General features: G+C 44.1%; 7 protein-coding genes across 30 annotated transcripts; 5 read left to right on the forward strand and 2 right to left on the reverse strand.

Annotated features, from left to right (window-relative positions):
* Positions 1–805: 805 nt before the first annotated feature.
* C5 (complement C5) lies at positions 806–80,588 on the forward strand. The gene is made up of 41 exons (XM_059073185.2): positions 806–922; positions 4,247–4,439; positions 5,937–6,099; positions 11,335–11,405; positions 12,628–12,719; positions 14,756–14,838; positions 17,158–17,248; positions 19,052–19,166; positions 20,750–20,876; positions 23,298–23,413; positions 25,183–25,368; positions 26,574–26,777; positions 28,517–28,726; positions 28,848–28,997; positions 29,889–30,018; positions 30,992–31,054; positions 32,160–32,357; positions 35,054–35,144; positions 36,619–36,692; positions 37,742–37,881; positions 41,623–41,850; positions 43,032–43,092; positions 48,973–49,062; positions 50,087–50,299; positions 50,766–50,841; positions 53,424–53,583; positions 55,252–55,347; positions 56,878–57,049; positions 58,904–59,109; positions 60,499–60,651; positions 60,879–60,944; positions 62,037–62,118; positions 63,128–63,176; positions 68,505–68,607; positions 68,974–69,048; positions 69,165–69,270; positions 70,372–70,455; positions 71,378–71,467; positions 73,718–73,801; positions 79,374–79,512; positions 80,062–80,588. The coding sequence occupies exons 1-41, from the start codon at positions 858–860 to the stop codon at positions 80,198–80,200; spliced, it is 5,034 nt and encodes a 1,677-aa protein (XP_058929168.1). The 5' UTR covers positions 806–857; the 3' UTR covers positions 80,201–80,588.
* Positions 80,589–93,465: 12,877 nt separating this feature from the next.
* Positions 93,466–123,481, forward strand: TRAF1 (TNF receptor associated factor 1). 12 transcript variants are annotated; one of them, XM_067040850.1, is made up of 10 exons: positions 93,466–93,661; positions 95,531–95,671; positions 99,190–99,381; positions 103,206–103,968; positions 105,893–105,977; positions 115,108–115,173; positions 115,670–116,080; positions 117,552–117,729; positions 119,687–119,835; positions 122,146–123,481. In XM_067040850.1, the coding sequence occupies exons 4-10, from the start codon at positions 103,829–103,831 to the stop codon at positions 122,362–122,364; spliced, it is 1,248 nt and encodes a 415-aa protein (XP_066896951.1). In that variant the 5' UTR covers positions 93,466–93,661; positions 95,531–95,671; positions 99,190–99,381; positions 103,206–103,828; the 3' UTR covers positions 122,365–123,481. The 12 variants fall into 12 exon arrangements, with proteins under 12 accessions (XP_066896951.1, XP_066896955.1, XP_066896952.1 ...); XM_067040854.1 differs by having other exon boundaries at positions 103,561–103,968; XM_067040851.1 differs by lacking the exon at positions 99,190–99,381.
* A 29,117-nt stretch (positions 123,482–152,598) lies between these two features.
* PHF19 (PHD finger protein 19) lies at positions 152,599–172,929 on the forward strand. Of its 8 annotated transcripts, none has more exons than XM_067040861.1 (15): positions 152,599–152,740; positions 155,171–155,371; positions 155,887–155,968; positions 158,437–158,532; positions 159,035–159,135; positions 159,800–159,948; positions 161,671–161,766; positions 162,510–162,578; positions 162,752–162,872; positions 165,108–165,175; positions 166,479–166,637; positions 167,252–167,339; positions 168,100–168,185; positions 169,145–169,240; positions 170,397–172,929. In XM_067040861.1, the coding sequence occupies exons 2-15, from the start codon at positions 155,186–155,188 to the stop codon at positions 170,737–170,739; spliced, it is 1,740 nt and encodes a 579-aa protein (XP_066896962.1). In that variant the 5' UTR covers positions 152,599–152,740; positions 155,171–155,185; the 3' UTR covers positions 170,740–172,929. The 8 variants fall into 8 exon arrangements, 4 of the variants coding, with proteins under 4 accessions (XP_066896962.1, XP_066896964.1, XP_058929066.1 ...); XR_010841879.1 differs by lacking the exon at positions 152,599–152,740 and adding an exon at positions 154,561–154,678 and having other exon boundaries at positions 166,427–166,612; XR_010841878.1 differs by lacking the exon at positions 152,599–152,740 and adding an exon at positions 154,562–154,678 and having other exon boundaries at positions 166,427–166,637; positions 170,397–172,130.
* A 2,818-nt stretch (positions 172,930–175,747) lies between these two features.
* LOC131761889 (protein CutA homolog) lies at positions 175,748–196,666 on the reverse strand. 3 transcript variants are annotated; one of them, XM_067040865.1, is made up of 6 exons: positions 195,416–196,666; positions 189,296–189,444; positions 183,682–183,741; positions 181,782–181,827; positions 181,479–181,528; positions 175,748–177,490 (listed from the first exon to the last, which is right to left on the reverse strand). In XM_067040865.1, exons 1-6 carry the CDS (start codon positions 195,416–195,418, stop codon positions 177,388–177,390), a joined length of 411 nt encoding a protein of 136 aa, XP_066896966.1. In that variant the 5' UTR covers positions 195,419–196,666; the 3' UTR covers positions 175,748–177,387. The 3 variants fall into 3 exon arrangements, with proteins under 3 accessions (XP_066896966.1, XP_066896967.1, XP_066896965.1); XM_067040866.1 differs by having other exon boundaries at positions 195,424–195,897; XM_067040864.1 differs by lacking the exon at positions 195,416–196,666 and adding an exon at positions 193,535–193,642.
* Positions 195,897–216,920, forward strand: PSMD5 (proteasome 26S subunit, non-ATPase 5). Its single transcript, XM_059073092.2, has 10 exons — positions 195,897–198,080; positions 204,503–204,647; positions 205,894–206,007; positions 206,442–206,570; positions 207,966–208,075; positions 209,878–210,020; positions 210,786–210,977; positions 212,691–212,800; positions 213,187–213,327; positions 216,090–216,920. Exons 1-10 carry the CDS (start codon positions 197,656–197,658, stop codon positions 216,345–216,347), a joined length of 1,767 nt encoding a protein of 588 aa, XP_058929075.2. The 5' UTR covers positions 195,897–197,655; the 3' UTR covers positions 216,348–216,920.
* A 1,281-nt stretch (positions 216,921–218,201) lies between these two features.
* On the reverse strand, positions 218,202–219,305 carry B3GALT9 (beta-1,3-galactosyltransferase 9). Its single transcript, XM_059073152.2, has one exon. It carries the CDS (start codon positions 219,174–219,176, stop codon positions 218,202–218,204), a length of 975 nt encoding a protein of 324 aa, XP_058929135.1. The 5' UTR covers positions 219,177–219,305.
* A 3,304-nt stretch (positions 219,306–222,609) lies between these two features.
* Positions 222,610–256,344, forward strand: FBXW2 (F-box and WD repeat domain containing 2). 4 transcript variants are annotated; one of them, XM_067040868.1, is made up of 8 exons: positions 222,610–222,730; positions 222,833–222,941; positions 228,183–228,600; positions 237,352–237,546; positions 239,590–239,723; positions 245,653–245,739; positions 246,348–246,517; positions 251,426–256,344. In XM_067040868.1, the coding sequence occupies exons 3-8, from the start codon at positions 228,498–228,500 to the stop codon at positions 251,712–251,714; spliced, it is 978 nt and encodes a 325-aa protein (XP_066896969.1). In that variant the 5' UTR covers positions 222,610–222,730; positions 222,833–222,941; positions 228,183–228,497; the 3' UTR covers positions 251,715–256,344. The 4 variants fall into 4 exon arrangements, with proteins under 4 accessions (XP_066896969.1, XP_058929090.2, XP_058929088.1 ...); XM_059073107.2 differs by having other exon boundaries at positions 222,651–222,730; positions 228,091–228,600; XM_059073105.2 differs by having other exon boundaries at positions 222,667–222,730; positions 222,833–223,221; positions 228,091–228,600.
* The last annotated feature ends 23,810 nt before the right edge of the window (positions 256,345–280,154 follow it).

Genomic DNA, 280,154 nt, shown 5'->3' on the forward strand with positions numbered 1-280,154 from the left:
GTTTTTCTTGCGCTCTTATATTAAAATAATTAAAAACCTCACTGAAAAGTAAGTTTATTTTTTAGAAAATAAAGATATTCTGTGCCTGAATGAATGCAAATTTTGAATTTGTGCTGTATGAATTAATAGATATTGCAGGATATCCATTCCCCACTAAAAACTAAAGTATTTGATTGGTCATTTATTCCCTAGAGAATGATGCAGTATCCTCAACATGATGTTTTCGTTGCCAGTCACAATCTTTTCTCTACCTAACATTCAGCTTCTTCTCTAGACTGGGACAGACCAAGGAATTATTCCATAGGCTTCCTTTGCAGATCTGTCTTCTCCTTCCACCATTTCCAGTGCCAATGACACTACCGTTCAGGTCTTCTCTAGAAAGACACCTCATAAGCCCTCTCTAAACCAGGCCCATTCTAAAATCACCTCAGTGTGAAATTGAATCCAGGTGGGTCTCCATCTGTATCAGAGTGCCTCCAGAGGCATGCTCACAGATGATAAAACATCAGAGCAATTGCCTGGTCAAGAGATGAAAGGCCAAAGACAATGCAACTTACTGATTTCTAATTTTGAGCCATTCATTGCAGTGCCAAACCCTTATGTTAGAATCCTTTTATTTGTATTAATCAAAATAAATTATCTAGGTGTAGGATTCTATTTAAAAAAATCTCCTACTTTTATACCTGGGCATTAAAGGGTGTTTCCATTTTAATTTTACTTTTCCTACTTAGAAGTCCCTCTTCTTGACATTAATAATTAACCAGTAAACCAACTTACCCAAGTTCTTCAATCTGGGTTTATTTAAAAGGAGAGTAACTTCAGGAGGGTTATATCCATGGTTTACTGCTACCTCCAGCATGGGCCTGTGGGGCATACTTTGTTTTTTAATCTTCGTGGGGAAAAGTTGGGGACAGGAACAAACGTAAGTAAAACAACCCATCTTTATTTTTCAATGCATCTTATTAATGTGATGAGTGAAAAAGTAAATTCAACAGACTGTGTTAATTTGTAAATAACTTTCTACTTCTGGGAACACTAAGTGAATAGTCTCACCTCTGAATAAGAAAGTCATGTAGCAGTTTGATTTGATGAGTGGCTAACGACATGACAGTTTTAGGGGATTGTTACTTATAAAAATTTTCGTAAGTGATTATTCAAATTCCTCTTCAAAACAGCACAAACTAAACTCAAGATAATAAACTTGCTTGGTGTTTCTGGCTTGTTTCTATCTGGTGCAGAGTTTTCTTTGTGTTTTCCATGTACTGTACATAGTAAAGCAAGGGTTACTTGGGGTTCAATTCTCAGCCTGTAGTTTGAAAAAATCTATTGTTATAATTACTTCCAAATTTATGAGCTAATGCTTCATAAATTTTAGTGTTATTATTGAAATAATGTGTATTTTAAACTAAATCTTTAAAATATTGATATCGTATCTAGAAATAACATTTTAGTACTGATAAGTAACTGGAGAGTATCTAATCAAGCCTACTCATTTCCTGTAAGGATAAATCCAGACAGAGGAAGTAACTTGCCAAAGGTCACACCACTAAGAGAAACAGAAGTAGGACTTGTATTAAGGACTCCTCTTTACCACTTCAATTTTTTCCCATTTTGTTTTAAATGTATACTTTAAATATGTAAAATATATTGTAAATATATAAATGTATACTTAGGATGTCATAAATTTATAGCACTCTCCCAACCCTAATCTGATTATCTCACATGGCCACAATCACCCCATTTCCTGGATAGTTTTCATTTATTCCTTCTTGAAAGACAGCCGACTGAAGTTCAGAGAGATTGGATTAAATGACTTCAAATTAGTGGTAGAACTAGGACTAGAACCTGGGTCCCATGATACTTAATTTTTTCTACTACACTGTACTGACCCTTAATAAACATCTTCTCTCTCTGAAAAAGTGAGAGTATGCCATTTACAACATGGGAATCAATAAATTTAATTGATTGATTCAACAAAACCTTTTTGAGCACGTACTATGTGATAGGCACTGAGGATATAGTAGATGATACAGAGCTTGCATTCAAGTGGGAGAATAAAATGATGAACGAGTGAATGAACGAATGAGTGAAGGAGTAAATAAATAAGGTCAGGTAGTTATTGGTACCATGAAGGAAAAAAATAAAGGACAGTAAGAAGATAAAGAAATGATGGGACACGATTTAAAAGTGTAGACAAGGAAGGTTCTGTAAGGAGGCGACAAACAGAGCTTGAAGGAAGTAACAGAGCAAACCATGCAAATATCTGGAGAAAGAACATTCCAGGTAGAGACCAAACTAGAATTTGTGCCTCTCTGCAAGCTCAGTGGCCATATTCTCTACAACTATTGAAAGAAAATAAGAAAAGTATGAAATACTTTATAGCAACTAATGTATCAGTAAGGACGAAAGTCTGTATGAATGGGTGGTTCCAGAGCTGTCTTTTAGGGACCTGAAACATGAATTATTTTATATTTCACCACCACCACCACATAGACAATCAAAAGTAAAACAATACTAAACTGAAAAATATAAAACTTCTAACAATACCAAAATTAAAATAGCTTTTTTTCCCTAAATTTCTCTTGCAAAAATTCTTGATAAATTTGGTTTAGCCTAGCAATTGAAAGTGTTAATTCAGGAAATGGGCTGCTCGGGTTCAATTCCTAATTCTGTAATTAGATAGCTATGTGACCTTGGGAAAGTCAATTATCAGTTTCCTCCTCTGTAAAATCGGAGTAATAGTAAGATTTTTTTCATAGAGGGGTTGTTACAACACAGTGAGTTTATATATATATATATATATATATATATATATATATATATATATATATGTCTTAAAATAGTGCCTAGCACTGAGTAAGATTTCAGTAACTGTACCTTATTATCATCAAAGCTGAACATTCCTCATTTTCTGCTGTCCCTGGGTAAGCACATGGGGAATTGAGAAGATGGTTGGAAATTTGGAGATTCTTTTCCCCCTTTTGCAATTTTTCTGTGAATGGTTCCAAATTAGTTGTCATGTAAGAGAATTGCCAGTTGCTTTAAACTATTCAATTGCTTCCAAATTAATTTCATTGTTATTAAAGACTTGCTGATTTAAAAAAACTTTAAAAATGTCATAGTGTAAGAGATTGCTATAATTCTTCCAGGTGTGCTGGCCAGTGCCCTCCAGGCCTGTTCGGCCAATTGAATTATTCAATCACCTTTTGGGTGGAAGCACACTTCTTTTTCCTTTAATAGCATATGTAGCTTTCACTATTCCAATTAACTATTTTGTGATATAAAATTAATAACCTAGTTTATATTTGTAACTTTTCTTTTAATAAAACAATGAAAATTCACCCATTTTAAGATTTCTATTTCAAAAACTTACATTGATTCATGTCCATTCTTTAAAAATCACATAAAAAATAAACCTGGGGGAACAGCTCACGGTTAGGAACATAGTTTGTAACCTTGACCTCAATTATACACATAACAGAAAGTGAGGCCTGAATATAAAGACCTGTTTCATTGGGCTTCCCTGGTGGCGCGGTGGTTAAGAATCTGCCTGCCAATACAGGGCACACGGGTTGGAGCCCTGTTCCGGGAAGATGCCACATGCCGTGGAGGAGCTAAGCCCGTGTGCCACAACTACTGAGCCTGCACGCCTAGAGCTCATGCTTTTCAACAAGAGAAGCCACCTCAATGAGAAGCCTGCGCACCGCAACGAAGAGTAGCCCCCGCTCGCCGCAACCAGAGAAAAGCCCGTGCACAGCAACGAAGACCCAATGCAGCCAAAAAAAAAGATCTGCCTCATTCACTTACAAGCCACATGACCTTGGTCAGATTTTCCTCTTACCACTTATCAATGATGTAAAGTCTACATCATTGGCCTGTTGTAAATATTAAAAGACTTGTATGTAAAGCCCTAAGACAGCCTCTCAATTAATGTTATAATCATTATTGTTGTATGATTGTTATCATTTGTTCCTCAAGGACCTCCATCATTACTTTCATTTCTAAATGCATTCCCTAGTTCACTGTTATTCTATCCTTTATCCACTCACTAGGATAACACAATAATTCTAAGATTACTTCCTTTCAACTTCTTCAGTGAACTTAATGAATCATAACATTTATTGACTACTGAGCATGCTAGGTGCTTCCAGATAGGTATTCTCATCTCATCCTTAGCGCCCTGGTAAAGAAGGTGATATTTTCCCAGGTAAATTATACTGATCCTTCTCTTTTCCTATTTCAACAGGTATGTCATTTCAGCACCAAAAGTATTCTGTGTTGGAGCATCTGAAAATATTGTAATTCAAGTTTATGGATACACTGAAGAATTTGATGCAACAATCTCTATCAAAAGTTATCCTGACAAAAAATTTACTTATTCTTCAGGCCATGTTACTTTATCCACAGTAAATAAATTCCAAAATTCTGCACTCTTAACAGTATGTATTTATCCTTCAATTTCTTTATACATATAGAATATTCTCAGTAAAATGTGTACCAAGTGTGAATATTGATAACATAGAGATTTGATCATTTATACCACTCTACCACTGCGTGATTATTAGATTATGTCAGTCACTAATAAGTGAGTCATAAGCACAAGAATATTATACTTACTTTTAGGTTTGTACATATTTAAGTAACATTGTACTAAAAATAGTTTTTATTATATTGCAAATAATAAAAAGTCAACACTGAGAGTCCTCCAAAACATTTTATCCTTTAAAAGGGGTCTGTGTATTACTCAGGTTTTCAGAAACACTGATCTAAATAAATTCTAACCAAATGTAGGAATTCTTTGATTAATGTTCGTGATGGTAAATGCTCTAACCTCTTAACAAATACTTCTACTTTTTAGGTTTATTAAGAAATAAAATTCATTTCCCAAAAGTAGACACTCTTATCTGATGCCATTAGCCACACACATGTGGCTGTTACCTTTAAATTTAAATCAATCAAATGTAACTAAAATAAAAAATTCAGTTCATCACTCATACTAGCCACCTTTTAAGTGCTTAAATAGCCACAGGAATTGGTGGCACCACACTGAACAGCTCTCCCTTATCACATAGAGCTCTGTTGAACAGTTCTAACTCAGATGGCTAATTGGAAAAGTAAATTAGGGTGGGGAAATCATAAAACTGATGCATATCTTAAGCATTTAACTTTATCTTAACATTACAACATATCTTTATTTGCTAATCGTTAAATGTTGTGCCCAGGTCTTTTCTTGGGTCCACTGGCTGGAGCAGAAACTCTTATTTATAATGTGTCACAGCTTTAATGAATCATTTGTTCTACAGTTTCTATTTCCTTAAAGTAGAGAAAGAACTTAGATACTTGCAAAGCAATCTGAGTGTAGAATCTTTATAGATTTTTACCGTTTTCCAAACTTTTACAGTACTCTCACATATCTCATTCAACATGGTTTGTTTTAGTGATTAACTTTTATCTCATGTTTTCAAAGCCAAAGTTTTCATAAAAACACTTTTCTTTCTTCTGTTACTTTCCGTGTATTAAATGTGAATATCATGCAGTGTAAAGTGGATCGTTACAATTACATAGACAAATTGGAAAGCACATGGCTCAACCCGTGGAAGCAGAAGGATGTGGATAGAATACAAAGTGTCCTGAACATCAGTCAGGATGTTGAACTGAGGGGATGGAGAACATGGGCTAATCCAACGAGCTGATGAAGTGAAAGTTTAAGAGAGCCCCTATAGTAGTAGTTTTTACTAAATGCATGTAAAATTTGGGAAGCACAGAACCAAAAAGATTTTTAATTGCTTAAAGCTAAATGTTGATTATGACATTTGATATTGAAGGGCTTTGGGCAAAAGTTATTTACTACTTTGGCTCCTATACTACTTTTTGAATAACATGTTTTATATCCTTAAAATTATTATACTCTTTTCCATCAACATTGTCTTTTACAGATACAACCCAAACAATTGTCTGGAGGACAAGACCCAGTTTCACATGTGTATTTGGATGTTGTATCAAAGCATTTTTCAAAATCAAAAAAAATGCCAGTAACCTATGACAATGGATTCCTCTTCATTCATACAGACAAACCTGTTTACACTCCACACCAGTCAGGTAGATTATAAAATGCTTCTTTCTCTGCGGGGGAGTGGGATTGGGATTGACACTATACTGTAGAGGTTTTTGTGATTTTTTTTTTTCCAAGCTTGAGCAGCTGGGTAAATGATGATAGCATTTATTTAAACTGAACTTTGGATGTGGGGAAGAGTTTTTATTTATTTATTTTTAATTTTTATTTTATATTGGAGTATAGTTGATTTAGAATGTTGTGTTAGTTTCAAGTGTAGAGCAAAATGATTCAGTTATACATATATGTATAACTATTCTTTTTCAAATTCTTTTCCCATTGAGGTTATTACAGAATATTGAGCAGAGGGCCCTGTGCTATATTGTAGGTCCTTGTTGGTTATCTATTTTAAATATAGTAGTGTGAACACTCCCAAACTCATTCTATGAGGCCACCATCACCCTGATACCAAAACCAGACAAAGATACCACAAAAAAAGTAAATTACTGGCCAATATCACTGTAGAGCTTTTTAAAACTTGAATTTAAGTGGAGATAGGTTTCCAACTGCTCAAAAGAGTCTCAATTCCCAGTGATTTTTTTACACTTATAAATATAATTTTAATTTTAAATTCATACAGAAATTGTTAAACAATTAAACGGAATTTAATTTTAAATTTAAATCTTAAATTCATATGGAAATGACAAAAATTAACAATTATATTATCTACCTCATCAGTTATTCCCATGTAGAAAAAAGCTATTTAAGAATTGTGGGGCTTCCCTGGTGGCGCAGTGGTTGAGAGTTCGCCTGCCGATGCAGGGGAAACGGGTTCGTGCCCCGGTCCGGGAAGATCCCACATGCCACAGAGCGGCTGGGCCCGTGAGCCATGGCTGCTGAGCCTGCACATCCGGAGCCTGTGCTCTGCAAGGGGAGAGGCCACAACGGTGAGAGGCCCGCGTACCACCAAAAAAAAAAAAAAAAAAAAAAAAAGAATTGTGAAATGTAGTGTTAGGTCTTATTATTAAACAAGTTTAAGATGTAACTGCAAATATAATTTTGGCAATGAGAAAATAATTTATTATAAAGCAGTGATCATAAAATACGGCCTATTACTTTGGAGCGAATCCTCAAATTCAGAAAACAAATCAAACCCTAAGAATCAGATGTTTCAGCAAAAAATAAACTAAATCACAGAAATATATGGATATTAATTTTCTAAGGGGATCTGCCTAAAGAAAGTTCCTATTAGAACATTGTTTTATATTCTTGGATTTATCTGTTAGAGGGGGAAAGGGCAGGATAGCCAGTCAAAACTCTGGGATTGACGATTGACTGGATTTATTCCCAAGGAACCAAAAATAAACAGAAAAGTGTGAATGCTGACCACATATGTTCATGTGTCTGCAAAACTTTCGATTCCTCCATTACTCCCTGTTGCCAGAATTAACTTTTGAGCACATCAGAGATGGAATTATGAGAGAACTGTATGTGGAAGGGGGAGGTTATGGAGTTTCAATAATGACATTATTGGTGAAGGAAAGAGGAAGGGAGGCAGGACCAGCCAGCTTTGTTGAAAACATTTCAAGTAGTACCTACCTGCTACATACTGGTTGATGTTGATAGTATGGTGTGGAACAGGCCTGCACCACTACCTTTTTAGCAGGAGCTCCCGTTATGACCAGATCAGAAAACAAAGGCCTAGAGAGGGTGGGGTATTGTTTTCGGCTTGGACAGAATATCATAGCCAGAATAGTACTCTCTTGACTCCAGGATGACTTGGTGTACATGGAGATAGTCTCTGCCCATAAAGCTTGGGCCGTTTTTAAACATCATACCCAGAAACAAATATATCCATACCCTTGTGCTCCTCCTATGTTAGAGGCAGCTTCATTAATTGGGTCCTGTTGATGCTGCCTACTATTTAGCATCCTCATCTTTGTCCAACAAGTAGTCTGATACCCAGAGCCTGGGACCTCTCTTAGCTATCAAGGCTTTCCTTAAGAACAGCCTTGGGACTTTCCCGGAGGTACAGTGGTTAAGAATCTGCCTTGCAATGCAGGGGATGTGGGTTCAACCCCTGGTCAGGGAGCCAAGATCCCACATGCCTCTGCAGTATTATAACAGATTCAATGAAGACTTTAAAAATGGTCCACATCAAAAAAATCTTAAAAAAAAAAATTAAGAACAGCCTCATATGTTATTTCTTTGTCAGAACTTTAGTGTAAGAAGATGTGGGATCCTCATCTATTCTAATCATAGAGGAGAACTAGAGAACTTTCTTCTAAATTTCTTTTTAAAATAAATTTATTTATTTATTTTTGGCTGTGTTGGGTCTTCGTTGCTGTGCGTGGGCTTTCTCTAGTTGTGGCGAGCAGGGGCTACTCTTCGTTGCAGTGCGCGGTGGCTTCTCGTTGCAGAGCATGGGCTCTAGGCACATGGGCTTCAGTAGTTGTGGCTCGCAGGCTCAGTTGCTCTGCAGCATGTGGGATCTTCCTGGACCAGGGCTCGAACCAGTGTCTCCTGCATTGGCAGGTGGATTCTTAACCACTGCGCCACCAGGGAAGCCACTCCTCTAAATATTGACTCATTGGGACTTCCCTGGTGGTCCAGTGGGTAAGACTCTGCGCTCCCAATGCAGGGGGCCGGGGTTCGATCCCTGGTCAGGGAACTAGATCCTGCATGCATGCCACAACTAAGAGTTAGCATGCTGCAACTAAAAGATCCTGCATGTCACAACAAAGATCCTGGGTGCCACGACTAAGACCCAGCACAGCCAAAATAAATAAATAAATTTTAAAAAGTAAATACATCTTTAAAAATAAATAAATAAATATTGACTCACTAGTGAGAAGTAGTGAAGTATAGTGGTTAAAAGCAGACTCTGGAGCCAAATTGTCGGGTTCAAATCCCAGCTTGGGCTCTTATTAGCTCTGTGACCCTGTGTGAGTTAATATTTCTGAGCCCCATTTTCCTCTTCTGTATAATGGAGATAATAATAGAACTTACCTCATAGAGTTGTTGTGAGAGTTAAGTGAATTCATGTGTGTCAATACTTCAAACACTGCCTACTACAGAGTAAGCATGAGGAAAGTATTTCCCATTATCATTTAATCTGTGGAATAGCGTAAAGCCTTATTTACACAGAAGAAAAAGAATTACTGAGAAGTAATTCTTTAAAAAATTGATTACATCTTGCTGTTTATAGCTCTAATGTCCCAATGCACACATTTAAGCTGAAGATCATTGAGGGATTTTTCTTATAAGCATCTTTAGGATAGAGGCTTAAATCTTCAAGGCTTTATAGGACAAAGGCCTTCAGAGTATTGACCAAAATCCTTCAATTTCACACAGCCTGTGTCCTGCCTTCCCCTCCAACCTTATCACCCACCATGTTCCCCTTCATCGGTGGACACCAGCCAAGCTGACCTCTTTTCAGTTGCTTTCTCACACCATTTTCCCATCCACAGTAAAGCTTGTGTACCTCTTCCTGGTATATTCATGCCCCTTCCTTGCCTTCTTAACTCCTACTCAACCCTTATGTGCCATCCCATAAAGGGCAGCCTTCTCTGCTTCACAGCTCCCTCCTCCACACTCAGAAAGCCAAGGAGTGTCTTTTATAGCACTTCCTACCCCTGGAATTTTACATTTACTTGTGTCATCTTGTGTTTGCCTCTCTCCTCCACTCCATTAGAGGAATTCCGTGTCTGATTTGTCACCACCATATCTCTGTGCCTAGCATAGTGTCTGCACATAGAAGGCATTCAATATACATTTTTAAATTAATAAGCTATATCTTTGGTGCAAAAAAAATTATTGATCTTGCTTTTGATACACCATTGCTATGAAGACAAGATTAATTTTCTAACCTAACACAAAATGGGTTAGAAAGTGGACAAGTAGTAGCCGTAGAAATAATATAAAATAAAAATAATAAACATTTATTGATTAGTTATTATGTGCTGGGTTATGCAAAAGCTTTGTCTCATTTAGGCTCACATACTATGAAGCAGATACTAGCAGTCCTATTTTACAGATGCGGGAACTAAGGTGTAGAGGGATTAGGTATCCTGCTCTGGGTCACATTAGAAAGTGGCAGAGGCAGGAGTGAAACCAAAATTTTGAACTCGAGGGCCTGAGCTCTTAACTTTTGTGGCATACGCCTCTGGCAGCATCCCAGCGATGCTCAGGCCTGGACCAGGTATGTTCATAAAGCAGGAGGGAGGACTCGAAGAGGGAGACAGGGGTGAGGGGACAGCAGCCCTTTAAAAGGTTTATGGCATCGACTCAATTTTATTTTGTGGTTAAAGTTTTGGCCATGAAATGATTTGAGCATCAGTAAAACCCTAGAGAAATTATAATATGTCATTGGAAGGAACTAGATCAGCATGTCTCAAGCAACTATGAGTTAAAAGCTAAGCAGATGCTTTTGTTTAAAAGGTGGGGATCTATTAACTGACAGAAAGAAGTGGAAGAGAACTAATTGTTATTGAGCCCCTGCCATTATTCTTTTAACTATGAGAGAACAATTGTAGGATCTGGCTCAATAAATATAACAAAACCATAGAATTCAATGCTATCTTTAGTAACAATAAGAGACAATTTGGGGCCTTGTTGTAAGAGTGTATAATGTCTGAAACAAACTAATTTTCCATTAAAATCTTCAACTTTAATATGAGACAATTTATTATACTCCCATATAACCATGTGGTAGACGTCACTATTTTGCTACTATGAAATTCTTTATAAACAGTGGCCTAATTACAGATATAACTAATTTTGTACTATATATTTGTTCCCCAAAAGATGTATGTAAATATATTTTAATAACATGAACTGTATTTTAAATTCGCTAGAAAGCAGCTCTTTAAAGGAATCCAAAAGGATTCCCTTTAAAAGAAAAAAATCATTGGTATGTATATGACTACAAACTAACTTTTTCTTTCTTTTAAATATGGATTTTCATGTATGACTATGTATTGAATTTTTCTTTCTTTTTTTTTTTTTTTTTTTTTTTTTGCGGTTTGCGGGCCTCTCACTGTTGTGGCCTCTCCCTCTTGAGGGGCACAGGCTCTGGACGCGCAGGCTCAGCGGCCATGGCTCACGGGCCCAGCTGCTCCGCGGCATGTGGGATCTTCCCGGACTCTCAACCACTGCGCCACCAGGGAAGCCCTATGTATTGAATTTTTAAAATGAGGCTCATATCTTTTAAGGGTGATTATTGTAAAAAATCAAAATACTGTGCTTAGCAAAGTTTTTGATGATATCAATTATTCTTACAGTAAAGGTTAGAGTTTATTCACTGAATGATGACTTGAAGCCAGCCAAAAGAGAAACGTTCTTAACTTTCATAGTAAGTATGTTATTTATTTGGATGAGATACTCTGTTCCATAATCCTGCCCTCACACCATACTAACTCATTCAGTGTTCAGGAAATGGTTATTGAACACCTTCTGTGAGTATAAAATTGTAGGTTTATACCTCTACAATATGTAAAAACCTCATGAAAATGAAATCTCAACAAGTTATGTTTTGAACTAAATCATTTAAATATATCCTTCATGATTTATTTCTTGAAGAACACTGATCAATCACTAAGAATTAATTGAATGCCTATTATGTATGAGATGTTTTATTTGTACAATACACTTGAGCAGTTTAGACTTCAGTAACTAATGTACTAACACATGAAAAATAGTGCTAACCCATGAGATAAAGATCAGCTGTTACCAGCTTTTCATCAGCCATGACATATGTAACAGATGATACACGCGTGTGAAATAAACTCCCGTGGTCTTCCCAATTCGTGTCACAACCCTACAAATTGTTGTGGGGAAATAAGTGCTCACCTATTAACAGTAGGTGTACTAGTAATTGGTCCTTCACTATAGGTTGCAGCACCTTTCCTCCTACTCAAAGAACCAAAAAACCGAAAACCTTAATAGAACACAGATTAAAAAGAGGATTGTATAGGAATAACCTTGAATCCTTCATAAATTACAAAAATTATAAAACTTTCACAAACTTTAACATCTGACTATTTTATAATGAATTACTTGAGAAGCATCCAGAGTGTTCCAAGATTGTGGTGGCTAACTATTGACATAGACTGCAAACTTACAAAATGTCTAGCTAATAAATGCATTTTGCAGCATATTTGCTTTGGAAAGCTTCAGATGTACACATACAAAATTTAGATTCAGGTATCTGTAAAGCATGTAAGTTCATATTTCGTTCATTATAACATCAGTTTTTGTCATACTTCTTTTTTTTTTAGTCGTACAATAGAGAGTTGAATCTCTTCTAGATAACTGAGACTAGGATACCCTGGACACTGATTGACTTTTTTTTTGAGATGAAGCAGGAGATGGAAGAGGGTCCAAAAAGAGGGAGGGAAGCGGCTTAAATGCACCATATTTGCATTTCACAACATTTAAATGACTTTCCTCCTTCATGTTTAATTTGAAGACATGGATATTTGTTAGTAAATATTTCTGTAGATCAAAGACAATACAATCAGTTAATTTTAAAAATGTGATTTATGTGATTTGAGGTTGTTTGTTTTCATTCAAAGGATCCTGAAGGATCAGAAGTTGACATGGTAGAAGAAAATGATTATACTGGAATTATCTCTTTTCCTGACTTCAAGATTCCATCTAATCCTAAGTATTTTAAAGAATTTGTCAATAAAGTTTTCTCTAAAAAGCACATCTGGAACTGTTGGTTGTGAGGTAGATAACCAGTCAAATGGAGCCACCTAGTGTTAACAAAGAGTAGGTGTGAAGGAAATGAGGATATGCAAACTCTTTTCAAGTCTAATTAGAAGCTAGGATCAGGTTCTGGCAAAACAAACAAACCGCTCCCAATACTTCTTAGCAATCCTCTTTACGTATAGAAATTAAAATTTGGAAGAGGCAAAAAACAGTCCCCAGGCCTTTTTTTTTTTTCTTCCCATCAAAACCGTCAACCCTCCACCCTTCAAGGAATCTAATAGACTGTCAGTCCAAAAGTCTGGTATTGTCCCATGCCTAGCTCTGAGAGTTTTAAAAATGTTGGTCCCCTATAGTCTTTACTGCACAGAATACCAGAAGACAGATTTCAAGAGGGAGGGTGTTATTAATTTCCTCCACTTGGCCACATGCTAAAGGATTAAGAACAGAACCCAATGTGAAAAAAATTTAGTGAACACATTCCTGGTATATGCAAATTACAACGGGAATGAGAAATTCAAAACAGAAATAAAGAATCCACAGTCCCTGTCTCCAAGGAACTTAGAGGAGGACAAATAAGATAAGTGCACCTATAAAATGACTACAATATCACTTTAAAGCAAAATCTTTTTTTTTTAAAGCAAAATCTTTTTATGGTCATTTTTGTCTGCCCTCTAGAATGGAGTTTGCAGTTAATTCACTGTACTAAAGATTTTCTAGAAATTTGGATGAAATTGGGGGATTTAAATAATTTGGATAATTTTAAAATTTTGTTCTTCCTTGAAAATATTACATGCTCCATAGCACAGAATCTATCCAATTATTGTATAATTATTATCATTTCTCCAACTTCATCTTATGTCATTTGCTCCATGACAGATTATGTCAGCCATGATCAATATTGTCTTACCTCAGTACATTTGCACATTGTCCCCTCTGCTTAGAATGTACTTCACCTTGCTCTTTACAAGGCTGGCTTCCTTTCATTCTTTAGGACACAGGGTAAGTGCTCCCTTTTCAAAGAGGCTATCCCTGGATGCATGATCTAATGTAGTCTCTCTCTTCCTTTTACTCTCTTGTTTATTTTCTTCATGGCACTTATCTCAGTTTTGTAAGTAATTATTTATTAATTTACTTGCCTTTTATTCCCCACTAGACTGTAAACTCCTTGAGGACAGAGGTCTTGTCCGTATTGGTCACTTTTGAATCAACTAGCACCTCAACATAACAGGCACTTGATAAATGTTCTTTGTGTAAATGATGATGATAACCATGATATTAAACTTTATTGATTGCATAACCAATGTGCAAGATAGATTTTATTTTTCCCATTTCACAAATGAATCTAAGTAATTTGCTCAAGTCCAATCTGCTACTAAACGTAAAAGTGGGAATTTGGACTCCCATGGACTAGTAACTCTGGGAAGACAGGATCTCTTCTATCTTGTTCATTTTTTATCTCCAGTGCTTAATCCAGTTCTCAGTCAATATTTTTGAATGAAGGTTGTTAAACTCAGATCATTTTCCTCTTTAAACAAACCATATTTTGTCCCCAACCAAAATTTCATTTATGTGAAGTGTGAATTTTATCATCTGGATAGGCTTGACCTGTGTTATATGTTTCTAGAGACATTGTTATGGATTTTCTACTACAGGGTGGATTTTAGTATTATGTTAGTATAATTAAGCTCCAGTATTAGTAAATTTTCAAGTATCATAAGCTCTTCAAATCAAAGCTATTATATTGATATAAAAATACCTGAAAAAAAATCACAATGTATGAAAACTAATTACTAAACAATTTCTATTATCTTGAAAATGCTCAGTTATTTCTGTTTATTGCTTTAAAATCTGTCATCAAAAAAAAAGTACGTAGGCTATATACATCTTTACTTACCTCTCCCTCTTTAAAATGGGAATTGATTAGATTTTCTTTGGGTGAATTAAAACCATTTGATGACTTCTGTAATTATAAATATTTTGCTTCCATAGATATGGTGTGTGGACAATTCGAGCTAAATATAAAGAAGACTTTTCAACAACTGGAACCACACATTTTGAAATTAAAGAATATGGTAATTTCTGACAATTAAAAGTTTACCTATAAAGAGTTAGTATTTTTACAATAATTCTTTTCATGAATAAACTTAATGCAAAATCACTCCCAGATGAAGATGAGGCCACTTGCTAGTATGGTTAGAAGTATTGCTCAAGGGGGTGGGAAGAGTTGTCCAAATGCCTAGGCTCTAGTTCTAGCTGCCCTGGGTAACCCTAAACAAGCACACCAGTATCTCTGGACTTGTCTTCCTCTTTATAGAGCCTCAAGAGACGTAGTCCCCTGAAGAACTTGACTAGTTAAGGTCCTTTCCAGAATTATGCTTTTAGGAGAAACTTAAACAATCAGAGTTGAGGTGAACAGAACCTGGTAAGACTAATAGATGATTTACTCAATTCATTACAAAAAGTTAGTGACAGAACAAGAACATTTGGATCTCCTTACCCCCAGTCCAGTGCTATTTTCCTTCTAGCTCACAAATTCCTAATACATTGATCCAAAAATTTAAGATATTCTTATTTTGAAATCAATCATATTAACGGACTAATAATTAACATATAAACAGCTTAACCTTTCCATTTCTTGTGGTTGTTTACTAGAGTATTTGTGTGCTCTGATATCAAATTTAACTTTCTTTTTCTTGAAGTCATTTTTTTTATTCCCCAGGAGACTCATAATAATAATGTGGCGAATAAACAACACGAATTTTAACAATTAACAAACGGTGACAAAACAAATTTATTATAATGCAACTCAACTTTAAAGATTATAGGCTCTAAATAACATATAATCCTGACTGATCCCCCTTTCTCCAAGTGTTTTTGCTGCTTCTTGTAGATATCAAAAAATTCATCCACCTCTTATTGTCTGCAGCCACCCACTGATTTTACCACCAGCTTCCCTCCTGGTCTACTGCAACCTCCGCTAATTGCTGTCTCTGCTTCGAACTTGGTATTAGCCAAAATAACCTTGAAATGCAAACTTTGTCATGTTATTTCTCTGTTGAAAAGTCCCCAGTATCTCCTCATTCCCACCTCCTTTTCAGCCTCGTTTATACCACTCCAGGAATGGTGACTTTGCATTTGATGTTCCATCTGCCTGCAACACCCTCCCTCTCCCTCTTGCCTAGCCAACTCCTAGTCACCTTTCAAGTCTCAGTTGAAAATCCATTTATTCGGTGAAGTTTTCCCTAAATTCTCTTTCCTGGGAAGGATTCCCTGTACTTATTTATATCAGTTTTCATAACTGTCATCTGTCATTTAGGTGTTTGTGTAATTCTTTGCTTATGCCTGTCTTCCCTGCTTGACTGTGAGCTCATTAAGGGCAGGGTTTGTGTCCTGTTCATTGGTATATCACTGTTGGCAGGAGTATGCAGGCTACATGGCACCTAGGTACTGGATGAAAGGATGAAATATTTTCCTCTACTTCATATCCTGGGGAGAACACATTTGCCTTGATCTTTAATAACATAGGAATGCAGCCCAGAGCAACAAATTGCATTGCTCTTTTTCTTCGGTTTTTCACCATCTAGAAAACACATAAGCCATATCTGAAGCCAACTATCTCACTTACTCCTGTGTCAGTCTTTGTCTACAATATCAAGGTCATACAATCACCCAATTTTCTCCTAACTGTTGTGCAGGTTAATAGAATTAGAATCTGTAAGCCTCAGTACACAGTCTGAGTTAGTATAAAGAGAAGACAGTGCCATTTTGACAGCTGAAATGGTTTTCTCTTGGGCAATCAAGATACCAAAGAGAGGAAAACACCCTCCTTCCTTTCTGCCCTAATTTTTCATTTTGCATGAAGGTTCTTTCTTGTAGCTAATTGTAAGCTCTCTCTTCTTGACTAAAGTGAGAGTTTTATGTTGGAATTTGGAGACTGGATGGATTTTTCTAGTAGACAAAAAAGGGAAATACTAAATAAGCAAGAAATTTCATTTTCCATTTTGAATGTAATAAACATGTGTTGAGCACATACTATATTTACGATTCATGAGAAGGATGAGAGGGGGAGACATACAAAGATAAAGAGAGAATAGTCTTTTTTGTTTCAAGGAGCCAATACTCTAGTGGAGGAAATAATCGATTGCCTATAATAAGTGCTGAAATCAAAGTATAAGTAAAGTGCTTCCAGTACATAGAGGATGGACTGACCTCTGATTGGTAGAACGGGAGGCTCCCCAAAGATAGTGTTGTTGTTGATGATAATGATGCCAAGGTGGATGTCGTGCTTATGTAACAGCTTATCCAACTAATCCAGAAATACAGTTGGTTGCTATGATTTAAAGACTACTCTAAATTAAATGATAATGTTGCCTCTTTGGTTTTATTTTCAGTGCTGCCACACTTTTCTATCTCAATAGAAACAGAAAATAATTTCATTGGTTATAAGGACTTTAATAATTTTGAAATTACTATAAAAGCAAGGTAAGACAGTTTTTTGTTTTTTCAGATTATCTAGCTAAACTGAGTTCCAACTCTGGTGACAGTTGCCCAGAGTGAAATGTGTGATCTTTTTCCAGTTTTATTGAGATGTAATTGACATATAACATTGTGCAAGTTTAAGGTGTACAATGTGTTGAGTTGATAGATTTATATATCGCTGAGATCTGTGATTTAGTGGCAATGTCTTCCATGACTTTGAAACTGACTGATTGAGAAGACACCATGCCTATAGTTTATTAGCTCATACTGATTTTAGCTGATTCTGATTTTAGCTCTGTTGGTTATTCACCAGAGGGGGGGGGGGAATCCTAAAGATTTAAGTTCATTGTGTATGTATAGGAACCAGCATGACTTAGGATATTGGGACTGAGATATGAAGCCTTCACTTCTTGTCATTTTTAATGGCTTAATCAGCCAGCTAATGCTGCATAACTACTCTAAGATCCAATGCCTTAAAACCATAGCCATTTACGAGTCAGCTGGGCAGTTCTGCTGATCTGGGCCAGGCCAACGTCAGTGGGGCTTGCCCATGTGCCTGCAGTCGGTTGGCAGGTCAGCTGGAGGCCAGCTGGTTTAGGGAGGTCTTACTCACATGCCTGGAAGCTAGCTAGCAGTTGACTGAAGCTACAAGGTTGATTGGACCGTGTGTGGTTCTCATCAACCAACTGGCTAGCCTGTAGCAGCAGCAATGCTCAAAGAGAGAAAATGGGAGCCTAAACGTCCTCTTGAGGTTTATACTTTGGGGCTGGCACACCATCACTTCCAACACATTCTTTTGATCAAAGCAAATTACAAGACCAGCGCAAAGGAAATAGACTCCCTTCACACCCAAGGAGCTGCAAAAGTGGTGGATACGTGGGGAGGTGGAGAATTGGAGTTATTTTTGCAAGCAATCTACCACAAAAGCTTAGGTCACTTAAAAATGACAATATACTGTAGTTATTAATAACAGTAACCAATTTATATAACTATATGTGTCAGGCACTTTTGAAAGCACTCTGTATATATTAGCTCATTTAAGCTTCACAAAAACTCTATGAGGTAGATACTGTTACTATCCCCACATTACAAATGGAAAAACGGAGGTACATAAATGTTAAGTAATTTGCCCAAGATCATACAGCTAGTAAGTCACTTGGCCTGTCTCGTTCCAGAATCCATGCCCTCAAATGCTACCCTATACTGCCTCTCTTACTAGCATTTATTCCTCAAATAGAGTGTTTGTCCCTTAATCTAAACCAGCATAAAAGGTTCACTTGACAGAGAATTGTAGAAATTGACTTCTTTTAATGGAGAGACTTACTTTTTTTGTTCAAACTATGAATAAGGAAAGTTAGCTCTTGCTATAGTATTTACAGTGCAGAAAGTTTTCTTTATTTTTACTTTAATTCTAAACTTAAAAAGGAAGTATGCAGTTAGAATTTTTTAAAAGAACATATAACTCTGAGATCGGACATGCTGCTTTTAAAGACATAAAAGAAGATAAAGAGCAGCTCTCCACTGGTATCAAAATCATTGAGGAAGTGATGTGTGCTGTAAGAAAGGGCCCCAGACCTGTCTCTTTTGATCTCCTCAAGATCAGTTTTTTTCATCTAGCACACAGTAATAAAAATCTGTACTTTGGCTTTATTATTGTAGCTTTATGAGGATGAAATATAACAGTGGATGGAAGGCACTTTAAAGTGTATCAAGTGCTTTATGTAATTTTGAATTGTTATATTTTATCCAGATTTTATTATTGTAACCCTGTTAGCAAAACAATTTTATGGTATGATTGTCTGACAGATATTTTTATAATAAAGTCATCAACGAGGCTGACGTTTATATCTCTTTTGGAATAAGAGAAGACTTAAAAGATAATCAAAAAGAAATGATGCAAAAAGCAATGCGAAGCACAATGGTAAGAGGTTCACTTGTACCTAAAGATCCGTCATGAATGCTAGAGATGGAAAGTGACTTCAGAATCATCTAGTCCAATCTCTCATTTTATATAGGTGTGGAAATTGAAACTTAAAATCCTCCGCTGGTTTCTCACTATCCTTAGGATAAAGTTCACTTTCCTTGGCATCAGCTCCCCTCGCCAGCCCATCGCTCCCTTTCTTCTCCCTTGCACTGGTCACTCCAGCTTCTCAAAATTACCCTAGTCTCTCTTGCCTCCAGGTCTTTGCAGAGCTGCTCCTTCTGCTCGGGAATGCTCTTTCCCTTTGTCCCCTCCTGCCTCTTCTTTGCCCAGCTAATTCCTTCTCATTCTTTGTCTCAATGTGGACACACTTTCTACTTCCTCAGGCCTTGAGTCGCTCTCAGTGGAGCACGTTTCACACTTCATTGCAGTGGTCTCAACCAGGGATGATTTTTACCCCGAAGGGGACATTTGGTAATGTCCAGAGGCATTTGTGGTTGTCACAACTGGGGAAGAGGATCATACGGGCACTTAGTGGGTAGAGGCCAGGGATGCTGTGAAACTCCTTCAGGGCAGTGCCCCACAACAAAGAATTATCCTGTTCAAATGATGTCAATAGTGCTGAGAAACCCTTCTTATTGTAATGGTTTATTTACTTCTCTATCATTCTCTACGCAAAACTCTTTGAGGGTCTGAATCATTCCCGTTGTATGCCCAGAGCCAGCCTGGTTCCTGGCAAAAAGTAGGTGCTCTATAAAAATTTATAAGTGAATGAATGAACTCACTGGGAAGTTATTGGTCCATGGTCAAGGGCTAGTGGTTGCTGGAGCTCAGAGTAGAGCCCTGGTCCCTTTTTCTCAAGTTCAGTGTTCTTTACATTATACTGTGGATGGTAAGGGTTCATGTCATTTTGCTCACTGCTGCATATTCACATAGTTTGTATCATCAGTAATTTAGCCTTTGTTCTTTCAAAAGACAGTTTTATTTCTTTAAGATATAAATTAAATGCCTCTTTTTAATGCAAGATTCTATGCTAGACGCTGAGATTTAAAGCTACATAAGACAAAATCCCTGGCCTCATAGCACTCAATTTCAGAAGAAAAAAGAAGGCAAAATCTATTTCACTGTTGTGGTTAATAATTAAATAATATCATGTGACTTAACCCCACATCCCATTACCCATTGTGTGTTTTTAAATTAGCGTTTCAATATGTAAGCAGCAAAGTACAAAGAAAATATCGTAAAACCCCAAAAACTCTCAGTTAAGAGCAAAAGCAAGCTGAGAGGTCTAGAAAGATGATGGCTCAGTGATTGCAAGAAGTCATCTTTGCCAGCAGCTAGTACAAAAAAGGCCTGTGGGATCAAGTGATGTTTCAGACACTTCTGTGTCAAAATTCTAAACAAATAGATTAGAAAATAACATTCTGGGCTTAACTGTGGACTCATTTACTCACTTTAGTGGTGACAATAAAGCATTCCTCTGACATTTGTCTTCAATTGAGAGGCTAGTAAAGGCACATTTTGTTCATTTTTTCCTTATAAATTCTTCTGTGAAATAACTTTCATTTTCCCCCTTTAAACAGTTAATAAATGGAATTGCTCGAGTCACATTTGACTCTGAAACAGCAGTTAAAGAATTGTCCTATGGAAGTCTAGAAGAATTAAACAACAAGTACCTTTATATTGGTGTGACAGTGATAGAGTCTACAGGTGAGTTTGGTTTTTTTTTTAAACTTTCTCTTGGGAAATATTTAGACAGCATATTCAAGGTATAAATAATTTCTACAGTTCTTTCACAGTGTACTTAGTTTTATAGTTAAGTTTTATTTTTTACATCATTAAAAACTGGGATTAGAGTATAGCTCTGCCACCCCCTTGTCACTGGGTCTCTATTGCCTCACTGGCAAGAATGGGATAACACCTGCCCATTTGGTATTTCAAGTGGGTCTGCAACTTATCTGGTGTGAACATATGGCACCCCGATTTTCTCACCCAGTAAGAATCAAAATCAAAGAGATTATGTGTGTAAAAACATTTGATAAATTACCATGCAAAGGAAAGTTATTACTACTATCATTGTTTTCGTTCCCTTAGCTGTACAATGATGGAGTTGAACAAAGTGCACCCTAAAGCCCTTTTATTCTGTAATAGTAATTCTGTTTAAAATTGGGGCTTCCCTGGTGGCGCAGTGGTTGAGAGTCCGCCTGCCGATGCAGGGGACACGGGTTCGTGCCCCGGTCTGGGAAGATCCCACGTGCCGCGGAGCGGCTGGGCCCGTGAGCCATGGCCGCTGAGCCTGCACATCCGGAGCCTGTGCTCCGCAACGGGAGAGGCCACAGCAGTGAGAGGCCCGCATACCCCCCAAAATAAATAAATAAATAAAATAAAATAAAATAAAATTGGAGGGCATGTTTCTAAAATAGATCCAATAATAGTATATCCCTCATAGGGTTATGGTGAGGATCAAAGAGTCAGTATATGCAAAGCACTTAAAACAGCACCTCTTCTTCCTCCTCCTCCTTGTCCTCCCCCTTCCCCTTCACCCTCTCCTCCTCCTTTCTGTCCTCCCCCTCCTCCCTCTTCCTCTTCCTGTCCTCCTCTGCCTCTTCCTTCCTTCTGCTCCTTTCTCCTCCTCCTCCTCCTTCTTTTCTCCACCGACTTTTCTTAGCATTCTTGACACCTTGTCTAGTACTCTTAATCCTCACTCCAATGGCTTTAATAGTTATTAATTATTACTCCAAGTTGGGTTACTTTGTCTTACTTCTGATATGTCTTGATTACTAATGTAACTTATATTTTCAGGTCTCTATTGAATCCCCAACCAACCTTGAACAAATAATTTAACCACACTGAGGCCACTTTTTTTTTTCAATAAAATGACTTAGACCAAATTATTCCTAAGTCCCCTTCCACCTCTTTAAATTTGTCCTTCTGGGTAGCAGAATGAAGAATTGAGGTAATTCTCGACTTATTAAGCACTTTGTATGCATCTGATGCTCAATAGATGTGGGAGAATGATGATGACTTTATACTCCCCGCCCTGGCTGTGTTTTTGCCATTGTTTTAATGTTTCTTTCTTACTTTTATTTTTCTCAATTTATTACAAACAAATTCAGTTTAAGCAGTATTTATTAGATATGCAAAGAGTGCTGCTAAACATGCAGGCTTTCAAATATTAGTGATGTGTAATCCCAGTACTCAAGTGGCTTACAAACAAGCATTATCTATAAAACAAGTAAACAAAGAACTCTGAACAAGAAGGAATTCCATATGTGCTCTCAGAAAAGTGCTTAATGCTACTGACCTTCAAGAAGAAGATGAGCTCCTAGGTGACTGTTGAGCAACCAAGAACGGTGTCCTGAAGATGATTGGTCTTGTCTTGAAAGATAAGTAGGGTTTTGAGGCAGGGATAATAGCCAGGTTGAAGTGGGGCACCCTTCACAGAGTGAACGTACCAAGAGTGGGAGGTGAAGCTTGATCTTTGAGAATAGCAGATTATTCCTTTCGCTGAAGTACAGGATATATATGTAGGGGTATTAGGGATGTAATACTGGAAAGGAGTTTGGGGATACTAGAGCTTTGTATACCATTCTTAATAGTTTAGCTTAAGTTTTAGCTAATGGCTAACAAACACTATTGGAGTCTTGCCAGTAGACCCTCTGGGTTCTGTCTACCTCAAGCTCTCCTTTTACGTCTTCTCCACTTCTCTCCATATCCCTGCTCTCTAAAGGTGAATGCCCTGTAAGGCGTAGTCTCTGGCCTACCCTTTCTTCTCTCCTTAATGCCTTATACATATTTAACTGAAACTCAGGCCACTGGTGAAAAGTGGTGTCCCTTCCTTGAATTCTTCCTCAGTCCAATCCTATTGCTCTACTTCCACGAGGACCATCTCTGCCCACAAGCCTTGTGCGTAAGGCTTTGGAAACTCCTGAGAAGAGTTTAGACTCTTCTCTGCACTGCCCCTCTGAACCAAGACCCATATCCTACTTGCTGTTGGTAAATGAATGAGTGCAGGAATGGAGTGAATGAATGAATGAGTAGGTCTGTGGAGACATATGAACACAAAATAGCTCCCCACACAGATCAGTACACTCCTAAAAAAGGTCAACATAATCCTTTTCATTTCTTTAGGTGGATTTTCTGAAGAAGCAGAAATTCCTGGCATCAAATATGTCCTTTCTCCCTACAAACTGAATTTGGTTGCTACTCCTCTTTTTGTGAAGCCTGGGATTCCATTTTCTGTCAAGGTAGATGATGGGGGGAAACTGCTAAATGTGATTATCTTTTTCTGAAAATATGGGGGTGGCAAACGAAAGAAGGATGATGGAGAGGCAAATCACAGAGGGAACTCATTCTGTGTGTGAAATCTGCCCCTCCGACTATGTGGTGGCTGGTGGGAAACTGCAGGCCAGCTTCAGCCTTGGGGATGATATCAACCCTTAGGGCACTATCACTATTTAGTAAGATAGCCTGTGTTAAGCATTCCCTAAGTGAGCATTGCATTAAATGATATGTAAATAAAACCCCATAAGTCTATAGTTCAAAAAACACTAAAGTTTAAAATTATTTGGCAACGTGCTCTTTAAAAGTCTTAAGACAGAGATAGCATTCCTTGAAAATAAACCCCTTTCTCTCACCATTTTTTACTTCCTGTGTGCCTCTGAGGTCGCATTTCTGTGCTTTTCACTCTGCATTCTCTTTGTACATAACTCTCTCTGATCTCATTTCTCTGTATTGTTCCCCATCCTTTCCATCTTGACACTTTCTGTCTATCCCTGACTCTTTTCTCTATGTTTCCTTTTTCTCCTTTACAATATTTTCTCTCCTTCCTCCACTTTTCTTTTTTAAAATGCTGATAGTATGGAGTTAAAACATTCATTTGACCTTTTGATTATATTTGATTGTAGATTAGTATTCTATATCTTATTATATATAATACATGCTCTATTACATATGTTTTATTATATTTATAAAATGGACATTTTTATTCCCTATCCTTTACAAAGCTAGAGTAGAATTTTTTTTTTTTTTTTTTTTTTTTTTTTTGTGGTACGCGGGCCTCTCATTGTTGTGGCCTCTCCCATTGCGGAGCACAGGCTCCGGACGCGCAGGCTCAGCGGCCATGGCTCACGGGCCCAGCCGCTTCGTGGCATGTGGGATCTTCCCGGACCGGGGCACGAACCCATGTCCCCTGCATCGGCAGGCGGATTCTCAACCACTGCACCACCAGGGAAGCCCAAGATAGAATTTTTTTATTCTTTGAAGATGTGTTGCTTCTAAAAATCAACTTTAGGATAATTAAAATGGGTTATTTATTACTTACCATAGGTCACTGGCCTTAAGAGAAAAAAATTTACTAGACCACAAGCAAGCTTTGGACATGCTTATAACTTCTTAGTATATATACAACATATTTAATAATGTATAACATATTACTATATAATGCATATGGTAATTTATAATATATTATGGAGTATATTAATATAATATATAATACAAGATCACAAAGTATGTCACTTTATAGAATTTATTATTTTAAAATATATTTCATATCACATATACAAATAAAATATATCTTTGTGGAAATTCTATATGTCCATATGCATGGCAATGAGAGGTAGAGTTTGAGAAAAAAGAAGATGCATTTATTGTTTCTCATATCCAAGAGAATCGTCCCCAGAAGTGATTGCCTCATTTTTTCCTTTATCCACTTCTCAACCAATTGAACACACACAGAAATTAAATAGCAGAAGACCTTATCACATCTACTTGGCAGACCTCATGTGATGATATTTATTCTGAGTCTTCTCGATATACAGGGGGATCCATTCAAGAATGATTTAACTAAATAAGATTAAACCTTTCTATATATAAGCTGAGAACATACTTCTTTTTCCTGAATTGAATATGAATAATTTATACATTGGTGAGGAGGAGGGAAAATTATTTCAGAATTGTTATGCTTTAAAAGAAGTGATGAGCTCTTGAAATGAATTTGGACTGTTCTGACAAACAGGTGCAGGTTAAGGATTCACTTGACCATTTGGTAGGAGGGGTCCCGGTGACCCTGAGTGCACAAATTATCGATGTAAACCAGGAGACATCTGACTCGGAGTCAAAGCAAAGTGTAACACGTTCCAGTGATGGAGTAGCTTCTTTTGTGGTGAATCTCCCATCTGAAGTGACGGTGCTGGAGTTTAAAGTGAGCTGAATTCTCCTGTTAAATTTTCTGGGACCGTGTGTACTTTTGACTGTGTGTTTTGGCCAATGTGCAGAACAAATGCGGCAGACTTTATACATGAGTCCAGTGAACCGTTCCACAATTTTGCATCCAAAAAAAGAAAAAAAAGCACCAGAGGCAATCTACAAATTCATTGAATGGTCCTTGAGGAAGATAAATCTATCAATTTTTTATTTGGGGTGAATTATTTTCTCTTATATCTGTAAGACTGTATTAGAATCTAGAAGTATCAAAATAGGTATAGCAGTGGAAATCAGTGATAGAAATATTCTCTGTTTCCCACCCCCCAACTTTTTATCTCTTTTCAGGGCCACAGAAGAACCAAACATGGAAGCCTCTCTTTTTTCCAGCTGTATGAATCACTCTACCTTAGAGCTCACTTAATAGTCTTCTCTCCCAGCAAATAATAGTTAGGTTCTCAATCCCAAATAACAAATGAGTAAGTTAGTAATGCACGTCGATGAGCCCAGCATGCACAGATTCACTATCATCTACTGAGCCCGTATGAAGTGCTAGGCATTGTGCTAACCATTTTGCAGCTGAGGAAACAGAGGCTTTTAACCTTTCTTATGGTTAAGTAACTTATCCAGACTTAATAAATGATGGTACTCAAGAGACAAACCAATGCCTATCTCACTCCCGAGCATGAGCTATTAACCAACCCCTCTGCTGTTGAAGGCCGATATTGGTGCCATGATATCACTTCTGCCCCACTCTGTTTGTAAGCCCTTCTCTGTGCCATGACTTCACAATGAAACTGGGCCAGAGAGTCTGTGTGATGTCCATTCACGACTCCTGTCCCCAGTCCTCAGGACCTCCCCACTGCTACCCTTCCAACCCATAGGAAAAGGAGTCCCTAACTCACCATGACACTTCAGGACGGGTGCCAATATTTGTTCCAGGAGCATCTTTCTCTCTTCGCTTCACCAGACTTTCCCACCATAGCCCACAATCCCATATTATCCCAATTATTGTCCATAGCCTTTGTAAAATGACTTGATACCGCAGCTGTACAAACACATTGGAGCAATGGATTTCTTTTTTCTTTAGAATTTGGTGTTGTGAATTTTAGAAATTTATAAAGCAAAGAAAGGAATTGAAAAGGTATGTTTCACAGACCATTACGTCACAGTCCATGTATCTTTTTTTACTTTTCTCCTTTTCAGGTCAGGACCGAGGACCCAGATCTTCCAGAAGAAAATCAGGCCAGCGAAGATTACCAAGCAATAGCATATTCATCTCTCAGCCAAAGTTATCTTTATATTGACTGGACTGAAAACTATAAACCTTTGCTTGTGGGAGGACATTTGAATATTGCTGTTACCCCCAGAAGTCCCTATATTGACAAAATAACTCACTATAATTACTTGGTAAGTATAATAATGATAGATTTACATCTATCTATTCCCCCACCTGATTTTCCTTTGCTTATAGAAAAGTGTTAGAATGATCCCTTACATATATTCTTTTTTTTTTTTTTTTTTTTTGCGGTACACGGGCCTCTCACTGTTGTGGCCTCTCCCGTCGTAGAGCACAGGCTCCGGACGCGCAGGCCCAGCGGCCATGGCTGACGGGCCCAGCCGCTCCGCGGCATGTGGGATCTTCCCGGACCGGGGCACGAACCCGTGTCCCCTGCATTGGCAGGTGGGCTCTCAACCACCGTGCCACCAGGGAAGCCCTACCTTACATATATTCTTACAAAGCACTTTCAAAAACATCATCTAATTTGATAATCAGTTTTTCAAAAGCCTTTGAGACAGGGCATGATTTTCATGACTACTTCACAGATGAGGAAACTGAGGGACAAAGAGGTTAAAGACTCACTACAGTCACTCAGCTAGGAAGAGGAAGGTTGTGATTAGATTAGACCTGGGAACCTCTGACTCTGTGTTATATGCCTTTCACCGAAGACAGCCTGATTCTTCCATAGAGAGAGCCTGATTAAATTCTCACATTACCTCTGCTCTACTTCATGGCCAAAGATTGCATGCCTAGACCCATTTAAAATATGTGCATTTCATTGGAAAAAAGAGGGGACCCAAATCCTGTTCTTAAGGGTTGAGTCATATCATGCCTGCTCCAGCAACATCCCTGTTACATCACTTAAATCAAATGGAGATGTCAGTCAAGGCTGTCAGTGAAAGGTAGGAAAGAATGTAAAAAAAAAAAGGTTAAGGGCTTCCTGACAATTACCCAGGAAATGGAATTAATTATTCTGATGATAAGGCCAAACAGGTGATGATGATTTTTTTTCAACAGTTTGAAGAAGAAATTAAAAAATAAATGAGGACCATACTGACTGATGAATAATTAGGGGACCTGTTTAGGGACTACGTACCAAAACCACATATACGGTCTTGTTCTCTAAGGACAATTTAAGGGATCTTTGAGGACATTTTGGCTTCATATGATTTTTAGGTTGTTTTTTTTTTTTAAACTTACACCTCCAATTTAGAACCTAATCTGTGGCTTTAAAACTTAAGGCCAGGGCTTCCCTGGTGGCGCAGTGGTTGAGAATCCGCCTGCCGATGCAGGGGACACGGGTTCGTGCCCTGGTCCGGGAAGATCCCACATGCCGCGGAGCAACTAAGCCCGTGAGCCATGGCTGCTGGGCCTGCGCGTCCGGAGCCTGTGCCCCGCAACGGGAGAGGCCACAACAGTGAGAGGCCCGCATACCGCAAAAAAAAAAAAAAAAACTTAAGGCCAGAAATTAGGGAAAAATAAGATGTACTCTACCTCCTCATCTATATTTTTTAATCAACTAAACAAGGAGATGTTAATGACAGTGTGATGACTTTAAACAGATGTGAGGTCAAATTTTAGCTCTCTGAATTCGTAGCTAGGTGGTTTTGAACTGAAATCAGTATGACATTTAGTTAATTCTTGAACCTCAGTCCCTTTATCTGCACAATGGAGATAGTATTCCTATCCTTCTGGTTATTATGGGAACTAAAAGAGTTAATTAAATGTAAAGTTCCTGGCGCATAGTAGGCCCATACAATGTTAACTTTCTTTTTCTTTAACGTAATTTCTACTCCAGCTCCAAGCTCCATCCTGAAGCAAATGTTTTGTTTTTGTAATTACCGTTGCTACTGCTGTTTACTTTTAGATTTTATCCAAGGGCAAAATCGTTCACTTTGGCACAAGGGATAAACTTTCAGATTCAGATTATCAAAGTATAAACATTCCAGTGACACAGAACATGGTTCCTTCAGCTCGTCTCCTGGTCTATTACATTGTTACAGGAGAACAGACCGCAGAATTAGTGTCTGACTCAGTCTGGTTAAATATTGAAGAAAAGTGTGGCAACCAGCTCCAGGTAAGCCACAAACTGTAAGTCACAATCCAACTTTCTTCTGAATAAAGGGGCTGTAAACGCAGCTATCTGTGAAGTTTTTGTGTCATACAAATGATATTTTCTTTTTCAAATGACCTTATAGGTTCATCTGTCTCCAAGTACAGATACATATTCCCCTGGCCAACATGTATCTCTTAATATGGAAACTGAGTTGGATTCCTGGGTGGCTTTAATGGCAGTGGACAGTGCTATATATGGGGTGCAAAGGACAGCCAAGAAACCCCTGGAAAGAGTTAAGTAGTGCATGGCCTCGGTTACTGGGGTGGCCCTATGCAGTGCTTCACAAAGTGTGGCCACTAGGGTAAGTCGTGGGGGAAGAATTAAGGGAAGACTAGACCTGCTTTTCTATAATCTACTCAAAACAGTGACTCTTAGGAAGGTAAGCCATCCTCACGTTAGTCTCTAAAGCCCAGGTCTATCCATTTTTACTTTTCCAAGTATGGAATTAAGCACTTTAAAAACATATGCCATGATAGCAATTACATTCATCGGCAAAGTGCCGTTGATTGGGAGGGTTTGGAGATTTGGGAGCAGGGAGCTTTATAGTAGCAGCAACAGAGAAGAATGAATAGGCAACCACTGGGGGTTTTGGGGGTTTTGTGTCCTTTTTTTTACTCATTAAAATCTGTGGCCCAGAAGAATCTGAAAATGATTCACTTCCCCTAAGTTCCCATTTATCTCCCCTAAGCTCTGCTTCTATTTTCTAGGCTTGAATTTCTTTGAAGGAGGCAGAAAGAACTGAGAAACTATTAACTTAAAAACATTCAGAAAGGAAAAAACATTTGGGGTCAAAATTAAAACTGGAAAAAGGCTTCCCCCACAAACAAGTTCTCACCCACTTAGAACCTAGAGCCCTCTTCCCCAAACTACAAGAGATTGTGCTCTTTTTTCTTTAAGTGACTTTAAAATTAGCTTGTTTATTAATTCACTTATTCATATATTAACTCATTTATTCTTTTTTGGACAAATGAGTGAGCTGTGCATTTCACAGATTTGTTAGAACCATGTAACAACTTGTACCTTTAGTTTTGCAGAGGAATGATTTCCACATCTGAATAGACTCACCATTTTGCCTTTAGTTAATTCCTAAGAATTATTAAATTAACTAACTACCTCTGGACAGGTATTTCAAACATTAGAGAAGAGTGACCTGGGCTGCGGGGCAGGTGGTGGACGCAACAGTGCAGATGTATTCCACCTGGCTGGACTCGCCTTCCTCACCAACGCAAACACAGATAACTCCCAAGAAAATGGTAAAACGCTCAGTACTTTTTGTTTATTCTTCAAACTGATTACTGAAATTTGCATGGATGATCTGCCTCCCAGACCTCAGTTTTGTCCCTCCTCCAGAATATTCTCCACACTGATCTTATAATGACATAACTAGGTAACTCCTCTGTATAAAATAGTTCATTAGCCTTCAAGATAAAGTACAAATTCTTTACTGTAATACTCAAGGCCTTCCACGATCCTCTCTCCAGCTCTTCCCAGCTGTTTCTCATCTCACTTTACATGACCTATGTCTAAGCCATACAGAACCAAGTTAGTTATGGGTGGCACTATTTTACATCTTTGGGCCTTTCCTTATTAGGACTGCTTTGCCTTTTATTAGCCTGGAGAAGCTAGAAGAAGAATCATCTCCTTGATTTGGCCTCTTCCCCATATAGAATTGCTCATTGCCTCCTCCTTTAATAGGGGGAATACGATAGGGAGGACTAGATCTATTTATAGCAGGTGCATCATTGTATGTTCTTACACTTAATTACACACCTTGTCTCAGTCACTGCACTGGGAGCTCTTTAAGGCAAGGACCACATCTTAATCATCTTCTTTCTGTGGTTTTAAAATTGTTCATAATTATACATGATACTATTATTTGTAGTAATATAAACACCAAAAATAATTAAAATGCTGTACCTAACAGAAACATGGCTCACTCTAAAAGCTTAGATATTTCCTTGTAATCAGTGGATCAAAAAGGTTGCAGGATTCAAAACCAAATTCAGATCAAACAAGTCGAACTGTGTGACAATGGATTGCGAGCCCCTCTAAAAACAAGTCACATTGAGATGTGTAGTGTGCAGTGCCTTGTCGAAAGCAGGCTCTCAATATTTGTTGAATGAATGATGTGAATGTTTTTAAAAGTTAAATAATTTCACGGAATTTTGTGGTTTTTGAGATTTTATCTCCTTTTTCCCCTTCTTTTTCTTTATCTTTTTAAAACAGATGAACCTTGTAAAGAAATTCTGAGGCCAAAAAGAATGCTGCAAAAGAAGATAGGGGAAGAAGGTACTCTAAAAGTTTCATGTGATTGCCAGAAGGTTATGATCGTGTCATTCAAAAGCTGGAGAAAAGTGAACATTATCTAATTTCTCCTAATTCAAATAGAATGGGTGAAAAGAAAGATATGTACAGACATCTAGCTCACCTCCCCTGGAAAGGTCAATCCAAATTAATCCAATAGTTCATTTGCCATAACCTTAATCTGAGGGAAATAAGTCTCTTATTTCTATCTCTAAAATATAAAAGATTAACTTTTATTTGTCACAAATATTTCCTCTCTGCAAACTTCATCTAGTAATTAAAATCATATTCTTCCATTTTATTCTAACAAAATCCATGATTTAAGTAACTTTGAGATATACCTGGAAGTCTATCTCTTCTTGCATACATTTAACAGTTAAGAGTATTTTAGATTATTTGCGGGGGGTGGGGAAATAATCCCAACAGAAATTATTTTTAAGCATTATTTAAACAGAGATATGATAATTGGCAATGTTACAATAGAAAGAACATTGAACCAGGAGTCAGTGACCTGAGCTCAACTAATAAAGATGTTTATAGTAGTACAATAATACTTTCCATCTGTATATGAGTCATTTTAATTCTAACCTTCAGTCTAAGTTTTAATGATATGAAAAGAGAGATACTGATTAATCGAAGCACTTATGATGAGGAAAGATGCCACTGGTGAAGAAATGTTTGAAACCACAAACCACAAGAAACGTTTGAAAAAAATGGGATATTTAGCTTGAAGAAGAACATACTTGTATAGTGATAACTATCTTCAGATATTTGCAGGCTTCTCAGATCATTAACTTATTTTACTCAAAGGGTGCTGAACCCAATGTGCCAGTTCCAAAAGTCAGTACTCAGCTTAGTTGCAGGAAGCCCTTGACCATTTAGTGCAAATCAGAGTGGACTACCTTATGAGACCACATTCTCGCATTCCTAGGGCAGTTCCAAAGCGGGCCTGGACCGTCAACTAGCCATGGCCGTTGTGGGGTTGGGGTCCTGTGACAGCAGAAATCCAGTATCCCTCAAGAGCCTTTCTAAGCCTGAGGTGTTTTGACTCTATGCATAATCAAGGTCACTTGAATTATTACCATTTCAGCTGCTAAATACAAATTTGCAAAGCTGAAGAAATGTTGTTATGATGGAGCCTTTCGTAATGATGATGAAAGCTGTGAGCAGCGAGCCGCTCGGATTAAGATAGGCCCAAGGTGCGTCAAAGCTTTCAAGGACTGTTGTGCCATCGCAAGCCAGTTCCGTGCTGAAGAGTCTCATAAAAATATCCAATTGGGAAGGCAACGTAAGTTTGACATTTTCTATTGGAAAATATGGGGAACTTGATGTAATTTTATGCTTCCGAAAAAGGTGGTTTACATGCTCTATTTAAAATGGGAAGTCGAAAAGATAACTTGCAAATGCTGCTAAGAAAAAAAATTTTGTTGTCATTTTTGGGAATCAGAAGAGGTATATGTAGTACAGAGCAGAGTGCACTAGTCCGTAGTCAAGACCCAGGCGAGTTTGAAGCTGACTCATTCTATAAACGTGAATGATTATTTATCCTCTCTGAGCCTCAGTCTCCTCATTTTTAAAGCAAGAAGCTTGAGCCAGGTGATCTCTAATATGCCTTTGAGTTCTAAAATTCCATGGTTCTGTGATATTACAACCATTAAAAATTCTGTTTATACCTATACTGACCACATATAGCAAGAGATTTCTAAATGTAGCATAACCCTAAATGTACTCACATAATTCAATTTCAACCACAATATACATTTTCAGAATTTACAGAACTCTCATTAACATGTTTTCAGAACTTTTAGGACTTTCAATTCATTTATATACAGTCAAAACAAACAAAAGCAGAGTGACAGATCCTGTTTGTTTGATAGTTTTGCTTAACAGTATGTCTTTTGTTGTTGTTATTGTTACTTTTTTCCTTTTTTAAAAAATTTATTTATTTTTGGCTGCGTTGGGTCTTTGTTGCTGTGCACAGGCTTTCTCTAGTTGTGGTGAGCGAGGGCTATTCTTTTGTTGTGGTGAGCAGGCTTCTCATTGTGGTAGCTTCTCTTGTTGCTGAGCATGGGCTCTAGGCGCACGGGCTTCAGTAGCTGTGGCACGCAGGCGCAGTAGTTGTGGCTCTCAGGCCTAGAGCGCAGGCTCAGCAGTTGTGGCTCATGGGCTTAGTTGTTCCGCATCATGTGGAATCTTCCCAGACCAGGGCTCGAACCCGTGTCCCCTGCATTGGCAGGCGGATTCTTAATCACTGTGCCACCAGGGAAGCCCTTAACAGTATGTCTTTTTATTTTTATTTTTTAACATCTTTATTGGCGTATAATTGCTTTACAATGGTGTGTTAGTTTCTGCTTTACAACAAAGTGAATCAGTTATACATATACATATGTTCCCATATCTCTTCCCTCTTGAGTCTCCCTCCCTCCCACCCTCCCTATCACACCCCTCTAGGTGGTCACAGACCACCTAGCTGATCTCCCTGTTCCATGAGGCTGCTTCCCACTAGCTATCCACCCTACGTCTGGTAGTGTGTATATGTCCATGCCACTCTCTCACTTCGTCACAGCTTACCCTTCCCCCTCCTCATATCCTCAAGTCCATGCTCTAGTAGGTCTGTGTTTTATTCCCATCCTACCCCTAGTCTCTTCATGACATTTTTTTCTTAGATTCCATATATATGTGTTAGCATACGGTATTTGTTTTTCTCCTTCTGACTTACTTCACTCTGTATGACAGACTCCAGGTCCATCCACCTCACTACAAATAACTCAGTTTCATTTCTTTTTATGGCTGAGTAATATTCCATTGTATATATGTGCCACATCTTCTTTATCCATTCATTTGTCCATGGACACTTAGGTTGCTTCCATGTCCTGGCTATTGTAAATAGAGCTGCAATGAACATTTTGGTACATGACTCTTTTTGAATTATGGTTTTCTCAGGGTATATGCCCAGTAGTGGGATTGCTGGGTCATATGGTAGTTCTATTTGTAGTTTTTTTAAGGAGCCTCCATACTGTTCTCCATAGTGGCTGTATCAATTTACAACAGTATGTCTTAAATGTCATCATTCTGAGTGGGTACATTTCTGCAGAAATAAATTCTTGTGGCCATTTACCAAAACCAGGTTGTTAGATATATTTAGGTTATTTTCAGATTTTTGCTTATTACACACAGTATTTTTTATGAACAATCTAGTACATATCCATTTTTCGTGGTCCAGTTTTTCAACGCTAATCATCTGGGTTGGCATCAGCTGCCTGGAATTCAGCCTCTGTAGCTCCCTCCTCTCTGTCCCTTGTTCTAGACAGCTTGGCCTCCCAAATTCCCATGGGTGGTGTTGCAACTCTGCCAGGGTCTGTATGGGTTTCTCTCCCTGCTCTAAAGCCTGTAAACTGCCTCCAGACAGTAAACCTGGATCATTTTAGGGTTCACCCAATCTGTCTCCCTTTTCTCAGGGATCACTGTCCTGGCTCACTTAACGCTCTAATATTTGAAAGCTGTGGTGTCTGGTTTTCTAGTTTTCTTAAGGCAGAGGTGTAACTCCAGTCCCTATCAGTGCATCTTGGACAGAAGCAGACATTCTGTCCATTTTTATTAAAGAAAATATAAATAAATTTCTGAGGTATGGCAGAGAATCATATAAACCTCCCTATTTTACAAAATAAAAACAATTATTGCAATTTTTAAAATGCAAATAACTTTATAGACTAATTAGTATCTTGTATAATTTCCGGAACATGAAACATTTAGCAATTTTAAAAAGAAATTATTAAACACATTTTTATGCTTTATTCATTTTGTCAGTGCCACTAGTGGAGAAATCCTAAGGCCTTTATTGTTCTATTTTGAAATCACTAAACAAAATGTTTCATTGACTTTTCCAACAATGCTTAAGCTATTGATTAATGTCCATATTTTAAAATTCATCTCTAAGTAGAATTTATGTTGTTTTTCCATAATCAAATATACTTTTCCCCCCAGATATAAAGACTCTTTTACCAGTAACCAAACCAGAAATAAGGACTTATTTTCCAGAAAGCTGGTTATGGGAAGTTCATCATGTCCCCAAAAGGTATTATATTTCTTTGACATTTCTCTGAAAAATATGGGAAAATGCAAATATTCTGACCAAAAATCTGGAAACTACCCATTTCCCAATATTTTATTTAAGAGTTAAGATGATACCACCATTGGGTCAAATTTGATTTTACTTCTTTTTTTTTAGCGTGTGATTTCTTCTAATAATTGGTTCCAGGTCATGATTAACTTTTGGGGAAGAAGGGCACCATTCCACTCAACTTCATTCCATTTCAGGTAGCCTTTACCGAGCACAACTGTATGCTTTACACTGCATTACGCAGCTGTTTTCATCCTGAAATATCCGTAACTACAAAACAAACATTGATTCATAGGGAGAAAGGTTCTTTTCTTGTTAAAATCCTTTATTCAACACATGTTTATAGAATGCCTACTCTGTACCAGGCACTGAAAACAGTGCCCCTTCCCTGAGTGTCATCCTTCCTCAGGTCGGCCAGGGGGTTGGGGGGTAGGGCTCAAAGCACAGACTTTCCAAGGAGCCGTCAAGGCAGTGAGTTCAGGGCCTGACATCCGACTTCTAATGGGTCTCCTGGCCTCTACCCTTGTCCTGCCTGATTCCTCCTCCACAGTGTTGTCCACTTCATCTGACATTGCCCCTTGGCTAGCATTTCCCCTTGCAGACCTTTCCACCACTGTCCCCGACCCAGGGACTGGACGTATTGCCCCTCTCAAGGAACTCTGTTGCACATATCACACAATATAATAATGTCCTGTTTACCTGACTGTCTTCCACATTAAAATGCAAATACTTCCAGGGCAAGGACTAAATTCAGGTTAGTTTTATATCCAGGACCTGGCATAGGGTCTGGCTTCTAGAGTCACTAAAATAAATTTGTTGAATCAATGTACACTGCCTCTGAACTTTTTAAAAGTTTTATTGGTACAGTTATTACAGTGAATCGCAATTTATATACTGAACTATTTCTTCCACTAGACCGTGAACTGCTTGAGAGCAGGACTGTATCTATGAGTGCTGTGTACTCAGTATTTAGTGCTATGCTTGACACAAAGTTGGTGCACAGTAGCTGTTTGTTGAATGAGTATAAGCTTGATCTGAATCAGAAATTTTTAGTTATATCAACTTCGTTATGAGCAGTGTTACGATGCAATAGTATTTTGCTTCCCTATTTTAGAACATACTACACAATAAACATAATTTTTTTCTTTGAATTGTATGTTTTGAATTTGCAATGTTTCAAAGACATCCTTCTGATTTTGAATTCTCATCATACAAGTGAAATATCTAAAAACATGGAATGAGTATAAGAGTTACTGAATAAACTTTTCTTGCTTGATTTTTCTTTAATACCTGATGTGATTTTGTTTTGTTGTGATTTTTTTTCTTTCTTCTAAAGTAGTATGAAGCAAGAATTCTGTTAATGCAGGCTGTCAGTTTGGGTTAATCAATGTTCTGCTGTATTTGAATATATCAACATTTTAACTTTCAGAAACCGGTTGCAGTTTGTGCTACCTGATTCTCTAACTACCTGGGAAATTCAAGGTGTTGGCATTTCAAATAGTGGTAAGCAAACTGAAGTTATATACTCATTTAAGGAATGATTTGATTTGGCAAAATGCAGTTTTTTGTTATTGTCTTTTTAGTTTACCCAGGGCCTCTCACTGTTGTGGCCTCTCCCATTGCGGAGCACAGGCTCCGGACGTGCAGGCCTAGCGGCCATGGCTCACGGGCTTAGTTGCTCCGCAGCATGTGGGATCTTCCCGGACCGGGGCACGAACCCGTGTCTCCTGCATCGGCAGGCGGATTCTCAACCACTGCGCCACCAGGGAAGCCCTTAAAACCTATTCTTAATGTATTACAAAGAGACTTAGATGTGCCCACATCGTGGATTGTATCAGTTTCTTCTTTTGTTTTTCTATTAGCCATCATTTTATAAATACTGATGTGAAGCCCCCATTTTCCTTTGTATTTTCTCAGTGAGTAGAAGATTCAGTAGAGTTAGAGAAAAATATGTAATTTCTCTCCTGGACTAGTGCCCTTTTGTGGTGATTTAGTGCAGACACTTTATAAATAACTTCAGGCTTGGCTTGTTTGCTCGCTATATTTTGTTCTTATAAATCTTGGTTTCCACAATCAAAATTTTATGCCCATTACACGGAACCAATAATGAATATCTAAAAAAGAGATTTGGTGCTTTAGTTAATAAACATTCTCACGCCTTAAATAGAATTAAATATTTGTTGGACAAATGAAGTTTTCTGTTAATACCAATAATTACTGAATGAAGAACAATGATAAAGAATAGATCTTAAAAGTCACAAGAAAAAAAATTGTAATATGTGTGGTGGTGGATGTTAACTAGACTTATGTATACAAATATCGAATCATGTTGTACACCTGAAGCTAATACAATATTATACTTAAATTATAGCTCAATTTTTAAAAATCAGTGAGTAGAAAATTCAAGGACATGGGGTATTAGGGCAGAGAAAAACATCATCTAACTTTCATTTTTTCCTTGAAGCAAAGCAAATCTGAGACATTTTAGTACTAATAAGGCATTATGGGAATTCCCTAATATGCTTCAACTTTGCTTTCACTTTGGGCTGAAGGTATATGTGTTGCTGATACTCTCAAGGCAAAGGTGTTCAAAAATGTCTTCCTGGAAATGAATATACCATATTCTGTTGTACGAGGGGAACAGATCCAACTGAGTGGAACTGTTTACAACTATAGAACGTCTGGAATTCTGGTAAGTATTTATGGTATGTTCAAATAATTGAAAAAATGAAGATGTCCCTGATTTTCTGAGAATTCTATTAATGGAGTTATCACGTACACACACATGCAAACTCAACTCAGTGAAGGGAAGAAGAAAAGAAGAAGAGTTAAGATAACTATTCATACAACTCCAATTCAATGAAGAATACAAGTCCTTAAGATAATCAAGATGAGCTTACATTTGGTTCATTCGTCACCCTGATCTCCTTACCTCTAACAACCCTTTCCTTTCCTCCATTTTAGCCATTCACACTCTTCACTTTGCAGATCTTGTCTTCCCCCCCGAAAATTTGATTTCAAACATCTCACCAACTGACCACCTCCTACCTATCCTTCTGACTCATTAACCTTGTTACTTTGTAGCTACATTTCTACAGCATCATTGAAACCTCCAGCTCTTTGACTCCATTACTTTTTATTGTTCATTAGCCTTCTTATGCTAAAGTCTTTATTTCACTCCTTGTTCAGGTTAGAATTCATGCGCCATCATTATAGCCTCACTGATTAAAAAACATGTCAACTCCCTTGATCCCCTTTTGCTCTGGGGTACACTCTGTGAAAAACTCCAGCCATGGCCAGACCCACCATTTGTCTTCTTTTTGCCAACACATTTCTAAAGAGAGTTATACATTAGGCTGTCTGATTTCACTTGAAAATCACAATCACAAAATTTTATATAGGAGCTCAATGCAATCTGAAAATCTAACTCTATTTTTTTTTTTAAAGCTCTAACTTTATTCTTAGACATGAGTATTTCAGTGGTCTCCAAAAATTTCGCTTACAGCTCCCTAAATCTTTTTGGAAAAACTAAGTACCCCACTGGCACATTTTTAAATTGGCATCTAAAATTTTTCATCATAAATTTTAAAAAATATGCAAATTTATAACTTCGGGAATACTTGAGTATTGATATTTTAAAAATAAAACTGTTATATCAAACTTTTAAAGGTATACAGTAGAATCTAAATACTATAGCAATCCATTTAAAAATACCCAAATAAACTCTTGTTAACAACAGATTATATACCATTCCTTTTATCTGTGAACTCATATTTCCATTCCACTCTCCTAGTGTTATATATTTTACACTTGAATGTTTTCTATCGATTACTCTCTCATACTTTGATGCAACAAAAACATGTACATACACTGAAATTGAATTATTTTTAAGTTTTATAATTATAAGACTCTAAGTGTCAAATAATTGCTTGCTGATCTAGTTAAAAATGTATTCAGGTTTTGATAGGTATTATCCTGAATTTATAAATTACTGTAAGGGAAACTGACTTGTCTACAATATTGAATTTTTTACATCTCTTCATTCTTTTGCTTTATGTACTAGATCAGGGGTCAGCAATCTATAGCTCATGGGCCAAAACTGGCCTGCTCCCTCTTCTCTTATGGTCTATAAGATAAGAATGTTTTTCACATTTCTAAAAAGTTGAGGGGGAAAAGTAGAAGAAGAATATTTCATGGCACATGAAAATTATATGAAATTCAAATTTCAGTGTCCATAAATAAAGTTTAAAGCCACACCCATTGTGTAGGGTATTATCCATGGCAGAGTTGAGTAGTTGTGACATAGACCGTATGTAGTGCTTTCATTGCATTGCACTACTGCTCAGAGCACCACAGAGTGCAATGACATAATTATAATTAGACAGTGTTTTAAATGTCACACATCTCATGGTACTGCCATATTTTATTTAATTTTTAAATTATCAGTGCAGTATTCATCATATCAAAACAAGAAACAAGAACATCTGAGATATCTCAGGGTAATTACCAATTAATTACCTTTCCTCTTGAGTACAGATCACACTTTCCTGTTTCTTTACATCTAGTAACTTTGCATTGACCCTTGGACTTTCTTAATGAAATGTTATAGAGACTCTGGATTCTATCACGATCCTCTGAAGAGCTTTCATCTTGGTTTGTGTGTTTTAGCAGGCAGTTGGCTGAATCAGTCTCAAACTTTGAAATCTCAGTTCAGTTCCTTTAGCCTTAGCTGGGATGCTTAGAGTCTGTGTTGTGTGTAGTTCAAGGGTTGACCAGGTATGAGCAAAGTTTATACGCTGAACCTGGAGGTCCTTCACTTTTCCGCTGTGGTGGCTGTGCCATACTCTGTCCTCTGGTTCTTTTTTTTTTTTTTTTTTTTTTTTTGCGGTACGCGGGCCTCTCACTGCTGTGGCCTCTCCTGTCGCTGAGCACAGGCTCCGGACGTGCAGGCTCAGCGGCCATGGCTCACGGGCCCAGCCGCTCCGCGACCGGGCACGAATCCACGTCCCCCGCATCGGCAGGCGAACTCGCAACCACTGCGCCACCAGGGAAGCCCAGTCCCCTGGTTCTTTAAGCCAATAAGATGGCAGGTTCTACTGGAGGTTTAGCTACTCCTTAAGGAACTAATGGTAACTGCGCTCAGGTTAAAACTGTAAAAAAATAGGACCCTCCTCACACAGTGGCCCTCCTTTCTTCTGAGTGTCACTTTCTCTTCCAATCTCTGGTGCCTTCAGGTAGTTTTTGTTTTTTTTAAATACGTATTTTGTCTAGGGCTTATAGTTATTATTTGCAGAAGAATTATCCAAGTAGGAGCTACTTGGCTATTTCTGAAAGCAGAACCACTGCCAGAGTTTTGGGTTGGTTTTTTTTTTTTTGATGTTTGATATCAGTTTCAAAAGTTGCTTTCTCAATTTACTAAGAGTTTTTATGATGAATTCATGTTGAATTTGATCAAATCACTCTTCTACATCTATCCTTACCTATCCTACCCCAGCTCTCCAGGGGGAATCATTGGCCTCAGGTGACCCAAAAGTCTTCTTTAACTCCTGCCTCACCCACCCTACTTGTTGTATTTCCCAAGAAGATAGTTTGCCATTTTTGAGAAATTCCTCAAGATTAGTTGTTGAATGTTGTTCCTCTTCCTTGTTTACCTGCTTGATTTATTCTAGATCTTACAGATTTATTATTTTGGGTATAGTTCTGTCAGTTCACTAGATTTTGGAGAGGAGATGAAAAATATTCACTGTTTGAGCCAGAAGTCAGTAGGTATCATTATTATCCCCATTACAAAGATGAAGAAATGGAGGATCATGCAATGTGCTCTTGTCACACAGGAAGTGGCAGAGCCAAGATTCGAACCTAGGTCTTTCCGGAGCCAGAGTCTGGCTGTATAATGGGGTACAAGTGGGAAGTTAATAAGAGGTAAGATTGGAAAAGTTGGTCGGGGGCATGTTAGGCAGGACCTTAAATGCCAAGAGATGGAGTTTCCAGTCTTTCATAAAACCATTTATTGAATACCAAAGGCTGAGCTATAAGAGACAAAGATGAATAAGACACACAGAGCGCCTGAGCCTGGGCCCCCACTGCCTAAAATATAAACATGTAAAGAGACAGTGTAACAAATGCTATCATGACAACATGAACAAGGAACTTCAGTAGTGTTGTACCCGATTTAGTAGGTAACGGTCTAAGGAAGGTTAGATGTTTCTGAGCCAGTGCTGAGCTTTCTAGACATCCTGCCACATTGCTAAGCTCTATGGCAACTGGTTTGTGTGTTTTAGAAAATCTGAAATGAGCTTTCTCTACAGCCTTGGAATCTAAGGGCTTATTTAACGAGTACCAGGGGAGAGTTTTTGTCCAGATGAATGTAATCAGGGCATGCTTTCCTTATCATAAAATGTTTTGAAATAATTGTTCACTGGTGATATTTCAGTTCTGTGTTAAAATGTCTCCTGTGGAGGGAATCTGTTCATCGGGAAGCCCAGACATTGACCCTCAGGGGAAAAGTTCCTCCAAATGTCTGCCCCAGAGAATAGAGGGCTCCTCTAGCCACTTGGTGACCTTCAGCGTGCTTCCTCTGGAAATAGGCCTCCACAACATCAGCTTCTCACTGGAGACTTCTGTTGGAAACGAAATCTTAATAAAAACATTACGAGTGGTGGTAAGAAAATATGCTTTTTAAAAATTCTTTCAAAAACACTTTTTTCTTTCTGAAAAAAAAAGTTATCAGCAACTCATGCTTAAGTGATTCAGAAAGAGACACAGAGAGAAAATGATAACAGAAACATAACAAAATGTTAACATTGGGGGAATCTGGGTGGAGGTTATCTCAGATATTTTTGAACTATTCTTATAACTTTTCTTTAAGTCTGAAATTATGTTTTTAAAGTTTAAATAAAATAATGATACTTGCTCATTGTAGAAAGCATGGAATACTGAAAAACCACAGAAAAGAAAATTAAAACCACCAAAAACCCCTACAACCAGAGATACCCAATTTTAACATTTTGGTCTATAGTTTTCTGGAGTATTTTTTTCCCCCAATACATTCAGAAAATGTTTTGAAATCTGTGCCAGACATTATGCTAAGTACTGGAGCTACAGCAATAAATAAGATAGGATCCATGCATTTATAGTTTAGAATTTATAATCTAGAAAGTTTTCCATTTTGTAAATGAGTAAACAGGCCAAAAAAGGAAGAAAACTATCATTTCTTAAGTACTGTTTACCCACACAGTCTGTTGAGTGTTTTCATGTTATCTTTTTAAGATTAAGATTCTTGGCAAGAATGTTAATGACAGAACTGGGTCTTCCCAGGTCTTCATTCTCTGAGTTCTGTTTTCAGCCATGAAATTCACTTCAGTAAACATGTATTGACTTATTTTGTGCACGGCACATTCTATTTTCTATACATCTTTGCATGGTGGTTCCATGCACAGATTCTGGAGCCACACTGCCTGAGTTTGAATCCTGGCTCCACTACTTCCTAGCAGTGTGACATGGATAAGTTTCTTGATCTATCTGGGTGTCAGTTTCCTTGTATGTCACATGGCAGCACTACTCCACAGAGTATTTTTGAGGTTAAATGAGCTAATACATACAAAGCACCTAGATCAATTACCTGGCTTATAATAACTTCTATTTAAGTGTTTGCTCTGATCATCATGCAAATAGCCAGAAAATCTTATTCCTGGAGGTAGGCATATAAGTATTTAAACATACTTTGCCTTCTCCAAAAAAAAAGGATTTTTTTAATTGGAAAAGTAGTCAAGTTGATTCAAGCATTCAGGTCATATAAATTTAATTATGTTCTTAACTGAATGATTTTTGCCTTTATTTTAGCCGGAAGGTGTCAGAAGGGAAAGTTATGCTGGCACGACTCTGGACCCAAAGGGTATCTACGGTAGGCAAAATGAGTTTGTATTTTATATGTTGTCTTTTGCCCCAGAGAGATGTGTAACCTGAGACACTATTTTTAAAAATGTTAATTGTCTAGAATCAGAAGTATCCACTTCTTAGTTCACTGCCATTTTTTTATTTTTTTGCGGTACGCGGGCCTCTCACCGCTGCGGCCCCTCCTGCCATGGAGCACAGGCTCCGGACGCGCAGGCCCAGCGGCCACAACTCACGGACCCAGCCGCTCTGCGGCATGCAGGATCTTCCCGAACCGGGGCACGAACCCGTGTGCCCTGCACTGGTAGGCGGGCTCTCGACCACTGTGCCAGTAGGGAAGCCCGTTCACTGCCATTTATGATAGCATGTGTTACAATCTGGATGGGTTTAGAACAAAGAAAAATAATCCCATTAGGTTTTTGTTTGTTTGTTTTGCCGCATGGCATGGTTTTCGGGATCTTATTTCCCCACCAGGGATCGAACCCAGGCAGTGAAAGTACCAAGCCCTAACCACTGGACTGCCAGGGAATTCCCAGAGTAACCCCATTAGTTTTAAATACAAAGCATTGAAATCGTAATCATTGCATGACTTCCCTTATATATTAGTCATTTTACCATTCTATCCATCACAATAATAAGTTATGATATTTTCTTATAGAACCATCAGTCCAAAGAACACCTAAGAAAAATTCATTTATATTCTTATCTAACATGCATTATTTGAAAACACAATAATGCTAATAAATTACTTAACAAAGCCGTTTCTCATAGTTCCTGCTTCCTTGCTTTTCCTCCAGTTGAGATATTCTGAATCTTCCTTTATTTTTTGAATCTTCTTAAAGTTAGAATTATGCAAACATTTGAGCACTTCATCAAGGCCTAAATACCTATGTATTTATGAAATTTAGAATGTTTTCAGTTAACAATTCTTTTCACCAAAAAAAGACAGACTACTGTAGTTCTTATTAAATGGTTGAAATTTACCCTATTGTTGCATTGTATCATTCTTCTTTTCTTTCAGTGATACTGCAATGGGAAAAAAAAGTTTCCTTACAAATCAAGACCACTATACTCAGAGTGCTATTTCCTCTAGGAAAGCAAAGAATTAATATTTACATTTCTAATCAGCTGAGTCCCATAAACTGAATAAGGATGACTTCATGCAAACTTTTTTCTCTAATTTTATCTTCACACAGACCTCCTCCCATCCTGTGAAGGATATATGGGGAGATATGTGACAAATTCTGAGGTTTTGGCCTCATGCAGTCACATCACACCTCAGAGCCACTGCTTCCTTTGTCTTCTCTTTCTCTTCCCCCTTATGTCTGCTATACTGACATTATTGCAAACAGCTTTCCAAAACAGCCCTGTCTTACCCAACCCAGGTGTGAACATCAGGCCCACAAGATGGCAATGATCTTTTATTGGGGAATACATCTCTCCATCAAAATCTTGGTTAAAAAAAAGAATCTATGCCTCTTTCCAATCTTGTCATATGACTTTTTTCCCTATCATTTTCGACAACTTAGATTTAGGCAGCTTTGTTACTTTCCAGAGTGCTAAATAGGGTAAAGATGACAACCAATTCTGTCCAGTTTATTTCAGAGATTTTATTAAATACTTCCAATCTGTGTATATTGGAATTGCTATACAGCTATGATACTTTACAGAGTTTTTTTTTTTTAAGGCTAAAAAACTTATTTGGAAAAGTAAACAGACAATAATGTTAGAGGAAATCTGAGAAAAATATCAGTGAGGGAGAATGAGGTATCAGAACAAATTGTAAAGTAATAGTAATTAAAATTTTGTGACATCAGTTTAAAAAGAGACTAAACACAGAAACTGAATACACAAGACTAGCCCTAGCCTTTGGTTCCTGCTTTCTCTGCCTGACAATCTCTCTCCCACAATTCTTCTCAAATCTCAGATGCAGAGAGTTCAGCTCCTCACCCACCTCAGTTCCCAGCACAGCATCATCATTGGTTTGGGCAGGCCCCTCTCATGTTTTATTTTCTCTCCTCATGCCTGACCTCCACTCCCATTTCCCTTCCTTCAAATGCCCCCAATCTAATATGCTTGAAATATGTCTTAGAGTATGGAGGAAAGGTTGTTTTGTGTGTGTATGGTTTTTTTAACATATAAAAGGTATTGTGCTATAGGTCCTGTTCTAGTTCTTAAGTTTTTAAACACAATACTCTGTTTTAAACAAATATTTCTATTGCTATACATGCATTTAATTCGCTGCTTCTACACAGTATTTTAGAGTATATTCTGTTACCAAACTCAGGTTCGGCTGCTTGCCACACAAAAGGCAATAATTTGAGAGGCAAATGTCAATAGAAAGGAAAGATACTTTAATCAGAGAAGCCGGCAATCTGGGGAGAAGGTAGACTCGCATCCCAAGACCAACTCCAAAGTTTCTGCTCAGGCATTACAGTTTTTAAAGGAGAAAGGGGAAGAATCTTAGTAAATCATCTAGGCAGGAGGTTGAATTCTGCATCAGTCTCCATTGTGTGCAGACTGGCTGACTCTTCAGATGTTATCTGAAGAGTGATTTGCCTGCAGGATTTCTAAAGGCGCTGTTGGGGGTAGAGAGCTAGTCATTCTTTCTTTCTTTATTTATTTTTGGCTGCATTGGGTCTTTGTTGCTGTGTGGTGGGCTTTCTCTAGATGCGGTGAGCAGGGGCTACTCTTGGTTGTGTTGTGCGGGCCTCTCATTGCAGTGGCTTCTCTTGTTGTGGAGCATGGGCTCTAGAGCGCAGGCTCAGTACTTGTGGCACACGGGCTTAGCTGCTCCGTGGCATGTGGGTCTTCCCGGACCAGGGATCGAATCCGTGTCCCCTGCATTGGCAGGCAGATTCTTAACTACTGCGCCACCAGGTAAGCCCTTTTTTAAAAAAAAATTTATTTTATATTGGAGTATAGTTGATTAACAATGTTGTGTTAGTTTCAGGTGTTCAGCAAAGTGATTCATTTATATGTATACATGCATCTATTTTTTTTCAAATTCTTTTCCCATTTAGGTTATTAAAGAATATTGAGCAGAGTTCCCTGTAGAGCTAGTCATTCTTTAACTGCTTAGTTCTTCATTTTTGCTTCTTTTTATCTAGGAAAAGAATCAACAAGTTCTTTGATTCTTTGCATGGTGTGCATTCAGGAGAGCATAAGTTAGGAGTTAAGTGAAACTGCCTAGTGATCTCATTCCTATAATTAAGTTCTTTTCAGGTTAGAGGGGGACAGAAATGGGCAAACAGGAAAGGGGCAAAAGAGCTGCTTTCAAAATTCCCCACTGTCAAACATCATTCCATTTCTATGGGATCAGGGGTGAAGCTCCATCTTCTGTAACTTTCTTCATGCTGACATAGGGCACCATATTGTCAGAGTGGAAAATGTCAACATGGGTCTGTAGCATCTTGGCTGACAGTTTTAGTTGCCTGCTTACATATATGGGCAGAGCAAGATACAATTATTTTGATGCCCACAAAGATATAGTTTATTATGAGCAATAATGTTAATCCCATTCTCTGGAGGCCAGTTCTTGGAATTGTGCTAGCCATAGATTCAGTACTGCTCAAGATGGAGCAGCTAATGTCATGGCTACAGTCTGGTCCTCATGCAGTTAGCTTTTTTCCTCTGGTGGCAGTTACAGTATCTGTAAAACAACTCAGGAATGTGCATCAGACACTCAGCCTGTGACTATTGTCCTCATCATTCACTGCTCATTTTTGTACTTGGGGGCCCTGCAGGTTCTGCTCAGTTCCAATTCCACCACAATTTTACTTACCCATCCCCTAGTGACAGCTTCCCCACTACCATCAACAATGCTGCAACGGACATCCTTATTCATCTCCCTTTATGAATCTGTATGAGAATTTATCTAGACTCTGTTTCTTGGAGTTGAACTGCTGGGTCAAAGGGCATACATATACTGAATATCGTTTACTTCTGTCACATTGCTCTTCAGAATGGCTGTACTGTTTATACCTCCACCAGCACTGCATAAGGATTCTCCTCATTCCACCTCCTCACCAACACTTGGTGTTACTAGCCTCTCTAAAATGTGCCATTTTTGAGGGGTATAAAGTGACATCTCATTATTGTTTTAATTTGGATTCTTCTGATTACAGTGATTTCTAAACATTTCTTCATATACTTGCTGGCCATTTGGACTTCCATTCTGTGAATTGTCTATTCCTATCTTTTGCACTTTTTTCTATTTTCCACTTGGGTTTTCTTGTCTATTTCTTGTTGATTTTGTCTCTCATATACTTCTTTGAGCAGTCGTAAACCTTAGTGGGTTTTGAACAGTAATCTTTTATTCTGATATAGTCAAATTCATTATAATTTCATTTTATGGTTGTATATCTTAGTTCACAAAGACATTATTGCATATTTTATCCTGTTGGTTTTAAAGATTTAACTTTTAAATGTTTTAATCTCTCTGGCATCTACCTTTATAAGTGATGCCTTGATGGGTCTTTCTTATGATCTCTGACAAGGTGTAAAATTGATTTCTCTTAGTCTTAGCTTTTTTTTCCTGTACATTTTCCATCTAGTAGAAGAGTTGATAATGAGAAATGAAATAGCCAAGGGCAGGTATCAATGGAAAAAAATGGTGGAGGATCAAATTTAGATACTCTCAAACAACTTACTGTCTTAAGTACCATATATTGAGCACAAACTGTTTGCCATGCTTTGTGTACATTATTTTTATCTTCACAAAAACCCTTTGAGGAAAATACCATTACCTCTATTTAACTGATGAGCAAACCAAAGCATAGAAAGATTGTGTCTTGCCCAGTGTCACATCCAGAGTAAGTGCTTTCTGAACTCGGTACTCTTTCATCCACATTGCAAAGCTCTCAAATGTCTTCACTGAGTTTTATTTTAATATTATATCCTCAGCATTTATCAAAGGTTGATGAGGAAAGAAGAGGAACATTCCTGTCTCTTCTGCAAAGCCATGTGGTTTGGCCATGCAATTGCAAAATGTCACTAGTTGTTTTTTTTTTAGCATCTACCACGTGCCAGGGACTAAGTGCTTGGGACTACAGCATTCAATAAAAATGGTTCCTGCCCTCAGAGAGCTTCCTTAGCAGGACAATGGGAGGAGGAGTCTCTTTGTGGTGGCTACTATGGGTTCTGCAGTAAAGCTTCCTGAGTTCCCATGCAGCTTCATCTGTATTAGCTCTGGGACCTTGAGCAATTTGCTTTCTAAGCCTCCGTTTTCTCACCTATAAAATTAAAATAATAATAGTGGACACAGTGCATAGGGTTGTTGTGAGGATCCGGTGTAACAATGCATTCAAAGAGCTTAGCAGTGTGCTTGGTATTCTATCAGTAGAATGATAAGTACTATCATTTTCATGAAATAAACCAATGATTACAGTAGAAAATGCTCCGATACAGCATGCTTAAACTGTTACTGTGCAGAAAGAAGAAGTGTCTAAGTTAGATGGAGAGGAGAAGGTAGAAGGGATTTCAGGGCATGCTTCCCAATGGAGCTAAGCTTCACATTTCCTTGACTAAGGAATTACTTGTTAGTTATTTTTAGATTTCAGTTCCGGGAATAATTTTCTGTCTTTGGACAAAACAGCATGCTCCCTTTTACTGATGAATAAGATTTATATAACCTATTTATTTCCTATCGTGTAATGACCAGGAAGCTTACAGTCAACTTTAATGCTTTATTTAATAAAATTATATAAGCATAGGGTTTGATAAAAAAAATCCTTGATTATTTTAAAATTCCCTTTTAAATTTTAATATTGTTCTTATAAAAGAGTCTATTTTTTTTAATTCCCTGAAAGTAGGTATACTATAAATAATCTACAAATAGTCTTCCCTCAAGAACTCTGTGTAAATCTAATAATTTTCTTTTAAATTTCAGGTGTCATTAGTAGACGAAAGGAGTTCCCATACAGGTTACCATTGGATTTGGTCCCCAAAACAAAAATCAAAAGGATTGTGAGTGTAAAAGGTAAATTAGCAAGTGCCATTTTTATTTCTTATTTCCCTTTGTGTTTCAAACAAAAATCAAATATTCTCATGATGATCCTATTTCCCCTCTTCTCTACTCAGTTGCATATACAATAGGGGACCTCTGGGAGTACCCTCTTCCTACTCCCACCTTCAAATCCCTAACCACTCTTCCAACCCTCTTCTTGCAGTGGCCTGATTTGAATGGAGATGCTTGCTCCCATGATGGAGGGTGGGGGCTGTCATTGGCCCAAAGACCTCTCTAAAACGAGAGTGCAGCTGCATCCAGATTTAAAGGACTTTCTATTATCCTAGTGGCCAGTCCTGTTCCAGAGAAGGCTTTATGACCTGCAAATGGCCCCAAGAAAGCAGCTCTGCTCTTCTAGAGTGCCAGTACATTTGTAGAAGTGTCTTTAGCAGGTTTTATCCCTGGTCTCCAGCCATTAAAAATTCAATGATGCATCATCAAAATAATAGAGTGTCCTGACTACATTTTATCTTAGATAAAACCTTGGAATCACAGAATGTTAGTACTGGAAAAGACCTTTTTAATCATGTCCAACTCTGTAGTTAGATATATAAGAAAGTGTTTTTCCCAGGGTCTCACAATGAGTTATAGACAGAGCTTTCATAGCACCCACAGAGTGTTCACAGTTCAGACTCTTTGCTTTGCTTTGTGGATGCCATTGATTCATAGAGTTTATAATGTCTAAAGCTTTCAGGTTGAATGGCAACTTATTTGCCGTGTCCTCTATGCTGTAATCTGCCCACTGTATTACACCATCTTATCCCCATATTGCAGTGGTATTTTTAAGCCTGCTTTTAGTGTTTCTTTTAAATACATCTTCTAATCACATTTTTTTCCTCTCCCCAGTTCTGAGAAGTAATTCAGTTGCTTAGGTAAAAAGGAAAGGATAGGGATGGTTGCTTTTATCTCCATTTAAAATATACTGTTACTCAGAAGTTGACAGAAATTGATTGTACCTACTATGATTTTTGTTTGTATGCTTGTTTGTTTGTTTCAGGACTGCTTATAGGTGAGGTCATGTCTGCAGTTCTGAGTCAGGAAGGCATTGATATCCTTACCCACCTCCCCAAAGGGAATGCAGAGGCAGAACTGATGAGCACTGTCCCAGTATTCTATGTTTATCACTACCTGGAAGCAGGAAATAATTGGAACATTTTTTCTGCTAACTCATTAACTCAAAAACAGAACTTGAAGAAAAAATTAAAAGAAGGTAAGAAAAGAAACTATTTCACATATTATATATTAAAATCTTGTGATTTTTAAACTAATAGTTTGATTAAACTAATGTTTAAGTTATGAATTATACAAAAGCTTATTTGTAAAAGCATTTCAGCCAAAAAAAAAAATCATGAGGTGGACTCTTACACAAATAAATACTGTTTGCTGGAGCGCTTTGGCTTAACTTACTAAAACGCCTGGATGAGATACAAGACACCTGCATTCCAAACTCTACAGAGTACTTCCTTCTTGAATGAGCTCAGAATGTTCTACTTGATAATTACCAATTCAAGCGATTCCTATACTTCCTTTGAGAAGTTCAGTGTTGGCCACAGAGCATGTGCTTGCTGCCCGGCACCAAAGGAAGTTTCATGTTCCCAGGGGCTAGCTAATAAAGCACTCTCTGAGGAGAAATGGGGGTCACTGAAGCACTGTGTTCTTTCCCTGGTGCCTCTTAGGGATGGTGAGCATCATGTCCTTCAGGAATACTGACTATTCTTACAGCATGTGGAAGGGTGGAAGTGCTAGCACTTGGTAAGTAGAAAGTCTTGACTAGCATTTTCATATAGTTAATTAACTAAAGAATAACAACCTTAGTGGAAATTCTGTCTAGTTGCTCAGGCTGAAAAGCCTAGTCATCCTTCACTGCCCTCTTTCTCTTACAAGCCACATCTGCTCTAGCAAATCCTTTTGGCTGCACCTCCGAAATATATCCTGAACTTGACTATTTCTCACCAACCCCAACCCACCACCCTGGCCCAAGCCATTCTCATCTCATACCTGGATTATGACACTAGCCCCCTCTGGTCTTTCAGCTTCAGCCCTTGCCCCTTTTCAGTCTATACTCAACACAGCAGCCAGAGGGACTCTGTTAAAACATGTTAGGTCACGTCCCTCAAAACCATTCAGGAGCTTCCCATCTTACCCAGGGTAAAAACCAAACTTCTTACTGGCCCTACATGGTCTAGCCCTACCTCACCTCTCCAACTACATCCCCTCCTACTCTCTTTCACTCCACTCGAGCCCCACTGGCCTTCGTGCTGTTCCTCGAACATGCCGGCCATGCTTCCACCTCAGGGCCTTTGCATTGACTACTCCCTCTTCCTGAGGTATCATCATGACTGACTATCCTACTTCCTTCAAGTCTTTACCAAAAGTCACCTTCTCAATGAGGCCTCTGTTGATCATTCTATCTAGCATGCCGTTCCCATCCCAACACTTCATATTCTTCTCCCCAGCTTTCCTTTGCTCTTTAGAATTTATCACTAGCATTCTTACTTATCACACTTATTGTCTGTCTCACCACTAGAATGTAAGCTGTATGTGGGCAGTTTCGAGTATTCCTAGTGTCTGGTATGTACCTGGCATATAGTAGGTGCTCTGTAAGTACTTAATTGGTGAAGCATAATAACTTCCAAAATTCTGATTATTTGATGGAAAGTCAGTCTGAATTAATAAATCCATATGGCAACTTATTTTCAAAACATAATATCGTGCTTTGACAAAATATTTACTAAAAACACTGTGACAGGTACTTTGTAGGTTCTACTATATGAAACACTTTTAAGGGGTTTACAATCTAGAATAATTGTCTTTTAAATTATGCCCTTTAACTGTTGAGAGTCCCCAGGATTTTATCCTTGACCCTCATTTTCTAGACTCTCTCCTTGTGCAAATCTCATCTTTGCCCGTGACTTCCATATTTCCTATGCAGATGATTCTCTAATCACGTCTCAAGGCCTATCTTCTTTCCTAAGCTCCAGATCCACATTTCTGTGGCTTGGGAGCCAAAAGCCCTTTGAACACATTCCATGCCAAATTCATTCTTTTGTTCCTCTGTTCCCCTAATCAGTGCACAGCAATACTTTGTCCTCCGCTGACCAAGTTTGATTCCTCCCTTTCCTTTTGGCTTTATATCCAACCAGTCACCACGTTTCACAGATTGTACCTTAGAAGTGGGTCTGACCCTGTGTGGGTGGCACATTTTGAAAGACACACAGGCCCCTGGAGTATGGCAACCAGAGGATAAAACCCAGGATGCAGGGAGTGGGGGGTCGATACAGACTGGAAAACACCACAGCAGGAGCTGGAAACTAAGTGCCTGGAGAACAGAAATCCCCACGAGAAGATGCGATAGCCTCTCAGGAAACCCCCAGAGCCTCTCAAGATTCTGGGCAAGACTGAGTGGATGGTGTTCAGCCAGAAACATAGAAACACTTGGACCCAAAACCACCCCAGGCCCAACTCCATGAGTTCCTTTGGAGATAAACACACATAGAAGAAAATGGCCAACACCTGAATACTTTCCAAAAATTTTTTTTTTTTAGAAATACAGGGAAGATACAAAAAGTACTAAGAATAATATTGCTTTAAAAAGGAAAAGGAAAACAAAATTTTAAAGTGAGGGAGAGAGTCAAGTGGTCTGAGTCTCAAGGGCTTCTGGCTCCTGGGCTGTTGAGCGAAGGAACTGGAGGGGAGGAAAGGAGGCATAAGGGGCACATGGGGTCATGAAGTATTTAGATCCCCTCCGATATTCTTTGAGAGACAGTAGAGACTGAACTTGCTTTCTGACTAAGTAATCATAATAACTAGAGCTTCCTTGGGAGGTGGTGAGTTCTGCATCAATAACATGGCTCAAGTGGAAGCGAGATAAACACTCCCACGGATGTTGAGGAAGAGAATTCAGACCTCAGACTAGGATTTAGATCAGATAGCTTGTACAAATTTTACAATCTAGAATTTTATGATTTCGCCTCTCCATATCGCATGTTCATGAGTCAGTGCTTTAACACAAAACTATTTGTTTCAACACTATTGTCTTTAACTTTAGAGAAAGAAGAATTTTTTTTACCATCAGGCATCAATTTTCAGCTTGTGTACAAGCTAACAATGTTGCAGTCACAGAAGATGTGCTGCTCACATTTGATTGTTTTTGGAGATCTTCCTGAAATCTTCCCTGCCCTTGTGAAATGGTAACAACTTACTTTGGAATTGTGCATTTTAAAACATTATTTTCTTTTCAAGAATAAACACTGTATGAACTAAAACACACTGAAAGTTGAAAGCCAAAAGGGATTCAATGTCTAAATGTTTATTTATTTGATTTTGTCTCAAAGGTTAACAGCTTTTGCTTTAAGAGTACTTGGACAAATAAGTAAATATATAGATCAGAACCAAAATTTAATTTGTAATTCTTTATTGTGGCTGGTTGAGAATTGTCAACTAGAAAATGGATCGTTCAAGGAAAATTCCGACTATCAACCAATAAAATTACAGGTAAGGAAACCAAATGCACAGATGAGCAATAGTTTTATTTACAAGTTTGAGTTGTGTTCTCATCCATTTTATAAGAATGAAAAAGAGAGGGGAGAATATATGCAATCCTTCAAGAAACTTCTCTTGTGTACAAAGAATTTGAAAGGTCTTCTCATCCTGCTCTTCAGACAATTTAGCATACGTCAGATGAATGAGATCTTGGACATCTGGTGTAACAGGCATTAGTGGGTCACAGGGTACAAGTGCTAGTGATCTCAGAATGGGTAAAATGTGCTAATTTGTCCACGTACACTTGGTATGAATCTGAACTTGAACGTCAGAGCCTTCTTACAGGTCAAGCCTGCAAGATGTTGTGAAACATGGAAGGGATCCTATTTACACTCTGTTAGAAAGAGTGGGGTCAATTTATTAAAAGTACAACAAAGTGCTGTTTGAAATTGGAATCCACTTACAAGCTTGAATTGCAAAATCTCTGCAAAATACTGCTACAACACCTTCTACTCCTAGAATGTATTTTTTAGGATCCAACAGCTTTTATTTATTTATTTATTTTGCCTGCCCCAATCCAATCCCTTTCATATCAGGCACAAGTGGCCTCTTGGCTGACAGGAGTCCCATAATTAGGACCGATTAGGACTCACACAAGAAATGGGGCAACTGACATCATCTAGGTGCTATTTGAAGAGTAAAATACTACAACAATTTTTTTTACTATCCCACCCATCCATCCATCTATTCGAATCCATTCAACAACCATTCACTAAGCACCTACAACATGCAAGGACCTATTTGGGGCACCATGGGGGAGGAAGAGTAGGAAGGATGGACCAGAGAGTATCCCTGCCATGAAGGAGCTCACACACTGGCAGGGAAAGTGGGGTATAAATGCTAATAACTCTAACCAAGATTTAAGTGTTTGTGTTCATTTATTTATTCAATAAGTATGTATTGAATGTGTACAAAGTGCTACATGGTGGGGACATAACATTGAACAAAACAGGTGTGGTCACTGAGGCCATGGCAGTTACAGTCTAGCAGAGAAGTCAGACACTGAGTAAGTGACAAGTGTGTGATTCATGTTAAGAAAAGGGAAATACAGTTTCTTTGAAAGCAGGAACTCTAACCTAGATTGGGAGAGTTGAGAAAATGGGTTGACCAGGTCCCTGGGAGCTAGGTAGGAGGGAGGCAGGCAGAGTTTTGCAAGTGGAGCAAACATCATGCCTGTTATCTTGAAACACAGAGAGGGTGGTTCATTAAAAGAGCTGGAGCTGAGAAGTCCAGAGGGTGAGTGGAACAAAGTAAAGCCGGAGAGAAAAGTAAAGTTTACTTACTGGAAGGTCTTGGAAGCATTGCATAAGAACGTCACTGCCCCAAGAGGAGAAAATGTGGGAGAACAGAGACAGAACAGTGCTTCGCAGAGGAGGTGGCATTTTAACAGGGTCTGGAAGGAGAGGGTGAACTTGAACACGGTGAAGAGGTATGAAGTGGAGCTACAGGGTAGAGGGCGGAGGAGAGAAAAGCAAGTGAAAGCATGTAAGACTCAGAGCTTTGAAAAAACGCAAGCAGTCCGACTAGAGTGCATGAAGGGAGAGAAGGAGAGTAGGTCCAAAGTGGAGATTAGAACCAGGTCACTTCACTTTAAAGACACCAGTTCACTCTCCTTTTTAGGGTACCTTGCCCACTGAAGCCCGAGAGAAAACTTTATATCTTACAGCCTTTGCTGTGATTGGAATTAGAAAGGCCTTTGATATATGCCCTCTGGAGGTAAGTAAGAGTTTTCTTTCTCCAACACCCATGGTCTTTTTCCGTACCATATTCTTGGGGGGAGGGGGGAAGGTAAGAGGAGGGCTTGAAAATAACTTTAACTCCAGAATTTAAGGATTTCAGAATTATGATAGATACTAGAGAATATCTAGTCCAACCCACTCATTGACAGTTGAGAAAGCTGAGGCCTTAGTAGGAAAGGTGAATTTAATTGTCCCATGTCACAGGCTACTGACTTGTAGAGCTGTGTGATTAGAACAGATAACTTCTGACTGTGATGAGAAAATGACCCCGTGTCCGCAGCTTCCTACTCTTACCTCTGCCAAATCCTATGCCACGTATGTGACTGTTGTTCTATAACCCGGAATACAGAGTGTTGAGGTTCTCTGTGTCACAGAACTGTTGAGGACGCCCCATACCACGTTTGCGGCCTTGGGTTGTGCCGTTTCATTTGCCTGGAAGCTGAAGGGAGAAAGGAGAGGATCCACTTAAGTGAATCAATATAGAAGATTCCAAAGGCTAACAGAATTGAGACCGTGATCTGGGAAGTAAATTAGACATGTCCTTCAGACCAGCAGACAGAACCAAGATGGAAAAACACAAGGGGATTGATAGGACTCGAACCACAAAACAAAATAATTGTTTAGTTTAGTTCAAGAGAATTGTTTTATATATATATATATCCAGCAAGACAAAAATAATCAACAAGAAGTTAGCAGTGGCGCTGGGAGAGAATGTGCCAGGCAGGATGTCAGCAGCGAGGCACGTGCTGCCTCCTCATCCACTTACCCAAAATAACTACTTTAGTTGTCTCAGGACAAAGACTATCTTCCCAGGAATCCTTAGGATCAAAATGTATTTTGAGGGTTTCCCTGGTGGCGCAGTGGTCGAGAGTCCACCTGCCAATGCAGGGGACACGAGTTCGTGCCCCGGTCCGGGAAGATCCCACGTGCTGCGGAGCGGCTGGGCCCGTGAGCCATGGCCGCTGAGCCTGCGCGTCCGGAGCCTGTGCTCCGCAACGGGAGAGGCCGCAGCAGTGAGAGGCCACAGCAGTGAGAGGCCCGCGTACCGCAAAAAAAAAAAAAAAAAAAAGTACTTTGACAGCTTGGCTCTTTTTCTGCTACTGACGGTTTTAGTTAGTAAAACTCCTTTTGAAAATGTAAATCTGTCTCAGCTATGCTGGGGGCGAATGGAGAAAGCCGTGTCTATACTTGGTGCTTCTACTTCCCAGAGGCTAGGTCTGACATGCGAAGCAGAAATTCAGTGGAAAAGCCTCTACCGAGGAGGGGAGGATTCAGAAACTAAAACAACTGGATGTGGACAATCTCGTTTTCACTTTCCAGGTTACACTCTGCTCCTTCTCCCGGAAGGATTTGCTTCAGGGAGACACCATCCATTTCCATTAGGTCATTTCTCTTTCCACCCTTCACCTTGCCTGCCCCAGAGTGGTGCCACCTGGGGGCAGTTCCCATCAGTTTATAGGCCGATGCTTGACAAAGAAACTTAGGTATCTTCTGCTCTTGTTTCCAGAAAGTCAGCACAGCTGTAACTAAAGCTGACACCTTTCTGCTTGAAAATACCCTCTCGACCCAGAGTACTTTTACACTGGCCATTGCTGCTTTTGCCCTTTCCCTGGGAGATAAAACACACCCACAGTTTCGTTCAATTGTCTCAGCCCTGAAGAAGGAAGCTTTGGTTAAAGGTATGACTTGTTCCTGACAGGTACTTGGCAAGTGTCTACTAGGCACGTAGCATCTGCTAATTGGGGAAGGGGTGGTGGCATGCATAGAGTGGAGTGAGACACCATCCCTGCCCTCAAGAAACAAATCATCACAATACAATGGAATAACTGCTGTTATTCATTGACTTAGTCACTCATTCAGAACATTTTTATTCATTCCTTAATTCAACAAAGGAATGAATGTGTATTGAGTGTATTGAGTATTGAGTACCTCCTAGGCACCAGGCACTGTTCTAGGCTCTGGGGATAAAGCAACGGACCAAAAAAAAAAAAAAAAAAAATTCAGACCATCATGAAACTTACGTTCCAGTTAGGGAGAGACAAACACGATAAATAGCTAAAACATTTAATATACTGAATAGCTTAGTGATGACTGATGTGAAGAAAAATGAAGCAGGGAAGTGAGACAGGGCGAGGGGGTGGGTTGTAATTTTAGATGGGGTTGTCAGGCTTAAGCCTCACTAAGAAGATGGTGTTTGAGTCAAGACCTGAAGGAGGTGAGGAGCAAGCCAGTGGCTCTGTGGAAGGGTGTTTCCTGGTGGAGAAACAACTTTGCATATTACTGAGGTAGGAGCATGCCTGGTGCTCTAAAAAGGCCAGGAGGCCAATATGGCTGGAGAGAAAAGAGCTAAGGGTAAGAAGTGATGATGTCAGGGAAGGAAAGGGTGAGGGAGTGCCATGTAGGACCTTGGAGGTCATTACTGGAGCTCTGCAGGACTCCTGTATACAGTTGTGCAATGTACAAAGCACGCAAGCAAGCAGGTGAATTAAGGCTGAAATCCAGCCTGTGCTCTGCTCCCCCATCCATGCACCCTAGTTTGAGTCAGCTTCTACCCTGAGCAAGGGGTGCCTGAGTCTCATTCACATCAAGGTGCTATGGGGGCCAGTGTGAGCCCCAGGAGAGTGCATGACCTAGCTTGTATTGTACCAGGTTGACTACAAAGGTATATATTTCATTTTGAGGAGTAAAGATATTGCTTCCTGTGGGTCAAGAGTAAAGAAATAGAGAGGAGCTGTGGTCATTGGCCGATGTGCCTAGACCAGCACCGGCATGGTTGGGCACTTCTGAGCCGTCTGCTGACTAAGGTTTTCTAAAAGTTTAATAAATCTTACATGAGGTTTATCATTATCTACAAAATTTGACTTCTGTCATCATTTAAAAATGACTGACTCTTAACATATACCTCGAAACCACTTGTATAATACTTTTCAAATAACACAAAAGAAATGTCTTGGGTATTGTAAGAAATGAATCATAAAATCATAGAATTTAAGAGCTAGAAGGGAACTTAATAATTCAAATAATGTTTGATCTGGAAGTATCTTTAAAAACTAAAACTTTCATTCTAAATACAGCCTCCGCGAGTGAGGGAAAACATTTTGTACAAAGTCATGCAAATCAGGTAATTCTGATGTGTCAATAGATAACATCAAAATTTTGAGGGATGGAGTGGGAGGTTGGGATTGGCAGATGCAACCTATCATATATAGAATGGATAAACAACCAGGCCCTACTGGATAGCACAGGGAACTATAGTCAATTTTATATATATATATATAAAATACATATATATTATATACATATAAATATGTTTACATTCTTTTTTAGATTTTTTCCATTATAGGTTAAAAGAGCCCTGTATTAAGGGATCTTGTTTGTATTGGTCACCTTGAGAAAGTTCTTCTTACAAAAGAGTAAAAAATTTCTGGAAACCAGAAGGCCACTACCAGAAGAAACATCTAGAAACTTGCTAGAATTGTTACGCCAATTCACACTTTTCATCATATTTACCAGTGTGATTTGTTGATGTTCAGGTAATCCACCAATATATCGTTTTTGGAAAGATGATCTTCAACAGAAAGACAGCTCTGCACCTTATACCGGCACAGCACGCATGGTAGAAACCACGGCCTATGCCTTACTTACCAGCCTGAGCTTGAAAGACATGAATTACGTTAATCTAATCATCAAATGGCTATCAGAAGAGCAGAGGTATGGAGGTGGCTTTTATTCGACCCAGGTAATGTTTCTTTCTCACGGTCCATCCTCCTGGAGATATTTTTATGTGCCTCCCACACCACACATTCCACACTCCTTCTGACCTCCATGCTTCTGTCACCAAGGGAGCATACCAAAGATATGAATAAAGGACTAGAATCAAGGACCCTAATGGATATGTGCATTGACACCCTTCTTATACAGAGGAGCAAGTCAGCCTCAGGAGGTTCATTGAGGGAGTTAGTGGCAGAGCCAAAATCAGAACTCACATTTCCTGACTCTAAGCCCAGCACTTCCTTTACGATTCTTAATTACCATGAAGGGCTAGGAGAGTTAAATCCTATGTAAGAAACAGCAGCTGCCATGCAAAGGTACTGATGTTCCCTTCCACAAAACAAATAAAAAGTGAGAGGAATACTGATTATTAACATGTTTATCTATCTACCTACCAATGTAAACTCATTTAAGTATGTATATTTTACATTATAACTATATGCGGTTGTTTAGTGTACATCTACATTCAAGTTTGTCTCAAATGTTACCCTGGATGCTTGGACAATGACGGGGTGTGTGTGTATATGTATATAAAATTTAGAGCTAGAGGGGTCCTTCAGGGTGACATTAGTGATCATCTAATCCGGGGAGGCAAACGGTTTCATCGTGGGTACAACTGGAGGCTTAGAGAAAAGAGGACCCCACTTATTAGCGCTGGCTGCGTGGACATGGGCAGAGAGGGTAGCCACAAGTTTGCTATCTCTGATCCAGCCACATTTCCTAATTTTGTAGATGAAGAAGATGAAGTCCAGAAAAATTAAGTTCATCCATTTATTCCTTCAACAAGTACTTGTTGAATAGCTACCATGTGTGTGTACTTACTAAATGTAATGGATGCCAAGAAAAATATACTACTTGCCCCCATGAATCTTATATTGCAGTGGGGGACACCAATGATAAACTCTACGTAAAAATATTACCAATTGAGATGAATGCTCTAAAGGGCAGAAGGGAAGAACATTAAAAGCGAATAATGAGAAGGGGGAGGTTCTTTATGGCTTCACCATGCGGATAGTTAAGCTGAGACTTAAGGATTGGATGGAGATACATTGTCATGCAAGGAGTTGGAGGTATTCTGCAAAGAGTGATGTGCCTGAAGTCACGTGCTCAGGACAGGTAGAGAACCTGGACGCGAGGCCACGCTGCCTTTCTGTCCCTGCTAACAGCAGCATCCTTATTGGGGGAGGGAGAGATCTTCCTTCCACCTCCACATGGGGACCCTTAACCAGTTTCACTCAGTCAGCTGGAGTTTCATCTCCAGGCAATGCTGACTCATCTTCTCATAAGAAAGGGTATTTGTAAACAGAGAGTACATAAATAAGTAAACCTATTTTTGTGCCTTGCTGATTGTTGATAGGATACAATTAATGCCATTGAGGGCCTGACAGAGTATTCACTCCTGGTTAAAAAACTCCGCTTGAATATGGATATCAAAGTCTCTTACAAGCATAAAGGTGACCTCTACCATTACAAGATGACAGAGAAGAATTTCCTTGGGAGGCCAGTAGAGGTAAATAAAGGATTTTTTAATAGTATTTTATACTCGGATGGGACCTTTGAAATCATGTTACAGATGCTAATATGTATTTTTCTAATTACCATATTTTAGATTATTTTAAGGTATATTTAAACATACAAGTAACTGGAAATAGTTCTTACTGTCCACAGCCTACAAATCCGTGTTTGTGCAAAGTAAATAAGCATGAGAAATAATATTGAATGCAAAACTCTTTCCAGGTGCCTTTCAATGATGATCTTGTCGTCCTAAGTACGGGACAAAACAATGGCTTGGCTACAGTGCATGTGAGTATTTCACGGAAAGCCGACTTAATTGGGGTTATGTGTCAGCTTGTACTAAGTAACATAAAAGAAAGTTAGGGACTTTGCCACAAAGTTACAGAAATCTGGGCTTGGGTAACCATGACTGAGGTAAGAGTCATTTATCATTCTTTCTAGCTATCTTGGGAGCTGTCCCCACAATTTCTTTTTGAAAATGGTTTTATTAATCTTTATATGTATGTAGTCTGTGTATTTGTGGAAGTTATGTATATATATAACTATATAGAGAGATAAATAATTTTTATGTCTATATATGTATATAGACATGTGACTTGTATGTATACACTCATACATGTATATACATGGATGTGATGGTTTATAATACAGCCTTACCTCATTTGTCCAGCATCATTGGGGATTGATGGATATGTAAGGGCTTAAGTTTCTTCTATTTTTAACCATAGATTACATGGACACACATAAACAGCTTAGAAAAACGTGTAACTGCCAAATGCCTAAAATAAAATAAACTATGTATTCTGAGCATAAGTTAGCATTCTATTGATTATTTAATTGTGCTCATCTTTAGTACATTTATTCCTTCAAAGACTGTTTATAAGATTGCATGAGGGTGGGGAAATGGAGGGTGCACTTTTCTGTCACTTCTGGTTACTCTCACTATACCTACTTCTGGCAGCACCCCTGCCCTTCCATGCACACCTATAATTTGTTGTTACCACAGTGGTTTGTGGGCTGAATAAAACCATACGTCATGACCTTGTGGTGTTCTCTGTAAAATTAGTGTACAGGCACAAGGATGAAAGTCTTAAAAACTTTCCTGTAGAGTGAGGTGCTCAGATTTGACTGCGTGGGATTTGGACCAAGGTTCTGACTGGACAGAGATCGTTTTTTGCTTACCTTGGGCTTCTCAGCCATGTTTCAAATTGTGGAGTTTGCTGAAAGTCCAGTTGCTGGGAAAATGATTTTTAACGTACACCATTTGCACTGGGTGGTGAAAATACTTTAAGCATCTCATTTCCAGCCGCAGTACTGCCATAATACCTTTTCCACGCCCCATTTTAAACAGAATATCCTTGTTTACTTGTCCCAATATAGGTAAAAACTGTGTTTCACAAAACCAGTACCTCTGAGGAAATTTGCAGCTTCCATCTGAAAATTGAAACCCAGAAAATTGAAGGTAAAACAGCGTGATTTACACTATAATTTTGGTTAAGCATAAAGAATGCCAAAGAGCTTCCCTGATTAGGAAAAACATGCTAAATCAAAAAAACAATATTCTTATTCAAATTCTTTAACAGTTTGACATCTGAGTGAACATAACTGCCATTTATTATAATAGAGGTAACTAATAATAGTTGGAAATTGATATTAAATAACAATATCTAAGCTAAATGTATCCGCTATTGATCCAGAAATTGTTTTGACCAAAAATTACTTTAAGAATGTAACTAGCATAAAAAAAAATGTAACTAGCTGTAAAGCCACAGAAGCGTCTAATTTCAGAAACTTGAATTTCTGTTATTTTGTGTCAGTGTTCCATTCCCAGGCCCTGAATTTCTCTCATCACTCTGTTGAGTTTCCATCCCTTACCCTTTCTGTATCCCAAGGAGTCTGGCAAATGCACATTTCTCTGCTCCCACCTTCAACTTGATCTCTCCAGGACTTATGATCCTTTCTTAATGTGCCTTTTTTTTTTTTAACCTGTGGCCCTCTCATCCCTCTTCTGATGGGTTGGTTCTCCCCTCCCAGTCCAGAAGCAAGGCCACTTGCACACCCCAGTTCTCCTTTACCCTCTGCCCTGATAGCTTCTGTTTGTGGCTCAGGAGCCCGTTCCTGCAGGAAGTTTCCAACTACCAGCAAATCCAGGCATCAGCTCTTCCTCCCTGCTACCTCCCCCAGACACGTGACCAACACATGTTTACCTTAAGTGACTCCTTCCTTAAATTATAAGTTCTTGGAGAGCGGAGAACTGTTCTAATGATTTCAAGACTTCCTGGGATTGTCAGTAGCCACGAATCTCCATTAAAATCATCAAAAGTGACAACTTCCAAATCACAAATCATTTTTAAGTGTGTTTAGAGATGTGCTCATTAATGATTCTGTTCTGACATGTTGCAAAACAGCTAAAAACGGTTTACTCTTATTTTTGTTTGTTTGTTTGCTTGTTTGTTTGCTGTGTGTGCCAGCCACCAGCTACAGCAGCTCAGAATACAAGCGCATAGTGGCATGTGCCAGGTGAGCCCGTTTCCACCAAGGGGAAAGTAGACTTCAGGGTCTCACTTCTGCCAGAGTATTATTTCTCCAAATCTTTTTGAATTATAAGAATGTCCAGAAGATGCAAAATTGTTCGCTTTTTTAATGTGGAACATAGCAGGTATTCTTTTTTTTTTCTCGCATCTTTATTGGAGTATAAATTCTTTACAATGTTGTGTTAGTTTCTGCTGTACAACAAAGTGAATCAGCTATATGTATACATATATCCCCACATCCCCGCCCTCTTGTGTCTCCCTCCCACCCTCCCTATCCCATCCCTCTAGGTCGTCACAAAGCATCAAGTTGATCTTCTTGTGCTATGTGGCTGCTTCCCACTAGCCAGCCATTTCACATTTGGTCGTGTATACATGTCAGTGCTACTCTCTCACTTCATCCCAGCTTCCCCTTCCCCACACCCCTCCCCGTGCCCTCAAGTCTGTTCTCTACATCTGCGTTTTTATTCCTGCCCTGCCACTAGGTTCATTTGTACCGCTTTTTAAAATTCCATATATGTATGTGTTAGCATACGGTATTTGTTTTTCTCTTTCTGACTTACTTCACTCTGTATGACAGATTCTAAGTCCATCTACCTCACTACAAATAACTCAATTTTGTTCCTTTTTATGGCTGAGTAATATTCCATTGTATATATGTGTCACATCTTCTTTATCCATTCATTTGTTTTTGTTTGTTTGTTTTGGTTTGGTTTTTTTGAAGTTTATTTTATTTATTTTTTTACATAGCAGGTTCTTATAGTTATCCATTTTATACATATTAGTGTATATATGTCAATCCCAATATCCCAATTCATCCCACCACCACCACCACCCCCCCCCACCACTTTCCCCCCTTGGTGTCCATACGTTTGTTCTCTACATCTGTGTCTCTATTTCTGCCCTGCAAACCGGTTCATCTGTACCATTTTTCTAGGTTCCACATATATGCGTTAATATAGGATATTTGTTTTTCTCTTTCTGACTTACTTCTCTCTGTATGAAAGTCTCTAGATTCATCCACGTCTCTACAAATGACCCAATTTCGTTCCTTTTTATAGCTAATATTCCATTGTATATATGTGCCACATCTTCTCTATCCATTCATCTGTCGATGGGCATCTAGGTTGCTTCCATGTCATGACTATTGTAACTAGTGCTGCAGTGAACAATGTGGTACATGTATCTTTTTGAATTATGGTTTTCTCAGGATATATGCCCAGTAGTGGGATTGTTGGGTCATATGGTAGTTCTAGTTTTAGTTTTTTAAGGAACTGTTTTCCATAGTGGCTGTATCAATTTACATTCCCACCAACAGTGCAGGAGAGTTCCCTTTTCTCCACACCATTCTTAAATAGCTACTTACTGTACAGAGCAGCTTTGTTTTGCTCATATATAGTTTTCTCTCCCATTTTTGGCCTTTTTTCTAACTCGAACACTAAAATATTAATTTGTCTTCCAGAAAGGTAAAGATATGATATATAAGTATTAGGAAAAGAAAGAGCAAAAGATTCTCTCAGAAGCAGCTTCCACTCTTTTACTTAGAAAAATCATGTTCACCCAGCAAAATCCCTGGCGGTTATCAGCCAGCCGGTGGTTCTCAAGTCAGGTTGCACATCGAATTCAGCTAGAGAGATTTCAGAACTATGCAAAACTCCCTCCGGGCTCACCCCTGGAGGTTCTTCTAATGGTAGCCAGGGCTAAGAACCATGGATGCTGAGCCCTTAGCAAACTAACTCCAAGGCCTGAATTGGCCACTATCTTTGTTTCCTATTGCTGCTAGTAACAATTTACCATAAATGTAATGACTTCAAACAACCCAAATGTATTATCTTATAATTCTGGGGGTCAGAAGGCCTAAAATCAAGACGTTATTGGGGCCACGTTCCTTCTGGAGGCTCTAGGGGAGAATCCACGTCCTAGCCTTTTCCAGATTCCAGAGGCACCTGCTTTCCTTGGCTTGTGACCCCTCCCTCCATCTTCAAAACCAACAACGCAGCATCTTCCAGTATCTCTCTCTGACTCAGACCCCTGCTTCCACCACCGTAACCTCCTTCTCTGACTCTCCTGTTTATTTCCCCTGTAAAGACCCCTGTGATCACATTGAGCCCACGCAGATAAGCAATCAGGAGAATCGCCCTGGCTCAAGATCCTTAACCTAATCACACCTACAAGTCCCTTTTGCTATGTCAGGTAACAAATTCACGGGTTCAGGGGGTTAAGAGGTGGACATCTTTGGAAGCCATTATTCTGCTTACCAAACCACCATCCTAAAATGTTTATGAAAATATAGGTTTTTGAAAATATGTATATATACTTTAGTGATCACACAGAGCGAATCAGTTAATGGCAGAGCCAGGACTAGAACACAGGCTTCTGCCTCTTTCCACCACCCCTTAGTACCTCCTGTTCTGTTCTGTTTCCTTAATTCTTCCTATTCTCAACAGCTGGCTGGTATTTTGCTGTTTTTACTTATAATCACACATGATGCAAAGCACTCAGTATGGGTAACTTAGAAATTCCATAGAGTTGTGTCATAGATTGGAGCTGAAAGGGATTTTAGGGATGATATAGTAATCCTCTTATTTTAGAAGTAAAGAAACTGAGGCCACAAGAGGTGAAGTAACTGGCCAAATGCTCACAGAGTTAGAGGCAGAGCTAGGGCCTCAAAGCCCAGACCCTGATGCCCAGTCCAGTTTCTAAACCACGTCCTTCACTCAGTGTAATCTGAGGCCACTGACCTTGAGGAATAGTCCAGAATTTCTCACCACCTCCTTCCCAGCATTTCTCAGCCCTGTCTGTGGTCCCTAGCCCAGTCACTCTCTTCTCAGGATTCCTTCATCAGCTAGCCCACTCGAAGTCCCTCCTTCCTTCCTTGGCCAGTCTCTGCCATCTGTTCCCCGTCACACACCCTTCCTCATTCCCTAAGGTCCTGTTACGGTCACCCTTTCCCAGGCAGCTTGCTTCCTGCCATTCCCACCCTTGGGTACGTCTCTCCTAGAGGACAGGGTGTGATCACTGTTTAAACCCATAGCACTTGTCGCAGGGAGGTATGAGCAACCTTGTTCTGGACAGAGCTAGAATCAATGTGTGGCACCTACAGGGAGGCACACCGAGTGGGCAAAAGGACTCTATGATAGCGGAGCTGGACACCTGTGGGGCAGCCTCTGCCATGAAATACTCACATGACCTTCAGCAAATCAGCTTACTTCTCTGGGCCTCTTCTGTCAAGTAAGGATATTGGACTATCTGATCCCAAATTGCCTTCCGGTAGTTCCACAACTCTGCTATACATTAAAAGGCTCTCATCAAAAACTTGTTCACTTGAATTCATTGACAGGAGGCCTAGTTCCAGATTGTTAATATACAATAGATAGCAACAGAGATGTAATACTGCATATTCTACCCTTCGGTTTTTATAAACCGGGGACAAAATGTTCAAAAAAACCAGGTGGAACATGCTTTGGGCTCTGTGATGCTGAAGCTGGGTTGGATAAATTCCAAATGTAACTGCGCAGCACTTATTCATGTGAGAAATTCTTTGCCTTCAAATATACACTCTCCTGATTTAAAAAATGCCAGCACACAATTTCTATGTTCAGAGGGTCTCTTTCGTGTATTTAGCTTTTTACAGCTTCTCTGTTGTATTCATAAGAAAAGAAAAAAGGATTTCCTTTCTCTCCTTCTCCTGGAACAAAATGCCTTTGGGAAAGACTGCTGTCCTTGGCAGCAGGCAAAGGGCTTCTTGAAAGGAAGGTTTCTGTTCCTCGGTTGAAACAGTCACCATGGCAACCAGTCATCAAGGCTCCAACAACTTTTCATGGACACTCTTCACTCAGGAGGCCCTTTTCCATCATGTTGACAGAGTATTTGCATCTGTGAGCCAGAGCTCTCTGCCTCTGGTGACACTCACCCATCCAATTAGGGAGACGCTAGATGTCACATTTCAGTTCCAAGTTGCCTTATATTTTGTTCTAAATTGTTAATTTGGTGAAGAATGGGGTTAAATTTTTATAAGCCAGAAATTTTATAATATTTAAATTTTTATGGTAAATATGACATCTAATACTTCTAGTAGGGTCTGCTTTATATATGTTCAATAAGATATGATTGGGGAAAAGAGGTCCCTAGCCACCTCACTAATTCAAATAATACCTCCCATTGCACTCATATTTATTCCTTTGGGTGAGATCAGTTCATTTTCCCCTTTATGAAGCTGTCTCACCAGGCTCTTCCTTTAATCCCAATTGCTCTCCCAAGCTCCACTCTCAAATGTCCGGCTGCCTCTCCCACATCATAAGGTGAGGCTGGAACCTAAAACTCAACCTTTGCAGAACCACACTCCCATCCAGTTCCTACCCCACCAACCTGCTCCTCTTTTAAGTATTCTAACTTTGCTTAATTGTAGCAGCAGGCCTCTCTGCCTCTCAAGATGAAGCCTTGGAATTATAAAGATAAATTTAAAACACGAGTTTATACTTCTTCACAGTTAATTTTACAAAAAAGAAAATGAGCTCTAGAAAGGGAAAATAATTTGGGGAAAACCCTCAGCAGAACTGGGATAAAACCCAAATTTCCTGATTTGGGAATTTACTGAAATGGGAATTTCAGTATTCTTTTCTCTCATACCAGAAAAACAAAAACAAAATCAACCAAATCTCCCATTTTACCCCCTTTGCCTTTCTCCTCAGCTTCCCCACAAGCATAATTCCTAGACGAAGGATAGTCCTTGAAACATTTTTTAAAGTAAAATATCTATTATGAAAATTTTAGAAAATAGAGAAAAGCATGGAAAAGAGATAATCACTTATAATCTCATCATCCGGAGAAAGTAGCTACTAAGATTTTAGTGTGTTTCCTGCCAGTCTTTTCCTGAACATGCTTATTGAGTTTCTTTCCAATATATAATTAATTTTCTTCTTTGAATATTCTCCATTAGAAAAAGAACTAGGATGAGAATCAAGAGACTTATGCAGCTCTGAGGTGAACTAGTCATGTGAGCTTGAACAAGTACCTTATCTCATCCTGGTTTCCTCAACTAGCTAATTAGGAGCTTGGACCGAATGGCTTTTATGATCTCTTCCAACCCCAGAATGGAGGTCCATTGAGATTACCTGTCAAGTGAGTAAAGAGTTGGAATAGATACTCAGAAATCTCTCGCATCTCTAAAATTCAGAGACTGCAACACATATATTGTAAAGAAGCAAATAACTGGAGACTCAAATTAGAAAGTTAAAGCCTACCAAGGAACAGGGGCTTTTCTTAAAGAATCTTATCCATTTATTTATTTCATTTCTTAATCTCTAATTTATTTTAGCTACAAGCTCACCAGTGAAGAGTCATCATCTGGGTCCTCCCATGCGGTGATGGATATCTCTTTGCCTACTGGAGTCAATGCAAACCCAGAAGACTTAAAAGCTGTAAATGTTTTCTTTTAAATGTTGTTATGGATACTTGCTTTTATTTATTGCATTATTTTACAAACAAAGCTATTCCCATTCCTTCTAATAGTCACTTTCATAGAATCAGTCAGAATATTCTTTTCAAACCAACAATCTACCTAAGTTTTTATTTTTCAAAGTGAAATAGGGACATATACTTGCATGGTCTGAAAAATGTGAGTGCATACGATGACATGTTCAGACTTTTTCAAGAAGAGGAGCTGCTCTTCAATGTCTTTAAATAGTGGATTCTATCCCCATGACCTAACATTCCATCACTGGGTGAATGCATTTAAACAAAAAGTCCATGAAATTAAATTTGAGCTTTCCTCTTTGTTCCCGTAGCTTGTGGAAAGGGTGGATCAACTATTAACTGATTATGAAATCAAAGATGGACATGTTATTCTGCAACTGAATTCAGTAAGTTCCACCTCTCATCATTCTTCATTTATTATTACTATTCAAAATTTGCAGCCTAAAATATTATGAGTCTCTCCTCTCCCATAATTTTCTTAAACCTTGAATTTGTCAAACAGATTCCTTCCAATGAGTTCCTTTGTGTTCGATTCCGGATAGTTGAACTTTTTCAAGTTGGGTTTCTGAGTCCTACTACTTTCACAGTGTATGAGTACCACAGACCAGGTAATCAACTCTACTCTAAAGTTTCTTCAGAGGACTGCTTTGTATTCATTATGGAACCTGTAGAAATGCACTAGAGGCCTGCAGATTTTATATATCGCCTCTCCCAGGGCTCATTCCTCACAAACATTCCCCACTTGGACAAACAACTGCTGTGTGACATTGAACAAATCATCTCACCTCTCTGGTCCTCAGTTTCTTCATGTTTAGAATAACTGGATTAGACTGCTCCCAACTTAAATTCTTTGCCTCAAGTTTATCTTTGGTGTTTAGTTTTACTGTTCATTGCATCTCTCCTTTTTAGAGATGCCCACTCACCCAACTATTTCTTTAGTCCTCCCAGAATCAACTTCTCCTCCACCTATAATCTCATCACATTTTGCAGAGAGCTCTATTATAGCAGTTGCCACATTGCATTGTTATTATTGGTTTCTCCACAACCCCAGACAGAATATTTTTATCCTTGTGCCCCTAATCTCTAGCACAGTGTCAGGTACATAATGTGTATCGATAAATGTCGAATGAATGACCCCCACGTTTGACCATTCAGCCACTTCTGAGAATATTAAGTGATTGGAGAGTGCTTTGGTTCACAAGACAGAAGACTTCACTTTGGACAGTTCTACTTGTTACAAAATTCTTAAAGTGAACCAAACTCTGAGACCCATTCAATCTAGTTTTACGTCTGAAATCATATAGAACATAGTTAGCCTCTCTTCTCCTTGAGTGACAGAAAAAAAACCAAAACTATGTAAATATATAGTTTCTTTTCTTCTCCAGCCTAAATAATTACCAATTACAATTCTTTCAATAGACTCTCATGTAACATAATTTTTTTCCTCTCATTCATTGAAGCACCAAATATTTTCATTCTAAGAAATGAATATTGAAGAGTAAAATTTCAAGCACAGAAAGGGAGAATATTTTGAGGGTAGAGGGGCCCATGTTAGGACAGGCAATTCATAATTTAACTTCCTTGGGCCTCAATTACAAAGAGTGGGTTTGGAATAGGTGATCTCCAAGGCCCCGTGGGAGGGACTCATTGATGGGGTAAATTGTGCATTCATCAAGCCACCTCTTCTAACTACACTTTCATTGCTGCAGATAAACAGTGCACCATGTTTTATAGCATGTCCCATACCAAACTTCAGAAAGTCTGTGAAGGAGTAATGTGCAAATGTGTCGAAGGTAAACTTTGTTTAATATGTTTAGGCTGCATGCTTGTTTAAAGCAGCCACTCATAATCTGGGACTAAATCTGGGGGAAGCTGTTTGAAAAACTGTCATTTCTCGGAAGTAGAAATGTAATCTCATCTGATTGAAAGCTCATTCCTTGAGCTCTGTAAAGCTACTTTTCGACAGCTCCGGGACAACCGGATAGTTCCTACTGTACAGAGGCAGAGAAATACCATCCAGATGGTTGTTAGATATCAGAAGGATAACATGATGTGAAATTGTTACTTTTCACCTGGTCATTTTAGTGTAATAGGACCACAGCCTAAGAGAACAGAGGCTCCAGACTGAGCCACTAGCTCCTCTTTCTTCCCCCTTGTCCTTCCCAGATAGTGACATTCTCCATTCAGTCTTTCATCTATCAAGGCAGCCTTGTTGGCCAAGGAGAAGACCCAGAACTCACCAATAATCAGCAATGGACTCCATGAGGGTCTGGGTTCCTTTTGGTTTTATTTTGTTTTTCAAAATCCTTAAAATCTATACATTTCTTAGGTACTTATTGCTCCATCTTAGAGCTGTAAATCAGTCAACTCATCAATTTGGTTGCTTCAAGGGACTTTTGATTATACTCAAAATGGAAAAATGTCCTCCTTTCTTCAGTGAAGCATATATATTTCTAAAGAGCTGAATGTGGAGTGACTACCCATTCTAAGAATAAGTTTCTTGTTCAAGATTTTGTTTTTGTTTGTTTTGTTTTGTTTTTGCTTTACATACTGTTTCACTTTATGGAAGAGGAGAAAATGGACAGGTCTTAGGAATCTGGTATTTGTAAGATTATATTAGATTGTCTCAGGGCTGATGAGAAAGAACTGTGTTTACTCCCAAAGCTGTCGGTTCCTTATATTAACCTAACTTGTACTGTTTTTCACAAAATCCAGCTGACTGTGGACAAATGCAGACAGAACTGGATCTGACAATCTCTGCAGCTACTAGAAAAGAAACAGCATGTAAACCAGAGATTGCATATGGTAAGTTCAAAAGTTCAATGTATAGTTCCATTAAACATGACATTTTATAAAAACATGATCAGTTAGGAAGATCTACAACTTTACACAGTGATTATATAGATACAACATTCCACATGTTCCCTTGAAGGAAAATGCCATCAATTTTCAGCATTAACATGAAAAGTTATTTATGCTTCAGCAAAGAAATAGGATTTTCATTAAAAATGATAGGAGAGAGGTACACACGCAGCCAAGACACTTTATTCCAACAGACCCCATTGAATTAAAGGTGCTAAAACATATTCAAAGAGAATATTTGAGAAGCCACAGAGGTATAAGATTTCACTACTGCAGTCTTCCAGTCAATCGAGCAGAAACAGAGACAAAGACGGTTCAGGGGTCTGGGTGCTTTCCAAATCCCTCCAAAGACAAGGTAAAAATATCAGTACTAAATAATTTTTAATATATGCACAGTCGCAATCCATGATTGAGACTCTCTCCATTTCAAAAGGAGCATCTCCTTCTTGGTGTCCAGACCTCAGAGCTAAATCAAATGCCCAAGTACAGCTGTAGTCTTGTCTCAAATTCCTCATAGAATTAGATCCTTTATTTTCTGTCCATAATTTCTAATGTTTATTTCTGGCTTTTTTAATAGAGAAAGAGAGAGAGAGAGAGAGAGAAAGCACAGATTATACACTATTTCAAATCTTTTCTTGAAAATTGGTAGGGGGTTATTTATAAATAATAAATAAGAACAGTGCTGTTCATGTAGCATTTTGTGTTTACCAACTGCTTTCATATAGCGTTTCTCACTGGTGTCCCATAAGCCCCCTTGGAGGTAACAGAGAATTATCCTTATTTTACCAATGAAGAAAGTGAGGGTCTGGGAGACTAAATAATTCGCTCAAAGTCATGCCAGAAGTAAGTAATAGAACTAGGATGCATCCTGGTCTCCAGTATTATCTCCATCATATCACGCTGAATTCTCTTAATGGAAATACAGCCATAAGAATGAATTTTGTATGGCTCATGGTCTTTCCTTCAAATTCATCTTGAGTTTTTAAAAAATGCTAAAAAGTTGCCTAACTCAGCCAAGACCCACTGCCACTTTTAAAATACATTGAGACTTGAAGAGAATACTATATTTTAACAATTTCTTTCTAAAATTTAGAAGAACCAAGCTATTTCTTCCCTCCATAATAGAACTATTTAACTCTTAAATATAAGAAATCTGTTTTAACACAGAGAGTAAATGCAATCTGGACTTAGTTCATTACATTCAAGAAAAAACTTAGCTGTCTTTTTTGGAGCTACAGGTTAATGCTGGAATAATAGAATAGAAACAAAATTAAATAATTCCCTCTATCCACCTATGGCCACAGTAGGTACATTGCCCATATCCACCATAAATGCTTAAGAATCTGAAATTCAGGACAGTCTTTAAGCTACTAATTTACACAGCCTTCAGTTCTGCCACAATGAGTTCATTCATTCGTCTATATGTCTTGCTAGCTAGCTAGGATCTCAAAAATGGACAAAAACTTTTAGGTCATTCACTTCAACCCCATCAAAAGCAAAAACAAGAGGATTTTTTTTCTCAGGCCATATAGAAGAGATGGGTCCCTTCAAGCTGGTCATTTCAGAGCTGAGGTCAAACACACCATAGGTTAAACATTGACGCCTGAATGAAGAGAACACAGGATTGAGAACGTTTCATGTCAGATAGTTGCCGATCCAAGCAAAGACGGGCTGGAAAATGGAGTCCTGTCAAAAACCAAAGATCCAAGCCAGTGAAGGTATCTGAAGAATGGAGGCAAGGGAACAGAGAGTCTCACATGGCAGGCCCGAGTGATAGAGAAGGAAGAGGCCCGAGTGATAGAGAAGGAAGGGGCTCTTTGAAGTGCCCCGTAGGTATGACTCCATTCATCTCAAAGATCAGAATCTGAGCTTTACCTCTACGGCTTGTTTTGTTTGATTTTGTGTGCTTCTTTCTTTTAATTTAATATTGCTCTTATCCTAACCAGCCTGTTCTATCACAGTGACCAGAGATAGCGATTCTAAGTAGAAGGAGTCATTACGGCCATGGCCAGTAGACTCACACTGGGAGTATTTGGGAAGGCTTCTTGGAAGAAATGAGATTGACTGCAGGGTGCCCATAGAGCTTGCCATGCTTCATTTCTCATTTGTTTGAGGGACTCTGGCTTCTGTTGGACACAGCAGTAGTGGTAATAAGCATGAATTATTGTGTATGTGTGTGTTTTCTTTAACCAGCTTATAAAGTTAAGATCATAGCCACCACTGAAGAAAGTGCTTTTGTTAAGTATACGGCAACCCTCCTGGATATCTACAAAGCTGGTAAGGATTCATTCTTTCAACAAATACTTAGTCCTTACTATGTGGCAGGCATTATATTAGACACAGAGGATACAATGTGAATAAAACAGCCATAGGTCCTGCCTTCATAAAGTTTATATTCTATTTGAGGAGACACGGTTTTTTTTTGAGGAGTCACGTTTTTTAGAAAAGGAGATGGACAAATAAACAACTATCAATCGTAAGTATTATAGTTGAAACAGAGGCAGAATTAATGGGGGAAACTCCTTTGGAGAGATAGCAGATGGTGTCTTTTAGGAGATGATATTAGGAGTTAGCCATTCTTAAAGGGCAGAGTAGAGGGAACCAGATGAGCAGGAGCTGGGTCATGCAGGGGTTTATAAGGCATGGTGAGAAATTTGGATTTTATTCTAGAAGTTCAAAGGAAAGCTAATAAACGGTTTTAGGTGGGCAAGAAACATTTTATGATGTATGGTTTTAAAAATCATCCTGGGGCTTCCCTGGTGGCGCAGTGGTTGAGAATCCGCCTGCCGATGCAGGGGACGCGGGTTCGTGCCCTGGTCTGGGAAGATCCCACGTGCCGCGGAGCGGCTGGGCCCGTGCGCCATGGCCACTGAGCCTGCGCGTCCGGAGCCTGTGCTCCGCAACGGGAGAGGCCACAACAGTGAAAGGCCCGCGTACCACAAAAAAAAAAAAAAAAAAAAAAAAAAAAAAAAAAAAAAAAATCATCCTGGCTTCTATTGGAGATCACAAGAGTTGAAACAGGGAAACCAGTTAGGAGCATCTATGAAGTGCAAAATGGCTCAGATGCCATGTGAGTTTTGATAGGATAAGTGAGCTTTAGTAACCAATACAAAAAATAAATTCATATGTAAAATAACACATAAAACATTTTAAAATATGTTCCCTTTTACTTTAAGTAAACTGAGCTACAAATATTGTGAAACTGCTTGTAATGATGTAAATAGTAACACAAATGATTCATTAAATCATGTTTAATCCCAAATACGTTTTTTGTTTTTGTTTTTGTTTTTGTTTTTTTTAAGAAACTGTCAGTGTTATTTTGCTTGACTCACTCACTCGGATAGGGGCCCCTGTTTGTGCTTTCATTTGACAACAAGGAACCACATCAAATTTTTCCAATTGCATGTCTACTGATAGTCATTACATGACCTATAGCCTCAATAAGTAATTTCTCCTAACAGCAGCAGTATCATGCATGGTACTGAACACTTTCTCAGTTGCTGCTGAACTAGCAGTAATTACAGTCAAATGTTTCTAGTCCTTATGATACCATCTAACATTTTCATGTATTTAAGATATCTCTATTATCAGCTAAGTTATAAAAACAATTTACTGAAAAGTCATATTTAATTTTCCTAATTTTCTTAATTTTTATTCCCCGTCACCCTAAGAGCTTTACAAACATCACTGACAAAGTTTCAGAATTCACAGGTTTTACAAAACTTAAAAGTTCATTATATTTTTTGCTTTTGTCACTAAAAACAAAAACACTTTCATACAACTGGTTTTTCTCTTAAAGTGATATTTTATTTTGTTTTATATCAAACAACATGTCATTCTTCAGTTTTTAACAGCTCTTGCTTCATTTTCGTATTTCCTTTACTTATTTTTCTACAGTTTTATCATTCATTCATTAATCTGTCAGCTTATTAAAGCTGAAACATTTTTTTCTTGAATACATAAAGATAGTATTGACATAATTGCTAGAATATCATAGGCAAATCACTAAAACACATATATATTCACTTTCTAAATGTTTACTCCTATATCTGTCAAAGTGAATCTATCAGACTTGATATGATTTATAAACTGCCTTTGCAGTTCTAGCACTACTGGCTGCCTGTCAAAATCCCAATATTTTTCCAATTTTTATTAATGCAATTGTTTGAGGTCTTCACACTATTACTTAATTCTGTCTAGTGTATATTAGCTATGTAGTAGTGAATATCAAATTTATGAAAACAATATCTAAAGTGATTTTTGTCTTTGATTGCATTATCCAGAGACACTTGATAGGTGATTCAGTCAAACTGAAACAGCTGGAAATTTCAGGATTTTTTACTGAAGCCCCAGACTTCTCCCTGGCATTACATTTGCACCAATAAGGTGTTCATGTAAATATTTCTCATTGACACCTTTTTTCTCAAACAGTTTGATATGCTTCCAGTACCTTGAGTTCAACAAAACCCATTAAACCATCTTCAAAGTCTCTAATTTTTCATTTTAAGTTATTTAAAACACATGTTATATTAAATAGTTGATTTCCTCAAGAATGATTGAAATTTTATTTTATTACCTTATTTATATTTTTCAAAAAGCTGTGTTCTCATTTCAGTAGATATAAATTTTGCAATAAGTAGGACCATAAATCTAAATTGTGGCAATATGTTTACATTGTTTTTTTTGAAATGTTATCAAGTATTTCAACTCTGAAAATGTTTGATTATTTTTAACCATACACTAGAGTTTAAAATTCTAATAGTTTCCAAATTTTTCTTTGCTTGAGCAATACTCTGACATTTTTTCTGATTTTTATTATTTCAAATGTTTTACTGTATGAAGTTGATTTGTGATGTTATTTTTTTCTCATTGATGATCACAAGTGTTCCTTATTTGAAACACGATTGCCATTCTGACAAAATAGGTAAGCGTTTAGCACTTTGATCTTTTCACAACCCACTTTTCAAGCACTTTTTGCATCCGACATTCACATCATAAGCAATAATAAGCCATTCCTATTTTTACTGAAATAATCAAGTGCTTTTCATTCCAGAAATACAAATTACTTATTTTGTATCAATTCTTGCCTACTATCAAAAGACATTCCAGACTGTTCTGAATTTTCTGCAGCATCAGATGATTCCCAAGCTGCAGTTTTGTTAAAAATTTTTTTGGTTGCATTGAGTCTTCATTGCTGCGCTCAGGCTTTCTCTAGTTGTGGTGAGCAGGGGCTACTCTTCATTGCGTTGCGCGGGCTTCTCATTGCGGTGGCTTCTCTTCTTGCAGAGCATGGGCTCTAGGAGCGAGGTCTTCAGTAGTTGCAGCACACAGGCTCAGTAGTTGTGACCCACAGGCTCTAGAGCGCAGGCTCAGTAGTTGTGGTGCACGGGCTTACTTGCTCTGTGGCATGTGAGATCTTCCTGGACCAGAATTCGAACCCGTGTCCCCGGCACTGGCAGGTGGATTCTTAACCACTGCACCACCAGGGAAGTCCCTGCAGTTCTCTTTTTAAATAAATTTATTTATTTCTGGCTGCCTTGGGTCTTCGTTGCTGCATGCAGGCTTTCTCTAGTTATGGCAAGCGGGGCCCACTCCTTGCCGCGGTGCGCAGGCTTCTCGTTGCAGTGGCCTCTCTTGCTGTGGAGCACGGGCTCTAGGCGTGCGGGCTTCAGTAGTTGTGGCACACCGGCCTAGCCACTCCGCAGCATGTGGGCTCTTACTGGACCAGGGCTCGAACCCATGTCCCCTGCATTGGCAGGCGGATTCTTAACCACTGCGCCACCAGGGAAATCCCTGCAGTTCTTTATTGATATCATTTCTTCTTGTTCTCCTGTCAGTTCAGAAGATTCATATTTATGATAGTTAAAAAGAAATGTTAAGAAAATTTTGCATACTTTGTTATCTAGTCATTCTGGGTGTTAGTTTTTAATATATATAGATTTTGAATTCATATAAATATTAAAACACCACACACTTACCATTTACACAAGAATTGCTGCTCACTAACAATAAACCAAAATAAAAACTAAACTACTTAGAATCAAGGGCAACTATGTGGTTCAAGGATAATGATGTTATTATCCTATGATTAGTGTTTCTCCTGAAGCACAGGATGCATAGAGTAGGTGAGGGTATAAATGAAAAAAAGATGAGTGATTGTTGAAACTGAGGTTAATTAATTATTCTCCCTTCTGAATATGCTTGAAGTTTCCCATAACAAAAGGTTTTAAAAAATAATAAGCCCCCCTGCAGCCACACTGCTTACTATGACAGGGGCTGACTTGGCAAATTGTGCTGGGAAGGGTGTTTAGATGTTGCTGCAACAGGAAGTCAGGTATTAATGGTCACCGGGAGAGCCTGAGAACATTAGCTTGAACTAACATGAGTACACTAGAATTCATAGTACTAATTAAAGTTTACCATTTATGCATTACTATTATATGCTATTTAGCAACAGGTTCAGAATTTTTTCAGGATTTTTAAAAATGTTTTTCTTTAATTTATTTTCTTTATTTTTGGCTGCGTTGGGTCTTCATTGCTACACGCGGGCTTTCTCTAGTTGCGGCGAGTGGGGGTTACTCTTCATTGCGGTACACAGGCTTCTCAATGCGGTGGCTTCTCTTGTTGCGGAGCATGGGCTCTAGGCGCACGGGCTTCAGTAGTTGTGGCGCATGGGCTACAGAGCACAGGCTCAGTAGTTGTAGCGCATGGGTTTAGCTGCTCTGCGGCATGTGGGATCTTCCCGGACCAGGGCTCAAACCCGTGTCCTCTGCATTGGCAGGTGGATTCTTAACCACTGTGCCACCAGGGAAGTCCGATGATTTAATAATTAGTATGACTCTGCCAGAGTTTAATAACTGGATATCAGTCCTGAATTTATAGCAATGAATTCCCTGTCCTGGACTCAAAAAGTTTCCAGCCTAGCAGAGGAATCAGGCATGTGGAGTGAAACATTATGATAGAAATTTAAGTATAATGGAGTAAGGGGAAGACAGATACTTATGACAAAGAGCATCAGGGAATGTTTACTGGATACTGTGAGAACTGAAGATGTGTTTAAAGATGGGGAGACATTCAACAGGCCAACACGAAGAGGAATGCATTCCAGGCAGGGAGCCAGCTTCTTGGCTACGTACTAGATCTTTGGGAATTCCAAAGTTATCCTCCTTAAAATTTTCTAGTCTTTCACATGTCTTGCACTTTTCTACAAAGTTGCCCATTGCCAACTACCAAGTCCTTTTTTATTTTTCTGTGTAACATACGGAGATTTATATTGTTCAACTCTAAAGAGGTTCTTTTAATTCCTGGTTCTACAAGAGTTATAATGAAAAGCGCTTATATAGTGCTTACTGTGTTCTAAGCACTTTTCATATAGTAACCCATTTATTCTCACAGCAGTTCTGCAGGGTAGGTTTTACTGTGATGCCCATTTTTTGGATGAGGGGTCTGAGCTTCATTTGTCTGGGGTCACACAGCCAGGAAGTGGCAGAGCTGGGGTTTAGCCTGGGGAGCCCTAATCCCAGAGTCTGAAGTCTATTTTTTTTTTCACACACACACACTGTATTTTATTTTTACAAGAGATAAATAAACTGACACCAAGCATTGTAAATGAATGACCACAACAAAAGCAACTATGATTGCAATTACCAAACACGAAACACACTCATACTGTGTCATAACATTGCAGAGTCAGAAGTCCTAACCACATGGACATTGCCTATAGCCATTAGCCTGTCAATAGAAATTTACACTGAATAATAAACAGCCATGAGGAACTGGAATGCTCCAAAGAGTTAATGATTTTGACATTGTGACGAGGATGTGATAACCTTACTTGTGTGTCTCTCAGGAGAAGCTGCTGCTGAGAAAGACTCTGAAATCACCTTCATTAAAAAGACAACCTGTGTTAACGCTGACCTGGAAGAAGGAAAACAGTACTTAATTATGGGTAAAGAGGCCCTGCAGATAAAATACAATTTCCGTTTCAAGTAAGTCACCAATATTTTGGAGTCTCTGATCTTCCCTCCAAAACGGAGTGCAACTTATTCTTAAACACACTGCGTGTTCTTACGTGCCCTGCTGTTAACTTGCAAACCATTAGAAGCATAAATGAAATAATGTGAGTTTAACACAAAGAACTCCTCAGAACCACCAGGGTAGCTAAGGACGCACTGAGGATAAACCAACTGAGTGCTCAGGTCTGACAACGAGTCTGGGGGTGCTCACTGACCCCCCTTTACCGCATGGGTTCCCTCAGTAAGTTCTCAGGCTGTTGTGTTTTAAAGAGGACAGTGTGTGGATACACGTTTTATTATCTGTTTTTTAAAAATAGACATTGAAACAGATGCTGCCTTTAACCATGGGAGCCCCAAGCAGCTCATAATCTCCACGGTTTTGTGGACCTTCCTGGGGAGAGACGGGTGCAGAAGCGTCTGGCCAGCAACCTGATCCCCGGGCAGCCTGGCCTCAACTGAATTCAGTTCTTCTCTCTCTATGGCCATCCTCACAAATGCTTTGTTTGCGTTATTTCTTGGCAGGTACATCTACCCGTTAGATTCCTTGACCTGGATTGAATACTGGCCCACAGACACCGGCTGTCTATTATGCCAAGCATTTTTAGCGAATCTAGATGAGTTTACTGAAGACATCTTTTTAAATGGCTGTGAAAACGCCTGAAGAAGGTCAGCTGCATCCAGTTTTCACTACGGACTCCTGTTGAAGTTTCTCCCTTTTTTTTTTTCCCAGCGTTCACAGCTGGTCTTATTTGGAGAGCTCACTCTACTTAGAATTAGGGACACTTGCTTTTATTAGAGAACGGTTTTAAGAGCAGTAACTCTCTGAAATAACATGTCCTTGGGGGGCATGGAGACAGACACTCATTCCAAGGTTATTGGACACCAGAAGCAATAAATTGGAACCCTCCTAAAACCTACCACTCAGGAATGTTTGCTGGGGATGAAAGAATAGCCCCATTGAAATGTAGTATCTTACAAAAACATGGCCTTTGCTTGAAAGAAAATACCAAGGAACAGAAGACTGATCATTAAAGCCTGCCTTTGCTTTCAAAATGTGCGAAAAAGCGTGTTATTTTATGCTAGGTCAGCTTCAACCACACAAAGACAGGCAAATTGAGAGAGGTAGAGAAAGCAGCCCGGGAGACCCGAGAAGGCCTCACCTCAGAGCCCTCAGCAACCTGAGAAGGTAGGAGACTTGCCATTGCCCCCTCCCCTCCTGTTGCCCTCTCCTTACCCTCATGGGGACCCCTCTACTCCCCTCCCCACCCACCCAGCACATACTCATTTCCCCTGGAACTTGTTCTCCTGGAAGGCAAGCAACCTAATGAAGAGAAACCTAGTGGGAATCAGGAGCCCTAACCAGGTCTCTGAGGCTCCACTGGGGGTTTATAAATGAGGATTTCTAACAGGAGGCTCATTTTTAAGTGACATTTTGCAGCACTTTAGATCCTATGGAAGAATTCTCACATACATTTCCATTTAATGTATCCAGAATCTCAGGAGGTACAGGAATTATTATTATCCCCATTTATAGATGAGGACTTGGAGGCTCCGAAAAGTGAAGCGATTTTCCCAGCCCAGTAAGGGGCAGAGTGGGAGACCAAAACCTCAAGGCTCACTCACAGTCTAAATACATCCCTCTCCCACCTCTCTGCCCCATCCTATTGCTTGCGTGGGGTTTCATTTCCTAAGACCAAGTCAGGATGCAGGTGGAGTTTCTCAGATTTAGTTTAACCAGCCCCACTGAAATATCACAAGGAAACATAAACTCCGGGTGAAACGGCAACAGTGACTAAAATGCACTCCCTTTTTGAAAAATCTGCCCCTTACCAGTTAGGTGCAACTACACAAGGCCCTGCAGTGTGCCTCCTAAGTTAAACTAAGATTTTCCACTTCCAGGAACTAAGGATTTATTTTTGTTACTGTCAAAGCTCACATTGTAGGCACTCCCTTGGCAAAAACAACCAGTGTGTGTCCGATATGCCCAAACTCTCTGCCAGCGAGGGATGAAGGGCCCCTCTAGAGCGGGCCTGAAGTGCCTCCTGTCACCTTCTTGCTGAAAGCAGGGTGGGTAGGACCACTGCAGCACCCCCCGAGGCACCAGCCTCTCTGAGCCATCCCATCACCTTCTCCTTGAGCACTGTTTCAAAGAGGTCGCCACAGCGGCCTAATTAACCCACAATGCCGCTGAGCTTCCAAACATCAAAGCAGGCCTTTGTGAGTGAGCCTGGATCCCTGAGAAATCCACCAGCTCCTCTTCAGCAAACTCCTAAGTACTTAAACATACTTGCTTAGTGAGGCTTTCCTGACCCTCCACACAGCAGGGCCCTCCTCAACCCTGCAGTTCTCAGGCCAAGGCACTTGCAACTAATTAGTTACTCATATATAGTTCTTTGGTGTTCCGCCTCCTGGCTCTCCTGTGCGCTCCAGGGGGGCAAGGTCTGGGTCCCTTTCTCCTCACCGCTGTCTCCTGTTCCTGGCACGATGCCAGACACGTTCTAGGGACTCGGCAAGTGTTTGTGGATTCACCAGTGAGTGTGGGGCATTGGGAGACCCGGGTTCTAGTGTGGCTGTGCCCCTGGCAGGGGTTTGGGACAAGCCTCTTCACCTTTCTGATGGCCTGTGAAACAAGCGAGTTGAAACAGTCTAATGCCTCTTTTATCTAGAGCTCCAAGAAGAAATTTTATAATCTTATGAAACAGAAAACAAGACTCCGTGACATGTAAGCACCCAGATGTTAGGTATGTATTTCTTCCTATAAATGTGGAGGGAGCTCAGAGAAGTGAATGAGTATGTGAGTTGGAGGAGCTTCCAAAGGCTTCCTGGAGACGGACAGAAGGATTTGGGTAGATAGAGAGGGAAAAGAGGGTCTTTCCGGTTGAAGGAAAAAGCACAAGGCAGGTTTCCACTGGGGGTAAGCAAGACAACTTAGGTGGTAAATCGTTATATGCTTATTTTAACATGTATTAGAAAAATATACAACAAGCACAACAAAGCCACGACATAAAATTCTCTTTGAAAGTAAATGTGTTTGTCAAAAACTCTATTTAAGGAGTTTTTAAGTAAATAAAAGTATAGCTTGTTCTTAGGGCAAAAATCATGAGGTTGGCATGTACATACTTGAAGTTTAGGAAACCCTGTCTTAAGTAAATATGTGGCATTGACAACCAGCCAAGCTTAAAGCCGGCAGCTTGACTCCTTATTTCTCAGTGAGGGGTTCTAAGCCAAAGTCATGCTCAGTTTTACTTTCCAGCCCCCGTGATGCTAATTTATTCAGCAACATCCAACAGATGTGTACTGATGGGTCATCGCAGGTCAGGCCCACTTCTAGGAGCTTGGTACCTAGATCCTCGCCCTTGTGGAACTTAGATTCCGGCGGCCGGAGACGTGCAGTAAATAATCAAGTCAATAATTAGGGGAGGGCTTCCCTGGTGGCGCAGTGGTTGAGAATCCGCCTGCCGATGTAGGGGACACGGGTTCGTGCCCCGGTCCGGGAAGATCCCACATGCCGCTGAGCGGCTGGGCCCGTGAGCCATGGCCGCTGAGCCTGCGCGTCCGGAGCCTGTGCTCCGCAACGGGAGAGGCCACAACAGTGAGAGGCCCGCGTACCAAAAAAATAAATAAATAAATAAATAAATAAATTAGGGGATTGACCTTGAATGTTAGCAGGTCATAAGAGCTGTGGGGAAAAAGGAAAAGCAGAGCAGACTAAGGGAGATTCGGAGTGGTGGAGAGAGGGGTTGCAGCTTAACAGAGTGGTCAGGTCAAGGTGGGCTTCGGTGAGAAGAGAGACTCGGGCAAAGATTTGAAGGTGGTAAAAGAATGAGCCATGCGGTGATCTGGGGGGTGAGCGTTCCGGGCAGCGCGAGCACCTAGTGCCCGAGCTGCAAACAGGAGCACGCCTGGTACGTTCTGGGAAGAGCAGGGAGGCTGGCGCAGCAGGTGCATACTGAGCAGAGGGGAAGCAGGTGGAGACAAGGTCAGAGAGGTCACAAGGACAGGATCGTGCAGCTCACGGACAGGGTGCTGGCTTTACTCAGAGGGAGAAGGGGAGTCACTGCAGGGTTTGGAGCAGAGCAGTGACATGGTGTGCCTTACCTGTTAGAAAGGTTATGCTACTGCTCCACTGCCAGTGAGGTAAGGCTGGAAATAGACCGGTCAGGGGCTTCCCTGGTGGGCAGGGGTTGGGAGTCCGCCTGCCGATGCAGGGGACACGGGTTCGTGCCCCGGTCCGGGAAGATCCCACGTGCCGCGGAGCGGCTGGGCCCGTGAGCCATGGTGGCTGAGCCTGCGCGACCGGAGCCTGTGCTCCGCGGCGGGAGAGGCCACAGCAGTGAGAGGCCCGCGTGCTGCAAAAAAAAAAAAAAAGAAAGAAAAAGACCAGTTAGGAGGTTACTGTAGTAAACCAGACAAAAGCTGATGGTAATTTGACAAAGTTGAGTTTATGGAGCCTCTCACTCAATGGACGTTAGAAAGAACTTGTTATAGGATTGGGGCTTGTGATGGATTATTTGGGGAGGGTTCAGGGAAGTGGGCTTTGCTCTGGGATGGCCGCTGTCAGGAAGCAGAGGTAATCCTATGATTGAGTGTATTAATTCTCTAACTGGGAGGAAAAGAAGAAGCAGTCACTCACATTAGTCAGGAAAGGGGGATATTTGGTCATTCTTGCATTTCAGATTACATTCTTGTTTATTCTCTGCTCAAACATGATTATGGAGCATTCTTTTTTTTTTTTTTTGTCTTGTTCCATTTTGTCTGATGCCACCGATGTTCTGTGACATCAGACACAGAGAACACCACAGCCTGGCTCTGAGAAGCAAGGGACACTAAGGCCCAGCTCCCAGTCTAGCTCCCAGCTGTCAAAGGCTACGCTTCCCTTTCACAGACCCTTCTTCCTAGAAAATGCATACTTGGGACTTCCCTGGCAGTCCGGTGGTTAAGACTCTGCGCTTCCACTGCAGGGGGCACGGGTTCGATCCCTGGTTGGGAAACAAAGATCCCACATGCTGCAAGGTGCCGCAAAAAAAAAAAAAAAAAAAAACCAAACAGGGCTTCCCTGGTGGCGCAGTGATTGAGAATCTGCCTGCCGATGCAGGGGACACGGGTTTGTGCCCCGGTCCGGGAAGATCCCACATGCCGCGGAGCGGCTGGGCCCGTGAGCCATGGCCGCTGAGCCTGCGCGTCTGGAGCCTGTGCTCCGCAATGGGAGAGGCCACAACAGTGAGAGGCCCACGTACCGCAAAAAAAAAAAAAAAAAAAAAAAAAAAAAAAAAAAAAAATGTGCACACAATGGACAAATGTGCATACTATTTCAGAGGCCCCTTGCAAGTGCACACATTGACCTCATGACTGAAAACCTCTGTCTCAGAGCTAGGAATTTAGCAGCCAAATCTGGGAAGTTCTCAGAGATACAAAGGGGAAAATCTGCATCCTAGGTTTTCCCTACTCCTGAAATCAGACTGATTCTGCGAGTTTAATGTGATGTGAGAAACGTGTCACCAGGGGCACGATCTTTAACTTTGACTGGAGATGAAAATATCCCCTTACGCCTCTGAATCAGAAAGAAAGGAAGAAAGGAAGACAGGAGGAAGAAAGGAAAAAATGAAGGAGAGAAGGTGGTGGGTGGGAGGAGAGGGGAGGGAAAGAGGGAGGAAGGGACGGGGTTTTGTTTAAAGATGAGAACTCCATTTCTAAGAACCTTCTGTATTCTTCTTGGTTGGCAGGGTCCCCACCCTGACAGACATGTTGGCAGAAACCGATCCATTCCTTGGAACATGGTGTCCACTCCTTCACTGTTTCCATCATTATAATCAGATATGTGTGTATTACGTACACCATCATGAGTTATATAATCCTCAAATGTCCAAACCAGGAAGGACCCGGGAAAACAGGCCCAGAGGAGCGGCTTCCAGTGGTCACAGCTCTGCACAGTGCAAGGGCTGGGACACAAGCCCAGGGCCTCTGACTCTGAGCTCAGTGTTCTTTCCACCACACAGTTGAGTGGAGGCTACAGAGCAATCAGTTTGGGCTCCCTGCGGAGAAGCATTTCCTTAGAGCCAGAGCTGTTCAAAGATAGACTAGGCTCTCTAGGAGGGACCAGGTTCCCCATCACTACCGCCGTCCAAGAATGTTGCAGGAGCTTTCGAGGTAGGAGGTTGGCCCCAATGACGTCCAGTGTCCCTGCAACTCTAAGGGGCCATTAATAGAAAGGAAAACATCTCTTTTCCTTCCTTACACCTCCATTTTCACATCTGAAAATAATTCCCACTTCAGAGGATTTCTGTGAGACTTAAATGAGATAACACAGGTCATACACATAAAGTGTTGAGCACAGGGCCTGGCACGATAAGTGTAACTTGCTGTTGTTAATAATACAGCCCTGGCACACGATAAGTGATGGCGTCAACGAAGTTCTTGCCTGGCATCATGCTGGTTGCATTTCGTGGAGTATTCTGTTGACATATCACACCCAGCCTGTGATGAGTGTCATCCTTACTGTTAGGAAGGAAGCAGCTGAGGCCCCGGGAGGCTAAGGAGTTTGCCCCAGGTCTCATAGCTTCATGAGCAGTAGGGCCACAACTCAAATGTGCACCTTTTGGGCTCTGGCAGCCATGCTTCGGCATCTGCGCTGAACACCTTCTCACACGCGGGAAGGGTAGGAACATGGTCGTCGTGTAATCCTAGCCAAGTCTCCGCCTCCCTGGGCCTCCGCAGTGAGTGTGTTCATTATATGCTCTCTAAGCTGTCCCTGTGCTAGGACCACAGGTGAGGCAGCGTGAGGCCGACGAGGGCTCTGGGGAAAGGTACTGGGGCAATGGGAACCCTGGCGTTGGCATGGGAAAATGAAGGAAGGTGGCCTCGGAGAGAAATTTCATAGATTTGCAAAATGTGTTCTGAAATCATCTTCCACATGGATATAACACAATTTGTAAAGCTCTGAATTGACAGGTCCTCCTACCTCCCCTCAAAAGACTCTAATTTGCCAGTAGAGTTGAGGTTTTTTTCCTTTATGAGCCTCCTACATAGAATCATAAAATACTGAAGATAAAGATTCCCTAGAGATCATCTAATCAAACTCTCCCCGTTTCACAGATGAGGAAAAAGGCCAGGAAAGAGCAGGGACTCTCCAGGGGGCCCATGTGGGAATCAGGGCTGGAACCAGAGGGCCAAGCTCCTCTTCCCCATATTAATGCCTGGCGTCTGCTCCCACCAGCTGGGCCTAGGGGCAGACGGGCAGAGACCAGAGCCCGAAGGGGGGTGGGGCACCCAGGGCTAACATTGCTAGCAGATGAGATGAGAGAAATCAGACCTGTCCTGGAAAGAGTGATTTTTGTTTGGCTGTAGTTGTGTGTGTGTGTGTGTGTGTGTGTGTGTGTGTGTGTGTGTGTGTTTGGCTGTAGTGTGCGTGCGGCTGTAGTTGTGTGCGTGTGTGGCTGTAGTGTGTGTGTGTGTATGTGTGTGTGTAAAAGACAGACACAGACAAAGGAGTGGTTACCATGGGGAAGTGACAAGGGGAAGAAGTAAGACCTGCCCTGGTTAGGGACCTCGGGAAAGTTCCTGAAGCTCGTCCAGCCTCTCGGTTTGCCTCTCTATCCAGCGAGAGTAGGATGAGCATCCTTGAAGGGATGTAAGGATTAGAAATAACACCTATGTGCCCACTCAGGGGGTGCACCCTGTGGCGGCCAGCTGGCTGTGGTCTCTAACTCCCACAGCTCCCCGTGCCTCTGTTCTTTCTTTTGGAAATGAGGTAGTAATTTCTCTGGGCCCAACATACAGGGTTGTTGCAGGATGAAATCAGATCAGACAAGTGAAAGAACTCTTAAGCTGTAGAATTTTGAACAAATATGGAAATGGCATTAATAATCAAAAGCATCTTTGTGCTGATGCCACAGGCAGAGACTGCCTGGTGTGCTTTTAAAAGATTAGGAAAGTTTCCGCTATCTTAGAAAACAATCTCCCCCTAGTGCCTCATATTTCTCTATTAAAGCTTCATTCCTTTGGTCCTGTAGGCTGGCGGTCTTAGAGCAGTGCTTCGCAAAGTGCTGAAATGCACATTCTCGGGCCCCACCTCAGACCTACTGAATCAGAAACTCTAGAATCGGAGTACTGAAATCTATACTCTAAAAAGATCTCCAGGAAAAACACAGGCACATAAACATTTAAGAAGTATTGTTTTAGAGCTTGTGAAAATGCAGGCTCTGATTCTGTTGGTCTGGGGTGGCCAGAGATCCTGCATCTCCCAGGTGATGCCTGTGTTGCTGGTTCTTGGACCTAACAAGGCTCTAGATTGTTCTATAAAGTCAGGGATTCTCACATGAAGGGAAGCAACCCTTTAACAGCCAACACTTCAGTTGAGAGTCGTGCACAAGGCCTTTCAGGAATGGGTTGCAGAAAAGACTCAGGAATTCTGGGGACAAGAGAAACACAGGGCAGCAAAGAGATAGAGGTCTCAAGAAAAAAAGGGGAGGTCGGAGGTGCTAAAAGAAAACAAAATTGCCTTTGTAGAATGTGGCCCGAGCAGGTCTGGGCATCAGTTTATACTTTTACTCACCAAGTGCCGGCTACACGTTAGGCACTGTGATATGTTCTTTACGTTCATCGGCTCAATTAATCCACAAAACAACCCCATGGGTTTGGTACAGAGGAATAAACTGAGGAACCCAAGTGACTTACCCAAGTCACTCAGCTCATAAGTGGTGGAGCCGGGATTTAGAACTCAGGCAGCCTGACTCATTAGCGCTAATTCCACCTCAAATTTGGCCTCTGCCCTCAGGGGGCTTATCGTCCCATGAGGAACACGGGCGAGGACTGCCAGTGGCCCTCACTTGGAGGATGCCCGTCACGTGCCATATTCCGGGCACCTTACATACAGCTGCTGTTTAGCTCTTGTAGCAGTTCTCCAAGACGGGGGCAGGGCGCCGCTGCATGGGCCTGGCTGTGTGTGGAAGTGTGGAAGACAGCCCTCTCTGTTCCTGTTGGTTTACGTATGGAGGTACTCTTATTGCCCAGTGTTCCGTGTCCTAAGCAGGAAAGCTTCAGTCCAGAAACAGCCTCTGCAAAGGGGCCTCCAGAACTGGGTGCAAGCCCCACTTTGCATCCTCAGCTTCCCATCCCTCACCACTTCCCAACACCGCCTCCAGGATGGCCTCCCTGTGCTGAAGAGAGGGGCACTGCTCTCTCCTGCCCACCTTGGCTCCTAGAGCCAGACCCAGGTTCATGCAACAGAAGGCTCTGTCTGCCCCAGGCAGGCCTGGAAGACCAGGCTGCTGCCCCTCCAGACAGGCGCTGGATGAGGGCCCTGGTGAGCTGGCTGGTCACTACTGCTGCCGGCCCTGACCCACCAGAGGCAGCAGCTCTGACCTGCACCCCCTCCCCTGCCATTTCTAGCACATGCCCTCCCTACCTCCCTCCCCCACATACCAGAAATCACTACCTTGGCACGGGGGATTCAGAAGGTTGCCTAACAGATGAAAACGGACCTAACATCTTTGCAAACCTATTTGACAATACATTTCAAGAGCCAAAATGTGTTTATATCCCTTGATCTGGTAATCCTCCTCCTGATGGATTATTTATATAAATTCCCAAAAGCAGAGGGGGCAGGGAAGAGATCTTCTGTGCGGGATTAATGATTTATTCAGTAAATATTCACTGAGTTCCTTCTATATACCAGACACAGTTCTAGATCATGTAATCAAGATAAACAAGGTCCCTGCTCTCCTAGGGATTATGGGCAGAAAGACGATACATATCTACATAAATGAGAAAAATAATCTATTTACTAAATTCTCTGCAGGGAGTTAAAAAAAAGGTCTGCAACTGAGAATAACTGGGTGACTGCTCTTGATGGGGTGGTCAGGGAACGTCTCTCAGATGTCACTAAATAACATGACATTTAAGCTGAGATGCTCAGGCAAGAAGGGGCAGCCATACCAAGGCCCAGAGGAGAGCATTCCAGGGGGGAGGCCAGTGGTTCAGGAAACTGCAAGCAGGCTGATGCCGCTGGATCAAAGAAAGCAAGAGATGGGAAATGAGGTCAGAGGAGTGGGAGGGGCCAGATCAATAGGATTTTGTAAGCATGGATTTGATTCAGTAGAGAGTACTAAGCAAGGCAGGTGAGACCACATTATAGATAAGAAAGGGGCAGGGAGACCAGTTGGGAGCTATTGCAGCTGTCTTGGCAACAAGTGATTGTTGTAGCTTGAACTAGAATGGTAGAAATGCAGATGAAGAGACATGAATGGATTCAGGATATTTTTGGAGGTAGGGCTGAAAGGGCTTGCTGAAGGAATTGGGATGGGGGTGATGAAGGCGAAGGAGTCAAGGTTTACTCATGGATTCTTGGCTCAAGCTGCTGCAGGTGCCATTTATACGGCTGGGGAAAGCAGGAGAAGTTGCAAATTTAGGAAAATAAGAAAGGAAGATGTTATGGTTTGAACTGTGTTCCCCCTAAAAGATATGTTGAAATCCTACCCCCCGGCGTCTCAGAATGTGACCTTATTTGGAAATAGGGTGGTTGCAGGTGTAATTAGTCAAGGGAAGATGAAGTCATACTGGAGTAGCGTGGGTCCTTACTCTAACGTGACTGGTGTCCTTATAAGAAGAGGGAAATTTAGATGCAGAGACAGAGGCACACAGAGTGAAGAACACAGATACCTGAGAGAAGCCAGCCACGTGAAGAATTTGATTCGCACAGGAACTAGCAGTAAAGGCACATAGATCCTGAGTCCCTCGACCTGTTCATGTGATGCTCCTTCAAATCCCCACAAGGTAGGTACCTGAAGCCTGAAGCACAGCTGAACGTTCGGGTGACGGTTAAGTGGCTTTAGCTGAGGGGAGCACAGGTACTTAATTGCTTTGGAAGAAGTGATAGAAGCAAACAGCACAAATTAGAAAAATATGATGGAAGATAACAACCCATTTTACAATAGCAAATATAATCAATACACTGAGTAAATAAGACTTGAAGTGTATAATCGTAAATCAACTTTACTTTGTCTTCCAACCCCCTCTAAAAATGTGTTCAGAGGAAAGGGAGAGAAGCCCTTTTTCTGACCTTTGATGAAAACTCAAGCTTCCTATGACTTTTCTGATCTTCTGAACATTCTCAGGACATAAAAACTCCTGTGACCACTTCAGTCACCAAACAAATTCTATTTTATAAATCGGTCCCATACAAAAGCAAAATCCAGGGACCTCCCTGGCGGTCCAATGGTTAACACTCTTTGCTCCAACTACAGGGGGCGTGGGGTTTGATCCCTGATCGAGGTAAAATCCCACATGCCGCACAGCATGGCCTCCCCAAAAAAGCAAAATCCAAACTTGATTTAAAGTTCAATCTTTTCTCCCAACCAGGGCTTGCTGCAGGTGGAACCCCTATAGCTGGAAATGGGGGCGTGGACAGCTGCTTTTCTTTGCCCAGACTGCCCTCCCCAGTTTGCTAACTGTGGCCTCTGACCTCTCCAGGGCTAAGGGGCTGGTAGTGAGGAGACAATAAAGAGGAGCAGGAGAACTCTTACCCAACAGCACTGCTGTAAGATGGCTTTAAAGCTTACTTTTGTGGGGGCACATCCATGGAATTTTCAGACACTGCTCCCAAGCTCTGAGGACCTCTCACCCTTACACAACCATCCCATTACCTTGTATCCCAATGGTAACCCCTTCTGCAGCCCTAGGAATCCAGGGGTACCTTCAGTTTGTCCCCCTGTTGGACAGACCGAAGAGGCCTTCACATCAGTTCTTCCAGTGTGTGGCCCGCTTCTCGTGCATGGGAACAGCATCCTTTGCACAAACCAACTTTGGGAGTTCAGGCTGATCTAAGCAGTGCTATCTCTTCCTTGTCTTATTTGTCTAAGATGACACCCATCTTTCATCCTTTCGATTTCTCTGGTGGCTGTCAGATGAAAGTCTACTATGTCTCCCCATCTCAAACCACCGTAGACACGAACTACGCTCTCTAAGTAGACTCCATGAAGTTCTTTTCTCTCGGTTTGAGAAAGAGGAAGCACAGCAGCTCTCTCCAACACATTCAATCTTTATTCAACCCTAATCTCCTAATGACAGAGCAGAGGGTCTCGGGATATTTCTATACCACCCTACTGCCAGGTGGTATAAAGGGTGCACACACACACACACACACACACACACACACACACGCATGTGTGCCCATATAGGGGGATCAATGATGAATCCAATGCTGTTTCTCAAGGGTCTCAGTCTGTTAGGGAGACTTAACACCTGCATCCATCAGCACAAGGCAGGATGGTTCCTCTTGGGTACAGTGGAGAATGCTCCATGGAGAAGGCAAGTTCTGAGCTGGGTCTTGAAGAATGACTAAGATTTGGACAAGCTGAAATGAAGTCTTTTCAGAGAGAGGTAATAATGAGAGCAAATGCCCAGCATGGGAACAGAGGGAGCTGTGTACAGAGACCCCTGGGTGGCTTATTTCGATGAGATGCGTAGAAGATAAGGCTAAGCCAGACCGAAGATGAACAGCACCAGGGGTCTGGATTTTTTCCTGCAGGAAGTGAGAAGTTTTGAAGGTTTGGAAAGGGTAGCAGGATGGAGGGTTGGGGAGGGCAGTGACTAATTCTTGGTGAAATGTGTTCTTCATTTCCTTGAGTCATTAACCAGGGCCCCATTAAGAAGAAAAACAAAACAAAGACCTTCCAGGACCTGCTTTCTTTTCCAGGAAAACCCTTGCCCTTTGGAACCTCTCACAAGTTCAGCTTATAAAGACATCCAATCCTGTTTTTACTGTTAGTTAAGGGGCCTTGGCACAGCTGCCAGGACCCTCCTCCAAGCTATGGGACCCTCAGCTTCAAGCCTGATGGGGCTGTTTGTCCCATCTCCCCATGGTCCCCTGGAAGGGGCTGCCCTCTGGAAGGGGCTGAGGAGAGGGGCTTCCCTTTCTGAGCAGGAGGGCCATGGAAACCTTGCCTTTATGAGCCCAGCCACAAAGGCTCCGCCCTGGGCCCACTGGAGCCAAATGGGAAAAATCCAGGAGGCAGCAAAGCCAAGAAAACAGCAGGTTTGGATTCACTCCCAGCTCTCCCCTTCTTTTCTGATCTTGAGACCTCACTCAGCTTCTATGTCTTAATCTGTAAAATGGAAATAAAGTCATCTACCTCACAAGGTTGCTGTGAAGATTAAATGAGAGTTTGTGATCATAGCTAGCACATAGCAGATGCTCAATAAATATTCTCCCCCCTTCTTCCCCCAGCATCTCTCTATGTCTCAGTTTCTTTGCCCACTAAATGTGGTAGGGATTCAAGGATAAAGTTGAATCTGACGAAGTTCCCAAACCTCTGCCATCTGTCCCACAAGAGGTCCTGGGGAGAACAGAGGGCCTTTCTCTGCCATGTCTGAGCTCTGGGAGCTATTTCTTCTTTTATTATTTTCAACCATCAAAAAAAAAAATCACAAAACCACTTAGTAGTAGTGCACATTGGCACACACTTGGAATGAGCCCACACCCCCCAACCTCTCCCCAGTACCGCCTCCTGACTCAGTTTCCCCATCTGTAAAGCAGTTGTGTCCCTTCCCCCTCTGCAACTGCCCACTAGGTGGGGAGGACAGTGTCCAGCAGAGGGCGCTCCGAGTGTGACCTCCTGCCCACCGCCCTGGGGAAAGGCACCCGGCCAAGGAAAATTCTAGTGAAAAAAATGAAGAAAGGATTCCAGGTTTATGAGTCCCAGACTTTGAAAAACAAAACTGCTGAGTTGTCTCCTGAGTTAGGGAAAAAGAACACCACAGCCGCCTCAAGATTTCCAGGAAACAAGTTGTGAAGGCTTTGGGCAAGGCTGGCAGGGGAGCTGGGGAGGCCTGGCTTGGGATGCTGTGGAGGTGGGAGATGGGGTGGGCGTGTGCCTGTGGGAGCTTGAGAGTTGGGATGTTCCTGGGCAGTTCTTGGGGTGGAGTTACGTGACTGTGGGTTTACATCTGTATGTGTGTTTGTGCGTCTGTGGGCAACCCCACAGGTATTTATTGAGCACCTTCTATATTCTGTTAGGTGATGGGGATGCAACAGCAAATGAAACACAGCCCCTGAACTCAGGGAACTGAGTTTACTGAGAGCTGCCGAGTAGCAGACATTTCAGTTCAGAGTGCAGGCATCCCGGAGGTGAGTGGGGGTCAAATGCTGGCTTTGTGGCCAGGCAGCCTGGGATGTGAGTCCAGCCACCCACCAACTACATGACCCTGGAGATCCCTGATACTCAGTCTCCTTAGCTGGAAAGTGAAAATATTAAAAGGACATCCTAGGAGATAGCAAACGTGTGTAAATGTTTGATGACTGGTCTCTATCAGGTGTGCACAAGGTCTAAACCTGGATAAGCATAGATGGTGTGTGTAGTCCCAGGGAGCTACGTGCAGGGCATTAGCTCACCTGCTTAGGTCATGTGTGTGACATGCCAGGCTCTACCGGAGGTTGTAAATCGTGGCCCTCAGACACAGTTTGTGGGGCTGCTCATTTGGTTAGGGTTTGTTTTTTGGAGCGTTCTAAAAATCAAGACCTTGCACATAAAAATCCAGATTTCCAGGTTCTCTTGAAACCTTGGAAGATGTGGCCATCCTGCAAGTATTTGCATGTGTGCGCCTGTATGCCACGGTCTCTGCTTCCCAGAGATGTGTCCTTTCCAGGAGCACCCTCCCTCCTGGCCGGCTTCCAGGCCTGTCCTTGGAGGGACTCCAAGGTGGCTTGGGAGGGCTCGTGTGCAAACACATTCTCTGTGAACAGAGAAGCAGGACCAGGCAGGGACTGATGCCAGGGCCCTGGCCTCCCCAGGCAGCTCTGGTTTCAGCAATCAGAAGGGACGGAGACCACTCTGGGCCCTCACCAGGGCTCTCTGGCTGTGTAGCTGGATGCTCGTTACAGAAGATAGCAACCAAGGATGGCAGCCAGACAGACTAACTTGTCTTGTGTGTTTGATTTTGCATTTAAAAAATTCCTGCATCCTAGCTCCAAAATGATTAAGGCAATGACCTCCCAGGAAAAGAAAATTTTTCTAGGTGTCTATACTATGGTTCTTCTAAAAATGAGCAAATAACCTCATGGTAGAAGCTAAAAATATAACTGTTAAACACATTTTGGGAACCCACAGATGTGAAAGGTAGGATGGATGTTTTCCTAATATTCCTGGATCCTCTTACGATGGCAAATCAGTCTCTCTTAATAGATACTTACTAGTGTGCGAGACGTAGGCTGGGCACGAGGGCACTACACAGATGAATACACCCTGCTCCCTGGCTCTCAGGAAACTCAGTCTTGTGGAGAGATGTCCAAGAAGAAATGAATGCAGGAACAAGAAAGGACAGGGATATTATCGAGACATTTGGGGTCAAAAGACACCAGAACATAGAAGAAGATGCCTCTGGACCTCTGATTCACAGTGCAAGCTCTTTCCCCAATCTGAGCCCCCGTTTCCCCTTTTTTAGACAGGAAGCTCAGAAGAGATGAACAAACATCAATCCCACGTTCACAACCCCAGCCCCCAGCTTGAGTATTCTTTGAGGGAACACAGGCTGCAGCCCTTTGGTTCTTAGCCTCTTACTCCCTGCCCCACATTCTTGCTCAAGTCTTGGCTTGTGCTGGGAATTCATCTGGCTTGAGCGCTGAAAAAAATCCATCAGAGGAGGTTTTTCTCATTGCTTTTTCTTGAAAAAAAAAAAAAAAAAAAAAAGTCTGGAGTCTGAAAAGACCAGGCATCTAGTGGAAGCTTCCAGCATCCATTATAGGGGTTCCTGGTCCAGGTGAGGAGAGCAGCCCCTCAACAGGTAGGAGAGTTGTACCCCTTCCCCAGCACCAGGGTTTGAATGGTTAAAGAATTTACCCTGAAGGATTGTTCTGAGGTCTTTCTCCCACTTTGCAGATGGGAAAAAGGAGGCCCAAGGATGGGACGGACTTTCCATACAGTCCTGAAGTCAATGTCAGAGGAAGATCTCTTGATCCCTGAGTAAGGGCTCTGTTCACTCACTGATTTTTCTGTCTCAGGATGAGTCCTCAGGATGGGGGGAGAGGAGGACCCCCAGGATGCATTGCTCCTCAGGCAGATATCAACCGCTTTGGGGCTAGAACATCAAGATATTCTTGATCTGCTCCAGCAAAGAGCCCAGGAAACCCAACCTCACAAATGTAAGTGTGAAGGAAGAGCAATAATTCTGTAGCCCAGCAAACGGCATTGGAGGTCCAGGCACCCACCTTCAGAAGAGTCTTTATTGCCAGAGTCCATGAAAGAAGGAATTTGACACGTAGCAAGAGCAAATTTTTAGAACAAGGCACACGAGTGGCCAGAGGTGGCAAAGAGAAGCAGCGGGTTGACTAGCATTGACCCAAAGTTGTCTGCCTTTCTCATTATTGGCCTCTTAAGAGCTTGTCTTTATCAAAGGGTCCATCTGCCAAGCTCTTTGCCTGGACCACTTTACCATCCCCGGGAGTGTCATTGGTTTCCCCATCACAAAGTGAAATCCCCATGGCACTTTCAAAGTGGCCAGCCCCACAAATAATTGGAAAACCGCTAGGGACAGCTCTGGAGTCTACAATTCAAAAAACTTCTGAGGTGCTTTCTTTCTTTCCTTAAAATCTGGAAATCTACTGAGATAGGGAAAATCACCAGACACAGAAACTCCCTTCAAAAAAGAACCCTGGGGCTTCCCTGGTGGCGCAGTGGTTGAGAGTCCGCCTGCCAATGCAGGGGACACGGGTTCATGCCCCGGTCCGGGAAGATCCCACATGCTGCGGAGCGGCTGGGCCCGTGAGCCATGGCCGCTGAGCCTGCGCGTCCGGAGCCTGTGCCCCGCAACCGGAGAGGCCACAACAGTGAGAGGCCCGAGTACCGCAAAAAAAGAAAAAAAAAAAAAAAAGAACCCTGGATTTCTTTTCAAATTTTCGTTAGAATGCTATTTCTAAGTTCACAACACCCTGAAAAGGGCCAGGCCAAAGATACTTAATAAACATTTTGTGATGATGGTGAAATCATCACTAATGATTATTACCTTAAGTAAAAATGATTATGGATAGTGTCTTGAGTATTAGTCATTCACTGAACAAATGTTTATTGACTGCCTCCTCTGTGCTAAGTCAGGGGAAAGAACAATGAAGAAATCAGACACAGCTTTACTTTAACACCTTGAATTAACTTAATTTCTCATATTCATATAATTCACATAGTCTAGTGGGGCAGAAAAAAAGTTGTAAACAGGCACATTTTATCAATTGCCAGTTATAATAAGTATAGTAAGAACCAGATGGAGATTAACAGAAGGAAACTTGGGACATTTTAAATCATCACACCAAAGCAGAGAAGGTGTACTATAGGCTAACAGTTTTTACAAGATCATTTAGTATATTTCTTTGTTTTATTGTTGATATCAGCTGTGTGTGAGTTACCACTGGGGGGGGGGGGTATTGAATTTGGGTTGAGGAACCCAGGACAATTTGGTCTTCTAATCTACTAGGTGACTGATAACATATAATCATCTGTTTAATTAAATTTCCTGGTTCAGGAACCAGAAGTTTACAGAGGAGATTTAGACAATGCTAGCAGGAAAGCTGTTCACTGTTTTCACTAAACACAAGCTGTGAATATGACAGGGACAAAGCCTGCAGGTGGCAATGAAAAGAACGAATATAGGGGCAAAACGAGGAATGTCTGGTATTTATGAGTAGTAGCCCGTTATGGGCTCCACGTTTTAAGGGTTGCTGACAAACAGAAGCAGCCCAAATGGCTGGCATCAGCTGGCTGGATATGCTCAGCTGGTACATTCATATCTAGGAGGCAGCTGTCATGAGGACAGGAGCTCGGCCTGCCTCATTTACTGCTATAATCTGGGGCCTGGCTTTTGGAAAGGAAAAAAACAGTTTTCTCACCTCTTCTTGGTGATCTTAGTAAGTGGAGCAAGGCATGTGATGTGCTTCGATTAGAGCAGTGTCACTGTGACTGATATTAAATAAAGTGTAGCCACTACTACCGTCACTGATATTTTTACCATGATCACTGACCTCAATCCTCTAGATGCTTAGGCTCCAATCTGGTCCCGCCCCCTCACCGCCTGGAAGGCTAATGACCCAGGCCAATGTGATCTTTCCCTCCTCCGATGCCCATCTGGACTGAAACACATGGAAAGTCACAGTTATTGAAGAAAAGGTTGAACGGCTGGGACACTAAAGGCAAGCCAGCCCAGGAGACAATCCCAGTTTCTACCTCTGGGACCTGGGAGCATCTCATTAGATCCATGATTTTTTAACCGTGTCTCTAGAGCCTAGAGGTCCGGATGGGGAGGAGAGAAGCCCAGCGCACAGGCTCCCAGCTGCCCGCTCCGCTTAACAGCAAATGCTTGCTTCTAGCTGGTTTGTACGTTTGGGCTCTATGTGACAAAGCATTTGAAGACACAGTCCCACAGCTAACACAAATTTTGAAAAAACCCAATGCATTCAATGACCTTTAAGGTCATTTTCCACTAAAAAACAAACAAACAAAAACAAAAGAACTATGGACTATTATTTATTGAATTATTGCTTAAGCATTCATCTATTTATCTACACCCTCCCCCCCAAATATTTTAGTGGCAGGGAGAAAAAAAAGAACACAAGTATCCTGACTCCTAGTCCAGTGCTCATTCCAAAATATAAATAGTCCTCCCAAATATCACTATGGATTTCAGATGGGGGCAGAGAAAGAAGACACAATTCCTTTCATTCTAGTACTGAACTGTCAGCGCCTTGTCAGTTTTCACCATTTTTTTCTTCTGCATCTTAGAAGGGATGAAAAAATCTCTCCTTTAGGAAACAGGGCAGGCCAGGAGGTGGTCAGCCTCTTACGGGGCTTGTCACACGTGCTCTACCATCTTCAATGCAGAATGGCTCACCAAACTTTAATTTTCCATAGCCCTCCTAGCCACTCAGTCCTTAGTTCCTTGCAGGAGCCACAAGCTCAAAAGGCTACAAGGCTAGCAGGCAACTTCAATGTCAAGAGCCTGACAGCTGAAGTACTGGGGCAAAACTGGAGAATGGAAACCTTTTGGTGCTTCGTAGAAGAAGCAGAGCAGATTATGGATGTGAGTGGCACCGCTGAGGCTCAAACATTCCCTACTTTCCTGTGTTTGCTTTCTTGTTCCCCAGTCACGGCCCCACGTTCATACCACCAGATCTTAGGCCTTAGCCAGATGGACTACTTTTCTTGTTAAACTTATTTCTGGAAAAAAATTTTTTTTTTCTACTGGGTAGAGATGAGTGGTCTCCAAAGGGTTTCGATTCCTTTCTGAGTCAGGTTAAGCCTCACTGGGCTCTGCTTTCAATTTCTGCAGCCTTGCCGCTTGCTGAGTGCTCAGAGGTCCTCTGGTGATGCCCCCTCTATTTCAAGAGCCCCCCAAAATAAGTCGAGTGACTACAGATAAGTTTTTGGTACTTTCCAAAATTAAACTATTTCCCTTGGTAAATTTCCACCAAATGAGCTCATTAATCTGAAAACAGGATGTGGCACATGAAAACAGTAAAGTCAGGTTGCCTGCTCACTGACACTGGCCCGGGGCAGAGAGGAAGGGGGTGGCTGGGAGAGAGGTGGGAGCAGAGAAGGGCTTTTAGAGGTCCCACTGCACTGAGAATCAATGAATTTTTAAATCAGAGACTCAAAGCTCTAAATTCTTTCCTCTTAGAATTGAACATGACCACAGAGGCCACCTCTGGTCAGTGTCGCACAGATTGCCTGTCTTGGAGGCCCCTGAGACCCTCTGCTTGCCTGCAGGCAGGCGCCTCCCCTCCAGGTAGGACCGTGGCCCTCCTTTCTCCAGGAGGAGTCTGTCCTGCAGCATCAGCTCCTCAGGCAGAAGCTGGGAGCTCTGCCCCAGGTGAGTGAGACGCTTAAATACATCCCAGGTTAAAAATAAACAAAACCAGGGCTTCCCTGGTGGCGCAGTGGTTGAGAGTCCGCCTGCCAATGCAGGAGACACGGGTTCGTGCCCTGGTCCGGGAAGATCCCACATGCCGCGGAGCAACTAAGCCCGTGAGCCATGGCCGCTGAGCCTGTGCGTCCGGAGCCTGTGCTCCGCAACGGGAGAGGCCACAACAGTGAGAGGCCCGCATACCGAAAAAAAAAAAAAAAAAACCAAAGGAGTAAAACCCAGTTCCCAACTCCAGTTGGTGTCAAGACAAAAAAATGGGACCCTAATACATAGAGAATGTAATGGGTGCCTCTGAGCAACAAAAAGGAAACAAAACCAACAAAGAAGGCAGACTCAGTCCTTCCTCAGCTAACAGTCCTGCAGATGTTAGGTCTTGATGGAGAAGGAGCCTTTATCAAATTCGCAAAAATAAAGGTTGTTTGTACCTTTTAGACAAAAATTCTATCCCAACACTAAGCACCATAACTGTTTTGATTGATATACACAAAATTCATAGGGAATAAGTGGCTGTGTGTGTGTTTAGACAAAACCAGAAACGGTTCCTGAAAACACCCGGTTTTGTGGAAGCGCCGTGCCTTCAGAACCGCTCTGTAGATCGCTTCTCTGATTGCTCCAACCCAATAAGCCTGGACGAGCCTGAACCTGTGCTAGGATCTTTGCAGAAATCTAAGAGGGCTAAGACTCGGGTTTTGCTGCTGCTTGCCCCACCCCACGCGGGATTGCACGCAGGCAGGGGACAGGATGGGGGTTCAAGTCCCAGGTCCGTGTTCATTTAGTCTGCGAATACTTTTGAGTCCCACACGCGTGCCAGGAACTCGCGCGAGGAGAAGGAGAACGGAAGGGCAGTCTTCAGTAGAAAAACAGAGCCTGCGACGCCGTCGATGCCGCCCCGGGCCTAGTTTCCCCATCCGGGGAGCGCTCGCCCCGCCCCCGAGGCCGCCTCGGAAAGGCGGCTCCGGCTGCAGGAACCGGCCCCGGGCCGGCCCTCCCCGGTTTCCGCCGCCTGGGCCGAGTCCTCGCGCCACCGGAAGCTCCCGCCGGGCCGCTGGGAGGCGGTGGCGGCGCCAAGGTTGGTTGCACTGCACCCCGCCCCCACCCGCCCCGGGACTGCGGAGGCTCCCGGCCGCCGCCCCAACTCTCCCCGCCCGGGACAGCCCGGCTCCAGCTCTCTGGGGCGGGGGCTGCCCAAGTGCGGGCACCCCCCTCGCGCGCCTCCGAGACCTGGAATCCCGGCTTCAGAGCCCTGCCCCGGACTGTCTGCCCCCGCCCTTCCTGCGGGCGCCCGGGGCAGCCCTGCTGTGGCTCATCCTTGAATAGGCGCGGGCGCCGCTCTGCTCCCATCGCTGCGCACGCATCCGGAGATGTGGCGGTGGCGAGACAGCCGTCACCAGCCCGCGGGGGGCGCACGAACGGGGCTGGGGGACACGGACAGGTCATCCGGCATCACTGAGCCGGGCGGCGGAGGGATTGTGCTCCGGCTGCGGGACGCGGTGGGATCGCAAAGCTGGGAGCCCAACCTTATCCTGGGGCGGCCCACCGGGACTCCCAGGGAAAGTGGGGTCTGGTCCAGCTGCGCCCCGAAGGAGAAGTGGAAGGCTGGGGAGACGCGGGTGTGCAGCGCAGAGACTCCGCGTCTTCGGGTCCCGTGGGTGGGGCCGCGGAGATGGGGATGATGGCGGTTCAGAGTGGAAGAGAAGGGGGTCAAGGAGACACAAGGAGGAGCAGCCACAGAAGTGGGGGCGTGGGGGAGCACGGAAGAGGTGCAGGAAGCCACAGCAAGGAAGGGAGCTGGAAAGGAGGCGCCAAGAGGCATGTCAGGTGCTGGCCACAGGGCTGGTTGGATAGAAACTGGGACAAGCCCCAGGCATTTGGCAATCTCGACTTTGAGAACCTTGGGGAAATGGTTCCATGGAGATTGGAGTGAGGAAGCGGAGCGCCCGTGTAGACACTATTTTCTAGCAGTTATGTTAAAGTGAGAAGGTGTAGATGCTGGAGAGGAATGTGGAATGAGGGTAAAGGGCGTTTTAAAGCACCATGTGTAGTTAGAACACAGGCTCAGGGCTCCCGAGTCCCCACTCACTATCGGGGAGTCCTTGGGCATGTCACCGAACCTCTTGGTGACTCAGTTCCCTTTTCCGTAAAATGGGGATGAAGATGACGATACCTGCCTCATAGGGTTCACGTGGAGATTAGATGAGATGGTGCCTGTAAAAGCACTTAACACAGCACTAAAAGTACCTATTACTTTCACTTTTAATTATTAGAGCAGCTTGTGCATATTTTGATGCTGATAGGAAGGAGCTGGGAGGCATTGAAGACGGAGGGGAGAGAAAAGGGAGCAGAGAGAAAGGGACCCAAGAACTTGGATGGAGAGAGAAATCTTGGGTTCCTGTGCCAAACCAAGGGAAGGAGGGAGCAGGTGGGGACGCAGGGAAGTTTGCAGGTTTGGGGTATGTGGTTAAGTGAGTAGCTTTCTGATAGTCTTTCTCTGAAGTAGGCCTCAAGGTCGTTTGCTGACAGGGCCAGGTCAGGGCTGGCCCAGGTGAGGGTGGAGGTCCTGATTTCCACCGCAGCAGTAGGGTAGGGTGCCATGCCCTCTTTTCCAGCATCCCCTGGCGGACTCAGCATCGCTCCCGGGAAGGTGGATAGTTGAATTTACTAGGATCAGAGGACAACGTCTGACCTGCCTTGCCCACTTGTGAGGCTCAACTAAAGTTGATGGATGTGAAAACACTATATAAGCATAACTTACCATTTTAATCTTTCTTTGTGACCTTGAGGAGCTGGAAGGGCCGTGGCCATCATCAATATCAAAGCTTTTCAAGCACTTCACTTGGGCCGTGCACCATGCCATGCTTTCACCTGTGATCTCATTTAGTTATTACAAGTCAGGTGAAGTAGGTATTAATATTAACCCCATTTTGCAGATGCAGAAACTGAGGTGCAGAGAAGTCACTGACCTTGTCCCAGGACCCACAGCTAGAAAGTGATGGACTCAGGATCCCAACTCAGATCTGTCAGACCTCAAAGCCTGTGATTTGAAACTACTATGAAAGTTTGCAAAACTCCTAGTAGCAGCCCAGCAGAATAGAAAGATGGGGAGGGATCATCTTTTCCATTTGGTAGGTGAGAAAACAAAGGCTAGAAGCTCTGACCTCCATCCTGGGCTCTGTAGGCTCCACCAAGCTGCCTTGTTTTTACCTCTTTTGAATGGGAGGAAGAACACGGAGCTTAGAGTCCCACAGACCTGGTGGTCATTGTGCTGTACCTCCAGGTGCTGTTTGACTTTGGGCCAGGCATCTTGCTCGTCTGTTCCTCCACATGCCTGCGGAATTCCTAACAGGTTGCTCTAAGAAATAGGAAGGAAAATGTTGCCTGGGGCATGGCACATGTGCCAGGAGCCATGCTTCCCACACAACCATGGATCTGCGTCCCACTTAGCTGCTGAGACCAACTCCTCGTAACCTTGTGTTTATTTAGACCTTTGTTCTCCTCAGGGCCAGGAAGGGGTGGCGCCTGATCCGAGTCTGTGGCCACCTGTGACTTCCTGAGTGGGGCCGTGGAGGTAGGGCCCTGAGCAATCCATGGTCCTGAGGCCTCGGACTTCAAAGGAGGGGAGGGCCAGGTGTCACACATACTAATGAAGAACGCCACGGGCAGGGCTGAGCCATCAGAAGCCTTCCTGCTGGCCTTGGCCATGGGGTCCCAGAATTTTCGAACCCCAGAGAAGTCTTCGAGACAATCCTGTTGCAATTCCTTTTTTTTTACAGATTGGGTAACCGAGACCCGCTGTGCAAAAGTGACTTTTACCTAAGATACTCTGGACAGGGCAGAGCTAATATGCATGGAACTTGCATTTTTGGACCTGACTCCAGAAGCCTGGGGCTTTCCACTGGGGCAGTGAACACCCACACTGAGTATCCTAGGCTGCTCGGAGGTTCCCGGGAACCTAGACAAGTCACCGACTGGGACTCTCTCTGCCCCTGTCCCCTGGGGAGGAAGTGGAGGAAGCCAGTGGCAGCCTGAGGTCCTCCGACAGGGGAAGCTCTAACTGTGGTTCCTGAAAGTCTGTGACACGGTTCTTTTTTCTCTCTGACTTGCTCTCCCCTCCCTCTTGCTCGAAAGAATGACTGGACACTCCTAGAGCCTGCAGTTACCATCCAGGGGATTTTTTTCACCACAAAGGGTAATTCCTGTCTCATCCCTGCTGTGACTCAGCTGTGACGTTGTACCACACAAGCCAGCGAGAAGGTAAAAATCATCAGACTTGCTCATCAGAGAGGGTGGCCCGGCCAGCACTCACCTCTTCTCCCAGCACAGACTCCACAGAGCTGGGCCCCTCCCCAGAGGAGCTTGAACAGGGCCCCCCCACCAGCCAGCCTGGGACCCCGAGATGGCCTCTGGCTCAGCCAGCAGCCCCCGCCCGGCCCCCGATGAGAACGAGTTCCCCTTTGGGTGCCCGCCCACCGTCTGCCAGGACCCACCAGAGCCCAGGCCCCTCTGCTGCACCGTCTGTCTCTCTGAGAACATCAGGTGAGGGGTCGGAGGAGAAGAGGCGGGTGGGAAGGAGGTGCCAGGGAGGGACCCCTCACGGGAGGCAAGGGTGAGAGGAACCGTGGTTTGGGGCAGGTGCCTTCACCTCTCTGGCCTCAGCTTCCACACCTGTTCCTCGCGGTCCCGGACGCTGCCCCGTCTGACTGTTGGTGGAAGGAGAAGTAGCCACAGAAAGACATCAGCTCCCTTAGCAAAAGGCCATCCGGGGTCAGGGGGAGAGCCTCTGGGTCCAGCTGGGCTACTTACTGTGTGGCCTGTGCAAATTGCTTGATGTCTCGAAGACTCAGCCTCCGTGTCTGTAAAATGCCTGTAAAGTGATTTTCTACCTCTCAGGATTGTTACAAGGCCCAGTCAATAGCATTCCAAAAAATTCTTGTAATAATGAATATAAACTCCCTGGTAAATGACAAACTGCTGTACAAATATATCTTCTTCCACAATATCACCCATCACCTCAGACTGTTTGCTGGGAATGCTTTTAAAGGGGACAAAAATATCGAGTATATTGATGTATTATATGTTTATGTATGTATATATAAAATATGTATATATTTGCATATAAATACCTATATATAATGCACACATTTTGCATGTGTATAAAATATACGTATATAATTTACATTGTATATTCTATGTTAAAATATGTGTATATTTATATTTAAAATATAAATAACTCAGAGAGGTGTGGCATCAATGTGATGATCAGTATCCTACCTTAAGCAACTATTATGTACCAAATGTGTGCCAAGCACTCTCTCCTTGTGTCTTCAGAAGAGCCTTGGAAAGGTGGATACTATTATTACCCTATTTTACAAATGAGGACAATGAGGCCTAATGGACGGATGAGGTCAGTTTCCTGGCAGATGTGTTCTTAAACTGCCACGCACCCCCAGCATGACCTTTGTTTGGGACTTTACAGTTTAAGAAGGTGGGAAACTTCTCAGGCAAGCTTGAGGAGTTCCAATGCTTTCACGAGCGGAGGAGGCTGAGAGAAGGAGGGGAGAGGTGGTGGTGAAAAGGGCAGGTGGGAGGGAGGAGCAGAGCTTGACTGGTTTTACCATCCTGGCTTCATCTCAGGCTTTTGCAACGGGTCTCTTGGCTTCCTTCGCTGTTCTTCCAAAACCTGGCAGAGGCGGGAGAGGAATCCAGGCCTGAGGCCTGAAGAGCTCTGTCCAGCTCTGCCCCTGCCTCACTCTACCTTGCTTGATCCATACGTCCTCTGAGGCCTCATTCTCCTTCCTGTAAAATGGGCCTGACCAGTGGCTCTCGCTGAGGATCAAGTCGCTTGGGAGCTTTGTTAAAGCACATGTGTCCCTGTGTCACCCCATTCGGAGTCTGGCACCCACTCCTGGTTAAGAGCCTCAGGCTAGGTGTTCTCGGAGGCCCCTTCTTATTCTGAGAGGCCATGGTCATCTGTAATTACTAAAAATAAGAGACCAAAATAAAAGAGAGGAAGCTGAGAAGAACGAATATAGCTGCACATCCGCAATCCTTTATCTGAACCCCTGGGGTCAGATGTGTTTTGGAATGCAGAAGTTTTTCAGATTTTAGAAAAGCAAGTCAGTGCATTACTGTGTAATTTTTCCAGTGGGGATTGGAGATGCACCTTATAATCAAGCAACGAATATTTCTGCAAACATAAATATTCACACTAAGTCGCATAAGTAGGGGCTTTAATAGCCTCTAGTCACTTCAGATCAGGTTTGGCTGCCAGAGAAGCTCACTGCAAGCTACAGGAAAACATTGGTTTGGGAATGCTGGGTCTGGGATTGCGGGGCTGCATGCTCATTGGTATCAGCTGCCACACTGGACAAGGCCTAGGCTTTGGGAGCTCTGGGGAAGGAGGTTGGTGCCATGGAGTCATGAATGCCTCAGTCAGTGGCATTTGTTCATGTGTCCCCAGGAATGGTGAGGATCGGATCTGTCCTAAATGCAAAGGCGATGACACACCATCCGAAAGGCCAGGAAGCCTTCTGTCTCAGGAGCAGGTAAGTTGGCACTGCCAGGAAAGACTGTCAGTTGTCTCCGTTGGCAGGGGAAGAGGCCAAGTAGGCATCTGCCCACCTAGTCCCTGCCAGGTGGCTCCTTCCTTGTCAGTCTAGACTGAATTCTTTTTGTCAGCAGCGAGGAGACTGACATTCACGGTGGGGAAGCGACTTGCCCCAAGCCACCTGGCCGACCTGTGACAGACTCAGGGTGAGAACAGCATCTAGACAGGGGTCAACACACCACAGCCTGCGGGCCCAACTCAGCCTGCCGCCTGTTTGTACAGCTCACAAGCAAAGAATGGTTTCTACACTCAAAACGTTTCTAAAAATTGAAAGGAGATTTTGTGACACATGAAAACTATAAGGAATTCAAACTTCCAGGTCCCTAAATAAAGTTATATTGGTTCACAGCCACAACTCACTCATGTATCTATGTCTTGTGTGTGGCTGCTTTTTTATTTTTAATATTTATTTATATTTATTTGGTTGTGCCGGGTCTTAGTTGCAGCAGGCAGGCTCCTGAGTTGTGGCATGCGAACTCTTAGTTGCGGCACGCACGTGGGATCTAGTTCCCTGACCAGGGATCAAACCTGGGCCTGCTGCATTGGGAGCATGGAGTTTTATCCACTGTGCTACCAGGGAAATCCCTGTAGCTGCTTCTGTCCTAAAACAGCAGAGGTGAATAGTTGCACCAGAGGCTTCACAGCCCCAAATATTCACTATCTGGCCCCTGACAGAAAAAGTTTGCCAACTCTTGACCTAGACAGTTCTTTCTGGCCCTGTTTGCCCTCAGACAGGGACAGGCCATCCTCATCTCGCTTCTCTGGCTCTGCCAAACCGTGCTTCCAGGAATAAGATGCAACTTTGGGGCTTCCCTGGTGGCGCAGTGGTTGAGAGTCCACCTGCCGATGCAGGGGACACGGGTTCGTGCCCCGGTCCGGGAAGATCCCACATGCCGCAGTGCGGCTGGGCCCGTGAGCCATGGCCGCTGAGCCTGCGCGTCCGGAGCCTGTACTCTGCAACGGGAGAGGCCACAACAGTGAGAGGCCCATGTACCGCCAAAAAAAAAAAATGCAACTTTGGTAGTGTGAGGGGCCAAAGAGATACCCTCAGGCATCAGTTTAGAACCCCAGCCCTTCTGAGCTGGAGAAGGACCCTCGCAGGTAATCTGTCCAGCCCAGAGGTTCCCACGTGTTGACCGGCACTGGTCCATTCCCACCAGTTCATGACAAAAATGATTTTTTAAAAAATAAGGAAATTGTCGTGAGTTTTTCTTATAAGACAAAATTCTTTCCGTTTATAGAGTCAACCTCTACTCTGAGATGATGCTTTCCTATTCATGTCTTTGTATAAAGGAAATGATCGTGATAGGGGATAGAATTCGGGGTAAAGCCTTTATTCAGTAAAATTTTTAAATGGCAGTCTTTGTGTTAATCTCATTTAAAAAGCAAACAAACTGGTATTGGTCTGTGAATCCAAAGCTTTAAGAATCCCTGCTGTAAATCTAACCCCCTCTTACACATGGGCCCCGACACCCACAGGGGCGTCTCGTTGCAAAGCTCCCTCGCGATCAGGGTCTCGCCAGCTTGGCCACCAGCACTGTCCATGCTGTGAGGCACCGGCTCCTTTCAACCAAAGCTCTACCCTTGGCCGAACCATGGCCCAGGGGTCAGGAGCCTGGTGTCTGAGGATGGCTCTATAACTCAGTGCATGGCTGAGATGACCCCCCGCCCCCCGTCTCCACCTGTATAATGAAGATGCTAGGGCGACTGTGCAGGGTCTTTCTAGCACCTGCAACGTCCCATTACCAGTCAGTGGCTCGCAGGGCGGCGCTCCCTCCCGCTGTGGAACCAGAGGCAGGCAGGTCTCCACCCCTCCTTACCCCTTCTCCGCTCTGGCCCCTCTCCTGAGGAGAGGTGGAGGAACTTCCTGTCCCACCAGAGCTGCTTTTGAGGGCTTTCCTGTCTTCTTGTCAGCAACCCTGTGCCCCCGCAGGTCCTCAAGGGAATAATAGTAAGGAGCCAGTGCATTTCCCCAGAACTTTATTTTATTTTATTTTTTTATTTTTTGCGGTATGCGGGCCTCTCACTGTTGTGGCCTCTCCGGTTGCGGAGCACAGGCTCCGGACGCGCAGGCTCAGCAGCCATGGCTCACGGGCCCAGCCGCTCCGCAGCACGTGGGATCCTCCCGGACCAGGACACGAACCCGTGTCCCCTGCATCGGCAGGCGGACCCCCAACCACTGCGCCACCAGGGAAGCCCTCCCCAGAACTTTATACTCTACAGTGTGGTTAAGAGCTAATAGGATTAACACCCATGGAGTAACTTTCGAAGCCTCTCTATTTGAGCATCTTCGTTCTCCACCCTTGAAAGAGAGGACATGGGCTAGATGCTTTCTAAGGCACCTGCCTGTCCGAAGGCATCAGGACTATTGTTTTGACTTGTTTTATTCTTGCCTCTTAACAAAATGAATACAGATTCATTGTACAAATCTTAGATAACATAAAGATGAGATATTTTAGTATCTCTCAACCCAGTAGTCTTAATTTTTTCATCTTTGTTAATGTGAAATCAGATGAAAGTAGAAGCATTCTGATGAAAGGGAAGCCTGGAACCCTGTCCTTCTGGTTACCCCACTTCCTTCTCCTGTCCCAGCCCCTCAGAGGCGCTGGGGATCCCTAGGGCCCTGCAGAGCACAGTTTGAAACTTGCTGCCTTAAACCAAATGAAGTGACTCGAATGGTGGAATTACGGGCACTGGAACAGGCTACAGAGTGGGGGAAGGGTACACCCCCAGTGGAAAGCTGGGGGGTGGGGTGAGCCAGTGGTCTGACACCTGCACAAAGCCACAAGTGGAAAGACCAGGGACTCCTTCAGCTTCTGACCCAATGGGAACTTTGGGGGGACTTTTGACCAAAGGAGAGCAGCTGATGATAAATCAACACTTTGCATGCGTGGTGATTCTGCAGTTTGTGCATCTGGGGAGACCTGGGAAGTGAAGGTGGTGGGGTGGATAGGCCGGGCCGGAGACCGGCTGAGCTAAGCCCCGAGGTGCCCGTTCTTGGAACACTTTCCATGCCACATCTGCTTATCAATTTGTCCTCCTCCTCTGACTTCATCGGATTAATGTCTCTCTAAGAAGTGCTCAAAGCCCTAGACCGATTAGCTCATGTAAGAAGCAGATATTAAAGGATTACGGTTGACCTGGTTAGAGACTTGGTTCTTGCCCAGAATGACCTTCCTACAGAAGTGACAGTGAAGTAGGGGACAAGCCGGTGGCTGGGAAATAGCAGTCAATTCTGTCTGCCTGAGACCCTGTGAATGGGATTGTTTCTCTCACTCTCTTCCCTCTGAGGTCACTCAGGAAGGTCAAAAGCAAACCGGCATCTGCTGCCAGTGGCTTACAAGAGTGCCTTAAATTATTCTAGAATCAGAAAATGATAGGAGGTCAAGCTGTCTAGTCCAATTTCCGTTCTGTACTGGATTCCTGCCAAGTGGCTTTGTGTCCTTCCAGTGATGGGGAGCTCATTACTGCATGAAGGCACCACTTCCACCATCGGGGACTAACTGTTGTACCATTTTCCTCTTTGTACTGAGCTGAAGTCTGTCTCCCTTGGGGCCACAAAGAAGTAAGTCAGTCAGCCTCCTGTCCCCTGAGGCGGTCCTGAGTCTGTGGAAGGACGCTGACCACGTCCCTCTTGAGTCTGTCCTCAGCCTCTGTGCATGTCTGTGTCCTTTGAAATGCAATGCCTGGAAATGAACCCCCTTACACTTCTGAGCTTGACAATTGCATCTGTAACCTTATCGATCCCATGACATCCTGTGTCATGGGCAGTGGTGATACCCCTGCTTCACCAGTGGGTAATATATCGAGGTTCAGTGAAGAGGTGTGCCTGCACCAGTCATAGAGCAAAAGGGGGGCAGAGCCGGGCTCCTACTCCTGCCCCTTAGGCTGCTGACATCTTCTCTCTGCTGCCTCCAGATGGTGGGTCACCCCCAGATGTTTTACACAGGTTTAAATACACAGTCAGCCTTAAGTGCTGGAATCCACCAAATGCTGTGGGAACAGGAATGGGCAAGACTACTTTCAACTAGGGGAATCAGGCAGGACTTCCTGGAGGAGGTGGCAGTTGAGCCAAGCAGAGGTTGCCAGAAAGGAAACTGACTCAGGTCCAGAGGGGGGCAGGAACTGCCCGAGCGGACCGAGTCCACCCTGTCACTGTAGAGTGCCTCTCCCTCAGCACTAGCTGAGACCCAAGCAAAAACAGCCCCTCCAGGCATCCAAGACATTGGCCAGCCTCAGTGCCCAGCACAGCAGCGTGGGAAGTGCCTGGCACATTGCAGACCCTCCGCTCTGTGCAGTAGCTTCACGGAGGCAGCTCTCATGCTCCCGGCACCCTCTTGACACTCACATTCTCGGAGACCCCCAGGTCCCCAAGTGGGGGCCCTTTGATGGAGCTCTCTGCTGACCCTGTCACAAAGGGCCTGGGTAAGCAGGGAAGCTGAGAACGCCACACACCCACCCCCAGACTTCTCGGACGTGGACAGAAGGACAAGTGTTCCCTCAGGGCTGGGATTTTGTTTTCTCTGTTTCCTCCTCAGAGGAAATTCCACTGCAAATTTTATTTTTAGCAGTTTGCAAGCAATGAGACCACTCACACAGGGGCCTCCTGTGGCACCAGACAGGCACAGACTTGGCTCAGGACAGATGCCCCGTTCTTCCTCTGCGACCCCAGCCCCTTCCCTCTCCAGTCCCCTCGGGCCCTGGACTTCAGATGAGGCTACCCTTTCGTCAAGGGGAGGACTCCTGGTGGGGAGGAAGGACCCTGGACGTAGATTCCAGACCCCTGGCCTCTGCCACAGCCTTGCCCCAGACTTGCACCCTGCAAGTCACCGGCCATCTCTGAGCTTCCGCTTCCTCACCTACACGAGACAGGCAGGACCTCAAAGCCCCGACCCCCTCCTCGTGGCCCTGGGAGATCCGATGGGGCCGTGGCCACACAGGTGTGGAGAGAGCAGCAAGCCCGGAAGGGCTCGGAACTGGGGGACGGACGACCCGGATTCAGTCGGCTTCTCACACGTGCAAGCTGTTCGCCCAGGTTTCCCACCCTGTATTAAGGTGAAACTAATCCCCCCTCCCCCCCCCCCCGCTACCTGCCTCAAAAGATTATTGTAAGGATCCTATGAGGTAACCTACAAAAATGCTTTGGTCCTGTATAAATACAAATGCATTTATACATTTGTATTTATGTTCCTTACCTCTACCCACCCCCAAGGAAATCCAATGGGAAAATAGGGTTTTACAGAATTCGTTATGAAGAGTTTGAGATGTGAGGATTAAATGAGATGCGTGTATGTGACAGCCATTAGCAAAAGGAAAAAGATGTCCCGAGGGCAGTGCTTAATCCATAGGAATAATTTTGCTAATAATAGTACTACTACTGCTAATCATGGGTAACATTTATTGAGCACCGCATCAGACAGGATGATGCCCCCCAAACATGTCCACACGTTAATCTCCGGAAGCTGTGAATACGTTACCTCACTCGGCTCTGTTAGTCTGCTCGGGCTGCAGTAACAAAGTACCACAGACTGGGTGGTGTGAACAACAGAAATGTGTTTTCTCACGGTTCTGGAGGCAAGAGGTTCTAGACAGAGTTGGTTTCTTCTGAGGCGTCTCTCCTTGGCTCGTGGATGCCCTCTTCTCCCAGCATCTTCCCAGCATCTGCCCTCTGTGTCCTAATTTTCTCTTCTTATAAGGACACCAGTCATATTGGATTAGGGCTCACCCTAATGACCTCATTTTGACTTAATTACCTCTTTAAAGACTCTGTCTCCAAATACAGTCGTGTTCATGGGGGCTAGGACTTCCCCAGATGAATTTGGGGTGGGGAGACACTACTCAGCCCATAACAATGGCAAAAGGGACTTTGCAGATGTGATTAAATTGAGGATCTTGTGATGGGGAGGTGACCCTGGCTTACTTGGTGAGCCTGTTGTTACCACAAGTGTCCTCCAAAGAGGGAGACAAGGGAATCAGAATCAGAGCGAGACTGGAAGGTGCTCTGCTGCTAGCTTTTAACATGGAGGGAGGGAGCCTGAGCCAAGGAATGCGGGCGGCCTCCAGAAGCTGGGAAAACAAGAAAACAGGTGCTCACCTTGGACCTCCGGAAGGGGCACGATCCGGCTCCCTTTCAGGACTTCCGATCTCGGGTCTGTAAGATAATACTGGGCTGGCCAAAAAGTTCGTTCGGGTTCTTCCATGCCATGAAAAACCAGAACGAACTTTTTGGCCAACCCCAAAAATGTGGGTTGGTTTGTTGTTGTTTGTTTGTTTGGTGGCGCCAGGTCTTAGTTGCGGCTCACGGGTTCCTTAGTTGTGGCTCGCTGGCTCCTTAGTTCGCAGCACGTGGGTGGGCTCCTTAGTTGCGGCACGCATGTGGGATCTAGTTCCCTGGCCAGGGATCGAACCCAGGCTCCCTGCATTGGGAGTGCGGAGTCTTAACCACCGTGCCGCCGGGGAAGGCTCAGTGGGGGTTGTTTTAAGCCAATAAGTTCGTGGTATTTTGTTGTAGCACAATAGGTCACTCATGTCAGAATTTACACGTATTATGGCATTTGATCCTCACCATAACTCTGTAAGGGGGAGTTCTGTTATTATCCTCATTTTGCAGACTGGGAAACTGAGACATGGAGAAGTTAATAACTCTCCCGGGGCCACACAGCTAGTGTGTGAAGTGACAGAGATGCACTTTGCCCCCCCGACAGGCTGGCTCCAGAGCCGCCCACCCCCTTAGCCCTGGAAAGCACCCCAAGGAATGAGAGACTGAGTGACTGATGGGGGAACTCTGGGCAGCCTGGCTGGCCACCAGCGGCCTCTCAAGTTACCCCCTGCCCCTCCTCTGCCAGACATGAGAGGCTGGTCCCAGCCCACTCCCATTGTACATGGTAATAAGGATGCCCGCTCCACCCGTGTGGCACTTGCCAGCCTGCATGGGCTTTCATCGCAGACACAGCACCACAGGGCTCGGCTGTCAGAGGAACATGTGCCCCTCCACCTGTGGGCGATTCTGGACTCCCACCGTTCGTTTTATCACTTTTACCTTTTTACCTCCGCTCTGACTCCCACTTCAAGCATATACCCTTAGAACTGCAGAGGCTTCATGGGCTCATAGGGAGTTTCAGGGCCTGAGAGATGACCCCTCGGGCATTCGCCAGGTTCCTCACTGGCCTCGGTCCCTCCATCCTTCCCTCGTGTGGGGAAGCTCCGTGCTGGGAGAGGCTGCATCACAGGGCACTTTCCAAAGCCAGTGCAGTCTCCCTGACAAGGCTACCCACCCCTCCCCAGTGAAACATCTGTTTTCTATTCTTTGTTGGGAGCAACTTGTGCTTGCAGCCCGGGGCAGTGGGGCAAAGTGGGGGACGGCCTTTTGCTGGCCTGTGCTCTGTGTCCCAAACCAACTGTACGCATTAAGCCCCCAGCTCTCACTTCTTTTACTTTTAGAGAATAATAACTAGTGTGGCTTTGTATTTGCTCAGCCCAAAAGACCTCTGTCCTCCCCTCTTTTCATCCAAATCTCCCTTCACATCACCCCATGAGGTTATTCTTAAAAACATCAACAAAGCTCTTGGAAAATCAAGATATTATTTATATGTAATAAAATTCACTCATTTTAAGTGTACAGATTGATGAATGCCGGGAAATGTATACAATCGTGTGACCTGCAGTCAGGAGGGTGAATGTTTCTGCACCAGAAAAAGCTTCCTGTGTCTTTGTTTAGTCAGTCTCCCCCAGCTGCAGCCCAGGAAGCCAATGGTCTATTTTCTGTCACTGTAGCTTTGCCTTTTCTAGAATCTTGTAGGAATAGAATCCTAGTATGTGATCTTTGGTGTTTGACTCTTTTCATTTAGCATGTTTTGAGGTCCCTCCGTGTTATTGCACATATTAGTAATTTAGTCCATCTGACTGCTGAGTAGTGTCCTGGAGTGTGGATATACCACACTTTGTTCGTTCATCCACCAGTTGATGGAGACTTGGATTGCTGCCAGTGTGGGCCTATTATGGGTAAAGCTGCCATGAACATTTACATACACCAGGCACATTTTCACTTTCTCTTGAGTAAATTCCTAAGAGTGGAATGTGTGGGTTGTCTGATAACTTGATAAGCACGGTCTGTAAGTAAGTTACTTTGTAAGTATGATTTAACTTTATGAGATACTTCCATAGATTTTCCCAAAGCGGTTGTACCATTTTGCATTCCCACTAGCAACCTATGAGTGTTTCAGTTCCTCCACATCCTCACCAAAGCTCGATATTATCGTTCTTCGTAAATTTTAGCCATTTAGTGAGTGGACAGTGGCATTTCATTACAATTTGCATTTCTCTGATGACTGGTGATGTTGAACATCTTTATATAGGCTTGTCATTTGTATATCTCATTTTGTGAAGTATCTGTTCATTATTTTACCCAGTTTGTATTAGGTTGTTTGTCTTATTGAATTGTAAGAGTTCTTTATATATTCTGGATATAAGCCCTTTCCAGGTCTATGTTTTGGAAAAAATGTTCTCCCAGTCTCTCCTGGGCTTACACTTGCTAAGAGATGGAGATATGGGGTAGGAAGAGCCCTGGAGCTGTGCTGCTTCCTAGCTGTTCCTCCTTGAGTAAATCCCTGCCCCTCTGTGAGCTTCAGTTTCTTCATCAATCAAATGGGAACAAAAAACCTACCCTGTTATCCTCAAGTGTTGTTAGGGGCCCTAGGAAGAATTATGACTATGAAAGCATTTTGCAAACTCCTCAGACTTATACATAGGTTAACAGTATTGTCGAGTTGCTTGTTAGGGGCCCTCACAGAGCCCCCCAGACCAGTGGGGGCAACCAAAGAGTAAATGATGATTACAGGACTGAGTGGAACATGTCCCATCAGGAGCGGTGGCAGCGCTTCCCAGGATCACAGCAGGGGCCCTGCTCTTGTTCTGAAGGAAGGTTACAGGACGACTGAAGCAGAAGGGACAGCATGTGCAAAATTTTATGGCCCAGCCCAGCTCATGCCTGGTGGATGCTGGTGCTTTGCAGAGAGCCCCAGTGCCTCTGGGAGCCCCATAACATCCAGTGACATGGTTCTTATTTCCAGGATCACCCCGAGGTGGCTGAGGCTGGAGTTGGGTGTCCCTTTGCAGGTGTTGGCTGCTCCTTCAAGGTAAGCATCTGAGTGTGAGAGGGGAGATCTGTACACTACGGCCTCACACCTTCCAGCTCAGCCCCTCTGGGATTTTCCCACAACATCAAGCTATGCCTCTGGATGTACCTTACATGACTTTCCCAAGCAACCAAATCACTAGTAAATTATCTTCGTACTCAGGGGAGTTCTTAATGTCTCACCTGGGCATTGTAGCATCACAAACATGACCACCGCCCGCACCCCCAAAAACCCCTTTGCCTCTCTCCGTGGTCCTGAATCATCACTGCGCTCAAGGGCATGGCAGAATTGTTGCTCTGGAGGCTGGGTTGGACACAGCTCACCATGGGTATGTCTGATGCCAGGGTCCTTCTCCGAATCCCTCTTGCTGCACACTTCCCTTGGCCGGGTGAATGGATATGACTTCCCTTGGCAGCCTTTGGTGGCAGGACTCTCCACCGCTCCCTGGTCCTCCCTCCCCCTCTGTTTTCACTGATCAGCCCCACTCTCTTGGCAGGGGGGCCCAAAGTTCATGCAGGAGCATGAGGTCACCTCCCAGGCCACCCACCTGAACCTGCTGTTAGGGTTCATGAAACAGTGGAAGGCCCAGCTGGGCTCTGGCCTGGGGTCTGGGCCCATGGCCCTGGAGCGGAATCTGTCAGACCTGCAGCTGCAGGGGGCTGTGGAGGCAGCTGGGGACCTAGAGGTGGACTGCTACCGGGCCCCCTGCTCCGAGAGCCAGGAGGAGCTGGCCCTGCAGCACTTCATGAAGGAGAAGCTCCTGACTGAGCTGGAGGGGAAGCTGTGCGTGTTTGAGAACATCGTTGCCGTCCTCAACAAGGAGGTGGAGGCCTCGCACCTGGCCCTGGCCGCCTCCATCCACCAGAGCCGGCTGGACCGTGAGCACATCCTGAGCTTGGAACGGAGGGTGAGCATGGGAGGCGCGTGTACCCTCAAGGCAGCTCAGGGCCCCCCCCCCCACCGCCCCATCTTGTCTCCAGAGCAGAGGACCAGCCTTCCTCCTAAGCATTCTCCCTGCTCAGACCAGTCACTCCTTCAAAAATCTCTCCTGCATCCCCAAACATTCTAGGAAGAGGACTGAGTCAGAAGTTATGTCAAGGTCAAACTCCCCCATCCAGTGCTTCCTCTCCTTTGCTTGAACTTCTGCAATAGACTGTTCCCACCCCAAGCGTCTCATTCCACAGCTGGACATTTTGCACTGCCAGAAAGTTCTCCCTCATACTTAACGAAAATCAGCCTCCTGTGTCTTCCCTGCCCCTCAGGGCCCCCCAAACATCTGACTTCTAGCCCCCATGGAAGTCCTTCAGAGATGAGCGGTCAGTAATAATATCCTGAGTGTTTCCTTCTTTAGGCTAAACACCCCCAGTGCCTTCGCCACTTCATCAGAGCACACTGTTTGATGCTGTCCTCATATGTTCTGGCTCAGCCTCCAAAGGATTCCACACACTCGGAGTGGTGGTCCCAAACCACCAGATAATCCACTTATCTCACAGTTCTTGGTTGCACCAGACTGTCCCCTCCTTTGTTCCAGAGCTTATACTTTTCTTAATATAACCAGTCACAGTGTTAATGTTGCTTTTTGCGGGGGCAGCAGCATTACCTCGCCGTCTCATGTTGAGTTAGGCTTGGATTTTAGTTCCAAGTCCGCCATTAACTTGCTGTGTAGATCTGAGCAAGTCACAGGACTGCACCTTTCCCATCCATAAAATTAGGGATTCAATTTTCTTTAAGGACACTCACTTCCATTCCTGACTTCCCTACCTGAGTACACCCAAGAATCAATTTGTATTCTTTCAAATGTCCATGGAGGAACCTACCAGAAGAGCCAGGCACTGGGTCTGAGTGGCAAAGTAAAGGATTTATTTATGTAACTCTTGCCCCAGTTGGAAGGTGGCGTCCTCCCTGAGGGCAGTGACTGTGTCTTCAGTTCATTAACGAACTTCCTGGCTCTACTCTTACGTGCCAGGCACTGTGCAAGGCATGGACGCACATAAAATGAGCATGGGCCCAGCCGTTGATAGGGGAGACCATTTATCCCGTTGGAAAGGCAGAAAACTATATCTCAGATGGTTGTAAAGCCTCTATAAGATCGAAGATGAAAGCGAGAAGCCAGCTGAGCTAGGGCAGTGGTTAAGGGTTTCGCAGGGGAAGAACTCTGTGAGCCGGATTCCTGACGGACGAACAGGAGTTGGCCAGTGGAAAAGGAAGGGAAAGGAATCCCGGGCAGGAGGGACGGCGTGTACCAAGGCAGATGCACGTGGCTGAGGGAGGCAAGGAGAGCAAATTCGGGGGCAGCTCTGTCTCTACACCCCGCTGTCCCCATCGCACCGCCAGGCTGGGTTCTGGTGCCCCTGGCTGAATGGGCTTCCCCGCCCCAGGTGGTGGAGCTGCAGCAGACCTTGGCCCAGAAAGACCAGGCCCTGGGCAAGCTGGAGCAGAGCTTCCGCCTCATGGGAGAGGCCTCCTACGACGGCACCTTCCTATGGAAGGTCACCAGTGTCACGAGGCGGTGCCATGAATCAGCCTGCGGCAGGACTGTCAGCCTCTTCTCCCCAGGTAAGGCCTCCCCGGGGGCACAGACAGCAGCTGGGGCAGGCGGGCAGGGGCGTGGGGGGGTGTTCCGCTCTGACAGGCGGGCTGCGTCCAGTGAGGCCAGTGTCCATTCGGGCCCCCGGCCCTACCAGGCCCGCGGAGGCAGTAGGCCCCTCCCTGCTCAGCCGCGTGGAGCGGGGGCTGTTTGCACCGGGCACACCTCCCTGGACATCCGTCACAGTCTGCAACTAGGAATAAAATGATCTGCGTTGTGTGGGTATCAGCTGTGAAAGAGAGTGCGCTGTGAACCAAAGTTTGTGTAGATGCGAGGGAAGCCCAGGGTGACTTTCACAGGTAAATACCATGGGGCCCCGCCCTCAGAGACGCGGTGGTCTGAAATAAGACAAGCGGGGAACTCTCTGTGTACCACTGTGGGGAGCGCAGGATTGAGTATTGTGTAAACTGGGGCAGTTCTTAGTCATTTCTGGGGCCCCTGGGCCCGGCACAACGTCTTGCATAAAGTAGGCAGTTACCGGTTGTTGTTTCTCTTCATTAACTGATAGCTGTTTATGTAACAATGTATATATTTGTGCTCAGACCTGTGTGCTTTTCCCCTGGCCTCACTCACGAGGGTGGGGGGGGGGGCCGTTAAGGGGGGTTTCTGCCCGTGGCAGTTTTAACCACCACTCACATCTGCTCCAGCCTCATGCCTTTCCTGGCCACCTGCTCCTCTGACACTCCCAAGGTCAACAGTGCTGGGATTAAGAGGGGCGTGGGAGTTTGCCCCACACCCTAGAGCAGGCTGGGCCCCAAAGCCAGGCCCCTTTCCTCAGGAACAGGGACAGCCCCTTCAGGGGGTGGCCTCGCCTCCTACCCGTAAGCTTTTTTGTCCTGGCTTCTTTCCAGAGAGGGGAAAAGCAAGCAGTGTCTCTGGCTTCCTGTTCTGCCAAAACACAAGGGGCACAGATGAGTCAGACTGTCAGCCGGTGCCTCCTCCACTCCTTCCTGCACGCCCTCCACGCCCTGTCCCCGCTCGGCCCCTCCCAGAAGGGCCCTCGTGGTGACGGCTACTGGAAGCCACACTCCGATGACTCTTTCAGCTGCGCAGGGCGAGAGCCCACGGGCCCCTGTGCCTGATCACCAGGGCACGATTCATCCCGGGGGCCTTGCCGGCGGCGGCGGGCAGAGCCGTGGGCCGCCGCGCCCCCTCCCAGCCTCCAGGAGACCCCAGCCGCTTGGCCTAGGGCAGCAGAAAGAAGTCCGTGTTGGGAGGTAGGAGGCCTGGCCCCTCATTCTGTCCCTGCCCCCAGGACACTGGGACACTGTGGCCAGCCGCTTCCCCTTGCTGGGCCTGGGTTCCCGGCTACAAAATACAGGTTGGTTAAATCAGAAGTGTGATCCCAGGGCCAGCAGCATCTCTACCCCCTGTTAAAAATGCCAATTCTCAGTCCTGCACGACTGAGTCAGAAGCTCCAGGGGCAATCTGTGATTCTGATGGCCTTTGACAGCCACCAGGCCAGATGATCGCCAAGATTTGATGGTCTATAACGGAGAAGAACGCTGAGCTCCATCCCCAGATTTCTTTTTTTTTGGCTGCATTGGGTCTTTGTTGCGGTGCACAGGCTTCTCATTGCGGTGGCTTCTCTCGTTGCAGAGCACAGGCTCTAGGCACGCAGGCTTCAGTTGTTGTGGTGCGTGGGCTCAGTAGTTGTGGCTCGCGGGCTCTAGAGCTCAGGCTCGGTAGTTGTGGCGCACGGACTTAGTTGCTCTGCAGCATGTGGGGTCTTCCCGGACCAGGGCTCGAACCCGTGTCCCCTGCGTTGGCAGGCGGATTCCTAACCACCGGGCCACCAGGGAAGCCCCGATTTTGTAGGTTTGAGCCATGGCTTGGGCATGCCTAACTGCCAGTCCCAGTTTCCTCATCTGCAAAGTCCAGCTCTCTCCAGCTGCCTCGACGCTGACTCTGTCTTCCTCATTTCAGCTTTCTACACTGCCAAGTACGGATACAAGTTGTGCCTGCGGCTCTACCTGAATGGGGACGGGACGGGGAAGAGGACCCACCTGTCCCTCTTCATCGTGATCATGAGAGGGGAGTATGATGCTCTGCTGCCGTGGCCTTTCCGGAACAAGGTATGGGCCTGGGGGACAGTGGGGGGTGGGGTGGAGGAAATCTGGGTCCTGGTCCTGATTTAGCCGTGAACTTGCCTGTGTGACCTCGGCAGATCCTTCGCCCTCCGTGCTGTCAGTTTCCCCTCATAAAACAAGAGCCTGAGTTCACATCTAGTAGCCAAGGCTCTTTGCTGCATTCTGAGTCTAGGAGCTAAAACGCTTGGACCAGCAACCCTGCAAGACGTGTAGAGATGAAGTTCACGTGGTGGGTGAATAAGGAAAACTTCTTGGAGGAGGTTCTGTGGGGCTCGCCTGAACTGACGGCATTCTCAGAAAAAGGGGAGGAGGAGGCAGATGGCACTGCACACCTTTTAGAACGGCCAAAACCCCAAACGCTGACAACACCCAGTGTTGGCAAGGATGTGGGGCAACAGGAACTCTCACTCGCTGCTGGTGGGACTATAAAATGGTGCAGCCACTTTGGAAGATAGTTTGGCGGTTTCTTAGAAAATTAAACATACTCTTATCATGTGACCCAGAAATCACACTCCCTGGTATTTAGCCAAATGTGTTGAAAACTTAACGTCTACGCAAAACCCCTGCAGACAGATATTTACAGCAACTTTATTCATAATCGCCAAAACTTGGAAGGAGCCAAGTTGTCCTTCAGTAGGTGACTGGATAAATAAGCTCTGGTAGATCTAGACAAGGGAATATTATTCAGTGCTGTAAAGAAATAAGCTACCAAGCCGTGAAAAGATATGGAGGAAGCTTAAATGCATATTACTGAGTGAAAGAAACCCATCTGAAAAAGCTAGATACTGTATGATTCCAATTATATGATATTCTGGAAAAGGCAAAACTGTGGAGATAGTAAAAAGATCAGTGGTTGCCAGGATTTCACGGAGGGGAGGAGAGAGGAATAGGTGGAATGCAGAGGATTTTTAGGGCAGTGTAAATACTCTGAATGATATTATAATGATAAGATTCACGTCCTTATACATTTGTCCAAACCCATAGCATGTACAATGCTAAGAATGAACCTTAAACTAGGAACTTTGGGTGAATATGATGCGTCAACATAGGTTCATCAACTGTAGCAAATGTACCGCTTTGGTGGGGATGTTCACAGTGTAGGAGGTCATGTGGGGATATGTACTCTGAAATCTCTGGGTTTTCCATTCAGTTTTGCTATGCACCTAAAATTGCTCTGAAAAATAAAGTTTGTTAAAAATGCTTAAAAGGGGGCTTCCCTGGTGGCGCAGTGGTTGCGAGTCCGCCTGCCGATGCGGGGGACACGGGTTCGTGCCCCGGTCCGGGAAGATCCCACATGCCGCGGAGCGGCTGGGCCCGTGAGCCGTGGCTGCTGAGCCTGCGCGTCCGGAGCCTGTGCTCCGCGGCGGGAGAGGCCACAACAGTGAGAGGCCCGCGTACCGCAAAAAAAAAAAAAAAAAAAAAAAATGCTTAAAAGGGCCGCCGGAGGTGGGAGTGCGTCAGGGATTCCCCGCAGGTGAACAGCAGCAGCAGGGGAGTGGGGGAGGTTAGGGGAGGGTGTGGACTCCACGCCTCAGCTGGGGTGCAGGAAGATAAGGGCGGGCAGGTGGGGTGGGAGGGGTAGCGCCGCAGTGGTCTGGGTATGAGTCAGTAGTAGGTCAGTGGTTCCCATATGTGCTGGGGGGATTTTCAAAATACTAATGACTGGGTCTCACTACCGTAGATGGTGAGGCCTGAGCATTGGGAATTTTCAAACCTTCCCAGGGAATTCTAAAGTGCAGCCATGTCTGAGAACTGCTGCAGTGGGCAACGGGCATTTCAGTGACGTGTGCCAGGGAGGAGGCTGTGTGTCACTTTGAGATCATTGGCTTCTCGGAGGCACACAGGGCCGCTGTACAGACCAGAAGCTGGGTTTGTGTTTCAGGGTGTTGATTGCCACCCGCTCAGTGGAAGGCCTGTCTGCTTTTGCCTGGGAGGGCCCAGCTGTGTTTGAAGGATCAGACAGACCTCTCAGTGCCTGAAGGGACACCTTGGGTTATGGAGTCCAGCCTCCCTGTCCGGGCTTAGTTCCACCTTTAGCCCCGAACAGCCAGCCAGAACTGGCAGTGGCGTCTGAGTTCCCCCTTCCTGTTAGAACACTTGAGCTCTAATCATAGGACACCCCTGAAGGCTGCTCACGATACCAGGTGCTTCTGCTTCCGGGCTCTTCCTGTACGCCGTGTGCGGTCCTTACGTGTTTCTTTGACTCCCGATCATTGTGAGCTCGGGGTTAGAGGGGCTGCACGGGTGACAGGCACAGACTCTGCCCCTGACCTCCCACCGGCCCCTGCCCCGCAGGTCACCTTCATGCTGCTCGACCAGAACAACCGTGAGCACGCCATCGACGCCTTCCGGCCCGACCTGAACTCGGCATCCTTCCAGCGGCCCCAGAGCGAAACCAACGTGGCCAGCGGCTGCCCGCTCTTCTTCCCCCTCAACAAGCTGCAGTCACCCAAGCATGCCTACGTGAAGGACGACACCATGTTCCTCAAGTGCATCGTGGAGACAAACGCTTAGGGCAGGAGGGGCCGAGCAGGCCGCACCCGGGTCCCGAGGGAGCACCCCTCAGACGGGGGTTCAGCAAGATGACTGAGGTCCTGCCCTTGGTGCCCAAGATCCCAAGGCACAGTGATGGGCCGGGGCTGGCATGATGTGAGCCGAGCTGACAGACTGGCCGTGGCCAGCTACCAGCTTAGCGTGGCGGGACCTTGGACTGGGCCCACAGACGCAGAGGGTCCCAAAGGAGGTACTGCAGGACTGATCCCCCTGCACTGACCGTGCAGCACTGGGGCCCTGAGAGCCACCCGGGCCTGAGTGTTGACATGGACGCCGGCCGAGATGGGGAAGGTGTGGGCACCAGGCTGGGGCGTGGATGGGGAGCTGGAGATGTGGGACCTCAGCGAAGGAGCTCCAAGGATGGGAAGACCTCTGCAGACCGCCATGGAGAGTGAGCCTTGCTCTCGTCCTGCTTGGGATCAGAACCAGGACCAGGGGGGTGGAAGTGACGGGGTGCCAGTGTGAATTCAGTCTGTCCCAGCCTGGACCGAGTTCCCCAGCACTGGAGGTGAACAAGCAAAACCAGGGGGCTACGCTGCGGGGAGGGCATCAAATGGGGGGAGGGGTGGTTTTGAAGACCTTCATGGTTCCTTCCAACCCAGGGTCTCTTGACTCTAGGCCTCCTGGGCCACATGAGGCCCAGTGCCGCAGGGGGTCTGGAAACATTCAGGAGCCCGATGCCCTCCAGTTTCCTGACTCACCTTCAGTACCGCCAGGTGGGCTGGGCCGACCCGCACGGCACCTGCCACCCCGGGCCCGGCAGTCCGCTTGCCCTCCACGCAGAGCCACGCAGAGGCCATGCGTCCTGCACGTCCCCCAGCTGAGCGCCCCTCCGCCTCCTCCAGGTGAAACCAGGTCCCTAGCTCCCAGAGGCAGCCAGAAGGAGCGTGGAGAAGGAGAAGGGCACAGGCTGTCCACGCTGCCTGCCTGGGGGCCCCACTCTTGGTCATTTCCAGGATCCCGTGTCACCCGATGAATGAAGGCAACCACATCTCTAGTTGATGGATCAGGACCGCTGAGCCACCTGAAGATACTGTCCTTTTATATGTATAAAACCAAAGAAAGAATTTTTTTAAAATCTCTTTTGCACTTTTCATAAAGGGTATGGTTGTGGGAGTTGGTGGTGACTTGTGAGCTCTGGGTGGTGCTGCCGGGTTTGCAGGTGGCATCCACGGCTGGTGTGGTGGCAGGAACATGCCTCTCTGCCTCAGTCTTCTGTCTGTAATGGGGGAACCGCCCCAGCCTGCCTCCCTCGCTGAGTTCTGTGACCTCAAAGGAGATGCTACACAGGAGAGGCTAGAGAGAGAAAGGCCTGGGCACCACTGCCCACCTGGCCTGGCCTGGCTGCGGCCCATGCTTGCCTTCTCACCTTGGAGGTCCCTACACAACCAGTTCCTATAGGGACCCTCGCCCGTCTTTCCAGAGCCCTGAGGCTGCACGTTGCCGCTCAGAGATGCAGGGCAGGCCCCCGCTCCTCTCCCCACCAGACTTCCCTGCAGCTTACTCTTCCTCTATCTGCCGAGGCTGTGGTGGGCTTCACGCCTCGCGCCCTCAGGGTCATCTGCGAAATGGGTCAGCAGCCCTGCCTGTCCTCTAGCCCAGCGTTTGTGAGGATGGTGCTCGCAGAAGAGGCGACGGAGCAGCACGGCCCAGTGGGATCAGTATATCAGAAAACCCATACCCACCCCTAGTCCAGACCTGGTATCCCATCATGCCTCAGCCTCTTCATTTACAAACATGGGGAAGCATCCTGCCTGGCCCTGCCCAGCTCACAAAAGTTTTCACGAGGCCCAAATATGATACCCGAGCCCTAGTGCTTTGTAGTCTAATGGCATCCTGCACACGTGATAGGCTATAAACATGTCAGGGCTTCTTTTTCTCGTCCCCGCTGCTGACAACCTGTCATGAGGCTGACTTGCTTCCTTGATGTGTGTAGAAACAAAGGGCTGGCCCAGCAAGTGATGGGGACATCTGTCTCAAAGCTGGTGTCCTGGCCAAAAAAAAATCATCCCTACTCACTAAGCTAACAAGCGATATGTGGGACAAGCACTACTAGGGACAAATGTCACTCTGTCCCTTTCGTTGCTTGTATCTGATGGGAAAAGACACATACTCTCTTTAGACACTGTGAGCTGCAGCCATTCTTGCGGTAAAGCTTTGTTGAGACCTACTGTGCTGGCCCCTGGGGCGTGGGGGACGGTAAGATGTGCACCCTACCCTCAAGAAACTCTTAATGCAGTGGGTGAAACGCGTATAAGTAACTCACTGAAACTGATACATAAGAGAGGCTCAGAGACAGCACAGGAACTCAGATCCGTTGGTTGAAGCACAGACGGCTTCCTGGAAGAGGTGGCCTGTAAACTGACCCTTAAAATATTTTTGAGATGCAGAGGATGGGGTGTGAGGGACAGTAAAGACCCAGAGATGGGATGCAGTCTTGCCGTCATGTAAGGTCTGGGACGCGGAACGGCGGAGGGGAAGGCAGGAAGGCGGCATGGGCTGGAGCACAGAAGGCATCTAAGGTGGTCCCAACTGCCCGAGAGTAGCAGCACTGGGTGGGAGGTTCCCAAATCAACCTGCCTGTGACCTTTCAGGCTGTTAACAGCAGGATGAGAGGAGGCTTTGAAATTTACTAATTTACGTTCCACCAAAGCCCTGTGTTAAGTTCACCAAACACCTGATGTCTCACCTCTTACAGGAGATTTAAGAGGAGGGGAGGCAAGACGCAGGCAAAGCTGCTGTTTCATTGGATCCTCACAAAACCCTTGTGAGGCAAGCATGGTGTAATCCCCCTTTTAGAGACTGGGAAACTGAGGCCAGAGAGGCCAGGTGCCCTGCCTAATGTCAGGTGGGAGAAAGGGAAGCAGTGGAATTAGAAGCCAGGTCTTTGCTTCTAGTTGCTTTCCTTCTTTTAGATTGACGAGGAATCTGCAGTTCCTTTTGTGTCTTCAGCCAAGATGAGGCCACATCTTCACGGGAAGCCCTGGGAGGCAGTGGGCCCCTCTGCTCCCAGCCAGAGGGCCTGCCCGTGGGAACCACAGCGCCACCCCGATGGTGCCCAGGAGAGGGGCACGTGAGCACAGTCAGCGAAGGGAACGTTTGCTGTCACCGGCGGCGGGGGCGTCCACAGGTGATCCTCGGACCACCCTGAGCCATATGGAGGCTCTTTATGCCTTTAATTGTTCATTTCTGATTGTAAGAGACACATACTCGTGGTAGAAACACTGGAAAACTACAAATGTAATATTACAAGAGGAAGTAAAAATCAGTCGTGAGCCCAGTGTCCAGAGAGTAGTACTAGAAACATTTTAATAAATTTTCTATCTCTTTTTGAAACAGTAGATACAAACACACACACACACGGACTTTAAAAACTGCATTTAAATCATACTAACTACAGCTTTATGCTCTCCTTTGTTCCCTTAACACCCGCTTCTCCCATTCTTCCCGTTAATCCCCGTTCATAGGTGAAGCCAACTAAGAAGAAACTAAGAAGAGGGAGATCATGTGTTCAAGCCCAATCTGAATCAGGGGTGGGGTCAGGATTCACACTTTTGATGTGATTCACCAAACTGAGGCACCGAGAGGAGCAGCCTGTCCGAGATCACGTGACTGCGGGACTCCTGGACTCTTCTCTGCCTCGCATCTGGTGTCTGGGCAGGGCTCCCGGAGATCTCAGGAGAGGATTTGCTCTGTGGGTCTGAAAGAGACTGTGGGTCCAGAAGCCAGTGGGAGAGACGCTGTGCCCACCTGGGCTGGGGAGAGTGATGCTTCCTCTGCTTTCAAGCAGCTGTACCCAGTGGAGCAGACAGGACCCACTTCCCCTTACTGACCCCTGCTGCCCTACTGAGCTCCAGAGCAGAGACTTGCTAAGCCTCCGTTTCCACTTCTGCATGAAGGTGAAAATCCTAGCCTCACAGTGTTGCTATGAGGATGCCAAGGTTGTGGAAACCACTGGTTTTGGACACTGTGGGGTTCCAGTCTAATAACAACAGAAACAAGAATCCCAAACAGTCATGGAGTGCCGAGCCTACCGGTGGCCACTGAGCTGAGGGCTCACAGGCATCATTGCATGAAACTTGCATAAAAACCCCAAGAGGAGGTGTGATTATTATCACCCCTACTTTATAGAGGAGGGAACCCAGGCTCTGAGGGGTAAAAATCACCCACCCAAGGTCACACAAGTGCCGGGAGCCAGGACTTGGACCCAGATCAGTCTATGCCAGATTCAAACCCTTAGCCCATGACGTCATCAGCATAACGTTGTGGAAATGGTACAGAAAGGTGAGATCGGTTTTAGGTCTGCACAGACTGCAGGTTCATTTTTAAACAAGCATAAGAATGATGAGAACTACAGCTTATTGAGCACCTACTTTACTTGCATTACCTGCAAGTACCACCCTTAATATTGATAACTGACCTAGGAGGAAGGCACTGTTTTCCTCACTTTATAGATGAAGAAACAAGCTCAGAGAGGCCAGGCAACTTCCCCAAGGTTACACAGCTAATAGGCAGGTCTCTGCCTCCACAATGAGAGGCTTTACCCATGGTGGTGTCCTCTCCAGTGCTTTTGGGAGCAGGAGAGGGTCAGATGGATGTGATGTCCCTTCTGGACCAGCCACCAGCCCTTCTCCTCCAGGGGAGATGTGCCTGCCTGGAGCACTCCACCTGGCGGGACCTCTTGGGTAGGATTGACACAGGCCACGGGGAAGGGGAAGCATGAAATCAGGGGAGCTGCTGGCGGGCCACTGAGCCTTTGCCAGCAGCTGGATCTCATTTGCTGCCTTGGCATCTGGGACTTGTGTTCATTTAAGCAAAGCACATTCATGGGGCACAGAGTTTGGGGACCATTCCAGAGGGGCCGGGATATTACAGTCATCTGGCTGATGATATTTCTTCCTTTTCGGGTCCTTTCCTCAACTCCCACCTGTCTCAAGGCATTTCCTCCGTAGAAAATCCGGGGTGTATGGTGTGAATGTCATCATAGCGGTCCCAGCCAATCCTGCTAAGGCAGGGAGGTGAAGGTCACCCAGCAGGTCAGTGGCTCTCGGCTGGGGTGGCCTGTGAATCCTCTCTGGTGGGGGAGGTCAGCTGAGCAGTTGTCCCTCCCCACCTGTTGCTCTCACCCTCCTGCCGCCCTCTGGGCAGTTGGATCCATTCTTCCAGCAGTAGGGCCCCTGTTCTCTTTGTACAGATGAAAAGCAGGAGCTCAGAGAAGAGCAACTCCTTGCCGGCAGCCAGGTGCCTGGAGGCAGAGCCTCCTAGGACTGGGTCTGCTGCCCCACACCCCTGCCCTTGGGCTGTACCCGCTAACTTGTCGATTTCAGTATTGAAGGTTCTCTCTGTGGAAACAACTGATTTCTATCCCCGCTCCCTCTCACAAGAACGGCTCCATCTGGGGAGAAATCCCAGGGCCAGCAATGGAGTGGAATCCACTTGGGACTCGCGTGTCTGGGACTCGGGGGGGTGGGAGTAAAGCTCCTCTGCTGCTACTCTGCCCCCTGGGAGCTGCCTGCCCCTCGGATGTCTCCTGCGGGCGGGGTGGGGGTATGAGTGCATTCCCAGCCCCCTAGACCACTGAGTGTCCGGTGTTCAGCCTGCCAGGGACTCCGTACTCTTGCTGTGGGACCTTGGGCCAGTCACCTGCCATCTCTGAGCTCACGTTCCCAGGACTTCCCTGGTGGTTAAGACTCCGCGCTCCCAATGCAGGGGGCACGGGTTCGATCCCTGGTCAGGGAAGATCCCACATGCCGCATGGTGTGGCAAAACAACGACAAAAAAAACACACACAAAGGCAAATCTGAGCTCGCGTTCCCATCTGCATAGTGGACAGGTGGGTGGGGAAAGATACAGTGCTGACCATGTGGGATTCTGGGCGCAGAGTCAAACCGAAGGAGGCCCTCTTCCCCACGGCACGTGAGCAGCATGCCCTGGTCAGGGCATGCAGATCACTTCAGACTGCCTCCCGCAGGCCTCGCACTTGCATTTAGTCAAGAGCAGGGGTTGGAGTCCAATAGTGCAGTTCAAGTCCCAGCTCTGTCACTTAGTAGCTGTGTGTCCTTGGGCAAGTTCTTTAACTTCTCTGTGCCTCCATTTCCCCAAGTGTAAAAAGGTGATGATAAATTCCTGCCTTGTAGGGATGTGTGGGAATGAAGCAAGCCAACACATGGCAGGAACTTAGACGGAGCCCCTAGTGTGAGCGGCATGTACTATTCCTGCTACAATTAATATCAAGGTTTTAACCCTCAGGCTCCAGCCCACTGAGGAGCCATGAGTCAAGGCCATACAGCTCTCTTCCCACTAGGCCTGGCTCTGTCTCCTGATCACTGACCCACCAGAGGCCAGCTCCTTACCCTTGTGGGGCCTCAGTGACCTCACGTAGAAAATGACACTTGGACGTCACTCTGGGTCGCGAGACACAGCACAGAGCTGGCACTTAGACAATCACGAACAGATCTCCCACAGGCTGGGTGCTGTGCGCCTCTGAGGGTGTCTCTGCAAAGCCCAGCATCGTCAGGACTTGAGGGGCAGGGAACATGCACCCCTTCCTCCCTCTGGCATGGAACCTGCCTAAACCATGTGTTGGGTTGTTAAGATCCAGAGAGTGTTCCTTTTTGCATTGCAATCAGGTGTTTTCAGACCCTCACCACTCACTGATGCCGGCACCAGTTCCTTCCGGCCCAGAGGCCTCTTTGCAGCTCCGCAGGACAGCCCTGCCCTCTGCCCAAAGTCTGGGGTGGAGCTGGAAGGCTGGCAGACGGGTAGAGCCTGACACAGATGGAGGCCACTCTGCGTTCCTGCTCTACTCCTGCCTCTCGGCCTGGCTCCCGCCAGCCCGCCAGCCCCGCCCACCGGTGCAGGTGAGAGTTTGAATCAGGAATAGTTTGTCTTTGGGCTTCTGTGAAGACAGTGAAGGGATCCCCAGAATATTAGGTCTCAGGGGGCTGTGAGCATCTCTGGTTTAACCCCTGTCACCCACTGTGCAGATGGGCACAGGGGGGCCAAGGAACGTGCCCAGGTTAGCAGAGCCAGCCAGCGGGGGACCCAGGCTCCTCCACCCAGGCCTGGAAGAGCGCTTGCTTACCTCGCCCGCGCCCCGACCAGAACACAGTCCCCACGGGAGGAGCAGAGCTTAGGGAGGGCCAAGCCCGGAGGAGGTCACTTTTCAGGAAAGGGCGAAGGGCCCCTTGTCAACAAGGGGAAGGCCTGCCTCCTGCGGCTCTGAGACTTGGTTCTAGAAGTGGGAAAGGGGAAAGATGGAAAGGCAGGGTTGACGGCCTCCGAGGTGCCCAGAGCCCTGCAGGCCAGGGAGGTAGAGGGTGCAGCCAGCCTTCACCCTGGAGGGAGACCATAAACACCTGTGCCCATGTGTCATCGTGACCTTCTTTTACACAACCCTCTAGCTGTTCGCAGAGCACATTCACACCTAGGAGGTCCTTTGATCTTCACAACAGCCCTGATAATATGCCATCACTATTTGCATTTTATAAGTGAGGAAAACTCAGACCAATGGTCAGTGTGATGTGGCAGGGAACAGTTTTCCCACTGGATCCCCTCCCTGGCTCAGCTACCAACTCACTGGGGACCTCTGGCAAGCCTCTTCGCCACTCTGGGCCTCAGTTATCCCATCTGTAAAATGGGGCAGCTGAGAACCCAATGACCTCTGAGAACCCTCCTGGTATTCAATTCTCCTACCACAGGGCAGCAGCCCCTCCAACCTACCAATTGAACTGCCCCCCATTTTACAGTTAAATAAGCATGGATGTGCCTCCTAGCTTGTTGCATTTTCCCAAGCTTGGGTTACTGTCAGCCTCACTTTGACTTGCCTGAGATCCCACAGGGGCTTAGTGACTGAGCAGGAGGGTGAAGGTAGAAGCTCTAACTAGATTTTTCCCCTTACTTCCCTAGAGCAATACTGTCCAGTTGAGCAGCCGCTGACATGTGTGGCTGTAAAGTGTGTGTGGCCAGCTGAATAATGCTCTCCAAAGATGTCTACACCCTAATCCTTGGATCTGTGAGTATGCTACTTTACATGGCAACAGGGACTTTGCAGATGTGATTAAGGATCTTGAGATGGGGAGGTTATCCTGGATTATTTGGACAGGCCCAATATCATCATAAGAGTCCTATAAGAGGGAAGTCGAGGATCAGAGTCGGAGAAGGCAAAGTGACAAGTAAAGCAGAGGGAGAGAAGATGTGACAACAGAAGCAGTTTGGGATATGCACTTTGAAGATGGAGGAAGGGATGGATGGATGGGTGGGTTGGTGGGTGGGTGGATGGCTGGCTGGCTGGACAGATAGATGGAAGGCAGGCTGGAGAAGACAAGGAACGAATTCTCCCCTGGAGTCTCCAGAATGAACATAGCCCTGCCAACATCTTGATTTTAGCCCCCTGAGACTCATTTCCAACTTTCTAACCTCCAGAACTGTAAGATAATAAATCCACACTGTTTCAAAGCACTAAGTGTTAATGTGTTACAGCAGTAGTCAAAAACTAATATGGCACTTGACGTGACCACTCCAAATTGAGACGAGCCATGAGTCTAAAATATGTACCATATTTTTAAAAAATAAATTTATTTCTTGGGGGGGTCTACTCTTTTGTTGCGGTGCACAGGCTTCTCGTTGCGGTGGCCTCTCTTGTTGCGGAGCATGGGCTCTAGGCGCGTGGGCTTCAGTAGTTGTGGCACACGGGCTCAGTAGTTGTGGCTCGCGGGCTCTAGAGCGCAGGCTCAGTAGTTGTGGAGCACGGGCTCGTTGCTCTGCGGCATGTGGGATCTTCCTGGACCAGGGCTCGAACCCGTGTCCCCTGCATTGGCAGGTGGATTCTTAACCACTGCGCCACCAGGGAAGCCCTACATACCATATTTTGAAGACTTAGTATGAAAAAGAGAATTTCATTGATTTCCTTAATATTTTTATATTGATGACATGTTGAAATGATCAATATTTCATTATTTTAGATTAAATAAAATTTATTAAAAGTAATTTCCCCTGATCTTTTTTTAATGTTTGTATTAGGAAATTGACAATTACATGTGTAGCTCACATTATATGTCTACTGAACATCCGTAGAGGACTTTTCTTGTTGCCCTGATGAAGGAGCAGTCTCCACCCCTCTGTTGTAACTGGGGATGGGGCCTTGCACTGAGTAAGGGAATCACACACCCCCAACACACACACACACACACACACACACACACACACACACTGCAGGTGAGGGGCCTTGGTGGTGGGCCAGTATCCTGGCCCCGCCTCGCCACTCCCATCTGCCTGGGCTGAGCCCTGCCTCTGGGCCAACCCATGTCCCTGCTAGATGTGACTTCTATTTTTAGCAGCTGTACTCGCTGGCTGGCTCCGCATAGCTAGCTCTGAGGCTTGCTGGGTGGGGGCCAGCCCCAGGCCTGCCCTCTCCCTGCCAACGGAGGTCTCAGGAGGAGCTGACACCCTGGTGCTGGGGCCTCTCAGGGCGCGTAAGTCAGCCTTGCAATATCCCTGGCAAGGAAATACTATCATAATCTGCATGTTTTCTGTGCCGAGGCCGAGGCTCACAGGTCTCTCCAAGCGAGGAGGGGGCAGAGCTGAGTCTGAGTCTTCCTCCCCAAGGCCTGACCTGCTCAGGGACTCGAGGAAGTCACCAGTTCTTGGCTGGCGTTTCTCTGGAGCATTTTCTACCTTGGAAAGTGTTCTAAGCCAGAGAAAAGGAGAGAATCCATTTGGAAGGAGGGAGGGAGGTGGATGAACCTTCCAGGTGTGCAGCTGACACCTCCTGTTGCAGTGGGTCCCAGTAATGAAAGCACCCTCACATATAGAAAGGCAACACGACACGAAAACCAGGATTGCCCTGTGGTTAGAACTCAGGTGCCGGCCTCCAGAACACCCGGGTTTCGATGCTGTCTGTCTGCTGGAGCCCTCAGCCTCGGTCTCCTCCGCTGCACAGTCGGCGTAGGAGGGGTCAGAGGACAAAGTGAGGTCATGAACATAAGTGGGCAGCCCCAAGCCAGGCACTGGGGAGCCCTCCTCAGTAAACAATCGCTATTGTTAGTATTTACCAAGGGCTTACTGTGTCCTCTCAGCAAAATATGCCAACAGTTCATGAGGTCACTGTTGTCATCATCCCCATTTAACAGATGAAGAAACTGAGGCTGAGGGAGGTGAGGTCACTTTTCAAGGTCACACATCTGGTGAGAGGCAGAGTTAGGAAGTTTTTGGTAACAGCTTTAGGAAGGTATAATTAAGATATAACACACATACCATACAATTCACCCATTTAAAGTGTACAATTCAGGGCTTCCCTGGTGGCGCAGTGGTTGAGAATCCGCCTGCCAATGCAGGGGTCACGGGTTCGTGCCCCGGTCCGGGAAGATCCCACATGCCGTGGAGCGGCTGGGCCCGTGAGCCATGGCCGCTGAGCCTGCGCATCCGGAGCCTGTGCTCCGCAACGGGAGAGGCCACAACAGTGAGAGGCCCGTGTACCACAAAATAAATAAATAAAAATAAAGTGTACAATTCAATGGCATTTATATATATTTTCCTCTTTCTTTGGTGGAACCCTAAATGATACAGTTGCAGTCTAGAAGACTTGTTTTTAGTTTTAAATACTGTTCTATTTTCCAAATATAAATTTGTTAGGGACTTCCCTGGTGGTCCAGTGGTTAGGACTCTGTGCTTCCACTGCAGGGGGCCCGGGTCCACTCCCTGGTCAGGGAACTAAGATCCCTCGTGCCGCCATTGCAGCCAATAAATAAATAAATAAATAAAATATAAATTTGTTTTTAAATGAACAAAATATATAATCATTTAAAATAATATAAAGGTAGGGTGCATTTTATGATAAGTAAATTATATTTCAACAAAGGCATTAAAATAATAATATAAAAGCGATAGCTGCTCATTATTTTTAAAAAAGAAGGGAGAAATACAGAAGAGTATCCCACTACTCAGAGGTCACTACTATTAACATGGTGGTGTATTTCTTGCCAGATATAGATATATAAATATATATACCAGATACATATACACACACTCACAGTCTTCAAAATTGGTATCATATACATATACCAATCTTTATCTTTCATTTTCCATTTCATATTATTATTAACATTTTTCCATGCCATTAAAAATCTATGAAAAAATATTGTCATGACAGTGTTATATTCCATTGTGTGGAAGGGACAGAAGTAATTTAACCATCCCCTAACTGTCAGATAATTCAGCTTTTACCCACTGCGATGAATAATCTTTTTTAAAAAATTTATTTATTTTTGGCTGCATTGGGTCTTCATTGCTGTGCACAGACTTTCTCTCGTGGCAAGTAGGGGCTGCTCCTTGTTGTGGTGCATGGGCTTCTCATTGCTGTGGCTTCTCTTGTTGTGGAGCACGGGCTCTAGGTGCGTGGCCTTCAGTAGTTGTGGCATGCGGGCTCAGTAGTTGTGGAGCATGGGTTTAGTTGCTCCGCAACGTGTGGGATCTTCCAGGACCAGGACTCGAACCCGTGTCCCCTGCATTGGCAGGTGGATTCTTAACCACTGTGCCACCAGGGAAGTCCCTATGATAAACAATCTTGACAAGTCTTTGGTGTTACCTCTGATAAGAGCCAGAGGAGAGATGTTTAGAAGTGCTATGCCTGGATCGAAGATGTGAACAATTTTAAACCTCTTGATCCATATTGAAAAATGTCTTGCAGAAATGATGTACTAATTTAAACTTTCCCAAGTATGTATTGAAGTATATATCTCATCTCACTAAGTATTGCTATATATTTTAAATATTTGTTAACTTTTTTTTTTTTTTTTTTTTTTTTTTTTGCGGTATGCTGGCCTCTCACTGTTGTGGCCTCTCCCGTTGCGGAGCACAGGCTCCGGACACGCAGGCTCAGCGCCCATGGCTCACGGGCCCAGCCGCTCCGCGGCACGTGGGATCTTCCCGGACCGGGGCACGAACCCGTGTGCCCTGCATTGGCAGGCGGACTCTCAACCACTGCGCCACCAGGGAAGCCCTGTTAATTTACTAGATGAGAAATGGCATTTTAAATTTAAAACAATTGCCTTTGGTATCTAGGAATGATGAACCTGTTTCACATGGTTAGTAACCATCTACGTTTCATTTTATGTGAATTGTCTACACATGCCCTGTGTCCAAATTTCTATATACATGTTAGTATTTTTCTTATTAACTTATCACAAAGCATGGTAATTACTATTCATCTGTCACGCTTATTGCAAGTACTTTTCTCACTTTGTTATTTGCCTTTCTGATTTCTGATTTTTTAATACACTACAGATTTTAATTTTTTAAATGAAGTTGTATTTCTTATTGTTTAAAATGTCCCCATTCAAATAAGGTCTGCAGTTTCTTTTTTATTTTTAATTTATTTTATTTATTTTGGCTGCCTCAGGTCTTAGTTGCGGCATGTGGGATCTTAGCTCCCTGACCAGGGGAACCCGTGTCCCCTGCATTGGAAGGCAGATTCTTAACCACTGGACCACCAGGGAAGTCCCAGTTCTGTAGTTTCTTTTTTTTTTTTTTTTTTTTAACATCTTTATTGGAGTATAATTGCTTTGCATCGTTGTGTTAGTTTCTGCTGTATAACAAAGTGAATCAGCTATACGTATACATATATCCCCATATCTCCTCCCTCTTGCGTCTCCCTCCCACCCTCCCTATCCCACCCCTCTAGGTTGGTCACAGAGCACCGAGCTGATCTCCCTGTGCTATGCGGCTGCTTCCCACTAGCTATCTATTTTACATTTGGTAGTGAATATATGTCAGTGCCACTCTCTCACTTTGTCCCAGCTTACCCTTCCCCCTCCCCGTGTCCTCAAGTCCATTCTCTACGTCTGCATCTTTATTCCTGTCCTGCCCCTAGGTTCTTCAGAACCTTTCTTTAATTTTTAGATTCTCTGTATATGTGTTAGCCTACGGTATTTGTTTTTCTCTTTCTGACTTACTTCGCTCTGAATGACAGACTCTAGGTCCATCCACCTCACTACAAATAACTCAATTTCATTTCCTTTTATGGCTGAGTAATATTCCATTACATATATGTGCCAGGTCTGTAGTTTCTTTTTTTTTTTTTTTTTTTTTTTTTTTTTTGCGGTATGCGGGTCTCTCACTGTTGTGGCCTCTCCCGTTGCGGAGCACAGGCTCCGGACGCACAGGCCCAGCCGCCATGGCTCACGGGCTTAGTTGCTCCGCGGCATGTGGGCTCTTCCCGGACCAGGGCACGAACCCGTGTCTCCTGCATCGGCAGGCGGACTCTCAACCACTGCGCCACCAGGGAAGCCCCTGTAGTTTCTTAATAGCGTCATACCAGCTTCAATTCCTTGGTTTTGAAAACGCACTATGGTTATGTAAGAGGTTATGATTAGGGAACACTGTGGGATGGGGTACACAAGAATTCTGTACTATTTTTGCAACTTTATGTGAGTCAAATTATTTCCAAATACAAGGTTAAAAAAGTTTTTTTTTTAAGTTGAAAAATATTTATTTAGATTTTCTTCTAAGTTTTATGGACTCATATTTTAACTCTTTCCTCCATCAGAAATTTATTTGATATAAAGTGAGAGATGAGACTGACTTAATTCTTTTCCAGATGGCTGGCCAATTGTCTTAGCCTTGAGGTTGAATCATTCTTCCTTTACCTGGTGGTTTGGTCACGACCTTTATTACACACTGAAGCCTGTAAATGCTAAGGACTGTTTCTTGGCTATTTTTGTTCTTCTGATCCATTACCATTTCTTATGTCCTTACCTTGCTATTTTTGATTTCTAAAGTTTCAGAGTATGTTTTAAAATGTGACATGACAGGTGTTGGTATCCTCCACATATCAAATTAACCCTTTTTTTGTATTACTTGTATTTTTCAACATTTTTTAACTTTTTATTCTTGCAGATGGAACAAACATGATAAAAAATATTTCAGAGGTTTTTATGGGAGTCTCATTAAACTTGCAAATTACCTTGAGAAAAGTTGACATCTTTACAACATCCAGTTTTCCTATCCAAGACCACTGTAGGAATGAAGCTTCATTTATTTATCTTTTTCTGTTTCTCAGTAAAGATGTGTGGTTGTCTTCTTATCAGTCTTTCACATTTCTTGTTAAGGTTAGTTATTGATATGTTATGACCGAAATTTTTTAAACTTATGCTTTCTTTTTTGTTTTTTTTGTTTTTTTAAACTTATGCTTTCTAATTGGTTATGTTAGTATGTAGGGTGGTACAGATGGTGACTGCCTTTTATATCCAATCACCTTGCTGAATTCTCTTATTTATTCTGGTAGCTTTTTCAGTTAATTTTACTGGTTTTCAAGAGGAACAAACAAATCCTGTTTAAATCCGCATAATTTTGACTCCTTTACAAATAGCAGCAACACTCTGGAGCCACAGGGATCATTTGGTGGATAAACATAAGTAAGTTACTTATCATCTATGAACTTCAATTCCCTTATAAGGAAAAAAACAGAAACAATGCTAATACATAACATAAGTGTCTATCTTGTTGAGGTGCTATGAGTATTCAGTAAAATAAGATATTTAATATAAACTCCAATTTCAGAATCCTTAAGAAGTGGTAGTCTTTTTCCGAAGTCACCTCCTTGCTTCTCATTACAGCAATGGCTAAAACTTGCAGATCAATGTTGAATAATAGTATTGGGTTTTTTTCTTGATTGAGTTCCCAGTTTTGATTGGAGGACTTCCACGGTTTTACCCAAAGAGCCTATTAATCAAGCCATCATGCCTCTAGAGCTATTACATAAACACAACATGAAAATCACAGACTCCTCTTTAAGGCAATTGTTCTCCCTTAAATCTGAAAGCTCAGAACTTCAGACAAGTTTGTTATTTATACATCAGTAAAACTGGGGGGAGGGGCGGAATTTTAAGGTTGCTGGAGGTTTCTGTGCCTTGTTTTCTTAACGGGTGAGTTCCTTACTTTACGAGTCTGAGGAACTCTGGGATCTGAGTGAGGACAAACCCCAGGAAGTCAGGGTAAATTAAAGCTTCAGCGGGACTTCCCTCCCTCTGGAGCTTGGACAGAAAGGGCACTGGACCTGGAATCCTTTAACCTGCTTTCAGATCCTTACCCTTGCTGGCTGTGAGGCCTTGGGAAAGTCACATCACCAGCTCTGAGCCCAACTGCCCTCATGGGCAAAGCTGGGTGGCACAGTTCCCAGCTGGTGGGGTTATGAGGGGTAGCTGGATGACACATGTGAGGTCCAGACACACAGAAGATTCCCAGGAACGTCAGCTGAAGCTGAGTGCTCTGGGGGATTGTGTGCTGGGCTTATTTAAGAGGAAGAATCCCGAAAGCCTTCTACCAATAAGTTGTTTATTAGGTGTTCACTCATCAAATTCTCCCAACATCTATGTTCCTGGCACCGGGCTAGTCTTGGCAATCAGTGTTCAACATCCCAGCACAGGGCAGAGGGGAGACAGACAGTAAATGAGCACAGATAAATGTGCCTTCCTGCAGGGAGGGGCTGGCAAGGGCCTAATGGGGGAGCGGCTGATTGCCAGAGTCCGTCCCCCTCCCTCGGTCCCCTGGGTCAGGCCAGGCCGCCAGAACCCGCAGCCATATGGAATGCATTGAACAGCTCCAGCATTCCAAACACGCGGGTCTGCTCTCCCAGGCGCCTTTTCCCGAACCGTGCCAGGCCTTCTGCAGGCAGCCAGGGCCTCAGTGCCTGATAAGAGGGCCTCCCCAAGGCCGCCTTCCACCTGTGCAATGTCAAGGTCAGCGGGGGGGTGGCGGGTACCCCCGATGCTCTGTAGCTGCTCCTCCACGGCCCTGGCAGGGATCTAGGAGGTGGCCTGGAGAGAAGAGACCAAGTGGCCCCAGGGGCCGCTGGAATCACAGCATCTGGTTGCTTTGTTGTAGAAAAGTAATAGAAACATTTAAAATAAAAATTCTACTGTATAGCACAGGGAACTGTATTCAATATCCTGTGATAAACCATAATGGAAAAGAATGTGAAAAATTATATATATATACAAACTGAGCACTTTGCTACACAGCAGTAATTCACACAACATTGTAAATCAACTATACTTCAATTTCTTAAAAAAGAAACATGAGGGCTTCCCTGGTGGCGCAGTGGTTGAGAATCCGCCTGCCGATGCAGGGGACACAGGTTCGTGCCCCGGTCCAGGAAGATCCCACATGCCGCGGAGCGGCTGGGCCCGTGAGCCGTGGCCGCTGAGCCTGCGCGTCCGGAGCCTGTGCTCCGCAATGGGAGAGGCCACAACAGTGAGAGGCCCGCGTACCGCAAAAAAAAAAAAAAAAAACATGAAATAAAATAAGAAAATAAAATTAAAAATCCTAAATTGGGCATGCAGGTCCCCCACAAATCTTTCTAATCAGGTTTCCCGTAACTTTGTCTTACTTCCCCTCCTTGACAGAGTCAGGAGGCTTGGGGTACATGATCGATTCTGGGCCTATCACAGAGCAGTGTCAGGTCATACTTGACCCTCGGTGGCTGGTTTGATGAACGGCTGGGTGAGGGGTGGCTGAACACCAACCAGGTGCGGGCATGAGTCCCACGCTAATCTCACCTCCCTGACAGACGGCCCCTGCCTTAAGCATGGTCCCTGTTTACAGAGGAGATGACCGAGGCTCAGGACTGGAATCCAGGCTTCGCCCTCCCCTCCACTCCGGAGGTCTGCGAACCGCCACTCACCTGAACCAGGCTGAGGGCTTGTTCAAACAGAGCGCTAGGGGAATTTCCTGGAGGTCCAGTGAGTAGGAGCCTGCGCTTCCACTGCCGGGGGCCCGGGTTTGATCCCTGGTCAGGGAGCTAAGATCACACAAGCCGCGCGGCATGGCCAAAAATAAATTAATTAATTAAAAAAAAATAACAGAGTGCTGGGTCCACCCCCAGATTTTTAAACTCAGTGGTGCTGGGGTAGAGTTAGAGAATCTGCATTTGTCACACATTCCCAGTTAATGCTAATGCTCTTGGTTCAGGACCACACTTTGGGAAACTCTGCCTACACTATGGTGCCCCCTCTGAATACATTTTCAGTGATTGGGGTGACGCGACATTCACCGTGGACCACTTTCCATGGCAAGGATGTATGATGAGCTGCCTTTCCTATACCGATAGTAGAGGGTTCCATTCCTGACTGTCCCACCCTCAGGGCAATGCCCCGCTCCCCAGTACTACGTTCAGTCGTCTGAGCGCTCCTCCTGGACACCACAGGGCACAGACTTCCTAAAGTGGGGTGCGTCCATTGAGCAATGAGGGCAAGTGATTGTCGATGATGAATTTGCTTCCTTAAGTGATCATCAGGAGACGGGACATTCAGAGCTAGAGAAGGAGCTGGAAGGCTTGGAGAAAACTGACAACGGCTTCCAAGAAAGGGATGTACAGGACGGCTGGAGAGTTGAGTGATGTGGAAGGCAGGACAGGAGCTGAGCATGCTGGGAAGAGAGTGATGGGGCAGCTGCAGACTTGGAGAGGAAGCTACCTGCGTCACCGCTGAAACCAGGGGTGCCCGGGGCCTGGTAAGCAGAGAGCTGGGACAGAGAGCTGAGGAAATCAAGGGGTTCTCGGAATGCATTTCCATTTTATTCTGCCAGTGTTTACATGTGGCTTCTTTTTCAGCGTCTAGCCGACCTGAGCAGAGCAAGAGTACCCTTATCCATGCGGCACACCGTATTAATTAAGCTATTAAATAATGACATCGCCACACAAGGGGGTTTTCGTAATTAATAATCACAGCTGCCGTTTATTGTGTCTGTTATGCACCAGGCCTTTTACATACAAAACCTCATTCAGTCCTTCCAACAACCTCCAGAAAGTGGGTTCTGAGATTATCCCCATTTTTCAGATGAGGAAACTGAGGCTAAGGGAGCTTAAATAACTTGGCCAAGGTCCTAGTAGCTAGGAAATGACAGGGCTACTGTCTCACTATCTCTAAACCGTCACTTTCCTCTCTATCACCGTGCCCTTCATTTCCTGAACACCTGCTCCATGCACGGCCCTGGGAGGGACCGCAGATGAATCATTCAAGAAGTCACTGATTCAACAAGCTTTCTTTTTTTTCTTGTTGAGCACTTACTCTTTTGTATGGGCTTCTTTATTTATAGCATGCCTTATTCCAGAAAGCACTTAACATAACTTCTTGATGTACAAGAGAATAAAACTTTTAGAGGTGTGGTCATGTGACGGTTGCCAAATGGAAAACAGAAGCTGGAAAGGTCAGAGGAACCTGGGAATAAGACAGGCAGACAAAAGGCTGAGCTCGTGGTCCTCTGGGTTACGGGAGACAAGTCCCAAATTGTCCTCTGAGCTTTCTAGCGGCCAAAATCTAATCTCACGAGGTTCAGGGTCCATAAGATACCAACGAATCAGCGGCTGCAGGAAAACATCACTCTCCTGGGCCCTAAGACCAGAGAGGCCTTTTCCTAGGGAGTTGGCGTGAGGAGAACACGGTGGAACGTAGGGAGCAATGTCCCCAAACGGCGTACAGACTGCACGTACAGCACAGGCCCCGGGGGCTGTTTCCTGTGCTCCCCTCCATGCTGGCCCGAGTCCCAAAGCGGAAAGCAGCTCAGGGGAGAGAACACAGCGTAGGACAGGCCTGCCGGTCTCCATTCTCCGCTTTAATCCCCACGCAGCATTTATAGGAAACGTTTAGAACAAAGTGGCAGGCTCCTAGCTACATGCAGTCCTCAGGTAAGCTCTGTTTGGCCTGAGAAGTATACTTAAACCGTTTGGATTCATTGCCAACTTTAAACTGTTAGGAAATGTCACCCAAAAAGCCAGATTTTGACGGTCCGTTAAAAAAAAAAAAAAAATGGATTTGACTACATGGGACCCACATTCCCTAAGGATGAGAATTGGCTTGAGCTGAGTAGTTTTCCGATGATCCCTCCATGGTTCCCTGAGGCCCTTTTTGTTTTCAACTCCCCTACCTGGCTTTGCAAGTTGTCAGGAGCTTGCAGCCCTGGTTTAGGATATTTTGAGCTGTGTCACATTGGTGTATGTCAGCAGCAGTCAGTAACTGTTTACAGTGCGGGCTCCCAGGCCGGGCTCCTTGGATCTGGGGTGGGGCTCAGTCTTTCTAACAGGTATTGAGGTGCAGGCGGCTCTCCTGACGGGCTGGATGGCTGGCTGGGGCCCAAGAGTGATTGTATAGCTGCTCAGCACCACCGATCCAGGTAAATGGATGAATAGTGTTCCTTTCAACACAGCTTTTGGCAATTACAGTGGGGCTGTGAGTTCAAGATCATGCTCCCTGACATATGCCCAGAGTGTAGCTCCTGTGAGCCTCTGCCGTTGGTGGTGGGGGGGGGGGGGGGTGGGTCCTGAGTCACGTGCTGTCAGTCACAGTGGTGCTTGCCCTTGGCAGCACATTAGAACCACCTGGAGAACTTTTCAACCCATCCTCAGGCCCAGGCCACCTCCCAGACCAATTAAATCTGAATCTCTGAGGAGGACACAGGTGTCAGCATTTTAAAGCTCCCCAGGTTATCCCAGAGGACTGCCAGGTGTGAGGGGCAGGGCTTAAAAAGGACCATGTTCTCTGGGCCAGGTCTGGTATCAGCTGGAGAGATACTGAGATGAGGAAGGCGCCCAGGAGAGCAGAGAGGATGGAGGTAAGTGCACTGTCAGGGTAAGTGTGATAAATACTCCAGGAACCCAAATGGAGACCCCTAAGCCAGTCTGGGGGACTCAAACTCTCCACCACCCCATCCTCTGGAGGAGAGGCCTGGGCTGAATTTGGGGAATAAATACCATCCAGCCACATAAAGAAGGAGAAGGAGAATCCCAGCCAAAGCAAGGGTACAGTCCAAGACTCTGAGGCCCAAACGGAGAGGGGGAAGAGATAGAGTGGAAGGTTGTCTGGTGCAGCTGAGTCAAGGGGAGGGGGCAGGAATATGAGAAGAGGCCACAGAGGCAGGAAGGGGCCAAATCACAAAAGGCCTTGCATGCCAAGCTAGGGAGACTGAATTTTGCCCTGAGGCTCAGAGGAATTTCTGGAGGGTTTTAAGTCCAGGAGTCATATGGATGGACAAATCCATAATGGGCTGGGGTTATCAAGGAGGGCTTCCTGGAGGAGGTCAGACTTGAGCTGAGGGAGGGGTGAGGATTTGGAAAGCTGGCTGGGAGGGAGAGGTGTGGGTATTCTGATCAGCTTGCTACTGTTAAAGCTCTTCAAAACCCTTCCCTCCCCCACGCCCTTTGAAACCATTAGAATCACAAGCTGCCCCTGTTTAGAGCTGTGTTTGTCGATTATTTGAAAGCTGTGGTTTCTCTTTAGCAGATTCTGGGCCCCATCCTTTGACTAGGAACCAGGAAGGAATAAAGAACGCATCCTCTTGCCCAGAGAGCTAATTATTGAAATACCGTGGGCCTCACCAGGGTTTATGGCATCACTGATCTCTGTCATCCAACAGCTCCTAAATTCTAACTGGTCAAAGTTTTCAGTACATTTTTATGGGCTGCCCCAAAGCCAGTTGGAAGCTTTTTTTCCATAAACTTTCCCTGAGACAAGTAGCCAGGTTTCACATATTAAAATGAAAACGTCAAAAGCGTTGTTTAAAAAAAAAGAAAGAAAGAAAAAGATGCAGCTCAGCTCACAAAACTCACATCAGAGTCCAACAGCATCTGCCTGGGTTTTTCTGCAAAGCTGATGGTCAAGTTAGAACGATGATGATAATCCCATGATCACTTCATCCATTCACTCAACAAACACTTCCTGGGCATTTACTGGGTACCAGGCTTGAGCTGGGCACCAAGCTGAGAAGATGCCTTAGGCATGATTGCCCCAAGGGCTCAAAATACTTTAGAGTTTACAAAGTGTTTTCACGTGTAATTTTGGGAGCTGTAGGTAATGTTATTATCCCCATTTTTCAGAGGAGGAAATTGAGGCTCGTAGAGGTTAGGTAACTTGCCCAGAGTCACAATAGTAATAAGGGGTAGAATTCAACCTTGGGTCATCCACGTTCAGAACCTACGTTCTGTCCACTCCACCCTGCTCCTTTTTTTTTTTTTTTTTTTTTTGCAGTACGCGGGCCTCTCACTGTTGTGGCCTCTCCCATTGCGGAGCACAGGCTCCGGACGCACAGGCTCAGCGGCCATGGCTCACGGGCCCAGCCGCTCCGCGGCATGTGGGATCTTCCCGGACCGGGGCACGAACCCGTGTCCCCTGCATCGGCAGGCGGACTCTCTACCACCTCGCCACCAGGGAAGCCCCACCCTGCTCCTTTTTAAGCAACACCATCTAACCGTTATTGGCTTAAGTTGAACAATAGCTCCAAGAGGTTTAGCTGCAACTTATAATCTGTCTAGTATCTGCCCTCATCTTAGAACCTGATTTCTCTTTTGAGGGAATTCCCCCATTGTGAGGAAGGGAAACTAGCACCCACCTCCCATGGCACCATCACCAAGTAAGCCTAGTGAAACCCAGTGCTTCCCCAGCATCTCCTGCCCGGACAGTGGATAGGCACATGTGAAATACACCCTCCGCCAATCAGGTACTCCCTCCTGGGACTGACTGTTGAGTGAGTGGTGAGAGGACCCTTGGAGGTCAAAATCACTCTCAGCACAGGGCCCCAGATCAGACTGCCCGCAGCATTCCCTTGGCTGGGGTTCCTGTGGTTCCCATGGCTGCGCCCTTGGTCCAGACCTCTCAGCCCTTCAAGCTGCTACCAAGCTTGCTCTTCTATGGGATTCCATTCTCATCTGGGTCCTTCTGGCCTTTTAAGGGTCATGAGTGTAGAGAAGGAGGCTGAGGTAAAACCCATGGGTGTGGACTGCTGAAGAAGCAATGGGTAGAGGGTGCAGGAGGGAGAGGAATAAGGGGACCCGAATATGTGCCAGGAGATGGTCTGGGAAGGGTCTGATCAGTGATCTGTTCTCAAGGCTCTGCAAGAAGGATAGTCAGTCAGGATTCTCCAGAAAAACAGAACCAATTGGAGATAGATAGGTACATAAGTACATAGATACATACATTGATAGAGACAAAGATAGATTGATTGATAGATACAGAGAGGATAGGTACAGACATAGATACATAGATGGCCACATAGATAGATACATAGATGGTAGATAGCTATAAAATAAATATGTATATACAGTTTTTAAAAGAAATACCTTATTTTAAGAAACTGGCTCACGGGATGGGGGCACTGCCAAGTCCAGGGCAGGCTGACAGGCTCAAACACAGGCACGAGCTGATGCTGTGCTCTTGATACAGCATTTCTTCTTCTCTGGGAAACATCACTTTTCGCTCTTCAGGCCTCCAAGTGGTTGGATGAGGCCCTCCCACACACTACCAGGGTCATCTTCACCGCCTGTAGGTGTTCATCACAACTACAAAATCCCTTCACAGCCCCACCTAGATCCAGATTTGATTAAATAACTGGGTGCTAAAATTAACCCTCATGGAAGGGTCATCCCAGGTTGGTAGCTCCTGGGATCGTCAGAGGGGAGAGACTACGGACAGGATGGACCAGCGATTGGAGTGAGAAACACTCACGTTGGCACTGGGTCATCTCCTGACTGCAGACGAGGACATGGTCCTCGGTCTCACCGAGGGTTCATTGCCAAAGCCAGGTTGGCTGTGAAGGGTTTGCGAACACATTACTCATGGTTTGAGCCTGTGCTCTCTCTGCTTCCGCTGCGACCTGCACAGACACAACCCCTCACTGCAGAGTCCTGTCCCTGCCTCTCCCTTTCCCGGTGGCCAGCCCCGACCCCTGACCTTTTCCTGTCCAGCTGCCGCAGCATCTCCCTTTTCTGCTGAATGTTCATACAAAACTGTGCATACTGTTCCCACCCACCTAAGTCCCAGCGCCTCTTTCCTGGATGCCACCACTCTGGATTCCCTCTCCCTTTCTCTAACTGCCCCCACCTCAGCCACCACACACACCCTGGGCCTGTCGAAGCCTCCCAGGTGGGATCCAGACCCCAGGGGTCTGAACCGCATCTGAAGTGAACAGCTCTTGGCTCACAGGCTCCTACCCAGGGTGTCTCACAAATTGGGCTCCCTCCACGCAGCTCTGGCCCATATGTTTCCTGTCCATAGCAGGAGATGTATGGGATCTTGAACTGTAATCTTGGAAGGGGCAGCTGTAAGACACAGATCCAAGTGGTCCCAGCTAAACCTGTCAAAGCCATTGCCCCAGTTTAGGCCCAAAGGTTAGGGAGCAGAACAGACCGCAGAGAGAGACCAGCCTTGGGAGTTTCTTCTGAGAGCAGCAAAAGAGCGAAGATTCTCTTTAAATCGCTATAGACTCACGGCCTCTCCAAGCTGATTGTCATCTAGACATTCCCCCACCCAGGCAAGGACTCCCTCAGAAATTCAGGAGAATGTCATATATCACAGAACACTGAACAAGAAGGGTTCTTAAATAAATTTTGGCAGTAGGAAAACCAAGAGGATTGCTGGAGATCTGACAAAAGCAACAGGGTGTAAATCTCTCAGCAGGCAGGCAGAAACCTTGATCAAACTATGGTTCATTTGCTGATTTACCACTTGACCTTGAACAAGTCTTTCCTGGATGACCTTGAGCAAGTCTCACCTGCTCTCCAGGTACCAGTTTGCCTATCTGAACATGAGGAGTTGGGTAATGTGACTTGGAAGGTCCTCTCCAGTTGTGACTACCTGACCCTGAGACTTGTGCCTAATACCTTCTAGCTGCATGACCTTGGGTACCTCACTCAGCCTCCTTACCCTCAGTTTCATCATCTACAAAATGGGGGCTTCGTAATCCTAGCCTTGTTCATCTTGCAGCGTGGCCGTGGGGATGGAATGGGAGATGTGAAAATACCCTGTGTAAATTCCAAAGAGCTATTCATATATGAAGTATTAGTGCAAGATGAAATATCATTGTCTGATGTATCTAGGGTGTCTTAATTGCATAAGAAGCTACAAGACCAAATAGCAGCATTCATAGGGGCAGAAGGGCATGGTTGTCAAAGGCTCTGGACCCAGCCTGCCTGGGTTTGTGGCTCAGCTCTCCCACCTTTACCAGTTTCCTCATGAGAAACTGGGTTAAGAATAGCACATGTGAAACCCAGGGCAGTGCCTGGCATGTGGTGTGCTCTCTAGCAGCGCTGATGATTATCATGATTTTCTTCCTATCATGAAGCAAGGAGGCAGGGTGGGGCAGTGGGGATGGCCATTGTTTTTTTTTTTTTTTTTAAACATCTTTATTGGCGTATAATTGCTTTACAATGGTGTGTTAGTTTCTGCTGTGTAACAAAGTGAATCAGCTATACATATACATACATGCCCATATCTCCTCCCTCTTGCGTCTCCCTCCCACCCTCCCTATCCCACCCCTCTAGGTGGTCACAAAGCACCAAGCTGATCTCCCTGTGCTTCGCTGGCCATTGGCTTTTGAATACACCAGACCTAACTGGGTTCAAACCTCCATTCTACTAGCTGAATCATACAAATGATCATGTGATATCCACTGTCTTCTTTTTTGCTCTCCTCTGATTATTTCTTGAGCAATTAATAGTTTGTCTCCTTCATGAAATGCCCAGCAAGGGGTTGGCTCCTGGGGACCAGCTCTTGTCTGTTTCTTATCTGCTCAGCTTGGGGCTGGGCGCTCAGCCACCAAGCTGACAGACTCATGGATTGCTTGATTCTAGAAAAGATGCCTTGTAAATACTGGAATTCACTAATAAAATTCTCCTCTCTATTTTAATATGGGGATAATTTGAAAGATATCTTTACTCTTCCCCAGAAGTATCTGTTGTACAATGGCATAGATTAACAAAAGACACAGTGCCCTTGCTTTGGGCTAGAATTCTATTTACTTATTCAATTTACTTATCTCTTTATCTAATTCTATCTTTTATAATCACATTATTTGTATCATACCAATCAAAATCTCTGATTGAACATAATATATGGACCTAATTCATAAAAAAGAAGACAAAATAACTCTCAAATAATAAATGCGATGTTTAGCGGGTCAGATCTCTTTTATGGTGGTGCTCCAGCATGTGGAATCTTAGTTCCACGACCAGGGATAGAACTCGTGCCCCCTGCAGTGGAAGCCTGGAGTCTTAACCACTGGACTGCCAGGGAAGTCCCTCAAATCTTTATATAAGATCCTTTGTGTAGCAAGATTGGGAACTACTCATTTGTTTAAACGTTATGGTTTGACCAGTGCATAAATCTGAAGCCCAGACAGGAGACGTGATTTATTCAAGGTTACCCAGTGAGGGAGAAACAAAGCTCAGATTAAGTTCAGAAAATCAAATACTTTTGTAGTCAGAGGCACTTTAGAGATCATGGGTATTTACTCAGAAACAACCACTCCTTGTCTTGAGCCGTTTCTTTTTTTTTTTTTAATATATGTGAAAAAAAAATTTAATAGTAATAATAATAATAACAATAATAAATAATAATAAAATTTAAAATAATAATAAAAATTAAAACACAATGAGAAATAAAAATACAAAGTTTGTATTAGCAAAAAAATAAACTTTCTGACAATCCTGAGTGTTGGTTGATCCCATCTCTTAACAGACTATCACAGTGACCTGTTGATGTGTCTGTCCGCCAACCCTACTGCTGGATCTGGGCTTCTTGATGCCAAATACTGGGATTTATTTATCTTTATGGCACATCTCTCTCTGCCCTGACCCTTATTCCTAGGGGTGCCTGCCCACAGCACATTGCCCTGACCGGCTGCTGAATGTTGCAAGTGTGAACAAAGCCGTACTTTATTTTTAACAGATGAGGAGACCAAATCAGAGAAGAGAAGGGACCCACCGCTGGTTCCATAGCAAGCTTGCGGGGAGGGTCAACAGGATCTCCTACATCCCAACGGAGGCGCTCCTGGGCTCCCAAAGAGGACAGACACTGGATGTCTCTCGTCTCCCCACAAAAGCCACAGGTAAAAGTGTTTATGGCTTGGCAGCCAACGAAGGCCACAAGCACTTCAATAGGCCACAGTCTGACCCTGTCAACTATTTCTTTTTTCTTTTTTTAAAATTTTTAAATGGTGTTAACAGTCATCCTTTCTACTATAATTTGAAAGCTCTCAGCACCTCCATGCTGAGGCCATTATAAACTGACAACCAAATTCAGACAACAAAACACAGGCCCGCCTACCGGCCACCTGCTTTCACGGATGAAATCTTAATTATTTCCAAATAATTATTGTCAGTGATTTCCAAAACCTTTATTATAATCATAATTATTCACATTTGTGAGAAGCGTTTTCTTCTTTGTAGAGCACTATCATGTATACTAACTGGTCTAGGACACAAACAAATATGTCCTCTAGAATTAAGGTACTGTTGCACGTTTAAAATAGGTGAATTTTTTGTATGTGAATTACCTATACCTCAATAAAGCCGACTGAAAAAGTAAGACAGTGAAAACCACAAGTGACTTTTATTTTCTTCCTTGTGCTTTTCTATATTTTCCATGGTGTCCTTAATTGAAAGCAAAAATAGAAGAGGGCCACAGATGGGAGAAGATGGATTCTTGCAAGGTGGGAGACCTTCTCTCCACGTTCCTTGGCCTTTGCTGGTCTCCCCTGAGACACAGCTGAGAGTAAGAGTACTCCTCCCTACTTTGTGTGGCCTTGCGGAAGCCACTCCACCTCTCCAAGCTTTTGTTCTCTCCCCTGTGAACAGATCTGATGCCTGCCATGCCTGCTTCACCACGCTGTGACAAGTCTCAGGGAACACACATGTCAGGACACTGTGAGGTCTGATGGCCCTGCATATGTGACAGGTTAGTGCTGTGACTAAACCTCCTTTGCTGTAACCTCCCAGCCCCCGCCCCCATCTTTAAAATTACCAAATATTTCAAACGTACAGAGAATAGAGAAAAAGTTTTGGACTTGACAAGGAGAAAGATCATTGCGAAGAATTACAGACAAGACACCTAGCTTTGCCAAATCTTGACACCTTGCCATATATGCTTCAGATTTTTTTTTTCTGAAAAATAGAACATTACAGATAAAATTAAATCCCCTGTGTTCCTCTTTCTGATCTCATTCCCATCCCTCCCTTCCCAGAGGTAACTACTATTCTAAATTTAGTGTCCTTGATTTCCTATGCATGTTTGAACACTTTCACTATCTGACTGTATCCCTAAAAATACATATATAGCATAGTTTTTTGTTATTTTTTTGTTTGTTTTGCGGTACGCGGGCCTCTCACTGCTGAGGCCTCTCCCGTTGCGGAGCACAGGCTCCGGACGCGCAGGCTCAGCGGCCATGGCTCACGGGCCCAGCCGCTCCGCGGCACGTGGGATCCTCCCGGACCGGGGCACGAACCCGCATCCCCTGCATCGGCAGGCGGACTCTCAGCCACTGCGCCACCAGGGAAGCCCTATAGCATAGTTTTGAATTAAAAAAAAAAACCTTTTGGTATCACACTATTTTACCACTTGATGTTTCCTTTTTCTTTTTTTTTCTAGACTGTATCTATGTTGAGGCTGCAGCCTCAGTTTATTTTCCCTCCCAGGATATTATTCCATTGCACAGATAGATCACAGTTAATCAGTTCCTCATTTTTCATAATTATGTGCTGAGTGAGTGAAGTCACTGAACTGTAGACAAGAGCATCTTCAACTTTATTAGATGTTGCCAAACCTATTCTTCAGAGAAGCTGTACCAACTTACACCTCCATCAAGACTGTACAAGGGTTCCAAGGGTGCCACCTCTTCACCCCCTCCACCCTTCTCCCAACATTGATAGAATGCTTACTCCTTGCCAGTCTGGAGGATGTGAAATGGCATCTCACAGCTCTTTTCATCTGCATCTCTCCCATGACCTGTGAGGCCGAACATCTCTTTACATTTTGGGCCACCTAGGTTTCCTCTTTTGTGAATTGCCTGTTGCTAGTCTCAACCCATTTTTTTAAAAAATGATTGTTTGTCTTTCTCTGGTTTGTCCATGCTTTCAACCTACTTCTGCCAGATCCCCAAACAAACTCAGATCATGGCCCTTCTCAGTTCTAAACTCCCCGAGGCTCTCTAGGATACATATAACTTACAACCTTGCTCAGTGGCCCTGATTTGCCGTGGGCTGAAAACCAAGCTCAGCCCAGGACACTCAGCTCCACCTTCTCCTCCAGCCTTACCGTCTGCAACCCGAACTCCCGTCCAGCAGACACAACTCACTCCGTCCCAGGCCTCCTGCACACACCACGCCCTAGGCCTGGAATGCCTCCCTCCTACCTCCACATTTCCTCTGAGTGCCACCTTTTCTGTGATAGTTCTCAGTTCAAAGTTGGATTTGCCTCTAAACGGTCAGGTGAAACTAGACCTTTCTAGTGGCATTTGTCGTTTCTCCTTTTGTAGTATTTTAACCACCCCTCATCTTGCCCATCAGTTTTTCACTGACAAAAACACCCGCCCCTGCATTATGCTATTTTGTCCTCATCTCTGCAATGGCCCTGTGAGTTGGGGTAGTACCACTACCCTCTTTGAACAGATAGGGAACGTGGCCTACAGGGGGACTAGTTCACCCAACATCTTACTCTGGCTCAGAGGCAGAGGTGGACTTGAAGCCAGGACTCCTCCAATTCCATGTCCAGCTTGCTGCACCACGTCCCTCATATCTATATATGCATGTTGTTGCTGCTTGAGCCCACACCTGACTCCCCATGAGACTGTGGGCCCCATAGCTCCTAGCTCTAGCCCTACCCAGGGGGGGGCACTCAATGAATATATAATTTCTTGACAAAGTACAATCATCACTTACTGCATACCCACTGGCTGCCGGGGGCTTTGCATACATTCACCCTAACCTTCCCAACAACTCTATGAGGAGACTGGGGTTTAAGAGTTGAAGTGCTATGCTCAGGGTCCCACGGCCGGTAATCAGCGGAGTTGGCTGGCCTATGAGCCCCAGAGGTAAGTGCTTCCAACTGTAATCTCTGCCCTGTGCATCCTAAAGGTAGACCCAGCCAGCCAGAGAGATCACACCCCAAGGCCCAGAGGCAGGGGGCCAAGGGTGGGCAACTTGACAGTCAACGGGAAGGACTGGGGGCTGGGGGAGTATGGCCCACCCGCTACACCCATGATGTCCACACTCTGCAGCCTCACGGGTGTCTGTGTAGTGTGACGGTAGCCGGTGAGAAGAGGGCTGAGGGATAAGGAGAGGGGTTGGCAAGTATTCTCCAGCCCCCAACCCCCAAAGAGTAAGTCTGGATGGGGACATTTCTGCCCATTCTCCTCAGGGCAAGGACTGGATATGACGGGATCCACGCCCCTTTCCTCAATCTGCTATTCCTGTGACTCTGTATGCTGTCTTTCACTGTGTGCCACTTATTTAAATGTTGTGTTTGTGTGTGGTATGCATTTGCAACTGCATCTTTGTGTTGTGTTTCCGTGCATTACGTTTGTGTGCAATTTGCTGTTGGTGTACTCTGTTTCTCTTGTGCGCCTGTGTTACTGTGCTGTGGCTCTATGCCTGTTTGTCTACTTTATGTGTATGTTTTGTTGTGTGTCCATGCTGTGTACACGGTGTGTCTCTCCTATGTATCTATGTCCATACTCTGTAATTGCCTCTTTGTTGTGTGTTGTGTCGTGTGTATCATGTGTTGTGAATTTGTGTTTGTGCCGTGCGCCCTGTGGATCTGTTTCTGTGTGTGCTCTCTATACCGCAAGTGCAGGATGTTTGTGTGTTTCTGTTGTGCGAATCCCGTTTGGGTTGTTCTAGGTCTGTGTCTACGCAGGGAGTCCGTGTGCATCTGCACCTCCCCGCTGTGTGCCTGTGCCAGCTGACGTCTGTACCCTGCGCGCAGAGTTGTGTTTCCTCAACAAGTGTGTGCCGGCTCGGAGTGCCGCGCGCGCCTCCTCGTGTGCCCGCGTTGTGCCTGCGCCTCCACCGGGCAGTCGGGCCGGGGCGCAGGCTCCGCGTCCGTGTGCGCTCGCGCCGCTTGTCTGCGTCCGGCGCGCGGTGGCGGCGGAGGATGCGCGCCCGCGGGGGCGGGGGCGGGGGCGGAGGCCGGGGCGCGGCGCGGGGGCAGCCCGGGGGCGGGAGTGGGCGAGCCGGCGGGCGGGCGGTGCTGCGGGGCCCCGCGGCCGCGGGCTCCAATGGCGAGGCCGGCGCGGCCCCCGCTAATTACATAAGCGGGACGTCAATAATTCGCGGGAAAACGCGAAAAAGATGGCGCCCCGCGCCCGGGGGGCCCCTTCCTGAGCGCCCCGGCCCCTCCCTCCTCCTCCGCCCCCCCCTCCTCCCCGCGGCGCCCCCGCCCCGCCCCGCCCCCGCCGAGACCCCGACCCCGGCCCCACGGGCGGACACTCGGCCGGGCAGCCGCGGGCCGAGCGCAGCCACCTCCGCCGCCGATGCGCCTGGTGGCCAGACTCCAAGTGGGACCGGCGGACACGCAGCCTCGCGGTAAGTTCAGCGCTGCGGGCTGCCGGCCCGGGCCGGGGGACTCCCCGCCACACTCGTCTTTCCCTGCAGTCATCCCTCTTTTGGAAATTTCCTGAACTTTGGCGGGTCAGACGCCTCCGGGGGCGTTGGAGTCCTGGGAAGCCGCACGCCTGGGGGGTGGAGAGGGGTGAACGGTGTCCGCGGGGTGGCGGGAGCCCCGCCCGGGTCCCCGAGCCTTTGGGGGGCGTGTGTGACAGGTCGCTAGTCCTGTGCCTAAAATCTTTATTTTTCCTGTTGTGTGTGTCGGGGGGTGGGTGGCTTGGAGACCGACGGGGGCGTTTGGGATTTTGCTCACGTCCGAAGTCAGGCTGCGGCAGGATTGGGATGGGGGAGGCTTGGCGTCGGAACGACTAAAGAGAGGAGCGTTTGAACCCGAAGGGGGTACTTCTGCAAGCTTTTTCCCCTCCCAAACACCCTTTTTAAAAAGCCAACGGCCGCCCTGGGAGAGGCCCCTGCGCATGAATCATCCTCGCTTCCTGCCCCCGCCCGGCCCCGCGATCCGGGTGCCGCGGATTTGAACTGGACGCCGAAGGGAACCCGCAAACAGGCATTTCTTTGCAGATGGGTTTGAATCAGCCAATCACAGTCCGCGGGGGCCCGCTCCGGGAGGATGGAGGCGCGGTTGGGGGGGCCGCCACCCGAGGGCCCCCGCCCCGCCAGGGGGGGTGCGGCGACCGGGCCTGCTCCCAACGGCGCGGCGGGGGAGGAAGTGTCAGTTTGTGAACCTGCCGCGGGCCCGGGCCCCAGGCCCGGCGGGCAGGGACCTTGCAGCGCCCGGGAGCCAGGTGGCAGGGAGAAGGCAGAGATTTGGACTGCACACCCTGACCGGTGCCTGCGCGCTCTGCCCTGGAGAAAAGAGAGGAATGGGGGGGAAGGGGCGGGGGCCGGGGGGGGGGAGGCGAGGCAAGAGGGGACGTGGCCGCGCCACCGTCTGGAGAGTAAAGACCCCAGCAAGGCCATGCCTGCCCCAGGGCCCTTGACGTGCACACACATGTATTCCATTTCATATGCTCACTGACATAAGGCCGTAGACATCGAACACAGTCTCACAGGAGTACACACACACTTAACAGGGAAAAACACAGGACTCTCTCCCTGTCTACAGGTAATCATAACACCAGGTGCCCAGCGCCTTGGCAGAGAAGGAGAGGACCAGAGTAGCGGGTGCAGGGAACAGAGGGCTGCTGTGTTTTTGGCTTAGCGGAGAGTGTGTGGAGGGGCCTGGAGCTCGGTGAGCCCAGATTGAGGAGGAGGGGGCCGTGGGGGGGGCTTTGAATGCCATTGAAGGTACTGGGGAGCCACAGAAGGTTTCTGGGAGAATAAGAAGATGGGAATTGATGGCCCTGTGGAAGAGTCTGGTGGGGAGGCAGGAAACAGGGAGTGGCCTGTTTAGCACTGGGCGCTGGTGGTTGCATTTCGAATCCCAGGTGCCCAGCATAGGTGAGTTGAGTACAAGGCTCAGGAAACAGTTATTGAGTGAATGAATGGCCCAGGCAAGGTGAGGCCTGAACTCAGACCAGGACAGGGGGCCGGAAAAGAGGAGCAGGGTGCCGGAAGTCACTGTGCTTGGCTGCTGTGGCAACTCATCGGTTGGAGAAGTCTAAGATGCTAGGGGGTCTGGGGACCCTAGTAGTACCATAGTAGCAGGAAGAAGTGAAAGCAGTGGGAGCAGCACGTTTTGTAGGATGGTGAAAGACAGATGTGGAGAGGTTGGCATGGCAATGACTTCACTGCTTGGAGCTGGTTTGCATCTGAGTAAAAGCATAAGTGAGTTTAAATGTCCCAGAATTGGTGTCCATTAAATCATCCCATAATTGAGAACAGAAAAGGAGATTACAGAAGACACAGATGGCCAAGTCTATACCAGTTCACAAGCCACCCAGGAGTTTTTCTCTCCAGGTGAGTTTTCTCTGCAGCTCTCTGGGTAGGGGTCAGGGGTCTGAGAACTTCCCGCTGCTCTGCTGGAGAAGGTCCTCCACTCAGAGAACACAGAGTATGTTTGCTTTAGGGATAAAACCTCTGGCTGTGAAGCCAGGGAGTGAGGTTCAGGTCCCATTGGGCAGGAAGATTTTGCTCCGTGGTTGGTTGACAGAGCCTTTCTATTTAGAAGGCTGCATGGTATGGGTGGGGAGAGAGCAGAACTTAGAATCAGCTTGCCTGATTATGGACCATGGCTCTGCCTCTGACCCCATAGCCACTTCCCCTTGTCAAACCTCAGTTTCCTGACCGGTAAAATGGGACTAATAATGCCTCCCTCACAGCGTTGTCAGGAGGATCCAGTGAGATAAAAGCATCTGGCACATAGCACAGGTTACATAAATGGTGGTTTCTTTCCTTCCTTCCCCTTCTCCTGAAGTAAGGAGTAAAAACCCCTTTCTCTTTCTCTTCCAGTGTCAGTGGAAGCTGATGGAGAATCGAGGTCTGGACCCAGGGACTCGGGACTCCTATGGTGCCACCAGCCACCTCCCCAACAAGGGGGCCCTGGCAAAAGCCAAGAACAACTTCAAAGACCTGATGTCCAAGCTGACAGAGGGCCAGTATGTGCTGTGCCGGTGGACAGATGGACTGTATTATCTCGGGAAGATCAAGAGGGTAAACCTTTCCTCCCTGGCCCCAGTTTCCAGGCTCAGCATCTCTCTGCTCCTCCTCTGGTCTCGGCCTCAGACCAGTGATGGAGGGTGGGAGATTGCTGGGAAATTCCAGCCTTGTCCTTATGCTCCAAAGCTGAAAGTGGAAGGAGGCGGAGCCTGTAAAAGCATGTGCCATCCTTAGGGCCAACATCTTTAGAAATGTGCTCTGTGAGCCTACAAAACAAAACAAAATCAGGTTGGAGAGGATCACAAACGATCACCTGGCCCGTTCTGTCCTCGGCATTCCCGCCAAGTTGCCGTCCCCCAGCCCCTGACTGCACAAGTCCAGTGAGTGTGTGTGCGCTACCTCCGGAACTGCCATCCTCCTTCCCCTTCTAGCCTGGCTCTCCTTTTTGCAGCACAAGGAGAGGTCTAAACCCTCTGACCTGTGGGGACAGAAATGGGAGAGGAAGACCGTGTTCAAGTGGCTTTTCCCCAGCTACTGTCTCTCACTGCCCTTCCCTCTCTCTGCCCCAGGTCAGCAGTTCTAAGCAGAGCTGCCTTGTAACTTTTGAAGATAACTCCAAATACTGGGTCTTGTGGAAGGACATACAGCATGGTGAGTATTCCTGTGATTTCAGGCACACACACACCCCCGCCCAACCCCCGATCCTCTCTCCTCTCCCCTCTCCCTCCATTTTTTCCTTCTCTCCTTCTGTCTCTAACTTCTGCCATCTGGCCTTGTCCTTGGAGCCCCAGGCGCACCTGAGATGCTGATCGGATTACCAGCTGTACATTTATGTGGAAACACACTTATGACATCTGTCATCCCCTTGAGTACTCCTACCTCATGAGGGAGGCAAGCAGATGGAGAAAGTGGCTTGGGGAGGTGCTGGGAGGGCAGGGTTGGGTCCCAGGCCTGTGTTTGCTTCCTTGCTGCCCAAAGCTCTGGGTCACTCTGGGGCTAGGGAACAGGGAAGGGCCCAGGCAATCAGAATTGTCACCTTTCGGTATAAGCACAGTGTCCCCTATCAGCATGGTAAGAAAACTAGGGAGGCAGCTCTCTTCATGGGGGAAAGACCAAACAAGCAAATATGAACCAGGCAGGGTGATGATGGACTTACCTGGATGGAGCTGGGCCAGCTGTCTCTGTGGGGGAAAGACCAAACAAGCAGATATGAACCAGGCAAGGTGATGATGGACTTACTGGGATGGAGCTGAGCCAGTTTTCAGAGTTGAAAGGGAGCTGGGTTGGGTATCATCCCTGCCCTCAGAGAGCTGACACTGTCTTATAGAGATGACAGATTGGGGGCATTCTTGCCACCTTTCTTCCTTGCCATGTACATGACAGACATCACTAATCAATCACAGTACTTGTATATTTTCAACATGGAGCTCCAAGCAGCCACTACCAATCAGAGTTACTGTGAGAGAAGAGACTTTTTTTTTTGCCATTTATGCTGTAACAGGAGAACCGACATGGCGGTATGTGGGGAAGAGGCAGGTTTTAGGGTCCAATATTCCTCGGACCAAGATATTCTAGCTCTGCCACTTACTGCTGCATATCTTTGGGTGAGTGACATAACCTCTGTGAGCCTGTTTCTTCATCTGAGAAAAAGGCAACTGAACGTACTGGCCTCACAGTGTGGTTAAATGCTTAGCCCAGTGCTGCTGAGTTACAGGGAAGCTGTTTCTGAAGACTTTGTTACTGTAAGAGATGATTTCAAGAGCCTGCCAAGCAGAGGCCACAGAACCCAGCCAGTTAGTCGAGCTTCCAACTTGCCTTTTTCTCCAAGATGCTGTGGCTAATGCAGACTGATGCTTCTCCAAGCCCCTCTCACCCTAAAGGTATTATTTAAAAATCCAAAGCAACGAGGGTCTCCTCTCCTGGGCTACCTTTTTTTTTGAAAGCAGAAGGAGCCAGCTGGTGAGGAAAGACAGTCCAAACCATGGATCAAAGTAGCACACCCTGAATAGAAGGCCCACTGTATGCCAGGCACCAAGGAGGTGCTGCAGTGCTCACCTGGGGAACCATGTGGCTCCCCAGCCAGATCACTGCTCCTCACAGGTAGGACAGCAGCCCTCTGGGGTCGCCCAAGGTGAGAGCATAAGGCTGAGCACGCTATAGTTACTGATCCAACACTTCATTAAGCCAGTGAAGACTTACTTCCTGGGGAGCATATTCAGGGATAAGAGGCAAGAGACCATTTATTCAACAAACATGTCTTGAACACGTGTTATGTGCCACACCCCATAAGAGGTCCTGGGAACACAGAGATGAACAGATACCTTTTCTGCCCTTACAGAACTTTCCGTCTGCTAGGGGAAATGAGACAGAAACACACATCAAAATGTGTCTTACTTTATTCACTCAAGCCCTTCAGTCATAAATACATATTTCTTCTCCAACAATGCCAAATTGCAAAGGAAAAAGAGAGATGGAGAGGGAAACTGTAGATTAAAAGCAATTGATCAAACTTAAAATTGTTACGACTTTTTTGAGACAGTTGGATATGTGAACACTAACTGAATTTGGTGATATTAAGAACTTATTTTTAATTTTTAGGTGCAATAAAGGTGCTGTAGTTATTTTTTTTTTTAGAGTCCTGAACTTTCAGCCATATGTACTGAAATATTTAATACAGGAGGGGGGGGAAGTGAGTGGGAATATAGTCAAAACAAGATTGGCCGTGAGTTCATGATTGTTGATAAGAACGTGGAGTTTCATTATAACGTTCTGTTATTATTCCATAATAAAATTTTTTTAAATTATTTAACATAAAAAACTTTAACAAATCAAGTTAAATTAAGCAGGAGAGGCAGCATGACATGGTGAAAAGGACAAATAATTTGATGTCAGATAGCTGCGGGTTTGAATCCTCCCCTACTACTTACCAGCTGAGCATGGGACTTCACCTCTCTGAGCCTCAATTTCCCCATCTTTAGAATGGGCTAATGGTAATAGGCAGCTCAGTGAGTTGGCGTGTGGGGCCCAGCACTCAGTAGAGGCTCAGCATCTGGAATGTAATTTTAAAACTGCTCTTTCCTGTGAGCGCGACCTGACCCTAGAGGGCCTTTTTCTTTCAGCTGGTGTTCCAGGAGAGGAACCCAAGTGCAACATCTGCCTGGGGAAGACATCAGGACCACTGAATGAGATCCTCATCTGTGGGAAGTGTGGCCTGGGTGAGTGTGATGAGCAGGGCATGGAGAAGGCCCAGACCTGTGGGTCCCCATTCCCTGCTGGCTCGGAACCTGCATCGCCTCAGACCATTGGGGCCTTAGCTGGCTTCCTGTTTCTTTTGGAGCTCCAGAATGACAAGGGGCCAGTCTCTGGGAATGAGGGCCCAGGGAGGTGATCCTTGGGGAGAGCTGGGGCTTCTGGAAAGTGAGAGAAGTTATGCACTTTGGAGCCCCCGTGGGTGGAGACGATGGGTAGGAGAGATGGGGCACAGAGGCTGAAGCCAGACCTTTGGTGCTTCCCGCACGGGGCCAATGCTGGCTCTTAGTGGCCTGCTTGGACACCAGCCTGGCTGCCTGGTGAGCATCACCAGCCAGTCCCCTGGCAGCTGGCAGGCACACAGCTCCTAGGACTTGGCCGCAGCCCTCCCCAGCCTGCCACCTCTGGGCTGACTGGCCTCGGGCCACTGCTTCCTCGTGGGCACTCACCCCCTCTCCTTTGCCATAGGTTACCACCAGCAGTGCCACATCCCCATAGCGGGCAGTGCCGACCGGCCCCTGCTCACACCTTGGTTCTGCCGACGCTGCATCTTTGCGCTGGCTGTGCGGGTGAGCCCTCCATCCTTCCCACCCTGCTTCTCCCCATCCTCCAGTCTGGAAGCCCAGAGACTCCCTGGGCTCGGGCCTCACACCTGGTCACAGAGCCTGGCTTTGGAGGCAGACAGCGACTGCCACTTAACCAGCTGTATGTCCTTGTGCAGGTTCCTTAGCCTCCCTGAGCCTGTTTCCTTAGCTGTTAAATGCATACAGGTTGGGGGACTTCCCTGGTGGTCCAGTGGTTAAGACTCCGTGCTTCCAATGCAGGGGACGCGGGTTCGATCCCTGGTGGGGGAATTAAGATGCTACATGCTGTGCGGCCAAAAAAAAAAAGTACTCTTCAAATGGATACAGGTTTGGTGTCAGGAGTACGAGGCCCCCAACAAATAGTGCTTTACTATTAAGAGAGAAAATCCATATACGCGCTCACTCTCAATATGTGTTGGTTATCATTGTTACTTTTATTGTTGTGCTTATTACTTTTAATATTATTGGAGATAGAGAGCTCCTTGGGGATAGAGAAAGGATGGATCTGGGATTGATGAGAAGAGGCTTTGTGCGTTTCTGACTACATTGGAATATCTTGTTCCACCTGGTCGGCATTAGCCTTGATAGGGAGCCACGTGTGGCCCAACCGGGACCCCCGCGGGTAACTCGGGCCCTCATCTTCCCGCAGAAAGGCGGCGCGCTGAAGAAGGGCGCCATCGCCAGGACCCTGCAGGCTGTGAAGATGGTGCTGTCCTACCAGCCCGAGGAGCTGGAGTGGGACTCGCCCCACCGCACCAACCAGCAGCAATGCTACTGCTACTGCGGCGGGCCGGGAGAGTAAGGCCGCAGGGGCGGGGCGGGGCGGGGCCTCCCCGAGGGGCGGGGCGCGGGGCGGGGCCCCAGGGAAGCGGCGTAGGCGCGGCTGGCTGGGCGAGCCAGATCCCCATGGAAGAGCCCGTATCCTCCCTCAGGCCCCGGGGATGACACCAGAGCGCGCTCGGGGCTCGAGAGCACCGGGCTAGCGCTCTCCGCAGCGGGGTGCGGGGGAGTGGAGGTGTTTTCTTGGGGCACCGTGGAAAAGAAGGCAGTATTGAAGAGTGGTTACCGGACTAGTCCCCAGTGTCCACATTTTCCCAGCCCCTTAGAGCTGTGCCACCCCTGAGCCTCAGTGCTCATCGTAGTTTTCCCGTGACATGGTGGCTGTGAGCGGTGGGTGAATTCGGTCATTCATGTAAAGGCTCACACAGTGCCTGGCACTTGGTAAGCACTTTAACAAATGTGAGCTGTTACTGTTGGTGCAGGGACGTTGAGATAAACCTTTCCATTGCCAGAGTCAATGAGACAGGCTGCTGATGAGATACGAAGGTCCTTTTCCCTGGAGGTGTGCTAGCAGGGGTTGGGGGGAATACCTTGGGGACGCTGTGGAGGGAGGGGGTTCTTACCCTGACTGTATGTAGGATGCGAGTCTTTGATTGTTCCTTGTGGCCTGGGCCTCCACGCAGCCATGGCTGATTGAGCCTGTTCCCTTGGGCTGACTGCACCAACACTGGGGGGAACCACAGAAGTGAGAGATGGAACCTCTGCCCCCAGGAAACAGCCTACAGGACACCCTGAAGTCCTGAGTCTCACCCCCAAGTTCTGCTGACAAGCACTAGGGGTCTGGAGGCTGTGCTTACGATCTAGCTGGGTGATTTGGGCAAATCACTTGAAGTACTTCATCTCTCAAGTGGGATTAATAACCTTGGCCCCATCATCCTTCCATGGGTGTTGAGGCATTTTGGATAACAGATGGAGAAATGCTCATAGAGACCTTTGCAGCACTGAGGTGATGGCTCTCAATGCTTACTGGGCAGAGTTGCTCGGGTGATTGTCCGAAGTGTGTCTCCCAGGGGCTACCCCAAAGATTGAGTAGGCCTGGAACGGGTCAAGGAATCTTCTGCATTTTAACCTGGACCCCAGGTGATTCTGATGCAGGTGGTCCAAGGACCACACCTGACAAGGTGTGAACAAAGCATTGACTGTTAATTAAGAAAACACCTTTTTGGTTTTCATTCTTATTCAATGAGTAGTTGTTGCATGGTTGTGGTGGGGTAGATACATTACCAGGTGAGGGGCTTATAGGAACCTTTATTCTCCTGTGAAGTCTCCAGGGCAAACCTTTCCCCATCAGTAGTGTTTGGGAAGCAGTGTGTGAGACACAGGCCAGAGATGGGGGCTCCAGTGTGGCACAAAGAGCATCATGGGCTTTGAAGTCAGGGAGGCTAGGATTTGAGTCTCCATCCACCACTTGCCTCCTGAGTGACCTTGAACAAGCTATTTAACCTCTGACTCACCTGTAAAATGTGGACAGCAGCCCGTGTTTGACCAGATGGTGAGATAAAATGATATAGCCTATGCCCCGCTGCCAGGGCTTCCCCTGGCACAGCCCAGTGCTCAGTAACTGTGAGTTCTCTTCCCTGTCCCCCGCCGGAGGGCGAGTTTGTGTTGGGAAAGGTTGCTGAGGCTGATCCCTGGCTGGGAGTGTGGGCCTGGCTGACCCTGGCTCCTCTGGCTCTCCAGATGGTACCTGCGGATGCTGCAGTGTTACCGGTGCAGGCAGTGGTTCCACGAGGCCTGCACCCAGTGTCTCAATGAGCCCATGATGTTCGGAGACCGGTAGGTGCTAATCTGGTCTGGCTCAGCCTTGGGGGTGAGGGGACGGGGATGGGGGCAGCAGCTGCAGCAACTCCTTCAGGTTGCCTGCCAGGCCCTAGACCCCCAGTGGGGGGCTGGGACAGTGTGTCCCTGTTTACAGAGGCGGCTCAGGGTGAGGAGGCCTTCCCAGTAGAGGGACGCGCTGGGCCACATCCCCAGTCGCAGCCCCACCTTCCCTAAGCCCCAGACGCTTCAAGTGTCTGGGGAAGGGGGAGAGACACAGGCCCTGCCCCAGCCCTGACCGGGGTTGTTGGAGGAGGCATGGGGGAAATGGATGACTTGATCTGGCTTCTAACCAAGGGGGCTAAGCTAGTGGAAGGCTTATGTGTGTCAAACAGGATACTGTGTGTCTCTTGGTTGATGTCTCACGTGGTTTGTGATTGAGTGCGTGTGTGTGTGTGTGTGTGTGTGTGTGTGTGTGTCAGGCAGAGGGGAAGAGGGTGGTCCCTGCAGCCCAGCCTAGTTCATCTCACTCTGAACTCAGCCACTCCAGGGCAGTGATATTTGGGAAAGGGTTTGAGGTACAGGTTAGAAGGGGTAGGGGAGTAGTTCTTGGTTCCTGTTCTGCCCCATCTTTATCCCTTCCTCAGAGGGAATGAGGACATGCTGACTACCGGAAAGCAGGGCGGGGGGGTGAGGGCGCTGGACCAGGGTGGGGTGTCAGAGCCCCTCCTACCACAGGCCCCCTTTTCACCCACCCACAGGTTCTACCTGTTTTTCTGCTCCGTGTGCAACCAGGGCCCAGAGTACATCGAGAGGTTGCCCCTGCGATGGTGAGAGGGTGGGGCTTGGCCCAGGCCCACTCCTGTCCCTTCCCAGTTCCTCCCTTCCCTCCTCCCTCCGGGAACAATTCCATTTCCAGCCACCAGGTCCCAGCCTTGCCCCTGCCCTTCAGCCTGGACCCAGGCAGCTCACTCTGGGCCCGCCTCCTTGTACCCTTGCCCAGGGTCGATGTGGTTCACCTGGCCCTCTACAACCTCGGGGTGCAGAGCAAGAAGAAGTACTTTGACTTTGAGGAGATTCTGGCCTTTGTCAACCACCACTGGGAGCTCCTGCAGCTTGGCAAGGTATGCAAAACCATGGGACATCAGAATGGCGAGAATCCGTTCCACAGTGGGGTTCCCTAAGTCCAGAGAGGTGGGAGGTTTGCCCAGGGTCACACGGCACCGCACTAGGATCCGGGTCTCTGAGCGCAATTCTTCAGGAACGCTGGCTGTCCGTGAGGGCTGCTGAGTGAGGACAAAGACCCAGAGCCTTTGAGCTGTTGCATCTCTGAGTCCAGGCATCTGAGCCTGTTCCCTGCAAGGAGCTTCCTAACCCAGGCTTGGGTAGTGGGTGGGTTAGGGCCTCACCAGCTCAGCCGTAGGGAGCTGGGGGTCGAGTCTGGCTGGAGGAGGTCTCCCTACAGAGATGTGTGACCCACTCCAGGTTACCTGGCTAGGATGGAAAGTAAAGTGGGTCTGCCCTCTGCCGGTCGTACTCTGAATAGCAGAAGCGATCAGCAGGGGTCTGGGAGATGGGATTCACGGAGTGAAGTCACAAACGGGAGACTTTCAGGATGTCAGAGGTGAAGGGCTGAGCCAGGGCTTCTCCAACCAACCACTTCCACGGCAGGACCGTGCACCCTTTAATGACACCCTCTGAATCCTCTCCACCACATCCAGAGTGAGGCATCTTCTCTGCTGACTGCCCCAAATCCTTCAGTGAAATAGGGCTTTTTTTTTTAAAGTAATCTTTATGCTCGGCAGAAGTTCTTCATATAGTAACATCTTCATTTACAGTGTTTGATAATTTATAAAAGGCATACATATTATAAAGCCCTAAAAGATAGGTAGAGCTGGTATTTTTTAAATAATTTCTTTCCTGCGTTATTAAAAAAAAAATCATACGTGGTCCTGGTAGAAAATTTTCAAAGTACCAAAAAGTATAAGAAAGTATACTTCAAAGAAAACCATCCATACTCCTGCACCTCACAACTCAGAAACATCCACTGCTAACACACATAGGTGCACATAGTTCAATCCTCTTATCTACGTCTATTTGTCTTTTTATATGGCTTAGATTATATGGTATTTACAATTTTTTATTGAAGTATAGTTGACTTACAATATTATGTTAGTTTGAGGTATACAGCAAAGTGATTCAGTCATAAATATGTGTGTGTGTGTGTGTGTGTGTGTGTCTATATATATAGACACATACACACACACATATATATATTTTATCCAGATTGTTTTCCATTATAGGCTATTACAAGGTATTGAATATAGTGCCCTGTGCTATACAGTAAATCCTTGTTGTTTATCTATTTTATGTATAGTAGTGTGTATCTGTTAATCCCATACCCCTCTAATTTATCCCTTCCCCTTCCTTTTCCTCTTTGGTAACCATAAGTTTGTGGGAATGTAGATTGGTGCAGCCACTATAGAAAACAGAATGAAAGTTCCTTAGAAAACTAAAAATAGAGCTACCATATGATCCAGTAACCCCACTCCTGGGCATATATTCAGAAAAGATGAAAACTCTAATTCAAAAAGACACCTGCACGCCAATGGTCATAGCACTATTTACAATAGCCAAGACATGGAAACAACCCAATTTCCCATCAATAGATGATTGGTTTAAGATGTGGTGTATATATACAATGGAGTATTACTCAGCCATAAAAAGAATGAAGTATTACCATTTGCAGCAACATGAATGGACCTAGAGAATATTATACTAAGTGAAGTAGGTCAGGCAAATATTGTCACTTGTATGTAGAATCTAAAAAATAATACAAATGAATCTGTATACAAAACAGAAAGAGTATATACAATTTTAAGTCATTTTTTTCAGTTTACATTATATCATAAATACTTTTCCATGTTATGAAAGAGTTTTTAATCAACATTTTTCATGGCTGCATGGTTTCCACCATAGTTTACTTGTTTCCTTCCTGTTGGGCATGTAGTTTCTTTCCCATCATTAGGAAAATGATGCGGTGGACTTTTTTGTACATAAAGCTTTATTTGTGTGTCATGTCTGTGTGATAGGTTCCACGGAGCAGCGTTACTGGGTCAAGGGCATGGACATTTTTAAAGCTCTTGATACATTTAGGACAGGAGTTAGGCTCCTCATTTACAGATGGGGATGTGAGCTCAGAGGTGAAAAGACTTGTCTGAGATCATGGAACAAGTCAGTGGTCCTCACCTGGAGGACTCGGGGCATCAGGAGATTGAGGGGAGGGTGGGGACAGGGGCTGAGGCCTTCTCAGATGCCATGTGCCAGGTCTGATTATCCTCTGCTCTGCTCCCCGGTAGCTCACCAGCACCCCCGTGACGGACCGAGGACCACATCTCCTCAACGCTCTGAACAGTTACAAAAGCCGGTGCGTGCAGGGAAGGGAGGGAGTGCTGTGGGCCCCCCGACAGGTTGGATTTCAGTTAAAGTGTCTTCCTACCTCATGACCTTTGCACAAGCTATGCTCCCACCTGGGTCTCCCTCCACTTCTCTTTGACTATATGAATACTACCCGTCCTTCAAGATCAGGGAGCACCCCCTTCCTTTGGGTTGCCTCTGCTGACCACTCCTGCAGCCAGACACATTTTGATACTGAACTCAGCTCCACAGGGGGCTGCAACCCCTGCTCTCTGAGGGCCCCCCTGCTCTCTGAGGGCTCCCCTGCACTAGCCATCTATGGTTCTGGGCCAGGCACTGAAGCACGGATTCATCACCTGTCCCCAGCCCATGTCTGCCCATCCAGACTACTGAGTTCTTCTCAGAACACACGGCTGGCATGCCCCTTGCTACCACCACGGAGAATGCCCAAGCTCCTTAGCATGGCATTCAAGGCCTCTTATGATGAGACCCTGTCCATACCTTCTTCCACGGACCCTTTGCTTGCTTTATTCTGAGCGTCAGCCATTCTGAACCCTTTGCTTTCCTACTCAGTGCTTTTGCTCACACTTTCTTCACCTAGGATGCTCTTCGATGCCTTTCATTCATTTGTTCCATCAATGACTATTTATTGAACTGCTCTGTGTCAGCCCTGTGTAGGTACTGAGGACCCCGTGAATAAGACACGGTCCCTGCTTCTGTGAAGCCTCCCCAGACATCTCTAGACAGAACTATCCACTCTCTCTTTCATCTTGTCACGGTTTGGGGCCCAGACACAGCCCTCTACTTGAGTACATGGGGCCTCCTGACCTCTCTGTGGACAGTCTCCTGAGGGTAGGACTGTGGCTCCAAGTCACCTCTGCAGCCTCATGGCAGCTCAGCCAGTGATGGAAGGGTGAGGGACGTGCCTGGAGGTGCTTTCAGTCTCCTTGGGGAGAGCAGAGAACAGAGTGGTGTGGAATCCAGTGTTTTGACCATAGGGTTCCACGGGGAGCTGGGAGCTGGAGGAGGGCTTCCTGTAGGCAGAGGCCTTGGGGCTGGTTGAGGCAGAGAAGAAAAGGGTGAAGAGCAGCAAGAACCACACACAAGACAAGCAAGGACAGGGAGGAGCCACCAGCTACACTCTCGGCCGCCACCTGGAGCCCCTGATCCCACAGGCTTTGAGGAATCAGTGTCTCTGGATTTTAGCTCTGGGTCCTGGGAGGCGGAGAGGGAGGTTTTAACACTTGACTCTCCTCCCCAGGAGGATGGACGGACAGGCTCCAGAGCTTTCTCCTCTCCCTGCCCACCCCCAGGTTCCTCTGCGGCAAGGAGATCAAGAAGAAGAAGTGCATCTTCCGCCTGCGCATCCGCGTCCCGCCCAACCCCCCCGGGAAGCTGCTGCCCGACAAGGGCCTGGTGCCCACTGAGAACGGCGCCTCTGAGCTGCGTAAGAGAGGAAAGAGCAAGCCTGGGTCAGTGCCTGGGGCCCCAGGGCCGGGGCCGCAGCCGACCTCGGGTCCTCTGCTCCCGGCTCCAGCTGCAGCCCCCTCTGCTGGGCTGTGTGGTGGCATCCAAGTGATCGAGGCAGGCCTTCAGCCAGTTAGTCCCAGCTGGAGGCACCCTGAACCGGCCAGTCAGTGGCTGAGCCGGGACCTGATCCCATGTCCTCGCTCCTTCAGCCACAGCCCCTTGTGGCCTTGCTTGGAGGGAAAACCAGATCACGGGACCCAGTCTTGCTGGCTTAGGGCTGAGGCAGAGAGGTCAAGGGGCAGTCAGTGTGTAAGGGGTCCCTACCTCTCCCGGCTGAGCCCAGCCCCCTCTTCCTGGCATCGGGGGGGCGGGCAGAGCACCCGGATGCCCGAGGCAGGAGAGGCACCTCCTCTCCTGCCTGCCCACTATACCCCACCACCCTCGCACACCCGCTGCCCCAGAGGACGCCCCCCCCCCCGAGGTCTCCTTGTAAAGGAGGGCCTGTGCCCACTCCCATGCTGTGACCCCACCCCTGCCCAGCCAATCCTCCCTTGGGGCCACCCTCTAGGCCTTCAGGCTCTGACTGGGCCACCCTTTCCCTTTTCTGTCTCCACAGTTTGTTGCCTCATGAATTCCAGCAGCAGAAAAGGCGAGTTTATAGAAGAAAAAGATCAAAGTTTTTGCTGGAAGATGCTATCCCCAGTGTTAGTTTCTCGTTTTCTCACTCTCCACTTTCACACTCAGGGTCAGCACATACTAGGGATTCCTGTGCAGAAAACTAAGTCCCCCAGGCCCAGGGGACTCCCACGTCCCCGAAAGGATCCTTTTACAGCTGGTTAAACAAGGAAGGGCCAGGCACTGCAAGACTCCTCCTTTATCTCCCCGAGTTCTCCCAAGAACCCAGAGCGGGGCTGGGCAAGGCAGGTAATATCCTTGCCTCCACTGTCCAGGTGGGGAAACGGAGGGCCCAGGAGGGCAGTGACCCTCCTGAGGTCACACCTCAGGCAGTGGCAGAGCCCAGCCCAGAACCAGGGCTCCAGAGCATTCTTGCCGCCTTCAGTAGCCCTGCATCTTCACTGAAGCCCTTGCTGTGGGGAGTAACATTAGCTGTGGCTCCCCTGGACCATTTTTAAGGCACCTTCATAGCTGTCATTCCATTCTGCCGCGCTCCCTGACACCTCTGAGAGTGACGCTCAGAAGGGGTTATTATCCACCTTTTGCAGTTGAGGTAACTGAAGCCCAGAGATGGGACAGTCAGACAACCGGCCAGAGACAGAGCCAGGACTAGAACTGACATGACCTGGCTCCCTGGTCAGGACTGGAAAAAAGAGGAAGCGACAAGTCTGACCCTCAGAAGGCCAGCTGGCCCCGTGCAGCCTGTGCGGCCCTCAGCGGGGAGGAGGGTGCTGTGGAAGGTGGAAGTGATGCTTGCCGGCTGACCGCCCCTCCTTCCTGTGTCCACAGAGTGACTTTACTTCGGCCTGGAGCACCAACCACCACCTGGCCAGCATATTCGATTTCACGCTGGATGAGATACAGAGTTTAAAAAGGTAACAGGGACCTGGCAGAGAGGTCTGCTCTGGAGACTGGGATGGAACCAAGCAGGGAGACCACCATTCCGCCAGCTCTGGAAGATGGGAAGCAGAGAGCCTTTGGAGGGAGGGGAAAGCTCCCTTGGGGTCACTGGGCTAAAGGGTCTGTCTGCATTAGGGCTTTTCAGCCTAACACCCATGCTGTAAGCCTGCAGGTCTCCCAGGTACAACGCTGCAGGGCAGCGCTCAAGGCCTGCCTAGCCCATCCCCTCCCTACCCTGCCCCCACTTCTCCTTGCCTCACGCCTGATACCAGAATTACTGTGATCACCCCACGTTCATGTTCCTCCAGGGAGCCTCCCCTAACCCTCCCCAGGCTGTGGCGGATGCTCCTTGTGTATCGCCACAGAGCCTCATGCTTGGTACACCCGGGGGGAGGGGCTGCATCCATCGTTTTATCTCCAGAACTATTAAAGGTCATTTCGTGCTTTCCTGTAGGCATGGAGGGGAGAGAGCAGGGGCTTCAGTCAGGCCTGGGCTCCAGCCCCTACTTACCAATTGCCAGCTGTGTAACTTTAGCAAAATTCTTTAAGCTCTCTGAACCTCCTCACCTGTTCCTGCATGGTGGTTATGAGACTCAAAATCCTGTACACGAAAGCACTCCCAGCCTGTAAGGTGTTGCACGAGTGCCTGGGATCATGGTCATTATCATCTCTAATGACTGTCACAGTGCTTATGTCGATGCCAGGGGAGGGTGGTCAGGGAAGGCTTTTGTTGACTCCTTGGACCTTGAAGGCTGGATGGGTAGGAAACGTTCAGGAGAGAGGAGGTGCCCCTGCAGCTGTGGTGGCGGGAAGCTCAGTGGGAAGGTGGCTTCGGCTGGGACGAAGGCTGCATGCGAGAGGGACCAGGAGGTGACTGGGAGGTCCCAAGGGGCGCTGAGGATCAGCGGCCGGCTCACCCTCTCCTCCCTCTCAGTGCCAGCTCAGGCCAGACCTTCTTCTCCGACGTGGACTCCACTGATGCCGCCAGCACCTCCGGCTCCGCTTCCACCAGCCTTTCCTATGACTCCAGGTTAGCTTCCCAGCACGATGCATTCAAGTTCCATCGCTCCCCCCAGAACCCCCAGCCCCATCTGTGATGTGTGGCTCACTCTGCGCATCTGGGTCTCAGGACCTGGCCACCTTTAAGTGTGTGAGGGTCTGGGACCCTCCGGTTCGGAGTCGTGGGCGTTCCGGCTGCTCCTCTTAGCCTGCTACAGGTTATGTGACACCTCTTGCTGGGCAGTTTCAGATCCAGGGTTCTTCCATTCTGAGGTTCTTGGCCTCTGCTTGCCATGGTTTTGCAATGCCTGTGCCTCTGACTGCAGGGTCCCCTGACCCTGGTTCTTGGCTGTCTGAACCTGGTGTCTGTCTTGTGGGTCTTTAAGGAAAAGAGCCTGGTAGAGGGGAAATGGCATCCTGCAAAGTGTAAGGACTAGGAGAGGGGACAGAAATCCCTGGAGGCCTAGCTAGAGGTACAGCCTGCTTGGCAATAGCTGGTCCTCAGCAGCAAAGGGAGGGTGGTGCTGCAAAGCACACAGACAACTTTTTAACTGAGGCTCTTTTAACTGTATTTAGGATACTTGAGGCGCTTGCAAAGAGTAGAATTTAAAGTGTCGATGTAATGCCCATTGAAGCGTGTCTTGTCTCCAAACATCTCTTTCTCTGCTGTTGCCTCTGTATTTCTTCGGTTCTCACTAGCTCTTTGGGTCTTGGTTTGTTTCTATCTGTGACTGTGTACCTCTTCTTTTGTGTGTTTCTCCCCCCCACCACCTCTTTCTGTCCCTGTGGAGGGGAGAGGGGAAGAGAGGGGATACATGTCTGTCTCCCCATCCCTACCCCTGTGTGACGCCTCCAGCAGCATTGGGTCCAGGTGACAGACTAGGCAGAGTAAGCAGGGCCTCTGCACTGCACGGCTGCAGGAAGCACAGAGGATGGTGCTCCTGGACTCAGGCCACAATGAGCTCCTCAACGTAAGAAACACGGTTTTAGAGCTGGACACACCTAGGTTTGAATCGGGCTCTGCCACGCCCCGGCTGGTGGTTTCTCCTCTGGAGCCTCCTCAGGGCTGTTGTGGGGATCCAGGGGGATCATTGGTGCCCAGGGCTGCTGCCCGGAGTACTCAGGGACAGGGACTTGGGATAATCCCGTTTCATTCCCGTCGTCCTCCTCCTCCCCTTCCGATACAGACGGACAGTGGGCAGCCGCAAGAGGAAGCTGGCAGCCAAAGCGTACCTGCCACTGCGGGCAAAGCGGCGGGCGGCCGAGCTGGGGGGACGCTGCCCCTCCGACAGCAGCGCAGAGGGGGCCTCAGGCCCCGAGCGACCCGACGAGGGCATCGACAGCCACACGTTCGAGAGCATCAGTGAAGACGACTCGTCCTTGTCCCACCTCAAGTCATCCATCACCAACTATTTTGGCGCAGCCGGGCGGTTAGCCTGTGGGGAGAAGTACCAGGTGCTGGCTCGGAGGGTCACGCCTGAGGGCAAGGTTCAGTACCTGGTGGAGTGGGAAGGGACTACCCCTTACTGACCAGCCCCCAAAGGATGCCAGCAGTCCTGGAAACCAAAGGAGAGACAGCGGAAGCCACAGGCTCCCCAGTTCTCTCCAGGCTGGGGCGGGGGAGGGAAGCAAGACGGAGCTGCAGGTGCCTGGCCAGAGCCCGCCCGCCCGCCTGCCTGCCTGCCAGGGCTGTGCCTCCGCTGTGCCCGTTCTGCTCTCCGGCCCCCTCAGGCTCACCACCTCTTTGCCTGTGTCTCTGAGGTCCCGCTGGCTACTTCTCAGTGTCTCCACACACTCCCTCAAACTGTTTACCTGTTCCTCTGAATTAGTGTCCTGCTGGCTCTGTGGCCTGTTCCTGAGGCCCGAGTCTTTGTCCCCAGTGCGTCCCTTTACCTTTCCTTCCCCTTTTGGGTGTGTGTGTTTACACACCCAACCCTCCACTGGACATCCTTACACCTGACCCATCCCAGGGACCACATAATGAGAAGAGAAACCTTTGAGAAAGACTGGGTGAAGGTGGGTAAGAGGCTGCCTTGAGGAGCCTTTCCCTCTCACTTGCCTGCCTCTTCTTCTGCCCTTGGGAAGAGGTGGTGAGGGTGGGAGAGAGAAGGCCTCTGGAAAGCCTGTGTGGCAGAGGCCCTGGGACTCTCAGGATTTGAGGTGGGAGGAGGCTGGGCCTCTGCTTCCGAAGGCACCAGCACCAGAGCCCAGTTATTAAGGCCCAGAGTGCAGGCTGCAGGCATCAGCTTCTGAGACCCATGTTCCCTCCCCTGGCCACATCCCTCTGTTACCATGGAGCTGGGCCTGGCTTTGCAAACCTGAGGCTGGAGGAAAGGAAGCCGTGTCCTGCTACACCTCAGGCTGTCTCCTCTGCTTCCCACCCCCAGACTCACCCCCCACACATAAGCTTCCATCTGCGTGTGCTTTCACCTCCAGGCACACACACAGGCCCCGGCCTCCAGCCTCCAGATGTGTATACACACACACACACACACACACACACACACACAGCCACAGCCACACACTCCTTCGGGTGCCAGCGTGGCTCCTGCCCTTGGCTTTTCCTTGGCCCTCTTCTGGGGGCCACGTGCTGCAACTCAATGTGAACGTCCAGCACCTGCCCGTGAACCAGCTGTGACCCTAGAGGGAGGCACGGGGGACTCATACCCTCTTCCTTATCCCCTGCCCCATTCTGAAATTGACAATCACTTTTGGGGCAGGTTGGGATTTTTTTTTAAAGGGCCAGAGTCATTAAGTCCCCTAAAAGGGAAGCCTTTGTCAGTGGGAGTATACAGAGTTCTTAGAACCAACATTAAAACTCAGACCCACCTGGAGGGAGACCAAAAATGGGAGGGGGAGGAGACCCCTCATTTTTGCTGCTTCCAGCGGTATTAGAAACTGACTCACTTGATTGGAAAGAAGTGCCTTGACTGGGGCGAGGGGTGTACCAGATGGGGACCATCCTTGCCAACTGCTGCTGTGGCCTCCAGCTCGGCTGGGTTTTGGAGGCTGCCGGCTGCAAAGTGAAGGGGGACGAACAATGAGCTGAGAGCAGCGGGCCTAGAGCTGGTTTTTCCATTAGGCTGACCCCTCCCCATCTGTGGGCATTCAGGGGGGTCCCGTTCAGATGCCCCTTGCCTCAAACCTCAGCCCCAACAGTGCCTTTCAACTGGGACCTCGCCTCCTGTACACAGCCCACCCACCCACTTACTTCTGCTTCCCAGCACGGTCCAGGCGGGAACAAGCTGGTTGCGCCCAGTTCTCTCCCTTCTCAGCTCCACAGCTGCTGCCACTGAAGCCCCCAACTGGGGCCAGGTGGAAGGGGAGCTGAGAAGGCAGCCCCCAGCCGCCTGAAGTATGGGGCCAGATCTAACCCGGGGCCTCCTGCCTGGCTCCAGAGAACACAGCAGCCTCCCAGGCCTGCCTTCCAGGCTTCTGAGAAAGTGCAGGATGAACACAGCCTGTCAGTGTACCTGCACCTCCTCTACTCAAGCTCCAGAGGCTCTGGCCTTGAAGAGGAGGAAGGAGGGAGACAGTGTCTTCCTCACCTGGACACTGACTCCACACCCCAGCATTTCATTCATACCTGAAAATAGCTGCATTACTGCCAACTGACCTTATCATAACCCTGTGCACCTTCGAAAAGATTTATGGTTTTGAATTGCTGCTTTTAATAACATTTGTTATATTAAAATTATAATTAATGTGTCTGATTTACAATTTAAAGGCTCACTTTGAAAAACTGCCTGTCATTCCCCTAGTGAAATATCAGCTATTGGGTACCAGGAGGAACTAGCTCTGGTTTCCTGGAAGGCGAAGAGGAATGGTGAGACCCCATCCTCTCTCTGGCCACCATGCCACTCCTACCACCACCACATTCTCTCAACAATATTCTCACCTTTGCCACCAGAAGGATGTGGAACCTTTTTTCTGTGAGTACCTGACCCATGGGGACAAAAAACATTTGCTGAGGGCCACAGAGAAGTGAAAGCTGAGGACTGAATTTAGAATGTGACCCTATGAAGATGCTTAAGTACAGGTACTGTAAAGCTTCAGAGTTCGCAAGCACACAGTTGTAGAAATCTGAAGTGCATTCCTGGCCTGGCTCTGCTGGTTGGAACCTGCACCACTTTGTCAGGTTCCTTTGCTCCAGTTCCTCACCCTTCACATGCCTGGGAGAATCCCTGCTGTATTCAGCACCCCAGATATTGAGGGAACCCTCTCACATATAAATGTGATGGATTACCACCTTAAATAAACTTCTCTAAATCAGAGGTACTTTGGAGAGAGAAAAAGAGGCAGCATGAAGGGACAGGAAAAAGCTACAGGGAACTGAAGGCTATGAGTTCAACTGAACTCTGTTTTCAGAGGTTAGTGTAGCATGGTAAACCCCGAGTGTTAACGTCTGCCCTTAAAAATCTTCTTTAACTACAGCTCCCGCTTTTTCCTACCACTCTTCCTGCTGCAACCTTATAACTGCCCTTGGAACAAAACCACAGTTGGAGCTGGGGCAGGTTAGAGGATGGGATTATTCTCGGGGCTGGAATCAGTGTAATGGAATAAAAAGGGAATGGCACCAAGTATCCAGAGACCTGGGCTCTAGTCCAAGTTCTACAGCGAACAGCCCTACATGCCCTCCTGAGGTCAGAGGTCCTCCCCAAGCTGGGGAGTCCCTGTTCCTGTGTGGTCTACGTTAGTGTTTACAAATTTACAACACATACCTATCTACGTTTAGAATTTAGGAGCAAGAAATTAGAATTCTCACAAATTCCCTAAATCATAACTTATTCTTAAAATACTGCGAACATTCTTCATACTTTCCCCGTTATTACAGATACCTGAAAAAAAATTAACAAATAGTAATATTAAGCTTAGTAGAATTCAGAAAGAACTACAGCCTCTAGGGAATACTTAAACACTGGAAAACACCAGGGAACATTATTGGATAGTATTCAAATAACATAACATTCAAATACCCTAACGAGGTTAAGAGTATATAAAATCGTGTATCAAAATTGCCAAATTAAGAATTTATTTTGCTTCCAAAGCTTGTATCTTGGAACACTGCTCATAGGATTTGTATAAAGTACACTATGTGTATAAACTTATGTGTATAAACTCATAAAGTACACTACGTGTAAATCTCATTTGCAAGAATAACGCAGAGTTTGCGGCAGACAGGGCTAGACACACGCTCTTATGACACACGCCAGCCGTCACAGGCGAGACTGACTGGGTGGAACCATTTCTCTTCTACGCGCCCCTGTCCTGGTTCTCTTAGTCTTCAACTCTATGTTAGCGTTCCTTGCTCTAGGTTTTTATTTGATGAAGCTGGATTCCCTCAAACCAGCAACATCTCTATGCTTTTAAGCTGTAGTATTCACAGATAAAATTTTAATACTTTTTCACATTTCCTCAACTGACTCTCCCAGGGATTCTGGGATCATAAAACATAAGTTTCCTGAGAAATGCTGGGAAGGAACTCCCACGAGGAAACCCTGATGAAGGTCCTAGCCTCAGCTCCCACAGCATCATCTGGTAGGACAGTGTGGTATAGTGGCCAAACCATGTAAGCTGGAGTCACGCAGACCCTAAAAAGCATTAAACTCCTCTAAATCCTTTCCCTCATCGGTAGAATTGAAGATATTATCACCAACATCCAGATCTGTGGGGAGAAGTAATGCAATATATCAATACCAACTACCACACAGATGTTTTAAGAACGGATAACTCTTCCTTTAGAGTTGGCTACAGCAGGTTCTCTGGGTCTTTGGCCTACAAAGGGATACATCCAACCTCTTTGAAAGAGGCAGTAAGAGCATCAGATTTAGAATCAGAGACTTGGGTTAGGAGCCTAGTTCTGCCATTTACTTTAAGTGTCTCCTGCTCTCTGACCTCAGGTTTCAACTGCAAAATGAGGATAACATTGACTTGTAAGGATAAAATAATGTTAAGAACCTAGGGCAGTACCTGGCAGAGATAGCTGGTGTCTTGTCCCTGTCTTCTCCTATTTCCTATAGTCAGCTGTGACACTGTGACAAAGGAAGGCCACCAAGAAACAGTTTTCAATGCACAGTCAGCACAGAAAATGAACCAATGAAGGCCAGAGATAGAAAGAAAAACCTCCTTTGGAATTAGTCCCACCTAAAAAAAGTTGAAGGAAAAGAAGTTGGATTTTGCCAACTCCATAAATTAGGAAGTAATTGTGGACCATAGAGAAAGCTTTAGCTATTCAAATCCTTGAAACATCAATTCAGGAAATATCTGCCAAACCCAGTGCAAGAGACCAAATGGATTCAAACATATCCCTCACCTCGAGCAGCTCACAATCTAGAAACAGGAGACTGACTGTGACACACAAGGATAACAGGACATCAAGGCAGGAGATTCCTTCCAACGGGGGATGCCAGGCCTTGCCAAGGAGACTTCTGAAGCACTCATGCAGAAGGGTGATCAGGCAGGGGGGATGGCCTGAACACAGGAGTAACAGCACAGCACACTGGAGCACACACATGCCAGAGTAGGTGAGGATGGAAAATTGAGTTGAGACAAGGCTCTGAAGGGCCTTGAAATCCAGACCAAGAAAATGACTTTATCGTGAAAGCAATACGGACAGGCCATTTGGGGTCCTCAGTACATTTTCGGTAGGGTTTACTTTACACAAGATTTTCACATGCACCAGAAACATCTGTTGTTAAAAAAAAAAAAAAAAAAAAAAAAGGACATCACCATTATCATTTTCTTTCTTCTCCTGAGGCAGCCCACCAAACTCCCCACTATCACAAACAGGCTCCTCTGGACCTTTGGAAGGGGCTCAGCCTGAAGTCGCTACAAGGTCTTCATGGAAGGGTCCTTGCAGATCCTCCCTCATTTTATATCTGGAGGAACTAAGGTCCAAGAGGCACAGAAGGTGTCAGAACCAGAGCCTGGCAACACCCTTCCCTCTTGAGAAGAAAGACCTAGGATACCGCAGATGTCTGTGGACTCCCACCCAAACTGCCCACGGTGTTCCCAGAGTGGAGTCACCTTGTGACAGAGCCATGGAAGCAGCCTAGGTCAGGTCTCTCTTCTCACCCCACAGGGATCTTCCCCGTGGAGAAGACACCTGTGGAGCAGGTTTAGGAGAGCACCAGACAGAGTGAGCAGCCTTGGCTATCCTGTCTATAACTCAACATGCCACCCACTTTCTGGACCTCACTGCAGGTCAGTTTCCTTTCCTATAAAATGGAGACTGGCTTAGGCCACTGGTTTACAAACTTTTAACAACAGAAACTTAGCTCAATACATAAAAATAATAAAAGCACGGTTGCACTGGTGAAGTATGAGTAGCCCCCAGGGTACCTTCTGTGAACCCCTGGGGTTCTGTGGAGCAAGTCTAAAAACACTTGTCTAGCAGTCTCCCTGGGTTCTTCCTACTTCAGGATGCTCAGTTTCAATGCTCAAGTGGAAAGGTTAGTATGGTGGGCTCAAAACCCATGCCTCCACTGAGCAAGGCACCAGAACCTTCTGATGTCTGCCCCTTCAGGCTACGAAAGTCAAGACCTACTCCCAATCCGTGAGGCTATGTCTAAGCCCTAATACTCCCCTAGTCCTACGTGCACTCAGGAAGCCCACTCCTAGTCCCACTTCCTCAGGACTCAGGAATAACAAACACCATCTTTAGCTAGAAGAGAGAAAATCCTGCTTGTCCCTGAAATTCCACCATTAGCAATTCATGCTTTTGGATAAAGCACTTCCAGTTCCCCTAGAAGGTGGCATTCACCCCACACACTTCTGGGTGTCAGGTCAACAGGTCCATTCCTCATGAGAGGTAGGAGAGTAATAACATACTAGGCATTCAATATAGGCTCAGTGAACGCAGATGACAAACCTCACCTCACTGCCGCTTCCCCTTGGCCCCCATACACAAGCACCCTCGCCCTCCCACCCCCAGCCACCTCTACGCATGATGCACTCAGAGACAAGGTCCACTGGGTTCTTGCTTGGCCCGACTGGCCCAGCGTCCTCTTCCAGCCTCAGAAGCCTTGGACCTTCACCCTCCACAAGTTACTTAACTCCTCTGTGCTGAAAAAAGCATGGAATCCAGAGATGCGAGGGGGCAGAAAGAAGCCTCCCCTCCCCCAGAGAACAGCTGATGAAGGTTAGAGTCAGCCAGCAGGAGGCACAAAAAGCCCCCACTCATTCCTCCTCCATGCCCTCCTCCAGCCACTTTAAATAGTGCACATCTCCTTGGTCCATGGGAAGACTGAAGACCTCTGGGATTTCAAAAGGATGCACCAACCTTTGGAAAGAAAGCAGAGCTCTGTGAGTGACCAGGATTAGTCAGCCTATGCCATAAAACCCAACTGGGCAGCCTCACTTGAGGCCCTCTGCAATATGCCTGCAGCCCACTGCTCCAGCCCCACAGCCCCACCACTCCTACGCCTGTTACCCATCTGTCACCAAGTGATGAGTTAGGCCGGATGGCTTTACAGTCTCACAGACATGGGTTCAAATTCTACGCCTGCCACTTACTAGCTATGTAAGCACGGATAAATCACTTAATTTCCCTAAAGGCCCTGCAAAAGAGGGGATAAAAATAGTACCTATGTGACTGGATTGCTGAGGATTAAATGAGACAAGGTATATAAGGCACATACCTGGTACACTGGTGCTGTATGCCTTCAGTAAATGTTAGCTACTGTTTTTATTACCATCCTTCACTCGTCACTGTGCCTTCCCCAAACAACTCCCCCTTCCCCTGTACCTCTGTATTCTCTTCTCCATCTAGAAAGTCCTCCCTGTTCCTGCTGATAAATCGAAAGCCTCTCTGTTCCTCAAGGCTCAACTCAACCACTGACCTTTCCCCAGGGATCTTCCTTGACCATCCAAACCCACAGCAATCTCTCCCTTTTCCCCATTTCTTTCACCTAGTCCTTGGCACAAAACGCCAGTTCTCTTCACTTTCCAAACTGAAAAAACATAAGGCCTTGGGCCTTGGTCCCATCTGTCACACAGGAGTAATAATCCTCTGCTTCTTTTTTGCTGAATTAGGCACTATAAAGTTCTCATGAGATAGGATGCTTACTAAATCACAACATGTGTATGTATAGGTGCTTAAACATTAGCAGTAAGCTGGGTAATTTTATCTAATGCCTGAGAAAAATGAATTTTCTTATTTCATGGATACCTAGACCAGTGTATGTGTTTTTATAAGCAGACATACAGAATTCAGTGTATGTACGTCTGAATAGCATTCAGGATAAGACATTTTAATAACACTTTAGTAGTAAGAGCTGTCACTGATACAACAAATCATGTGTATACTTGACATAAATTCTTTCCAATATGCATAACAACCCAAGGTACTAGTATAGTCCCCATTTTATAGATGGGGCAACTGAGGCACAGAAAGTAATTTGCATGCACTTAAGCTACAACCAGCAAGTGGAGGAGCCAGGATTTGACGCTGGAGGTCAAGCTCTGGGGTTCACTGTCGTAACCCTGAAGCTGTCTTTCACCAGTCAGGCTGTAATTTCTCAACAGTACTGGTTCTACCAAAGATGCCCTATTTCCACACCTGTGCTAAGGCAGTAACATGAGGGCCTTCTCTACCGATAGATCTGAGACCCAGTATAGCCATATAACCATAGAATCCTGCCTGGTTCCCTAAGATGTGAAAGGAAAGGGTTTTATCATCCAGACAGGTGATTTGCATCCTGGCTGCATAGGAGAGTCAACCTGCATGCTTTGAAGAACACCATATTTGATCCCCATTCCAGATGAATTAGGTCAGAATCTGCGGTAGAGCCCAAATTGGTAATTTGAAAAAGTCTCCATGTGATTATAATATGTAGCCAACATCAAAAATCACTGGTATAAAAAAAAAAAAAAAATCACTGGTTTAGACCAGAGAATCTCAAGCTTTTACTGTGCATAGGAATCACCTGGGGATCTTGTTAAACTGTAGTTTGATTCAGTAGGTTTGAGGTGACTGTGAGATTCTGCATTTATGGCAAGCTTCCAGGTGATGCCAATTATTACAAAACTACACTCTGAATGATAAATAAGGATTTACACCAGTCGTTCTCAAGTGGAGTGCACTGACCCTTGGAGAACTCCAAGCCACTTTCAGGAGGTCCGTGAGGCCAAAACTATTTTCATAATAATACTGTTATTTATCTTTTCACTTATGTTGACATTTGATGGTACCAAAGCAATGATGGGTAAAACTGGTGGCACCTTAGCATGCATCAAGACAACGGCACCAAACTGTACTAGCTATCACTATTCTTCACCACCACAATACTTGCATTTTAAAAAAGTCAAATTCGCTTAAGAACATTCTTGATACTGTAGTAAAAATTACTATTTTTATTAAAGTTTGACCCTTGAGTGTGCCTTTTTAATATTGTGTGACAGAATGGGAAGCATACATAAAGCACTTCTGCTATATACCGAAGTTCAATGTTGTCTTAAACCTGTCTGATTGAGACACAGGCTAAACTAGATTTTTCCCAAAGAATACCATTTTTACTTTCAAGCCTGAGTAACCATCATTTGTCAGTTTTACAAATTAAGGTTACTCAGGTTTGAGTATTAGGGTAGACATTTTCTCAAATATGAACAAAGTGGGCCCATCACTCAAACGAAGACAATTTATATCATTTAATGCCGATCAAAAAATTCATGTTTTGGGGGTTGGGGAGGGAAGGACTGGGAGTTTGGGATTAGCAGATGCAAACTATTACATATAGGATGGGTAAACAACAAGGTCCTACTGTATAGCACAGGGAACTATATTCTGTATCCTTTGATAAACCATAATGGAAAAGAATATGAAAAAGAATATATATATATATAAAAATGAGTCACTTTGCTATACAGCAGAAATTAAACACAATATTGTAAATTTTTTTAAAAATTCATGTTTTGAAGCAAAAGTCAGAAGTTTGGAAAACCTGTATTTATCATCATGAGCTTAAAAGTGTCCCAACACTTAAAGATGTTTTTGATGAGATCCAGCTCTCTTATTAAGCCAGATGTTGCAAAAATGTAAAATGATACCATTCTCACTTTTTTGTTTTTTGGAAAATATGGTTACTTTCCATAAAGATACATTACTAGCATACCTTGTTTTATTGCACTACACTTTATTACAGATACTGTGTTTTTTTAGAAACTGAAGGTTTGTGGCAACCCTGCATCAAGCAAGTCTATTGATGCTACATTTGCTCACTTTGTGTCTGTGTCACATTTTGCTAATTCTTGCAAAATTTCAAACTTTTTCATGATTATTATATTTGTTATGGTGATGTCATCAGTGATCTTTGATGTTACTATAATTGGTTTTTTTTTTTTTTTTTTTTTTTGGTGGTATGCGGGCCTCTCACTGTTGTGGCCTCTCCCGTTGCGGAGCACAGGCTCCGGATGCGCAGGCTCAGGGACCCTGGCTCACGGGCCTAGCCGCTCTGCGGCATGTGGGATCCTCCCGGACCGGGGCATGAACCCGCGCCACCAGGGAAGCCCCTTGTTTTGTATTTTTAAATTAAAGTATGTACGTTATTTTTTTAGATATTACGCTATTAACACACTTAATACACTGCAGTATAGGTTAAACATAACTTTTATATGCACTGGGAAACCAAAAAAAAAAAAAAATCACATGATTCACTTTATTGCGGTGGTCTGGAACCAAAGCTGTCTGAGGTATGCTTGTATTTATGTTAATATGTAATTGTTCTATTACTGTTAATTTAAATGAACTAAAAATACATATTTTAGGGATTCCCTGGTGGCGCAGTGGTTGAGAATCCGCCTGCCGATGCAGGGGACGCGGGTTCGTGCCCCGGTCCGGGAAGATCCCACATGCCGCGGAGCGGCTGGGCCCGTGAGCCATGGCCGCTGAGCCTGCGCGTCCCGAGCCTGTGCTCCGCAACGGGAGAGGCCACAACAGTGAGAGGCCCGCGTACCACACAAAAAAAAAAGGAAAAAAATTTTTTTTAATTTCTCAGCTTAAATTTGTAATACAGTAAAACTTTGATATAACCCACATAAACAAAGATCTTTTGGGTCCTTAATAATTTTTAAAAGTGTAAAGGGATCCTGAGACCAAAATTTTGAGAACTGCTGGTTTAAAACTCACTCACTTCACAGATGGAGAGTCTGAGGGACAGGGCCATACCCAGGGTCACATGGGAGGCTGGTGACTAAGCTCTAGGTCTCCTACTTCTCAAGCTCATTCACTTAGTTCCCAGCATGTCCCGGATGGGAAGAGATTGCACTGTTACCTGATGTAGCTGGATAGCAAATGGACCTTGGAAGTCTTTGTCTTTATTAACTGTAAAAGAAAAAAAAAAAAAAAAAAAATCAGTGCTTCAGGAGCTCAGCCCCAGCTCTGCAGCTGCTCATTCATCTGGTGTTTAGGAGACAGCGTTCCTCCGGGTCCCCAGGCCCTGTTAGTAGCTTACAAATGAACCTAGGGCATCTTATGTGGGGCAAGAACCTCAGTTAATTGACCTTTGCTAATTTTTAATTGGAACCGTGCTCTCACTCTTTCCCTATCAAGGTCGCATCCCCCTATCCTCACTCACCAGCAGGATTTCAGTGGCTTCTTCTATTTCTCCATTCCAATAGTATCTGGAGAAGAGAACAACAACAATTATCATGCTTACAAAATGAGTTCAGTGAAATAAACCTGGCCCAATTAGGTGACTTACTAAGGTGGAAACTTTAAAATCTTTCCAAGCCCATATAAAAAAGCCTGGAGTTGGCCAAGGCCCTGTAGGTCATCTAGTCTAAACATTGTAACACACACTTCTAGCACCTGCCTTAACTTTCCTGGAGGTGCGAGGCTCACCATCTCCTGAAAGGTTTTCACATGAGATGGTTTTTCTTATGGTGTGCCAACATTTGCCACCCAGTTGTTTTCCCCAACTTCCACATGAAGAACCACCTCAGGACAGCCCTACAGAAACTCCTCCTATATGTTCTCTCCTCTAAACTGGGCATCTCCAGTTTTTTCAGTGCTCAGCCCATACTCTTGGCTTCCAGGCACCACCCCATCCTTTGGACTGGTGCTATCTGTATCACTGACTCTCAAAGCTGAGTGCCCACCAATGGGTAAATGAAAAAGCACAGGAAGATTCAGGGAAGAAGTAAGCCTTATAAAATATGGAAACAGGTCCAAAAGTTAAAAACAAAGTCAGTGACAATGTTTAGAAAAGAGTACGAGAACAGCATCATGGGAAGGGAAAGAAATTCGGCCTGAGAATGCCTATGCTGACCCAGGGCAAATCTAAGATGACTTAGGCCACTGGCCTCATCTCACAGAGCTGTGGTAAAAGCATCCTTTTACCATTACAAGGAAGGATGAACACATGAGGGGAACAGTAGGCTAAAACTCTGTTCTAGCTCCAAAGCAGTAGCTCCCAGACTGGCTTTATGTGAATCACTTACATAACCTCTTAAAAATTCAGATTCAAGGGCTTCCTTGGTGGCGCAGTGGTTGAGAGTCCGCCTGCCAATGCAGGGGACACGGGTTCGTGCCCTGGTCCGGGAGGATCCCACATGTCGCGGAGCGGCTGGGCCTGTGAGCCATGGCCGCTGAGCCTGTGCGTCTGGAGCCTGTGCTCCGCAACGGGAGAGGCCACAACAGCAAGAGGCCCGCATACCGCAAAAAAAAAAAAAAAAATTCAGATTCAAGCCCCATCCTCAGGGAGACTGACTGAGTAGATCCAGGAGTAGATCTCAGGAATCTAAAACATAGCCAAATTTGGGAGTCATAGCTATATGTGATGTGAGCCACTGAGGTAATGACACTGCTGGGCAGGGGAAAGCTTTCATTATATAGCACTTTTCTGTACTAACCTTTAGAGTAGACGTTATTTCTCTCCCTCCCTCCCTCTCTCTCGCTCATCAGGGGAGGAAGGAGATGAGAAACAGGCTGATCAGAGAGATTAAGGCACAAGACAAATCCTGCACAGCTAGTACTGGGATACTGACATATTTTGATGAGGGAAATGGTGCAGACCAGGCTTAAGTAAAGGAGCTGATGAAATGAAAGTCAGACAATACACAGAAACAGCCTGTCACATATGCTAAACTCTCAAAGTTTTCCAGAGAATCCAAAAGTAATGGAAATTATAATCTTTGATATCCCTAGTTGGCTAACTCAGGGATGGAATGCCCAGTTTGACTTCTTTGCTAAAAGCAAGCTAATTGATTTAAACAAAGAATGTGCAGACAAGATTCACTGTTCCTAAACTGTAGATTTTTTTCTCCCTCCTCTAAACACAGCCTGTTTTTGCTTTTGTTGAATGACATAAACCCACTGGTTGATTTCCTCTGAATAGAAATTGACAGTGAACTATTGATTAATTAAATACCTTTGGGTTGTTCCCTGACAATTCCCCATTGGTTCAGTTCTCTTTCCACCAGGCAGGACCTGACCTAGCACTCCCACACCCTTCCACTGGCCACAGCAAAACTCACAGTGAGGATGCCTTAGGCAGGATGTTCACAGAGGCAGTCAGCTTCTTATCCAGTATAGCCCTAAAGCAAAGAGAGAGTGACAGTTACTGGGACAAGTGTCCAGCAGTTCCTGGGAACTACTCAGGAAACCTAATTCTAAATAGATAACCATTCAGAGTGCCCCTCCCAACTCAAACCAACATGTTTCATAACTACTGTGCACAGAACCTCTGTAGACAGAGTTGTTTATAAGTCCTTCCCCGGGTGGGGAGAGAAGCAGGGAAGCAGCTATGGGAAGGCAGTCTTAAAGGACAGGCCTAGTCTGCTTGGGGAATGGGGATTTATTAGCAATGGATGGAGAAAAAAAAGACCTGGATTCCAATCCAGCCCTGCAGTAGGATGGCTGTGTGACCTTATGCAAGCTCTTTCTTTCATTCCAGAAATAAGTATCTGAGCACCTATCCAAGACAGGCACGACCCCCTCACTCAACCTGACTCCTGCTGTACAATCAGAGGATTGGTTCAGTCGGTGGTTTCCAACTCTTTTCACCACCAAAAACTCCTTTTATTATGTCACCTTCTTCTCCTTTTCTCTCTTGGATATGTACTAGGCTGACAGGGTTTCTGGTCTGTAGATATCATGTGACCACATGGAACTGATATAACTCCAAGGAAAAGCAAAAAAAGGCATCCTATCCTATGTCTGTCTTTGGCAAATACGGGCTCTTTTCACTTTTTATTTTTGTGAAGGTTCCTACCACAACCCTAAGAGCACAATCATCATCATTTTTGCAGACCTCTAAAAACTTTCTCTGACAGACCACAGGTTGGAATTCCTGCTCTGATAGTCTGATTCCTGTGCAGAGCCCTGGTGAACACAATAAAAAGTGCCTGAACTAGTACAAGTGTCATAGAAACAAAAGCACCACCAAGTCATAGATGCAAAGAAGTGTCCCCAAGTATCAAACCTCAAGCCCTCGGAATCAGGCAGGCCCTGACAACACCCTCTCAGGTCTCAGTCAGCCAAGGGGGCCTGGTCTCAGTTCTCTGAAGTGTGTGGCCCCTGCCAGATAACCCTAATCTGAGCCCTGCTTACTGATCTCTCCTTCCCTTGACTGCTGCCAAGAGAACTGACCTACTTTCTCTTCCCCCGAGTTCCAGGCTGAACAGTGCTCTATTTAAGGTTCCACATTCATGTGGCATTACCACCACCCTCATCCCCTTGGAAAATTCCAGGTGGTAAATAAATCTGTGACTGTAAGGGGAGGCACATGGCACAAATCTGTTTAAGCAACTGCTGCAAGTCTTGCTCACTCAATCAAATGATCTGCTGAGAAATTACACTTCTCTGGTTCTGAAGGTGGCACACAAACACAGCGAGTGAGTTAAACCTCTAGAAAAAAATAATCCATTGCCTCAAGGGCCTCCAATCTCTTTGGTAGTGTGAACTCCTCAGTGAGTAATCTGTGAGTAATCTGTGAAGTTATGGAGGACTGTGTTATTCAAAAAGCTCCTGTGGCCAAACAAACAAAACACACACACACACACACACACACACACACACACATACTAAAGCCCAGCAGTGAGTCACAGATGGAAAGCTCAAGCCCTCAAGCTCACCTGAGTAAAGCAGAAGACAGAGCTTCTGGGGTCTCTAGAAACTGCAAAGTTCACAGACGACATACAGGCTCACAGACCAGATACATGGTTTGGCTCTCACGGCATTTAAATAATCTTGATTTTGCTACCAGTATTTACTATCAGGGTATTTCACATTAAAAAAATACACATTACCTAGCTTCTCACCAAAATATGAATCTTATAACATTTTGGACCTGTAGTCCTACAAGGTCAGATTTAGCTAGAGCTGAGCAGGGGCTACTCCCTCTAGGCATGACATACGCTTCTCGGGTCAGTCAGTTTCCACTGTTCTCCCTCTCAACACCTGGGACCAGTAAGGGTTGCTAATTACAGTCATTCTTCAGCATGACACCCCAGCCCACTTCACTCATTTAAGTTGCCTGCTTGTGATATCTTTGTCTGTGACCCTGGCCTAATCCAATTCCCTCTCCCTATGCATGAAATCAAAGCCCAGAGAAGGAAGACTTGTCTAAGGTCATATGTGGTGTTGGCAGCAAAAAGGAAACTAGAATCCAGCTCTCCTGGTTCAACATTCAGGTTTTCACTCTAGCCCCAATAAGAGATTTTTCCAGTTTAGAATGTATCTGTCAATGAAGAGCTCTAAAAACACTGCCAGGAACCAGAATGGAACTGAACCAGACCTGAGAGGCAGCAGACTGAATGCTAAAGAGCACTAAAGAAGAAAGAGCACTAAACTGGAGCTGAAAGACCTGGTCCCAGCACTAGTTCCATAGGCAGAGCTGGGGTTCCTGTCGGCTAACATTTGTGGGGCCCTCCCCACCATGTACCCACTTACTCTCCTTCTACAAATACTGGAAGCAAAACCTATTTGCCTCTCTTCTACCCAAATCATTAATGAAAAATACTGAACAGAACCGCTGAGGGGAGAGCTCCACTGCCACATCACTCAGGACTCCACTTGAGACTTCCAGCTCAGCTGGTGGGCTGCACACACACTGCAACCTCCCTTTTACACCCCACACCAGAAACAACAAAACATTTCTTCGCCTTGCCAGAGCACAGCAAGGAGAACGCTTTATGTACTAGCAACTAGGAGGCCCTAAAGAAAAAAGGCAGCCCTGAGACATGCATGGGAGCATGTAGGGGGACTTCGTAACTTAAGAGCCTTTGAATCTTTTAAACATTGGCAGTGATCTGGTTTTCTTGGCCTCCAGCAACCTGGAGAATTTTGAAGAATATAAAATTATAATTTTTTCATTAACATAGTCATAGTTTGAATCATATAAGATGACCATCCTAAAAATTCTTCTTGAGGTGATAAATTATTCTTAGAAACTGATTTTAACTGTTGAATCCTAGATTGTAGAAGTATTTCAAGAATCTTCTTAGTAAGTTTTGCCTACACCTGCTATGTAAATATGTATGCCTATTATTTTATTTCCTTTGTTCCTTATTACATTTATACTGTTCCTTTGTAAATAAATGTGCCTTTTTGAACTTGGGGCAGGAGTTGGGGGAGAGAAAATGAAAGCAACAGTCTGTAATCTAGATGTAATGGGAACCAGAGCAGGCAAGAATTTGGAGGCAACCATCAAGGTAAATAGTTGGAATGCCACAGCAGGAGCAGGTAGACCCCCTAAATCTCCCACGGCCCAGGCAACAGTAATGGGATGTTTGATACAGGCAGAGCAGTAAGCGTGGGAATTGTCGACAAAAGGCAAAACACTTTCCTAGTGGCTGGCGACAGCCAAGGACAAAAGGGAGAGTGCATGCCCAGAAGACCAGTTACCTGGGTACCCCAGCCACAGAATGTCCACCTGCCCCACACGCACACTGCAGAGTGCCACCTAAGGTCAATTCCTGCATTTGTTTCTGCACTTCCCCATAAGCATAGCTAAGAAGATGAGAGAGGTTACAATTAAGAATTACAAAGTATTTGAGGAAAGTCAACACCATGAGAGACTAAAATTCAACAACAGAAAAGAATTTACATGAGAAGGATAATTGAAACCAAGGTTTTAAAATAAGTACAATTATGTATACTTGAAAATTGCTAAGAGAGTAGATCTTAAAGAGTTCTTATCACAAAAAAAAGTAACTGAGATGATGGATGTTTAACTAACCTTATTGTCATAATCATTTTGTAATATATACACATATAGAATCATCATGCTGTATACCTTAAACTTACACAGTTATATGTCATTATATCTCAATAAAGCTGGAAGAAAATTAAGCATAAAATAAGTATAATTACTATCCACAGAAAGATAAAGCAAGATTATTACATTTATAAAACAAGATCAGACAATTACAAAACAAGAACAGTTGGTTATTAAAAACAATCTGAAATCTTAAAAAGGAAAACTATAAAATTCAGTCTAAAGAAAACTATAAAGTTCAGTCACAGAAAACAAATTCAACATCTACCTATAAGGAGTTCTAAGAAAGCGTGATGCAGAAAGAATAGAGAGAGTAGAGAGACTATATTTAACAAAGTAATACTTGAACATTAAGACAAAGAGAAACTCCTAAAAACTAGGAGAAAAACCAGAGAGAAAAAGCATTACCTATGAAGGAATGAGACCCCATTCCTGACCTCTCATCAGCAACCTTGGATCCAAAGAAAATAGAGACCCCTCTCCAAGCTGATACTGATCCATTTACCTGAACTGGCCTTTCAACTACTGTATTTAGAATCCAGGCCTTAGAATCCTTCTCCTCCTGATACCCAACACCTCACAGATGTCAGCTGAAGTTGTTCCCTGACAGGACCCAGAGTGGCTAATCCAAGGGTCCAGTGAGTTCAGCACAGATCCTGGGTATACCAGAAGCACAGAAGGGATTTCAATTCCTAGCTGCTAAATACAATACTAGGTCATATTTCTAGAGTAATCACATGTTCTTTTAGACAAGAGCTGTTCTCCAAAAGTAATGTAAATAAGGAAAAAATAAGACATTCTGGTTAGGGGCAGGAAAGATGGAATCAAATGCAAAGTTAACCTGTGACCATCAGTTTGGAGGCTATGTGCCCCCAAAGACTGAATTCAACACATAAAACACTATAACTTAAGCTATCATCAAACTTCAAGAATGCTGAGTTGTAGAGCAAGAAGAAAGGGAGCCAGAAGCCAAATCTGTTACCCCTCAGCCCCACTAACCCTCTTCAAAGCTGCAGCTATAAAGGAGTGAAGGGCAGGGGAGCTTCCCTAGCAGTCCAGTGATTAGGACTCGGTGCTTTTACTGCCGTGGCCCTGGGTTCTATCCCTGTTCAGGGAACTAAGATACCACAAGCCGTGAGGCACGGCCAAAAATGAAAAATAAATTTTAAAAAATAAAAGAGGAGTGAAGGGTGGAAATTCAGATACAACAAACATTTTTTGAGCATCTACTACATTTGAGTTACTGGAATAAGGACTGTACATATATCATATAATCCTCTCAACAACCCTGTGAGGCAGGTGGCATTATCCTATTTTATAATTCAGAAAACTAATGCTTAGAGAAGGGAAGCAACTTGCCTGAGGTCACACAGCAAGTGGCAGAGCCAAGATTCAAACTGTTCTGATTACAAGTCCAGTGCTCTTTCCACCACAGCACAGCTGCTTTTAGAAATCTGCTGTATACTTGGAATTGGTCTCCTCCTCCTCTTGTCATGGTGAGCACCTCTGGGACTGAGCAAAGACTATCTCCAAAAAGAGAGCTGGGTCAGGAATCAGGACTCTTAATTTCTCAACCTGCAGAGTTCCACTGTTCTCTTATCTTAACACCTTGTGCAAGCCACCTATCTCTCTGGGTCTCATATCCCTTTTACGCCCCCATGCACCACTCAGCATTTTCAGGCCCAGCAGCAGGATCCATCCAAGTGTCATTCAGCCATGCTTCTCATATCACCCCAAGCAGACAGCTGTGTAGTTCATCACTGGACAGATGGGGTTGTCAAAAGCAAGAGAAGTACCCCAAAGTGGCCCCTCTGAAGCATCCTGGTAGCTCCCGAGCCTCCTGGGGCAGCACCTAAGCCCCTTCACCATACCTGGCAATATCTCTGGCAATCTGCTCGTTGGGACAGTTGACAAAAACGACGGAGTAAGTGCCGGAGACATAGCTGCCAGTGACAAATGAAAGGAGCTGCTGGCTAAGGGTCCTGAGCATGGGGTATGTCAGGAAAGAAGCAGTCAGGATCTACACGGTGGGAAAAGAGAAGCACAGATCAGCAGCGACATGGCCAACATACTATTTGCCAGCTCAAGCAGACTGGAACCAAAGCTGAGCATCATATTTTCATCCCTATTTCCCATCCATAAAATAATTCAAGCAGACTGGAACCAAAGCTGAGCATCATATTTTCATCCCTATTTCCCATCCATAAAATAATTCCTGGGATCTGTATTGAGTTTTAGTGCTTAAAGTTTTCATGTCTAGATTATTTGCCTCTGCATTTTACAAATGGTATAAAAAAAAAAAAAAAAAAAAGAGGCTCAAAAATCAAGAAACTTGCTCAAAATCACACAGCTTTGGGAATTCCCAGGTGGTCCAGTGGTTAGGACTCGGCGCTTTCACTGCCGGGTTTGATCCCTGGTAGGGGAAACTAAGATCCCACGAGTCATGCACTGTGGCCAAAAAAAAAAAAAAAAAAAAAAAAAACCACACACACACAGCTTTTAACTGAAGCCAAGATTAGGAGTCTAGTCTGGATAACCTGAAATCCATTCCTACCGTACAAAACTGCTACTGGAGGTAACGCTAATTGGCATCCACTGAACTGCTATCATCCTATGGAGATTATTATGAAGGATAAGTTCTTACACCTGTCGATGTTTTAGGGAGTTAATTTCACCTTCGTTCAATTGTGTAAATGTGCCAGGTGCTACAGGGAGTCTAGTGGAAAAGGAAGGCTAATTCTAAAGCAATGTGACCTGTGCTACTGTGACAGACAACTGGAGGGTCCAGGAGGAAGGCTCTACCTGTTGGGGACAGGAAAAGGCTTTGAAAAGAAGGTACTATCTAAGTTGGAACTGAAATAATAAGCAGAATTACAAAAGAGGGAGATATGATAATATGTACAAACTTGAGGTATTTAGGGACAGATAAGCTATCTAGTCTGCATGGGTCTTAGTCTGTGGGTAAGAGATTGGGAGGAAAATGAGACTGGCTAGAACTATAAAGGGTCAGGCTAAGGAATGCAGGGTTCGTACTCAAGTGATAAGGTGCTTTTGCAGGTTTTAAAGTAGAGTAATAATATGATCAAGCTGAAGGAGGATGGGGAGTGACCAGAAAGTAGTCTATTCAAAAGGCCATTACAGGGCTTCCCTGGTGGCGCAGTGGTTGAGAGTCCACCTACCCATGCAGGGGACACGGCTTCGTGCCCCGGTCCGGGAAGATCCCACATGCTGTGGAGCGGCTGGGCCCGTGAGCCATGGCCGCTGAGCCTGCGCGTCCGGAGCCTGTGCCCCACAACGGGAGAGGCCTCAGCAGTGAGAGGACCGCGGACCGCAAAAAAAAAAAAGGGCCATTACAATGTTCCAGGAAAAAGACATTAAGATCTTGAGCTAAGAAAATGGCAGTGACACCGTGAGAGGAAAAGACGGTCAAGATATAATTTTTCTTGCTTTTTTAATGACAAACTTTTAAAATAAGAGGAAATGAAAAGAACTGGAGGACATCTTCTATCCCAGGGTTCTGTGCTGGGGGGATACAAAGGAGTCATTAATAGGGATAGAGGCAACTTGCAAGGAGTCCCACTGTGACTCAGGCAAGACTGAACAAGAGTGTGCTTGCTTCTCCCTGCCTCCCAGCCCGGGGCTCACATCTCACTCAAATAAACCTCTGTCCTCCCACTCCTACGTTATTGCCCGGCCCTGCCAGGCTCCTACTTCTTGGCAGGGCTTGAGTAGCGTTTTTATGTCTTTAGCTTCAGTTTGACTAGAAGCCTGTCTGGGGTGGGTTTCTCATTCCCTCCCACTACCTCCACCAACACCTCCAATCCAACACACTAGTCCTCTGAACTAAACAAGTGACCACACAAGAAAAAAAAAGAATGAGGCTTTTCAATGAAGCTTTTGGTGACAACTCAATTAGATTATACAGGAAAAAAAGTAAGGCACTAAAGAGCAGGATTTAAATCCTAGTGCCAGTACTGCTGCCTGTGGTCTTCAACAAGTTACTTCCTTTGCCTTCTATAAATGTTATCTAGAAACTGGAGATTATGACATCTGTGCTGCCTGCCTCAGAGTTGCTATGGGTTCAAACGATAGGAAAAACAATATATAGTCACTATCCAATAAAGGAAGGGACTGTGGTTTGCTCATCACTGTGTCCCTAGGACAGTTCACGGCACACAGCAGGTTCTCAAGAAATAACTTGTAGACTGGTGAATTAGTACACCAACAAGATGTTGATATTGAGACAAAATAGCTTTGTGAAAAGTAGGGCTTTGGGGTCACCCACAGAGCTTTTGGCAGAGAATCGGACAAACTAAAAAACTGTAAGGGGTCAACTACATGACTCTAAGGTGGCTTCCTGTACAGACTCTAAACAAAGGAGTAATGGTCTGTCCCTCAACCAAAAAAACCATTCCTAAGGAAGATCTAGGGCATTTCAGCCAGCAGTTATCAGTGTAACACAGAGCTAATAGGATTAACTATAAACTCACCTGAAATGTACTGAAACTCTTGTATGAACTCATAGTCAAAAAATACTAACAGGTACTTTGGGCCTTCGGGTATTATCTAAGATAACCCTTCATTTAACAGATAATGTTAGAGGCAGAACATACAGAAATTCTGTGACAGAAGCAAGACTTAAATCCAAGACTCCTGCCTCCTTTTCTGGGCTCTCTGAACTGCAAGGAGCACGACTAGGAATTGATACAGTGGGTTTATTTCAGCTTCACTTAATCCAGCGCCTCTCAACTTGGGGCAATTTCCCCCCCCCCAGGGGACATCTGGCAACATCTAGGGACAATTTTGATTGTCATGACTGGGGAGGAGATGCCATTGGCATCTAGTGGGTAGAGGTCAGGACTGCTGCTAAACATCCTTCTATTGTACCATCAATCACACTGAAATACAGACAGTTGTTTACATATGCCTCCCTCACTGGACATGAGCTCTCTGGCCTCAGACATTTTTGTATCCCCAGCACTTTATAACCCCCTGACAAGGAGTATGGGCTTGAGAAATGTTTGTGGACCATATCAGCAAAGAATCAGAAGCATGAAAGGTCGGTTTGGAACCAAAAGTGGACTACAGTATATTAGAAAGTGGTATTATATGAATGCAAAATACACACATCACCATATTCCCTAACAGAAACATTATAACTGGAAAAGATTTACTGTAAGTTTATAGCATTTATGTCTTTACTATATACCTTTTTAAATTTTACATTCGTTTAAAATATTTTATGTACCCTTTCAATGATTTCATTCTTTTTTTGTCCTGCAGTATTTGCCTAGTCTTTAAGGGATTATGGTTGACTTTACAATGTGTTAAGGCAGAAGGGGCCTCAGAAACCACCCAGTGGTTCTAAATTTGTAATCCATCTAGTTTTAAGGAATCTGTGAATACTCTGAAATTGACATTGTGTTTATACACTTTCCTTGGGTGCAAATCCAGACTTGCACTCACACACATACACACACACAAAATCAAGAAATGTCCCCCAAATGTTGAGCCACTGATTTGTGCCAGTTAATTAAGGGCCAGAGAGAAGAAATCACCAAAAAGTGAGCAGCAGAGCTGGGCTAGACCCCTAGGCTTGTGGCCCTCCCACACAGCTCTCCCTTCCACCACCCCCGCACCCCACCCCACTCAGCCCCCCACCACTGCGACCACCAGCACCACTGTAGGGGACTCTGTAGCCACTACCAACCTTAACATTTTAAAATACTTCAGAAATGAGAAAACAAAGCCCCCAGAAAAATGAGATGGTAACTGCACTGGAAAGAGGGAAAGAACCTATCATGTGACCTTTACATGAGAACTCACCAGCAGACACCCCTCACCACCCCAAGGACCCTGGCAGTGAAATACAGCCCAGTCGCTCCCCCTCACAAGGCAGGGCATAAAGAGGTGCTGGTAATCACATTCACACCACTATCTCCAAGACACACGGTGGTGCCTCCAAGGATTTTACCATCCACCCACTACCTGCCCGCCCCCAGCTCAAAATCCCAGGAAGAGTAAAAGAGAAATGCACGTTCTTCCCTCAATCCCCAGGTTGGAGGTTTACAGGTGAGAGGGTTCATAGCATTGTAGCGTGTAACACTCACCAAGAGGCATAAAAGGACAGAGGGCCGCGGGTAGCCTGGCAAAGGGCACCGTGAGCCCAGCCTGTCCATGGCGTCGCTGGTAATTTAGCAGCACAGCCTATTGGAACTGTGGCCTGAGGCCGAGTTGCTGGCTGATGGGCGGGCACGAAGGGCCTGAATTGCCCTCTCCCCTTACCACCTGCTGCCTGCCCCACTACCCAGCCAGGTTCCAGCCAGGCTGGCCGGAAGGAGATAGTGGAGGGGGCGGGGAAAGAGGGAGTAATTTTTCACTGGGCAACTCTCCTTCTGGAAACATACAACCCAAGCACCATATGCAAACCTCCAACCCCTGCAAAAGTAAAAATACTAATTTTCCCTTCCCATTCTAACATACACATACAAAAACCCCATAAAATCCCCAGAGATGTACAGATTAAAAGACCTAAGTTTCTTAGATATATAAAATCGTCATCCCAAACACAAATACACATACACAAAACTCTTCCACTTAGCAGGGGTCCCCAACCCCTGGGATCTAATGCCTGATGATCTGAGGTGGAGCTGATGTAATAATAATAGAAATAAAGCGCACGATAAATGGAATGCGCTTTAATCATCCCGAAACCATCCCCCTCCCCCCATCCTTGGAAAAACTGTCTTCCACGAAAACGGTCCCTGGTGTCAAAAAAGTTGGGGACCGCTGTCGAGGACCATCCCACCAAAAGAACCCAAATAAATGAAGCATACACATGGCTGCCTTCCCTTCCCTGTTCCACCTGCCCAATCACTCCCTCCTTCTAGGATCTCCCTTCTAATCCTCTCCGGCTTAGAGCGCACACTCGCTCCCGACTGCTCTCCTGTGAACTCACTTGTCTTTCCAGGACAGCTGCTCTGTGCAGTCTTTCCCAAGGTTAACCCCACAGTCCTCTCTTTCCCCTAAGGCCCTTTGTCCACACTTCCGTTGCAGCATTTAACATCAACTATTAAACAAATCTTTAAAAGCAGCAAGCTAAGGACTGACTGTTGCCCTTCGGGGATGCAGAGTCCACTGTTGTCAGGGTTTCCAATTTTTTAATCCAGCTTTTTAATGTGAAATATCTTAATTTTTAAATGACACTTCAGGGGAAGAAATTGAATACACAAGGCCATAAGTAAATTTTAAGCCAAGGAAACTATTCTATAGCTTGACTGTGCCAGTGGTTACCCAAACATTAAAAAATTCAACAAACTATACACTTAAATTAGTGAGTTGTGTTGTATGTAAATAGTATCTTAAACAAAGGAGGGGGGAAATGCTGAAAACCAATTCAAAATTGTTTTAAACTGGGCAGACGAAACAAAACACACCTGTTAGCTAAATTGGCCTGCAGGCTGCAAGTTCACAGCCTCTGTGTTTATTTTAATTACCTGTTTACCTGTCTGTCTCATTCCTTGGGGCTATAAATTCTTAAAGGCCTGATACACTTCCTGGCAAAGTGTCTAACAAAGTCAGCTGTAGCCCTAGTCCTATCATTTACATCAACAGCTATGTGGACTCAGGCAAATAACTTAACCACTCTGAGCTTTCTGGGGTTTTTTTTGGTAAAGGAAGGGCTAATACCTCCTTCATAGGTCTAAAGTGAGGATTAACAGAGAAGATTAATGTAAGAGTGCTTTATAAAATGTAAGACCATGTCAACGTTTCATGAGCAAGTAATCTCACGTCAACCACCAAACAAGGTTAACTCAGAAACTCTCCATTTGTGATCGAAAAACTTAGCGTGTGTGAAAAAAACAGGTTTAGAGAAAATGAGGCTGAGTGATCCTTAAAAAAAACCCTTTATATTCAAAGTCCACTAAAATAAATCAAGACTATGATCTTTTAAATCTATTGCATTAATAAGAAAGGCCACGGTTACTGACCATTTTACCTTATATCCTGAGATGATGTCCCAGAGTTTAGCACAGGATCCCACAGAGATTATGCTCAATAAATGTTTGTTGATTTGCTGATTATAAGGATGGTCATGATGAAGGCAATGCTGGGGCAGCAGGGGAAGGATGGCAAGAGATGAACTGTTATTTGGAAGAAACCGCTTCTGGATTCTCTTCTTACTTCAATCAGGCACTTCTACTCTCTTCAGATTCAATTCCAAGGTTAGATTCCAAAAGTCCAATTCTGCATTTATGGCCTTGGCAGATTCTTCAGATCTAGTAAGAGCCTCAGTGCCACTGCCTGAGATTATAAGCTCTTCTTCTGGAGGCTTCTTACCCTCTTTCTCTCCTCCTCCTTACTGGATTCAGATATGGACTCAGAATCCTCTTCAGAGTCAGATTCTGTACCCATCTCTTTCACCCACACTACTGCCTCTTTGTTTGTGTCTTCCTTCTCTTTCTTCATCTCCTTTGCTTTATTTTGAAGGTTCTTTTGGGCCTCTTTATAGGTATACAACAATTTATTGAAATCTTTTTTAAACGCCAAACTTCAATCCAGTAAAGAACCCATATCAATTGCAGCTTCAATGAGGTCTGACACCTGGTGTGAGAATTGTTTCCTTAGGTTCAACTTTATCTCTGGTTCCAGAGATTTGCCTTCTTCCTCATCTACAGATATAGACTCTCTGTTATTGCCAAAGCTTGAAACTTAAGTATCTTATTAATTTCACTTTCATCAATATAGATGAATTTAAAGCCCATCCATTTCCAGACTCTATTTTTTTTCAACTTCTTCATTAGCTCTAGGGAAACATGCATAATCATTCACAACATCTTCCCAAAGGTTCCACCAGGCTTTATTAAGAGAAGCTGGTTTTTATATCATCCATCACCTCTTTTATTACTACCAAAGCATCAGCAAAGTTGTACTGTCGCCATGTTTCTTTCAAAGTGAGGCAAGGGTTTTTTTCAAAAAGTCGGCAAAGTAGTCAAATATATGCTTGGTGTATTACCTCCTGAATGCTTCAATTATACCCTGATCTAAGGGCTTAAGACAGCTACTGCCCTCCAGATGGAGAAACACAGTATCATCATTGGGATGAGCAAAGAATGGAGTCTGGGTGACTGAGACCTCTGTCCAAAAACAGCAACACTCTGAAGGCAAGATTTTTTTCTGTTAAATAACTCCAGGTTCAATGAATAAAACAATTACGAAGCCAATCCAAAATGCGGGCAGCTGTTAATGATACTGTTAGTGATCGCCGGAAAATAGGAAGGCGTTTTATATTGTTTTCCATAAAACAGGTGCTGCTTCATAAAGCAGCAATGGTTTTGTCACCTGCGGCACTGGCACAAAAAATGAAAGAAATCCGGTCCTTAGCTTCCTCTAAGCTTTCCGGAATTTTGTCTTTTTCCCCAAAAGTACGCGAAGGCAAGCACTTCCAAAAAACAGGCTCATCTGCTTGGCGGTGAAGACCTGCTGAGGTACAAAGCCACTAACTCTGATCAGATTCTGGAGTTGCTTGGAATACTTGGGTGCCGACTGGGTATTTAACGGTTTTTCCTCCCCTATCAACCTCGAATTCAGCAGCCTATAGCGATTTCTAAACTTCTCCAACCATCCCTTGCTCGCATGAAACTTCTCTGGGTTGCCCTTGCCAGTTGTTTCCACCAGTTGCATGCAAACCCATTTGGCCTGGCTGCAGATGGCCTTCAGCGTCGGAGGCTGCCCCCTCCTCCTTTGGTCTAATCCTACACCCCAAAGATTAATTCGTCTCCATATTCTCGATGTTTACGTCCTGAGGAATGCACAGCACCTAGGAGCAGACGGGCGAAACACTCTCCATGCTGGTCCTGACCGCCTCCTCATTCTGCTTAAGGGTGCGCAAACCCTTCTTCCAGCTTCTGGAGAATTTTCATCTCGTCTTCCAGAGACATGACCCTCCGCCTCCTCTTAATACGCGTTGGCCCGGGAGCAGGATTCCCACCGCCTCCGCCCCGCCCCGGGAGGCCTAAGCCCCTGACCAAGCCGCAGCGGCGTCCACCATAGCCGCTGACGAGAGCTTGGTTTTAGAGCCAGGGGCCCGCCCCGAAGGCCGTTCAACCTTCGGCTGGTCCTCATTCTCACCACTCCACTTGCCAGGCATTTACCCAGCCTTCGCTCTCAGTCGGACAGAAGCAAACCAACCGAAGACTCGGACTGCAGGACCAACTGAGCAGCGCACAATATGACGCCGCGATGCAGCCCCATAACCACCAGCGACCCTAGTCAGCCCCGGTCTCGCGAGGCTTCGCAGCCCCGAGCGCGCGCTGCCCGGCAACTCCGCAACTCTATTGGTACCGCCCGGGCCGTTTTGGCCCAGCCAAAACTCGGGGAAGGGAGTCTGCGCCGGGCAGATCTCGCGATGCTTGGAAAAGCGCGCCGGGGGCCGGGAGCTGGGCGGGTTGACTGGCGGCGAGCCGCGGCGGGAGGGGGCATCATGGCGGCCCAGGCCCTGTCGCTTCTGAGGGAGGTGTCTCGGCTGGAAGCGCCGCTGGAGGAGCTGCGCGCTCTGCAGTCGGTGCTGCAGTCGGTGCCTCTCAGCGAGCTCCGCGAGCAAGCGGCGGAACTGCGCCTTGGCCCGCTTTTCTCCCTGATCAACGAGAACCATCGGTGAGATGACCCTGCAGCTTGAGCGGGGGAGAGCGACACCCCCAAGTATGGAGACGGGGATGCGGGTGGTGGTGACGGGGGAGGCTTTTCCCAGTCTCGGTGAAGGTTGAATATCGCTGAAATTTCAGAGAGGGAAGAATCCTGGGCTGAGAGGCGAGAGACGGGATTCAAGCCCAGGCTCTGAGGTGGCCGTCGCCTGGCCTCATAGGAGGAGGAAAGCAAGGTTGCCCATCTACGGGGAGGACTCCACAATCACGTATCCAAGTCCCTGACTTTTTCCCACCTCTTAAGAAGGGGTCTTATCCTGGCAATTTGGAAGGATCCATCGATATTTTAAATTCACATACCTTTGATCCAGTAATTCCTGTTACAGAAATTTAACATGCAGGTATACTCACACACAAAAATGTACTGTATATACAGGAATATTCATAACAGAAGGAGGCAGCAAAAAAACTAGGAACCACCTGAATATCTATTAAAAGGGGATTCTTAAATTATGACACATGACTGTAATACTATGCAGCTATTAGAAAAAATTGAGGTAGATCTATATATGTGGACATAGAAAGATCTCTAATATATGTTGCTGAATGAAAGAAGAAAATTGTAGGAGTTTATAATCCCGTTACGCGTAATTTTTAAAAAGTATTACCATCCCCCCACACCCACTTTAACACAGGCCAGTGTAGCTTTTGGAATATCTGAAAGATACATCAGAAACTATTAATATGGTAGTGGGACTTAGAATGGTAGGATGGCAACTTTTACTTTTCATTTTATGTACATCTGTAGTATTTGATTTAAAAACACTTTGTATTTGATCATCTGATAACTTAAAAGACTTTTTAAATGTTTGTAATCCAGAAATTTAAAAGTGACCTTTCTTCTTGAAAAGATAATGAATCACTGAATCAACACTGGATGATTTCAGAGGGCTTTCTTGGCTCTGACCTTCTAAGAATCCTCCCTTTTTCATATGTGTTCTCCGTTCATTAATTCTGTTAATTAACATTATTCAGGTCTGCCTATGAAATCTCTATTTGTCCATTTTAATTCAGACCCTCATTTTCTCCCTCTCGCTAGGTCTGTTGCATTAGTCTGACTTCTCATTACCTCTGAGTTTCCTTTTCTAGTGTGTCCTTACCACGTTGCAACCACAGGGAACTTCTCAGGAAATTTGGCTCACATCTTTGCCATGGTGTCCCATTGCCTCCAGTGTAAAATCATGACTTGTTAGTCTGGCACTTGGACCTTTACAATATATTTCCATCCTACTTTTCCAGCCTCATCTTTTTCCACTCTACACATATTTCATCTGCTCCAGCTACCAAGTGGCACTACTTTCCCTTGAGCATGACTTGGCACTTTCCTAACTTTGTTCATGCCAGTCCTTCTAACTGAAAGGCCTTCCCCTCCAAATCTGTCCATCTTTTAAGGCCCAGGTGAAGTGCCACCCCCTCCAAAAAGTCTTTCTTGGTCACTCCAGTTGCAAGTGACTGGCCTTAGATCTCCTGAAGGACATTATCATTTCTTCTCTTAATAATACTTGACACTATTGCCTTATGTTGTAATTCCATATGTGTTTCTGTCTTGTTTGTAAATTCTTTGAAGAATTCATCTCTGCATCCCTCTTAGGGTGCAGCACATAATACAGTATATGCCAAATAAAAGATTAAACTCATAAATTTTAGAGAGCCCACATAGTCCAACCACTTCATATTATAGATGAAGAGACTTTCAGTGATCTATAAGTTAACAGCAGAGATGCACTAGGAACTGAAATGAAGGGGAGTTTGAAGAATAAGGTCTGTGGGGTGGTGGTTTGCTGAATGAAGGAGCAGCGCTCTAGGAAACAATTTTAATGGAAATTTAAAGACAAGGTAATTCAGAACTTAGTACATTGTAGATACCAATTGCAATTTGTGGGAATAATTCTCTGGATAGTGGATTGGCAGTCTCTAGATATATTGCTGTTTTCCTGCACTATATATTGGTTCGAGATTTTTTCTGATAGATGTAACCCTAGAATCTTTTTTTTTTTTTAAATAAATTTATTTATTTATTTTTGGATGCATTGGGTCTTCGTTGCTGTGTGCGGGCTTTCTCTCTAATTGCAGCGAGCGGGGACTACTCTTAGTTGCTGTGTGTGGGCTTCTCATTGCAGTGGCTTCTCTTGTTACAGAGCACGGGCTCTAGGTGCGTGGGCTTCAGTAGTTGTGGCGTGTGGGCTCAGTGGTTGTGGGCTCATGGGCTTAGTTGCTCCACGGCATGTGGGATCTTCCCAGACCAGGGCTCGAACCCATGTCCCCTGCATTGGCAGGTGGATTCTTAACCACTGTGCCACCAGGGAAGTCCATAAACCTAGAATCTTGACCGGAGTTTTTGTGAGAGAATGTAAGTCCTAAGATTACTGCTTTACAACATGGAAGGCAAGCAAGACTGATTGTACATTATTAATTCTTTGGCTTCTTGGTACCGAAGGGCCACATATTAAATCTGTGCAATATACAGTTTAACCTACCATTGCTTTAAAAAAAAAAAAAGCTTTATTGAGATATAATTTACCTAAAATAAACTGCACATAATAAAATATGCAGTTTGACAAGTTTTGACATGTATATACTCATGAAACCATCACTACAATCAAGGTAGCAAAGATGTCTCTATAGATGAGTTTGCCATTTTTTTTTCAAGAGTTTCATATAAGTGGTGTCATACAGCATGTACTCTTTTGTTTGCTTTCTTTCACTCGGCATAATTACTTTAAAATTTATCCATGTGGTGTGAATGAATACTTCATTCCTTTTTATTTCTGAATAGTATTCCTTTGTATGAAAGGAGTATGAATCACAGTTGTTTATGAACCACCTGTTGATGGACATTTTAGTTATCTTCGTGTGGGTATATTACCATAACACTGCTATGAACATTTGTGTACGAGTCTTTACATAGACACATTTTTTTTCTTTTCTCTTTGAGTAAATACCTAGGAGTGGAATGACTGGATCATATGGTAGGTGTATGTTTAACTTTGAAGAAACTGCCAAACTGTTTTCCAAAGTGATTATATCATTTTACATTCCTACCAGAAGTGTATAAGAGTGGATTATAAGCTTAAATGTAAAACCTAAAACTATAAAACTTCTAGAAGAAGACATAGAAAAAAAATTTTGTGACCTTGGCTTAAACAAAGGTTTCTTTAGTGTGACACCAAAAGAATGATCCATAGGAGAACAAATTCATAAATTGGACTTCATCAAAATTAAACATTTTACTCTTCAGAGGTCACAGTTAAGAGAATGAAAAGGCGAGTCACAAATGGAGAAAAGTCTTTGCAAAGAATATATCTGATAAAGGACTTGTATTCGGAATACATAAAGAACTCTCAAAACACAGTAAGAAGAACCCAGTTTTAAAATGGGCAAAATATTTGAACAAGAAGATGTGTGGATAACAAATCAGCAAATGAAAAGATACTCAACATCATTAGTCATTAGGGAAATGTAGATTAAAATCACATTGAGATTCTACTACACACCTACTAGAATGGCTAAAACAAACAAACAAAAACATTGAAGCAACCCAAGTGTCCATCAATGGATGAATGGATAAACAAAATATGGTATACACATATACACAATGGAATGTTATTCAGCCTTAAAAAGGAAGAGAATTCTGACACATGCTACAACATGGATGAACTTTGAAGACATTTAAAAAAAATTCGTTTTTCTATTTCTTTTCTTTCGGTCTTTCTTTGGCTGTTTTGGTTCTTTGTTGCTGCACACAGGCTTTCTTTAGTTGCAGCGAGTGGGAGCTACCCTTCATTGCGGTGTGCGAGCTTCTCATTGTGGTGGCTTCTGTTGTTGTGGAGCATGGGCTCTAGGTGTGTGGGCTTCAGTAGTTGTAGGATGCGGGCTCAGTAATTGTGGCGCACAGGCTCTAGAGTGCAGGCTTAGTAGTTGTGGCACACGGGCTTAGTTGCTCTGCAGCATGTGGGATCTTCCCGGACCAGGGCAGGAACCTGTGTCCCCTGCCTCGGCAGGCGGATTCTTAGCCACTGTGCCACCAGGGAAGCCCCTGAAGACATATTAAGTGAAATAAATCAGATACAAAATGGTAAATATTATATGATTCCACTTATATGAGGTACTTAGAGTAGTCAAATTCATAGAGACAGAAAGTGGAATGGTGGTTGCCAGGGGCCGAGGGGAGGGGAAAATGAGTTGTGTTTAATGAATACAGAGTTTCAGTTTGGGAAGATGAAAATGTTCTGGAGATGGATGGTGGTGATGGTTGCACCATGTGACTGTATTTAATGCCACAGAACTGTACATTGAAAAATGGTTAAAATGGTGAATTTTATGGCATAGACAAGTACATTTCTTTAAGAAAGAAAAGAAACATACCTATTAGTAATCACTCCCCATTCCCCTTCTCATCTCTCCTTCATCCCCTGGCAACCAGGAATCTGCTTTCTGTCTCTATGGATTTGTCTGTTCTGGACATTTCATGTAAACGAAATAATCACATCAAAAGGAAGCCTTTTGTGTCTGGCTTTTTTCACTTAGCATAATATTTTCAAAGTTCATCCACATTGTACCATGTATTAGTACTTCGTTCCTTTTTCATGGTTGAATAATATTCCATTGAGTTGATCTACCACATTTATGCATTCATTAATTGATGGACATTTGGGTTTTTTCCACTGCTATGAAAAATTGGCATACAAGTTTTTGTGTGGACATATGTTTTCATTTATCTTGGGTATAAAAACATTCTTAATTACTCCCTTACCCTTGATTGTGCAAAGTGCAATCACTAAGTTAAAAGGATATGTTCATTTGCTGTGTATTGCTATGTACTGCTTAATCACCTTTTAGGAAGGCACCAATTTAACTGTATACTCCTATTAGCAATATATGAATGCCCATTTATTTGTACTGCCTATTAAGAGACAAGGAAGTTATTAGTGAAACACCTCTGTATCTACATCTGGTAGTCATCAAGTTCTCCTTAATTTGCCTCCTTAATAGGTCTTGAATCTTTTCCCTCTTCTCCATTCCCACTGCTACTTCCCTGTTTTGCTCCATCACCTCTCTCTCACCATCAGCTACCTTTTAACTGAAAATTCTTTCTATAAAACTGATGCAGAGTGATTTCTATAAGTCAGAGCTCATTGTGTTCCTTCTCTGCTTTAAAACCACTTCATGGCTTTCCATTGCCTTCTGGGAAGAGGCTAAATTCCATAGCAGGACATAAAAGACCTATCCGAATCCAGCTTCTGTGCATCTTTCCTGTTTCATTTCTTGTCATTCATCCTTCTCCCCACCCCATCATACCAAGTGACTTGTGGTTCCTTGAATGCATAACACTGTCTCATTCCTCTGTGTCTTTTATGCGCGACTACTCCCTCTACTCGGAACACCTCTCTTCTCTTAGATAAATCCCACATTTTAGCTCAGGTGTTACCCTCTGGGAGGCCTTCCCCGGAACCCTGTGTTCTTTTCTGAGCTCCCTCAGCTTCCAGACCTAATCTATAGCATTTATCTACTCGGATTATAGTTGCCTTTTTATTTTTCTGTGTCATCCATTAAACTGAGCTCCTTGAGATTAGAGAATATATCTTTTTTTTTTTTTTTTTTTTTTTTTTTTTTTTTTTTTTTTTTTTTTGTGGTATGCGGGCCTCTCACTGCTGTGGCCTCTCCCGTTGCGGAGCACAGGCTCCGGACGCGCAGGCTCAGCAGCCATGGCTCACGGGCTTAGTTGCTCCGCAGCATGTGGGATCTTCCCGGACCAGGGCACGAACCCGTGACCCCTGCATCGGCAGGCGGATTCTCAACCACTGCGCCACCAGGGAAGCCCTAGAGAATATATCTTATCCTTAGAGAATATGTCTTATATATATTATTCTGGCACAGGCATGGCACGTAATAGTTACTAGGTTAGTTTGTTTTTTGTTTAGTTTTGTTTTATTTATTTATTTTTGGCTGCGTTGGGTCTCCATTGTTACACACAGGCTTTCTCTAGTTGTGGTGGGTGGGGGCTACTCTTCATTGCAGTGCGCGGCTTCTGGTGGAGCACAGGCTCTAGGCATGAGGGCTTCAGTAGTTGTGGCTCGTGGGCTCTAGGGTGCAGGCTCAGTAGTTGTGGCTCACGGGCTTAGTTGCTCCATGGCACATAGGATCTTACCCTACCAGAGCTTGAACCCATGTTCCCTGCATTGGCAGGCGGATTCTTAACTACTGTACCACCAGGGAAGCCCGGTACTAGGTAAATTTGAATAAACTAGTAGAAGCTGGTGTTTCAAAGGGAAATCTGTGTGGAGGAGAGCCTCATTAAGCTAGGTATCAGATATTAGGTTGTTGCTTCCTACCTGGTAGGACATGAATTGATGAGATCTGTGGTGTCTCTTTTAGGGAACAGACTACTTTGTGTGTATCCATCCTGGAGAGATTGCTGCAAGCTTTGGAGCCAGTTCACGTGGCTCGGAACCTCAGCGTTGACCTGCAGAGGGGACTGACTCACCCCAATGATTCTGTAAAAATCCTCACTCTGTCCCAGGTATGAAATTTTACTAGCACATAATAAGGGAATCACCATTTAGTGACCACCTGCCCTGGGCCAGAGTCTGTGCTGGGAACCAGAGACAGAGAGGTGAAGAAAACACTTGCTCTCTCTGTAGGGAGCATCTAGTCTATTCTAGTATGCGTAGCTAACTATAACCGGCAGATACAAGCTAAAGTAAGAAGTTCCACTGAGTGCCGTCTGAATCAGTTAGTCATCAAATCATCAAATACTGAGTTCCTTTTATCAGGCATTGTACCATATGCTGTTAGAGCTACCAAGATTAGTAAAGCCTGTTTCTTTCCTCCAAGGAGCCCCTAGTCTAGAGAGAAAGATTGCCGTGGTAAGTCTTATTATAGTGGCATGAGTGAAGTACTATCATAAAGGTCACTATACCAACAAATTAAGACAGTAATTCTTACCACCCTGGTAACCAAACATGCTAGTGTTTGGGTGAAGAGCTGCTGCCGAGGATTATCTTGAAGGGATAGAAGTTGAGCAGTTAGTTATCCACTAGATGTTCAACCACTGTTTTGTTTGTTTGTTTGTTTTTGTGGTACGCGGGCCTCTCACTGTTGTGGCCTCTTCCGTTGCGGAGCACAGGCTCCGGACGCACAGGCTCAGTGGCCATGACTCATGGCCCAGCCGCCCCACAGCATGTGGGATCTTCCCGGACCGGGGCACGAACCCGTGTCCCCTGCATCGGCAGGCGGATTGTCAACCACTGCGCCACCAGGGAAGCCCTCAACTCCGGTTTTTTCTTTTCTTCTCTAAAGTATTTATTCAAGAAAAGGAGAAAGGATCGATTTATCCGTTGACCATTTATGTGTAAAACTCTGTAGGAGGTGCTTTACCTATTTAGTTTCATTTAATCATTATTACTATCCTGCAGTTAAGTATTCCCATTTTACAGACAAGAAATTAGGCTCAAAAAAGTTATTTAATTTGCTCAATATCAAGAACTGAAAGTTGGTAGAACTAAGATTTGTATTGTTTTCACTCACTGAGGTGTCTCAAGTCTTAACTCACCTGTTTTGCTTTGTTTTTTCTTTCTTTTCAAAGATGTGACTATACCATCTGTGTGTTTGGCTTTAATGAATTTGGGTCATTTGGAATTTTTTAATGACTCATAGCTGTAGTTAGTAACTCCTAAAGTAACTGCACACTAAGGAAATTTGACCATCATGTGTTTACATGTTGCCCTAACTTGGAAGAGTATTTCTGATTGTTTTTTTCCTTTCAGGTTAGAAGAATTGTTGAAAATTCTGATGCTGTTACTGAGATTCTAAATAATGCTGAATTATTAAAACAAATCGTTTATTGTATTGGTGGAGAGAATCTATCTGTAGCTAAAGCGGTGAGTCAGCTCAACCATCAGCCTAAACATGCAGAGACATTAATGTCCTAAAAGACAGAGAAAAGCCTTCTGGATTGAGAGGTGGAGATTTAGAATGAATGATTTGCATAATTGAATTTGCAGCCTCATATCGATGGTATGAAATAAATAAGTGGCATCAAAATAAAACTAGTTAATCCCTTTTATTTTCTAGAATGCACATTTCTAAATTAACCATCCTAGAGCTTACACTGGGTTGCTTAATAAGAAGCTTTTTCTATTTTCTGTTGGGAATACTATGTATTTTTTCCAATTATAAGTAATTATAGCTAAAATGTAGTGAATGCTCTTTGCGTAAGCTGCATTCCATACACTAATTTTCACATAAATCTTATGAAGTAGAAAGTGCTGTTTGGTATTTTTATGACTTACGAGATATTTTCTTTCCTTATAAGGCCATTAAATCCCTGTCAAGAATATCACTGACCCAGGCTGGACTGGAGGCTTTATTTGAAAGTAATCTGCTAGATGATTTGAAAAGTGTAATGGAAACAAATGACATTGTTCGATATAGGGTGTATGAGGTAAGACTAAAAGCATCCTTTCTGGTGCCTATAATCCAGAATGCATCAAGGCTTACATCAGAAGGCGAGATGGCTCATTTAACATGTATTTATTGAGTATATAATATAGTCTATGTTAGTCCCTATGTATACCAGGTGCTTGGGATGAAGGGATGAACTCCCAGCCTAGTGTGTGAGACAGTCATATAAAAAATATTTACACTGCACTCTGAGTACTATAATAGAGGAGATGCCATCGAAATTAGACTTTGAAAAAATTAGTGTAGTATTGGTAGTAAGAAGAACCTTTGTACTGAGCAGTGTGGTAAATCGTCTCATATATATTCTCTTCAATTCTCACAGTAAACCTGATACTTCATTATCATTAATCTTGCTGTTGATGGAATCAGTGACCCAAGGCCATGCAATTAATAGATTGTATATTCAAAACAGAAACGTCTAGAGTCTGATTCCCTCTTCAGAACAATGTCTTACTTTGCATTGTTGATATTATGCAATCTTGATTTTCCTTCTGCTTCTGTAGCTGTTTCTTCTTGGTCTCCTGGCTCCTTAGCCTCTATTGAACCTTTATTTGTTGCAGTTTGTGAAGGCAAGCTAGGCCCCTTATGCCCATGTTCAAACCAAACTCCTGATCTTCTCCACCTCATGCCCCTAATAAAAACAGCAGCAACAAACTGGCCCCATCTCCCAGTCCACATGGCTGGCTGTTGGACCTCCAGCTTACTCTCTGTGAGGCCCGTGTCCTCCCTGCCATGTATCCACTCAGTCATCGTATTGTGTCAGTTTTACGTAAACTCCTGCATTTCTCTGCTTTGCTATAGCCACCACCACCCTAGTCTAAGCTACCAGTATCTCTCAACTGGATTACTGTATTTGCATCCAAACTGGTCTGCTCCCATTTTTGTCACCACTAGTCTATTGCCACATGTAGTCAGAATGATCTTTTAAAAATCGAAATCTGATTCTGTCGTTCCTCTGCTTAAAATACTCAGTGTCCTAGATCTCTCAATAAGCCCCCAGAACATGCTTGTTGAACGAGTAAGTGAATGGACGACTGATAGAATGAATGAATGAATGAATGAATGATTTTTACTATCTGTTCGTTGTTGCTGATAGGGGCTTTTGTCCTGAGTGATGGTTTCTTTTTAAAAAAGGGCAGGTATATCTGGGTGAGTATTTCTGTGCCAGAGTAATTTCTTGTGTGTTCAATGAAGTTTTCCTGCTTGTGGAGACAAATAATGGATTTTTAAAAATTCAATTATATTAAGTATATAATTTATACTAGTATATAATAGTATGTAATATACTTCCTAGTCCTGCATTTAACTTAAAATGCCATCTAACAAGTTTGGTGCCATTTTGTTTAACCTTTCTGCTTTTTCTGTTTTCTTTCAGCTAATTGTGGAGATATCTTCTGTGTCACCAGAATCTTTAAACTACTGTACCACCAGTGGATTGGTAACGCAGCTCCTCCGAGAACTGACCGGTGAGGATGTGCTAGTCAGGTATGTTGACGGAGAGAGTTCTTAAAGCAAAATGTCCTTTCTTGGGGGGGCCAGGAGACAACCTCGGAACTTAGTGTGATCTCCCCTAGTGGAGCCTATGCTCAGGTTGCAATCTCATGACTGATTATGTCCTGAAGAAGGGGTTTTTTGAAAATTGCTCAGCTTACATGGTGACAACATACTGGAACTTAGCATGACAATTCAGCTACTTTTGAATAACAGTGTTCCCTGTCCTTAGGCATGTGTGCTGTTTAAAAGTTGCCAGTCGGGCTTCCCTGGTGGCGCAGTGGTTGAGAATCCGCCTGCCGATGTAGGGGACATGGGTTCGTGCCCCGGTCCGGGAAGATCCCACATGCCGCGGAGCGGCTGGGCCCGTGAGCCATGGCCGCTGAGCCTGTGCGTCCGGAGCCTGTGCTCTTCAGCGGGAGGGCCCGCAGCGGTGAGAGGCCCGTGTACCAGGAAAAAAAAAAAAAAAAAAAAAGTTGCTAGTCACATGGTAACTGTCGTTTTGTATTACTTAATGTGTTAACATGCACATTATATATATATATATATATATATATATGTATATGTATATAATTTTTTTCTTTTTTTTGGCCATGCTGTGTGGTTTAGGGGAACATAGTTCCCCAACCAGGGATTGAACCCAGGCCCTCGGCAGTGAAAGCACTGACTCTTAACCACTAGACTGCCAGGGAATTCCCAACATGCATGTTTCTTGATGTCGTTAAATAATACCACTGCGGCATGATAGAAGAAACATGGACTTTTGAAAATGAGTGAGAATTGGGCTTACATGCATCTCTACTACTTAGTAGCTGTTTGACCTTAGGCAAATTATTGTAACCTTTCTGCACCTGAGTTTCCTTATCTCCTAAATGGAATAATGTCAATTCTGTAAAGAAGATAATATGAGGATTAAGTGAATTGACCATAGAGACCAATGCAATGGCCGATATAGGCTCTCAAAGAAATGTTAATTCCAGTCTCTTTACTCCCAGCCCCTACTCCTTAAGTCCCCTTGAATATCTGCCAGTGTTTCCTTAGATATTCCACAATTTACTAACACATCCCCACTGCTGAATACTTGGTTCAAGTATTTTGCTGTTACAAGAGCACTATAGTTACCTTTGTGTACACAGGACTTTGTTTTCCTTATCTTAAATGATTTTCTGATTGTCCTGTGTTCTTTAAATGTGATTGAATTGTTGAACTCACATGCATAAACCCAGTCCTCAGTCATACTGTTTCAGAGCATTTGAGTTACATTGTTTCAAAGCCTTCCTAATAAGGAAATTATTTTGTTAAATTTCTTTAACTTAGTATCAGACTTCCTGACATAGGAAAAAACCTTGCAAATAGTCAGTTAAAATACCTTAGGATCAACTATAAAAATACTTGTTTTAGTTAATTGAGGAAATTTGGTCATGGTTAGGCTTTAGATAATACCAAAGAATTATTTTTTAAATATGTAGTAAAGGCATTATAATTTTGTGAGAAAATATTCATGTTTGACATTTCAAAATAAAACAAAGGTTGAAAAACTCTTTGAGGAGGTAGTTGTGTTATAATGGAAACAATAATGGGCCTCAAGTCAGAAGGTCATGATTTAAGTCTTAACTACCTTGTAAAAACAATGTGATTCTGGACAGGTTACAGTTTTCTCATCCTTGTGTCCTGATCTGAAAAGTAGAGCCAGGATCAGTCACCTTTCACACTTGGTGGGAAGAATTAAATAAAATAACCTATGTGAAAACAGTTTATAAACTATACTAATCATATGCAAAATCTTGGCATTTCAGAGCCACCTGTATAGAAATGGTGACATCACTGGCATATACCTATCATGGACGACAGTACCTCGCTCAAGAGGGAGTAATTGACCAGATTTCTAATATAATTGTTGGGGCAGATTCAGACCCTTTCTCTAGCTTCTATTTGCCAGGTAAGAAATACTGACACTTGTGGAAATGACAGTGTATGTTTTGTTTCAGAGTTATCTCTGACAGGGGAGGCTAGGGATTGTTTTCTGTAGAGCTGATTCCCTTAAGATGATACCCATAGCCCCTTAATGAAGTGGAATCTATTGCTCTGGGAGCCATGCACTGTTGATTCTAATTTTCTGGAAATATTGCTGTTTAGAGCATTAGGCTGTTTCCCTTGAACCTTAGCCAAAAGTATCATCATAAAACTACTAGTAATGATACTTACAGTATATTTCACCAATTCATCAAATCTTGAGTTGGAATCTTTATCTAATATAGAATTATTCTAGCCATTCTGTTCTAGGACACTGTTGATTAGTTTTTCATGAGCACTTCCAGAAACTGGAAATTAATTTTAAATAGCCTCGCTTATTTCGTCAATGAACATCTCTGTTAAAAAATTTCTTCCTGATAATGACTCCAAACTTGCCTTCCTATAATTTGTATCTGCTTGTCCTTGTTCTTTGTTCTCCCTCTTGCATATGACAATGCTTCAGTATTCGGACCCAGCTCCGTTGACACCCTGGGATTTCTGTTCCATCAGGACCACACATCATAGGTCCTTCAGTATCTCCTTATGGTCTGTCTGATTTCCAGGCAACCCAGTACTGTAACCTTTCTCCTCTTTCTGGCCTGAAGTTTATTACTGTCCCATGAAAACCTAGGGCCCACAATTTATGCTATCTTCTTTTTCTATTAAAATATATTCTTGTAAATATCTTTAGGATTTGTGAAGTTTTTTGGAAACCTGGCTATCATGGATAGTCCTCAGCAGATCTGTGAGCGTTATCCTGTCTTTGTGGAAAAAGTCTTTGAAATGACAGAAAGTCAAGACCCCACCATGATTGGTATAGCAGTGGACACAATTGGAATTCTAGGATCCAATGTTGAAGGAAAACAAGTTTTACAGAAAACAGGTTGGTATGACTTGTTTTGGCTTTCCTTTAGATTCTCTCTTTTTTTTGGGGGGGGGACAAGAATTCATCATATAAGTTCATTTGCTTGTATGTTATCTGCATAGTAGAAACTACTTTTACAGATGGCATACTTTTTACCATGACCTTGGACTAATCCCTAAAAAGTCTCATAACTATTACTGAATTTTTTTTTAACTTGGCTGGGCCAAGCACTCTTTACCCTCTACATCTTTCTTAAGTAGTATTCATAGTACAAAGGCCATAGTCTGGAGTCAGAAAGACCTGGATTCATGTCCCAGTTCTAACACTAACTTAGCTTTTTGAGCTTCACTTACTCACTTAACTACTCTAGGCCTCACTTTCCTTATATATAAAAAGAGTATAACAACTACTTTTCAGGGTTGTTGTGAATATTTACTGAAAAGACACATTTGTTTTATATTTATATGTCAAGGAAGGAAAACAAAAATATGTTACAAGATTTTATGTTAAGAGTGATACTTTCATGGCACCTCCATGAGTATCTTGCAAGTACTATGAATTCTACCCACAGAAATGTACAGCACTGTTAAAACCCTTGTGAAATATATGTTGAAAATTATATATGCTGTTGTGTATCACAGCTAGTATCCAGGTTATGTGTACTTTTCTAACTGCTTGTACCTATGACGTATGATCCTTTTACAATCTTGCAAAGAACATACTATTGTCATTCTCATTTTACAGTTAAGGTAGATGACAGAGAAGTTAAGAAAATTTTCTAAGATCATTCAGACTGTGGGGCAGCTGCTACTCAAATCCAGGTCCTTTGATTTCAGAGCCCTACACTTTAACTTATATATGCTGTATTGCATATGAATGTGTTTTAGGCCTGTCACTTGGTTTCTGACTACATGTTTATTTTTATATTGGTTTAGGTTGGTAGAAGTCATAGTATATGAAAGCATACTTTAAAAAATCTCATTGTTCACTTAACACCCATTAGGATGACTATTAATTTTTTAAAAAACAGAAAATAACAAGTGTTGACAGGATGTGAGAAATTGGAAACCTTGTGCATATCTGGTGGGAATGTAAAATGGTACAGCTGCTGTGGAAACATGGTGGTTCCTCAAAAAATTAAACAAAGAATTACCATATGATCCAGCAGTTCGGCTTCTAGGTATATACTCAAAAGAATTGAAAGCAGGGGCTTAAATAGATGTTTGTACATCTGTGTTCATTAACAGCATTATTCACAATAACCAAAAAGGGTAGAAACAACCCAAGTGTTCATTGATGAATGAATGGATAAACAAAACGTGGTATATACATTCAAAGGCATATTATTCAGTCTTAAAAAGGAATGTAATTCTGACACATGCTACATCATGGGGGAACCTTGAAGATATAGTGCTAAGTGAAATAAGACAAACACAAAAAGACAAATATTGTATGATTCCACTTATACATGGTACCTAGAATAGTCAAATTCACAGAGACAGAAAATAGAATAGTGGTTACCAGGGGACGGGGGGGTGGGGGAAAAGAAGAGTTGTTGATTAATGAGTACAGAGTTTCAGTTTGCGATGATGAAAAAGTTCTGGAGATGGATGGTGGTGATGGTTGCCCAACAGTGTGAATGTACTGAGCTGTATGCTTAAAAATGGTTAAAATGATCAATTTTATGTTATGTGTATTTTACCACAATAAAAAATATCTTGTTCTTCAAAGGAACTCGCTTTGAATGCTTGCTGATGAGAATAGGATATCAAGCAAAGAATGCCTCAACAGATCTCAAAATTAGGTGTTTGGATGCAATTTCATCTCTTTTTTATTTACCAGTAAGTAGATTGGGAAATTAATGCAGAACAGTGGTATATCTGGGGGAGAATAAATCTGTATAATACTAGTTAACTTACTATAAATGTTGACCAAATAAATGCCATCTTTCTCACTCTTAGTGCAAGAAGATAACCCTCATTATATGACTAGTGACATTTTTAAAGTTAAAGTGGAATCATAGAGTATTAAAACTGGATAGGACCCTAGAGATTGCTTAATCAACCCCATCTAAAAAGAAACAAGACAAAACTGGGGAAGTCTGGGCTGAGTTGGGGAAGAATGCTCCAGACTTGGCAGAGCTCACACAGCTAGTTAACAGGGTGTGATCAGAACCCAGGTTTCCTGACTTCCTAATGTCTTGAAGTTTTCCTTTTCTGTCTTGTAGCCTGAGCAGCAGACTGATGACCTCCTGAGGATGACAGAATCCTGGTTTTCTTCTTTATCTCGGGACCCGCTGGAGCTCTTCCGTGGCATCAGTAATCAACCCTTCCTTGAACTACACTGTGCTGCCTTAAGAGTGTTCACGGTAGGCATCCTCTTCTTTTCCATGCCTTCTGGGACTCTGCCAGTTCAACACGTGTACTTACAATGAGCCAATCTCTCTGCCATGCCCTGGGGATGCACAAGTGCGTAGGAAGTTTCTGCCCTCTACTATTAGCGTAGACTAATTAGGGAGACAAATATGTAAACAAATGGTTTCAGTAAAAGGTATTAGGTGCTGTGGCAAAATGTTCGAGGGTGCTGTGGGATCACAGAATTAATTCCGCATTCCTTATCTGCCATCAAGCAAGCCCTTACTACCTTAGCCCGCTTTTCCTCAGCCTTATTTCTTGCCATTCGCTTCTGGCACTGACAGCTCTAGTGATAGCAGACGGCTTGATTCATATCTCTGGACCCTCATGTACACTCTACATTCAACAGTCTTCCCTGACTTTGCTTGTTAACCTCTTATTTATTCTTCAAGGACTAACTCAGGTGTCTCTTCAGCAAGCTTTGCCCAAACCCACAAGGTTGAGTTAAGCAGTGCTGGCTTTCCTACTTTGCATTTATTCATTTATTCAGCAGATATTTGTCGAGTTTCTTTTCTTTGCTAGGTTCTGGGGATAAAGTAGTGAACAAAAGATACAAAGACCTTCCTTTCATGTAGCTCATCGTCTGTTGAAGGACCTAAGCAGTAAATATAATTATAAAGTTAACTGTATAATTATAGTTGTGGTAAGGATCATACCTCTGTGTTCGGTTTATTACACTTTGTTGAAAATGTTTATTTATTGACCTATTCAACAGAGTTTATTGAAAATAGGAGCCATAGCTGATTTAACTTTGTAGCTTCAGCACTTGCTGTGGTTCCTTGGGCTCACAGAAATGTAGTCATCACTTTAGTAATCTTAATAATGGGATCTCAGGCAGCATGCTTGGCCTAGAGAGGGAGGGAACAAGGAGAGTGGGGGCGACAAGAGAGGGAAGGCTGGACTTCCCTGGTGGCGCAGTGGTTAAGAATTGCCTGCCAGTGCAGGGGACATGGGTTTGAGCCCTGGTCCTGGAAGATCCCACATGCCACGGAGCAACTAAACCCGTGCACCACAACTACTGAGCCTGCGCTCTAGAGCCAGCGAGCCACAACTGCTGAGCCCACATGCTGCAACTACTGAAGGCTGCGTGCCTAGAGCCTGTGCTCCACAACAAGAGAAGCCACCACAGTGAGAAGCCTGTGCACTGCAACGAACATTAGCCCCCGCTTGCCGCAACTAGAGAAAGCCCACGCGCAGCAACAAAGAACCGACGCAGCCAAAAATAAAGAAAATTTAAAAAAAAAAAAAAAAAAGTGGGAAGGCTTCCTGCAGGATGTGATACAGGATCTGCGTCTTGAAGGATACAGGATACCTGTCAACTTCAAGAATGTTGTTTTTAGACTGTTTCACCCTTGTCAGTAGTCACTGTGATGGTCATTTTGGCTCCTGCACTGGTATTCTCATTATTTGTTTTTTTTCCACTCTTCTACCTTATGCTCCACTTAGCCATAGTTGTAGAGATAATTTTTGATTTACTGGTTTGGGCAGCTGTTTTTATTTCAACCCACCCATCCTCAACTATTGTTAAATAGGCTGATGTTTCTCAAACTGTAATGTCTTGTTAAAATGTAGATTCTCATTCATTGGTTCTGGAATAGAGCCTGAGATCCTGAATTTCTAACAAGTTCACAGGTGATGCTGAAGCCGATGGTCTGCAGAACACATTTTGAGAGGAAGACATAGGCTGTAAACTTGATTGTGCCTTGTTCTTCATTAAAATATAGTAGTGAGGTTTTAAAAAACATTTTTTATAAACGTTTATTCATTATTTTTAAATTTGGAAAAGATTGAGAAGTAGAAATTTTTTAAAGCACAGAGTCATACCTGTTTGGTATGACTTTAAGGTGTTTCCTTTTAGTATTGTATTAGTATTTATCTATTTATTGGTGTAATAGTTCAAACATACAGTCATACCTTGCTACCTCTGCCCAATCCAATTCCCCTTCCTCCCTCTCTGAATGTAATCACTGTCATGAATTCGGGGTTTACAAGTGCACGCGTGATTTTACACTTTTACTATCTATGCATATATGCTTAAATTACAATATTTTAAATATTCTTAAACTTTGCAAATGGTATCGTGCTCTTCATATCATTCTGCAATTTTCTTTTTCTCCCTAATGTTATGTTTTTAAGATTTATCTATATTAAAAGAGACAATTAGAAAGTCATTAATATTTCATTGTGTAGCCACAGTGTGTCAATCTCCAGTAAATGAAGATTTAGATAGCATCTATTACAAATGAGGCTACAATGAACATTCTCAAAAGTATCCTCTTATGCACATGTATGAGAGTTTCTTTAGGGTAGTCTTTTCTTCTCAAGTCTGTCTTGATTTTTCCACTGTTGTAATTATGCCATATGTATAATTTGGATCTACTTTTTTCATATAACAGATTTCCCTGTCCTTTATAAACTTTATTCTTAATGTTTATTTAACTTATTATTGCTATATACTGTAATTTACTAACTCATCTTCCCACTATTAGGGATTTATAGTGTACCTTTCACAGTGTGATGAGCATCTTTGTTTACAGATTTTAAAAATATTTTGATTATTTTCTTAAGTTAGAGTTTCAGGAGGGAATTTACTTGGGCAAAATGTAACATTTTTAAGGTTCATGTTGCCAAATTTCTTTCTAAGGTTTGTGCCATCCCATTAACAAACTTACCTTAAGGCTCAGAGGAATTGTGTTCTTTTCCCCTTCTATTTCAGGCCATTGCAAACCAACCCTGGGCTCAGAAACTTATGTTTAACAGTCCAGGTTTTGTAGAATATGTGATGGACCGGTCCGTAGAGCATGACAAAGCTTCAAAGGATGCCAAATATGAACTGGTGAAAGCACTTGCCAATTCTAAGACAATTGCAGAAATCTTTGGGAACCCAAATTATTTGAGGCTCAGAACTTACCTGAGCGAAGGTCCATACTATGTGAAACCTGTTTCCACAACAGCAGTGGAAGGAGCAGAGTGATTTCTTCTAGACTCCAGACCATTTATTGACCAAAATTTCTCCTGAGGCATTTGACTCCATCTGTATTTTACAAAACAGAGACTTTCCTCCCACCAGAATTATCGTGGAGTGTCTGATGTAATTTTATCACCAACATTTGTTGTGTTTCTACATTGAAATTCAGTGTAAAGCCAGGAAGGCAGGCAAACTTGATCGTGATTGAACCAGATGTTTCTCAGATTCCTTTGACTGCCTTAATCTTTGCAAGAAGATGGAAGTTTTGTTCTTCTCCCAGAAAATTTTCATGGACTTACTCACCGTCTTATTTTAAAATCCACTTTAACTAAAATGGAACCAAATTGTTTCTGAATTCTTTCTATCCCCTCACTCCCTTATTTTTTTGGTCTTTTTTCCCCTTCTGATTCCACTTGCAAAGCCTTGGATATAAATATTCTTTGAAAAACAAGTAATATGCAATCTTAAGATTATGTTCCCTATACTAAGAATAAATACCTTTAATAAGGTCTCTTTTGCTTTTTTGTTACTATTAGTCCTTTGAAAAACATAATAAATCTTTTAAAAATGTTTCTAGTGTTCCTCGATGCTTTTTTTTGCTGTTTATCAAGGCATCTTACTGTGTTGTGGTTTTGGGTGGGGAGGAGTGATAACATGCTAAACCAGAAAGGTCCCCAAACTGTTATTTTATTTATTGGTGGGTTATCGTTGTTGAGAGCTTTGCTTTTAATTTCTGAGATGCATCAAGTCCATATTGAGTTGATCAGAGAGAGGGAAACTGACTCCTAATAACTGGAGTCAGAATGGAGGGGTCACTATGCCTAAACCAGGATACCATCTTACTGATTAAATCAACAAAGGATGCACTTGCTTTTCATTGACAAAAAATGTTCCCACCTGTTTTCCAGTGCTCTGCTCTCTAAACAGCAAAGCGATCACCAATCCAGAGGTTTCTACATGAATATGTTATCAGAGTGTGATGGTTCAGAATGGAGAGATAGGTTTCTTTCAAGCCATGGTGGTGATGTTGATAAACCAGCCCTGCTCTGTTACAAAATGATTCTCAAGTGACTGGAATTTTCTTGTCCCCAGATTAGTCACCTGTTCCGCCATCTCTGGTATCCGTGAGTCCCCTTTTTCCATCTTTCCATATGGGCCATTTTCCTACTGCTAATACCACTAAATTTCTGTTGTTTTAAGCCACCTAGTTTGTTGTACTCTGGTAGGCATCTTTAGGAAACTAATAGAGTGTATACGTAACATGAAATGTGTATTCGTTGCATCCCGTTTGTAAAATACTGCCTAATTAGGACTTGATGAAAATTGTTTCACAAAAAATTAGATGTCCAAGTCTTTACACTAGTGAGATTTAAGTTAATATATACTAGGTAGCTAAAACTTTTAAGTGTAATTCCACCACCCAGATTACTAAAATGTTTCCTCTTACAGACAAGATGAACATTTTGTTAAATTCCTTATTTAGTGTTTTCCTTTAATTCTGAGAATTCTCAAAAATCAGTCACAGCTGCTATCACTGAGTCATGACAGTTCCATAGAATGTGATTTTTAGAAATCCATTAATTGTAAAGAGAAACAAGACTCTTGGTTATAATTAAATTTAATGTTCTCTCTTTTCTAGACAGAAGGTATTATTTTGAAAAGAATCATGCTACACCAACTTAAATTTCTTAAAATGAGATCTCAATTCAATGTAGTACATCAGAGCACTAAGAACACTGCAACTTGCTGAGTACAATTAAAGGTTCAGAGAAACTACATAAAACACAAGGAAGGAGGGACACTTTCTGTAACAAGGTAGGAGGTAATTTTTAAAGAACACACTTTTAAGAAAAACAAATCCTAATCACCATAATACATGACATTATTTTTTATGGTACCCATGTGAAAAAGTTTAAAGCTGTCAAGGTATGTCAGAAGTTTGCAGGAAATGAGCCCATAGTAGGTTTCAAACAGCGTACATTCCTTCCCACTGTTAATTTCCTTCCATGCCAGGGACATTTCAGCATCTGTCGTTTCTGAGGATGTGAAAATGAACTTAAAGCAACATCTGTTGTATCTGATGTGGCTTTTCCCAGAAAACCTTGAACTGTGTATGGGTATTAAGCCAATGGATTTAGCACAAATTCCTACAAACACATCAGCAGGCACCATAATGGGGACTTCTTTGAAAACTACATACATCATCCGAGCCACATCTTGGGACATAACAAAGGCCTTACCACTGCAGTAATCTGGGTAGTACTTTTCTGGGTAATCACTGAAAGGGACAAATTCTTGGCTATTAGGGTCTCTGTTGGGTGTATCCTGATGGATAACTCGTCCTACATAGATATCTTCAAGGTGTTCTTTCAGATTGAGGAGGTAGTCTACCAAGCTTGGTAGATTGACAAACATCTCTTCATCAACCTTGAGAATGAACTGGGCATTAGGGCAGAAAGTCACAGCCCACTGCGTCATGGTGATAATCTTCAGAGTTTGGTTCTCAGCACTGTCCAAGAAGATTCCTTCAATTATATCATTATTCTTTTGGGCCTCTTTGTCTATCTCTTGCTGGGCAGTCACCAAAACAGGCATTCCCAAAGCAAACAGTGTGAGAATGGGATGCCCTCGGACACTGGTCACATTACCCCAGGTTTTCCTGATGAGGTCCCTCCTTGTTCCATTTCCTGGGCTACTGAAGATAAGAGAGAGCAAAAATATGTTCTTCCCTTTACACACCTCCGACTGGCTCAGGATATAGTATTTGGAAAGATTACTTCTTAGGGGCTCCATGTTCAATTTTCTTGCCTTATCCTTAATTTCAAGAACTTTCATATCTACATAAGGCAAAGCATGCAGAAAATATTCTTCCACAAAATCAGCCCCAAAAAGCAAGGCATGAAATAGAATAACATTAAACAGAACGAAACACCACTGGTGAGTCCGAAGTCTGCAGAATGTCACCTAAATAAAAGAACACACATTCAAGCTCCATCTCCATTTCTGTTTTTGTCCCCACTGAACACTATATGTACCTCTCACAGCACTTAGCACTACACTGTTTTTAAGTGTTTATTATTTAGTTCTGTTATCTGTCTCTCCCACTATATCATGGCCCCCTGGACAGCAGGTGTCATGAATAAAATGTTGGTTGTTTTCTTGCTTGGAGGAAAGCCTACTTACTATTTAGGAGGCACTGTGTTAGACACTGGGGAAACAAAGAGAAATCAGACATAGACACATGGATATAAAGTAACAAGTGCCATCCTGCTAAAAGCCTACAGGAAAATATATGATATTCTTTCTGGAATTGAAGCACTTGGATCAGTTTCTTCTCTAACTTCAAAGGTCAAGGGCTGTTTTTCAATGGAGTGGTAGCTTTTGTTGGCCACTGAACAATGGCTACTATCAAACATTTACATTCTTCTAGTATGACTTTTCAATTTAACAATAAATTCTGACATTGTTTTGAAAATGTCCCCTAATCCATCTGATGCGTCTATCAATATGGGCAGATTCCTGTCTGTATAGCACCTCTCCAGAGATCTAGGACATACCCGTGCCAAGCTTACTCCACCTCATCAAAGGAGATGGAAACGTTCCATCTGGAAGAGCATATACAATGTAGTATTGCAATATAACAGAGCCAGGGGACATTGGAGGAGTTAAATCTCTATTCGTTGGAGCTTCAATCAACAAAGACTCCCCTAATGACACTTACCTCTTCCTGAGCGCTTGCTGGGGGCAAGGCACTGTGCTAAGCACTTAACATGCCTGAACTCATTCAGCCCTGGTAATATCCCGTTCAGACATGTTATCTTCAAACTTAAGCTGAGCATACAGGCAGTACAGGAATTTGCCCAAGATCTCTCAGTGAATAAGAGGGTGAGGTAGGGCCATGATTTGAACTCAAATCTGTCAGATTTCAAAGCTCACTCTTAACCACTAGAGAATCCTGAGTTCCATCGTTTACTTTCCCGTGTCTGTTGAATAGGAAAAACCAACACAGCAAAACAAACTCTCACAATTATAATCTGAACTCCTTTCCATTTTCTCAGTTCTGATGATTTACACACAGAAGAAACTTCAGCCTACTAAAAGCTTATTTTAATAGATATAAAATGCTTCAAAGATTATAAGAAACTTGCCTGCATGTTGTCTGTGAACGATTTCAGGGCTTTGGAAATTATTGAGTCCAGATGCCAAAGTATGCCCAAATGTATCTCAGGATCACTCAGTCTAACAGCAATTGAGGTACAGTACCTTGTGCCTGAGACTTTAAGGATAAGGTTTCTTGTCAATCAACCTGAGCTTTTGTCCCAGAATACCTGCTGGCTCCATAGGACAGCAAGTGCTGATCATGTTACAGCTAGAGTGAATCCAGAACAAAGACTAGAAAGCAAACCTCTTCAAATGCTTCCAACCTTATTTACTTCTTGAAAATGACCCTGGTGAAGTGCCTGGTGAAGTATGTGTGGTAATTGAAAGAACAGTTAGTTCACCCATATCATCTCTCCATAGCATCATCACAGAAGGAGTGCATCTCAAGCAACTAAACAGAGTAATTTCTGCTCCCTGGTACCTGCACATGCAACAAATGTGTTAAATATCAAGGGATACTTGCCATTCCTAGTGGGTGCATTTTTTTTCTACCCAAAGAAACTTATGGTGTGGTTTGGTGTACGTCTCATCAAGAAGGATTTTGAATTCCTAGTATAGGCCATGGAAGAACATTCCTAAATAAATTATATGTCATCCATCTACCTTTCCCAGGCAACTTTATCTCAAAATGGAAAACAATGTGTAGTCCATTTTAGCCTGAATCAGAGAAACTAAGCATTTGATGTTTGCAATTTTCCTGTTGTGTGAATGTGTAAGAATTACTCCAAATACCATTTGAGCAGCAAGTTTATGAAAGAAAGAAGGAAGGAAGGAAGGAAGGAAAGAAAAAACATCCAGCATATTTTTATGTTCCTGTCACATAAGCAGTTGTACGGAACATTCTGTTCCTACGCCAGGCCGTATTTCATGTTTTTCTTTTTTGCATGTTGATCTTCCTACCTGCCCCTCATAACAGTTTTTGTAGTTATTTGGCTAGGAATAATTCATTACATTTTCAAGTTGTCTATGTTTTCTCAACAATCATTGTGCAATCTTGGAAATTTTTACAAAGTGAGAATATATATCCTAAAAAAAATTCAAATGAGAGGGAATTTTTACATATACTAACTTGAATGATTATACAGGTATTGGATTTAATTAAATACAAATTCTATTTTGAAATTTTCTTTTTTTTTCTTTTTTTTTTTTTTTTTTTTCCGTACGCGGGCCTCTCACTGTTGTGGCCTCTCCCGTTGAGGAGCACAGACTCCGGACGCGCAGACTCAGCAGCCATGGCTCACGGACCCAGCCGCTCCGCGGCATGTGGGATCTTCCCGGACCGGAGCATGAACCCGTGTCCCTTGCCTCGGCAGGCGGACTCTCAACCACTGAGCCACCAGGGAAGCCCTTCTTTTCATTTTTTAATGAGCCATAAATTTTGCTCCTGGATAGCCTCTGGACTTAAACTTAGACAATTTGGTTTTTTTGTCCATGAGAGGTTGAAACAATGTTGTCTCTGGGGCAGCTCCGTCTGGAATTTTCAGTTTCATTCATCAAACTCCTACCATGCTGGGGTTGAGACCATTTGCTGCAAATAGATAGGGGTGCCAGGTTTTCTTGATTACCTTAGCACTGCCTTTTCTTTCATAAAGGTTATCCAATCTGTGTACCCATGTCTTCCTAAATTTTCTTGTCATGTTGTCATCAGTCACTCTCTGGCTTTGAAGTTCACAGAGGTTTCCTGTTGCCTACCAAATCAAATCTGCTGTCTTGAGACCTGACTTTCTGGACTCCATACTTAGTTTCCACCACAAAGAATCAACTTTTTATTTCCCATGTTTCAAGTGCCCTAGATGTGCTCTACCACTAACTGGACATACGGGTGTCTTATTGTCTATATAAATGTTACGTCTATGCGTTGTTTGACTTTGGACACGTCTCTTAAATTCTCTCTCTCTCCTCCGTAAAGTAAGCATAATAAAAAGTGCCGCAATGTCAGATTGGATGACGGACATAAACCTGCGGGACAAATTCGTGTGTACAGCCTGGAAGTAAACTTCGGTCCATGTGCCACAGGTCTAAGCGGACCTACGCATGCTCCGCCTCCCTCTACGCTCCTCAGCTCTCCCACTTCCCCTTTAAGGCGGGACCGGAAGTGCAGGCGGGGCCGGAAGTACAGCCGCGTCCGCTGGGCGCCGCGGGTGGAGGGACGCGCGGAGATGACGCAGCAGCACCGGAAGCCGCTCCCTTGTGAGGCTGCGGACCCTGAGCGGCGGCCGCAGGTCCAGGTCTGTATACGAGGCGGGGCCGGGTCGGGGAGGGGGTTGCCTGGCGCCCGCGCCTCTGCTGACCCGCCGCGCCTCGGGCTGTTTGTCTTTCTCTCCCTCCAGGCGCCATGGCTGCGGAGCGGACCCGGCCGCTGCGAGGCTCTGGCGGCCCGAGCGCGCCTAGTCGGTGTGAGCCCGGCGCGAGGTCCCGGGCCCCGGGGCGCTCGCTCAGGTCAGTGCCTCGCGGAACACGGCTCCGGGAGCAGGGGACCTGGGAGCGACGAACGGGTTGAAGGGATCTGGAGTTGATTTTAGAGATGGGAGAATTGAGTCTCGGAGTGACTGCCTCCTAGTGCCTCAATTTCCTTAGCTGCGAAATGAGTTAACAGTGATGTCCCAGGGCTGCCATGAGTTTGAAAAATGATGAAGTGTGGAGAGGTGGTTTATGAAGTACCAAGCGCTGTACTAATGTGAGGGACTGCGCCATAATTGTGGGTATGCCATGGAAACAGGTGTGTATGTGGAGTGCTGCTTGCAATAAAGATAACAAGGTTAATGCTGAATAATGATGGTAACCGGCATTTCTTGTAGGCTTACAGTGTGCGGGTACTGTGCTAAACGTTTTAAGTGCATTATCCTGTTTATTCCTCGTAAAAACCCTTGTAGGGTTACCTGTTCGTGGTTACCTTTTATAAGTGAGGAAACTGGGCTTGAGATGGGTGAAGCGATTTGCCCAGGGTCACCCAGCAACAAGTGGGGTTGCAGAGCCCTTATTTTAGAAACACTATTTGTATTCTTTCAAAACTTTTAAAAATTCATCTTAAAACTGAAGGCGGATTTACATAGAACGTATATTCACACGGTTTTAAATTCATAAAGGGACCCTCACCCCTATTCCTCAGCCCTCCAGCATTCTCTGGAAGCAACCAGTGTTACTAGCTTCTTGAATATTCAGAATATAAGTATATAAGTTCATTTAGATAAGCTCAGAGCCTCTGTACTCTTAAACTGCTGGCTATACTTGATAAGAAAAGAGAGGGAAGATGAAGCCAAGGGCAACAAGTGTCTTGCTTTCTCTCTTGATTAGGCCGGGTCCTGAAGGAGGAGAGGAAAATGCATTCATCGTGTTTAATCGAGAATGTTGTATCTTTAGTAAGACCTGGGAGTATAGGTTTCGTTTGGTTTTGGTTTTGGAGGGTGGGGGCTGGGAAAGATGTTGCACCTGCTCCTTCCTGTGGGACCATGGGACAGTCATTCCACCTTTGGGGCCATAAATTTCCTCATTTATTAGTTAAGGGAAGTTCTGATACCTTTCACGAGGTTGTGAAAATCAAGTGAGGTAATACCTATGAGTAGTACTTTAGTCTGTCAGACCAGTACAAAGATGAGAGTTGGCCTGGGCTTCCCTGGTGGTGCAGTGGTTGAGAGCCCGCCTGCTGATGCAGGGACACGGGTTCGTGCCCCAGTCCGGGAAGATCCCACATACCGCGGAGTGGCTGGGCCCGTGAGCCATGGCCGCTGAGCCTGTGCGTCCGGAGCCTGTGCTCCGCAACGGGAGAGGCCACAACAGTGAGAGGCCCGCGTACCGCAAAAAAAAAAAAAAAAAAAAAAAAAAAAAAAAAGATGAGAGTTGCCTAAGGGAACATAGGGAGTTAATGGCAGAACCAGAGACCAAACCCAGGTCTCTCATCTCCCAGTTTAGGAAGCTTTTCATCATCTACCTGTTTCAGAGCTTTGTGATTGTTACTATTGAGGGCAGAAGGGCAAGTTTAATGTTTAGTCTTAAGTGAGGGGGAAAAAAAGTATGAGACACCATGGAGTGTGGAGAGGGTGGAGAGAAAATGCACCTCGTTGGAAATCATAGCCTCAAGTCAGTAACTGCCCTTAATTATAAAATTAAATTCCCAGTAAGTTTGAGCACTTGAGTTTTTTGGTCTGTGTATTTTAAGCCATCTTAAGGTAAACTGTGGTAATGTCATAGGGTTGAAAGCGATGTTAGTGGAGCTTTCCTGCCAGGTATTCATAGTTATAAAACTTACAAGGGCTTTGTGCTAGGCATATCCCTACTCTGGTCCTGATTCTCACAGCCCTCAAGGTGAGCTAGCTTCCATTTTATAGATGACAAAAGGAAGCTTAGAAGTTAGTTGAACATGTCCATGATCACATAGGAAGTGGCTGAGTCAGTAAAAGGTTTGACTGACTCCAAAGCATTTTCATTTACCTCATTCTGCCTCTGTATCCAGCTGTCCTTGACCATTCCCAGTAATGGGAAGCTCACCACTCTGGAGGCAGCTGTTCAATTATTGGAAAGCTCTGGTGTTTTAAAAGCTCCTCCTTCAGTTGAATTGAAATCCCACTTCCTGAAGTTTTCCCCATGGGACCTTTGCTGCCAGTACATGATACTCCTAGAGGCTCTCTAAGAGTTCAGTTTAGACCTGTGACCTTAAGAAAGCTCTCTCCAGAGTCAGTTCATTTTTTTAGAGAAACAAAAGCTGATTTTTTTAATAGTGCATTCTGCAAAGTTAATGGGGCCTGCTTTGTTTTTAAAAGACGCCTTTTTCATGACAGTGAAAGACGAAGAACTGGAAAAGAGCCTCCCGTAAAGGGTTCAGTAGCTTAAAGGGCAATTTCTAATGTAAGAGTGGGAAGAAAAATTCTTATTAGGAGTTAGGAGAGTATATAAATACCAGAAATGGCTGGGTTTTTTAAGTTGCTCGTTGGAAAACTCATCCCATAATCTCTGTGGTGTCACGGGTACATTGATTTGGCATGCTGTATGATATTTGGTAATGATATTGTTTTCACAGGTATTGTAAATTGGTGTTGTGTCCATTTAAGTAATAGTTCGTCTTACATAAATGTCAGCGTTTCTGTGATGGGCCTGTGGCATACTGTGTGTGTGTGGCGGTGCAAGTGAGATAGAGGAAGCCCCCCTGCTTCTTCACTGTAAAAAAAATGATGCCTGGGCAGATGTTTTGGTTATGTTTTTAATTGGCCAGTATTAACTAATTAGCTGTTGTGACATTTTGTGAATGTCCACAGAAACTTTTTTTTTGGTCTTGCTGTGAATAATTTTTTTAAAGTAAAACTTTTCCAGAAATATTATAGATAAAAGGTTGTTAGGATACAGAAAAAGGAGGAGGCTTGTTATTTTGGTTTTTTGTTTGTTTGTTTTGTTTTGTTTTTTTGGCTGTGCCGAGTGGCTCATGGGATCTTAGTTCCCCAACCAGGGATTGAACCCAGGCCCTTGGCAGTGAGAGCACTGAGTCCTAACCACTGGCCCGCCAGGGAAGTCCCAGGAAGCTTGTTATCTTGTGTTAAGTTGATAAAACTTTTGGTGAAATCATCATTTTTTAGCAGCCAAGTAAATCCTTAAATTAATAAATCCTACCTATCCCAAACCCTGAGGGTTAAAGTCCATTCACTGTTCAAAAATATTAGACAACAGATGATGTGATTGGAAGAGGTTTATTTGTTTTGACTACTTTTTGTCTGATAACGTTCCCGCCAAATTTAATATTGGGAAATTAATGAAAATGATTTTTACATACCTTAACATTAGCAAAGTTGGACGATGAGATCTGGATATTTGTGAAGACCTTGATCTAGGTGACATATATGGAAAGGAGTTTATTTTCCTCTTCTACCTTAATTTGGACATAAAGGTTTTTTTAAAAAATTAATTTATTTTATTTATTTATCTTTGGCTGCATTGGGTCTTCTTTGCTTCGTGCAGGCTTTCTCTAGTTGCGGCGAGTGGGGGCTTCTCATTGCGGTGGCTTCTCGTTGCAGAGCATGGGCTCTAGGCACATGGGCTTCAGTAGGCACATGGGCTTCAGTAGTTGTGGCTCGCAGGCTCTGGAGCGCAGGCTCAGTAGTTGTGGCGCACAGGCTTAGTTGCTCCGTGGCATGTGGGATCTTCCTGGACCAGGGCTCGAACCGTTGTCCCCTGCATTGGCAGGTGGATTCATAACCACTGCGCCACCAGGGAAGCCCTTAATTTGGACATAAAGTTTTAAAATTAGTATGATAATCTGATGGGAAACTGAGTGATCAGATTAGAAGGAAAGTTTTTATTCTTTTTTTTAATCATTGAAATGTTTCAACATATGAAAATAGAATAAAAAACCTCCATGTACCCATCACCCAGCACTAATATCTACCAACATGGCCTATCTTGGGAAAGATGGTTTTTACGTGATTTGCTTTATTTTTTGTTCTCTTCCTGTTAGTTTAGTCCCCGTTGTTAAGAGTGTGTTGACACCTTGACATAATATGTTTTGCTGGATACTTGTAAAATTTTTGTTGTTGTCTTTAGCCGTAAAGGGGAAGGTGGTATATAATCAGGCTCGGTGCTCCCAGATTCTATCGCCAGGTTGCAGTTCTCCTGGTGGTAGCTGGCTTCAGAGAGAGACAACTTGGTGTGTTTAGAAGAGTACTGATCTTGAGAGCACTGGCTTTCAGTCTGTTCTGTTGGCTATAGGCAAATCACTTACCTTCTCTGACCTGCAGCTTCCTCATCTGCAGAGTGAAGATGACGGTCCCTTTCTTTGGGTGTTTTTTAAGCATCAAGGTTACTAATTTGTCTTATTTGTGCAGGCTTCCAGGACCCTCATGGCTCTCTGGGGTACATGAGGTTAAGAGTTGTCACCAGCTCCTATGAGGCTTATAAAAACAGACTGTGTAAGGCCAGATAAGGCCTTTGGTAATTCACGTTATAACAGGCAGTGCCATAAAGGAAGTGGAAGAACCAGAATACATGAGCCGTATAACTTACTGCACCTGCTTATTTTTCTTCCCCAAACCTTTTTGCCTCAACATCTATTGCAAAAGCCAGTAGTCAGTTCTGTGATTCTAGTAACAGGTCATGTTGTACCTAGCATGATGACCAATGTCTCAAATTACTGCTTCGGAGACTTGCTTTCTGGTTGTCACATCCTTGTGCTTATTTTTATGATTTTAGTGCCGAAATAGAGTGTATTAAGGAAATGGTATTATGATGGTTTTGATGGGAGTTCCATTGTATAGAATACGCTGTTTCATGAGGAATGAATACTCTGTAAATCTTTTACTGTGAAGATGCATGTAGCATGTGCTAGACTTCAAAAGGAGCAAATCACGCACACACCAGCATAAATTTCATTGAGTTATGTTTTGGAGGTCATGATTTGTTAAAGTATAATTTCACAAATGTATCTTCTTTTGTGTGCATGGAAAATTTTCAGATAAATACAGTGTATTAACTGTAAAGTTGTAATGTAACTAAGCATAATGTTGTGATGCCAAGTTTTTTACACTAATTTTTAATACTTCATTTGTTAGCAGTCTTGCTTGAACGGTCATTTTGAGCAGAACTAATACAATATTTTGATGTGCCACAGGTAAATTTTTCCATAACCTTATGGAGAGAAAGGACTTTGAGACATGGCTTGATAACATTTCTGTTACATTTCTTTCTCTGACGGACTTGCAGAAAAATGAAACTCTGGATCACCTGATTAGTCTGAGTGGGGCAGTCCAGCTCAGGCATCTCTCCAATAACCTGGAGACTCTCCTCAAGCGGGACTTCCTCAAACTCCTTCCCCTGGAGCTCAGTTTTTATTTGTTAAAATGGCTCGATCCTCAGACTTTACTCACATGCTGCCTCGTCTCTAAACAGTGGAATAAGGTGATAAGTGCCTGTACAGAGGTGTGGCAGACTGCCTGTAAAAATTTGGGCTGGCAGATAGATGATTCTGTTCAGGACGCTTTGCACTGGAAGAAGGTTTATTTGAAGGCTATTTTGAGAATGAAGCAACTGGAGGACCATGAAGCCTTTGAGACCTCATCATTAATTGGACACAGTGCCAGAGTGTATGCACTTTACTACAAAGATGGACTCCTCTGTACAGGTAAGAGAGCCTGGAACCTTTTTTTGCATTTCATAGAGTGTAATCTTACAAACAGAAAAAAATACTCCTCAGGCTTGAGAATGGCAATTGTTAATTATATAAGATATCTATAATGGCATTATCCCTCCATCCCTGACTGGTTTTTCTCCTCTTTATCCTTTTTCACTCTGAGAAGACAATTATTTTTATAAAATTTTATGAGAGGAAAGCTCCAGACATTTTTTTAAACGTGATGTGTGTCAGAAAGCTCTACTTGTTTCTGTGCTTTTCTTCCATATACAGTCCTCCATGTTGGGTTTTTTTTTTTTTTTTCCCTATCAGCTATGATTTTAGAGGAAGAAACAGTAGAAAAGTTGCTGTCTAGTCCTAGCAAATAAGTCATTTTGGAAGAATTATGTAACCTCTCTGTGTTTGTTCCCTTGTCTGTAAAATATGGAAAAGGAGATATTTCTCTCTTGCTCTAAGATCCTGTGGTGAGAAGAATTAGAAGAGTTTGGGCATGGAATGAAGGCAGTTGGGCATTTTAAAACTAAGCAAGTAGTTAGGTAACTTTTTATAACAAATGTAATCATTAAAATTAGAATTATGTGTATCTTCCAATTATAATGGCATGTGTTTCTACCTGTGATTACAATTAATGCCTATGTTTTAGGCAATACATTTTGATGGGTGTTGTAAATAATTCTCAAGCAAAGTTTAGAATGGCTCTAGGCAGTTCTTAATGATAGCAATGCCTATTCACTTCCATCGTATATAATATATGTAGTATAGGGATATTCCATGTTCTGGATGATTAGAAATCATCCAGGATGATTTCTAATAAACACTTGAGTATTACCTAAATTACAGAGTTGTCATTTTTAATAGTATATATTGTTCCTTTGTGTAAATATATCATAATTATTTAGCAGTTTCCATATTATGCATATTCAGGTTGTTTCTATTTTTAAGAATATTTTTGTTTGCATTATTTTTCCCCTTGAATTATGTATTTGGGGCAGAAGCCTCAGAGTAGAATCACCAGATCCAGACGTATGAATGATTTTCTAGCTCCTCTTAAGTGTCGTTTCCAGATATATTGGATTGATGCTGTGCCCACAGCAAAGTCTAAAGTAACCTGCTTCTCCCACAGAGTCCTACCAGACTCAGTTTTAATATTTTTAATAATTAAGAGAGGTATGATTTCTCAATATTGTTTTTTTTTAATTTTTTTAATTTTTTTAAATTTTTATTTATTTATTTATTTTTTCGGTACACGGGCCTCTCACTGTTGTGGCCTCTCCCGTTGCGGAGCACAGGCTCAGCGGCCATGGCTCACGGGCCCAGGCGCTCTGCGGCATGTGGGATCTTCCCGGACCGGGGCACGAACCTGTGTCCCCTGCATCGGCAGGCAGACTCTCAACCACTGCGCCACCAGGGAAGCCCCTCAATATTGTTTTTAAATGGCGTTTCTTTATTCATTGAGGATGTACATTTTCTCACGTGGTGACAGTCTCTGAAATGCTAGACACTTTGTCAGTTTTATGAAATAAACATTAAATTTAAGGCATTTCATGGTTTTGTTTGTTTGCCGTCCTGAAATTACTCCGTGCTTACATTATTTTCCCTGTCCTATAAAAAGCCTGATTACTGGAACAGCATCATCTGTTCTTTTATACTTTGATGTACTTTCCCAGCTGTGGTGATGGCTTTTCAATATCCTTTTCACGTCATGATCACCGGTGGCTAATTTTTTTTTAAAGATTAAGATGCCATATTGCCTTTGAGCTTGGCATTTATTCACACTTGGGTCAATACTGGCAGAACCAATTCCAGCGTGGTTTTTTTTTTTTTTTTTTTTTTTAACTTCTTGTTAAACTTCGCATTTAAAATGCCATAAAACCTGTTACTTGGCACAGAAGTAAATGGAATACCTTCACTGAATTCCTTAACTACCTGGACAGTTAATATCTGCAGATAACTGTGGACCCAACCCTGCATTTTAAGATTATTCTCCAGGTGGGTCTATATGCTATGTTACTTTTAGTATGATTAAACTCACCAGGTTTGCATATGGAAAATTATGCTTTGTTTATTGAAAATGATCCAAAGCATTAGTTTAAAGCAGCATTCCTGGGACTGTTACTAGTGAGAAGTACTTGTTAATAGAATTAAACGTGTGTCTGTATCACTTGGTTACCTAAGAGCTTGTGTTTTCACTGTGGTTGAATTGGGAAATTCTGAATTTGGCAATAAATTTACAGTGACTCTCAGTTTAGCCCTTAAGCAAGCAATAAAACAGTATTACCAAAAAGATCGATAATGCTAAAAATTAACATGGTATGGATTGAATGAGGTAGTTATTCTGCTTATTTCTGAAATGGTAAGAAAGGAAACTGCTGTGCTTTGTGCTGTTCAGTAGGTATTTATTTATAAAATGCCTACTGTGTGACAGACTGTGTGAGGGCATGCATAGCTGAATTAGAGCAGTTCTTTCCTCAGAGAATGTACACACTGGGATCAGGAAGGTAACCTGATTAAGTAAAAGTCTCCGTGTGAACTGTGGCTAATAAAAAAACACTGAAGTGGACAGCTGCTGCTCCACCGTAGTAAACTATTGCCATGTGGGATTCAGGCTCAGAGTTGTCAGATCTGACTTTTCAAGAGAAGCCCCAAGTCTAAATTTTTGTGAAATATCCTTGTTTTTTAAAAAGTATTAATTTTTAAGTATTATTCAGAATTTTAAAATATTGTGTTTGGGTCATATTCAACCTGTAAGTGGCTGTATTGTGACCTCTGGCTTATAGTCGAATGGGAAAAACGAGAGCTATAAAAGAGGTACGATCAAATGATATGTTTAACTAGGCTTACTGTGATGAACATTTCACAGTATATACGTATATCAAATCATTACATTACACACCTGGAATTAATATAATGTGGTATGTCAATTATATCTTAATTAAAAGAGAGACCAACCAAAACAGTGATACTATTGAATTGTATGAGGGAATAAAATTATATAGTTGTTCAGAAGAAGGAATGATTTCTTCCATTTGGGAAAGTAGAGCAGTGTTTATGTTGGGTCTTGAAGAATGTATCGATTTTTGGAGAGTTGAGATACACAGGGCTTTCCAATAGGAATATCAGCGTTCGAGAGGGCCAAGCATGGAGGGTGAAAATAAAGAAAACCCATATTGGCTGAAATCTTAGAATATAATTAGGGAGAGACTCCTAGAGTATAATCTGAAGATATAGGCTTGGGCTGTGTTTTCACAAGCCTGGAATGCCAGGAACATGTATTTGGACAGTTTTCTATAAACTATGAAAGATTTTTGAGCAGAAAAAGGGCCGAGTTCAGAGCTTTCCATTTCAGATAAACTAGTGTTTCTTGTTTCTGTCAGACCCAGGTCCTCTTTTGATGACATATTTTACAGTATTCTATCATGAAGTAAAAATCATGGAAGTAACTTATCTATAATTACACATTTAAAAAATCAATATAATACCCAAACTTTGATCCAGAGGAGAAATAAGAGGACTGTGATTTAAAGTAATACATATTGAACACGTGCTCAAGCATGGCTTAGAAGGTGGTAAAGTAATCAGATGTTTACACCTATGTGTACTATTGTGAACATGACAGCTGTGAATGTAGAATGTTGTGTTCGTGTCACAGATACCATCTGTGACGCCATCTTTTCAAATGGTGAAAGATTCTTAGCAGAGTTCCCAGGAAAGTACGTCTTTCCTCAATTTATCTGGTAGTTACACTCATAGAAAATTAGGTATACAGTTAAACTGCTAATACTCTTTGTAAAACAGATTTTAGGCTCAGTCAGATAACTAAGATTTTCACTTACAAATATCTGGCAGAACCTTATGGAATGTCAAACAGAATACACATTCTTTTTGTGCTCTGCAAACATTGCAGGATGTCCAGCATTCCTGGACTCTGCCCAGTAGATGCCAGTAATGTCCTCTCACTGTGACAGAGAAGCCACCCTAGAAATTTCTGAAGTGTTCCCCCTAGGAGATGATACTAATTCTTTTGATACCCTTTGACATAGACACATCTTGTGCTTCCAATTTAAATTACTAGTCTTGCAGTTTAGATGAGCTTAAATTGGTCTCGATACAGGATAGTAAGGGTAGAGATCTTTAAAAGTAGCAGTTGCAGAGAAGAGCAGCTATTGCAATAGAATTGACAGGATTTGGCAATGAATTGGGTATGTGGTAAGGAATAGGGAGATTTCAAAAATGGCTGAAGGCTTCTAGCTGCGTGTATAACTGGGAAGATAGTAGTAGTAGTAAAAGAATAGAAAATGAAAGGATAAATTCAAGAGGATAGATGGAATTCAGTTTGGGATGAACTGAGTTCGGTTGGATGTCTAAGTGGAGATTCCCACGGTATCTGGAAATGCGGGGTGAGAGCTTTGGAGAGAGCTCAGGGCTAGAGAGGATGATTTAGGAGTTAGTCACATCACAGCTATTGCGGTGAGTGACATTTTAAAAGGAGATGGAGAGAGGAGACGATAGAGCATAGGGGGGATCCTTTGAGTGTGTACTCAGAGAAAGGGGAGCAGTAAAGAAACAAGGGTAGTGAAGAGAGTTTCAAGAAGGAGAATGAAAGTTGCCTGACTTGGAGAGGCACTGGTAAATGTTTATTCAGTTGGTTAACAGAGTCAAATAACTCAGAGGGGTGGTTTGAGAGCTGAGATCTGATTCTACCAGTTAAATATTTAAACTTAACTTGATAAGATAGCTTACTCTATTTGGGTTACGGCTCATTTTTCTGCTTACTTTTGTTACATTACCCATCTCTGTAATTTTTATAGCAAAGATTGTTTTCACCCTGTTTTCTGAATTGAGAGGGCTTTTTCCCCCTTTTATATAATGAAAAATAGTCTACATTTAGTCCCCTTTCACTTTCCTCTACACTGTATCATTTACAACCTCTTTACCCAACCTGATTGTTTTCTGATGTTTATTAGGGTATAAACCTGAATGGCCTAATGTTTTCATATATAAACTAGTTTAAATAATTAATTTAGATAATCTCCTTCCCTTTTTTTAATCAGATTGTGGTAAAGTATATATGATTTATCATTTTAACCATTTTAAGTGCGTTGTGTGCAGACATCACCACCATCCATCTCCAGAACTTTTAGCATCTTCCCAAACTGAAACTACTCATTAATCACTGACACCCTATTCCCTCCTCCGCAGCCCCTGGCAACCACCATTCTACTTTCTGTCTCTGAATTTGACTACTCTAGGTACCTCATGGGTAGAATCTTACAGTGTTTGTTCTTTTGTGACTGACTGAATTTCACTTAGCATAATGTCTCCATGGTTCCTGCATGTTGTCACGTATGTCAGAATTTCCTTCCTTCTTAAGGCTGAATAATCTTTGTATGTATAGGCCACGTTTTCTTTATCCTCCCTCCTAGTTTATAACTGGCCTTCCTGCTTCCAGTTTTGCTCCCCTTCAAACCATTTTCTTTGATGCAGCCATAGTGATCTTTCAGAAATGCAGATAAGGTCATAGTTAAACATTCTCTTGACCGAGTTCTGCAGCCTGACCTTGCCCCTATTTCCCAGTCATACCGAACTGTTATCAGTGTCCATGTTTTAGGCAATGCATTTTGACAAGCATTGTAAATAATTCCTTGGTAGTTTTTAGAATGGATTCAAGTAGTTCTTTATGAGTCGACCCCAATGCCTATTCACATATATTTATGTAATATATAGAGATATTTAATAGGTGCTTTAATAGTTAAATCCCAGCGATTGGTAAACCACGAACTGCAGGGGCTGGATCCAGCAGAGTGGAGTAATTACCACAGAGACTCTAGGACTCAAAAAGCCTAGTGTATTTACTGTCTAGTCTTTCACAGAAATTTTGGCTGAGCTCTGGCATATACTGCTTTTTTCGGTTGGGGAGAGGGTGCTGATTAGTTTATTCATCCTTTAGATTTCAACTAGTTAATACCTGAAAGTTTGGGGGTTTTTTTAAGCCATGAAATTCCTTCTTCCAACAGTCCTACACCACAGCCCAGCTTAACAGCAGAGCAGAGGATATAGCTGTGGAGTCAGTCGCTCCATCTCCTGAGGCGTGTTCGTGGAACACCTCGATGTTGAGGAGCACAATTGTAAACTCAGCAGAGCTTCATCTGGGGTGCTTTCTCCTTTTATCCCCCCCTTGTATTTGCTATGGGCTTATTGTACTGAATTATTATTGTTTGTTTAGCCTTTTTGTCTTCCTAGGAAGACTAAGCAACATAGAGCAAGAGCCCTGCCTGACACACAAGTTCTCTAAATATGCGTTGAATGAATGAATGATTGAGACCCTGGCTGAACACTGGCAATAAATCAGAACCAAGCTCAGATAGGCTCTGAAATGATTTATTTTCCTGCTTTGCTTCCTAGAAATATAGTCACAAAGTGCTGACTGGACCAAAAAGCTGAGAGGACCTTAAAGATTATCTAGACCTGTGCTGTCCAGTGTGGTAGCCACTCAACACGTATGGCTTTTGAGCGCTTGAGATACGGCTAGTTCAAACTGAGATGTGAAATAGGAAGTACTCACTGGATTTTGAAGACTTAGAATGTAAACTATTTCATTAATTTGTATATTGATTACATGTTAGATGATAATATTTTTGGCATACTGAGTTAAAAATATTAAATTATTTTCCCTGTTTTGTACTTTTTAAAATAAATTTATTTATTTTTGGCTGCGTTGGGTCTTCATTGCTGCGCGTGGGCTTTCTCTAGTTGTGGCGAGCGGGGGCTACTCTTCATTGCGATGTGTGGGCTTCTCATTCGGTGGCTTCTCTTGTTGCAGAGCATGGGCTCTAGGCTCACAGGTTTCAGTAGTTGTGGCATGTGGGCTCAGTAGTTTTGGCTTGCGGGCTCTAGAGTGCAGGCTCAGTAGTTGTGGCGCACAGGCTTAGCTGCTCTGCACCATGTGGGATCTTCCCAGAGCAGGGCTCGAACCCATGTCCCCTGCATTGGCAGGCAGATTCTTAACCACTGTGCCACCAGGGAAGTCCCCCTTTTTTTGTACTTTTTAAAGTAGATATTAGAAAAATTTAAATTGTGTATGTGTCTTGCCTTATATTTCTATTGGACGGTATTGTTCTAGATCATTGGTTCTCAATGCATTGCTAATACATTAGAATCACCTGGCAAGCTTTTACAGTAATTAGATCCTACCTCAGATGTTCTAAGTTAGAATCTCTGAAGATAGGGCCCTGCACGTGTGTTTTGATAAAGCTCCGCAGATGATTCTGATGCCTCATATGCCCATTGAGAACCACCAGCCAAATCTCGTCTTTCATTTTATAGAGAGGGAAACTGAATCCTTAAATAGTAAAATAATAACAAATATAGTCTTCATTTCAGTATGCTCTCATAGGGTTTGCCCCAGTTGAAATTCATACTCTGCCTCTTTCATAACTGATAGCTATTTTTCCATTGTCTGAAACAGTGGCTCTTGATCAACTGTTAAAGGTGGCATTGTGGCTAACTTTATTTAGTCATTTAAGCTTTTAGAAAATTGATCAGTTGGTGCTTTTCCAAGATACCATGTCCTTATTGCAGGGACTACATTTTTGTAGCTTCAGAATGTTTTTTTGTCAGTTCTTTTTTTTTTTTTTTTTTTTTTTTTTTGGCTGTGCTGTGCAGCATGCAGGATCTTAGCTCCCTGATGAGGGATCAAACCTGTTCCCCCCTCAGTGGAAGTGCAGAGAGTCCTAACCACCGGACCGCCAGGGAATTCCCTCTTGGTCTTTTTAAAATTTTTTCGGTACGCGGGCCTCTCGTTGTGGCCTCTCCCGTTGCGGAGCGCAGGCTCAGCAGCCATGGCTCATGGGCCTAGCCGTTCCGTGGCATGTGGGATCTTCCCGGACCAGGGCACAAACCCGTGTCCCCTGCATCGGCAGGCGGACTCTCAGCCACTGCGCCACCAGGGAAGCCCTGTCAATTCTTATTCTTACTTTTATACAGGTAAATTGTGAGACATGAGTTCATCGTTAGGATTTTAAATGTGATTAAGACAAAGTCCTGAATTGTCACCATAATCAGAATAATATTTTCATCAGAGGCAGAAGTAAAACCTACCCTCTTTTCTGCAGAATCTTAAGAGGCTTTACAAGCTTTTTGTTGAGTTGTTGTGAACGTCTGAGAATCATTTATGTCTAGTTTTCTTTGAAGTTCCTTCACATATTTCAAGATGGCTCAAGAAATTAGCAGTTAGCCTTTGCAGAAGTTAACCAGCGATTGGAGGCTTACTATGATTTGCCTTAGAGTAGAACATGTTCCAGCAGACAACTTTACTGTTCAACATTCTTTATTTGTTCAGAATTGTTGGGTATTGGACAGGCATGCAAGTGTACACATCCAGTCGTAGGTGGTACCCACCATTTTAAGCTTAAATCAGAGAGCTCATGATAGCCAAAGATTTGGGAAAATTTACAAGTGGAAGCAAGGGGTGCTTTAGTCTAACACCATGCTATAACCTGGAAAGTTAAGGGAAAAGGACTAAACCAAAAGGCTTGGATTCAGTCCCAGGGCTGTTAACAGTATTCTGGTGACCCAGAGCAAGTTGTGTCACTGTCTGCATGCTTTGGTTTTCCCAGCTGTTAAGTGAGAGTGCTAGAGGAGGTGACTGTTAAGCTTCTCCTTTAAGAATACCATGGTTTGGGGAATTGATTTTCCTTCTTTAGTGTTTGTTTTCTTACTAACCTCCTTGTTTTTCTCTTGAAGGGTCAGATGACTTGTCTGCAAAACTATGGGATGTGAGCACAGGGCAGTGTGTTTATGGCATCCAGACCCACACGTGTGCAGTGGTGAAGTTTGATGAGCAGAAGCTTGTGACAGGCTCCTTTGACAACACTGTGGCCTGCTGGGAATGGAGTTCCGGAGCCAGGACCCAGCACTTCCGGGGGCACACGGGGGCGGGTGGGTTGCCTTTCTTCAAGGGTTTCAACAGCTACTTTACCCTCATTCCTTAAAGCCAGGAGCCAAGAATGTGATCCCTTTTTTGGTTTTGTTTTTTAACTTAACCTGTCTTTCTCCCAGTTTCTTTCTCAGTCACTACAGTTAATCCCTTTATTCAAGTTATTCTTTTTTGGACTTTTCCCCCTAATTTTGCTTTTCCTTGGCCCATTTTTTAACTCTTATGTCCTTTATACCTTTATGCTAGGAGAGGCAGTTCTTCTTTTCCCCTGTTTCATTTATATCCTATTGAACAGTCAGCCTCCCCTGTTTTGATCGGATTCCATACCTCCAAATCGAGTAAGTGCTACACTTGTAAAATCAGTCCACTTTATTTGTAGAATTAGGACTGGAAATCACTTGGAGTGACTATACAGATTACATCAAATTGGAGCTTGGTTGACAATAATTTTACAGCAGCCTTAGTTTGTAAAAAACTGGTCATTTGAACATAACCTTCAGAGCTGTGCTTCTCCCTCTGCTTCATCGTATTTTGGAGCTCTGTGCAGAAATCATGTTGATGTAGTTCCCAGCCTCTTGTGCAGCTGCTCCCTTCTTCCTTTCTGCCCTTTACCCACTGCATTAGCCCCTGAGAATCATAGTCTATGCTCCTGAGACACTTATGAGCAGCCTTCCTGGACTCCCTAAACAGGTTGAGTTTCTCTGCTGTACGTTTCCCAATACATGTGTAACACTTATATCAATACAAGTACGTATGATAACCTTGTTTCCCCACCAACCTGTCAGCTCCAGAAGGACAGGGGTCCTGCCTGTCTTATTCACGCTTAGGTCCTGAATTCCTTGCACCGTACCTGGTACTCAGTAATTCTGTAATGTAAACCTAGCTGTTTTATGGCAAAAACCCAAGTCCCCCCCCATTTTGTTTGTCATCCTGTACATTTTTCTTCAGTCTTCTCTGCTACCACTTGTTTATTGTAGAAATTAATATTTTGAAGATATATGATTTAACATGGAACTTATATATCAAACTGAGTGTAATGTTCCACAGTGTCCAGGGTTGTACATTGACTTCCAGGTGATTTTATACCTGGTCAACTTTGAGAGCCCTGTTCGAAAAAATTTCCTCTTGCTGTTCCCTGGACATTGCTGTGGCTTTACCTAACTCCATGCCTTTGCTGTTCCCTCTACCTGCAGTATTCTCTTTCTTGATAAATTCTACTCATCCTTCAGGGCCCATCTCCAATATCACCTCTTCCCTGAAGTCCTCCCTGATACCCCTGGGCAGAGTTAGTCATTCTCCTTGGTGTTTCCCTAGCAAGAGGTAAACATTTATTTTTTTTTTTTTTTTTGACTTCCTCTTCCACCCCTCACTTAGTCTGAGTTCCTTAAAGAAAAGAGCGGTGTCTTCATCTCTGGGTCCCCAGTGTTCCTTTAGAGCTTGGCAGGCATTTAAAAACAAATATTTGAGTACTTGCTATACTCAGGCACTGTTTTAGGTGCTGGGGATAGAGCTCTAAAGAAAATCAGACAGTTTGAGAGAATGGCTCAGTCTGACCTTTAAGATCTTTTGTTTTTCTCATTACACTGGCTTTTCTTGAGTATGGGTACTGTTTTGCAGCTTATACTCTTAACATTTTACCTTACTGCAGTAAATAGTACAAATATGAATAGGTCCACCTATGTTCTGTTTTTCCTGCATAGGCTAGATAAGTTATGTGTAGTATCAGGCAGGCAGTCCTGAGAAGAAATGCCATTATTTCCCACACTGGTTTACCTCTCACTCTGAACCTAGTACAAGTATAAGAGATTGTACTATTCCAGGACCTTTTCATCCTTAGAATTACAAGCTATGATAATAACAAGAATTTTGAAATGGATATATTTTTTAGCATAAAATTGCTAGTTGAGAAAGCATCATTCCTACAGTAGTTCTGGTTGAGAAATTATACAGTTGGGCAGCTAGGGAGAGTAAATGTAATTGAACTCTACTATGAAAGACCCACAGGCAAAGGCGTATTTTAACTTTGTGTGTGTTGTATATACTAGTGTTTAGCGTTGACTACAATGATGAACTGGACATCTTGGTGAGCGGCTCTGCAGACTTCACTGTGAAAGTATGGGCTTTATCTGCCGGGACATGCCTGAACACACTCACCGGGCACACAGAATGGGTCACCAAGGTAGGAAGACTCACAGAAGAAGTGTTGACATCAGTCTTGCTGAGGGTGGGGGAGCTGGATGGGATGCAGGATGGTAGATGCTGCCTCATGAGTGGTAGCTGAGTTATAAGATGGGATAGATACAACCACAAAGCATGATGGTGTATAACAGTGACCAGCATGTAAAAGACACTCAGTAAATAGTTTAATGAATGAGTGACTTATGGACATGGAAAGATGCCCACAATATATTAGGTGGGTAGGGGGAGCAAATAAAACAAGTTACATACAAAAAACTATGTAGAGTAGGACGACAGTTTCTAAATGTGTTTTTGCACTAAAATGTTCAAGATGATTATTTCTTGTGGAATTGAGTACTTTTTCCCCTTTAGGATAAGCATATTTTTAAATCAGAAAAGTAATTTTCATTTTAAAAAAGAAAATGCTTGCAAGAAGTGGAAGAAAAATGGACAGTCTTTTTAAAAGAACATTGTGCTGGTTTCTAGCCATTTTTATTCAACATATAATTGAAAGTCCTAGACAGAGCAGAAAAGGGAAAAAAAGGGATCCATGTTGGAAAGGAAGAGGTAAAACTGTCAGTATTTGCAGATGCATGATATTTTGATGACTCCACCAGAAAACTGTTAGAACTTGTAAACTACGTGTAAAGTTGCAAGATGTAAAATCTGTACACAAAAATCTGTTGCCTTTCTGTACACTAATAATGAACTATCAGAAAGAGAAATAAAACAGTCCCATTTACAGTTGCATCAAAAAGAATAAAATACCTAGGAATAAGTTTAACCAGTACATAACAGAAAGACCTGTATATTGAAAACTGCAAGGCATTAATGAAGGGAATTGAAGTAGACACAAATAAATGGAAAGGTATTTCGTGCTCATGGATTGGAACAATCGGTATTGTTCAAATGTCCATACTACCCAAAGCAATCTACAGATTCAGTGCAATCCCTATCAAAATTCCAATGGCATTTTTCAAGGAAATAAGACAAATAATCCTAAAATTTGTATGGAACCACAAAAAAACTCAAAAAGCCAAAGCAATCTTGAAAAAGCACAAAGCTGAAGGCATCATGCTTTCAAACTATATGATAAAGATATAGTAGTTAAAACTATGGTATTGGCGGAACAGAATAGATAGCCCAGAAATAAACCCACGTATATATGGTCAATTCATTTATGACAAAGGAGCCAAGAATATACAATGGGGAAAGGGCAGTCTCTTCAATAAATGGTGTTGGGAAAACTGAACAGCCACATACAAAAGAATGAAACTCAACCACTGTCTTACACCATACATAAAAATTAACTCAAAATTGAGTAAAGATTTGAACTTCTTAACACCTGAAATCATAAAACTTAAGACTAGAAGAAGACATAGTAAGCATCTTCACATAGATTTTGGCAATGATTTTTTGAATCTGACACCAAAAGCAACAAAAGCAAAAATAAATAAGTGGGACTACACCATACTAAAAAGCTTCTGCACAGCAAAAGAAACTTAACAAAATTAAGAGGTAACCTACTGAATGGGAGAAAATATTTGCAAATTAAATATCAGATTGGGGCTAATATCCAAAATAGATAAGTAACTCCTACAACTCAATAGCAAAAAGCAAACAATCTGATTAAAAAATGGGCAGAAGATCTGAACATTTTTCCAAAGAAGACATACAGATGATAAATGAAAACAACAACTAACAAGTAAATGAAAAGATGTTTAACATAATTAATCATCAGGGAACTGCAAATCAAAACCACAATGAGGGACTTCCATGGTGGTCCAATGGTTAAGACTCTGCGCTCCCAATGCAGGAGGTCCAGGTTTGATCCCTGGTCAGGGAACTAGGTCCTGCATGCTGCAACTATAAAAAAGATCCCACATGCTGCAACAGAGATCCCACATGTGGCAATGAAGATCCCACATGCCACAACTAAGACCCAGCACAGCCAACTAAATAAATAAATATTAGGGGGAAAAAACCCACAGTGAGATATCATGTCATACTAGTTAGAATGACTGTTATCAAAAAGACAAATAACAAGTGTTCGTGAGATTGTGGAGAAAAGGGAACCTTTGTTCACTTTTAGGGGAATGTAAATTGATGCAGCCACTATGGAAAACAGTTCGGAAGTTCCTCAAAGGATGAAAAATAGAACTTACACATGATCCAGCAATTCTGCTTCTGGGTATTTATCCAAAGAAATTGAAAACACTAACTCAGAAAGAAACATGCACCCCCATGTTCAGTGCAGCGTTATAATACAATAGCCAAGATATGGAAACAACCAAAGTGTCCATAGATGGATGAAGGGGTATATGTATTGAAATACTATTTAGCCGTAAAAAAAGAATGAAATCTTGCCATATGTGACAAATGGATGGACCTCAAGGGCATTATACCAAGTGAAGTAAGACAAAAAAGAGGCGAATACCATACAATCTCTCTTACATGTGGACTCTACAGGGGAAAAAAAAAAAGCCAAGCTCATAGATACAGAGAACAGATTGGTGGTTGCCAGAGACAGGGGGTGGGATGTGGGGAGTGGGAGAAATGGGTGGACAGTGTTTTTTGGTTTTTTAGTTTAAATGTGAAGAAAGGGAAGGAGGAAGGAGGAGAAAATAATGCTCGCAAGAAGTGAAACAAAAATGTACAGGATCTTTAGGGCTTCCCTGGTGGCGCAGTGGTTGAGAGTCCGCCTGCCGATGCAGGGGACACGGGTTCGTGCCCCGGTCCGGGAAGATCCCACATGCCACAGAGCAGCTGGGCCTGTGAGCCATGGCTGCTGAGCCTGCGCATTCGGAGCCTGTGCTCCGCAACGGGAGAGGCCACAGCAGTAAGAGGCCCGCATACCGCAAAAAAAAAAAAAAAAAAAAATACAGGATCTTTAGAAGAATGTTGTGATGTCTTCTAGTTTTCAAAAAAACGATTGCTGTGAGGATCAGAAGACATGTAAAAAGTGGAAATGCCATGCAGAAACACTTTTCTTGAGCTTATCATGCTATTCTGTGAGGGGGTAAGGATGCAGGAGTGAGCAAAACAGACCCAGGCTTGATGCGAATGTTAGTCTAGTAGGAGGAATAGTTATTAGTAATTTCACAAGTTCACAAATTGTGTTAAGTGCTATGGGGAGGAAAAGTGCAGGGTCTAATTCAGTTCGATTCAGGGAAAGCTTTTAGAGAAGGGGCCGAAGGTGAAGAATAAATGGGAGGTAACTGTGTAAATGGAGTGTTTCAGAGGGTGCCATATGTGCACAGGCCCTGGGGTGGGTAAGAGCCTAGAACATTTGATTAGCTGATGCCCTGGAAAGCCAGCAGAGCTGTGCTGCAGTTGGGGGAGGTGTGGGAGAGGGGCCATCATGTACGCTTTACTAGACCTCATTAAGGATTCTGGATTATTGTAAGTATAGTAGAAAGCAATTGATGAGTTCTGAACAAGAGTCTGGTGTGATTCATGTTTTGTTTTGTTTTTTTTTTTTGCGGTACGCGGGCCTCTCACTGTTGTGGCCTCTCCCGTTGCGGAGCACAGGCTCCGCACGCGCAGGCTCAGTGGCCATGGCTCACGGGCCCAGCCGCTCCGCGGCATGTGGGATCTTCCCGGATCGGGGCACGAATCCGTGTCCCCTGCATCGGCAGGCGGACTCTCAACCACTACGCCACCAGGAAGCCCTGATTCATGTTTTAAGAAGATAACTGGTGGGCTTCCTGGTGGCGCAGTGGTTGAGAGTCCGCCTGCCGATGCAGGGGACACGGGTTTGAACCCCGGTCTGGGAAGATCCCACATGCAGCGGAGCAACTAGGTCCATGAGCCACAACTTGAGCCTGTGCATCTGGAGCCTGTGTTCCGCAAGAGGCCATGAGAGTGAGAGGCCCACGCACCGCAATGAAGAGTGGCCCCCGCTTGCTGCAACTAGAGAAAGCCCTCGCACAGAAACGAAGACCCAACACAGCCAAAAATAAGTAAATTAATAAATTAATTAAAAAGCAAGTTTAGGGGCTTCCCTGGTGGCACAGTGGTTGAGAGTCCACCTGCCGATGCAGGGGACACGGGCTCGTGTCCCGGTCTAGGAGAATCCCACATGCCGCGGAGTGGCTGGGCCCGTGAGCCAGGGACGCTGGGCCTGCGTGTCCGGAGCCTGTGCTCCACAACAGGATAGACCACAACAGTGAGAGGCCCGCATACCGGGGTGGGGGGGGGAGCAAGTTTAAAAAGATAACTGCTGAGTGAAAAATGGGTTACAGTGGGGCACAAGTGGATGCAGGGTGGCCAGTTAGGCTTTTGCAGTAGTCTAAGCAAAAGAGACCCATGGCTTGGACTTGGGTGGCAATAAAAAAAGAGAAGGGCATACATGGAGGATGTGTCTTTAAGGTAAAGCCAACTGAACTTACACATGGGGAACAAAGAAGAAAGAATCCGATGGCTAGTGGGTTTTCGACTGGGTGGGTGATTGTGTGAGAAGACCAGTAATACCACGAACTGTACACTTAAAAATGGTTAAGATTCTACATTTTATGTGTATTTTACCACAATAAAAACATTGGGAAAAAACTGTACTGGGTGCATTCAATTTTAAATAGAAAAGTTATATAAGACAAGTTGGTGTTATGTTAAAAACAGTGGACTTGGGTCCAGGACACTGACTGAGATGTCTTAGATAAGTTACTCTTCCCTTCAGGACCTGAGTTTCATCATCTGCTAAATATTCCTGTGAGTACTAAATGAGATGATGGGACAGAACCCAGCAAGGTGCCTGGCACTCAGTAGCAGGTCTGTCAGTTTTATTTGAATCTGCAACCCAGGCTTCTGAATGAGTGAGCCTGGCCTCCCCTCTCACTTTATGCTGATTTATTCCTAAAATAACCAGAAGCTGGTGTTTACAGATTATCCCACATGCTAATGGAATGTTAGCTTCTATTACATCATTATTTTCATTGCTTTATTTCATTTTCACTAGCATTATTTGAGATAATAGGTGCCCCATCCCCTTTTTTGTTTGTTTGTTTGTTTTGAGGTATGCGGGCCTCTCACTGTTGTGGCCTCTCCCATTACAGAGCACAGGCTCCGGACGCACAGGCTCAGCGGCCATGGCTCACGGGCCCAGCCGCTCCGCGGCAGGTGGGATCTTCCCAGACCAGGGCACGAACCCGTGTCCCCTGCAATCGGCAGGCGGACTCCCAACCACTGCGCCACCAGGGAAGCCCCATCCCCTATTTTAAAGATGAGGAAACTGAGAGACGAAGAGGTCAGAAGGTCCTGCCCAAGGTTGCAGAGTCAACATGACAGATTCTGGTCCCAAGTCGAGTGCTTTTCCCTTTATGATGCACATGCTTATGAAAACAGGTCATTTGTATCTATTATGTGAATGGACTTTTTTCTTTCCTATCCTTCACATTTTTTATGAAGTCACGTTTTATAATTTTTTTGTTGTTGGTGGGTTTTTTTTGTTTGTTTGTTTGTTTTTTTGTGATACGCGGGCCTCTCACTGTTGTAGCCTCTCCCATTGCGGAGCACCGGCTCCGGACGCGCAGGCTTAGTGGCCATGGGTCACGGGGCCTAGCTGCTCCGCGGCATGTGGGATCTTCCCGGACCAGGGCACGAGCCCGTGTCCCCTGCATTGGCAGGTGGACTCTCAACCACTGCGCCACCAGGGAAGCCCAGGTTTTATAATTTTTAAAGTCAGTCCTAATGTTTGCTTCCAGACTAAAGCTAAGAGTAAATGCCAACATTAGAAACTTTTAGGTCTTGCTAATAATCTAAAAAATCTGGTAATAGTAAAACTCTTAGTAAAGGTTAACTTGTGTTATAGTTAACATAGAGTTATAGATTACTCACCATATCATTTTGAGCTCTTTTTCATATTTTAATTAAAAGAGATAGGAACAGTACTAAAAGGATCTTTCTGTAACATGGATATTTATTATTTCTAGGTGGTCTTGCAAAAGTGCAAAGTCAAGTCTCTCTTGCACAGCCCTGGAGACTACATCCTCTTAAGTGCAGACAAATATGAGATCAAGGTGAGGGTTTTTTCCTCCATTAATTTGCCTTATGAAAGAGTGTGGCACAGAAGGAATATTTCAAGGGAGGAAGGAATGTCTTTAAGCCCTCTTAAACCCACTGGAAAGAGAATTGTTCATTTTCCTTGTTCTAGGCAGTTTCTAACTCTGATTTGTAAATGAAGGGGAAAAAAATCCACAGAAATTTATCTTTGATGCCTTCTTACCTTTTCTTAAGACATATATCTCCTGCTCTCCTCAGTTCTTAGATCTAAAGTATGAAAACATAAACATTTACGTGTATAGTAATAATAGCAATTTGCAAAAAAGTTTACAGAACACTCTTACATGTATTTTTATTGCATCTTTTAAACTGTTCCATATGGTAGGCACTAACCATCTTCACCGCAGGAACTGAGGTTCAAAGAGGTTAAATATTTTACCCAAGATTACACAACACATATGTGCCAAATCAGAACTTGAACCCATGCTTCAGCTGTAAAACCTGTGGTCTCTCCAGTGTACTCACTTTGTATTTGACATCAGCAAACACAAGCCACATTGTTTAAGGACAAGCTTTTCTATGGTGATGTGATCTCTCATCTTTCCTAATTTTCTCTTATCTGTAGATTTGGCCAATTGGGAGAGAAATTAACTGTAAGTGCTTAAAGACGTTGTCTGTCTCTGAGGATAGAAGTATCTGCCTGCAGCCAAGACTTCATTTTGATGGCAAATACATTGTCTGTAGTTCGGCACTGGGTCTCTACCAGTGGGACTTTGCCAGTTATGATATTCTCAGGTAATATTCCCTTGGACCTTTACTTTTAACAGTCTGTTGCAGTTTAATAGTAAAGACAACACTAAATGTTTCCATAAACCAGTTAGTAACTTACTTTGGGGAAATGTTTACTCCATCAGTTGTGTGCTGAAAATCTCACATATAAAAATGTTTTGAAGGCAGTAATTAAATTAGAAAGAGTTATATGTTAGAATGTAGAGGGTCTAGATTCTAAGTTCTCTTCTTACTCTGAGTTACTTCCACTTTAAGAATTTCTGAATTCCCCTTCCAGCTTCTCTAGAAAATGAAGAGTTTGTATGAAAAGATCATTCAGATCTCCTCTAGTTCTAATAGTTTAAGTTCTTCCTGGTCAGTTGAAATTCTGTGTTGAGGGATTGAGTGGCTTTCCGCTGACTAGCAGAAAGACAGAGAAACTTGGAGAAAGTTACAACCTGCAGAGTTTCTTTCCAAAGAAAGAGATAGAGGTCTGTAGACAAATAATTTTGTGATTCACTGTATATCATAGACCCCTCTTGGAGACTGGCAGTATCTGTTAGCATACTGGAGGCTGATGGAAGTCAGTGACAATATCGTGATTAAGAGAACCTACTTTGGTGATAAATAAACCTTGGTTTAAGAGACCTAGTTCTCTTTCTTATGAGCTGTGTGATTTTATGTAAGTTTCTTAATCTTTCTGTGTCTGAATTGTCTCACCTGTAAAGTAAAGGTTAAATGAAATGCCTGTAATGAGGACCTAGCAGAGGACCTGACAGGTTTTTATTACTAATAGGTGTGAGAAGTCCTACATAAAGAAACCTGTTTTAATTTGTTTAACCTACTGTACCTCACATGTATTGTGCACAGAGCCCTTGTTTTGAGGAGCACATGTTAACAGCTCACAGAATTAGTGTTCCATAGCATGCTTCAGGAAGTGCTGGCCTGGGGACAGAAACTGAACATTTCCTTCATTGTTTTTATGCATGACTGTTTGAGGTCAACTTGTATGGGATCTGATCCTACTAGCCAGCAGGACTTTGGTGGGCCCAGTCTCTCTGGTCATAAAGTTACAACCTCATTTATGTCTTCCTGGAGTTAGACCTACATTTCTAACCAGTTAGATTTCCAAGCTGTCAGAATAATTTCTAGAAATGATTGACAATACATTTTGACAAAAAAAGACTGGAACAGATGCCAGAAAACATTAGTCCAACCTCTTCATTTTATAGATGGGGAAACTGAAGCTGAGAGAGGATAAGGGCCTTGCCCAGTATCCCACAGCTCACCCTAGTCCAGCATCCATCCATCCATCCATCCGTGGTTGGATCATCGGGCAGGCATATGCTTAAGGAACCAGCAAGCCAGAGAGAAGGAACTTTTGAAAGAATTTAATTCTTTGCAAAGTAAGGAATTGAAGTACATTTGACCATGGGCTCCGCACCCACAGATTCAACCAACTGAGGATCGAAAATATTTTTTTTTAGAAATGTCCAGAAAGTTCCAAAAAGCAAAACTTGAATTTGCCGTGCACCAGCAACTATTTACATAGCATTTGCATTGTATTAGATGTAAGTAATCTAGAGATGGTTTGAAGTATATGGGAGGATGTGTGTAGGTTATATGCAGATACTACACCATTTTATACAAAGGACTTGAGCATCCATGCATTTTGTTATCCAAGGGGGTCCTGGAACCAGTTCCCCGTAGACATGACCTTAGTCACTGTGGGAAAATCAGATCTTTGATAGTTGAATATTTTTGTTTTGAATTAAAATTTGGGAGAGAGGGGTGAAGAGGCGAGGTGGAATAAAGGTATTGTAATCTGATTAATGCTTAGAGTTTGAGAGTCTCTAAAGGTTTAATTTGATCCTGTATTCGCGTGTGTGCTTCTTACTCAGAATGGCATATAGAGTCCAGAGTCCCAGATGAAAGTTCTGGTAATTTTTTTTTTTTTTTTTTGCGGTATGCGGGCCTCTCACTGTTGTGGCCTCTCCGGTTGCGGAGCACAGGCTCCAGACACGCAGGCTCAGTGGCCATGGCTCATGGGCCTAGCCACTCCGCAGCATGTGGGATCTTCCCGGACCGGGGCATGAACCTGTGTCCCCTGCATCGGCAGGCGGACTCCCAACCACTGCGCCACCACGGAAGCCCTACTTTTTGATGTTCCGATGTACTAGCTGTAACCAATAAACCTGCAAGATTGTTTGCTGCTAGCAAGTACTAAGTTCAGATTTTTTTTTTTTTTGAAAAGGGGCTATTTTATCTCTTGCTTTTTTCCCTCAAACATGAATATAATAGCCTCTTTTTGAAATCTTGGTACAAATCCTGTGGCCTCAGTTGCCAGAACCAGGTTGCATTCTGTAAGCTTTGATGCTAGTTGAAAAGAAAGCACAAATAGTAGCATGTTGCTCCATAAAGCTAAGTTATGGTGCAATCCCTTGAGCTAGGTTATCTCAGTACAGCAGGTGGGGTTTTGTAGGTTTAAGGGCCCAGAGTGCACAGCAGGGATGTCTGTTTACAGTTCTAAAGTAATCAAAGTAGAAGGTGCTGTGAGCCTGTCAGGACCTGTGTTTTGTCCTGTAGCACATTTGTGCTGGGGTCTTTGGAATCAGCTAAACTTCCTCAGGCTTAAGTCCTGTCCCCTAGCCACTCTGTTTTCCAAGTTTCTGGTCATTTTCTGCTTGCGTTGATGATATGGGACTTACTAGACTTTCCTGCTGCTTTCCCCAGTTTCCTTTGGCTCTCTCTTACAGGAATTTGTATTTTCCCATGCTTACTGCACCACTGCTCTAGTCATTAGCAGATACTTATTTATTTAACCTGTGTGTTAGGCACTGTGTGTACACTGGGAACCAGCAGAGATACTTACCAAACTTGTGGAAATGACTAACCAGGGAAGGCTGACGTTAAACAGCTGACTACATGCAGGTGTTTTCATGGTTGGGATAAGAGCAACATGGTTCAGGGTACTTTGAGACCCTGCCTAGTTTGAGGAGTAAAGGAAAGCTTCTTTGAGGAGGAGATTCGGACCGAGCTCTAAAGGATGAGTAGATGCATTTCACTAAGCGCGGGGGGCGAGAGCACAGCAGCGAGGAGCATTGTAGATGCGAGGGCAGTCTCCTGAAAGGCCCTGAGACGCCGGAGCCCGGTGCCTTTCAGTGACTGAAGGAAGGCCAGAGTGGCAGACGTACATGCAGTAGAGAACCGCTGAAGGGTTTAAAAGTTTAAAATGTGATAGGATTAGATTTTAGTGTGAGGTTAACTGATTGGAAGGGGCCAAGGGCAGATGTGAGGGCACCCATTGAAAACTCTTGGTAGCAGTGCAAGCAAAGGTGATGTCATGAGTCAGAGTTGGGGCAGTTCAGGTAGTAGTGAATAAATTAAAGGAAAGTTTAGGAGGTAAAATCAGTAGATCTTGGTGATTGGATTTGTGGTTTGAGATTTGCATGGTTGCCATGTTTCCTAGCTTGAGCAGCTGGGTGAATGAGCAAGCAAGGAAAAGAAGAAGGGGAACAGGTTAAGAATGTTGTTTTGGACTGGTTGAGTGTGAGGAACAGGTCTTATTCTTCACTGCTAAATCCCCTCCCTTCCTGATACCAGACTAAAATCTGCTCCTTTGTAATGGTCTTTCCCTTTGACCTTCGTTCTCTCTGCTAGAGCGCCTAATGCCTGGCCTCTCCACGCATCCTTCACTATTGAAAGGTGATGATCGTGTATAGCTTCCCTGTCCGTGTATAGCTTCCCTGTCCCTGCCACTTTGCCTTCTCCCCGCCTCAAGCTCATGTTCTTCAGCTGTTCCTTGATTGTCCTGGTTACCAGGCCCTGTCCCTTCTGGTTGACCTCTTGGACATACACTAGTTGGTAGTGTCTTTGTTAAGATGTAGGATAAACTGGAGTCTCACCTAGGCTCAAATATATTGTCACAGCAAAATTTGTATATCCCTTGTCTTATAGCTCTTTTCCTAGTGCCTCCAAAGAGGACATCAACTTTTCGCCTTACTAAATGTGCAAATAAGAGAGGCGGAGGGTTTGGTTTTGTTTTGTTTTGTTTCATTTGTGTTCCTGTTTGGCAGGGTCCCTCCCACTTTCTGCCTTTGTCGTCAGTGTTTTAGGAACTGCCAACCTGAGAAGGTTAAGGCTGTCCTCCCAACTCTCCCAGTTTTCTCTAACTTATTATCAATCTATTAATAAATGTTTCTGAATTATTGGGGGGAACATTATATTTTCAGCCTCTGTTGTTCTTAGAGAGGAACCTGTGTTTGCTACGTGCCCAGTAGAGAAGCACTGAGTCTGAGTCACTTGGTTTTTAGTCTTTGTTCTGCGCTTGGGAAGGTTCCCCTAGGCCAGTACCATCGGCCCTCGATATCCGTGTGTTCTGCATCCATGGATATGGAGGGCCAGCTGTACTACGCCATTTTATGTAAGGGACTGGAGCATCCTTGGATTTGGGTATCTGAGGGCGTCCAGGAACCAATCCCTTTGGATAACAAGGGATGACTGTATAGTAGTTTTTACCTAGTGGTAAGAGTTGAGTGTTACCCTCTCGTTCTGACTGGTGACTAACTAGTTGTGAATCCTTAGCCAAATTATTTACCCTGGCTGTACTGCAGTTTTCATATCTTAGAAGTGAGAGTATTAAACGAGATAATCTGTAAGATCCTTTCCAGCTTAGATGGGCATTTTGTACTTTTATAAATATTCATCTCCTTATATGCCTATGTTATATTATGAAGGGTTCTTCTCCCTGGCCTTTTTTCTAAAGGAGGGTGAGCTTTTTGTCCTCATATTTTCCTTTTTATAAAAATGTTTCATTTAATTCTAAATTTGCTTGAATTCTGCATTGGTTTTAAATGTCTCCAGAAAAGATTACAGTAGCATAAACAGAAGCACAGCTGTCTTCTGGTTCATGTTTATTAACTCTCATCCTTGTAGGGTCATCAAGACTCCTGAGGTAGCAAACTTGGCCTTGCTTGGCTTTGGAGATATCTTTGCCCTGCTGTTTGACAACCGCTACCTGTATATCATGGACTTGCGGACAGAGAGCCTGATTAGCCGCTGGCCTCTCCCAGAGTATAGGAAATCCAAGAGAGGCTCCAGCTTCCTGGCAGGCGAAGCGTCCTGGCTGAATGGACTGGATGGGCACAATGACACGGGCTTGGTCTTTGCCACCAGCATGCCTGACCACAGTATTCACCTGGTGTTGTGGAAGGAGCACGGCTGATGCCGCGAGCTGCACCGCTGACTGACTTTGGGCGCCGGGGCTGCAGATTTTGAGTGCAACCTCTGTGGCAGCCGACTGCATGAACCAAAGTTCTCACCTAATGGTATCATCACGCAGTGCACAATCATTTATCTCTGTTTGCCAGGGGGCCAGGGCTCGGGGTGGGGGAGGGCTCATTTTGTTGACATACACTGCAGCATGCTGATGGGGTGCACCATTGACTTCATTCGTACTTAGTCATGTTGGTCAGTATAAGAGGCTGCACTTGGGGTTCATCTTTCTTGAATATTGGTTTTAAGTAAAGATATTTAAATGGCTCATTAACCTGCTAATTGGTTGCCTATAAAAACACATTCAGTCTATTATTAAAGCTTTTTACCATTGCCTTTTTCTCTTTTGAAGTTGAAGCAAAGGTGCTATGATGTTGTTACAGCAACTTTTCTCACATGGGGCTTAGCTTTTATAACAACCCGTGTTATAAAGACCACCAGGTTCTGTGACATTCATACTCTCCACCAAATACCAGTTCTAAAGAAAAGTTGTCTTCCAGTGCAAATCCAGTTCTATAAATTGATTGGTTTATAACACGTTCTAAACCCTAGTTCTTGGCAGAGTGAGGGTGGGCCCTGTCCGAGATGTGAGGAGGTTATGTAGTTTTTGTTTCTAGGTGGAGCAGGCTGGTCCTTGGTCCCCCACAGCACAGAGGTGACTGCACAGAGGTGACATGGTACAGGAGGAGAACACTGAGCTGGCGGATTGAAGACTGGCTCTGTTACCTAGGAACCCTGCACCCCAGGCATATACTTCTCTGGTCCCCGTTTCCCCTGTCTGTATAGCTAGTTGTTAGGCTGTCACTTGGTTTCTAAGATGCCTTCTGGTCCTGTGTCTGCTGAGGTGTGCAGAAGTTGATATTTCAGTTTTGTCTGATTGCTGATTCATTGCTTCTTTAGGTTTGGAGATAATATATAAATGAAATCACTGATAGACGGTTGTCACCTATAAGGAAATCCAAATGTACAAAAAAGAATGGATAAGAGGGAATGTAGAAAATGTTACATGTTCCACTTTAAAAATGTAAGTGATTGGTGGAAGAAATGCTGAGAGCAGCTGTGGTCCTCTAGAGAGGCAGTGTGCTATATTAGAAAGAAAGATCTCTGACCCTGACTTTCGTCCTCCTTTGCCTCTAACTTGATGTGTAGCCTCAGGCAGGTTAAGTCTCTGTTGGAAATGAAGGAGTTGCCCTAGATTAAGGTTCGCAAAGCCACACGCCCAGGGGAGCCACGCAGATAAACATAAATGAGTGCAGCATGCTGCGTAGGATGAGGCCGCACCAGGGGAAGCTTATCTGGCAGGGCAGTTATGGAGCCCTAAGTGTTAGGCAGAAACAAGTCCCGTGTTTGGCAGGTCTTCTGATTTTTCAGGAGGTAGAACTCCAGAATTGTATTAGTAATTCCCTAATTTTAAAAATGTTGACAGCAACTCGAAGATCCTTCAAGATGTAGTGGGCTAAGCAAAGCATGTCTGCGGGCCACCAGTTTGTATTCTCCACCCTCTGCCTCCTGTAAATGAGATAATGCCGGCCGTGGGACTGTTGTAACGCGACTGTCACAAACACGGGGGAGCAAGTCGAGGGAGCAACTAGTAGGAAGGATTCAGCTCTTCCCCGTTGTGTTACAGAGGAGTGAGGGGGGGCATTTCATTCACAGACCGACAGGAAACCAGTTTGAAGATGAACTTAACGGGAACCTGAGTGAGAGCCTTTGCCTGGGAGTATGAGGTATTCATTCTTCTTCTTACCTCTGATATAAAGCACATCCGTTTTTCAGGTAGGAAAAGGGTTGCTGGCAGAGCTGAGACTGATTCAAAGTACAGTGGGGACACAGCTCTCCCAGAATCCTATCAGCCTAGAGCCTGACAGTGGACCTCTGAATGCTGCAAAGTTAGGGTTTCAGAGAATTTTGATGTTTGGTTTCAAGGACGGGTTTAGTTAATATCCATGTTGAGGCTCTGAGGGAATTATATAAAAGAACAATTGTCTTTCTCCGTTCCCCAGATCCATTTCACATTGAGTTCTGTGTGTGGGCTCTGCTCGGTCCTTCAAGAGGTGGAACCAGATTAGAAGCTGGAATCTATTTTGCAGGAACCTCAGGAGGCTTTGGGCCATGATAAGGGTAAACAACTTAACTCCTTTTCATCTAGCCAGAACAAAAGAACTGAGATTACTGATTTAATGACCATCCCTGCTCCCACCTCGCTGTCAGATATATTCAGTAGCTTCAAAGACCAAGCGATTATAACTACAGTCATTTGTGGGAAAAATTATTTGAAAGTGACAAACCTGAAACCTGTATGGCATGTTCCATATCAGTTTTCAGAGGTGAATACCAAAGTTAGCATCAAGGTAGTACAGCTGATTTTGACAGCAGTGCTTGGAGTCCTAAATTTGATCCTCCTCACAGAGGTCTTTGTTTCACCTGAGCATTTTATTTAATTGCTTTATGGATGCTAGCTTTATTCATAGTATTGTCAGCTTTTATACAAATGGAAAACTTATCCTTTAAAAAGAAATAAAGCAAGGTGGGGAGTCAGTGAGAACAGTGGGTAGTGGGTAACTCAGTCTCCCTTCATGGAGTTAGAGGCCTCTCTTCCCTACGCACTGACTTCTGCTTCCTTAGCTCAGAGGCAAGGGATTTGCCTTTGCCTCTTTTGTGAATATTCTCATTTCTGAAAAATTCTTAATCATAAGCAGATAGACTCCATCTTTCTTTATGAGTGTTGGATTTCTTGAGTGGCCCTGGTGTGGTAGAAGGAGGGCTTCTTACCTCTCCGGTTTGTGTAGGGAACCATAACAACTTCAGGCTCCGGGGGAGGATGGGGTCCAGGAGAGCTGAGCGAGTGTGGTTTTAGCAGACTTTGTTCCCATTCCAAAGGAAGCTAGTTTCCTCCAGCCAGCCCCATTATTTGAAGTAATAAGTATTGTCAAACCTGACCTCTTAGACCTATCAGAGGAGTAGGAAGAAAGACTTCCTCCAGGACAGGGGCTAGACTTTGAAGACGTTCCACAGGAAGTACACGTGTTTGAATAGCTTTTAAATGGAAGATGGAGAATATTGCTATTTTAAGCTGTGTACTTCATTTTTCATAGTTTAAAATTAATCTGTGCTGGCCACTAAAAATGCTCAGTAAAATGTGAATGAGGATTATGTAATCATTCTAGTATTTGCTCTCAGGAGAATGGTTACTGCTCTGCATTTGTAAATCTTAGGGAGAAAAGAAATACTTCTGGAAGCAGTATTAACGTTAGACATGAAGAATTTGTTTCTGTTAGGTGAGGCGTTTCAACCAAACAGAAGTAGCTAAGGAGAGTAGAGCCTGGCTTTACACGTTGCTTTGGCCACACCCGGCCAACTCCTTGAAGCCGTGACTGTTGCCCTGGCTTCTTGGGAGCCTAGAGGTGAATCTTGCCATCGTCCCTCTTCTAGTTCTCCGTGCCTCCTCCTTGTCTGGACCTCTACTGGGCCTTGGTGTCTGAACCACTTGCCATCCTCTGTAGGGAAGTGTGTAGTCAGTTTGCTGCCCTAGGATGCAGCCTGGGCCAGGGCACACTGTGACCTTTGCCTTTAGGGCCATAGAGTTGTCAGTATAGGGGAGAGGCACCTTAGGTCTGTCCCCTTGACACAGCCTTCCTACCTGGTTATGCTGGTGCTTGCCAAGATACTTAAGACAACCAAGACACGCGCGAATTCTGCAGTCCCCAGATAGGATGTCTGATGGAGAGAACAGGTTAGCATTCTTGACAGAAATGCCTACCAGCCATCTTTGGCAGTGTCCTGAACCATAGCTCCCTGTACTTACTCTAGGAAAGTGAATTTCTTTCAGGATAAATCCTCACATGGATTACTGGGTAGTCTTTGTATCACTCCCTTCAGCCTAACCAGGCTGAATGATCATGCTTGGTGCAAAAAGGTGTTTTGCTGTCAAGTTGTTTCAGTGCGTTTCCAGTCTCCCCCAGAATGGTATAGTTGCTTAAAGCTAGTACTACAGTCTTGACCAGTGTAAACATACACAATTATTGCAGCTTAAAGAATCCAGCTACTTCTCTTCATGAATATGCTCAAATAAAAATGTGTTTTTCTATATTTAAACCTGGCAAATAATGAATTCAGATGATGAAAGCTCACAATTGTTTGGTGTCCATATACTCACATTGTGAACATATTTCACTCACTTAGACTTAGTACTCTTGTTGAGAATGCTCAGGTTGAAAAAGGCTGGCCTCACCAAACCAACATCTGTGGCAACATGGAACTTAAGTTTCACTTATTCGATGTATGTTGTGATCTAGGGGGAATGAAGTGAAGTTTATATTTTAACTGTCTGTGGGGTGGGGTGGGGGGGGTTGCTTAAGCAAATAGTGGAGTGATTGTGGAACAAGATGTCTCTATAAGACGAGAAGTTATTTTCATGCATCGTAGAAGCATTCTTCTACCTGTGAGTGATTGTGCTAACTGTAAATCATTTATATCTATACATTAAAAGCAGGTTCCCTTGATTAGGCAACATTTGGTTAGCCAAGCCCAAGTTATTGTTTGTACTTGAAAGAAATAAAGCTGCATTTCCTTAAAAATTACATTCTGTAGTTAAGACTATTTTCTTGCTTTCTTCCCCCAACTAATTCCAAGGAAACTTTTCAAAAGCGAGTGTTTTAGAATGCATCTTTATAAGTGAACTGCCCCTTGAGTGATCTAAAGTGACTCTGTTCTTCTACTGTTTCTGCATGTTCTAGAATGTAAGTCTAACAATGTAACAATTTCTGAATGAGATCCAAGAGGGAAAACAATAAATTTAAAAGTAAAATGCAAGGAAGGATTTTGGTGGCCTTCCTGAATAGATGCAGATGGAGGGAAAGTATGTTTATGCAGCGTCCAGACCTTGGGACCAGCTTCCTCTCTTTTGCTCTCCTCTGTTCAGCACATCCCCAAGTCGGTTCATTCTTTCTTCTTAATTTGAACTTGTAGGACTCCTTGTCATCAAACGTGGTCCTGTACCTTTGATCCCCAGCAGCACCGTGACAGGGCAGGTTGTCCTTCCTGTTTTACAGATGAGAGGTTGAGGCTTGCGCGGAGCAACTAAGCCCGCGTGCCACAACTACTGAAGCCTGGGCACCTAGAGCCCGTGCTCCATGGCAAGAGAAGCCACTGCAGTGAGAAGCCCACGCACCACCACTAGAGAAAGCCTGCGTGCAGCAACGAAGACCCAATGCTGCCAAAAATATAAATAAATAAATAGATAAATTTATTTTAAAAATAAAAGGAGTTGAGGCTTGAAAAAGTGGCTAATTGCTTAGAGGAGTAGTAAGTAGCGAGGATGAGGCTGGGGCCCTGATGTTTAGCCTCTGCAGACCTGGATTTTTCTTGCCTTGCCTTGTTTCCCTTCCCATTTTCTGTACTTCAGTCTTCAATCCAGACCTGGCCCGCTGCCGTCTGCCTTCACCCCTCATGTGTACCTCTTGAGCCACCATGGACTCTGCTTCCAGGGCCTCTCCCCAACCACTCTTTTGAGCACTTATCTCTGTTCAACAACCTTAATGACTCCCTGTTGTCAGCTGGGGGTGTCTAGATCTATCAGTGTAATTGAGTCCCAGCTCATCTCTTCAAAGGACTCTTGCTCTTTCGTGTCCTGCCTTTGCACCTTGGATCTTCCCACGTCCTCCTGGGGAAGCCCTTTGTGCTCTTTCCAACTTGTCTTTGGGCCAGGCTGTAGGATCCCATTAACCTCCCACCATCTTTAAAGCCTCTGGTGACCACACACCCCCCCCCAACTGGGCCTGACTCAGTGTTTTGTTCCAGGGTAGGTAGGTATGCAATTCATTTGGCAATTCATCATGTAGTTTGCAGTTGGCAAACCATTAACTTTTACCCTTAAGCCATACATTTTTCAAAATTTAGGTGAACGCTTTGTCTCTCCAGTAACATTTTAAGATTGAGTTCTTACAAGATGCTCAATAAATTCTTGATATTTTAATAAATTCCATGAATTATCTTAGGGGCTACATGTTACGGAGGAAAAATAACTTGAGAATGTCAGCGCCTTGAAGCAAAATGAAAGACCAATTACACACAGCTCTCCCTCTCTGAGGCTTCCCTGCTCTGCCGTATTTTTTAAAAATTAAAGTATAGTTGATTTACAATGTTGTGTTAATTTCTGTTATACAGCAGAGGGATTCAGTTATATATAAATTCTTTTCCATATTCTTTTCCGTTATGGTTTATCACAGGATATTGACTGTAGTTCCCTGTGCTATACAGTAGGACCTTGTTTATCCGTTCTATGTATAATAGTTTGCATCTAGTAATCCCAAACTCCCAATCCATCCCTCCCCCACCCCACTACCCCTTGGCAACCACAAGTCTGTTCTCTTTGTGAGTCTCTGTTTCGTAGGTAAGTTCATTTATGTTGTATTTTAGATTCCACATACAAGTGATATCATATGGTATTTGTCTTTGAATTTTATTTTTTATATGCCGGTTCTTATTTATTTTATACATATGGGTGTATATATGTCAATTGGTATTTGTCTATGTCTTCATTTAGTATGATAATCTCTAGGTCCATCCATGTTGCTGCAAATGGCATTACTTCTTTATTATTTTATGGCTGCATAGTACAGTAAGTCCCTTGCACACGAACGAGTTCCATTCTGAGAGCGTGTTCGTAAGTCCAATTTGTTCGTTAAGTCCAACAAAGTTAGCCTAGGTACCCAACTAACACAATAGGCTATATAGTACTGTACTGTAATAGGTTTATAATACTTTTCACACATACAATAAATAAATAAAAAACACACAAAAAAATTTTTAATCTTACAGTACAGTACCTTGAAAAGTACAGTAGTACAGCACAACAGCTGGCATCCAGGGGCTGGCATCGAGTGAACGGGCAAGAAGAGTTACTGACTGGAGGAGGGAGAGGAGGGGGGAGATGGTAGAGCTGAAGGATCGTCAGCAACAGGAGATGGAGGGCAAGCTGCAGTTTCATTCATGCCTGACGTTGATGGCACAGGTTCTGGTTCCTTGCTGGATTCAAGTCTGTCTACCCTCTTACTTTCAGACATCGTGGGTTTGAAATAAAGATACTGTACTACTGTACTCTTCAGGACTGTACAGAAAAGTACACAAAAGGTGCACGCATTCACATCTTTGAAAGTTTGCAACTTGAAGGTGTGTATGTAGGGGACTTACTGTATTCCATTGTATGTATCTACCACATCTTCTTTCTCCATCCATTTTTGGACATTTAGGTTGTCTCCATGTCTTGGCTATTGCGAATAGTACTGCTATGAACATAGGGGTCCATTGTTCTGCCGTGTTCTATAAACATCTAAAGCGTTCTGAGTACACTTGAACAGAATGTTTGACGATCGCTCTGTGATTAGACAAGGGTAGTCCTTGCCGGTACGATGTTCCTGTCCTTTGCATTTTATTTATTTATTGCCGTGCGCGGGCCTCTCACTGTTGTGGCCTCTCCCGTTGCGGAGCACGGGCTTCAGACGCGCAGGCTCAGCGGCCATGGCTCACGGGCCCAGCCGCTCCGCGGCATGTGGGATCTTCCCGGACCGGGGCACGAACCCGTGTCCCCTGCATCGGCAGGCGGACTCTCAACCGCTGCGCCACCAGGGAAGCCCATGTCCTTTGCATTTTAACCACATGTTCTGTTCTCTTTGTGGCAAAGATCATCTAACAATAACTTTTGGAGAAAATTACCCAGATTCCTTCATCATAACAATTTTTAATATTCTCCTCTACTCCTTATGCATATATGTATAGATTTATGTAATTTCAAATCATTGTTTTGTATTGTGTTGTCAGAATTGTGCTCTGTCTTTGCAATTACCATAATACTTTGTAATATTCCTTTATTACGTATAATTTGCTAAACCATTCCTGTTTTGGTGATTAGGTAGTTTCTAGTTCTGCTTTTTAGGTAATGCTACAGAGAACTTCTTTGCACATGATTTCCTTAGAACAAGTTCCCAGTGGATGACGTATTGGTAAAAGCAAAGGAAATTTTTTTCTTAACATTTTTTTGTTATAGACATGGAAGAGACCATAAAACACACAATTTATTGAGTAGTTATAGAGTGAACGCCTGTCTAACCACTATCCAAGTCAAGAAAGAACATTTCTGGGTCCCCAGAAACCTCCTCTGTTTCCAGGAAGGAACACTTTATGGCTTTTGCTTCATATTTATCATGTGGCTTTCCAAATGGGTTAAAGGGATTTATGTTGTCACCTTACTGGATTGAGTGTACATGTTTCAATGCAACATCATCAGTGTTGAGTGGTTATTTGAAATGGCCAATTTAGTAGGTACAAAGAAGGTATCTCAAGGTGGCTTTAATTGTCATTTCTTTAACGTGAAGACATTTTTATGTGTGCTTATTTGTATTTCTTCTGGACTCTTCTTTTACATTAAGATGAATTATAGTCACAAATAAAATTTCACTAATCTAACTAAGCATCACTTGAAAGTAAGAATTCAACCCAAGGCATGCATTGAAGTTTTCTTTCATTTCATAAAAAGGATTCGTGTTAAGTGAACCTATCAACAATCGCTGTTTACATCCCAGTAATTAACATGATATGTCATAAACTGCATTGCCTGTCAGAGTAGGTCTAGAACTTCAGAAGAGAGCCAGTCAACAGTACTGGATATATAGAGCTGTCTTAATTTAAACTTTCCCTAATGAAGATATACCACAGGTGATTAATAATATTTAAAGGAAAATGTGGGCAATCATGAATCAAAAGGTTTTTCTCCAAAACCAATGTGTTGAAATTTAAAATGAGGAACTAATTCAGAAGGCAGCCAAGTACAGATTCCAAGAACATAGTCATCCTAGTGTTTTATTTTTACTCATTAATGCAGAGGGTGTTGTCAGGTGTGCTTTTATATTTCAGGCCTCTGTGAGTTCGGTGAGGAGATTTTCCATCTGTGAGGTTTTGCAGGAGAGCAAACATTCCTGAGGTTGTTACTTCAGCAGATTGAGCTTGTTGATCATTCAAGCTTTAAGGTCATAAAGCTTGATGTTTTTTTTTTTTTCCTGGCTGTACCGTGGGGCTTGCAGAATCTTAGTTCCCTGACCAGGGATTGAACCCAGGCCACAGCAGTGAAAGTGCTGAATCCTAACCACTGGACCGACAGGGAATTCCTGCTTGAACTCTTTGAGAGGGAATCAGAAAAACAAAAAACACTTAGGAAGGCTGTGTGTCAGCTTAAGTTGACAACACTAAGCATTGTTTTCTTAATTTCTTTTTTTTCTACCCCATAAGACTATGTCTTGCGAACAGGAACTGTGTCTTACTCTTCTCTGTGCCCATGTTGCCTAGAACTGGCTTAATATAAACTCGGAAGGAGGGGCTGGATGGATGTGTGGGTGAATGGGCTTTGGATTGGTCTGCATTGATTCCTATAATCCAATGTTCCCAATGTGTGTGATATCCTTCCAGCACATTCATATCACCTGGGAACTTGGTAGAAATGAACATTATTGGGCCAGACCCCAGACCTAATGAATCAGAAACTCTGAGGCTGGAGTTAGGCAGGTGGTTCCTGCGCCCACGAAGGTTGAGAACCATGGCTCTTAGCTAGCCTGTTCTGCCATCTAGTGGAATCGTTGGGAATAGCATCTGGCGATGAGGCGCCGAAGTCGGTTGCTGTAGAATACATTAATTATACTAAGAACTTCCTTGCACTTAAAATTGCAGCCACTCTGAATGTGTTCTAAAACTGGAGTTGACTTCTACTTTATTTTCAGTTATTAAAGCGCATGTCATGTCAAGACATCAGTAGGCAGACTACATAAACTCTTCCCTGTTTTATAAATAAATATCTTTAATTTTGTATTAAAATTTCTCTTATCATACACTGGAATAATACACAGCTGTCAAATAATGCTATGAAGAATAATTTGTGGGGGAAATGCAAAAACTTAAAGTGAAAAAAACAGGATTAAAAGTGGCATACACACCCTGAGAAAACCATAATTCAAAAAGAATCATGGGGCTTCCCTGGTGGCGCAGTGGTTGGGAGTCCTCCTGCCGATGCAGGGGACACGGGTTCGTGCCCCGGTCCGGGAAGATCCCACATGCCGCGGAGCGGCTGGGCCCGTGAGCCATGGCCGCTGAGCCTGCGCGTCCGGAGCCTGTGCTCCGCAAAGGGAGAGGCCACAACAGTGAGAGGCCCGCGTACCGCAAATAATAATAACAATAATAATAATAATAAACAATAGGAAAGTATCAAGGCCAATTTCCACCCCAAATTATTAAAAGGATAAGAGGGAGCAGAACGCTATCCCCATAGACAATGAAAGCACACCTCGGAGGTGTCAGAAACCGTTCAAAACAGTTATTTAAAAACAAATGAAAATACATTGAACAAGTAAGTGGCCTAAGACATGAAAGAACTGCATAAATCAGAATTAGAAAAACTCGGGCTTCCCTGGTGGCGCAGTGGTTGAGAGTCCGCCTGCCGATGCAGGGGACACGGGTTCGTGTCCCGGTCCGGGAGGATCCCACGTGCCGCGGAGCGGCTGGGCCCGTGAGCCGTGGCCGCTGAGCCTGCGCGTCCGGAGCCTGTGCTCCGCAGCGGGAGAGGCCACAACAGTGAGAGGCCCGCGTACCGCAAAAAAACAAACAGAAAAGAATTAGAAAAACTCAAAAATGGAATGAAGAATTCAGAAAAGAATTAGAAATTATTTTGGAAGCGAAGACTAAACTAGAAGCAACATAAGAACTAAACACAACAGATGATGCCTTGTGGGCTACCGCCTACTCATCCTGTGGGTCAGTGGCACAGGGCTTCACAAGGCGGCCTTCCTGGCTTCTAGGCCGGCCGAGCTCAGTGGGCCCTACTGGGCCAGAGCCCCTGATCTGAGTCGTTTGATGTCTGCCTTCCCCATTAGACCGTAGGTTCCTTGAGGGTAATGGGTGTGCTTTTCTGTTTCATGTCTGTGTCCCAAATGCCAGCCACAGTGCCTGGATCAGAGGTACTTGGTACTGCTGACTTTGTCCAGTGGTAGGATCTGTAGGTGGCTGTCCCAGGACCTAGGTTACTAGACTGTTCTGTGCCTCAGGGCTAGTGACGCCAAACTTCCTGACACGCATGACATGTTCCAGCACAACAAAGCACTGCCCCATCCGGAATGCCAGGAGCGCCTCCCTCAAGAAATGCCGTGAAATCCTTATAAAAGAAAAAACATCCTTTCAAAAACACAATCAGCATTCAAGTAGGCATCTCTTACTTGCTTACAGACATCTAACATCTTCAGCACCACAACATTTTGATAGACATGATTTTGAGAAGAGCTTTGATACAGCAAAGTCAAAGACTTTTTTTAGAAAAGTATTTAATGATCTAGGTCTCAAATACAAGGTTTTTCTTTTCTGCTTCCAATCACATTATTCTAAAGACAAAAAGAAAGAAAAATGGAAATACTGTACTTTTAATTAAATGTCCTTGGAAAAGAATGTCCTTCAAATATTTATAGAGAACCTGTTTAGACCTAGGATCTCTTTCCCATAGATTCAAAAGCTAATGGATGTTTCTGTCAGGTGACTGCTCAAATTGCTGACTTTCTCTGCTCTTCTAGGGAGTTTTCCACTCAATAGTGATTGTATTTGAGAAGTCCCACTAGAGTCAGGTTTAGCTGTATTAGATGACTTGGAGCATCTGGACCGGACTTTGGGCCTCCTGTCGAAAGTTAATTCAGGGTTCTCTCTCCTTTTAAGAGGAAATCTAGGAACTTTTTTTGTCTAGTATAATTTACTTAGCACAAAGCCCACATTTTAAATTACAGACTATCTACTTTGCCCTATTGTTTCGTCCCTCAGGAGGGACTTTCTGCAGTGGTAAAGGAAAGCCAGCATCTGAATCTAGGGGCACATCAAAGGAGGGACCACATCTCTCCAGGACAGTGTGTGCTGAAATTTGAACAACTTTCTTTGGCTTAACCAACATTTTCTTGGATTTCCATGACTTAATCCAGTCCTGCTCTCCTAATAAGTAGACTGCAGCACATTCACCCCCAAGGAGATGCTTCCATGAAGACCTGTAAAACTGGGATTTATGTTGAACAGTACTGGGGAAGACAAAGTTTTTAAACAGGAAAATCCCCCCATCTGGATGTAAATGCCTGAGCTCCCAGACCATAGCCTTCCACTCCTGGCACCTGATCTGCAGCACCGTCTCTTCAATGTCAACGAGCAGTACAAATGGGCTCCTGTGCATATTTCCGTAAATGTGCTTGCTGAGGGCTGTCCTCTGGCTGTAGTAAGTAGAGTCACTTTTCTTCAAGAAGTGCCAGGAAGGAGACATGTCAAGCCGTGAATTACCTCTCCTGACCCTACTGTGATGTAATACTGCAAGATTCTTCCCAGAAATTTGCTGCAGCTGGTTTTGTAAATTATCAGGTTTGAAGAGCCAGAAGTTTGCACATCTCTATGCTTTGTATAACTTGTAGAATATTCTTATAATTTTCCCCCCAAAAGAGGTGAAATGCACACAGTGAACTCTGCAGGATCCACGGGAACTGGGTTTCTGATTTCAAACCTTGGTATGTGGCTGTTTGTCATCTTGGCCCAGTGAATTGATACATCCCTGAGCCAACAGGGAGGAATTCTCAGGAATCTCACATAGCACACGAGCTGTATAGAAAATAAAGGCATTTGCTGTCACTGTGGAACACCATTTCTGATCTTATGACGGCAGGCAGGCAGCGCAACAAACAATACGGCTCTTGCACTTCTCCATGGTGATCGATTCCAATGACATGGATGAGATTTGGTTGAGAAGGATTAACAAAACCAGGGGCTATTATAAATGTCCTTTGATCTCTGAGAGGTGTGCTTTTATCTCTGGCAAGCTCCCCTCTGCAGCCACAGATTTCTTTTTTTTTAACTTACTAATTTTCTTTTATTAATTAATTTATTTTATTTTTGGCTGCGTGGGGTCTTTGTTGCTGCGCACGGGCTTTCTCTAGTTGCGGCGAGCGGGGGCTACTCTTCATTGCGGTGCGCGGGCTTCTCATTGCGCTGGCTTCTCTTGTTGTGGAGCACGGACTTTAGGCACGCGGACTTCAGTAGTTGTGGCTCGCGGGCTCCAGTAGTTGTGGCGCACGGGCTTAGTGGCTCCACGGCATGTGGGATCTTCCCAGGCCAGGGCTCAAACCCGTGTCCCCTGCATTGGCAGGCGGATTCTTAACCACTGCGCCACCAGGGAAGACCCTGCAGCCACAATTTTAATTTTCCTTAATTCTCTTTTGGTTTTATCATATAGAACTGTATGATGTACAGAATCAAAATGAATTATGTGACTGTAAGCAAAATCTGTAGTAAAATAACTAGAGGCATCCTGATTTCCTGGACACATATGAGAGAAAAAAGAGAAGACTAGGTCACCATAAATGTAGTTAAAATTCATTCCTCCCTCCAGCAAACACTGGGGTAGCTTCTTCAGAATGAAGCAAGGCCAGCATTTTCTGGCAATTGGCACTGATTGGCTAATGTTGATCATGGGAGTAGAACCTGAGAAAAGGACAGAGCAGTCCTTCTCCTGAGGGCGACTTCCCCCAGGTGTAAACTGTGCTGCCTCCAATATGGGTGATGCCAGGGCAGAGCCTTCATGACAAAAGTCTTGGAGATGCCGGTCCCAGGAACAGACTCCAGAGAACTGGGATTTAGAGGGATGAAGACACAGTGAAGTACTGGATGGGGAATTGGCAGCTTCCTTCGTTTTCCTTTTACGCAAACAATATGTGTGAGCTGGGAAAGTCGTGTCTGCTCTCTCAGCCTCAGTTTCCCTGTCAGTAAAAAGAGGAGACTTGGGCTAGGTGGCTCTTCAGAGCCTGTCCAGATATAACATTCTATGAGCTCTATATTTTGGAGCTTTCAAACAATTTTTCACTCACTTCTGTATTCTGTGCCCAAAAGATTGCCTGAAAGCTAGAAACTACTCAGTAAATATTTCTGGAAAAAATAAATGAACTAAACAATGTTTTCAAGACCTTTTGGTATTCAAATACCACCCAGGAGTTTTTATCATTTCTGCACACTTAATGTTTTTCTTCGAAACAACTGCTTTTTCTTGTGTGAATTGATTTTAAAGGAAAGCTATTATCACTTGCCATCAAGTCGTATTTCTAAGAATCCCTCAGTCAGATGTCCCTTTATACACTGAAAGCTTCCTGACACCCAGGATATATTTAAAATCTTTTCCTGTCTCTCAGGAAAAAGGTGGGCATAAGTTATGATTGTTCTCAAACTAAAATACATATGGACCTTTCTCAGAAAAATCCATTTTACATCATTGCCACAAATGAACCATGTAGCGTTTGCAAAGTTTCTGCGAGAAAATTTAGCCCCCAAATTGTGCCTTCTTACTGTTTAAAGTTGCTACTAAATAGCAAAGAACGACCTGCCCATTTAATCTGCTGGAAATGAAATAAAGGAATCATGATTGGAACTCTGTTCCTGTCTCTGATGCTATAAATGGGGCCAGGACCCCTCCCCCCAATTTTGAAGCAGATTGACAAAACTGGCTTTCCCCTCCAAATTGATGAAAGGTTTAGATTTGCTCTAGTATGGAGGAAAAAAACATAAGCCCTCTCCCACGGGAGGGTTGAAACCAGTGAGATAATATCTGACTTCTGTAAAACACTTTTTTGGGTAGAGAATAAAAAGCAACAGAAGTCTTAGGACTTCCCTGGCGATCCAGTGGTTTAGCCTGGGCACGGGTCTGAACCCTGTTCAGGGAACTAAAATCCCACATGCCATGGTGGTGCAGCCAAAAAAAAAAAGCCATAGAAAACTCTTCAACTGGTCTCTAGCTATCTTGGGGTCCAGATATTTCCACCCCATTCCTTATTATTATTTTTTTTTGTGGTACGCGGGCCTCTCACTGCTGAGGCCTCTCCCGCTGCGGAGCACAGGCTCCGGACGCGCAGGCCCAGCGGCCACGGCTCACGGGCCCAGCCACTCCGCGGTATGTGGGATCCTCCCGGACCGGGGCACGAACCCGCGTCCCCTGCATCGGCAGGCGGACTCTCAACCACCGCGCCACCAGGGAAGCCCTGCCATTCCTTATTTTAAAAGAAAAAGTCTAGCCTAGAGAAAGTTAAATGATCTCTGATTTTGGCAAATGCCAAAGTTAGAAGCTACTAAAAAGAAATATAGTAGGAATCAAATAGGACTATTCATCTCTTAAATTACAAATTTTAAATTCCAATGAATTACAAGTGATAGCAAATCAATTGACAAACATGCATACCTGAAAATCAGTTCCTTAAGAGAAGGAATTGTTTATGATCGGTTAATATTGAAGGAATGTTCAGTTCAATATTAGTTGTGTTTTTTTAAAGATGAAGATAAATTCTTCATCAGTAATCCAGTTCAAAATTTTAGTTTTGACGTTAACCAGATTGGAGAATCTCAACTCATGTATGTATATTCAGCAAGGGCAAAAGATATTTAACCACAGTTTCAGACTTAACGACCAAGAATTAACTACTCACCAAAAATGATGTAAATGACTTTTTTTTTCAATAAAGTTTTGTTCCAAGAAGCTCTCTCATGGGGCTTCTGTTTAAAAGGATAGCAAGTTCATCTTGCCTTTATTTTCTCCCCTTCTATAGACCCAACATGATAGTAAAGAATAAAAAACAACATATAAACACACAAGGGCAAAGGGAGCTGAGGAGAGCGCATCGATAAATGGGAGACTCCTGAGATTTTTTTCTTTTTTTTCTGGTATGCGGGCCTCTCACTGTTGTGGCCTCTCCCGTTGCGGAGCACAGGCTACGGACACGCAGGCTCAGCGACCATGGCTCACGGGTCCAGCCGCTCCGCGGCATGTGGGATCCTCCCGGACAGGGGCACGAACCCGTGTCCCCTGCATTGGCAGGCGGACTCCCAACCAGTGCGCCACTAGGGAAGCCCCCCCTGAGAATATTTTTGAAGTTAAAAGCAGTTGTGTATGGAGGAGTGATGACTAATTTAGCAGATGAGGATGCTGAAAGGACAGTTCATTCAACAGTGCTAAATCCTCACGTAGGAGATAAATTCCTAAGAAAGAAATAGCTGTATAAACACACATTATAGGGCTTCCCTGGTGGCGCGGTGGTTAAGAATCCTCCTGCTGCTGCAGGCGACACGGGTTCGTGCCCCGGTCCGGGAAGATCCCACATGCCACAGAACGGCTGGGCCCGTGAGCCATGGCCGCTGAGCCTGCACGTCCGGAGTCTGTGCTCCGCAAAGGGAGAGGCCACAACAGTGAGAGGCCTGCGTACCGCAAAACAAACAAACAAAAAACACATTATTTTAAAATGTGGAGTTAAGTGTGTGGGGGGAGGAGGCAATCAGCTCTGTGGCTCTCTGTAGAGCAGGACTCAGGGATGGGAAAGAATAGGGCAGAAACTGCCAGTTTTATTCCAAGTGTATTATTTCATTCTGAGTGTAAAACTGTTTTTCTTTTCAAGCTCTATTTAATTTTATTTTGAATATTTAAATTTTTTTAACATTATGGAAGGTCGATTTGGATTTAGCATGGGGAAAACTGCTTAGAGCTATCCTTCAGGGTAACAAGAAAAAAGAGCCCCTGTGTCCCCAGAGACTTTCAGCACTGGCGTGTCAAACATGTGGTCAGTGGAATTCATATTGAGCATCCAGTCTATGAGACACACTTCTACAGATGTCATCTAATGTTTTGTCCCCACTAACATTTGAGAGCTGAGGCTTAGAGAGCTAAATTTGCCCGAGACCAAGGGGCTGGTAGCAAACATAGATCTGAAAATCAGAGGTTTTCCCATCCATCTCGTGGCTTCTGCATCACAGAGATTTACTCATGCCTTCCTGGCATTTGTGTGCCTCAAGGTTTCCCTCCAGCACCTGGATGAGATCACAAGGTGATGTGGTCCAGGTAAGAGGTAAAGGTGCCCCTGGGGGAACCAGGACTTTCTGGAACAGGATGCACTTGGGTGGAGCACTGTTGCAGAGCATGGGGACAGCCCTGGCCCAAGTTTCTCTTTCCCCTGGATGCTGGATCTCTGACCAGGCTGCCTTCCTGCGTTTCCCATTAGCTTCTCTCCACTGGGGCAGCCGGGAGGCGTGAATGCCTCATATGACTAAATACTGTCAGATTATACCAGAATGGCTGCCCCCGTCTACTCTCCCACCATCAATGAATGAGGGTTTCCATATTCCCACAGTCTTTTCAACACTTGTCATTAACTTACAATGTTGTGTTAGTTTCAAGTGTACAGCAAAGTGATTCAGTTATACATAGGTGTGGGGCAGGAGAGAATGAGAAGTTATTGCTTAATAGATACAGAGTTTCTGCTGAGGGTGATGAAAAATTTTGGAACTGGATAATGGTAATGGTTGTACACATTGTGAACGTGATCAATGCCACTGAACTAAGATGGTTAAAATGGCAAGTTTTATTTTATATACACTTTACCACAATAAGAAAAAGTACCCAAAAAGTAAGTTAGCATCATATATAATTGCAAATCTGGCTTTAGAGCTCAGTAGTATAGGCGTTTAATTCTTTCATTAATTTGTTTTTAAAGAAATGCCGCAGGGCTTCCCTGGTGGCGCAGTGGTTGAGAGTCCACCTGCTGATGCAGCGGACACGGGTTCGTGCCCCGGTCCGGGAAGATGCCACATGCCGCGGAGCGGCTGGGCCCGTGAGCCGTGGCCTCTGAGCCTGCGCGTCCGGAGCCTGTGCTCCGCAATGGGAGAGGCCACAGCAGTGAGAGGCCCGCGTACCGAAAAAAAAAAAAAGAAATGCTGCAAAACCAGTGCTCTTGATATCATAGGGGAAGATGTTATGTGGAAAATCACAGACATTGACAATCCTGGCTTGAAAAGTGGTTTAGAAGAAGTAGACTCAATGTGCAAAAGTTTTAGGAGTAACTTGACCGATGTGTTTTACTGTTTTTGAATGGATAAACAAGTTGAGGTATATCCATATGGTAGAATTCTACTCAGCAATAAAAAAGGAAAAATTATCATCGTATAATAACATGGATGAACTTCAAAATTATTATGCTGTGTGAAATAAACAATACTCAAAAGAATGAAAACTATATGATTCTATTTATACAAAATTCTCTATGTAAAATAAAACTAACCTCAAGAGACAGAAAACAGATCAACGGTTGTATGGGGATGGAAGTGGAGGGAAGGATCGATTACAAGGGGCAGGAGGAAATTGGGGGGAGGTGATGGAGATCTGCATTATCTTGATAATAGTGATGGTTTCACAGACGTATATTTATGTCAAAACTCATCAAACTGAATACTTTCAACATGTGCCTCTTATTGTATGTTAATTATATACCATTCAAGTTGTTAAAAAATGATTTCCTGTTCTTGCTTTATACTTTAAAAGCCCTTAGGGCTTCCCTGGTGGCGCAGTGGTTGAGGGTCTGCTTGCCAATGCAGGGGACATGGGTTCGAGCCCTGGTCTGGGAGGATCCCGCATGCTGCAGAGCGACTGGGCCTGTGAGCCAGGACTACTGAGCCTGCGTGTCTGGAGCCTGTGCTCCGCAACAAGAGAGGCCGAGATAGTGAGAGGCCCACAAACCATGATGGGGAGTGGCCACCACTCGTCGCAACTAGGGAAAGCCCTCGCACAAAAACGAAGACCCAACACAGCCAAAAATAAATAAATAAATGTATTTTAAAAGCCCTTATTTTCCTAAGTGTATTTATCAAGCATATCCTTGGCCAGTCTATTCCAATCATCTTGCTTCAGATGGTGATGTTTGTCCTCTTTTACCGCGGTTGTGCTTCTCAGCTGGCTCATTAGTTTGGTCTATGAGCTCATAGTCCCCTGGGACAGCAGCTCCTCTGTAGTGTTTTCAGGGGGGAGGGCTGAAGACCAGGCTCTAGTCTCTATCTCTCCAGCTGGGTTTAAGGAGAGAGGAGGGGATAAGCCCCAGAACACAGGTCCCCAGGACCCACAGAATCACTCTTGACCCCTCTGGTTTAATACCACCTTTCTAGGTGGGATTGATTCTCTGGGCAGGGATTTGTCCTTAAATATTCAATAGTAAGCACTGGGAGGGGGCAGTCTCTCTAGGGTGTCATCTCTAGTTCCATTTTATTTTTTTTCTCATTGGGGGCTTTTTGCTTTTCTGATAGGCTGACCCATGTGGCTACCTGTGCTGCTGGTTTCTAATGGGAAGGGGCAGGCCGTGTTTATCCCAACACAGCGCCTGGGTGAGGCAATAGCTGACCTTAAAGGCCTCTCCTCCGGCCGATCCTCTCTGCTTCCTCCATCAGCCTTTTCCCCGGGCTGCAGGTACCCCCCTCCTCGCTCCCAGGTACACATACCAGATCCAGACAGACTTCTGTCTCCACAAAGGCCTCTTCTTATGTTTTGTTTTACAAGTTCCACCCTTCCATTTCACTTAAATAAATTTCTGCAGAATGGATTTTGAGGGAGACAAAGAGATTAAGGCGGTGCTCCTAAACTTTAGAATGAGTATGAGGTATATAGGGATCTTATTAAGAACAGAAGACTCTGACAAACACTTTCAAAATAAATCTGACGCCTGATTAAAAAAAAAAAAAAAAAGAGCAGAACATTTCTGGGCCCCATCTCAGTAAATTCAGTAAGTCTGGTTAGGTCCCAATTTATTGAGTCCTGGGCTTTTATTTAGGCTTTGGGATGAGTGGTGCTGGAGGGCGAAGCTCTTTGTAGGCTACAGGACCCTACGCTTAAGGGCTGAGAGACATGCATTGGAAAACAGCTCTGCCACTAATTATCTGTGCAATCTTGAGAAATTCTCTTTGTCTCTCTGGTTCTCAGTTCTCTCATCTGTAAAATGGGGTTAATGATAGCTGATTCATAGGGTTGCTGTGAGATTAGAAATAGTGCCTATGTAACCATGCATAACAGTTAGGCCCTAACTCGATAAGTGGGGATTAATACTATTGGTGTAATATGACAGAGATGTCTGTGAAAATATATAGTGTATAATAGACATTCGGCAACCATTAGCAGACTTTAAATACTGTAAGACAAGAAGAGCAAGAACCATCATTGATTACCAGGATCTAGTGTGTCAAAAACGTCATATAGCGGGTGCTCACAAATCGTCTTTTAATGAATGAATGAAGTTCTCATCTCCTGTCTCTGCCAATGTCAATGTTTGTTTTCCCAGTGTATATTTTCCCATTAGCACTGGTTGTAGCGGAAGTTTGGGGAGTGTGTGCGTGTGTGTTTTAAGTTATTTTGAGTCCTCCATACATGTTTTGTATTCACCTCAACGCGGACTAAGTTGTCAGAGGTGAAATTGTTTTTAGAAATTTGAGGGAGTTATTGCCTAGGAGCCATCCTGCTCTAATGTGTTAGGATTCTGTACGTCTGATTCAGCGTTTTAAATAACCCCTTTATTATAAACGTAACATATATTCATTGCAAAAACTTTGAAAAATACTAAAAAGAAGAAATAAGGAAGTAAAAATCACTGCTTACACCACTCACCCACAAGAACCACTGATAACATTTTGGTGAATATTCTTCAAGCCCTTTTTATAACTCTGGATAATTTTAAGTGAAAAAAAATTGGAATTAGATGATAAAAGAAATTTTCACAGTTTGAGGGATGGGGAAGTAATTCTGGTTTATACATGAGTTAACTTGAATCTTCTGCTAACTAAAACAGCCTGTTTATACATTGTACATCTGCTTTAATTATTAAAGGAAAGGGCACATTGACCAGAAGTAAAGAATGTCCATGTTAAAAAAAAAAAAAAAAAAAAAAAAGAATGTCCATGTTAAAAATCAAGATTAAATGCCTTCTTTCCTGGGACACCAATGCCAGTCCTCCTTCCATAATAAGACTCCCTTCCCGGGTGCCAAGGCCATCCTGACTTGCTGTGCATGTGTCTGCTTCTTTTGAAACCTTGAAAGAAATATATCCCTGACATGTTTTTTGTTGTTGTTGTTTTAATATTTATTTGGCTTCTCTGTAAAATTAGCAAGCTGATCCTAAAAATAATAAGGAACCTCAAAGCACCCAGAGTAGCCAAAACAATCTTGGGAAAAAAAACGAAAGTTGAAGCACTCAAAGTTCCCTATTTTAAAATTTACTACAAAGCAACCATAATCAAGACAATGTGGTATTGACAGAGAGATAGATGTACAGATCAAAGGAACACAATAAAGAGTCCAGAAATAAACCTGTAAAAAAACCAAAAAATTTTTTATTTATTGGTTGCCTCGGGTCTTAGATGTGGCATGTGGGATCTTCGTTGTGGCATGTGGGCTTCTCTCTAGTTGTGGCGTGTGGGCTCCAGAGTGCACAGGCTTATTTGCCCTGCGGCATGTGGGATCTTAGTTCCCCAACCAGGGATTGAACCCGTGTCCCCTGCATTGGCAGGCGGATTCTTAACCACTGGAGCGCCAGGGAAGTCCCCCTGACATGTTTGATGTCCCTTGTTCTGACAAGACATAAAGCTGTGCTGAAAACCATGGTTCTTCAGAGCAGTTCCTCAGAGTAATCTGAGAGGCTATCTTCTGTCCATAGTTCTCACTTTGGCTCGAATAAAACTCTTTTCTATTCCTATTGTAGATTGTTTATTGATTATGTTCATCAATACAGATCACATACGCTCCTTTGCAATGTGTTTCTCTCAGTTAATATATTATCATAATTTTCATATCATTAATGTTCTACAAAAGCATGATTCTTTTTTTTTTTTAGGTATCTCAAAGTTTCTTTTTAAAATTTTTTTTTATGGAAGCGTAGTTGATTTACAATGTTGTGTTAATTTCTGCCTGTATAGAAGAGTGACTCAGTAATACACATATATATATTCTTTTCCATTATGGTTTATCCCAGGATATTGAATATAGTTCCCTGTGCTAAACAGTACGACCTTGTTGTTTATCCGTTCTATATGTAATAGTTTGCATCTACTAACCCCAAACTCCCAGTCCATCCCTCTCCTTCTCCCCCTCCCTCTTGGTACCCACAAGTCTGTTCTCTACGTCTATGAGTCTGTTTCTGTCTCATAGATAGGTTCATTTGTGACATATTTTAGATTCCACATTTAAGTGATATCATATGGTATTTGTCTTTCTCTTTCTGACTTACCAAAATCATGATTCTAACGGCTGTGTGCTAGTCTATCGTATGGATGGATGGGTCATAATTCATTTAAACAATTTCCTGCTGTTGATTATTTAGATTGGTTCAGTTTTTTAGCACTATAAATAAGGCTTTGGTGACTAGTCTTTTATACAAATCTGTATACACACCTCTGAATTTTCCCCCTTAGATTTGTAAAGACTTTGTGATGTATCATCAAATTGCCCTCCAGAAAAGTTGCACAAATTTACATCCTCATTAGAAATACTTGAGAGTGGCTATTTCTCCATCATTTCCCCATCGTTGGCTACTGTGTTTTTAAAAAAATCTTTGCCAATATCACAGATGAAAAATAGTATATCATTTATTTTAATCATGTCATTTTATTCTAGCAGAATGTAAATTACATAGACACTATTTTTACAACTTTGTAAAAAGATATGTACATATCAAGAGTGGAAGGAATCGTAGAGAAATGTCAGCAGTTGTGTGAAGTGATATAATTCTATTGTTACACATTTTTTTAATTAAAAAAAACAATCTCTTCTGCCGATCCCTAGTTGTTCTCCCAAATCCCTCCTCTCCCTCTTCCTGGGCAAAGTAGAGAGTCCATTTCTGAGCCTTGCAGCTGGATATGGCCATGATTAAGTTTGGACTAGTAGGATACAAGAGGAAGAGATGTGCACATTTTCTGAGTCATCTCTAACTTAAGCTCCTTATTTTAGATGCTGGCTCCTTCCTCTTTCCCAGGAGTAGCAACCCAGCTCTGATTAAGCAAATAATGATCCCCTAGGGGATGGCAGAGCAACAGGGAACCTCATACCTGTCCATAGCAAAGTCAGCTCACCAGCCCAGACTGGCCGATCTGTTTTTAGGAGAAATTAATTTCATAGCGTTTGGGCCACTCTATTTTAGTATCTCTTTGTTATAGCAGCTTAGCTGTGACCCTAACAAACAGAACCTTAAACCTCTGCCAAAGATTTGGGAGATTTTGGAGGTCATTTCACAGTTCGTGGAGCTGAGCAGAGGCTAGTAGCAGAGCATGGAGCTGATTGGAAGTCACTATGCACTTTACAGAATACCATAAAATATTAGTCTTTTCTATTCCTTCATATAAACTTTGATTTCACAAAAATTATATATTTAGTATATTTTAAGTTTAGAATGTTTAGAAATAACACCTGTAATCTCTTGCTATTTATTATAACTTATAACCTAAGACATAATAGATAATCAATATAATCTAAGTGTATTGATAGAACCCATCACAAAAAATCACAACTACGAGCATACAGCCAACATCCTCCATGGGGGCTAAATTTTTCCCATTAATATTTTAAAGACTGCGTGTTCATCACTGGTTTTGCTACATTGTATATTCTTTTTAAAATTTTATTTTATTCAAATGTAGTTGATTTACAATGTTGTATTAATTTCTGCCCAGTGATTCGGTTATACATATATGTACATTCTTTCCCATTATGGTTTATCACAGGATATTGAATATAGTTCCCTATGCTATACAGTAGGACCTTGTTTATCCATTCTATATATAATAGTTTGCATCTGCTAATCCCAAACTCCCAATCCTTCCCTCCTCCGCCTCTCCTCCCCTTTGGCAACCACAAGTCTGTTCTGTAGCTGCATTGTGTAACTTTAATGGCAATGATTGTAGTATACATGATTACGACAATAGAAAGCATACATTAAAAAAAGAGATTCACAGGGCGTCCCTGGTGGCGCAGTGGTTGAGAGTCCGCCTGCCAATGCAGGGGACGCGGGTTCGTGCCCCGGTCCGGGAAGATCCCACATGCCGCGGAGCGGCTGGGCCCGTGAGCCATGGCCACTGAGGTTGCGCGTCCGGAGCCTGTGCTCTGCAACTGGAGAGGCCACAACAGTGAGAGGCCCGCGTACCGCGAAAAAAAAAAAAAGAGATTCACGTGGATACATTCACAACTGCTACAGTTGAATGTATTTGCAATCACTACTCTGGACAGTACAGTATCAAGCAGCACTCTAAGAAAGCAGCCTTTGTCCCAGATGCTGAATGCTGGCAAGAGACTCCAGCATAGCACATGGGAAGTTCAGAGGGTACCCATCACAGCAGGTCACCCATCACCTCCATGAATGACTGGTTCAACAGCCCCAAGATGACCTTGACCCATGATGCTCACCACAGTTACACAGCCAGCTGTGACCCACCCTCTGACAACATAAGGAGTCGGCATCGTAACTTTAGGGGAGGCACTGTGAGTGCTACCCCCCCACTGCTGAGTGATCCTCTCATGGCGCCCTCAGCAGGGCAGGGTGGCAGGGATCCCCGGGCTGCTCCTTCGAGAGGAAGCCCAGCTTCTGTTTGTCACGGTGATGTGGCAGAGACGGGACACTTGAGGACAGAGGGCGTGGGTGTGCTTCCCAGCCCCATGTCTTGCTATTGTGGGAACCAGCGTGGGCAAGTGATACCATTTTGAATTTTGTTGCATTTTTTTTCTTTTAAATTTAAGATCATCATTAGCAATTAACTTGTTGCTTCACGGCCTTCAGAATTCTCATTTTTACCGACTGTACATTATTTCATCAAATAATAGAATTTATCGAAAGAGCTCCTTGGGCTTCTCTGGTGGCGCAGTGGTTGAGAGTCCGCCTGCCGATGCGGGGGACGCGGGTTCGTGCCCCGGTCCGGGAAGATTCCCACATGCTGCGGAGAGGCTGGGCCCGTGAGCCATGGCCGCTGGGCCTGCGCGTCCGGAGCCTGTGCTCTGCAACGGGAGGGGCCACAACAGTGAGAGGCCCACGTACGGCAAAAAAAAAAAAAAAAAAAAAAAAAAAAAAGAGCTCCTTATTGTGGACTCTTTAAGTAGTTCCATTTGTGTTACTGCAAAAATTGCTTCGATTAATATCTTTGTCAACATAACTTTTTGCTTCAGTTGAACAATTTCCTTAGGAAATGGGGTAAGTTTTGACTACCTGTTATGGAAGACCAGAAGGATGTTGAGGCAACATTTTCTGCATTAGCATTTTGCACCGGCCCCAAGCGGGAAAGACCAGAACGATTCTTAGGTAGGAAGTGCTTCAGTAAATTATGTTACATCCAATCAATAGAACACTATGCATTAAAAAGAATGGAGATTACTCAGAAAAGCCCCAAAGGAAAAACAATCCAAATGTCCATCAAATAATGAATAGATAAAGAAAATGTGGTATAATATCCATACCGTGGGATCTCATTCAACCACAGAAAGGAATTAAGTTTTGATACATGCTACAACATGGATGAACCTTGAAAATATTATGCTAAGTGAAACAAGTCAGACACAGAAGGCCTCAGATGATTCCATTTGTATGAAATATCCAGAACAGGCAAATCCAGAGACAGAAAACAAGCTAAGTAGTCACTGGAGGTTGGTAGGAGGGAAGAATGGGGAATGATTGCTAATGGGTACGGGGTTTCTTTGGGGGATGATGAAATTGTTCTGGAATTATATAGTAGTGATGTTTCCATATCCTTGTGAATATACTAAAACCCAGTGAACAGTACACTTTAAACTAGTGAACTTGGGACTTCCCTCGTGGCGCAGTGGCCGATCCTCCTCCTGCCGATGCAAGGGACACAGGTTCCATCCCTGGTCTGGGATGATCCCACGTGCCGTGGAGCAACTAAGCCCATGTGCCACAACTACTGAAGCCCACGTGCCTAGAGCCTGTGCTCCGCAACAGGAGAAGCCACTACAATGAGAAGCCAGCGCACCACAACAAAGAGTAGCCCCTGCTCGCTGCAACTAGAGAAAGCCCATGCGCAGCAACGAGGACCCAACACAGCCATAAATAAGTAAATAAGTAAGTAAATAAATAAATAAATAAGTGAACGTTATGGGATGTGAATTCTATCTCAGCTAAAAAAAGCATGAGGAAGATGTCTATTGACATGATCTCTTATTCGCTGAAAAAAGCAAAGTTGCAGAGCAATATCTAAAGTATACCATTTTGGTGGAAGTCTTTTTTTCTGTGTGTAGCGGTTGATATTGCGAGGCTTCGCCAGGACTATGTCGTTCCTGCTCCGATTCAGCGATAAGTTCAGCTGCCAGAGCAGCCCCTTGCTCTTGGAAGCAGGGTACCTGCTGTGTGCTGGGAGCTGAGATGGTGTGTAGTCATTATTCCTATCATTTCAGATAACACAACTGAGAGGGTAGAGAGATGAGGGGCTTGCCAGGGTTATACAGCAAGGAGAGCGGCTCCACCGGGAAGAAACTCAAGCCTCTATTAACTCCAGGGAAGGTGAGTCAGAGGCTTGGAAGCCTGGAGGAAGCTCTGAGCTTCATTTATTCTCTGTAGACCCTCCGGCCAGGGGCGTGGAGGCTGCTTCCCTCAAGGTAGCACAGATTGTAAGAATGCTGGTCTATGAGTTTACACTAAGTCAATGAGGGCCCTTTATTTGAGAACAGTAGGAAGGGGATTTCAGAGCGTCATCTTGCCTGAGGCAAGGCCCTTATCTCTTGATGGGAATATTTCAGCAGTTCCTGACTGGTCCTCTTATGCTGCCTGAACATTCCATGCTCCTTCACGAAGTTGCTCTTGCTGTTGTTCTAACTAGAGAACTCTTCCTGCCCACCAGCCACTCAACAGACTCCTACTTAACTTGTCAAAACCCAGCTTATAAGTCTCTTTCGTTGTTGTCTCCTTAAAAACACCATTTATAGTTGCCCCTCCTAGAGCCTTTACAATACTGCTAGTAATATTAATACTAGTAATTATCATTCAGTGAGACCCCACTATGTGCTAGGCAGTTTTAAGTATTGATGTACTTTGTCCTTTTCATTCTTATGGCAATTATGCAATAAAAATATATAATTATTTACATTTCTTTCAGATGAAGAAACAACCTAAGTGAGGTTAAGAAATTTGCCCTAAGTCACACAACCAGGATGTGAGGAAACGGGTCTTTCTGACTCCAAAGTTCATACTTTTCCCCTTTCCCCACATCCCCTCTCCTGCAACAATCATCTTGGATTGCAAATGCTACTTGTCACTGTCTCCATCATTGCCTGTGAGCCCTAGAAGGCATTTGGTGGCTCTGATTTCAGGACTGCGACCCCACTGCCCAGTACAGGGTCTATACTCCCAAGTGCCCAGTCCTAAAAGTGTAGTAGGAGTGAATTGTTCCATTTGCACAAACCCGGCCTGGAAAGTAAAAGCAGTAAGTTTGTCCAGTCTCTACAGATGGGACAGGCCCGCTCTCTCCTCTGGAAAGGCGATAAAGAGCAGGTCTTGCCTCCTTGAGGACTTGCAGATGTTTCCTGAGGCCATGAGAGCATTTCTGCTTCTTGCCAGTTCATGTGGCTGCTGGGAAAGCTGGTTCCGTGGTGCTGCTGGTGGGAATGTCAACAGCCACCTCTAGCCAGCCCTCTGGAAATTGCCCTGAAGTATGAAGGCCAGGAGAGGCCCCCAGAGGATGGAGGCCCCATCGCCACTTTGGTGGATTCTTGCTGAGGCCCAGAAGGAGCTTTGTTGTCGAGAGAGCAGGACCTGGCAATGCAGACCTCCAGCTGTGCAGTCTGTTCTAGCTTTGAAAACCATCCGCACCACTTACTAAATCTCTGGCCTTGGGGCAAGTTTCTCAACTTTTCCAAAGCTCGATGACTTCATTTTTACCTGGGAGGAATTGCCTCCTTTTCAAAGTTATAGATAAAAAGAAGCAATGCATTGAAAACCCTTACCAGGTTTCCCTGGTGGCGCAGTGGTTGAGAGTCCGCCTGCCAACGCAGGGGACGCGGGTTCGTGTCCCGGTCCGGGAGGATCCCACGTGCCGCGGAGCGGCTGGGCCCGTGAGCCGTGGCCACTGGGCCTGCGCATCCGGAGCCTGTGCTCCGCAACGGGAGAGGCCACAACAGTGAGAGGCCCGTGTACTGCAAAAACAAAACAAAACAAAAACAAAAAAAAACCCCTTACCACCAGGCCTAGCAAGTGCCCGCATATAACAGCGTGACACTAATGATGAAAATAACCATAGTTGTTACTATTAAACTGACCGGGGTAGATTTCTGTTGCTTGCAGCTAAGAGTCCTAACTGATACAGTTAAGGTTATTACTTGGGGGAGCAAGGCAGTTTTCTAGGAGGACAGGCCGCTTGGGCCAGATGGGCAGTTTCCCCTGGTCCAGCACAAGTGTGACAGAGAAAGCGACCTGCCATCCTTTGGGTGTGAGCCTGCGCTATTTCTTCTCTGTAACCCAACTCCCAGAGTAACCTGGGAAGGGGAGGCCTGGGCAAGACTACATCCCCGCTC

Source organism: Kogia breviceps, chromosome 8, assembly GCF_026419965.1.
Source record: "Kogia breviceps isolate mKogBre1 chromosome 8, mKogBre1 haplotype 1, whole genome shotgun sequence".
Taxonomy (NCBI): domain Eukaryota; kingdom Metazoa; phylum Chordata; class Mammalia; order Artiodactyla; family Physeteridae; genus Kogia; species Kogia breviceps.

Excerpts from the sequence above, each read along its gene's own strand:
- B3GALT9 (XM_059073152.2), bottom strand. The coding sequence starts at position 219,176 with ATGAAAGTTCTTGAAATTAAGGATAAGGCAAGAAAATTGAACATGGAG.
- TRAF1 (XM_067040850.1), top strand. The coding sequence starts at position 103,829 with ATGGCCTCTGGCTCAGCCAGCAGCCCCCGCCCGGCCCCCGATGAGAAC. Across the intron at positions 115,174-115,669 it reads GTGTTGGCTGCTCCTTCAAG|GGGGGCCCAAAGTTCATGCA; the intron begins GTAAGCATCTGA and ends CTCTCTTGGCAG. Across the intron at positions 119,836-122,145 it reads CGTGGCCTTTCCGGAACAAG|GTCACCTTCATGCTGCTCGA; the intron begins GTATGGGCCTGG and ends CCTGCCCCGCAG.
- C5 (XM_059073185.2), top strand. The coding sequence starts at position 858 with ATGGGCCTGTGGGGCATACTTTGTTTTTTAATCTTCGTGGGGAAAAGT. Across the intron at positions 26,778-28,516 it reads TAACTCACTATAATTACTTG|ATTTTATCCAAGGGCAAAAT; the intron begins GTAAGTATAATA and ends GTTTACTTTTAG. Across the intron at positions 31,055-32,159 it reads AAAGAAGATAGGGGAAGAAG|CTGCTAAATACAAATTTGCA; the intron begins GTACTCTAAAAG and ends TTACCATTTCAG.
- LOC131761889 (XM_067040864.1), bottom strand. The coding sequence starts at position 193,603 with ATGGACAGGCTGGGCTCACGGTGCCCTTTGCCAGGCTACCCGCGGCCC. Across the intron at positions 189,445-193,534 it reads CTGTCCTTTTATGCCTCTTG|ATCCTGACTGCTTCTTTCCT; the intron begins GTGAGTGTTACA and ends CCCACCGTGTAG. Across the intron at positions 183,742-189,295 it reads ATTGCCAGAGATATTGCCAG|GGCTATACTGGATAAGAAGC; the intron begins GTATGGTGAAGG and ends TCTTTGCTTTAG.
- PSMD5 (XM_059073092.2), top strand. The coding sequence starts at position 197,656 with ATGACGCCGCGATGCAGCCCCATAACCACCAGCGACCCTAGTCAGCCC. Across the intron at positions 206,571-207,965 it reads TTCGATATAGGGTGTATGAG|CTAATTGTGGAGATATCTTC; the intron begins GTAAGACTAAAA and ends GTTTTCTTTCAG. Across the intron at positions 212,801-213,186 it reads CATCTCTTTTTTATTTACCA|CCTGAGCAGCAGACTGATGA; the intron begins GTAAGTAGATTG and ends TCTGTCTTGTAG.
- PHF19 (XM_059073083.2), top strand. The coding sequence starts at position 154,628 with ATGGCCAAGTCTATACCAGTTCACAAGCCACCCAGGAGTTTTTCTCTC. Across the intron at positions 159,949-161,670 it reads TACTGCGGCGGGCCGGGAGA|ATGGTACCTGCGGATGCTGC; the intron begins GTAAGGCCGCAG and ends CTGGCTCTCCAG. Across the intron at positions 167,340-168,099 it reads TGGAAGATGCTATCCCCAGT|AGTGACTTTACTTCGGCCTG; the intron begins GTTAGTTTCTCG and ends CTGTGTCCACAG.
- FBXW2 (XM_059073107.2), top strand. The coding sequence starts at position 222,662 with ATGACGCAGCAGCACCGGAAGCCGCTCCCTTGTGAGGCTGCGGACCCT. Across the intron at positions 237,547-239,589 it reads CCGGGGGCACACGGGGGCGG|TGTTTAGCGTTGACTACAAT; the intron begins GTGGGTTGCCTT and ends TGTATATACTAG. Across the intron at positions 245,740-246,347 it reads CAGACAAATATGAGATCAAG|ATTTGGCCAATTGGGAGAGA; the intron begins GTGAGGGTTTTT and ends TCTTATCTGTAG.